The 277219-nt window shown below is 42.8% G+C and overlaps 13 protein-coding genes across 16 annotated transcripts in view; 6 read left to right on the forward strand and 7 right to left on the reverse strand.

Moving 5' to 3' along the window:
• Nucleotides 1-1761: 1761 nt before the first annotated feature.
• LOC307229694 (myosin-9-like) lies at nucleotides 1762-29182 on the reverse strand. The gene is made up of 43 exons (XM_079999737.1): nucleotides 29095-29182; nucleotides 24838-25028; nucleotides 24519-24659; nucleotides 24226-24382; nucleotides 24099-24126; nucleotides 23919-24012; nucleotides 23060-23080; nucleotides 22271-22363; nucleotides 22103-22166; nucleotides 21889-21987; nucleotides 21459-21602; nucleotides 21056-21151; nucleotides 20868-20944; nucleotides 20500-20694; nucleotides 20105-20278; nucleotides 19453-19626; nucleotides 19202-19316; nucleotides 18572-18762; nucleotides 18259-18380; nucleotides 17715-17784; nucleotides 16649-16809; nucleotides 16311-16419; nucleotides 15806-15937; nucleotides 15488-15694; nucleotides 14149-14286; nucleotides 13717-13840; nucleotides 13425-13596; nucleotides 11892-12104; nucleotides 10918-11062; nucleotides 9447-9653; nucleotides 9190-9294; nucleotides 8892-9044; nucleotides 8525-8773; nucleotides 8223-8435; nucleotides 7925-8137; nucleotides 7647-7808; nucleotides 7187-7315; nucleotides 6986-7074; nucleotides 6751-6874; nucleotides 3967-4175; nucleotides 3752-3860; nucleotides 2972-3144; nucleotides 1762-2836 (listed from the first exon to the last, which is right to left on the reverse strand). Exons 2-43 carry the CDS (start codon nucleotides 25021-25023, stop codon nucleotides 2728-2730), a joined length of 5886 nt encoding a protein of 1961 aa, XP_079855863.1. The 5' UTR covers nucleotides 25024-25028; nucleotides 29095-29182; the 3' UTR covers nucleotides 1762-2727.
• A 17387-nt stretch (nucleotides 29183-46569) lies between these two features.
• Nucleotides 46570-70795, reverse strand: map2k7 (mitogen-activated protein kinase kinase 7; the record flags this gene model as incomplete). Its single annotated transcript, XM_079998551.1, has 12 exons — nucleotides 46570-46760; nucleotides 46906-46951; nucleotides 47088-47230; nucleotides 49002-49082; nucleotides 49329-49508; nucleotides 49711-49818; nucleotides 61354-61473; nucleotides 62770-62883; nucleotides 63056-63122; nucleotides 63968-64106; nucleotides 68159-68206; nucleotides 70672-70795. The coding sequence occupies 12 exons, from the start codon at nucleotides 70793-70795 to the stop codon at nucleotides 46617-46619; spliced, it is 1314 nt and encodes a 437-aa protein (XP_079854677.1). The 3' UTR covers nucleotides 46570-46616.
• A 2398-nt stretch (nucleotides 70796-73193) lies between these two features.
• On the reverse strand, nucleotides 73194-137858 carry pkn1a (protein kinase N1a). Of its 3 annotated transcripts, none has more exons than XM_079998472.1 (23): nucleotides 136984-137858; nucleotides 93172-93366; nucleotides 90831-90936; nucleotides 89994-90142; nucleotides 89623-89743; nucleotides 86765-86910; nucleotides 85972-86185; nucleotides 84705-84899; nucleotides 83494-83603; nucleotides 82360-82503; nucleotides 82047-82122; nucleotides 81084-81219; nucleotides 80477-80561; nucleotides 79653-79732; nucleotides 79416-79491; nucleotides 78325-78416; nucleotides 77994-78170; nucleotides 77359-77421; nucleotides 77021-77097; nucleotides 76685-76827; nucleotides 74704-74811; nucleotides 74483-74563; nucleotides 73194-73889 (listed from the first exon to the last, which is right to left on the reverse strand). In XM_079998472.1, exons 1-23 carry the CDS (start codon nucleotides 137002-137004, stop codon nucleotides 73686-73688), a joined length of 2799 nt encoding a protein of 932 aa, XP_079854598.1. In that variant the 5' UTR covers nucleotides 137005-137858; the 3' UTR covers nucleotides 73194-73685. The 3 variants fall into 3 exon arrangements, with proteins under 3 accessions (XP_079854598.1, XP_079854597.1, XP_079854596.1); XM_079998471.1 differs by lacking the exon at nucleotides 136984-137858 and adding an exon at nucleotides 95289-95418 and having other exon boundaries at nucleotides 79653-79726; XM_079998470.1 differs by lacking the exon at nucleotides 136984-137858 and adding an exon at nucleotides 95289-95418.
• A 2698-nt stretch (nucleotides 137859-140556) lies between these two features.
• On the forward strand, nucleotides 140557-144358 carry cUnh19orf67 (chromosome Un C19orf67 homolog; the record flags this gene model as incomplete). The annotated part of the gene is made up of 6 exons (XM_079999525.1): nucleotides 140557-140747; nucleotides 141024-141168; nucleotides 141292-141392; nucleotides 141943-142155; nucleotides 143649-143789; nucleotides 144247-144358. The coding sequence occupies 6 exons, from the start codon at nucleotides 140557-140559 to the stop codon at nucleotides 144356-144358; spliced, it is 903 nt and encodes a 300-aa protein (XP_079855651.1).
• A 5924-nt stretch (nucleotides 144359-150282) lies between these two features.
• On the reverse strand, nucleotides 150283-181032 carry prr36a (proline rich 36a). Its single transcript, XM_079998796.1, has 5 exons — nucleotides 180845-181032; nucleotides 163727-164436; nucleotides 163362-163455; nucleotides 153798-153994; nucleotides 150283-153565 (listed from the first exon to the last, which is right to left on the reverse strand). Exons 2-5 carry the CDS (start codon nucleotides 164331-164333, stop codon nucleotides 151002-151004), a joined length of 3462 nt encoding a protein of 1153 aa, XP_079854922.1. The 5' UTR covers nucleotides 164334-164436; nucleotides 180845-181032; the 3' UTR covers nucleotides 150283-151001.
• Nucleotides 181033-186209: 5177 nt separating this feature from the next.
• On the reverse strand, nucleotides 186210-204918 carry mcoln1a (mucolipin TRP cation channel 1a; the record flags this gene model as incomplete). Its single annotated transcript, XM_079998592.1, has 13 exons — nucleotides 204719-204918; nucleotides 201397-201564; nucleotides 201100-201256; nucleotides 199583-199667; nucleotides 198519-198615; nucleotides 197711-197810; nucleotides 197158-197264; nucleotides 196287-196436; nucleotides 195504-195605; nucleotides 194295-194417; nucleotides 187700-187906; nucleotides 186825-186955; nucleotides 186210-186246 (listed from the first exon to the last, which is right to left on the reverse strand). The coding sequence occupies exons 1-13, from the start codon at nucleotides 204875-204877 to the stop codon at nucleotides 186210-186212; spliced, it is 1623 nt and encodes a 540-aa protein (XP_079854718.1). The 5' UTR covers nucleotides 204878-204918.
• Nucleotides 204919-217699: 12781 nt separating this feature from the next.
• trappc5 (trafficking protein particle complex subunit 5) lies at nucleotides 217700-220639 on the reverse strand. 2 transcript variants are annotated; one of them, XM_079999198.1, is made up of 3 exons: nucleotides 220603-220639; nucleotides 220118-220388; nucleotides 217700-218233 (listed from the first exon to the last, which is right to left on the reverse strand). In XM_079999198.1, exons 2-3 carry the CDS (start codon nucleotides 220385-220387, stop codon nucleotides 217937-217939), a joined length of 567 nt encoding a protein of 188 aa, XP_079855324.1. In that variant the 5' UTR covers nucleotide 220388; nucleotides 220603-220639; the 3' UTR covers nucleotides 217700-217936. The 2 variants fall into 2 exon arrangements, with proteins under 2 accessions (XP_079855324.1, XP_079855323.1); XM_079999197.1 differs by having other exon boundaries at nucleotides 220118-220419; nucleotides 220603-220634.
• Nucleotides 220640-222187: 1548 nt separating this feature from the next.
• On the forward strand, nucleotides 222188-226101 carry LOC307229527 (N-acetylmuramoyl-L-alanine amidase-like; the record flags this gene model as incomplete). The annotated part of the gene is made up of 5 exons (XM_079999526.1): nucleotides 222188-222260; nucleotides 223105-223953; nucleotides 224162-224372; nucleotides 224460-224757; nucleotides 226072-226101. The coding sequence occupies 5 exons, from the start codon at nucleotides 222188-222190 to the stop codon at nucleotides 226099-226101; spliced, it is 1461 nt and encodes a 486-aa protein (XP_079855652.1).
• Nucleotides 226102-229955: 3854 nt separating this feature from the next.
• On the forward strand, nucleotides 229956-232490 carry LOC307229723 (lysozyme g-like). Its single transcript, XM_079999775.1, has 5 exons — nucleotides 229956-230079; nucleotides 230536-230613; nucleotides 231322-231524; nucleotides 231933-232083; nucleotides 232223-232490. The coding sequence occupies exons 1-5, from the start codon at nucleotides 230076-230078 to the stop codon at nucleotides 232354-232356; spliced, it is 570 nt and encodes a 189-aa protein (XP_079855901.1). The 5' UTR covers nucleotides 229956-230075; the 3' UTR covers nucleotides 232357-232490.
• A 5826-nt stretch (nucleotides 232491-238316) lies between these two features.
• Nucleotides 238317-240851, forward strand: LOC307229771 (lysozyme g-like). The gene is made up of 5 exons (XM_079999834.1): nucleotides 238317-238440; nucleotides 238897-238974; nucleotides 239683-239885; nucleotides 240294-240444; nucleotides 240584-240851. The coding sequence occupies exons 1-5, from the start codon at nucleotides 238437-238439 to the stop codon at nucleotides 240715-240717; spliced, it is 570 nt and encodes a 189-aa protein (XP_079855960.1). The 5' UTR covers nucleotides 238317-238436; the 3' UTR covers nucleotides 240718-240851.
• Nucleotides 240852-246677: 5826 nt separating this feature from the next.
• LOC307228821 (lysozyme g-like) lies at nucleotides 246678-249212 on the forward strand. The gene is made up of 5 exons (XM_079998630.1): nucleotides 246678-246801; nucleotides 247258-247335; nucleotides 248044-248246; nucleotides 248655-248805; nucleotides 248945-249212. Exons 1-5 carry the CDS (start codon nucleotides 246798-246800, stop codon nucleotides 249076-249078), a joined length of 570 nt encoding a protein of 189 aa, XP_079854756.1. The 5' UTR covers nucleotides 246678-246797; the 3' UTR covers nucleotides 249079-249212.
• A 5826-nt stretch (nucleotides 249213-255038) lies between these two features.
• On the forward strand, nucleotides 255039-257573 carry LOC307229732 (lysozyme g-like). Its single transcript, XM_079999785.1, has 5 exons — nucleotides 255039-255162; nucleotides 255619-255696; nucleotides 256405-256607; nucleotides 257016-257166; nucleotides 257306-257573. The coding sequence occupies exons 1-5, from the start codon at nucleotides 255159-255161 to the stop codon at nucleotides 257437-257439; spliced, it is 570 nt and encodes a 189-aa protein (XP_079855911.1). The 5' UTR covers nucleotides 255039-255158; the 3' UTR covers nucleotides 257440-257573.
• A 3582-nt stretch (nucleotides 257574-261155) lies between these two features.
• evi5l (ecotropic viral integration site 5 like) overlaps nucleotides 261156-277219 on the reverse strand; it is a gene marked incomplete at its 3' end in the record, with an annotated part of 38771 nt that continues 22707 nt past the window's right edge. The window contains exons 16-21 of the mRNA XM_079999527.1: nucleotides 276457-276603; nucleotides 275185-275280; nucleotides 274357-274452; nucleotides 271140-271454; nucleotides 262880-263045; nucleotides 261156-261334 (exon numbers count right to left, since the gene is read on the reverse strand). Of these exons, the coding sequence (XP_079855653.1) occupies nucleotides 261156-261334; nucleotides 262880-263045; nucleotides 271140-271454; nucleotides 274357-274452; nucleotides 275185-275280; nucleotides 276457-276603 (999 nt within the window). The remainder of the gene's footprint in view (nucleotides 261335-262879; nucleotides 263046-271139; nucleotides 271455-274356; nucleotides 274453-275184; nucleotides 275281-276456; nucleotides 276604-277219) is intronic.

A 277219-nucleotide genomic window follows, 5' to 3' on the forward strand; every position in this document is an offset into this window, starting at 1 on the left:
CCAACAACAGTGGTGGGTAAACCACAACAAAAAAATGTCTCAATAACTTGTCATGTGCCCTTGAGCATCAATTACAGCTTGACAACGACGTCTCATGCTGTTCACAAGTCGACTTATTGTCTGCTGAGGCCTGGCCCCCCACTCTTCTTGAAGGGCGGCCCTCAGGTCATTGAGGTTCTGGGGTACAGAGTGACGAGCCTCTACACGGCGACTCGGCTGATCCCATAGGTTTTCTATGGGATTTAGCTCTGGAGAAAGTGCAGGCCACTCCATTTGAGGTACCCCAGTCTCCAGCAGCCGTTCCCGAATGATGCGATCTCGATGAAGAAGATGAAATTAGGCCTGTGTTGTTCATGCAGGGGCACAATGACTGGATTAATGATGTTATTCAGGTAGTATGGGCTCGTCACTGTACCATTCACAAAGTGTAGGGCAGTTCTGTATTGACTAGACACACCTGCCCACACTGTAACACCACCACCACCAAAGGCTCGTCTGGTGACAACAGTGGCTGATGCACAGCACTCTCCTTGTCGTCTCCAACATCGTTGGCGGCCATCATTTCTGCTCAACGTGAATCAACTTTCATCAGAGAACAGCACTGAGGCCACTGGTCCCTCTTCCAGCGTAAATGCTCCCTGGCCCATGCAAGACGATGATGCCTGTGCCTGGTGGTGTGGTCAGGTACCCTTGCAGGTCGTCTAGCACGCAGACCACGCTGATGTAAACGGTTTTGAATGGTCTGACGTGACACTTGTGTGCCTCTCACCTCCCTTAAATGTGCCTGGAGTTAAGTGGCATCATCATCTGGTTCCGCAAGGCACTGTTCACAATGAAGCGCTCATCAGTGTGGGATGTGGCCAAAGGACGTCCACTTCTATGCCTTTCTGTGACTCTTCCAGTCTCTCTGTATCTCTGTTGCAACCTGCTGATGACACTCTGTGACACTCTAAGCTCAGTGGCCACTTCCCTCTGAGAACATCCTGTTTGATGCCTCGCTATGGCGAGGTACTGTTGATCAATTGTTAGGTGTCGTCTTGGTCTCATGTCAAAATGTGAACAGCATGATGAAGGACTGTTTAAATACCAATTCTAATTGAACCAGGAAATGTATTTGTCGATTCATGGATCAAACACCTGTTGTGAATTTTGCCGTTCAGCTCCTTGTTAGGGAACAGCAAGTTGTGCAAAAAGTACTGAAGCATTGAACAGTTGGACATGTGCATTCAAAAGTTTAGAAAAGGTCCAATTAAGTTCACCTGTAAAGGTTATAGTGCATTTTAGGTTCATGCTGAAATTTCACCCGAAAGCTGAATATCCCTAACTTTTTGTGAGTAGTATATTTTTATATTGTGAAGCATTGCCATCTGTGTATAAGCCACAGGCTATGTTTATATTCAATAAAGTTTTATAAAATATAATAAATAATGCAATATTAAATGAGTGATGTCATATCAGCCAGTTTACATATGATGGTATACACTATTTTCTCCTCATTTTTATTAAACCCAACATTTATTTTTAATTTAATTCAGGCCAATCACCCCCCCACACTTGTTTATTCCTTGAGGGAAATCAGGACTAACAGTCTACTTCCAAACATCTATGGAATAATAGTACACAGACTATTCTATAAAGAGCTTCTCAGATTTTATAATCAGCATTTAATAATTATGTTTTATCATTTCCATTAAATCCAACCACACAACATCTTTAATTATAACCTCCCAAGTCCCTTAGCAAACAAACACTCAAACAGCGTTAATAGCAGAACATTTTTATTATAAGGTTACAAAATTGTAATTCTTGGAGTGATTGAAGTTGAAACCTGTTCTAAACAATACAAATGCATTGCACATCATATCCACTTATGTTAACATGATAAAATAGAATATAGTTTTAAAATATTGGCATCAATATAATGACATGGGTTTTTATGAGGACGATTTTTTTTATGTGTCGTAAGGACAATATCCTAAACTTTTCAAATATGTGGAGTTTTAACTGTGTGGAAAAGGGAAAAAAAGTATAAACGTGCAGGTTTAAGGTGCAAAACTGAAAAAATGCAAGTCTTATTACATGAACCACCACCAATAGTGAACATTACTATTAATTGTGGGGGGAAAAAAAAAAAAAAAAAAAAGCTAATGATTAATTAGCTGTAGTTCCCAAAGCAACCGATAACTGTGTTTAAACTCTAAAATGATCATGTCCAAGCTGTCGCTGTAGAATTGCGGTAAAAATGAATTTAGTATAATTGGCAGACAAGACGTATTCCACAACAAATTGACCATTTCTGACTACACCAGGACACCTGGAATACCCAACATTTTGTGCAAAAGACAGTAGAAAAGTGAACAGTCTTAGCCAAATATCAAAGTTAAAGATACAAACTTGATACAACAGTTTAACAAAACAGCATAATTCAATCGTTATCATTTCATATCATGATGCAGCAGTTGAGTAGAAAAAGACAGCAAGAAAAAGTATTTGTAAGTTTTGTAGGAAAGATAAACCTCTCCTTGAGTGAGACGAGAAAAAAATATTTGGCTGTGATAAATGCATTTTAAGGCTACAGAAACAATAAGGCTATAGAAATGGTTGAATACTTTCATAAAACGTTTGAATATAGTTTTAATATGGCTAATATTTCACTTTTGAATTTTACATTCGGCCACGTTGGAATCACTTGCATTCCCACAGTTTCCACTCTAACTCTTTTCATTTTCACTGGGGTACAGGCTCGGATACCTCGCTCGGCACGTCCATGTCCTCGTCACTGTCCGGGCCAGTGCGGGGGAGGAGGCGGCGCAAGTTCAGAGACTGGTCACCGCGCCTTTAAGAAACAAGGTGCACGTATGATTTTTACATCGTAGACCAAATATTTGATGCATCGGGAAAGACGAAGGAATAGCAGGTGAAGGGGTGAGGAACTAGATTGAGTTAAATGATAAAAGGGAAATTCTCTCACCTCAGCTTGCTCTTCAAGGTGCTGATCTCACGGTTCATGGAGTCAGCCGACTCGGTGGTGTCGTCCAGCTCCCGCTGCAGCTTCCTGCGGTAGGCATTAGCCCGCGTCACCTCCTCCTCGGCCTCCTCCAGCTGCCGCTTCAGCTGCCGCATGCGAGAGTTCAGCTTGTCCGCCTTGGTAGGTTCACGGGGGAGAAGGAAAACAGCGTCAGTAGGACGTCGTCCAAAAATAAGCACGAGTGAAGACAACGCTCGATTAGTCCAAGGAAAACTAAGTTGTATGAAGATGCCAAGTTACAAACTTCAGAAAAGAAGAGCTAAAGTCATTTCTGACTTTGGCGTCTGGGCTCTAGTGCTCATCATTCCCAGAGAGGTGTACAGAAAACATAGACATACTTAGTGAGCTAGAAATATAGGAGTGATGAGAGTTGAATCCCCCCATTGGATAGAAGAGTAGAGCCCAACAGGTGAATGCAAATGAGGTGGCGGGAGCCCAGCAAACCAGGAACCCAAGCAGGTAGAGCAGTAGTGACTGACTGCCTGCATAGGTCATTTCATGAGGGTGTGGAGAGGTGTAGTGCCGTTGTGTTGTCGGACAGAACTAGCTACGTAAGCTACGGCTCATTTGCGTGGATAGAAAAACTGTGATACGAAGAAGTGACGATTATCACATGGATTTACATATCATAATTTGCAGAATCTCCATTACTTTCCAATTACTGGAAGAAATAAAACCTATCTTAAAAGCGTTTTGCATTATCAGTCGTGAGGTCTACAGTACCTGGTCTTTGAACTGCTCTGTGTTGCGCTTTTCATCGTCGACCTGCATCAACACCTCCTTTAGCTTCTTCTCCGTCCGCCTGACCAGTCTGGAGGCCTGCTGGCGCTCCCTGATGTGAGGAGGACAAGCAAATAGTCGAAGATGGGAAAAATGTAGTTGTCCAACTATCACAATTGGTCACATTGATTGGATGATGAAGCGGCAGCGGCACTCACTTGGACTCGACATCCAGCTGCTCCTCCAGCTGAGTGATCTTGGCCTCCAGGGTGGAGATGGAGGTCTTGTACTTGGACTTGATGGTTCCCTCCACTTCCTGCAGCTTCAGCTTCAGCTCCTTGTTCTGGCGCTCCAGCTGTGAGCGCAACCCCTCCAGGCGCTGCGAGGTGCTGCGCTCCGTGGCCATTTCCGTGGTCAGCTGATCATTCTGCAGCAAGGGGGGGGGGAGACACGCTTGGGTATGTTTGAAAACCAAACCACTGATCTGGCTGCAGTTGATCTTATAGATCTCCTGAGGCCTGTCCTACAAAGCAGGATTTGGGATTAGCGAGGTAAATTCAGGTTTAACTCTGGGTTTTCAGTGTCACAGTGGTTCACTTTTACCGGGGTAGATCGCCATGGTAACTTATGCTGCACACCCAACCAGGTCCGAAGGAGGTTATGTTCGAGATAACAGATTAACACGTATAAAAGCACCACCAACTGACCAATTAATTATATTGGAAAATGGCATCACCATTCCTATAATATCCCGTGAACCTGGTGCACACCAAATCAGAAATATTAAATTAAGAACACAACCTGCTATTGCTTTTCTGATTTTGGATTCTAAATCTGATACGAAATTATCGAATGATACACAGATTGGCAGTGGTATTGATAACTTATTAACTTACCGTAATTTCCGGACTATAAGCCGCTACTTTTTAATCCACGCTTTGAACCTTACGGCTTATCCAATGACGTGGCTAATTTATGGATTTGTCCCGCTTTCACAAGCTTCATACCGCCAAAAAACTGAGCAAAACACACATGTGACTGTGCTCAGTTTTTTGGCGGCATGAAGCTTTCATTAGACCAATGAAATTGCCGAACGGGTTAAGGTGAAACAACGCAACTGTTTAGATTAAATCGAGCGTGCTCAAACTTCCCTTCATTTACGGTAGTCATTTCGTCACCCTCTTCATGGCAAAGACACAAAGAAATGCATATGATGCAGCTTTCAAGTTGAAGGCGATCGATCTGGCTGTTGGAAAAGGAAATAGAGCTGCTGCACAAGAGCTTGGCCTTAATGAGTCGATAAGACGTTGGGAACAGCAGCGTGAGGAACTGACTCGGTGCAAAAAGACAACAAAAGCTTTCGGAGGGAAGAAAACCCGAACTAGAAAATGAGCTCAAGACTGGGTCAACACACAGACGGCCAAGGTGTTTCAACTGTGCAGATCCGACTGAAAGCCAAAACAATCGCCACCGCAATGAAGTTTGAGGATTTTAGAGGTGGACCATCGTGGTGTCTGCCAGTGGGTCCTGACAGCGTGGAGCATTGTCAAAAAAAATCCACCATCATCAACAGGTTTCGAAAGGCTGGACTGCTGCGTGTTGAAGAGGGAAGCATGAGCTGAGCGGGGAATTTGCCTCCGGATGAAAGTGAGGAGAGCGACAATGAAAACGAGCCAACATCGGATGAAGCAATTCTGAGGCTATTCAACTCCGACACCGAAGGAGATGACTTCAGTGGTTTCAGTGCGCAGGAGGTAGAGGTAGATAGTGACCAATGACTTTCTTGGTAGGCTACTGTTTACCGCTAATTTTTTATTTTTGTTACAAGCCGTGTTTCAAACCTGTGTAAAGTTCATTTGTTTCAATGTACCGGTAGGCACCTGCGGCTTAGACATGTGCGGCTTATTTATGTTCAAAATAAATATTTTTTTAAAAATTCAGTGGGTGCGGCTTATATTCAGGTGCGCTTAATAGTCCGGAAATTACAGTACATATTCATGTTGTCTGCAGGGTTAGGGTTAGACTGTGTTGCTTTTAGCCCAGATTAAACATTTTAAATTCTTCATATTTGTTTAATATTAGAATTTGCTCATCTTGTGTAAAATAAGCTGCTCTGGAGACTTGTCCATGTTTGCGATTGGTCATATGGTGCAAACACCGCCCCATTAACGTGAAGGCCTTCATAGCTAGGTTGGAAAAACCTGGGTTGACTTAAGAGTTGATAACCACCGTCATGACACCGATTAAGCGCGATTGCGGTTGTTATGCTTAGTGAAGCCAGCTAACGAAAACATATCCTGGGTATGTTGGACTTGCTTTGTAGTATAGGCCCCACATCTGGAAGGCTTACAGAATCCCCTTTCCATTGGCAAGATTTGTATCCGGCCAGCTACAAATCCATTACAGTGTTTCCCCAACTAATAGTGATGCAAGACTCGCAAATTTGTTCGTAGCAAACAACTCTTTTAAATGACTCTGGAGTCAGCAACCACGCCGGAAAAAGTGAATCTTAAACTGAAAATCATTAACTCTCGTTTCTCATTTACCGGAATCCCTCCCTCCCTCCCTCAGCGTGCATTAAAACAACTGAATCAAATGAACAAAGACTCTTTTTACTCATCAGGAACGGAATCTCATAAAAGAGCTTTCATCAGGAATAGTCCTCACCATCAGAGTGAAACTTGTTCTGATGAACACAGAGCTGCTATTCTGGCTGGATGATGATGATTGATTAGATAAATTGGTGCAGCTCTGCAATTTTGATCTTGCAACACAAATGCAAATTTCCATAATTTATTATTATTACACCTGGCCAGCTCTCACGGCATGTTAGTGGTTGAAAAATATTGCATTACATGTAATCATTCCAGACAATGTTTCTTACATTTATGAGTAGGTTTCTGGAGAATCATTGCCAACCATTGACATCATTGTAGTTAGAATCCTGAAGTGAATTTAATTTAGCTCTTAATATTTCCCACAAAGCGGAGATCTTCTTTTACCTGCTGTGAGGTTCTCTTCAACCGGTCGTTGACCATCTCTGTGTTCAGCTGTTCTTCTTCCAGCTCCTCCTCGACCTGGGCGATACGAGCCTCAAGCCTCCTCTTTTCGTCAGCCATGAGGGAGCTGGGGAGGAGGAAGAAGATATGCTGGGTCATTCAAAACGTGGTCTGATTCTTCTGTTTATAACGGGTAAATGGATCATCTCTTTGCATTTTTTGCTCAGCTGTGTCGTACTTCTTCATGTTGTGGCTGTTGACCTCGTCCTGGAGCTCGTCTCTCTCAGCCAGGGCCTGTCGCTTGAGTCTTTCAGAGGTGGCCAGGTCCTAGAAGAAGACGGAGAAGAGACCCTCTGTGACACTCGCAACTTACAGCAACCGGACCACTAGCTGTATTGAAGCTTTGTAACCGCATCTGATGAGTCGTCATATTACGCACCTCTTGGAGCTGCATTGTTTCGGCCTCCATGGACTTCACCTTCTTCTCATTATCCTTGGCCTCGTTGAGAGCCTCCTCCCTTGAGATACGCAGTTCGTCCAGTTCCCTCATCAGCTCTTTCATCTGAGCCTGGGGAACAAACCGAAGATATTGCATTAGATGTACAAATTTACGGTTATACTTTGCTGTAAATAGTCTCTACATTTTGTGGACTGATACAGCATATTTTCTGTACACGTCAAAATCAGCACTATTCACTATGTATACAATATAGCCATAAATCTATGGAGTATTCATAGTATATCTACACTGCTTAGGATAAGGTTTTTGTTGTTGACTTATTTTTATTTAACTATCAAGAACAACCATATACCTAGATTATAAGAGAAATAAACAGCAAAAAGATGAGCCTTTACCACGCCAACTAGTTCATGACAGCTTTTGCCTGTATCCCCATTACCTGCAGTTTCTTCAGCTGTTTCAGGGCCTCGTCCCGGCCCTTGTTGGCGATGTCGATCTGGATCTCCAGCTCGACCAGGTCCAGCTCAAGCTTCTTCTTAGCCGACAGGGCCTGAGAGCGCTGCCGGCGCTCATCCTCCAGCTCCAGCTCCATCTCACGGACCTGCAGGGCAGAGATGTGAAGGATGTTGAGATAAACTTTAGGTAGTCACATACTTTAGGTAACTTGTCGACAGAAAGTAGTCAGTGGTTGTGGTTTATTTGAGCCCTCCCTTGTACCTGTTTGACCAGCTGTTTCCTCCTCTCTTCTCCCTGCTCGTCGCGGGCCTGCAGGTCGCGGTCAAACTGGGCCTTCATGGCCTGCATGTTGACCTCCAGACGCAGCTTTGCATCCTCTGTGGCCTGCAACTCATCCTCCAGCTCCTCCAGCTGGACTCTCATCTCCTCCAGCTGCTGCTCCATGCAGCGCTTGGACCTCTCCAGCTCGTGGACCTGAAGAAGGGAATCCAGGAGAGAAAAGGTGAAGAGACTATACCATCAACACTGTTAGGTTAAAGACTATAAACTTTGCTCTTACACTCTTGCCGGCATCGTCCTTGGAGGAGACCAAGTCTTCCATTTCGGCCTTGAGTAGCTTGCTGGCACGGTCAAGCTCGTCCTTCCGGTCCGTCATGGTCTCTAGCTCTCGGGTCAGTGTCAGGGCCCGGGTTTCCTTCTCCCGGGCCTCAGCCTCAGCTTTGTCCCGCTCCTCTGCATACTGGGTTGAGATGGTCTTCTCCTCGGCCAGCATCTATAACGAGGGTTGGATGAGAGCAGAGTTCACATTAGTTATAAAACTGTCACTCTGCCTGGCGTTAAGCAATTATTTCGCTGACATACCTGGTCAAACTTCCTCTGCTTCTTCTCCAGGCTGAAGACAATCTGCCTGAGGTGGTCCTGGTCCACCAACAGGTCATCCAGCTCCTGCTGCAGCCGGGTCTTAGTCTTGTCCAGCTTGTCGTAGGCCGAGACCTTGTCCTCCAGCTGTTGGACCATGTTGTCCAGCTCCCTCTGCAGACGCTTTCGGTTCTCCTCCGACCCCACCAGCGACAAAGCCTCCTGCTCCGTCTTCTTCTTCATCTCCGTCAGCTGTGGGAGAGAAGAGTGGGGATAGAGGAAGGATGAAGAAGCTGGCCCTTTCTATGAGTAAACGTGGCTGTTGCTGACTTTAGGGCCCAGGTCAAGAGGTTGGACGCGGTGGACCGACCTGGGATTGGAGGCTGGCGACCTGCTTTTCCACGTTCCTCTTGTTCTCCTCCTCTTCCTCCAGCATGTCTTTCAGGTTATTCTGCTCATCCTCCATCTGCCGCAGGCGGGAGTTGAGGGCCAGTTTCTGGCGCGTCTCCTCCTGGAGTAGCTCCTGGGATCAGATAAGGAGACGACCGTTTTAGTAATTTCATAGTCATTCAATCGTAAAATGTCAAGCCAGGCATCTTATAAATCATAGGTGTGTGTGTGTGTGTGTGTGTGTGTGTGTGTGTGTGTGTGTGTGTGTGTGTGTGTACCTGTGTGTCCTGCAGCTGAGACTCCATATAAGAGAGGTCTTTGTTGGTTTTGATGCCGTTGCTCTCGGCTTGATTTAGAAGGCAAGATACGTTCTCCAGTTCACACTGAAAACAAGATAAAATTAACAAGTTAATAAAATGTCCCCTACCCACAAATCAATTAAATGCATGAAACAATTGCGTTATCCCAACCTTCTCTGAACATCTTCGACAACACCCTCCTCCAAACTCTCAACCTCTGAGATGTCTGTCCTCACCTGCAGCTTGTCTGCCTTGTCGGCCAGCTCGTTCCTCTGCCGGTCGCTCTCCCCATGTTTGACCTGCAGCTCCTGCACCTGAGACTCTGCCTTCTTCCTGCGGTGTTCAGATTCGTCCTTGCTCTGCTTCAGGGTCTTCAACTCGATCTGCAGCTCGTTCCACTCGCTCTCCAGCGCCTGTTTCGACTTCTCCACAGACACCTTGTTCTGGAGGGGGAACGCGAAGCACACCGGAGATCAGACTGTTAGAACGTGTGCGTGTTCAAGGCACATTATGCAGCATTTTCCCCTGTTTGTATCCATTTACCTTGAAATGAATAGCCCCCTCCAAAAAACAACAAAGATGCTAAGCTACTGCTTTTCATCCCTTCAAGTTGACCTCATCAAGGTGAAAGCCAAGGTTTACGCTAGTCTTAATATGCCTGTGCACTTCTTTTTTTGGCTTCACTTGGGTTTCTCAAAGGCGACCTATGATGCTCTTCCCTATTCTCACACACACACCTAATGACAAAGGAATCACAGTGAACAAAACACTCAGGCTGCACAAACTGACGCCATCTCGTCAGAGACTTCTTTATATGGTTATCTGCTCCATCCCATCCGCTGTGCATTTCTCCAAACAAAACCAATACAAATGGTGTGTTATTATTGCAGATTATTTATTTTCCAACGTTTACATGAAATAAAAAATCCCCATGTGTGAGAGTCCTAGTGCCTCGTGATGTGGTGTCCATGTCTTCCACAAGATTGGCGCACGGCAATGAAAGTTGGAACTAATTTTTAAATGAGGCCTTGTGGATCCAATATGAGTGAAGATTCAGCAATTGGATCGCTTATTTCTCATCTCAAATTTTTTCAGAAACAGATTTTGGTGGACTGATAAATCAATGAACGTTACGGAGTAAATACAATGAAACCTGGAAGCCATGCTCAATCCCCATTGGCTCACAGGACTCAAGGCCTCGGGAGGGTGGCTCCTTCCACAAAAAACAGTGAGTTTTGGAACAAAAGCATTATAGAGGCATGTTAGAATGGCTCAAATGTATAATCTGAGCGGCAAGACATGTTTTGGGGACCTCAGAGACATTAACTTGTGTATAAACTACATCCACAATTAATAAACATGTTGGTTTCACACCATATTTTAAATGGAGGTGTTAATAGTTATTATTTACTTTGTTTTCATCAGCTAGAAAAAAAAAAAAATAGAGATTAAAAACCCCTCCAACACTGTTCTCGTCTGAAAACGAGGATTCCAAGGAGCTGGTAGCTTTATTTATCAACAGAGAAAATAAAGTGTCTGTGCAGTATAGTGAGGATAGAAAAAGGTCCTTTATGAGTAATTGAGTCTCATTTCTAATTTCAGGGTTTGTAGGGTAAACATTTTTCATCACAGGCCTCGAGCTTACAAGAAGAACAATGGCAACATAACACCAAACAATGACATTACTTATCCAGTTCATTTTCTTACCCTCTTGGCCATCTCCAGCTGTTCGTTGAGCTCGTCGAACGCCTGATTGTGTTTTTGTCTCGTGTCGGCCATTTGCTGCTCGTGGACCTTCGCCTCCTCGTCCAGCGTCCTCTTGAGCTGAGCAACCTCCGACTCACGCTTGCTCCTGGAACAGCAAGCAAGGAAGAGTGAGGAAAGACAGGGATCGCTTATGTGCGATTACATGACCAGTTACGAGAGGCAGGTAGGTTTCTTAAAGATTGTTTCTCAAATATTGGTAAAAAAATATAAATATTTTTAAAGAGACAAGATGCAATAGTACATTACTTAACAATTGGTTACTGCCGACCTCCACTCTTTACACAACCTCCTTGTCTTGAAACAGCTAAGGCATTTGTCATTAGACAGTTGACAATTGCCGTACCCGACTCAGAATCTTGTCAGTCTAATCGAATTCGAGACTATTCGCGTCAAAACAGTGTTTTTATTTTAGACGTAGGTTGTTTTATTTTACGTCTGCTTATGGAACTAAACCGTGCCTAATGGGGACACTCTCCCCGATCACCCCCTCTCCATGCGTTAGGCACATAAAATAATTGTAACAAATGTACGAGTCGCGTCCCGTTCCTCCGTGCCCCGTCCCTACATTGTTTTTAGTTGTTTTATTTGGAGTAACGGCTCATGGCTCTCCGTAAATGGGGCGCACGGAGCGCCACATAAATATATTCATGATTCCCCTTATTTATAATTCCTCATTGAAATGTTATCCCTTTTTTTTTTTCCCCCTCAGTCGATTGACCGGTGTCCGACTTATGATTCGACTCGTCGACTTTCAGCGGGCAGCTCTACATAAACAATACTAATAATAGTAGTAATACTTTATCTGATTTGACAGGATTCTTGCCACAGTGTGTGACTCAAAATAAAGATCAGGACCAATAAACTCCTAAAAAACGGCGATGTGTGCTTCTCCAAAAGCCACTGGTGAACAGTACCTGAGCTCCTGCTGGGCGGCGGTAGAGTCCAGCGTGTCCTCCAGCTCCGTCTTCAGCGCCTCCAGCTCCTCTCCCAGGTCGCGGCGGTGCTTCTCGGCCTTGGTGCGCGCCTGCCGCTCCAGCTCCAGGTCCTCCTGCAGCTCGGAGATCTGGGCCTCCAGCTCGCGGATGGTCTTCTGCGCTCCGTTCTTGGCAGCCGCCTCCTCCTCCATCCTGCAGGCGAGGGGGGGAACAGGGGAGAATGGCAAGATGTACGACTAAGATCGGGATAGGTATTTAAATCATAATTTACATTTATGTAAATATGGTGAGTTTTATGTATATTTAGTTTTGCCTAAATATGATCTAATTGTTTTTTGTTCTTTCTTCAAGATGCTTTGTTAATGTGCTGCTCCTCAATAAACATATTTGATATAGATTTACAATTTTGTGTTTTACTGTATATTTTGGAACACATTGCTTTTTAGGCTACATCTGTTGTCTATCACTTGTTTTAGTGTATACTGTCATATCTTGGATTTATTGTATATTTTTCCATTTATTACCATCTTTTTTATATTTTTATTCTTGTTGTATTGATTGATATTATTTTGCCTACTGCTTTGATGTGACCTGGTGAGACAGTGACAATTTCCCTTCAGGGATGAATCAAGCTCCCATCCATCAAGTCAGGGCTTGACGCTAACTTTTAAAAGTGGTTGCAAGGCTAGCCACCAGGCATCAGCATTTGGTTGCCGAAACTGAAAATATGGGTGCCATTTTTAGTCTCCTTGAATTTTAAGCAATTATTATACTATGCAGTTATACGTCAGCATAATCGTGAAAATGTGACAAAATAATGTTCAAACGCTTTATAACAGTAACCACCAAAATTCTTTATAGTTTGTGTTTTACAGTTGAGATTACACTAACTACCTCCGGACACACTTAGCCTGTATCTCTGTCTCTCTCTTACATCCACATGTACAGTATGATCTCACCACACAGACAGTAAGAATCTCAATAATCCTGTTTGTCCCCTCATTGTTACAGTAACAATGGTATTTCTAATTTGCATCTTTCCATTTAAAAGTAGCTCTCCACTGTCAGCCCAACAATCGGCGATATATTTGCGCCGGTCGGTGTGCGGCGTGCGCAGGCCCGCTCGGGTGGAGTAAGGATTTTCAGCGAATGCAATCATGGAAGAGATTGTTGCGAAAAAGAATACAAATTCCCCGATACAGGATTATTTTGGTTTTAAACTGGATGCAACCGGCAAGCCGAAGGACATAAACAAAGTCTTGATCATTGTAGACGCGGAGACCGGCCAACGGTGACCCGGTGGTTGCAAACCTCTGCTCTACGGAACCTGACATGACACAAGGCTCCAGCAGAACGGAGATAGCTCAGACCTCTCCATTATGCATTTACGCCACTGCTCTACACTTGCCTGTTTTACGAATTATCAGTCTCAAATACATTTAAAACTTAAAATTGTCTGACAATTATCAATCCATTACCCCTGGATATTCAAACAGTAGGGATGGCGCCTACCTGGTGAGGGCGGCCAGTAGCTCCTCCTCCTTCTTGGCCAGCTGGGCGCGCAGCTCAGCGATCTGGGCCTGCAGGTCGGCGATCTGGTCGTAGAGGTCGGTAGAGTCTCCCTCCAGCTTGCGGCGACTCTTCTCCAGCTCCTGCCGCTGCTTCTCCTCCTTCCTCAGACGGTCTGAGAGACGGAGCAAAAAAAAAAAAGCAAAAAAAAAAATAAAAGGCAAACAAGATGTGGCTTTCTTCATACATGCCAGATGCGTCTGCGTAGATTAACATCAATGTGCCAGAAATGTACCCTCCAAATCCGTCATCATGGCTTCATGCTTGTTCTTGAGCTTCTGTAGGCTCTTGGACTTCTCCTCCTCCTCAGCCAGGTTGGTGGTGAACTCAGAGATCCTCTCATCCAGCAGCTTCTTCTCCTGAATTGAAAATAAGTGTATAGCATGCCTGTTAGGAATGCAGTGGTACTGATTACCTATTTTAGTCAAACATCTGACACAGTGCCAATTAGCCAATTTTCAATGCCATGGCCTTTCTGCGGTCTGAGTGTCTATTCTGACCTCTTGAAAAGGTTGAATGCTATAAACTGGTCTATGACTTTGGAAAAAACAATCTCACAGGATCAATGGAAAAAAGGAAGTTACAGAATATGACTTAGTGATACATTTGATAAAAATCGTATGTAAGACGAGACAGAAAAATAATAAGAACAGATTCCATACTCCACCTTGTTGAGCTTAATGTTCTGGTCATCGAGCAGCATGATGTCCTCCTCCATCTTCTTGAGCTTGGAGTCCATGGTGACCTTCTCCAGTTGGAGCTTCTGTCTGGCCGCCTCCTCCTCGTCCAGCTGCTGCTCCAGATCCTGAATGAGGGAAAATAATGTAATTTACAAACTTCATCCAATTAATTCTGAACCTTCGCTTTTGTTGTGAAGTAGAGTACATACTAGAAGCCTCTGGGTGAGAGTAGATTAGAATCAATTTAGCCGGGTACGTTTACATATACTAGGAATTTGTTCTGGTGAGGTTTGGTGCGTTACACTGCAGAGCATTAGTATAGAAAAAAGAAAAACAATTTGAAAATATATTGCAGCGGGTGGCAATGCACGGGGTCCAGATTAGTCGCATTAGTCACAAATTACAGTTTTCCTAATTCCTGTGAAATGCAGCATCATTCCCTACCGACAATGACACCGTGACTACTCTGTGACCAATTTTCAGTTTTTGGAGTTCCCATGAAACATAGCATCAATTCCTACTGACAAGAAATACAGTTTTACGAGTTCCCATTGAACGCATCAGCAGTTCCTGCCGTCTGTCGTCTCCACGTGGGGCGACCAATACACACCAATGAGCCCACAGTGCAGCGCAACCCGCACCATGCAAAAGCCCCCCCCCCCCCAAGAGCCACAACCTGTACATATATAAAAAATTGGATGATTATGTCATAAAGCGACCTGCTTCGCCACTCCACCAACCCCAGTGCCTTCGCTCAGCAACTTTCAGTGCGTCCGCTTCCTTCAGATTTCCTTTTGTTTTTCTCCTGCTCCAAATATACTGTAGACATGTGGATCAAACTTGGACCACAGCATGTGTGGACTGTCCCAAACACAGCGACCATTCATTTGTATCTGTGGGTTCGACAGTTTCTGAGCGGCAGGCGTTATTGACGGGTAATAATGGCTAGGAGAATGTAATACCAGTGTTAATGCACATCAGGGTTGCTTTTCTACTTTTGAACAACGGTTTCTAGGGTCCAGAGTGAATGGAAAATATGCAGAAGTTCAAAAGATTTACGTAATTCTAACTTTTTGGTTGTAACTTAAACATGCTGTGAGCGCTTAATACTGGAAAGACTGTGCCCGAGGGAAAATCAAGTGAAAGTATGGGTGGATCTGTCAAAAAAAAAAAAAAAAAAAAAAAAGGGGGGGGGGAATATGAATTACTTTGATATGACAAGCTCCAATACGTTTAATAAATTAGGTATAAATAAAATAAAGACATCATCAACATGGTCCAAGCTTATTGAGATACTGTGGCAAATTAATAAGAATCTGGGCTGACCGTGATGTTCTGCTGCATCTTCTTCCTCTCGGTCTGCAGCTGCGTGACCCGCTCCTCCTCTTCCTCCACCCTGGACTCCAGATCGTGGAGGATGTCCTCCAGCTCCTGCTTCCTGGTGGACAGCCGGGACCTCATCTCCTCAGCCTCTGTGCACAGCTCGATCTCTGCCTGGAGCTGCTCTTGCAGGGCTAGTTTCTCACTGTTCAGCTATGAGATCAGACGATGAGGGAACAGTTTGTATCATAACAGAGATCAAAAACAAATCCAACGAAATGGACACACCTGTGACAACCTTCACAGAAATGGAGCAACTTCTACCTGCTGCTGCTTGGCCTCAAACTCCTTGAGTTGCTGCTCGGCCTCAATCTGCCTCTCCTTCACCTTGACCAGCTCGTCTTCCTTAGCCTGCATTTCCTCCTCCTGCCGGGTCACCTGCAGCAACGGCTTCACCTGGGGGAGAGAAACAAAAAGCAGACACATTTAGTTAGACGTGGGTTTAATGAGGAACAGTGCTACATCTAATGAGATTACAGGTTTTTAGAGTTCAAACAATATCTTCCATCTGTCTACAAGTCTTTCTCAGTTTTACAATAGTTAGTGGAACACTGTTTCCTTCTAGTGTCAACATTACTGTATGGACACTAATGTTATGAAGCTTTAGCAGTGATATCATTACGATTAACGAAGAACTGAGATTGAATTGAAACACTTAACATGCTAACAATTCACGACAGATGTAATTCCTTGTTAACCAACGGTTGACATTAAGTGCATAGATGGTGTTCTGAAGTTCAATTCGAACTGAGCTGCAGCCAACAGTTACCTTGGTGAACAGCCTCCACCACTGCCAGTTCCTGAGCTTCAGGTAGGCAGCACAGTTCCTCTGGATCACCTTCATGGCAGTCAGCTGCTGCTGCCGCTTCGTAAAGGCTCTGGAGAAAAATAAAACAAAAAGGTCAACGCCAAGAGGTAAAGTGTCAATTCATATCGGAACAAAAAAAATAATAATAAAAAAGAGACTGCGCAAACTAAATGGCAGATTTTTTACACCCGACAGGAAATGCTTTATTGAAAAGAGTTTTAGTTTGAAAAAGTTGCACATTCTAAAAGCTAGAATTTATAATATACAATCTGTATGAAAATGGCAGCGTTGTTCCATACTTGCGTGCCACGTATCCCCTGCAGTACGCCTGGAAGCTGATGATGACGTCAGTGACCTTCATGTCCCTCTCCTCCTCCAGGTGGGCCAGAACACCGGCTCTGAAGAAGACCTTACTCTGACCAATGCGGTACAGGTTGGGGTCCAGCTCCAGGGCTTTGATCTGTTGTTAAAGAACAGAGACATCAAGTACGACTGAGAGGAGCTCAAGTGTTGAGAAATGCTGAGAAATAATAAATGAAGTCTTGTTCCTACTGAAGGTAAAGCTAAAATGATAAAACGTAATGTGATTTCAGAGATATGCTATGACAAATCATTTTCTGCCCAGAAAGTACTGTTTTTTGTGAATTTGACATTTTGACAACATGAGGGAAGAGACTCGATTTAAAGCCCTAGGCCCGTCTCACATGACAAGAACCAAGCCAGTATCCAACTGTTTATTTAACCTTTATTTATCCAGGGTAAACCGGCCAAGCACACATGCTCTTCTAAAAGCAACGCAGGGGGCTAAAACTCAGACATTTTTCTCGTCATCCATAATCGCCTCCGTGTGTGAGGCAGCAGTGCAATGCACTGCTGCCTCACAGCAAGAAGGTCCTGGGTTCGATTCCCGCCTGGGGCGCTGTTGGCACCGTGCTCCGGGCGGGTTATCTCCCAAATAGGAGCCTTTCTGTGTGGAGTTTGCATGTTCTCCCCGTGCTCACATGGGGTTTCCTCCACCAAAAACATGCACCCGTCATCGTCTGACCAGCGATTGACACTCGTCACCTGGTCCCCGGGCGCGTCCACGTATGCTGCCCACTGCTCCTGGCTGTGCCCCCGGAGGAAGGACAAGCCAGGATGGGTCAAAAGCAGAGGATCCATTTCACCGGCCACCATCAAAAGCATGTGTGTGTGTGTGTGTGTGTGTGTGTGTGTGTGTGTGTGTGTGTGTGTGTGTGTGTGTAAGCATGTGTTGTAGTGTGGTGTGTTGCGTGATGAATAAAGACTGTTCTTTCTTTCGATCCCAAAAATTTGATTTAATATAGTTTCATTTATGAAGAACTGCACTCCGTGTCCAAGTCTTACCATGAGAACACAGGCTTGCTTGCCGTCCATGAAGCCTTTGGGAATGGCATTTGCAGTGAGGATCTCGTACCTGGGAAGACAAAAAAAAAAAAAAAAAAAAGAAATTATAAGCAGGCGATACCAGATTAACTGCAGTCATCTAAAAAGGTCCAGTAACTGAAACTGTACTTCTGAAGCTTCCAGAATGTAGGGAAGAAAGTGCTTATACACTTTCAGGTATTTTGGGGGTCATCCTCCACAACAGAACATTTCTGGATCCTCTAGCTGAATAGGGTTGTCATGTAACATATAAAAACAGTATCTGTGTTTACCACAATTTTAAAACCCCAAAGTGGGTGTTAGTATAGCTTAGCCTCTAATGCTACAATATAGGACTCATTTTAATGTACTGTCTTTCTATCTAGCAGGGATTCGGTGATCTTCATTTTACTTTTGAGTTGATTTGATTTTTTTTTTATATTTCACCATCACAAGTGCTTAAAACCAGAGTAAATCTAAACTTTACTCGTCAAGGACAAAACGTCATGCACATATGCCAGGTTACCTCTGCCTGAACTCCTGGAAGACGATGCGGTTGGGGAAGCCCTGTCTGCAGATACGAATCCCCTCTAGGACTCCATTACACCTGAGCTGTTCCAGGACCAGATGGGGCTCCAGCTTTCCAGCCTGAGTAGGGCGAGAAAACAAAAAAAGAAGGAACTCTCAATTTTGAAAGCCATAAGTAATACTGGGGTTGTCTGGTGTCTCAGCAGCTACTTCAAATCTAATTTAGTGCAAAATATAATCTTTTAGTCATCTGAAAACAGTTAAACGCTCACTGACACTTTAATATGTATATATTTTTTCTGTGTCTGTACCTTCTTCTCGTGGTTGGGGATGATGCAGCGGACAAAGTTGGGATTGGTGTTCCTCAACGTGGCCATCAGGTTGCTCAGCTGCTCTTTGTACAGCTGGCCCACTGTGCGGAACATACCCTTTCGGGTTTTGAGATGGCCGTGTATAGAGTCGGCCATCCCCGCCACCTTGTCCATGCCGAGAATGCGGTCCACTGGGGCAAGAAGGAGACGAAAGCAGGACGGGTTACATGACTACTTCAGGCAACCCACACAAATGTAGTGAGACTAAATCCAAGTCCATTATCTTCAGGGTTTATTATCAAGCAAATTTCAAACACCAATCCAGTGAATCCAATTTAATATCCTGTATAATAACAAAATTGTGGAAAATACATACCGTATTCGTTATTAGAAAATATATTAAAAGTATTTAAGTAAATGAGGCACCATGATTGAAATGTATTGAAATAGAAATCTCAAGTTTCCTACAAGTGGGATAAGAGCTACATACATCATTTCAATAATTCCCTCATATTATTCATAAAGACGAATGTTTTCTCGATGCTTGGAAAACAAGCCAAATTTTGAAATAATGACCTTTTCCATCCTCCATTGAGAATATGTTCTACTACATGCCACCACTGTACTCACCATCTCTCCAAAGATCGGCGATAAATTTATCTGTGGACTGGTTGAGCAATGTGGCCACACACTCGTTCAGAGGATCCATGTTCTTCATCAGCCATTCATCCGCCTTGTAGTCCACCTGGAACACATGAGAAGAACCATGTTAATAAATTAGCAAGAAGGAGCTGTTTTGCACATTTTTTAAGAATTCATAGAACAAATACAATCCTATGCAAGAATGCAACACAAGGATAAACGCTAATCCATTGAGTGACCTTTCCAGCGTAGTGCATGATGCAGAAATCGGAGTCGTCCTTGAGCTTCTTGGCCTTCTGGAACTTGGAGTTGTCGCCCTGCTCCTGGATCACCTTAGCCACGAAGCTCTTGTCCGTGGCCTTGGGGAACCAGCACTCCTCGTCCAGCAGAGCCAAGATTCCCGGGGGCCCGTTCTGTGAAGAGAGGCCAGAGGGAGAGCGGGATGAGTCAGTCAAAAAAGGCCCATCACATAGCATCCCATAGCTGTTCAACTGTGAACTGCATTTACAGAAGTGGTGGAAAATGCTTCAAGGTTTATTTAGGATGTTATGTTTTGTGTATAAAGCTGTTCATAGTTGCGGGGTATAACCCAAACAACCCCGAACAAGTAGAGGAAGATTACAGTATTTGCCATTAGGTACTGTAGTACATTAACCTTACTTTTAGCAGATATGAAGCTCCACTCTGCAAAGTTTCACTTTAAGTTAATCTGAATTTTAAAAATTAATAAATGTGAATGTACGAGGAATATTTCGATTGCTGCATAAAAGCTAAGCATAATAGAAGAAAATGAAAATAAATAGTTCAAACAAATAAGGCAGGTTAAGGCAAAACATCACCATATGAGTGTAGAGGTCAGTGAGGAATACAATACAGGGGGTGATATCTTACTGGTTTCTCGATGAGGTCGATGCAGGGCTGCAGGTCAAGGCCAAAATCAATGAAACTCCACTCGATACCCTCCCTCTGGTACTCTTCCTGCTCCAGGATGAACATGGTGTGGTTGAAGAGCTGCTGCAGCTTCTCATTGGTGTAGTTGATACATAGCTGCTCAAACGAGTTCAACTGGTGAAGTGGAGAGAGGAATGAGAAAATTATATTTTATATCGATTTTTATTGTCATTAGAAAAACAGATACACTTCAACCAAAGACCAGGTACGTGGGAATCATCGTGAAGAACCAGACTCTTTCAAAACATTCAACAGCATCTAAGCCATGTGCATCCCCAGTGAAATTAATCTTTACTGATATAGGGGACAAAACAGCAATAAAATCCTCATTCTACCTCAAAGATCTCAAACCCGGCGATATCCAGGATGCCGATGAAGGATGCCCCCTGCCTCTTGGTCTTGTCCAGGGCCTTGTTGATCCTCATCACCAGCCAGCGGAACATCCGCTCGTAGGACGCCTTAGCCAGGGCTTCCACGGCGAACTCAGCCTGCTCCTGGGTCTGGGCCTTCTGCACATAATCCCTGCCAACCTGGAACACACCGCAGCGGGTTGGAGGAGAAAGGAGACTTGATTGGGAAGTTTGAGATTTTAGCACTTGTTTTGAGTCTTATGTTAAAGAGGTGAACAGAAGTAGCCTAAGCTTCCAAAGTAATAACTTACTTAATAGGTGCACCAATCAGAAAGGATGAGTCTTATACCAACCTTTATCCTGGGGGAGAGGATGGCGCGTGTGAAGTCGGTCACATTCATACCCAACAGGTGGCACACTTTCTGGGCAGCTATGGGTGAAATGATTAAATGGTTGTTTATTGGGTGAATTTAGAGAAAAGGTCAGTAAGGTCCTCACAAGTATAGTAAAAAAATAAATAAATATGTGTGTATGTGTATACCAGTGTCATCTGGCATGGAGGCCTGGTCAGAGTGACGCTCTTTCTTGAAGCTCATGTTTCCAAGCTGAAGCACGGCAGACACCACCTTCAACAAACCTGGGCAACAAACAAAGCCTTAGAAGAACCAACCTTTTCTATTTGGCGGACAAAGAAAAACAACACATAGAAACAATAGGATTTGACTTGCTGGGAAAATGATAAATAACCACCTGGAAACATCACATCATCAACAACATCTAACCCTGCTAGATAGAGTAATTGCCAAGAGTAATTACTTATTTACAGCCACCACAAACTCTGCCAGTTTCTCAGTGCCAAGAGAGATGAATAGTTATTAAAATCATTATCAACACATCCATTTACAAATACAATTCTTCTAACAGATGCTAAAGACCTCAGTTACCAGTTCTTTCCTCTTCCGGGATGCCCATGATCTGGAAGGCCTCTGTGGTCTCTATGAACATGTCTTTGTCCTGCTGCCCGGGAATGGTCATGTTACCGTTGGACAGGAATCTGTATTTGCTGTAGTCCTCCAGACACAACTCAGCTAAAAAAAATAAAAAATAAAATGTATATATATTAGTGAATGAAGCTTACTCAGTGTAAACTGGTATAAATTCTGTCCTCATGGAATTACACATCCTTCGCACACATACCTGAACTGTAAGACATTCCAGATATACTTGTGTCTTTTTTTTGTAATTGTTAGCTACCCAACTAACTGATAACTTTCCTAACATAACAAATTCCGATGGCAGATTTCCTATTCAACTCAAACTAAAATACCCGGATCAGTGCATTTTTCCGCACAATTTAATTTTCTCATTTCTCACAGCGCAACTTGTCGCCTGCTCCGGTCAGCATGTAGTAGAACACGTGGAAGCTCCTCTCCTCTTTGGCTTGTCTGACGGCTCGGGACTTCTCCAGCAGATCTTATAGCGTCCCCGTCAAGGGCACAATGGCAAGAACTAACTCAGTAATGGCACAAGACAAATCCTCGATTAAAAACACAGAACAGAAGAAGAACTGGCACGTCCACAAGGATACACGTTTCAATGTTGGCTCCGACGATGTATCCGTTGACGTCGAAGTTGATCCGGATGAACTTTCCCTAGAATGGAAATAAAATGAAAGAAGGTGGAGAATAAATTTACATCTCCATTATCATCTGCTTTACAGGTGCAAGTTCTTCGATTGGCTGTAGAATTAACTTACAAATCTGGAGGAGTTGTCGTTCTTGACTGTTTTGCCATTGCCAAAAGCCTCCAGGATAGGGTTCGCCTGCAGCAGCTGTTTCTCTAGCTCTCCCTGATGGCGAGAGAGGGAATAACGGTACAAACTTGTAGCTCAGTCATCTTTTATTGGATTCCCTTGTTGTAACCGTCTCTCTAACCTCCTTGATAATTTTGTGAAAGCATGAAATGAAACCATGCGTTTTGTGTCCTGGCAGTAACATTGCTTTTATAGGGGATGGGATGTGCAGTGACTCATTTTGCGTCGATATCAAGCTACACATTCAAAAGGAACGGCCTCAGGGGGTGTCATTTTCCAAATCAACCACAAGCACACACAAACACGCATGCAGATGTTGGCTCTTGGCGCATTCTGTCAAAGTTTCTTAAGCTATGGCAAGTCCACTCAAGTTCATTGGCCTTACCCCTTAAGCATGACACATCCCAGTCCATGTAGGCACAAAACAAAACAAAAAAAAGATAACAGCAGAAAGTGCGCACACACACACGCACACGCACACGCACACGGATACTGGATAGACGAGAAAGACCGAATCCAGATCCACAGACATAATGCAGGGGGACAATAGCAGAAGCGGGGTGGAGTTTACTGAGAGTAAAGCCCCAAACACCGCAGCACGACTCATTGTTTCAGACGAACAGGGGAGAGTTCCTCCTCCCACTGCATTTCCCAAAAGCCCCGGACAGGAAAGGTGAGCTGTTAAGTAACTAAATAAATATGCAGAGCAATATAGCAGAGAAATGTACTCACTTGTGTCAGTACTGCACTGCCCTAGAGATGGGATGAGAAGAGGAATAGAGTTTAACACAGGTTGTACACGAACACAACTCTCTACATCAGCTGCGGTCAGGGCAGAGGAGCGTGGCGGGCAGGTCGAGGCCTGAAATAAGAATGTCAGCCCTATGGCACGTTGCAACTTTCTTTGTTCAGGAAAACCAGGCAGCGAGAGGGAATGTGTTAGAAAGAAGGACTCTGTGCAGACATCAAGCTGATGGAGAACGGAAGCCCAGAAAAAAAGAAAAAAAAAAAAGGGAACGGTAGGATGGGTGTGTGTCTGTGTTCTTTATTCTCTTAGGGCAAAGTTGTATGGCAGAATGACAACACCACTATAAATGGAGGTCTCAGTTTCCACTTTCTTATCCTGCTTGACTAATTTTGGGGCTGTTTGGTGGTTCTCCATGTAAAGACACACCCCAAGTAAGCCACTTCATTGGAACCTTTTGTTTGGTGAAGAGACGAGAAGGTTCTTCCAAAATAATTTGAAGAATAAAATACACCAATAGGGGAATTGGCAACAGGGTTCTACTTTGTATTAAGAAAAAAAAAAAAAAAAAAAAGAGCGAGATAAATAACTTATGTATGGTAAAGAACATCCTAACTCAAAGAGTGAATGGAAAAATCTACAATGCTGGGGGGGGGGGGGGGGGGGGTGGGGACACTACAAGAATTCCAAATAATGAAAGGAGATGCAGTGCTGTGGGCCAAAGACAAGGACCTGTTAAGCCTTAAACACATTGAATTACAACAGAAAGGATGCCGGAAGGTGAAAAAGACAAACATAAAAAAAAAAAAAAAAATTTAACCAAACTAAACTCGGACATTCACCAACCTGATCTCTCTTGGATTTGAAAGACGAGGCGACGTGGGCCAGGTACTGAATGACCTTCTTAGTGTTTTCGGTCTTCCCCGCACCCGACTCCCCTCTGGAAAAAGATATGATTACGTATGTCAGCTTTATGTTTTATACTGTATGTTATAAGGGTGAAAACGGTTATATAAAGTGGCTCACGTGCAAAGGATGGACTGATCCTCACGATCTGAGAAGGGGAGGAGACAGGAAATAATGAGATGAGTACAGGAGACACGAGTTCAGCTGCATGTGTAAAAACAAAATAGCTGCAAAACAGTTGTCCCACCCTGCATCATGCTCCTGTAGGAGTTATCGGTGATGGCGTAGATATGAGGCGGCATCTCATGCCTCTTCTTGCCCTTGTACATCTCCACTATCTCCTCCGTGTAAATGGGAAAGTATTTGTACGGGTTGATCACCACGCAGAAGAGACCCGAGTACGTCTGGGTAAGGAAATAGAATTTATTGATATTATTTTATAAATGTTTTGTATTTCTATTGTATGTACATCGTTTAACTTAAAAAGAAAAACAAAAAAAAGAATAAAAAACAACAATTAAGAAACCAGTCTGAACTCACGTAGATGAGACCAGAGTAGTAGCGATCCTTGAGGTTGTGCAGCACAGAGGCCTCGTTGAGGCAAGTGAGCTCAGCCATGTCCTCCACCTTGCTGAACTTAGGCGGGTTCATCTTCTGGATGTCATCCTTGTTCACCTTGACCTGCAGAAGTTGCACAAGATGGTCTTCAGTGGAACGCGATTAGACTAAGTGAGAACATTCAGCACTGAGATTCTCATTGCTGGCGGGAATCTCTGCTCAAAACATTAACTGGGTTGCTAAAGGGAAAGAAACGTCTGGAATAAGAAAGTAGGTTTCACAGCTGAACTTTGGCCTTCACCTTCTTGCCGGAGTCGGCGAGCTCCACCACACACTCGTCGCCACTCTCCTCCTTGACGGAGCCGGCCTCGAAGCCCAGCTTCGCCGATGGGATCCACACCAGCTTCTTGCCTGCCCAGTCGGCCTGGGCCAGCGGGTTGTTGACCATGCTGCGGTCCCCATACAGATACTTGTTTGTGTCTGTCATGGCGGCTTCAGGACAGAGAAGAGAATAAGCAGGATCAACATTACATAAAATAAAGCCTGGGCTTAAGCTACTGCTGTGGTAAGAGTGATTTCTCATGGTGGTCTCAAAATAGTATCCTATCGCAATTTCATTGTCAGTCCTTTGACACTGCTGCTTTATGGAGGTTCTTAAGTTTTATTTAAGTAACAACAACAAATAATCACGACTACAGTAATCACGATGAACACGCCCAAATAACCTTATAAGCATAAGGATCAAATACAATACGATGCACAAGCCCTAAGACGTTCCACTCCATCTAGTGACAGCACTTTAGAAATCTTCCCCAAAAAAACAAACCTAGGGGCATTCACAAGTGTAATCAGAAGCAATTATTTTTTTGGTTGAGCCTTTGTAGTTGGATTTACATGCACAAAGTTTGCATACCATATAGATGAACACAAGAACAAATCTACCTTCATGTTTGTAAATAAGCGTTGCACAATTTTGACCTACCAATTCTGAAAAACGAAGGCATTTTTGCGAAAGATAGATCATTGAAATATACCATTAATTTAACCTCGCATCACCTTTGGTGATTATTCCTCAAGGATATTGATGCAAATACAAGCCAGCGCTGTGGAGTTCACAATTAAGTCAAGCAGTGTATTTAAGGACAGGTTCTGGCATCCTCTAGGTATGTTTTCAAGAAACAAAAAGGTCAGGGAAATGTTCCTTCCCCACAACTCGTGATATCCAATGCAAAGAAAAAAAAAACAAAAAAAAAAAAAAAACAATCCTGATGTTAAAACTCCAACTTCCGCTCATCTAAACACTCCAACTCACAAGAACTCCTTGAAAACCAACTCCACTATGGGGGGGGCATGGGCCGGCATGGTGATAAAATCTTGCTGTGAATTAGCAACATGGACAATCAATATAAATACTGAGTGTCTTCACCGACAACTCAAGTATACATGTCAATTGTTGTGGGGTGGCATTCATTTACCATTCTATAGCTGGGGACAGTCTTACACAATGCAGCTATAAGTGCAGAAAGGCACATTGGGTGGGAGAAATTAGTAGCTTTTGGGGCTTGGTCAAAATATTTTTGTACGCAATAATCAATGGTGCAAATATCAAGAAATGGTTTGAAATTTATTCAGAGTTTATTTAAACCATGTATTCTTATGAGTCCATCACTTTGGAGACAAGTCGTAAGAAAGACACTTAGGGCCCTAGGAGCATCTGGTCACTTGTTATACAAAAGACACTTTTTATTTGGCATTTCTGTCATTTTACAGTCTAAGGTGACAATTGTTGAGTCAATTCTGAGCTTGTACATTGAAGTCCCAAAACACGAGACACATTGATAACGAACAAGTCTTTGGACCGGAAAACTTTCACAGAGCCACCGTCAACTCCCACCCCCCCGCCCCTCTCACCTTCCCTGACTTACTCCTCGGCTGCACCTCTTCTACCTGCACATCCCTTGACTCCCCAGCAGCCCTGCATTCCGTCCTCACCCGCTCATTAGGCAGGGAATTCCGCAAATTCTCCAACGCTGCAGCCCCGTTCCACCCGCTATCTCCACTCCCATCGCAAGATTCTTAAGTTTCCGATTGATCCGACCTCTCGCGGCGAGGCTAAACATATGCACAGTCGCAGACGGCGCATTTGGGGCTCGATGCATCAAAGCGTCAGGTGTGTTACGTAACGGGGCTCACTGTTGCTTCAGTGCAGTCGGAGAGGCAGGAAGGAATGCCGAGAGCAAGTTTGGGCAGAGAGATGAATATAATTCGCCGTCACCACACCCCAAGCCTCAAAGCTAACGCACACGACCGGAATAGAAGTTATCCTGAGGATCCTTTATTCACTGTAGATCCTCCTTCACTTTGATCATCTCTAATGGCATGAAGACGAGTGAACTTAATACAAAAAATTAAAATTGAGAGCATTCACAGATTACAATCGTCGATGATGTTTTTATACAACTCTTCTCTCTCTCTCTTCCATTTAAGCTTTCATAGCCAATTCAAAAGTTAAATATAAACAGGTTTTAACCAATCTAACATTTTCTAAGGCTTGGCTTTAAATCGATTCAGCCAAACCTCTGCCCTCCCAATCAAGGGAGATAGTGGTTGACTATGTGCAGAGTCCAAAATGCTGAGAGAGCAAGAGAGAGAGAGATAAAGGGATGAGTGAATAAAGTGTCATCTGTGTCTCTCTCTAAGTTCATTATGTGATTAGACTCTCAAAACATTGAGCGGGGCGGGGAGGGGCATTTTGTTGGCTTATCAAGTGCCATCTAGGGCAGCTCAGACAGGTAAGCACAACAAGGCCTAGTTTTTTTTATATACACTAAACTGTCTTCATCGTCCACCGCAAATGGACCAACTTCCTCAGGAAGTTGGTAAATTCTGCAGCTTATTGCCTTGACACCATCTCTATCTGCATGCTGCCTCATTAAACTGCACTTCAAATTAAACCAATTCTGAAGAACTCAACAAGAACCCATCCCACCGATGGTGTCACCAGTATTTCCAGTAAGGGTTACATCGGGTCCCCTCAATTAGTCAATCGTACGACCCCTGACCTTTGAGCCTGTTGTTTGGTCTGTTGTTTCTGCCGGCAATGCAGGGACAGACTGACAGCGTAACGCATCTGAGGAAACATAATCCCCCGACTCGCGTCCGTGTGCCGTCCCTGGACGTTCTCAGCCGCCTTCCCCGGCGTCCTGTTCAGCCCTGTCCCTGGCTGCCAGTCAATCCCTACTTTGCACATGACCCTGCAGTGGCAAAGCCCCACCATCTGCAGCCTGGCCGGGGACAGAGGTGTGTTAAGGGGGAGGTGAAGGGCCCAGTGAGTCCTGGTGATGTGACAGTAGAACACAGGCGCTGGCCCACTTTGGAGGTTTAGTAGTTAACGGGAAAGGGAAAGGAATTTCCATTCCAGTGCCTAAGCCATCAATGGGTGGAGTGGAGTCGACCACAGTTGGATCAAAGATCACTGTTGGGGCGGATGGAGTGAAGACTTAAAAACGCACTTTATGGCAAAATAGCGAAATGATTTCATTCGTTTTAACCTGTGCGCCCGTGATGGGGCACTTTGAGTACTCAGAATTTGTATTTCAGAAATTTGAAATCTCTGTGTATGACTGTTATTTGCAGCAGTCATCTGATTGATCAAAAACAGACTACAAACATTGTCGACTATTTAATGTGGTAATACGCAAGTTCTATTATCCCGAGGGGGGGGGGGGCACACGTCTGGGTGTGAGCAGCTCGAATTCTGACCAAGCTACCTCCGAGGTGCTCGGAATTGGAATTTCGGTGAAGTACAACTTAAAAACACGGACACAGCAGACGCCTCAACACAAACAAGGCGACAATCATAAGGCGGCAAAGCCGTCGCATTACACAGTGAAGACCTTCAGTTCAAACAAATAAACCAACCACACAACAAGCAAAACATGTGGATAATCCCAGGGCCAGGTGCGACTCATTTTAGAATATTAAAAAAAAAAAAAAAAAAGTTTGGTGTGTGTGTGTGATGGGAGTGGGCGTGTGTGGCTCTGGATATTACTGATAATTTAGACCGGTGATTTTCAACTTTTTTTTTCCCCCCACACGAAGGACCTTCAATTTGATACACATTCGGCCATTTGATAAGATTTGGTTTCTGCGACGCCAATCTGTGAAGGCTTTTTTTTTTTTTTTTTTTTTTTTTAATACAATATAGTCCAATCTTCCACACCTGTCTATGCTGTAGTTTGGTAGAGTACAAGGAACACGCTATCAAATGATAATGGTGCATTTTAACTAATTATCATTTTGCTGCTCCCGCTGAGGGCAACAAGGCCCGTCTTGCAAGCTTTTAAAAACGTGTTTTCATATTCCAATAACGACCGCGCGGCAAAGGCGCACGCACGACTTTAAAGGGCCACTCCCAAAACCAACCCCGCACATTTTCGCGTGTCGTTCAAACCAACAAACAAAACAACACAAATGCTTATAAGCAGCGTCTCGCAGAGTCGAGGTGTAAAGCAAAAAGGTCAAAAAAAAAAACCAAAAAAACCAACCCGACATGTACCTGCTTGTGAGCTGGAGGCACTGCGTGTGGAGTGTTGTTGCGGCGGACACCGAGTGACGCAGCCTCCGCGGTTTCCTCCTCGTCTTGGCTTCTCCTCACCTGGTTTTCTGTCCGCGCGGGTGTGATCACTGTCAGGTAAGTCACCAAGCCCCGCCCCCTGCGGCTGCGCGGCGTATAGGAGAAATGCAGGGGTGTGGCCGGCGCGATACCTGTTCAATCCCTATTATTTCTACCCATCCGTTTATATATATATATATATATATATATATATATATATATATATACATATATATATATATATATATGTATGTATGTGTGTGTGTTTTTTAATTATAACTTGTGCCAAGTGAACTAAATGTATTTATTTAATTGATTGTATTCATCAAGTAATTAAAAAAAGCTTTTTCCATGATATTTAATTCATGTAATTAATTATATTCCATTCGCTTATGGCCAAATTAATTTCACGTTTTAATTTTTTCGCTCCGTGTTTTGTCGTGTGTCCCGCTTCCAAATAAACAAACAGACAAATACATCAATAATATATATGAGTAAATAAATAATAATAATAATCATCTGTTTGCACCCTGTACTGTGCCCTGGTGCATTGGCTGCGAGAACAGCTCAGTTTCCCCCACGGAGCTGAACGAGGTGCACTCTCATCCAATCAATGCCTTTGCTGGTGATCGCGTGACCTGCGCTCCTAATAATACTTGATCATCGTTGGCTAATTGCGCACGTTAATTTTGTGCAATTTTCATCTTTGTCCCCAATTTTTGAATTTGTCCCAACTGACAAAAATAAATGAGCTTATTCTAAATATATTTACTGTATGTTTTTTTATATCTATATATATATATTTTTTTTATTTAACGTAAAAAATAATTTGATAATTTACAGCTATGTTGATAAACGTAGACCCAGTGGATTTCCCCCTGTCTTCCTGGCCAGCAGCATCCCATCAGCCAATCAGCTGTTGCACAGGTTTCATACCATATATGGTCAGAAAGACAGAAAACAGAGAAAGACCAGCGTGCGAGGGAGATTTAAGTGTCGTTATTTTAATCAAGAAACACAATTTCCATAGAGGAATGAAGGAACAGACAACATATAGTGTATCAACCATACAAGCCCTTAACTCTGGTAGAATAGTAGAGTGAGTGAGTGAGTGACTGAGTGAGAGATGGGGCTTGGTCTATTTTTTTTTTCCCCTGTGGTGTAAAGTTACTTTTTTAAGCTGTTATTACTCCCACGTAACTGCCCCCCACTCCACCCTTCTCGTCTCCAATCTGCCTCTTATTAGAGGTCGGCGCATAGAGAATGTAGGGGCAGCGTGTTGCAGCAGGACTGTCCACAGACCAGACACACACAAAGCGAGATACAATATCTGGGTTTTCTGCTGACTTTACACTAAATAAGTTTGCCCAAAGAAAAAAGTCGGATCACTGACAAAATAAACATTATTCAAGACTAGAAGCCAATACGTGTGTGTTTTTTCCCCCCTAGTTATTTCGTAACCCCTGGCTTCCTCTTAGCGTCACCGTGGGGCTATACTCGCTGCCACAGGGCGCCATTTGCTGTTACACTTCCTGTGGACGGCTTTGGGGGAAGGGGGAAGCACTGTGAGGCATGGTGTGGTGATGTAAACTTTACCATGAGTCTGTAAGCTTACACACACACACACACACACACACACACACACACACACACACACAGGTATAAGTGAATAACGTTGCTCATTTCATTCCAGTGGAACCTGTCAAGGGGTGAGATGTATTAGGCAGCAAGTGATCAGTCAGTTCTTGAAGTTGATGTGTTGGAAGCAGGAAAAATGGACAAGCGTAAGGATCTGAGCCACTTTGATAAGGAACAAATTGTGATGGTTAGACAACCGGGTCAGAGCATCTCCAAAACGGCAGGTCTTGTAGGGTGTTCCCAGCATGCAGTGGTTAGTACCTACCAAAAGTGGTCCAAGGAAGGACAACCTGTGAACCAGTGACAGGGTCATGGGCTCCCAAGGCTCACTGATGCGCGTGGGGAGGGAAGTCTAGCCTTTCTGGTCCGATCCCACAGCAGAGCTACTGTAGCACAAATTGCTGAAAAGGTTAATGCTGCTATGATAGAAAGGTGTCTGAACACACAGTGCATCGCAGCTTGCTGTGTATGGGGCTGCGTAGCCACAGACTGGTCAGAGTGCCCATGCTGACCCCTGTCCACCACCAAAAGCACCTACAATGGGCACCTGGGCGTCAGAACTGGATCATGGAGCAATGGAAGAAGGTGGGCTGGTCTGATGAATCACGTTTTCTTTTACATCATATGGCCCAGTGTGTGGCCGTTGTTAACCTGGGGAAGAGATGACACCAGGATGCATGAAGAAGGCAAGCCAGCAGAGACAGTATGATGCTCTTTGCAATGTTCTGCTGGGAAACCTTGGGTCCTGGCAGTCATGTGGATGTTACTTTGACACGTTCCACCTACCTCAACATTGTTGCAGACTAAGTACACCCCTTCATGGCAACGGTATTTCCTGATGGCAGTGGCTTCTTGCCACACTGGAAAAAATGTTCAGGAATGGGTTTAGGAACATGACAAAGAGTTCAAGGTGTTGACATGGCCTCCAAATTCCCCAGATCTCAATCCGATCGAGCATCTGTGGGATGTGTTGGGACAACAAGCCTGATCCATGGGGGCCCTACCTCGCAACTTACAGGACTTAAAGTATCTGCTGCTAACGTCTTGGTGCCAGATACTACAGGACACCTTCAGAGGTCTTGTGGAGTCCATGCCCCGACAGGTCAGAGTTGTTTTGGTGGCACCAGGTGGACCAACACAATATGTGGTTTTAATGTTTTGGCTGATCGCTGTAGGTCTCTGAGATCCCCAAAACATGTCTGAAGTTTTTTGCTGAAAATACCGCTGACATTATGCATTCTAGGCATTCTAGCATGCCTCCATATGCCTTCTGTTCCAGTCCTTTCCTCGACGGGCTGTTTCTGTGTCTGTAGCTTTAAATACAAATGAGCTGCTGCTCATCCCCACCTGCCTACAAGGCAATTATTTTTTAATACTTACATTTTCCTTGTCTGCAGTTTTGTCACAGACAGTTGGTATTTATTTATCTTTCTTTTAAAATATTTGTGCTGGTCTGTGCGGCAAACAGCAGTTCCCATGCTTAGCTCTTAGCTTCGACGTCATGCTAGCGGGTCTGGCGCTTACGAGAAAAAAATGGCGCAACTTGGCAGAGGTATTTCGAAAAAAAACAAAAAAACAACAACTAGTGGTTAAAGTTACTGGCATCGACTGTGCATTAAAGCTACTTCAACACAGGCATTAACAAGCCAGCGCGGTCGTGTCAAGTCAAGACACACAAGGCAGCCATGGCTGCGGTTTTAGTGTGTGGGTGTGGAGGAGGTGGAGGGTGAAAGCAAATCACGACACGTCCAAGCAGCTCCCATGATGCTTTGAGGAAGATAGAGATAGAGGGAGGGAGAGGTGAGAGCACTCAAGACTTGAGCTATCCAGAGGTAGAGGTTTATTGCAGTTTCACGTCAAATCAAACATATTGACTGGCTTGTAACTTGGCATTGAACACGGTAAATAGTGATCAGTTTGTTGATCTGATGGGAATAACATCTGATCTCCTGACCATGGTACAGAATTCTGCCCCCGCCCCATTGGACATTTTCAGGAGTCACTTTTGGGTGGAGTGGGGCCTGAGGCACCAAGATATGGGAGCTGATGAGGGTTAAAAAAAAAAAGAACGTAACTTACTATGATTTTTTTGCATTGCACTGAATGCTTTCATGCTATCTCACATCAAATGTCTTAGTTAATTCGGCCCTGAATCAGTGCTCATTTGGAAATCCTCCAATTAATTATAACCACGGCACTCTATGTACTGTATGGCATATCCTCTCCAATAGGTAATGAGTTTAGAGGCATAGATTACTGATTCAAAGTGGAAACCGCGCCCTCTTGTGGACAGCAGCGGACCTATAGCCTGCCTATAGTCACTGCTGAAAATGTGATAGAAATACTGATTATCTTAAAACTGATTATGTCGAAGCTATAACGATATATATAAATCTGCAAACACTCGAAAATGACCAAAAACCCGGATCTTATTGTATGGCATGTGTGGCTGTTTCAAACCATCAGTATAATAAATTATGAAGTTAAAAATAGGTTCAGTCTTTTTACAAGTCACCTGGCAGTACTACAATCATCCTACCTGTAAAGCAAATTCACTGGGTTGAATAGTGCATTAAATAGTGAAAAACAAAAAACAAAAAAACAAAACAAAACTGGGAAGACTGCATCAGGGAAAGATTTAATACATAACATCATGTTGGAACATTTAAGTATGGAGGGACTGAAGAAGTTGCTGTTATTTGATTAAGTGTGGGAAGAAGGAAGAATCCCAGAGAGCTGGAAGGAAGCGGTAATTATGCCGATAAGAAAACCTGGGAATGATGCCGTAAAGCCAACAAACTACAGGCCTATTGCCTTGACCTCAAATATTTGTAAATTCATGGAACGGATGATCGACGAGACGCTAACGCATTTCAGGGAGGGGGCACTCTGGACCCAGCGTCGTGTCTGGAGGATGAGGGAAGAAAAGCCCAAGTCGATAAAGAGACAGTGGCGGCCACTGTTTTTTGACGTGGAAAAAGCATATGGCACGTTTTGGGGAGAGGGGCTGATGTGATTAGATATTTGTGGCAAATTACATATTATGGGAACAAGGGGGAACGTTTTTAACTGGGTTATGGACTCTCTGAGCGGGGGATCCATCCAGGTTCAAATAAAACTGTCACGCGATCATGCTGTAGAAAAGGGAACTCCCCAGGAGAGTGTTGTGAGTTACACTTTAATTTTTTTAATATATATATTTGCATGTTTTTCATGTCTCTGTGGCGCAATTGGTTAGCGCGTTCGGCTGTTAACCGAAAGGTTGGTGGTTCAAGCCCACCCAGGGACGACCCTCATTTATTCTGGCGGGCTATCGGGTACCACTCCTTGCTGTACCCCCCCCCCCGGAGGAAGGACAAGCCCGGATGGGTCAAATGCGGGTGTGGTGATTTTAGATTCTTTTTAAGATGGAGAAATGTGGAAACACAAAGAACGTCCTACGTCCTACCTCCAGTGACTCAGTCCCTGCTCTGTACAGTCTCATGGCAGCTACGTGCAATAATCACCGGGATTTACCTTTACGAAATACGTGCATTAGTCTCTTGTATTGAAGGAAATCCCCAGAGTGGCAGCCGCACTGGGATCTGAAATAGACAAGAGGAAGATGTTCAGATTCCATTCAAAAGAGAGTCGCTATTATAAGTAGCAAAGAGGAGACGACCATGAGCAGGTTAAGAACAAGACAGTAATCTGAACAGCACACTTCACATTATAGGGGAAGCATCAAACCGGCTTTTGTAATCATTGTCAGGAACCAGACGCTGTAGAGCATGTGCGACGAGTGCGACATGATGGAAGAAATGGAAAAGATCAGGGCTAACAAGAGGCGGAGAAAAGAGAGTGGAGCGTGGTGGGATTGGACACGGCACAAGATGCTTGGTCATCCTCCTCATGAAGGCAAGGCTCATAAGCGTGCGACATTTAGGATGCAAGCTGCCGCTAAAACCCAAAGAAGAAGTGACATCAGTGGAGCGGGTGAGTGGGGCCGTTCCACCCATTTGGTGCCTGTTGGTCCAAATAAAGAACAGTGAGGTTTTTTGAAAACACACGGGGTTTTTATCTCCGGGGCTTTTATCTGGTGATGGAACAACAGGCAACATTGAAAAAAAAAAGAAATGTACACTGTGCACCAGGTGACATGGAGTTGGGTCGACATGTGACTAAAAGGTTTTGACCGTCGTGAAGGTAGAGACAAGACATCTTCCATCGTGCTGAAACAGCTCAGCTGAATTGGCCAAAGGATTTGTTGGCCAGGACCTTTCAAGCACTTCAGTGGCTATTTCAAGGTATTCCAGTACCTAGATTTCTAAGGACGAAATTCAAGCACCTCACGGACCTGGTAAGAACCCTGAATATAAGACATTTCCGGTACGATGGTATTTCGCTTATTTTTAGGAAGCAAACAATGTATCTGGAGTCATAGCTTGGAAAGATTAAGTAAACTTTAAAAATACACAAGCTCAAACAATTATATGCATGATTTACGTTGTGGTCTAGTCAATTTATTTTTGGTTGTACAGATTTGATGTTTTTTTTGGTTACTCCTCTTACTCCTCGTGTCAGAGGCCTTAGTTACAGATATTGTCAGAGTAGGTTTTGAATGACATTAATAAGCTCCTAAACATATTATTCAAAGAACAAAAAAAAAAAATCAAGATAATAACATACTACAAAGTAATGTTATTGTAGAATTGACACCTATCATTGACTCCTTGGACATTTTCTATCCGAGCTGGTGTTATCAGCATGCAGCGAAGTGGTAATTCATCGTGAATGTCTTTGCGACGTCAGAATGTTTTGCCTCGCCTCCCCAGGAGTTTTGACGTTTACAGTTTTTTTTGTTTCAATATCCTTGCCACTGGAAGTACTGGGCTCAGGCGGGAACAGCGTTGGCGGCGTCGTCGCGCCTGGTGGTGCGGGCGTCCACCCCCTCGTAGGACTCCACGGTGCTGGCCCTCTTGTTGGAGCTGTTGAAGATCTCGATGCCTTGGCTGATGTGGTCCTCGCTGTGTTAGCGCTTGTCCACCTGGAAACCAGTTAGAAAGTAGCTCTTGTGTTGCAAGACAGGGGCTTAGCCCAAGCAGACCAGGCCGCTCTAGGCGCTCTGTTAGCTACCAGCTCCCCCTCAGGGACACGGGTACGCGCGGCAGCGCTCCCTACTTGCATTTCAACAATGATCAACAATATATTCTTTTCGAGGGCTTTAATTCCTGATGGGAATGACAGATGATAAGATCGCGGGCAATTGATTTTTATTTTTGTTAGAAGGTCCAGCCCCAATGGCTGTGGAAGCCCATTGTTTTTGCTCAGATTTTCTGATTTTTAATCTCCTTGGCGTTGTCAGAAGCATCTGGAACACGGCAACCCCAGTACGCACAGACATGGTTGAGGTCTCGTTAGAACCCGTATGTTTCAGAAGTCTTGCTGTTCGAGTTTGATAAATATCGATGTAAATCTGGAGCAGAACTTAGTGAAAAACTGTAATTTTATCTGAAGTAGAAGAACATGGACACGATTTGATTAGTTTCAGGAGCAGGGGGCTTTGTGACATCATCCAATGTTAGTCCAAGCTTAGTCTCTTGGGAGTAATTTGCATCAGGCCACTTGCGCCTTGTAGCGTTTGCTGCATGTAGACAGACAACTTGAGCTGCGTTTAAAGGAACTGTAACTTGTGCTGCGTTTTACAAAACCCCGAAAACCATAATGGTCACAGAAGCCGTCTTCACACCACAGGAAGCTCTAACAACATTTGGAAGGACCGCCATTTTCTTTTGTGTCTGCACTTCATGACCAAGGAGCGACCGTAATTGTTAAACCACCTTGCTTGAGGGACATTTAAACTAAACGGCAGAAGAGGAACATGCAGTGACCTAAGCCCACGGTGATTGGTCGAACACATGAGCATGAGAAATACTGGTGGAAAAACACATGAAAAATAACATATTTAATTGAAAGTAAACATGTCATTATTTAGACAATTCATTACCAAAACATTAAATCTAGGTAAAAAAACAAACAAAAAACAAGTGTCCCTCGCAGAGGACGCGGCGGACTCAGAATAACCGATCACAGCAGGTTTTCCGGTGGCGAACGGCCTAGAGCGAGAGGAGAACACAGCTTGGTCTGTTAACACCGTTACAGCACCGTACAGACCTCGTATCCCAGTCTGGATTGCCGACGCTGAGGTGTCCCATACAGTTGTGGTTAAAAGTTTACATTCGCTTGGAAAGAGCATGTATGTCATGGCAGTCTGGAGTTTACAATTATTTCTACAACTTGTATTTTTCTGTGATGGAATTATTGGAGCGCATACTTCTTTGTCACAAAAACATTCATGAATTTTGGTTCTTTTATGAATTTATTATGGGTCTTCTGAAAATGTGACCAAATCTCCTGGGTCAAAAATATACATACAGCAATGCTAATATTTGGTTAGCTGTCCCTTGACCATTTTCACCTCAATTATGCGCTTTTGGTAGCCACCCACAAGCTTCTGGTTAAATCTTTGACCACATTTCTTCTCAGAATTGGTGCAGTTAAACTAAATTTGTTGGCTTTCTGACATGGTTTTCTGTTTCTTCGGCACAGTCCACATGCTCTCGGTGGGGCTTAAGTCAGGACTCTGGGAATGCCATCCTCAAACCTCAAATTCTAGCCCTGATTTAGCCATTCCTTTACCACTTTTGATGCGTGTTTGGGGTCATTGTCCTGTTGAAACACCCAACTGCGACCAAGACCAAACCTTCTGAAGAACTGAACTGAAGTTTTTCCTGAAGAATTTGGAGGTTATGCTCCGTCTTCGTTATTCCATTTAAGTTCTGTAAAGCACCAGTTCCCCAGGCACCAAAACAACCCCAGAGCATAATACTAGCACTACCGTGCTTGATGGTAGGTATGGTGTTCTTGGGGTTAAAGGCCTCACCTTGTGTCCTCCAAACATTGTTTTGGTGTTATGTCAGATGAAACAAAAATGGAGCTATTTGTTCCACAATGACTGGAAATAATAGCTCAATTTTTGTTTCATCTGACCACAGAACATTCCCCCAGAAGGCCTTTTCTTTGTCCATGTGATCGGCAGCAAATTTCAGTCGAGCCTTTAGGTCCCCCTTCTGGAGCAAGGGCTTCCTTCTTGCAGCCTCTCAGCCCATGGTGATGTGAAACACACTTGATTGTGGACACTGACGCCTGTGTTACATCAGCTTCTATTTCCTGGCAGACCTGCTTCTTGGCGGTTCTTGACACAACCTTGCCATGCAATTTAAACTTACAAACAATTGTTTCACAGTTGATCTTGGCGCCTGTCGCTGCTTTGAAATGGCTCCAAGTGACTCTCCTGACATGTGCAAGTCTCTGATCTGCTGTTTTTTTTTTTTTTTTTTAGCTGTGCTGAGCTCCTTAAACTTTCCCATTGTAGCATTTGTGGCTGAGTCGAATGAGTGTATCAAACGAGCCTTATTTAAATAGGCTCAGAGGAGTCACCAGGTGAGGACATGTAGTTTATGTGGGGGCTATTCATAAAACATTCGGGGCTGAAGCTTTTTTACTATTGATTCACACTTTGAATTTCTGAATTAGATGAAAAATATGCCCTCATAATAATAATAAAAACATAAAAAAAATAATGCCTCACTGACCGCTTAATCGCCAATTTTTTTCCAAACTACTGGACCTGCCATCTTTAGCATAATATTTAAGTATGATAGATTAAGTATAAATCTAAGTTTGAGGTCATTGATGTTTTGGGTGTATGCCTATTTTTATTAAATACATTTTGCTTGTTTGCCTTTGTATGTTGCGTGTTAAAGGTTCTTAGCAAATACAGGTTATTATTAATATTACTATGTTAAATGTTTTTTCACTTTATGGCTCATTATTAATTTTTTTTCCAGTCAGTCTTACTAGTAACTATAACCCATTCAAATATATACACTTTTTTTTTTAAGGTACTTCCACTTGGGGTTGGGTTTCACTCACCCGTGGATCTTCCATCAGCCCCTGCCCTTTCCCATGATGCACCTGTGGTGTAATTAGCTAAAAAAAAATACATTACAACAATACAATTTTGAATGTATATCTTCAAGCTCAGACATACATTTTTTAATAAATGTGTCGACCCCCCCGAAAAGAATTCACTGCAATAGGTTGGAATCATGATCATAACAATTCTTACCCATGATTCTCTCTTCTTTCTTGCCATAGGGTCCCCTGTTTAAATTGTATTTTAAGGTAAAATACAGGCCCCCTTACGTCTGGGACAACCAATCAGATTCTACATTCAGCTCAGGCTCCAGTACCTGTGGAACCTCTTCTAAATGCAATGCTGAGCTGGTGCTGTAAAATGTAAAAGTGACAGCATCACCACGGGGAAAACCCCCCCAGAGAACCCCAGTGCACAACTTTACAAAAATAAATAAATAAATAAAATTGGTATTGAGGGGAAAAAAAAAGACAGTGACTTTTTATGAGTTGTATTTATTTATTTGATTTTTAAGTGTTTTATTATTTTTTTCTCCAAAAAAATCCTGAGGTATTCACAATATAATGGCATTTATTTTGCTTGAAATTAGACTCGTGTGTTTGTGTGTGTGTAGGGGGGATACAGCAAAAAAGAGAAAACATTTATATATATATATATATATATATATATATATATATATATATATATATATATATATATATATATATATATATATAAATAATAACAATTTTGAAAATAAAAAAGTTAAATAAAATAGACAAGTGAGGCGTTAAAGCTGTGCTGAATCTCCATGCTGTCATACATAAAAAAAAAAAAGTATCTTTTCTATGTTAAAGATTCCCTAACTCTGCAAACGGGTCATGCAATCTACTGTACATTAACAACCACAATAGAAAACCTTGCACACACAATCAACCAACCAACCAACCGTTCTCCCCACCCTGCTCAATGTTAAAAGGTTAAACAAAAAAAAAATCTAACCATTCTAAATGCATGGTTTTAACTTTTCACAGAGTTGTTATGGGGTTAATAAGCCAAATTGGTTTTGCAATAAAAAGTTAAATTGTGAAAACAACCAAAGCTTAAATTGATGACTGTCGTGTCTTGAACAACACAAACTTCACTTTCTGAGTACAAGCAACGCACTAGATGTATTAAATAGCATGCTGAGGAAAACCCCCCCCCCCAAAAAAACCCACGAGTACATTTTAGAATTTATTTTTAAAGGGGCCATTTAGTAGATCTACTCAGAACATAAAGGAAACACGTGGTTCTCCGACTGACACGCTGAACCATATATAGTTATACATCTTTAAATCTGTTTCTATACAGCTTGCTTCTTTCTAAGTGTAATGGTTGAATAACATGTTTTTTGGCTTCTGCTTACAACTTTAAAATGCCAATGACTACGCCTCATCTACACCCCTTCTCTGAAACAAAAACAAAACATAAAAAAAAAAAAAAGACCCCAATAAAATAAATCATATAAATGATCAATAAATAAATAGTGAAAAATACAGTTGAATCATATTCTCTCTGCGAGTGGCGGGTCTGCAATGGATAAAAACCGAAAGAACATCGGCCTGTGTCAGCGTATCTTTTGTCTCCACTCAATCGCACCCCCCCCCCCCCCCCACAAAACCCCCCCGCAAAAATCACAAAAAAAAAAAAAACCCTAACTAGCTATCACAAGTGCAACATCTCTCATTGAGTTTCAGCTTTTTCTTAAAATAAAAGAAAGAGCATTTATGCAGCTCGTTACTACAGCATCAGACAAAAATTCAGAATTGAATTCAAACTAAAACAAAACAAAGTAGTAAGAAATAATATGAAATAAAATTAAGAATGAAAAAATGGTGGAAAATATGAGTGGGGAAAAAGTGGGGAGACGGTGCCGCACAGGGCTTTTTGCGTGGGGAAAATGACAACTACAATAATACAAATACAATAATAAAAAAAAATAGATGCGGATAAAATAACAGCATAAATAACCTTTATTAAAAAAAATAATAATAATTAAAAAAGAAACTACGACATAAGTGATCGGCAGCGATATTTGATCGTCGAAGGATAAGAAACAAAAACAAACAACCCACCGTGACAGGTTTGTGTTGTGGGGTGCGCGAAAGGGCACCGTCTTTTGAAAAAGACACACCTTTGGAAGACAGACAGAGAAAGAAAGGCAGACAGACGGACAGGCTTTTCCTGGCGTCCGCCTCTGACCTCTCTCAGGGATCAGTCAACGATTAGTTTGTTCAATTTGGTGTCATCTTTTCCCTGAATATTATAACGAAAACAGTAATAATAATAATAATAATAATAATAATAACAAAAACAATAATAAAAATAGAATAAGACAAAAAATAACGGCAATAGACAATCATCAATAAAGACTTTTGGTAAATAGAAAAAACAACAATACACACTCTTGCCCGACACACGCTGTAAAAAAATAAATAAAATAAAAAGAAAGAAAGTAAATAAGACACACAGCACGGCATGTCGGGGATAACAAAATAGAAAAGTCACGCTCTAATGAGATAAATAAAGTTCCAATAAAGATCCAAACTGTTTCTTACCCAAGAGGAAGTTGAGAGGCAACATTTCGGGGAAGAAAAACATAACAAAAGAAAAGGCAAAAGTGTGTCTTTTTCCAAGTATGCAATATAAGTCCACATGAAAAATAACAAATACAGATATATGTGTAATAAAAATAAAATCATAAATAAAGATCAAAGTCTTGTGCGTCCCCCCCAAAGCCAAACCATTCGTTTATCTAAGAAAAAATAAACTAAAATACTAAATCAATGGCAGTTACAGCGGTGACGATAACATGCAATTGATATAATACTCGACAGCACAGAATCTAAAAATCTCCCAAAACTACACACCCCTGGTTCTAACCCCCCCCCCCCCCCCCCCCACGACCCCCGATACAATCCTTAAATATTCGTCAGCTCATTCAAAACATATCTCTTGCTCAACGCCGCTCTTTTCTCTCACGTCTCCGGCTCCAGTTCCTGCGTTCACTTGGTGTGTGTTTACACATGAGCAAGCTGACGTGGTTTGAACGACTGCATAGTGAAAATGATATTTGGTTTACTTACAAATGACACGCACGCTCACGCACACGCACACACGCGCACATACACACACCCACACATACACACACACAAAATTAATTTGCTTTTGTTTCTTTGTACATCAGGTGGCCCTGCGCTCGCCAAAGCTAATCTACGCACATCGGCAGCTGGGCCAGCGTGGCCTGTGAAGAACGGTACGATAACTTTATACAATTGGGGGCATACATGTCTCTGTGTATGTGTGTGTATGTGTGTGCGTGTGTGTGGTACAATTTCGATGCCAGATATTCAGGATTAGTAATCAGGAGTATTGTGTTTTCTACCGTAAGTCTTTACAGAAGCTCAAACACAGACGCACGCACACAAAGTGGAGTTTGTCTCTAGGATGTGGGCGGCTGCTTTCTGGGAGGCGGCGACGAAAAACATTTGGATGTCTCTAGGATTTCGATTTAGATTTTCCAATAGGAAAAAATGTACAGTTTGGATATTTCCTTCTTGGTTCAACATTTCCCACCCTCTGTGATACCACGTTCGGCATTTCAGCCCCCTGTATCCACACCTTGGAAAATGTTGTTGCAGAGAAAGCAGCCGACGAAACAGACTTGTTGTTGTGCGTCTGTGTTTGGAGCCGAACAGCGGACGATCGGAACAGGGGACGACTGACGACGACGGCTTCACGTTTGCTTGTTGTATACTTTAGCTCATGGAGGCCAAGAACCACATTGCGTCTTTGCAAAAGTGCACCAACGAGGGAAGTTTGAGACTCAATGACACCAGATTGTAACGGAGACAGGGCAGCCACGATAACTGTCGGGAAAACGGAACGCTCCACCACCCTCCTGCCTCATGTGGAAATAGCGCAATTTGCTGCTGTCGTTTCTCCTCACTCCCAGTAGAGGTTAGAGCTCCTGCTTTTGAAATGACAAGTTCCTGTTGTTGAGATTAAAAAGCTAATTTCACTTGTTGACTGGTGTTGGATAGGAGTCGCAGAGCCACGGTCATATATTCCGAGGGGTAGCACTAGCTAGTTGCGCAGACGGTCTGGGCCTCCATCCGGGATTCAGATCGCCGGTCCCCCCCCTGCCGCCGCCCACCAGGCAGACGACTCGCACGCACGAGCACCGCGTCCCTGAAGCCCGTCTCCCACCCCCTGCCCACTAGCTATAGAGAGATTTTGTATATATAGATATCATAGGGATAAATTATAATGTCAATAACAATGGTCAGAACAATTAACAACGCACTTTCGTATTTTTCGTTTCAGTTGTGGACACCTTTGGTGTGTACTGTCAAAGTTGTCAAGCTGGAAGGCAGCCCGCACACTGACGGCTGGACAGACGGAGAGATGGACAGGCAGGTGAACGGATAGGTTGGATACTGTACATTGGTTGAGTGGAGAACTACCTCAAGACGGGAAACACAAAGACGGCACCTGTGAAAGATCTGGACAGACAGACATTCCCCTAATTATATATATATATATATATATATATATATATATATATATATATATATATATATACATATATACATATACACATACATACATATACATACATATACACACACACACACACACACACACACACTGTGCTGTACAGTAGTATGCAATGTTAGGTGCCTTGGTTGCAGTGGCGGTGAGGTGTGCTGGTGTACATGTTTTGTATGAGTTAGTAACTTCCTCCCGTTTCTCTGTCTACACCTTCTCCTCCGATACGTCTTCCATTCTGTCCACTTGCCTTTGCCAACTGCAGACTTGCTTTTCTGTATTTGGTAACATGTGTAGACATTGCATTACATTTCTGTATTTGGCTTGCAAAATAAAATAAAATAAAAGTATTTGTCCTTTGGGGAAAAGAATCGACAGCAGCGTCTAAAGCAATACAAAGTAGCAGCAGTAGCGATGTAAATAAATAAGAATATATATTTTTCTGAACAGAACCGTACACATCATCAAAACAAATGCTAACTCACTTGCTAAAATCATAATTGGTAGGTCGGTGTAACACCATGAAAAGCTTTTTTTTTTTTTTTTTTTTCTCCTTACAGTATCCCACTAGTTTGACAACCTGGCAGCACTGCGACTGCCAGAGCTCAGTTTCTTTTCGCCTTCTTTCCACTCATTTCCTGCCTTCCAACACAACTTCAGGGATCCAACGACGGTCACCAAGGGTAGGACACACCACTCGAAAACGGCCAGTAGGGCATGCTCCAAACACGTGTGAAAAATGAATTGGGAGCAACGGGTGAGCGACAAGATCTCAAACGATCGCCATTTTAGGCAATTGTGTTTCAATATTAGCTCATTTTTATCAAGACTGTAATGTCAATTTTAGATTTTTATCTATCTTATCCTGCTGGTTACATCAGCATCAATATCATGGCGTCGTGTTCATCCATTTTTTAGCGTAACTGATATGGTAGTAATAGTCACATATGTATGACCGGATGTATATGTATGTGACAAATTCTTGAATCTTGATTATGTTTTTGGGGATTAAGCCCCGCACACCTATAGCAGACGGTTGCACTTACTAACTATAGGGGGCGCTAGTAAACTATGAAACCATGGAAGAGTGGTGTGTCTCATTTAGGAAACTGCCTTTGAAACCGCCTTTCTTCTGCCTCCAACCTTTCTTACGACCTTCTGTCGCACTTACTCGAACATTCTGTTTTGATTCCGTCCTCGCTCCACCCCCCCACCCCCCCCGCCATTTCTTTACTGCTTGTCCTATTACGCCCTTGGTCAACGTTCCTGTTTCTTTCTTATCTTGCTGTGACCTTCCCTCGTTCCCCCTCCTTAGTTCCCCTGTGCTCTCCATTCTAGGAGTGGGTTTGGTTTGGGTAAAAGTACAGTATTTGATATTTTCAAGTTCTACTTTCGGTGGTGTCATATTGTCATGAAACCAAGACGTGCATCATTTTGTGACGTAAACTAATGATAAGGATGTGAACCAGAATTTCCTAAATATCGCTTCCATTGCAGTCAATATAGACCGCTAAAACATCTCTATGACAAAACAAGCGTTTTTTCCGATGAATATCTGAAATACATTCAGCTACTGTTTTATCTGAGAACAACAAAAAAGCCTGGCTCTTTGAAGCCCTTCCCAATGAAGCAGCTACATGGAGCCTTTGGTCTGAAAACACTGTGGAGCACGAATCCCTAGTGAAAAGCAGAGGGAGATAGAGAGGTGAGAGAACGGAGGGAGGTAGCCAGACAAGGAGAGAGAAGAAACGCTCATATGATCTACAGGCTTCATACTCTTTGTAAAACCACCAGCTCCCGTTCCTGGCCTTTCCTAATCACAAAGAAGCACATCACTCCCCTCTCTAGCCCATGCTCCTTTGCCCTTCCAAGGCCGCCTCCAGTCTTTACATCTGATTAATGTGTGTTCTATGGTGCACGCTGCAGCAATACATTGATTCCACAGACACAGCCGTACATATTAGACAAATAACTGATTTTACCGACAAATGTTAATTTCCAGCTTGTTAAAATGGTACGTGTACTTGCAAAAAAACCGACAGAAGACAAATTCTCCACCTGAAAACTGACCTCCATTATTGGGCAGCTCGTAGCCTAGGTGCAAATCTGCGTCATGCACCACTGGTTGCTATGGTGTTGCCAGTGTGTGACATTCAATTAATAACCAAAGCCCCATTTTGCATCTGGAGAAAAATGGAGAGAGAAAGCAGGAAGTGGCCTTTAGAATGACTTAACCATCCGACCTCTGTAATACGAGTCATTTCCTCTTGTATTATTGCACAGTTGGAGAGGTCACCACCCTGACAGCTTTACCTCCAGCTCATCGTACGACCTCCTATGCTCCATCTTTCCTTCCCTCTTCACTCTTTCAGTTTCACACAAAAACGCACACTTGACTCTACAAAGCTGCAACGCTAATTTTTTTGTATTTTCCCAGGTTTCCCCCAATTGTATGGCTACACAAAAACAACAACATGATCAATATTGTTAATGCGTTTTAACAGTGAATTAGTTTTATAGCTAAACTATCATCATGTCTCATCTCTGTTAGTATTCGTGAGTGAATAAAAGCCTAGAACATAAAATCTGACATAAAAAAACTAGGCCTTGACACATACACACACAAATACACACACGCAGAGCCTGAGAATGTGTAATAGTAGAAAGACCCGAAGACTCATAATTGCACTGCGCCTTGCTGTGTTCAGCATAATGCGGATGAAGGAAAGAAATGCATATGGGCTCACGTGGTAAGAGGCTTTTTTCCAGTGTCTGGTGACTACTCTGTTGACTGATCCAGTGGAACGGGATCAATACTGAAGACAGACAATCAGGTGAACGTGTGGTGCTTTACAAAAGTTAGCATGTAGACAACTAGTAATTTGTATTAGCGCATTATGCTGAAGTGAATGTCTGAACCTAACTATTATGTATAACTATCTCTGTTCCCTCCACCCCAAGTCTGCCTGCCCAGATCAAGATCAAGTGCACCGATAAACGTATGAGCCGGCCCTATTTATCCATCCGTCCGTCTCACCCGCCAATCCTTACATTGATCCAGAGCCCTCCAATGAGTTGCTGCCCATTTCTGCTCTTCTTGGGGGGAACAGGCTTCTCCAGGCTCCCGGGTCGACAGGCGAGCTGAGCTCAGCTAAAGCTAGGCTGGGCTAACACTCGGCTAGGCTAGTCCAGGCCGTGATAAGACTGGGCTTGGCTAGGCTAATGCTGGACTAGGCTAGCCTAAGTCAGCGTCGAAGCGGAGCTTTGCTCGGCTCGGCTACCTGCTGAAGACAGAGTGGAGCTGGTGCTGGTGGCTGTAACACTGGCTGCTGCGAGGAGACTCAGTGCACTCCATCACCGCCTGGAACCAGCCAGCTACGTCCACCTCTAGCACCTCATAACGCCGGATGAAAGTGTGCTCCTGTAAGAGGGACAGTAAAAATCAATCAAATCACAACATACAAAAGACAGAAAAAGACAAAGTGATTAAAATAGAGTTATGGCAGATCAAAAACGACTGATTCAATTCAACAGACCATAAAAATAATTTAATATGCGTGACTTACGAGAAGCTTGTTGTATTTGGGCCTTTTTCTGTGATCCTTTGTGAGACTGGAAAGAAAAGCATGAATCAAGGCTTCATCGGGGGTTTTTAAAAAAACATAAAAAACTATGGATTTTTGTTACCTTTACTTCTAGGTTGTGTGTGTGTGTGTGTGGGGGCACGGGTGCGTGTCTCCTTGCTCACCAGTCTTTGACGAAGGACTGGAAGTCGTGGGAGAAGCCCATGCCGAGAGGCAGCACAGGAGGGTCTTCCTGCAGCACTTTGGTCAGAACCTCAAAGTCTGTCTTGCAGTTCTTGTAGGGAAACTGTCCTGTGGCCAGCTCCACCTACAGGACAGGCAGGGACATGAAAAGGTCACCAGTTAACATAAGGGCAACATCCGCGAGATGTTAAAGAACCTGCACCCCCAAAAAACCCTAAATGATAGATAGCTAAGTTCAACGAGACCAAGTATCGTCGCTGCCTTTTGGACTGCTAATACGACACAAGCTGTAGCACATAAATCAATTTATTTAAAGTGTGGAATCAGAAGGGCCATGGTAGGCAAATGCTCTGAAACCAACCGATTTTTTTGTTAACTGAGGGAATGACCAAGAGACCAGCATCCAGAGAGCTAAGAGGGAGTGCTGGTGTATATGGTATAATTATCTCAGATAAGTTATTATCGACATTTTTTTTTTCATCTATGTCATAATAAAATAAGCCCAATCATTTCAATAAAAAAAAATCTGCCAGATCTTTTCATTACCGCGTTCGGCAAGTTGCAACGGAAAGCCAATCAGTTTGGATGGTATTAGCTGACCCTTCACCTCTAACCAACCATCACGTTTGTCAATATAGAAACAAGCCCCGCCCAAAGGTTGTGCTTGTAAACACAGCACACACGGAGCGGAGACAGAGCACAGCATCCAAAACTCGGAGGAGAAGTAGAAAGATGATGTATCCTTGACAACAGGGCCACATACATCCATAGCTTGGCGTTTTTATCAAAATTGTATTATGTGTATGTTAATTAAAGCAGCTGCACTTGTTATTTATTGTTCACAAAGAGAAATTATTTGATTTCAAGGAGTAATATTTGTCATATTTATTTATAAAATACTGTTAACTGATGGGACTTATTTATTTTGAGTTTTCAAAAAAAAAAATATCAATCTACATGGCTTTATGATTTCATTCTTTATACAGCCTGCCTATCAATTGTTTTTAAGTTCAATAAACACAGATAACATTTGACCGGAATCTCTCCCATTTGTCCGGGACATTGAAATCTTCAGGACATGTGGACCGGCACCAATTTTTCTAATGGAAACTCTGACTTAAATTCTCAAACAAATGCCCATATTTGGCTGGTCTAACAACTAATAACTCTGTTTTATCAGCATTTAACAGCAGGAAGTTCATACCCATTGATTCTTTTATTTCTGATGGACATGCCTCATCTTTTAGGAGTTATTAACAGCATATTTACATATAATGTCATGGGAAGCATATAGATACAGAAGAGCATAGGGCCAAGGACCGATCCCTGGGTTACACCAAACTTCATTTTAGAAAATGTAGATTGAATTATTGTAACTAACATGTTGAGTTCTATTTGATAAATATGAATGAAACCATGAAAGCACTGTCCCCTGGATACCAATATGCTTCTCCAAGCGGCTTAGAAGTATGCTGTGGTCCACCGTGCCAAAAGCTGCACTCAAGTAAGAAGCAGCAACAATGCTGTTAAGTCAGACTCAACAGTAATTAGTAGACCATTGACTACAATGGTCAAGGTAGTTTCAGTGGAATCTTGGGACTGAAAGCCCGAATGAAATTTATTTGCATGGTGCAGGATTAGTGGAAAGAATTGCATTATAATATTTTATTTTATCAGTAAATGAATGACCAACCTCTGGAGGACATGATCATGCAGAGTCAAAGCTATGAGCATAATTTCATGTGCAGAAAAATAGTTTGATTTAATCACACAACAAATCTAAAATTAAAATCTAAGTTCCAAGAACCTACAGCTAGTACGGCCCATGCAGGGGCCTCAGTATAAGCGGTCATATTTATACACCTGGCATGTGAATGAATGAGGGAAATCTTTACCAGAGAGATGCCCAGGCTCCAAACATCTGCCCGGATGTCATAGTCAGGCTTACTGGGGTCTGGAGGGTCTATTCTCTCAGGCTACAGACACACAGCACAACAAAACATGTTAGAAATCATTTAATCATGCTTCATATGTACCTACATGGCTACATGTGTAATCACTGTACAATGTTCACCACCTCATTGTGTGGGGGCAGAGAAACATCCATTGTCGTACAGATTCAATTTATAATTTGATTCTATTGTACAATTCAGGAGAGAGACACTGAATGAATTATGAAGATGTGCAATTATGTGATGAATTAGGAGAGTATTTTGACTCACCGCCATGTAGGCAGCACAGCCGGCGCTGCGTGTCTTGGCCTTGGAGTCAACCAGGCGCCCGCTGATGCCAAAGTCGCACAGTTTGATCTGGCCTTTAGCGTCCAGCAGGATGTTGGAGGGCTTGACGTCCCTGTGGATGACGCCGTGTTTCTCCTTCAAGTACAGCAACGCCTTTACTATCTGCAGCCGGGAATCACATGGTACAAATACAGACAACACACATAGGATACTAGTAAGAGGGGAGAGAAGTCAGCTGACAAAATAAATTCCATAATTTAGCTTTTTAGTATCGTTTAGAGTACTTCCTTTGGTGTGTGTGTGTGTGTGTGTGTGTGTGTGTGTGTGTGTGTGTGTGTGTGTGTGTGTGTGTGTGGACACTCACCGCCACAGTCATCTTTCCCAGGATGCGTTCCGGAATCGGTCCTTGGATTCTTTTCTTCAGCTTTTCGGCGCACGTTCCCATCAGCTCCATGGCGATGAAGACATCCGTCTGTTTTAGGAGTTTAAGAGTTTCCACAATGAATACAATTTTTGAGCACCTGCCTCCCTCTCCGACCGTACAGCCGATGCGTGCGCTAGCGATGGGGTGCCTGCGATCGGCGGGCCAATACAGTGTGTTTGTATTTTAGATGTATGATATTTTACTTTACATCTGCGACTTTTTCCCTTCTCCATGTGTTACGTGCAGAAAATTTAAATACATTTAAATGTAAAACAAGTCAACGAGTTGTGTCCCATTCCTCTGTGCCCCGTCCCCAAACTGTTTTTAGTTATTTTATTTGGAGGGCACGGGGCACGGCAATTGTGGCGCACGGAGAGCCGCGTTCGTGTCCGTGTCCAAATGTGGACGATTCATATAAAATATTTATGATTCCCCTTATTTATAATTCACCATTGAAATGTTATTCCTGTGCATTTTTCAGCTTTTATCTTTTTATCCTGTTATTGTAATGCACACTGACTGGAAAAAAAACAAACAACAAAAAAAACAACTGCTTGACTTGAAGAGGGTTTCCGAATCATGAGTTGACTTGTCGACTTTCAGGGGGCAGCCCTAATACAGGCAATATTAAAGTGGTAATGTATGACAATGAAAATGCTAAACAAGTGGATTTTGATGAAGCAATAGATATTCATGGCTCTTTTATAAAATTGCCCTTAACTTTGGATGAGGTTGAAAAACAATGACAGTGGTTTGATTCAAAATTTACCATATATATATAATTAATTAATTTACAGAAAATGTAAAATGTTGTCACGCTGCTGTTTGGTATCATTGTGTGCACCACACTGAACATGGACCAGAGAAAGCAGAGGAGAGAGTTGTCTGAGGAGATCAGAAAGAAAATTATAGACTTCCATGTTAAAGATAAAGGCTATAAGACCATCTCCAAGCAGCATGATGTTCCTGTGACTACAGCTGCAAATATTATTAAGAAGTTTAGGGTCCGTGGGACTGTAGCCAACCTCCCTGGACGCAGCCCAAGGGGAAAATCGACCCCAGATTGAACAGAATGATAGTGCGAATGGTAGAAAAAGAGCCAAGGACAATTTCCAAAGAGGTACAAGCTGAACTCCAAGGTCAAGGTACATCAGCGTTTGATCTCACCAGCCGTCGCTTTTTGAGTGACAGTGGGCTCCGTGGAAGAAGACCCAGGAGGACTCCACTTTTGAAATAAAAACATAAAAAAGCCAGACTGGAATTTGCTAAAATGCATATTGACAAGCCACAATGCTTCTGGGAGAATGTCCTCTGTACGGATGAGTCAAAACTGGAGCTTTTTGGCAAGTCACATCAGCTCAAGGTTCACAGATGGAAACATGAAGCTTTCAATGAAAAGAGCACCATACCTACTATTGAAACAGGGAGGAGGCTCGGTTATGTCTTGGGGCTGCTTTGCTGCGTCTAACACCGGGTGCATTTGTGCAGGGCACAATGAAATCTCAAGACTATCAAGGCATTCTGGAGCGAAATGTACCGCCCAGCGTCAGAAAGCTGTCTCAGTCGGAGGTCATGGGTCCTCCAACAGGGTAATGACTCAAAACACACAGCTAAAAGCACCCAAGAATGGATAAGAACAAAACATTGGACTATTCTGAAGTGGCCTTCCATGAGCCCTGATCTGAATCCTATGGAACATCTATGGAAAGAGCTGAAACATGGAGGCTGCAGAAGGCACCCTTCAAACCTGAGACAGCTGGAGCAGTTTGCTCAGGAAGAGTGGCCAAACTACCTGTTGTCAGGTGCAATTCTCATTAAGAGCTAGAGAAATTGCTTGATTGCCTCTAACAGTTGTGCAACAAAATATTAGGTTAAGGGTCCCATCATTTTGTCAATTTTCAATTTAATATGGAATAAACAATGAGGGATGCCAATTACTTTTTGTGAGTTTCAAGTTATTTCAGAGAAAATTGTAGCGTACCAACAAATTTGTCCACGTCTTTGTCCACAAATTTGTTCAAATCCACGTGTATGTGTGTGTGTGTGTATATATAAATATATATATATATAAATATATATATAAAATCTCACATTCTAAGCCCCCCTCTCTCTTCACGCATTTCCGCACGCACGTCACGCATTTCCACAATATTTTCTGCACACATAAAGCAAATGCTGAAAAGGCATCGCAGTGTTGGAAGGAAAACATCACATTCAAGTGGAACATCTTAGGGGGGAGAAAGAACAGCTAGAATTGTATGCTTAAGTTGCTGTTACAACAACCAGATTCAGTCTATTGGAGGCCAATTCTCATGAAGCTCATCTACTGTGTAGAGCAGGGATGCCAAATACGTCGATCGCGATCGACAAGCAGATTGCAAAGATAGTGCAGGGTAGATCGCGCGCCATTTAAAAAAAAAAGTTTTTTTTTCACCGATCTGACCAACATGTTGAATGAGCTTAATTTAGAGCTGCGAGGAAAAGACAAAGCCCGGGGTCAACATGATCAGTTCAGTTAATGCTTTCAAACGAAAAATGCAACTTATGTCCTCAAAGCTGCAGCACCATGATTTGGGGAACTTTCAAAACCTCGCATCGGAGCTGGAGACCCAAGGGAAGGCGTGTGCGCAACTTGACAGTGTGCGCTACACAGAGCAGATTGAAAATTGTCTGTCAGACTTTGACAAACAGTTTCAAGACTTCGAGCCAATCGCTACATTTATGTGCTTCCCATTTAGGGAAGATATTGAGGTTGATTCACTTGCATTAAAAATTGCAACACTGTTTCACCTGAAATAGTCTGCAGTGGAGGATGAGATGTTAACACTACAGGCTGACATTTAGCGGAAGTCCAGGACTCATGGACAGTTTTGGAACATACTCACAGTGGAGAAGTACCCAAACATGAGGAAATGTGCTACCTCCTTGACTGCATTATTCGGCTCTACTTATTTATGCGAGTCAGCCTTTGCCCACATGAAAATTATTAAAGTACAAATACCGTTTCCAACATGACTGATGATCATTTGGAAGCTGCTTGAGGCTGGCTCCCAGCAGCTGCTGTCCAGACTACGCAACCCTGGCCGACCCAATTCACTGCAAGTCATCAGAGTAAGGTAGTGACCATAAATGTATTGCAGGTAAAATTTCGAAGCAAGAGGATGTTGACTGATGGCCTTACTTGAAAGCTATCAAGCTTCATGAAATTGATTCTGACATTGACTTGCTTATCGTAAAAAATGTGTCAAGGGTAGCTGCACCATTAAAATAAAAAAAAAAAGTAGATAGTACCATATATCAATATAATTTATATTAAATCTGGAAAAGAAGAGAGGTTTGAAATGATTGTTGCACCCACAACCGAACAATTCTGAGCCGCTGCCGGTGTGTTCGTAGAGCGACGAGAGGAGAGCTGCTTGGCTTCATGCTGCAGCCCCATCACCGGCAGTGTGACCCTACCATTAGGCACTGCGCCCATGTCTTATATTGGCAGGGAAAACGCTGCTGTTTTTTTCTGGCATCATGTTGCCTAAAATGTTGGCGACATTCTTATGTTAACATACACGCATGGAAACAACGGGCAATTCAAGATTCAAGAGATTCAAGATTTTTTATTTGTCACATACATATACATACTTCCATATATATATGCAGTGAAATGTAATAGGAAAAAAATACTAAAGAGTAAGAAAGTAACCGGAGCGCCGGCGCAGGCGACCGCTAGGGGCGGCGCCACTATCGCCACAATTATCAAGGTCAGAAAGATTATCGAGATCATGTCCATATATTGTACGATATGTCGATATAGTAATGATTGATTGACCGGCCTAGCGACAGGGTGACACCAAGCAGACTCCACTTGAATATAGGATGACTGTACAGTTGCATGGCTCTGTATCATCACCCAGTAGTGCAAACTATGCACTTAGAAGAACTGCAGATGTAACCAGTCTCAGTACTCTGCAGGAGGGATCAACACCATAAAATTAAATTTCTAGGTGGATGGCTGCTTAAAATGCTTGCCCTCAGAGGAGGAGGCAGTACAAATGCTTAAGGATCTACAGTAACTGCTCTCTGCAGTAAAGCAGGATTCACTCTCTCAAAATTGGGGAGCAATAGGCTTGGGCGATCGTGCAATTCATAAATACACTACTCACAAAAAGTTAGGGATATTCGGCTTTCGGGTGAAATTTCAGCATGAACCTAAAATGCACTATAACCTTTACAGGTGAACTTAATTTGACCTTCTCTAAACTTTTGAATGCACATGTCCAACTGTTCAATGTTTCAGTACTTTTTGCACAACTTGCTGTTCTCTAACAAGGAGCTGAACGGCAAAATTCACAACAGGTGTTTGATCCATGAATCGACCAATACATTTCCTGGTTCAATTAGAATTGGTATTTAAACAGTCCTCTTCGTCATGCTGTTCACATTTTGACATCATGAGACCAAGACGACACCTAACAATTGATCAACAGTACCTCGCCATTGTGAGGCTTCAAACAGGATGTTCTCAGAGGGAAGTGGCCACTGAGCTTAGAGTGTCACAGAGCGTCATCAGCAGCTTGCAACAGAGATACAGAGACACTGGAAGAGTCACAGAAAGGCATAGAAGTGGACGTCCTTTGGCCACATCCCACACTGATGAGCGCTGCATTGTGAACACTGCCCTGCGGAACCAGATGATGAATGCCACTCAACTCCAGGCACATTTAAGGGAGGTCAGAGGCACCCAAGTGTCACTTCAGACCATTCGGAACGGTTTACAGCATGGTCTGCGTGCTAGACGACCTGCAAGGGTACCTGACCACACCACCAGGCACAGGCATCATCGTCTTGCATTGGCCAGGGAGCATAGACGCTGGATGAGGGACCAGTGGCCTCAGTGCTGTTCTCTGATGAAAGTCGATTCACGTTGAGCAGAAATGATGGCCGCCAACCATGTTGGAGACGACAAGGAGAGCGCTATGCATCAGCCACTGTTGTCACCAGACGAGCCTTTGGAGGTGGTGTTGTTACAGTGTGGGCAGGTGTGTCTAGTCAATACAGAACTGCCCTACACTTTGTGAATGGTACAGTGACAAGCCCATACTACCTGAATAACATCATTAATCCAGTCATTGTGCCCCTGCATGAACAACACAGGCCTAATTTCATCTTCATGGACAACAATGCTCCAGCTCATCGAGGTCGCATCATTAGGGAACGGCTGCTGGAGACTGGGGTACCTCAAATAGAGTCGCCTGCACTTTCTCCAGACCTGAATCCCATAGAAAACCTATGGGATCAGCTGTGTAGAGGCTTGCCGTGTAGAGGCTCGTAACTCCGTACTCAAGAACCTCAATGACCTGAGGGCCGCCCTTCAAGAAGAGTGGGGTGCCATGCCTCAGCAGACAATATGTCGACTTGTGAACAGCATGAGATGTCGTTGTCAATGAGTTAATCACCATTGCATGCTTCCGCTTAAATGCTCTACTTTCATGATATAATATCACTGTAGCCTGAACTTTTTCCATTTTCCATAAATTTCACCCTAAAGCCAAATATCCCTAACTTTTTGTGAGTGGTGTATGATTTTATGGGGAGCATGCACACAGTGCGGTTCGCACGCGCATCAAATTTAATGTAATCTGGTGCAGAAGTGCAGGATTTATTATTTTCAAGTAAAGTATTAACACAAAAAATCCAGTTTTTACAAATTAAGTCCCATAGCAACAGTAAGCAACGGGGAGACGTGGGTCCCGACAGTGGGGACGCACAGGTATTTTTGAAACAGTATGGAGCTAGCACTTGGACAGTCCCTTAAATCATTTGGTTTTAAAATTTTAGTTTCATACATAGGAAACAAACTGAAATAAATATATCTAAAATAAAAACAAAGGCACAGGACCCGACCCACACCACTGTCTGGAGGAGGAAAAAAACAACTCCACTCCAATTATCTGTGATAGGTTTACGTTTTTCATTTTCCATACAAGTAAGAAACAAAACAAATCAAATTCTTTCTTTATGAGTTTATATTATATATTGCTATATTTTAACACAAGATTTTCATATCGAACAGCAGGTACATGCGGGGGGGGCAGAGGGTCTCCAAGCACCGGTTCCATGCACCCCACAGTGCCCTTCTTATCAGGTGTTTTTTTTTTTTATGAATGGGTGTCTAGGTAGTGGACTGTCTGGACAAGATGTATTAATGAGAAACTCCTTGTGAACCTCATGAACCTCCGCTGTGCTGCTCTGTTTGCCCAGAGCGGCAAAATGCCTAGAACCAGAGCTGGGGGTCCATTTGCTTTTTCTTTTTTCTTTTTGAGCACCTGCCCCTCAAAGTCTCTGTACAGGACTGTAGAGGGGAAGTGAGACCCGATCACCAGTTGTCATTCAACAGCTCTGAGTGAAGAGGAGGAGAGCGCCCCCCCTCCCCGAGTTTCAGAACACGGTAAACTGCACTTACACCATTTAAATTTTCCGATTTTTCCTGGTGGATTAAAAAATAAAAATAAAAAAAAGTGTCATCAATGTCAATAGATGTCAGCCGATAAACGATTTAATCGTGAATTGGCCCAAGCCTAGTGAGCAATAGCTGCAGTGTACTGGCTTCTATTCCAGAACAACACAGAGCTAGAAAAAAATTAAGGTGATGAAACTGGACAAAGACAACCTTCCATTGGAGAGGGCAATGGGATTACAGTGGTGTGTCAAAACAGACAAATTCAGGTTCAAAAGGATCACGCATGAAAGACCCCTGACAAGAAGGGGGATTTTATCTGTAGTTGGCTCACTTCATGATTCCCTGGGCTTCTTTGCACCTTTCTCTCTACCAGCCAAGTTGATGCTATAGGAGCTGTGTAGAAGGAATTATGGATAGGATGAAAATATTCCCCAATCTATTTCTCTACGATGGTTGAGGTGGCTTATAAACCTTGACAAAGTGACTAAATTTAAAGTAGACTTGTAATAAACCCAAAGGATTTGGAACATTTTTGGACTGCATCACTTCCCAGATGCTAGTCAGGATGGCTATGGTACAGTGGCATATCTCAGGCTTGAGGATGTCAATCATCCACTGAATGTCTCATTTCTTCTTGGAAAGGCCAGAGTGGCACTGCTGAAACCACAACACCATGACTGGATCTCACGGCTGCTGCCAAGTGGATAAAATGCTAAAAAGAGAGCTGCAACTGAAGTTAGAGAGGTCCACGTTTTGGACTGATAGTAACAAGATAATGAATAGTCAAAAACTGAACTGGATTTCAATGTGATCCCAACTGATGACCCAGAAATGAAAAGAGATAGGAAATGTAACTAAAAGATCTGAGAATTATAGTCCTAGATGAAGCTTAAAATAGCTGTAGCACGGTTTTTGAGAAGGAAACATATTCTGATGCTGCTTCAACAAAATAGAAAGGATTTCCATACATCTGTCATCAGTCAAGAGAAGGACACTGAGAAACAAAAGACAGAAGTGGAAAAGAGAGTGTGCAGCTTTAAAAACACACTCGGAGGCCACAACTTGCTCCCAGAAGATTTGCCAAAGCAGAACAAGCCATCATTTGCTTTGTGCAAAAACAAACATTTTGAGATGAAAATGCCTCCTTGAAATCTTACATACATGCTAGATCAGGGGTGTCCAAACTTTTTGCAAAGAGGGCCAGATTTGGTGAGGTGAAAATGTATGGGGGCCGACCATTCAGCCTGACATTCTTTGAACCATTACCATTGTAAATTAACATGTAAATATGTAACTATATCACTTTGTACAGTTTGTTGTATACGTGTTTATTTGTATTTGCTTTTATTTTGCTTTGTTTTACTCTGCTGTCTGCAGCTAGGTTGACATTGCAAATGACAATCTGGATAGTAGGATAGTATAGTCAAGGATAGTATAGTCAAATTAAATGACTGAAATTTGACAAAACTGTGGTTTTGATCATCACAAAAAATAAATTCACTGAGACTTTAGTATTTATTATCCTCAGAAGAATAAAAAATAATAATTGACCTACATTAATGTGAAGGGTGATACTGAGATCTCGACTGCAGTAAACAGGGAAGGTCTGGCTCAAAAACAGTGGTTTTGATGGGCATGATGTCACGCAGGTGAGAGTCACTTAGTCTTGTCCTCACGCGGTTCTTGTTAATATTCATAACCGAGAACGTCTTCTCACACAAGTATGTCACGCCAAACAAGCTCAGCATTTTCTTAGCAAATGTTTGAATCTCATGGAACCTGTCTTTGTCCAGCCGGCGGTAAAAGTTTACAAGAGGGAGTTGCTGGTGCTGACTGTGACACTCCGCGTCACACTGCAGCTCAATGAGCTCCAGCTGCAGGTGGGCTGGAGCGTCATTAGGATCCACGGAAAAAGGAGAGGAAAAAAGTGTGATCTCCTTTTCAATAGCTGCAAAATCCCTGAAACGCTGTTGAAACTCCTCAGCCACAGATGAGATGTTTGCTGCATACCTCCTCATTTGCGCAGCGATATTGTTTGCTGGAAAACTGGTCATCATTTCCTGCAGCGATGGGAAATGTGTGGTATTCGGCTGCGTTTGTGACAGGTGCCTTTGGAAAAGTAGCAGCTTTGTCCCAAAAGCTTTGACGTGTGAATACAACTGACTTACCACTGCATTTTCCCCTGAAGGCCCGTGTTCAGCGCGTTCAGATGTCATGTTATGTCAACTAGAAATCCAAAATCAGCCTGCCAAACAGGATCGGAGAGTTCTGGGATCGGTTGTCTTTTTTGTGCCAAGAATTGTCCGATTTCCTTTCTGAGAGAGTAGAATTGCTGCCATGCAGACCCCCGACTGAGCCATCTTATGTCATTATGATACACAACATCTCCATATTCAGCGTGGATGTCGATCAGAAACTGTTGAAACTGGTGGTGACACAGTGCTCTGGAGTGAACATAATAAATAGCCTTTATCACCGCTTTCATAACGTGATCATATTTCAGATGTTTGGCACATAGAACTTGTTGGTGAATAATACTACTCACGTTCATTTCATTGTCCACTCCTCTCAAAAAAAAATCAGTAACTGAGCGGTGTCAGATGCATCCGTGCTTTCGTCGCAGGCTTACGAAAAAAAGTCAAACTTCACTCCTTTTGCCTCTCACTGTCTCTTGATATCAGATTAAATTTCTTCAATCCTCCGTGCCACAGTGCTACGAGCCAGGCAAACATTGGCAAACTCTTGTTTTCTTTCAGGACACATTTTCTCCACCATTTTTATCACGCAGTCTTTAATAAATTCACCCTCAGTAAAAGGTTTGCAGTGCTTGGCAATCAGCGTTGCCAACTCGTAGCTCGCCTTTGTAGAATTTTCATTTGAGTCACGGGCTCTTTTGAAAAAGCGCTGCTGTGCCATTAAAACAGCTTCAAGTTGCTTCAGTTTTTCGGTGCGTTCGTTTGCCGTTAGCTTATCATAGTTAACATGTTTCGTCTGATAGTGCCGCTTAATATTGAATTCCTTGGAAACAGCCAGTCTCAAAAAATACAACAGTGGTAAAAGTTCACACAGGGGTCATGGGTGAGAGTGCCACAAGTCTACTGCCATCTTCTGGTGAAATATAAAATTGCTTTTTTTGTACGTGCTGGCGGGCCACATATTATTGATTTTATGACAAAGGCTTCGGGCCGGTGGAAATTTAGACACGGGCCGGACTTTGGGCATGCCTGTGCTAGATCATCTCCTAGAAGATGGAATCCTATGTGTAGGAGGACGATTGAGTAATTCAGTCATGCCAAAGGAAACCGAACACGTTGTCGAAGAATCTCTGTGAGCCCATTGATTCTCCTCCAAATCCACCAACAACTTAGATATGGTGGGAAAAACCAAATGCTGTGTCGACTTAGAAGTTAATGGACAGCCCAATCTTATTCTGTTACAAGAAACATCTTGTCTGAATGTGTTATCTGCAGGCGGCACAGAGGAAGACTTGGAGAGCAAAAGATAACGGAAAGAGGAGGAAAGAGTCTTGCCTGATGAAGCACCATTTACTAATGTCATCATTGACTATTTTGGTCCTATACGTCAAAAGGGGAAGGTGCTTGCTAAAGAGGTTTGAAGTCATCTTCAAGTGCTTAATAAGTAGAGCTGTGCATCTTGAAGTGGCGCACCCTCTGAATACAGACTCCTGTTTAAAGGCAATACAAAGATTTTTCTGTCAAAGAGGTCGTGTCTCAAGCGTCAGGTCTGACAATGGGACTAATTTTATTGCAGACAACAGAGAACTGAAGCAGTCTCTGGCAGACTTGAACCACAGTAGACTCCAGGATGGGGTGACATGGAACTATAATCCTCCAGCTGCATCCCATCAGGGCGGTAGGTTGGAGCATTTAATAGGCATTCTGAAGAAGGTACTCAACTCAGTCCTCAACCAGCAAGTCCTAGCGTGGCACGCTGTTGGCATCGTGCTCCGGCGGGTTATCTCCCAAATAGGAGCCTTTCTGTGTGGAGTTTGCATGTTCTCCCCGTGCTCACATGGGGTTTCCTCCACCTACCATCAGTAAGGACCCCCACCAAAAACATGCACACATCATCGTCTGACCAGCGATCGACAACTGGTACCAGGTCCCCGGGCGCGTCGACGAATGCTGCCCACTGCTCCTGGCTGCCCCCCGGAGGAAGGACAAGCCAGGATGGGAAAAATGCCTTGGCCACATTTCACTGGCCACCATCCCAAAAATCATGTGCGTGTGTGTGTATATATATACACACACACACACACACACACACACACACACACACACACACACACACACACATATATATATATATATATATATATATGCATGTGTCGTAGTGTGGTCATGTGACAAATAAAGATTCTTCTTAATTCTAGATGACGAAGGATTACAAACTGTTCTTTGCGAGGCAGAAGCAATACTAAACGACAGGTCTGTTACAGGAATGTCTGAAGATCCAAGTGACCTAGAGGCCTTGACGCCTCACAACATTTTTTTTACTCAATGGCAAACTATTATTGCATCCTCCTCTTTAATCTAAGAGATCAGTCCATCAGAAGGAGATGGAGACAGGTGTAATATATGGTCGATTTGTTCTGGAGAAGGTGGATCTCTGAATACTTGTCTGGGATGCAAGAGACAGAAATGGTTGACGCAAAAGAGAATCCTTTCAACTGGTGACATTGTCCTCATTGCAGATGCTTCTGCTCCCAGAGGTTGTTGGATAATGGCCAGAGTTTGAAGCTAAACCTGATGCCAAAGGCCTAGTACACACAGTACTAGGTCTTCGGACAAAAACTAGAGAAATCGTATAAAATACTTTTCTTTTTTGTTTTACTTATAGCTCCTTTATGGGGATTTTATGGTCATTTTGAGGATGTTCTGTGGATGTTCTGTGTACGGACCAATTCAAAAAGGTGCAGCAGTCACTCTTTGATTTATTCTAATGTGACAGCCTTTGATTTTAACAAATAGCCACTACAACAATTGGTATAGACCAAATTTTGCACAATGCAGCTTTAATGCAAGTAGTTCTGTGCCACAATGACTTACTAATAGCAACAAATTAGATGACATAGTGGTGTTGGTGTGTGTTAGTGTGTGTGTACCCACGTTGGTAACTATGGCGCCGTAGCACTGGATGATGTAAGGGCAGTCGTGACTCTTGAGCACTACGTCCAGGTCCATCAGGATCCGCTTGTTCTCATCCTTGTTTCCTGTACGACGCATTTGCTGGTGACACAAGGCAAAAAACAAAAAATAAGGCTTTTTTCCCCCTCCCAAAAAATTGATGCCATATTCCTTATTAAATATCCATATGTAAAGGTATCTTCAAGAAGGTCCTTGACCCACGAAGCACTAATGAGATTTTCAGCTGATGTCACTGGTCTATGGAGAACAGATACAATAAATTGTAATAGGGCTAATTTGAGAACAAAAATTAATGAATTTTTTTTTTTTTTTAGAGTGTCATGTGTTTGAAAATCCAAACATCAAATGATATACAGTAAGGAAGTAGAAAAATACCACAATATCCAAGTCAAACAGTCAACCCTTTCACTCACTCACTGTGATTCAGTTTTTTCTCCTCAAAAACAACTATAACGTCACTTGATCTAAATAAAACCCACACAGTTGGTAGCTAACTCCAGTCTGTGTCTGAAGGCAAGAGCCCGAGCTCCTCATGTGTTTGCATGAGCGGACCGTGCAGCCGACGCCCGCTGCGCACAGAGCGGCGCCATAATTGTTGAACAGTCAGGACAACTACAATTAACCCCTCTCACTAAACTCTAATAAAGAATTGCAGTGGCGGGAGCTGTAATCACTGATCAGTAGAATTAGAGCAACAAGGGACAGAAGCCTTGGGATGGAAACACAGAGGGACGGGCTTGGTTATCAAAATTCTGTCTCACTGCTCAAATTGCAGTGATTGGTATTGGGTATGGTATAGAAATGCAACGGTACACGGTACCTTATCAAACTGTTCAGTACACCCCCTATAGTCCAACAGGCACACGTGAACCACAGTATTACGATATAACATAAGTCCACCGGACACGTTGGCGCAGCGTAAGTGTAGGCTTCTAATTAAATCCATGCTAATCCACTGTTGGGGCTCCACTGGCCACGTCAGCCTGGCCATTTCACTATTTTGGCCATTTCTCTATTTTTCTCTATTTTTTTTCCAACTGCGTGCGGCTATGCAAACCTTTACAATAGAAACACAAGCTAAATCTACATAGAAATGCTTTTGGAAACGGTGCAATCAATCAAGGTGTCCAGTCGGAAAATAAGCCCTGGGATAGCAGTGTCCCTATTTATTACAAACTTCAATTTAGACACTCGTTTCCACTTGCACCAGGAGCTCGCCTCACTTCCCTCTCTCCTCTCCATCCACACTCTGACTCTCCGCCAGGAACCCGCCCCTAGACACCTGGGCCAATAACCTGCCATCCTGGACACCCCCCTTCAATCAGATTAACCCCGATGTCAGCAGCTGGGTACCACGGCTCTGGGGGAGACTCTTACTTTGACGGCGATGACGTGGCCGGTCTTCTTGAAACGAACTTTGAAGACCTGACCACACGTCCCGCTACCGATCTCTCCCTCGCTGATCAGATCCGTCACCTCCGCTGGGTAGCGCTGTAAGTGAAACAAAAAGTAAGTCGCATAAAGCGTTAAATGCCACAAATCTTGACAAGGAAACTTTATGAACCTTCAGTAATGTTGTACCATGGAGGAGGATGAACACGGAATTGTAGGAAGTGAAAGTTTACATCTGCTGTGTGTGTGTATTTGTGTGTGTGTGTTTCACCTGGCCATCGATCTTCAGGTACCCTGTCTGTTTCATGATCTCCTGAAGTTTCTGGTCGATCTCAGCACTGTGGGGGGACAACGCACACTCTGAGTCAGTCATTACATGTGCCAAGTGCAGCGTCTCTCAAACTGTGATTGTGCGTGTGTCTTGATTTGTCCTCTACTCAATAAAGGGATGAGTTGGATGTGTTATATTTGAGTAAACTTAGGACTGCCCCCTGAAAGACAACGAGTCGGAAACCTGTCAGCTGACTGAGATTCTTCCAGATTGAGATTCTTTTTTTTTTTAAGTCACTGTCCATTACAACAACAGGATAAAACACATCTGGACACGGACACGAACACGGCTTTCCGTGCACCCCGATGGTGGAGAGCAACATAGAGAGCCGAGCCCCGTTCCTCCAAATAAAACAACTAAAAATAGCGTGGGGACAGGGCACGACTCGTAGACTCGTTAAGATTATTTTCTGCGCATAACGCATGGAGAGGGGGTGATCGGGGAGAGAGTCACAGAGAAAGTGTCCCCATAACACACTGTTTAGTTCCATATTGTTCCATACGCATACGTAAAATAAAATAAAAACAAACTGTTCTGGCGCACCGATCGCGGGCGCCCCATCACTGTAGCGCATCATCTGCACCTTCAGAGGGGGAGACAGGCACCCAAAATGCGAATAGCCAAATATTCGCATTGAACAGCCGAATCCGTTACGACTGACAAAATTCAGAGTCGGGTACAGCCCCAGAGTAAACCCACCCTTAAATCACCACGAGCCACAATATTATTAAAATACATACACACCATAACTAGTTGTCCATCATCTTCCTGTGTTTTACACTCATACATGTGCTGTGTTGTGTGACCATGTATTCCTGTGTGTGTGCGTGCGTGCATATTATCTCCACGTACTTCTCCAGGCTCTTCTGGAGGCCGTACTGTGGCGTGGGCAGGGTCAGCATGTGTCGCGGGCGGCTGGGGTGGTGCTGTGGGGAGCTCTCAGAAGATGATGAACGACTCCCCCCGTCGTTGGCCAGGGGCAGCTGGAGTGCTGGGTGGGGGTGGGGGCAAGAGATTAGAGATAGGAGATAAAGAAAGAGCGATAAGGAGAGGGAGATAGAGGAGGCTTCAGTTAACACGAGCGCCGTCATGTGCCTGCCACTCCTTTGGTATGATGCCACTGCTAATGTTCTGAGTCACGTTTTGAGTTTGAGAGCCAAAAAGGCAGAGAAAGTTCTCATTTAAACATTAAGCCTCAGTTAGGGGTGCACAGATTATTTTATACAGACTTTTGGCCACTTGCCAATACGGAGTACCGCTACTCGTGCTTTTCACGATATTGCAATGTTCCGTAACAGTGAAATTATTAATACTCCCATATTCCATGTGTATTTGTCATTAGCTGATTTATTCGCCGTTCTGTTTAGTTAAAATAAGATGTAACATCAAATTGTCCCCGAGATTGTTTATAAACCCGATTCCTTTAATGTGTTTTGTTAAGGCAGGAACACACACTCAAAATCACAGCTATTCTATGGATTTATTATAAGTATCTCAGCATTTTTATGATGAGTCGGGGCACGGTACTGGACCAGATGTTGGTAATGGTACATCCCCAACCTCAAGAATTTATTTTAATGTTTAAGTTACTTTTTACTTTTACGCTCGACTCTAGTTTTCTCTGTTCGTGACTTCTTTGCAATCGCTAGTCTTCAATGACCTAATATAATGGCCTGTGTGCGGTTTCATAGCCTAAATTCTGGGAAAATACGGAATACATTTTTTTTGTTCAATACTGTTTTTTGTCATCACAAGTGAGAATCCAACCTAATGTCCTTCTGTTTCTTTGAAGTACTGTGTCTGCACAACTGTCCAGATAACGCATACTTCGTCCAAAGCACACTAACCCCATATTTTTTAGTTTTCCTTCGCCGTGTTTTGCAGAGACGAACATATCTCCGAACAAAAGCTACATTCTTTTTAGGCAGGGAGGGGCCTACGCAAGCATGGCCAGCAGCTAGGGTGCTACGGTCAAAGAATGTGCGTGTCCCCATGAGGCGTTTGACCCAGACAACCCTTAGGAACTATCTGTTCTTACGAAAGCCACAGCCCGTCTTACCCCACTGCGGCAGTCAGAGACCCTATTGACAGTCGGCATGGCATGGACAACAAAATGCAGACAAAGGAGGTATCAAGCACCAAGTCCCCCTTGGAAAGATACAGTAGGTGGAAATACATCTCAGGACATCATTAGACAAATAAAGTACTTGTCTAGTTTGACTCTTTAGGAAGGAGGTCTGAGTCCAAAAATAACTCGGATGAGGAAACACAGCCAGTCAGCCATGGTGGTGTTAGCGTAGAGCTGTCATGCACCGAACGTTCAAGTCAGCAGGTCGAGTGACGAAAACAAGTCAGGAACAGGAAAGATCAACACCTCGACACAAGCATAGCTCCTTCACTCAAAGCACCTCTACTCAACCAATGTTGTCAGCCTTGCTGACCACATTCTCTAATTATCTTCCTAATCTAAGCTTATCTATCAGTATGTGTTGTGGGATCCAATTTGCAACCCTCTAAATTAGACTATGCTATGGCTAGGTTTCTGTTGAGAGACGGTCTAGCAACTTCACCGAGAGTGCGGGTAGATGTTCCCATGCTTGGTTCACCTGCGGAATGAACGGGCCTGTAAGGATATAATGGGTTAGCGAGGGGAAGAAGGCGTTAGTTGGGAGAGGAGAACTCAGGCAGTCTTTGGCACAGCTCACATCTTCACATTTTCAGTTGGTTCAAGATGGACAAACAGGGGAAAACGAGGACTGGCAAAGACCAACGGACAGAGAGAGCTCGACAAATGCAGACGTGCAAACAAAGACATGGTCTCTCGCTCGCACAGTGACACTGCAAAGTAGTGGGAGGCCCGTGGTCGAAAAACAAGACAATTCCTAACCAGCTGTTGAGAAGACATCCAGTTGGACTCAGACAGGTTGAGTGAGGCAAGCCATTGGTAATATGAGAGAGAGAGAGAGAGAGAGAGAGAGAGAGAGAGAGAGAGAGAGAGAGAGAGAGAGAGAGAGAGAGAGAGAGAGAGAGAGAGAGAGAGAGAGAGAGAGATTGCAGTGGTCCTGTGGACGAGCCGGTCATGGTGCTGGATTAGAGACCGTGTCAAACAAAACAAACCCACAGAACGTGAACGTGCCGTGCGGAGAGAAGCCACATGCACCGTGATTTTCCACCTCCATCGAAAAACAGGGTTAATTATCTCAACCAACACACACAAACACACACACACACACACACACACACACACATACACCACAATGCCCTGCCACTGACAAACGGGAGGACACACGCACACACAGAGGGAGGAATAGGGGATGGGAGATTGCGATGGAAGATTTTAGGGGAGGTGAGAGGAGCACTTGGCTGACCCTATTGGCGGACACCACTGCTGGTTAGGACGTTGGTGGTGGACGGGGGCCTGGTTTTCAGACACGGATTAAGGCCCCAAACATACAACGCCGTGCAGCATGGAGATTGTGGCTGATAAGTTCATAAAATAGGTCATAAGATAGAGGAAGAAGACTCGTTGCGCGGTCGTGCAATTTGGGAGTTATGCTTAGAAAACTGATGCCGGGAAGGAAAGTAAAATCTATTTTTAAGATTTCCAGATTTTTATCTACAAATCACGTCTTGCCGTTTCTGCCTGTTTAGAGGGTGTCCTGTTAAGATTAAAGGTAATCCTCCCTACTGCTGTGTGCGCTGTACAATAAAAGAAGATTTGGCATGTTCTTACGACGCTGAGACTTAGTAAGAATTACAGTATTGCACTGTGCTGAGCCACTTTAAATGGCTTAATTCAACAAGTGTCGTGTTCAGAATTTAATTAACAAAGCAGTGGATTTTTTCTCCGTTTGCATATATTTGACCATTTTTGTTTTATTTAGGGGTCCAGCTCGAAGGACGGGGGCCCCCATTGTTTTTGTTAATATTCCTAGTCGTTATCACATGTCAAAGTATCTGGCTCTAAGAAACTGTCAAAACCCACGGACGCGAATGATAGTTGCATTCGGGGCAGTCCACACACGCTGTCCTCCAAGTTTGATCCACATTGGTCCACAATTGTAGAAGAGATTACTAAAAAACTGTGTTTTTGTCACCCTTGTCAGTGTTGCCAAAAGGTCACGTGATAACACTGCAGACTATTGAGAATCGTCACTATGTCATTGCGTCCTCATTGCACCACACACAGCTGCTCGCCGAACAGATACTGTATGTGGAGAGAAAGCAGCCGAACCCCATCCTCGTCGCCTTCGAGGACTTGAACAAAGGGAATTTAAGACACAAACTCCCGAAATACAAGCAATTTATTTACTGTCCGAGCAGAGAGAACACGTTGGATCGTTTCGTCACACCGCAATGAGATCAGGGAGATTCGCCATATTTGTAGTAGCATGCAGATTAAGTGCCTTTAAATGTACCTGTTGATTCTCCACACACACACATTTCATCAGGATGATGCACAGTTTGGCGGCTCCAAGAAAAGCAGTGTGCAACTATCAGTTTGACAGCAGTACTTAAGAGCATTGTGATCGCAAGATTTTGCGCTAATAACCACATGTGAGTGAACTGTCTTCAATTGATCCATTGTTTGGCATTGGTGCAATGAGTGAGTTTATTTCCGGTTTTTGAAAACGAAAATAGAATTTTCGTTGGGGTTCACAGGAACTCTGAAGACTGTAATTTGTGTAATTGGTACAATTGCTGCAACTAAACTGGACCCTGTTCATTGCTGCCTACAGCTATATTTTATTATTATTTGTATTCTCTATTTATGCACCAAACCTAACCAGAACAAATACCTAGTATATGTTAATGTATGAAACCGGCAGAATACAACTGATTCTGATGAATACGAGTAGATCAAGAATTTTGTGGTAAGATTTTAGGACGGTGGAAGTTCGGGCTGAATTTGCATGTCGGGATGGGGGGTGGGTGGGGGAGGGTGGAGGACTTTGGAGTGGGGAGGGTGGAGGAGTTTGGGGTGGGGTGGGGGAGCAGAGAGGGGTACAGTGGCAGAGAGAGTGATGGATTGATGAATGATACCTGCACGCTGGGAGGGGGCTGGAGCAGGAGTGAGCTGGATCACGATGACTGGATAGAGAGAAAATACAAACATGTGTACAACACACACACACACACACACACACGGACACATTACATCACGCACTGTAAACATTCAATCATATATTACATAAGGCACAAACCCAGATTTTATAAACAGTTCAAAACATCATTGATGTAATGCATTCATTTTGTTTGTCATTGTCTCACACACACACACACACACACACACACACACACACACAAACACACACACACACACACAGAGAAAAGAAAAAACAGACCTGTGTAACATTTTGAAACCAGCAAAATAGACACAAAATGATTCTTAGTGATCCTTGCAGACTTCTCCAACTCCTGTTGGGCATAACTACTAATCTGTGTGTGAGTCTTTGTGTGTGTGTGTGTGTGTGTGTGGGGGGGGGGGGGTCTTGGTAAAGTCTTCTATACATATACAAAGATCAGTTAATATTATTATCATTCAAATATAATGTATCAAATCAACATACAAGGAACAGTTATTATTAATATTATTATCATTAAGTTAGAATGTATCAAATCATCATACAAAGATCAGTTATTATTATTATTATTATTATTATTATTATTATTATTATCATCATTCAGATAGAATGTACCAAATCAATATACAAAGATCAGTTATTATTATTATTATTATTATTATTATTATTATTATTATCATTCAGTTAGAATGTATCAAATAAATATACAAAGTTCAGAAATCATTATTATTATTATCATCATTCAGCTAGAATGTATCAAATCAATATACAAAGATCAGTTATTATTATTATTATTATTATTGTTATTATCATTCAGTTAGAATGTATCAAATAAATATATAAAGATCAGAAATAATTATTATTATTATTATTATCATTCAGTTAGAATGTATCAAATCAACATACAAAGATCAGTTATTATTATTATTATTGTTATTATTATCATTCAGTTAGAATGTATCAAATAAATATATAAAGATCAGAAATTATTATTATTATTATTATTATCATTCAGTTAGAATGTATCAAATCAATATACAAAGATCAGTTATTATTATTATTATCATTCAGTTAGAATGTATCAAATCAATATACAAAGATCAGTTATTATTATCATTCAGTTAGAATGTATCAAATAAATATATCAAGATCAGAAATTATTATTATTATTATTATTATTATTATTATTATCATTCAGTTAGAATGTATCAAATAAATATATAAAGATCAGAAATTATTATTGTTATTATTATTATTATTATTATTATTATCATTCAGTTAGAATGTATCAAATCAATATACAAAGATCAGTTATTATTATTATCATTCAGTTAGAATGTATCAAATCAATACACAAAGATCAGTTATTATTATTATCATTCAGTTAGAATGTATCAAATCAATATACAAAGATCAGTTATTATTATTATCATTCAGTTAGAATGTATCAAATCAATAGACAAAGATCAGTTATTATTATTATTATTATCATTCAGTTAGAATGTATCAAATCACCTGTTATACTACATAACATTGACCTTTCAACCATCACACACATCTTCTCCGCTGCCCTGTTGCGCCACTCCAGCAGCTCCACACAAGTGTTACTCAACAAATTCAAACGTACTTGTGACTTGAAAGTCATTTCCCCACAGAAAAAACGGTTTTTATTACTTTTATTTTATTCACACACGTCAGTTGTAGACAGGTCAGGGAGTTCACGGAGTGAACGGAGTGTGCGGAGTTTCTCTACCCTGGCACACACAGTATTTACAGATTACATTCTATTAAAGGTGTGCAAACTTGCACAATTTTCTATTTCTAAGTATTTTGCTGACCTTGGGGTATATTGTATTCTGACATTTTTACGTTGATTGCATATTTCCATTATACTATTACTTTGGTTCATTTGTAGGTGTATTGTGTACAGTCAATTCTCTAACCTACACAGCCCAACAGCGATCAAACATGGCAAAATTGGCAGCACCAGTGAGAAAAATCTGATCGCGTTTCAGCTGAGGGATGGGAATGAAGATGAAACTATATCAAGTTCGAACAACGGCTGCGTCGCAATGACTGGAAATATACAAGTATAAATCACTATATCGACAACGCTGCGTTCTTCGTGCCGCGGGGCCCTGACAGCTAGCGTTAGCCTAGCCTGCTAGCAGCTCTGACAGACCGTCCCAAAACACGTTCCAGGGCAGAAAAGCCTGAAACGTATTTCGTGACAGCGTCGCCCCCGGTTCAACGTGGCTTATCCCAACCGAGACACGCCGCGACCACTGGGGTGGGCGCTGTGACGCGGGCAAAACAGCCCCAAACTCCCCGGCGGAGTCGCTGTTTGTTTATGTTGCTAGCCTGTTAGCACGTCGAGCTAGCGCCAGTAAAACACCCCCCCCTTTTTTTTTTTTTTTTTTTTACTACTACCCCCAACCCAGAGTCTCCTTCCCCCGCCGGACAAACACTTACTCGGCCTCGGGCGCGAACGATGCGGACTCATGTCTATGTTGAGGTCGATCTTCCGGCGGGCTTCCTTGTTTTCCTGCTTGAGCTTCTCCTCGATTCGCGACAGCCTCTGCTCCAGCGACGACATCTTGGAAAACTAGCAGCGTGGAGCGCAGCTGCAAGGGAGGACGGCGCGGCGCGGCGCGGCGCCTGCAGGGGGCGCTGCGGGGCCCCGCCGCTCAGGGCGTTCAGCTTGTTACCAGCGTAAGGCGACTACAAATCTGTTTGGTTTTTCAATTGAAACAGTGACTCAGCTCCTTATAAGTCTGAAAAATAGACGTTTTAAATCTTGTTACCGCTTCTAGGATATTCTTCTCTCATATTGGCTTGTACTGTACTTAGCGCTGTTATTCTTTGTTGTTCAGTTACTTTTGGCTGTCAGGTATTTCTCACATTATCCTAACTAGGAACAATGTAGATTTTTTTTAACTGTACTTTTTCCCCGCACTTGGCGCTCTACTGTTCTACTAGATTAATAACACATGTAATATGCCAGACTATTTACAAATGCATAGTCGTTTGACAGAAAGTGAATGGGCAGTGTGAGTGCGGAAGTACCTTCTTTGTTTTTTTATTGGAGGACATGTAGTTATATTTTTTTGATTTTAAGCTAGTCCATTTTGTGGTGATTTCTACTGATGTTTTGACAACCTTCCATCCTTTTGAAAGGGCCAATCCAATGCATTGATGTGCGGGCCACACTTGGCCCCCGGGGCCGCCAGTTGGAACTGGCCTGCTATAGGGTCTCGAGTGTTCATTCTGCTTGGTCACACAGCCGCTGAAGATGAAAATGCATCCTTAAAAAAACAAACAAAAAAAAAGAGGATAAAATTGTCCATCTATATTGTGCGTCAATGTCCGTTACTTAAGGATCCATCCTTCTAGATGATGGATACACTACACTAATTAATAATGACACAGTGGTCTGTAAAGCTTTAACGCGACCCAAAACTGAGCCAATTGACAATACATGGCAAACAGACCATCCTCGTCCATCTTTTACTCCGTGAGTTCGCCGTCAAATCTGGCCTTTTATTCCGATGGTCATGGACAGAATACTTTAGGATTCAATCAGAAGACGTCTGACCCCGTGTAGGTGTAAAATGGACGAACAAGCCTTCTCATGCGCTTTCATTAACGGCATTCAAAGTGGGACAAAACACAATAACCAATACACAACCGTGATTTTCTCACCAGATTTACTTTATAAAAATCCCCGGTCTCAAAACGTTCACATGGATTGGTATGATCGTACACAAGATGAGTCCAGTCCGCCCCGGCTGCACGGGCATCTTTGCAACAGCCTCGGCTTAAGACACAGACGAGGTTTAAGCACGACGGAGTCATCTGGTTTCCGCCTGCTTATTCGTACTAAGATGTTGAATTGAGCTTTCTTCCAATAATGTTTCAGTTACATATTTCATCTGGAAATAACCGGTCAGCCAGTGAACTCCACTAAATAATTCCGTGGACTAATATTGCTCGCTGCCGGCTCTCCCCGTTCCCTGTATAAGATTGATTGACTTATACTTGGCTCCTGGAGAGAAGCAGATCATTCATCATTGCAAGATCAACAGTAGTTTACAGTACAACAAAGGAGATACTGACGCTACGACAGGAAACCACTGAAAGTCTTTCAGGGCCGGTTTCCTTAAGGCTCGAACGAGTATGAATGAACTGTTGGCTACAGGTCACTGCGAGTGGTAAAGCAACCCTAAACTCAGATACAAATTTCCATTTTAGTCGGTTTCCTGTTTTGTTTCGGGTTTCAATCCATGTCTGTGTAGACGGTCGTGTGAAAAAGACTTGCAGCAGGTGAAAGAACATTGGTCTCAGATTCTCAAAGTCTGCGTTTCTTGTACAGGAATCCTATCACATTGGATAAAGCCAAAGCTTTCTATCCAGATAACTAGTGTTCTTTCTGGCCTATTCAAATAATTAAAGAGCGGTGTTATGCGAGCTGACAATGCGGTATTTCCCCATCAAAGCATTCAACAGCGTTTTTGAGAAGATCCTTTTTCCATTTACCTAATAAAAATGACTCAAACTAAAACCCACGAACAATTAAATTATAAAAGGTATAAGACTCACTGTCAAAAGCATGTGAGATCTTACTGGAGCGACCGTGACTCTGTGCGGTCGCGCAGTGGTTCTATACCCCGTTGTGGAACACCTCTAGCGCTGGGTAGCGGGACTGAAGGCCAACCTTTCTCCATCCTCCTCCACGTTACTCAGTTCCTTTTCCAGGCTGGCTGGGCATTACGACAGGCGACGACTTCCTTTCATTCCAGCGACGGCTTACTTACACCCAACCCTAACAGTCTTGAATGGCTTATTGCAAACCGGACAATCACATTTATCGTGACATTTTGAAAAAGAAAAGCATTTCTATGTGACTTTCAGAAATGTAAGGCATTGGGTTAAGAGGCATGTGCGACAAAGCCAAGCCCCCCCCCCCCCCCCCCCCTCCCCCATCCTAACCCATATCACAATTCTTCTCCTGCAGGCCAGACAGAAAACCACACCGACCAAACAGCGGAGATGGAAAGTGGGCTTTTGAAGGACTGAGGAGACTCGGGAATGACTCGGGTTCTGACAGCAGCCAATCAGCGGAAAAGCATCGGGTGAAGAGAGAGTCACATTTACTCTTCCTTTAACGTGACCGTACTTAATTGTGTGTCTGGCGACTTCTCTCTTGACAGGACAGAGGCGTGTTTAGCCAGCAGTAAAAATGTCTCCTATGTTATATATTTTTTTAATCTTTCTCGGTCCTGGGGGGCTCCCTAACAGCTACAGGCGCACGCGCACACGCGCACACAGACACAGACACACACACACACACACACACACACACCCCTGCCCTTCAGTGTCTCAACATTCATTCACAGTGTGGGTGAAAGGCAGACGGACACGTCGCTCAATCAGTCGAGACGGTAGGGCCGGTCCAACTCGGTTGAACCCCCCCCCCCCGTGGCGCGTTAGCAGAGGTCGGAGACGTAGTCGAAGTCTCGGAAGCTGTCCTGGTCCTTGCGTGAGAGGGTGCGGGGCTCGCGCGGCGGCGTGAGGGTGGGCGCCTCGGCAGTGAACTCCTCGTCAAAGTTGCTGACGTCCTCCCTGCCACCGATGGAGGGGACGAATGGAGGCGGGAGCTTCCTCTGCAGCAGGGCCTCCCAGTCCATCGACTGGATCGGGGAGAGGGAACGAGAATAACAAAGGTAGGTGTATGAGTGTATGGAAAAGTTTATCTCACGCACGCACACACACTATATAAAGTATATAGATATACACATTGTACAGTATATGTATATATACGGTATATCTGTAATTTATTATATTAAACTACAATGGAATAAAAAGCATACTTTTATTTATTTATTTATTTATAATGTCAGATTCTTTGGGCTTATATTTAATGGTTATCATTAGGTTTATTGTACATGACCAATTAAAATAATAAATAAATAAACAAACAAAAAAATAAATATATATATTTTTTCTGTTTCACTGACAGTTTTATTTAATTCGTTTATTGTATATGACCAATTCTTCCCATATATTTTTTGGGTCATTTTAATTCTATTATTTTATTTTATTTTTTTTACATTTTCAGGATATATAGGTTATTTTTTTTAGGACATATTTGTTGTTTTGTCATAAGGTTTAGAATCTTTCCATATATTGCCATTTTCTTTGTTATATTTTTTATTCCATTGCTCTAGCTGCTCTGACATCACAACGCAAAGCTTTATCATTAAGGCAACGTGAGCTTCCTCACCCTGAAAAATGGCTGCTTCTTCACCTCCTCCGCATCCTTCTCGCCGGAACCCAGTCTCCTCTCCGGGTTCCTCCTCAGCAGCTGTTGAAGTTCACAAGTGTGTGCGCACACACACGCGCACACACACACGCACACACACACACATTAGACTCCTGCAGAATGATTTCGATTTTCAAAATTGTTTGTGTTTCAGCGAGCAGGTGGCATGACTGTGTTCTCACCCTCCGCATGATGCCGATGGCCTCGGTGGAGAGGAAGCGCGGGTAGCGGACCTCGTCGTTCACAATGCTGTCAAACACCTCCTCTTCATCATCCCCGGGGAAAGGAGACTACACACGCGCGTGCACACCCACCCACCCACCCACACACACACACACACACACACACACACACACACACACACACACACACACACACACACACACACACACACACACACACACACACACACACACACACACACACACACACACACACACACACACACACACACACACAGGTTGAGAGACCAAGGGAATACTGCCATCAACAGGAGTTGTCAGTGGAGTTATCCATATTATTGAGACCTTTCTAAAAGGACTTAAGGTTATAAAACCAATTTAACTTCAGACAGACGTGGTAATGGCGCATCTGAATAACCAGCCATGGGATTCGGCTTCACAATGAGAAGTCAGCCTTCTCCGTCAGCCTTCTACAACTTTTCTATGACTTAAATTTCTTGTTTTTTGCCTTTTTATTATTAGGTTTATTGTACATTACAATTGTTTCTTTTAATCTTTAGGTTAATAATTATGGTTCATTTTTGGGAATTATACAATTGGTTATTATAGATGATCAAATGTATCCAGTTTTTTGGGTAATTTCTCTTTTTTATGTGTTATTGATTTTCCCATTATTTTTAAGGTTACATTTGTTATTTATCATCATTAGGTTTAGTCTTTATTTTCATATTTTTTTGTGTTTAGTTTACCATTAGCTTATATTGTATATTTGTACATCTTTTCTTTTCATATTTCCTCCTCTTTTGCCTTATTATTATTATAATTTCCTATTTCCTCCAGGAATGAATAAAGCAGACCTGTCAACCCTGGGAAAATATTTTGAGTACCACAACAGTGTAACAGGGAGTCTCTGTGGCGTTTGAGTTACTGCAGCTAAATGACTCCATCAGTTATTCACACCGTAGCCGTCTCGTAACAAGCTTATCACATTGTATGCAAGCTACTACGTCTAACTATATATACTAATTGATCGCATTAGGATATACCCCTTGAAATGCATCATCTCGTAAAGTTACCGAACATGTTCACCAACTAGAGATGCACCGATTGAAATTTTCTTGGCAGATTTCGATTTCTGATCTGTTGTATGTCGATGACAAATACATCATGTGATTTGATCACGCTCATGTGATCGGAGAGCTGCACGACTGCTGCAATTTTCAGTTACCACAATAGTGAGATTGCTGATTTTGACACTGTTAATTATTTTTCATTAATCACTATGGAACAATAATAGAACATGAAACTGTCCCTGAGTTCCAATAAAATTCAATATGGGACTGTCACCAAGTTTCATTATAATGCAACCTCACTCACACTGAGATTTAGTAGAACACAACATAAAACTAACATGGAAATGTCCAGTTCCATGTCCATGTGTTACTTGGATAAAAGGAAGTTCATGGAAAAAGAGAATATTTATTGACCCATTTGTGGAAATTGACTCTTTAGACACGTAACACCAACTTAGGTTTTTAAGACTGCGCGTTTTACTTTAGAAAATGTTCAGGAGGTGGGCAAAAATTTGACTTAAGAGGATCTGCAAGATAGACACATCAAAGCCTCAAATTGCAACGTCAATTTTCAACAGCCATTGAGATTGTGCGCCTACACGATGGCAAAGTCAAAGAAAGCTCTAAGTGGGCGAGCATGGACTTCTGAAATGGAGGAGTGACTTGTGGAATTGTGGCAGACTAATGAGTGTCTAATTAGTGTATAATGTCAGCGCTGCAAGTTCGCTGCACAAACAACTACAGTAGCGAGCTGTATGGCATCCATGTTTGTTTTGGTGTCAAAACATTGCAAGATATTTTGCATCTCACGAGACGTCACATTTGCATCGCCACATTTTTCATCAACTACTTTGTCATTTTTACGTGTACTATTTCTACTATCATCAGGATCTTTAAGACACACTCACCTCGCCCACCAGCATCTCATAGATCAGGACCCCCAGCCCCCACCAGTCCACTGCCCTGGTGTACGATGTGTCTGTTAGGACTTCGGGAGCCAGGAACTCCGGGGTCCCACAGAAGGTGCTGGTTCGGTCGCCGTAACCCATCCCTGCAGCATGGGAGAGAGCAGAGGCGAGAGAAAGTAGAGGAGGAGCAATTTAAGAGTAAGAAGGAGAGATGTGGGAAGATTAATCAGCAAAAATAAAGACTGATGACAAAAGATGGATAGATGCTGCTTTGACAAGTGGGCACAAGCACAATCGTTTCCTGTGAAGTTTGTGTCAAAATGAGCAGCAACACACCTTCTTTACACAGGCCGAAGTCGGCGATCTTCACGTAACCTTCCGTGTCCAGCAGCAGGTTGTCCAGCTTAAGGTCTCTGAGAAAGACGGACGGAAACAAGCAGCGTGGTTATTAGGAAAGCAAAAGTAACAAAGAGAGGTGGGGGGGTTAAGATCCAAACTATCCCACAACCACAACCCGTTTTAAGACTGAAACGTTAGGATGTGGTGCGGTGACTTTTGAGATTCATTTAGAAGTAAACAGACCACGGACCTAGAAGGACACCTCTGGACATTTTTCCTTTGCACAGTAAAAAATAACAGTGATGGAAGTTGCAGCACATCTGTGGTCCGCTCACCTGTACACAACCTTATTGTCATGAAGAAACTGAAGTCCGAGAACCACGCAGGCTGCATAGAACCTACCGAGTGCAACAGATAGACGTGTATTATTCTTCAGAAACACATATATTCCAGGTAGACCAAACAGTGACATAGTATAGTAAATTATTAGATCAATTGTGCTTTGGCACCAGTCGTGCCATGCTACGGTATGGGGGGGGCAGCAATCAGCTTCAATAATTGCAGCTGATTGGTTCTGCTGTGGAATATCACCAGCTTCCAAAATCTGGCTACCCATCTCTGTATCATAACACACACATGGATAAGAACATGGATAACGCTGCGTAACTGAATTGCATAGGAACTTGCACAGAAGAATAAACTGCAATGATGTGTCACGTGAAGTGGAATAAATGTACAGACAGAGGCAATGAGTACTTGGGGGTGACACCTGGGAGTAAAAAAAAAATGGAGAAGATCTGATCGGAAAAAAAAAGTAGTAGTCTGTGGTGCCACAGACTAGGTGCCCATGTTGATGCAGTTGAAAATTGTTTGCCAACCAGCCAGCAGAGGGCGAAAGTGAGACCTACTTTCCACAGACTATAGCTAATTTTTCAGCCATCAGCCATCTCAACCCAAACACACTACATACAGGGCCCGTGGCTCGGTGAAGACGTCCGTGTGGATGTGCATCATCAGGTCGCCCCCCGCTGTGTACTCCATCACGAAGCAAACGTGTTCCGGCGTCTGGAAGCAGGCCAACAGATTGACCAGGAAGGGATGTCGCGACATGTTGACCGTCTCAAATATTCGCTTCTCACACATCAGACTGGATGGACGGACGGGCAGAAGAGACAAAGACAGGACCTTGTTAATCACCGGTATAAAACAGAAGTACAAAAAAAACAAAAAGTGTAGTTTGAGTTCCAAACGGCCATGTTGTAAATGGCCTGTATCCCATCAACACAGCCACCAAGCCATACCTGTCCACCTCATCCCGGGCTACGATGTCTCCTTTCTTCAGGGCCTTGATGGCGTACATGGTGCCGGTCTTCTTGTACTCAGACAACAACACCTGGGGAAGACAGGGGCAGCTAAACATTAGGAAAATAGCACCGTAGCGCAACTGGCGTCATTAGAACGTGTTGGATAAAGGGAAGTACACGGAAAAAAAACAATTTTATTTTTTTACCCCCTTTTGGAAATTGGACTCTTTCATTGAACATGTAGCACCAACTCTGTTTAGAGGACTGTGGGCGTTTAACTTTGGAAAATCTTCAGGAAGTCTGCCACTGTGGTGGCGGTCAAGTAAACACACCACATCACGTGCATTGAACTTGCCTTCATGTAAAGCTACGGCAACTACGTGATTTTCAACAGATCGGGCTGTGTCAGGGTACTCCAGGGTAGTCCGAGGTAGTCGCGCTGTAGAATGTGTCGGTGAAAGACTCAGCTAAGCCGACTTGTGGAAGATTCATATGGATCTGTTAGAGTATAAAGTCAGCGCTGCAAGTTCGCTGCACAAACAACCACAGCAGCGGGCTGTACGGTATCCATGTTTGTTTTGGTGTCAAAACACGTGAGATATTTTGCATCTGGAGAGAATCTCATGGGAAGATACATTGTCGCGAGTGCTGGAGTACCACAAAACTCAGTTTGTCTGTTCTCCGTCTTTAGATTTGTGCTCTTCAAAGGCAGCGGTGGTAACGTGTGGGTGAAGACAGAAAACATGCAAATTTCAGTTGATTTTCATTGTCGCTGACGATTGAAAGAAATTGCGTAATGTGGCCCCAGCTTCCCAATTCTTGGGATTCCACAGAATAAATGGGTTTACTTAGCCTCTTGATAGATTTTTGGAGTCTTTATGGAGTTGTACTTCTGAGCAATCAGTTCTATTCACCTTCCAGTCAGCTCAGTCATTTTAGTAATATCAAACAAAGTGGCAGCAAAGTCGACCCCAATAGAATCTGCCCTAGGGTTATATAAATTATACTATTTAGTTATGGAAAGATATTTATGGTATTAACTTATTGGGTACAGCAAGAAGATATCACGGATGTTTGTCCATAGTTACCTTTCCAAAGTGTCCCCTCCCCAGCACGGCGATCAGCCGAAAGTCCTGAAGGGAGAGAGGGCCTTTCTTCTGCAGACTGAAGGACAGACAGACACATTCTCAATAAAAAACAACAACAATTTTAATCTCATCTTTGATATATTGGAATGTACGCCTGTAGCGTGTGTGTGTGTGTGTGTGTGTGTGTGTGTGTGTGTGTGTGTGTGTGTCTGCACGTTGTGGTGTGTGAGCGAGCACCTGCCGACAGTGGGGGTTCGGACGGGGCACTCGGGGGTGAGGTCTGGGGGAGAGAAGGGTTCAATGACAGGCAACTGCTCCTGGGGAAGGAGGAGGAGAGGAAGACGACGTGAGACGATAGAGACACAGTGAGAGAGGGGGAGAGAAAGAGTAGAAAGTAATTGGAAGAGAGCGGTACAGTCAAAGGGAGAGAGAGAGCGAGGGAACCAGAGAGACAAGCAAAGAATCAAAGAGGAAGAGAGCGGGAGGACATCAGAGAGAAAATGAGAGGGAACAAGAGAGAGATAGAAGGAAAGAAAGAAAACAGTACAGGGAGGAACAATACATTTGACAACTTCTAGAAACTAGAGCACTATTAACTTGAAACAGCCTCTAATGTGTTCATATTAACATAACCAAGGCCGAACATAATGCCTCAGATCAATGACAATTTTAACTGAAAAATCGAAAATGTAATTTGTGAATTTGCACATGAACTTTCTTAGTGATCCCATTTCATTTTGAGAAGGATTTTCTTTAAAGCCATCTCTATTATTTGTCCAGCACTTCCTAGTCTAGAACTAATTGATCTTAAATTAAGCAACATCTTCTTCTTCTTCTTCTTCTTCATCAAAGAAAGGCATTTTTTAATTCTGGACTAATTCAAGTAGGATTTTGTTTGGTCCTGATTAAGATTAAACCCTGTCTGCGAAATGTTGAAACCCTGTCTTTTATGTTTTGGTTGTAACAAGTAAGATCCCTGCTTTCTGACTGGGGAAACCTTGTGTCACAGTGTCTCTGTCTCTCTCTCTCTGTCTTGCTCTCTATCGATCTGTCTATCTCACCAGAGTGCTGTTCTCTGTCTCTCTCTTGTAATCGCCTTTAAAAGGTGAGTCGCTGTCCAGACTCAACTTCTCCACTGAGATCTCCCTGGAAACACACACACACACACACACACACACACACACACACACACACACACACACACACACACACACACACACACACACACACACACACACACACACACACACACACACACACACACACACACAAGCAGACAAACAGACAAACAGACCAGTGGGTGGTTAGACATGGGACTGGGAAAGCATCACATGCTTTGCAGTGTGTTGGGAAACACAGAAGGAAGGGGCCTCAGGAAAGATCCTGTCATGTGACCTCGTGCAAGACATTTCTCTGATGACTGGGCTTCCTATCGAAAACATCTTTAGATAAATTTTATATTTTACACAATTTAACAACACGTCGCAGTATTTTAATCTGCAAATACAGGGTAAGACTATTTTCCAAATTCTTTGTCCAATTAAAATTATTTCATATATTTTATATTTTCTTTATCTTTTATAAATATTATTTTATATTCTATGATCATATAAGAGCGTGTGTGTGCATGGCGAGTAGTGTGTGTCTGTGTGTGTGACAGTGTGTTACCCGGTATTGAGCATGAGGCTGTGTGCGTTGGGGCTGTAGGTTCCCGTGTTGTTGACGGTAGGGATGGCGTTCCGGAGCAACCGCACCCACGTCCCAATGTCCACGTTCATCTGCCGAGCGCGCAAGAACGCCTTGCCTGGACATATGCAGATAAATCACTTACGGATATCTTTATTTTTAATAAATACATTGATTTAGTCTTGGGAGGGCGATTTCACAAAAACAAAAAAAAACAAAAAACTTCAGCAGTTCTCAAAGGTACATTTGCGTCACTGACCACTAGGGGGTGCTATGCTCCACACAAAGTTTCGTGTTTTGACCAGTATTTTCTTGTCATAGATGTTCTACACCCTGTTTCATGTTTACTGTCATTTTGTGGTTTATTGTGAAACACTTTTCTTGTTTATTCTTAACTATAGGTATATTTTTTATTGTTTACAGATAAATCATAGACTTATTGTTTATCATTAGGTCATTGTATATTGAGAAATTCTTATGTCAACTGCTCACTTTAGGTTTATTTTTACGTTTTACCATTAATTGCGAGGTTTTTATTTTATTGTTAGTTTTTTAGGTTAATTGTATATTGGTCCCTAATAATCCCTACCTTATAGTTAACTCCTAGGTTAACTGTACATTGACACATTTTCTCTTGTTTACTGCTTAAACCTTAGGTTTATTTCATTGTTTTATCGCCAATTCATCGGCTTATATGTAATGTTTATCCTAGGTTTATTGTTCATTACCAAATCTTTAGATAATTTTTTCTGGTTTATTTTAACCATAACTTCTTAGGTTTATGGTACATGGCAAATGTATCCATCTTTTAGTTGGTGTTAACGTTGATTTATATTGGCAATTATTTTGCTTATGTTTTTTTTGCCTATTTTTGATGCCAGCTGCTATGACACTGAAATCTCTCTCCGGGGGATGAATAAAGTATCTCTCTCTCTTCTTCCTCACCCTGCTGCTTGGAGAAAACCTTTTTCTGCCTCTGCAGGCGAGGAACACGCTCTATCACGGGGTTGAAGAAGGTCACCTGGGAAACACACACAGCCTGTCAAATACCTTCAAGGCACAAACACACATCGCAAGAGTTTCGGCAGATCGTGTTTCTATGCATCTGTTTTTCGTGTGTGTGTGCGTTTGTGCGTGTGTGTGTGTGTGCGTGTGTGTGTGTGCGTGTGTGTGTTTCCAGGGCGATCTCAGTGGGGAAGTTGAGTCTGGACAGCGACTCACCGTTTAAAGGCGATTACAAGAGTGTAAGAGTGCGTACCTCGGCCAGCAGCAGTCCCTGTGGCTCCAGCTCTAGTTGGACTGTGTGCTTCTGGTTGTCTAGAAAGTCTTCCAGCTTCAGGTACTTCAGAGCGCACAGAGACCTGTAGTCCCTCCAGTACACTGCGATCTCCATCTCCCTGGACTGCAACACACACACCAAGTTGTTAACATACAAAAGTAATGTTTTTGCTGTTTTTTGTTTTTTTTTGGACAAAATTCGATTTTTTTTTTTTAAATTTAAAATCAGACAAGTGTTTTTTGTTTTTTTTACCTCAAATGGTAAAAACCGCCAAACGACCCAACTGCCATCACGCATAGCTGAGGCTGCAAAATGTATAGTGTTCGCCGCCAACACCACTACAGTGTATTGCGAGGGGACCCCTATTAACTGTGTACCCTTCTTTCTAAAGGTTATAACTTCATAACACAACAATTAATAACCCACAACTAACTCTCCGTAACAACACCACCAAAACACCATGGCACACAATTTGTGACACAGACAATTTGTAACACCAATAATTGTACATTTACAAAGTGACACCACCGAACGGCATGCTGGGTACAGCTCGCTAGCCAGCCAGGTAGCATAACAGTCTGCTGCAGCTAGGAGAGGCTCCGCCGTCGCTACGGTAACCTTGCATGAGATGGAGGATGAAGAAAGAGAGACTGGACCGGAGGTGGAGATCATGAAGCGGAAGAATTTGAGCCCAAGAGAGGAGCTGTGTCTGCTGCTTGGAGCAGACACAGGTTTTTTGGTTTTAAAAGATCCGATGTGTACCAAAACACCTTTTACTGCAAAGTCTGTCGAGCCACTGTTGTTGCCAGTGGTGGTTACACTGGCAACTTACTTCATCACTAAATGTTTCATAGGAGGTAGGGCTACACAGGAAGCTTGTCTCACACATTTTCACCCAATCTATTCACGAAAGTAACTAAGTGTTATGTTCAGGTGATGTCTCCCCCTGTGTTTGTTTAAATAAGTAATTTATAAAAAATGTTAACTTAATTGAGCATATGATGAGCTGGGGCGCTTACATCTTAACTGTGAATATGTGTGTGAGTAAGTGTGAATACTGTATTTCTTTGAGTGCATGTAAAAGTGTGTATTTCCATGTGTGCGCCCACTGACCCTCTCCAGCTCCACGGTGAAGGTCTGATCCCAGGTTTGTTCTCCCACCGTCCTCCAGGCCGTCTGACCTACGACGCTGTTGTCCATCTTCAGCAGGGCGCTCACCTCCGCTACACACACACACACACACACACACACACACACACACACACACACACACACACACACACACACACACACACACACACACACACACACACACACACACACACACACACACACACAATAATTATTTAATAATGATTATAGCAATTTTGCCATTTTTGCCAGTGGATGAAACGTTCAGATAAGCAGTTTAAAGACGCATAATAGCACTGACCTGTGCAAAAGTTAAATATACAGTACCCTTCAACTATTGATTAATACAACTTTTTAAAGTCCCCGGAGATGCTGCGGGTGAGGAATAACTTTGTAAATAAACTTGACCAAGTTGTTTCTGCCAACTAAGGGTAGGCTTTTAAGCTGGCTTTAAAAACTGTATCATTGATAATATACTGTATGAAAGTGAGCGTAAGGGGATGAGACATCCATCACCTATCCAGTGGTGGAGGAAGTACTCAGACACTTACTGAACTAAAAGTACAAATACAAAATTACTAAGTAGAAATGTCAATGTGGTACTTTCACTTTGACGACAGTACAAGTATAGTACTCGCTCTTAAATGTACTGAAAGGATGAAAAGTACAAGTACTTGTCACACCCATTCCCCTGATATAACAGAGTTCATAATAATTCAAGAAGTGCTACTGTCGCTTTTCTTCTCATGCTGATTACAAATACCCCAATTTTTTTATTTTTTTATTTTTTTATTTTTTTTTTATTTTTAAATCGTATAGGATATACTTAAGATATACATAAATGGTGGAGCAAAAGACCAAATACAACAATTAAAACACAATATACTTAAGTACAGACAGTTGAAAAATGTACTTAAGTACAGTAACAAAGTGCTTTTTACTTAGTTACTTTCCACCACTGTCTAAATCTATGATAATAATAATCATCTATAATACAATTCAAATCTATATGCAATACTCAATCAACAATCGTATTTGTGTAACCATAGGAAATGTCTGGCGCGCGTAAGCACGCACAAACACACACACACACACACACACACACACACACACACACACACACACACACACACACACACACACACACACACACACACACACACACACACACACACACACACACACACACTTACAGGAGAGCTCGTCAGCCTTGCTGGGCGTCTTTCCGCTGACAGAGCCACTGCGTCCATACAGGCCCTTGGTTCCCCTCATGAAGGACCGGCTGTCTCCGGGGCTGTAGCATGGCAGCATGACGGCCGTCCCCTTACAGCGACCCGGAACCACCTCCAGCACCCCCACGCAGCCCAGCAGCTGCACCTGCAGGGTCCCTGTGGAAAGAAAGAAAGAAAGAAAGAAAGAAAGAAAGAAAGAAAGAAAGAAAGAAAGAAAGAAAGAAAGAAAGAAAGAAAGAAAGAAAGAAAGAAAGAAAGAAAGAAAGAAAGAAAGAAAGAAAGAGAGAGAGCACAACCTTTACACCAGGGTGAGGCAATATGGAAGAAGGCGGCGAAGGAAGAAGGCCTTTTTAAGTTTGGCCAACTACTATTCTAAACCCCCCATGTATGCAAATTCACATTATTCTAAAATTCTCCAAAATGAGCGTTTCAGCTGCCGACAATTCTGCGCTGTAGCTAATTCAGAGACAAAAACTTGACTTAACACTTTGTTTGATTTTCCCAAGTACCTGGATGTAGGAGCATTAATACTGATGCTTTGCCTGTTTGCAGCCTCTCTGATCCATCTAATCCCAAAACCAAGTGGTGTGTATGTGTGAGAGAAAGAGAGAATGTGTATTCAAAGGGAGACTGTACTTAAGGGGTGTGTTTTATCTGGGGGATTTTGTGAGCAGTTGGTGTGTTTGAGTTGGAAGTATACTGTAGATACACACATGTCTGTTTCTTCAGTCTGTCAGTAGAGTTTTTGTGAAAGATTAGTGTATTGTGTGTGTTTCTTTGATGGAATGTGTACTGTATCACTACACAAATAGATAGACAGATAGATACTGAAATTGCAGTGTCAATAACAGCTCACATAAAAATAGGCAATAATAATAAAGCAATGGTAGAAAGAATATGAAAAAAAATGGCAAGATATAGAAAATGTGGAATTATACAATAAAACCAGTAACAGTTGTAATAAAATAAAACCAGTTGACTGTGCACAATAGAACATGACACTATACACTAAACAACAAAATCTAACTTAACCAGAACCCTATGCTGATCAAAAAAAAGATTGTCAATGTACAATAAACCTAATGCCGAAAACATTAAATATAAGGCAAAAAAGATATATATATATACTATCTGCCTCCCTATGTCCACCACAGGGAAGGTTGTAGATTTAACTCTGCCTTGAGTGTGTGTTTGCGTAAGTGTGTGTGTGTTCTGTCCGGTGTCTCACCAGTAAGTGGGGAGGGCTTGCTGAGCGTGCTGTACTGGTTGTGGAGGTAGGGGGCGCCGTGGTGGGAACTGAAGGCCGAGGAGGCGGCCAGGACCAGCTCCTCCTTGATGAGGCTGGCCTTGGGGTGGTCCTCGGGCAGCTCGGCCAGCCGCTGGTCCAGAGAGTCCCTCAGCAGGTCCAAGCGCTGCGACGCCTCACTCAGACGGGACTGGGCCTGCAGCCGCATGGGAGAGAGCAGAGATTCATCCCATTCTATCCATCTCCTTCACCCGCAGGAAGGAAGGAAGGAAGGTAGGTAGGTAGGTAGGTAGCTAGGTAGATAGATAGATAGATTTTAGAACTGTACACAATAAAATATTACAATATTCACTAAACCTAATGATAAACAAAATATAACCCAAAAATTACAGAAAAACTAATTAAAAAATAAGAATAAATAATGAGAAAAATAAAAAATAAAAATAGAAGTGACCCCCCAAAAGAATAAACTGGAAAAACATGGTCATATATAAAAACTAATTAAATAAAGCAAGCAGTGAACCAGAAAGCTGAACCTAAGGATGAGAAATGTACAAATAAACGTGATGACAAAAAATTAGATATAAGCAAAAAAACTAAATGGACAAAAAAAAAACGATAGAAAAATAAACCTACAATTTAAACAGTAAACAAATGGCAATAAAAACAATGAACTGGAAGTAAACACCTCTGTATCAACTTGAATCAAATTCACATTATGGGAGTTGTGCGATTGAGTGTTTTGACATCCCCCATTATGTGTGTGAAGCCTGACCTCGGACAGCGCCTTCTTGTCCTGGACCTTGTTGGCCCCTAGGAGCCGGAGGACGTTTTTGGCCCCCTCCGCCACAGCATGCTCCACTCTGTAGTGGTGGCGGAGCTCCTCGATCCGCAGCTCCACCCCGCACATGTCCTGGTTCCCTACAGCACACACACAGATTACGTGGCGTTAAGAATTGAACAAAATGAACAAAAGAAAAAAAAGAAATCAGGTACAATCTGAGTCTGCTGAAGTTATACTTAGAACATTTTAAGACCTCCTGGACATTTCATAAAAGGAAACTGCTTTTTTTTGCAGTACTTTTTTCAACATGTACAAAAATCCCAACTTCCCAAGCGTGTTGGATGCTTAGCAACTAAGCAATTTCATCAAAAATTCACTTTCATTACAAAGATCAAAACAATGGATACTTTAATCTACGTACAGAGAGCCCCCTTGTGTTTCCATAATTCTCTGTTGAGGATGAAATGTATGAAATATGTAAGATTATACTTATTAAGCCCATTAACCATAACAAAACACAGGACAGCCCCCCACCCCCCCCCAAAACCTAAATTTAAATGCTTCATCTTTCACGGCAAGTGATTAAGAGATAAAACATTAATCATTTTAATGGCCGATAAGTCGGCTCAAACCGAGCGAGCAAGGGAGGGAGAAAGAGAGGTGGAGAGAGGTAGGAAGTGAGTGCGATGGGATGGGGGTGTATGTGGATGCTTTTTATCTCCTAATAAGGAGTTCTCTGCCTGGAGCCGGAGACCCCGCAAACTCACCCTCCACCGGCTGCGGTGCCTGCAGACTGTCTGTCTGTGTACACTACACACACCACTGGGCCTGTGTGTGTGTGGGTAGGTACAGGCAGGGAAGAAGTGAAAGGAGAGAGAGAGAGCGAGAGCGAGAGCGAGAGAGAGAGAGAGAGAGCGAGAGAGAGAGAGAATTCCTTTGGCGGGAGATGAGTGAATTTATGCCCAAAGTAAAAGAGACGGTGTAACAAAAGAAGAATAAAGAGTGTGTTGGGTCCAGAAGGAGAACAGAAACTCAGACAAACTGCTTCTGTGTTTACTCTCTGGTTTGAAACTGGACTAGTACCAAGTCCACAAGTACCACTAGGTGTGTAAGAGGGGGTTAAAAAAAACTGGAAAATCTGCTGCCACCACATTTCAATCTTTAGCATAGGCGTTATGAAAGATAAAGTATTAATCTCTATTTCAAAGTAAGCCATTTCACTCTTGGACACTCAACTTTCAGGTTAAATCATATGGGGGTGGTTTCACGGACACAGGTTGGGCCTAATCTTATAGACTCAACTTTTACTCACACTTTTTATCTGACTCACTGAAATGGCCTCTCTCAGTCATGGCTTAAAATAATCCCAGACTTGCCGTGGTCTTGGTAAAAAAAATTAAGTGATTTCCAGAAGGAAGATTAGAGCAAACCTAGGTTCAAGTGAAGGTTTAAATCAAACCTGGCCAGACAGAATTAGCCAACTAGCCGATTACCTTAGTCTGGGACTTCATAATCTAAAAATAATTCATCTTAAATTAAGCAATGTCTCAGAAAGGCATTTTTTAAATTCTGGATTAATTTAAGTAGGATTATCTTAGTCCTGACTGAGATTAAACCCCTGCAAAACCGCCCCATGATAACATAATGATGATGACATCGGACCAAAAAAAAAAAAAAGGAATCTCATTCTTAAATTGAAAAACATTGTTAAATATTAATTTCATGTTCATTGACCTATACAAATAGTAGACCCAGCCAGTCTACTAAATTCCTATAAGATGACTTGAAGACAGTTTGGGATATCAGACAACCGTTCTCACAATAAAATTTTACTGCCGCATTATTCACGGAGCTGCTTCATTCTGGGAACGTCTTCTATATGCCTGCACGCATGCAGCTGTTTTCAGAAAAATCAAATTTTCACGCCAGTGTTCCAGGCCGGGTTCAGCTTCGTCTAATGCATGTCAATATGTGACACAAAGACATAATGGTGGCCAATATTAATCTAATATATAAAGTTATTTGGATTGATTTAGTTGATTTTTATGTGGGTGAAAATAGTCTGCTAATGGCATTTTATGCAGCCCTGAGTAAATGGATACGATACCACTGAAAGACAACCAATACAATGCTTACTAATTATCGTGGTGAGGGTTACGATTATCAAAGTCGTGTGATTAATTTTATGATTTATGTAATACACTTAACTATTATTAAGCTGTTTTTGTTTTGTTGTACGTTTCCATATTAATAATCCATTTGTTTCTCTCCTTCGTATGGAATGAATCTCTGAACGCTGAGCCACGGTATAGGTTACTTCAATAAAAGGGACTTTTAATCTCACACTCAAGTGTTTCTCAGGAGACGAGGGTAAAGTCCTGAAGCGATATGTCCAAAATAACCCTTTGAGATCTTCTGGCCTCAGATGAGCGGAAGAATCGTAAAAAATGTCCCAAAGGGAATGCATTATTCTTTCCAATCTCCATATTTTGACTAATGCCTCTTCTGTCTCTCTCTCTCTCTCCCTCCCCCTCTCTCTCCTCCTCCCTCCTCACTATTACCCCCACCCCTCTCTTTTCTCTCTCTACAATTCGATCCAGGACATTCACCTCTTTTGTTCTCCATCAATTGCCCTCCTTTCCCAGCCGTGGACATTAGGGCCTCATTTCCCCTGCCGCCCTGCGTACTCACTCACCTGCCCTGGAATGGAGTAAATCCCTCTCACGACACAAGATGCACTATAAGTTGTGAACTGTGTGTGTGTGTGTGTGTGTGTATGTGTGCGTGACTAACTTTATTTGTTATCTTTTCACATCATTCAAGTGAGCCGACAACGCCTCGGTTCCTACCCTGCGTGTCGTCATTGTGCTCGGTGGCCTGCACAGCCTTGCGGATCTGCATACGGATGATGTCGATCTTGGTCTTGCTGTCCTGCAGCATCTGCTGGGCCGTCTGCAGCATCTTCTTATCCTGGCGGGTGGGCAGAGCCGGGTCACATGACGAGAAGAAACGGGAAGTGCGATTAAGGTGAAGACATATGTGTTTGTGTGAGTGTCATTAGGATATTGTAGCTTTGTTGGTGCGGCCTGTACAGACACATAGGGGTTTATTTTCCCTGTATGACTTTGAACCATGCGTTGTGTGTCGGTGAGTCCGTGCACATGTACACCCCTGCGTTCTCATGCAAGTCTATGTACTTTGTTAATGTCATGTACTGTACCTTGGTGGATCCATTGGCGTAGATGGGGATCATGTTCTCCGCTCCCTGTTTGACCTTGAGCTCAATGTTGAGCTGACGCTCCAGAGCGGCGATGCGCTTTCGGTGGGCCGACGTACGGCTCTCAGCACCTGGAGACTGCGGACACTCATCTGGGGAGGGAAGTAAGGCACAGGTTGGAACAGAAGATACCAGAAGAAAAGAAGGTCGCTGTTTGAACAATGTGGCTTTTAAGCCAAAAAAGTATTGTAGTTTGAAAGGTTTTGATAAAACATTATCGCTGGCTTTTTACGCTAATCTCTAGTGAATCAAATTCCTAGTATATGTAAATGTACCTGGCTGAATAAACAGATTCTGATTCTCAATCGGATTCTAAAAATAAACCAAGTTAGAAGTGACGAACGTTTCCCTTGAGAAAAGTATATGAACAGTATATAAAAGACGCCTCCTAAATACTTCATAAAAAATTTCAAACATTTTTCTAATCATTTGGGTCGGGGGGACAATTTTTTAGACACGGAATAAAGCAAAACTGACATATTTTGATGATTTCATTGGCTTCAGTTCAATAATCGGTTAATCATTTCACCAAACCCGCTCAGCTTAGATATAGAACGTATGAATTATCTCAAACTGGTAGTTGATCAAATGATTACACTTATATCACGCAGAGCTAATGGTAGCCTCTTTATTTTCATACACAAATCTACTGGGTGTGGCCGTAGCAGATTACAAACAACATAAAATGACAAAAACATACAACTCGTGCTTGGAATGGGACTTTGATATGAGCAGGAGTTATCAGAGGAGGGGGAGATGCTTGTTTTCCCTCTTACACACCTTTATTTTCCTCTCCTCCCTTCACCACGATGTGCGCGTCCAGCTCCTGCAGCTGAGCATGCAGGTTGTCCAGCCGGCGGTTGGAGCTTCGCAGCTGATTGTCCACCTGAACGGTGCGAGCAGGTTGGAGCGACAGGTCAGGTTACGAAGAAGAAACTATCACCACTTATTTTGCAGTAAGTTATTTAGGGGCATGAGGAGGGATGGGGAAAAGTACCGGAACTGCACTGTTTTTTGGATAACAATCTATTGGATTTAAACATTGACTGGACAATTGATTGAGAGACTAATCTTGTGGATACTAGGTATCAATAAAGATTTGTTATAGTCCTGTATTTAAAGCCCATAATATTTATTCATATCCCATACTGTATTTCACTCTATTGAAGAAAATTAAATTCAGTAAGCAGAAACAATCTTTCTGGCATTTGGCCTGAGAATTTCACGCCTAATTGTCAAGCCAAATAAAAAAGCTCCCCGGAATAACAGCCACAGTGATGCTCTGGCATCCAGAGACAGAAACTAGTACGGTAAAGATGGCAGGGGATCACTCTTTTGGTTTTCCTGCAAATTGTACTTGAATTAACTTCTGTGCATTACTTTCGACCATCACTGTTCGGAAATAGACGTTAGGGCTTTGTCAGTAAGAGTTGCTATTCCTTGAGAAATCCAACAGGAACATTCGAAAAAACCTGTTTTATTATAATGTACACGGACATCTTTACATCTGTTTTCTTTCAAGCAGTCTTGTCCTACAGTGCTGTTCATTTTGAAAACCAGATACAGTATCAGCAGCTGTTTGACCAATGGTGGAATGTCTGGGATGTATCAACAGAGACTTCGTAGTCCTTCGTTCTAGTTCTTTTGTGGTCCAAACCTGTGAAAACCTTATTGTAACTACCTTTAAATCAACATAGGTTTCAAAATGTGTTTTGATGAAACTTATACTCCCATGCTCTTAAATGTCCAACCTACTCAGACTTCCAACTTAAAATGACAATTTGGTGCAAGATCTGGGTGCAAGTTAGCGCCAAACATAGGAGGAAAACCACTACTAGAGACAGATGACCAATGTAGTTGCTAATGTTGATTAGCCAAAATGTTAATATTTTCACTTAGTTATGCTGCCATCTTAAAATTGTCAAGACTGTAATCTGTGGACAGAGATTTGAAGTAGGTGTGGACAGTATAGAAGTTATATTCAATGTTTTCTACTTCAGAAGCCACATCAACAAAACATATTTTTGCAAGAGTCAATTTCTGTTACGTCCCTTTGCTCCATCCAACCATGCATTTTAAAATAAGGCTACTAGTAATATGTTATCAATGAATGAAAAGCATAATGTATGCAATAATTGCAATTTATTATTATTACCATTACAGCACAACATTATTATTACCATGTTTTTATTACCAGCTTCTTCCTAAGATTGCTTTCCCACTTTTACACAGATTTTCTCGCTCACTGCAAACAGCGTTAGAATAGGTTGCGCTGCATTCACATCGTTTACGTTAGACCGCAAACCAGAAGTTACGTAGCGAAAGTGACAATTGGACTCTACTGTGCATGTCTCCTGTGACTGCCGGGTTTTTGCGCTGCAGCGGTAGATGCAGTGTTCTCTGGAATATCGCCCTTAAATTAAGATAAATGACTTAAATAAGAACCGTGGATTGGCACAAAACTTTTTTTTTTTCCCCCTGTTTATGAATTGCATGGAGGCTGTAGAGGTGCTTGTAGTGTGGAAGCTGGTGGAGCATTTGGACACAGTGGTCTTGCGTGGCACGGTTGGTCTGGTGATAAGTTGCCGCTCCAGGTTATTACTTATACACGGTAATAGAATAAATACGAATAATTAATAATAAAATTGCCAGTGGAAACCAGGTGATCAGCCATTGATCACTCAGTTAACAGATCACTACCAGGACACAGATCTCTATAGATACGCTCTCTCTCAAAGCCGTCATAGATACACTCCCTCCTTAAAGTGCCCCAACTAGTCATACATGACTTGATAAATGAAAAATATAAAATGGACTAAATGGCTGAAAGATGACTTCAGCCTAATGAATGGAATTAGCTTCAATATCATGGAATGATATTTTGGTCATATTTTGTCAGCCTCAGCAGCTTGCAGATCTACATGCTACAGGAGCCCCAAAGTAATTCTGTTCAATTTGCATTTATTTATTTGCCTTGTGTTTATTTCTGGCTCTGGGTGGTTTGGCTCTGAAATATCAAGGTATAGATCATTAAAACGTTCTTATTAAAAGCTGTTAGAAGTTGCAACAGCCATACCAGTAAGTACTATATATAAAATAGGATGTTTTGCCCTGAGTTGACCTGCTGCACGTTCCTCTTGTCGGTGGTGGCCCTGCGCAGGTTATCTGCTCCCTCCTTGATCTTCAGCTCTTTTCGGATCTCCCTGCGGATCCTCTCCCGCTCCTCGTCCAGTCGCTGCTGGACGCTGGAGTCCGAGAAGTCAGAGCTCTGGTCCAGACCCAGCTGCTCGAGAACCGACAGCCCACCTGGGTCACTCTGGATGGACAGTGAAGAGAGTGAAGAGAAAATTAGAGAGAATAAAAAAAAAAAATGAGAAAATGTGTTCCAAAATAAAAATTGAATATCTAACGGGGAAATCATTGCCATAAAATGCCATTATTGAGCAGTTGTTATTATCATGACGGTTTCATATTGGTTACATGTGAAGCATTCTGTGATTCTGAGAGAGTATTAGACACATGGGACCCCAGGTTGAGAACCACTGCACCAGGACACTGCCTTTTATCTCACTGCTACTGTCTCCCTCTAGACGTAAAGTTTACAATTGTCTTTGTGATAAAAGCACTTTAGCGATGCCACTACACACAAGTTAGTTAAACCTTCAAGGTTGATATGCCAACAGTGTAAACACAGACTACAGAACAGACATAATATACTAGCCCTCTGTGTGCCAAGGTGGGGCAGAGTGTAGAAAAACCTCTACAGTAAGTTATTTTACTGGCCTTAACTTAGAAAGAAACACTGAAGTCTAGAGACTGATTTTCCAGACACAGTGAACATAATGTACTCTTAACTAAACATAGACCAGTGTTTCCTCTAAGTATGATTCAGTGACAATGTTTTGTGGGATTTAACTCTGAGTGTCGCTATATAACTGTTAAAGAATATCGCACTATGGGTTACAGATGGGCAATATATCGACATAGTATCAATATTGTGTTATGAGAATAGATACAGTCTGGGCTTTTGTATCGATATATTGTGATATAGTGAAATGTTGTCTTTAGGGCTGCATTACATTAGTAAAATAATGCATTTTATGCTCTTCATACTGACCTACTCAACGCCTCTACCCGCATGGTCCGCAATAGCCACATTACTAATGATGTTTCTCATATTTGTGTGTAAATGTGTTATGAAAGCACCATGATGAATATAGATGAAGAAATAGAATAGATATAATTTTCAATATCGACATATTAGTGAAAAAAGAATATGATATTTGATTTTTTCAATATTGCCCAGTTCATGCAGGTCTGACCAAAACTGTTTTATATAGTAGTAAAAATGCTCTGATGCCCAAGTCTGATAATATGATAATAATGTGACGCAGCAGTGAGTTCCTGTTACATGTTTTAATTTTTGGAACTCTGTGACAGTTTAATGTTATATCTGAATACGAATACATCCATTACTGCAAGTTATCCACACAGAGTCTTCAAAGTAAGTCATCCTATCGGTACTTGATATCAGGAATTTTGCACAAAATTCCCAATGGTTATCATGCTAATGCCTTTATATCAATGCATATCACCCAGCTCTGGTGGGGGGATAGAGGTGTTGGTGAGAACTGACAGGGAGGTGGAGGAGAGCAGCGGAGGAGATGGTGGACAGGATAAGGCGGTAATGGGAGGAAAGAGATAGGGAGGCCAAGAAGAGTGGGGGTGGGAAAAAGAGGAAGAGGGCAAAGATGGGTGTAAAGAGAAAAAATCAGCTAAGGAGAGGAAACTACTGTAGAGGCTGGGAAAAGGGGGAGTCAGGCAAAGCATTGAGGAATGGCAAACATCTCATCCTCTCCCATGTTTATAATGCTTCAAAAAACATATTGGCAAAGTCATGCCTGTTTACCAGAGCTGGGACTGTTGACTTATGGAGCAGGATTAGAGGACCTACATATTCGGAGGTCTTCTGCCGGCTGACTGGGCTACAACCAGTGGCGTGTGCTCATATTGCCGTAGGCTCAAATCTGTCCCATAGCCGGTCATTCCCTCTCACAAGCTCATACCATTCATCTAATGTTTGTCCCATATTAAAATTGGAGCCACCAAAGGAACCAGGTCAATAAACAAGAACGTGCAGAACAACATACCAATACTGACTCTAGTACTATCAACTTAATGGAATCAGCACCACCCTAATTACAAAAGACTTTCTTTTTCCAAAGAAAGTCAGCTCACCTCCGAGCTGTCATCATCCTCCTCGTCGCCATGCCAACACATAGTTCCCCGAGAGATGACAAAAAAAAGGGCAGAAAAACCTCAAAACCTTAATGTCTTGCGACACTCCGTTGCTAAGCCAGTAGTGAAAGCCACACAGAGAACAAATGGTTTAGTGGGGAGGAAATGATAAAAGGAGATAATGAGAGAGTGAGAGAGAGAGGGGGGGGGGGGGGGGGGGGAGTAACCCAGTGAGGAGGGGAACGCCTCCTAAAGAGGATATCCGCCCCAACACCAAGCTTCTCAGGCCTTTCCTGTTTCCTCTATGGGTCTGCTGTCAGAGAGGGGGAGAGAGAGAGTGACAGAGAGAGAAAACAGAGATAAGCGAGTGGTAGACAGAGAGCGAGAAAGAGCTCAATAGTACGAGGATCACAAGAGATACAGATAAATTGAGAGAGATGGACTGAGATATATATACGGGGGGGGGGGGGGGGGGTGGGGGCAGAAGCAAAGAGGTTCCATATATCAGTGGTGCATCAATCTGTCCTCACTCTGGGTTGAATCCATTTTTGTTTCAATCTTTCCTGGATCTATATGACGTTAAGGTTACTTTGGTCCTTTCCATTACTGTCACGTCTTCAACTTCATAATGCTAAGATCTACATGACGTGTGTGTGTGTGTATGTTTAATAAGTAACGGTTTAGGTTTTATTTTTTGGGTGTTGTGGTATAGCCCTGAGGGAGGAATAGAGGGAAGGAAGTGTTTTCTATGTACTGGAGGAGAGCCAGAGGACAGTGTGGTAGGAGGGACTTCTGTCTGTCTGGTTGACCTTACACTTCCTCCGAACATCAGAGCTCAGTTCTGATTGGCTGCCCCGCTCCTTGAGAATAGAGAGGCCATCAGATGGATGCTATTAGACCAAAACAACGAGGCTCCATCAATATTATTGATACACCACTGAAATGTTGTATTCACTCATTCAAGTCTACCAAGGACAATCTATTGCCACCGCAGCCACTTTTCCCCCAGAAATATAATTCATTTTTCAAAGGTACAAAAATGACCAAAAAAACCATACTACCAAAATAATCATGTGAATTTCTGCCAAAATGAATCAAATGGGACTCATGTTTTTTTAGATTTGTGTGGGCCGGGGGGTTCCATGGTTTAAATACAGTGCACTAAAGACAGTACAATATAAAAGAAAAGTGCAGTACCACACAATTTCAATACTACTATCCCAAACAATTACCAAGTTAATTCAAGGCTCAACAATAACAGTTGCCCAGTTGCCCCAGGCAACCAGATTTGGGCCATTGTCAATGATCATTTGTAGTCTGGTTCCCTCGTTGCCAACCAGCGTGGTATCCCTCTTTTTCTGTTTGGAAGTTGATTGCTTAATCTACCAATTTACCTATTGAAATTGGGAAACCATTTTGTCAGTCTAGCCAAGTCACTTTGATTAAGGCTGGAGACCCCTACTCTAGAACTACCGTGTGTTTTATAATTTGTGTTCTTATCTTATTCTCATATCTTCTAGTTCATCTCAATGTGTTCGATGAACTATCCTCACCTTTCTGTCCATCTTTTTCTCTATTATCTCTCTCTTTCTGTTTATTCATCTTATGTCTGTCAATCTCTCTCTTGTTCTACGTCTCTCTCTCTCCGTTTTCTGCATTGAAAGCACAGACGCAAGACGACCAGACACTGATGGAACGTTGCCTGAGCGATTAGCCCGGTTCACTTCCGCTCGCGGCCTCCCAGACCTCCGCCGTGGGCGACGACGCTCAGAAGAAGTGGAATAGTCTCAGAGTTAAGGGGCTTCTGTTGACTTTTCAAGGCACATAGTCTGCGTCTCCTGCCAAGCTGTGGTCAGCTGTTGAGTCAGTTTGTGCCAAATTGTGAAAAGACTTAGACAATTGTTTTTCCTGTTGTACCCTCTCCGTACACAAAAAGGTATTAATAATTATTTTTTAAACACATGCAATGCTGTTTATTTTCAACCTGGACCTAATTTTCGTCCATTTTTTCCCCTAACCAAAATGCAATCAAATACTTCAGTATAACAGAAAAACATCACTAAATTGCCCACAACATGTCACTTTGAAACATGTCAAGCTCTTTCAGCAATGCTAAATGTCTGTAAAATAGATACAATGATTAAAACTATTTCATCCAATGTCTGTCTTGTATCAGTACTTACAGGATACATATTCAAGTGCTGAAGGCATAAATACATTTAGGCAGTTATCAACTTTAATACAGCTGAATATTTGCATGATCTTGAAGCTGACAGTTTTGAAATTGACATGTTTGGGTGTTGGCTATTGTGTCCTGCCAACCCAAAGATCACACACACCACTAGAACATTTGATTCGATTTTTGTCAGACAAAAGGAGGTGAGGTGTGGGTTGAAGTCAGACTCAATTATCCTTTAAGTATATTGACTTACATAATCAACCCAATAAGCACTACCTCATGCTGAAAAAATTAAGCACCGTTTCCACATCTGTCTACATGTGTGCATCCCTTAATGCATTCTGATTACACATTGACATATTTGAAGCATTTATATTGGTCTGTGTTGACAGAGGAGCAAAACCCCCAGAAACTGTTGAAGGGCATTCATTAGAACAAAGGGTGTAAATCCCTGTTTCCAATCAAATCCCTTTTTCCACCATCACTAAGCCCTTGTGCTCGCTTTGCAGGTTACAACTCCTGTCCCCCCCATCACTTGTGTTAAAGATGTGATAATGGCAACAGATGTTCTTAAAAACACAAATCACCATAAACACAAGCTGTATAGGAAAGCAACACCATTGGAGTTGTGCCTAATAGATGAGTTCGGGACCTTCTTAATACATGTTGAGTTTTCAGTTTACCGGCTTCATCCCCAAACAGGGGTTGCTGACCTCTGTGGCCAACGTCAAAGGATGCCATTGATGAGCGATTCATCCCAGTCAGCTTGTCCGCTAAGCTAGCCAAGAGAGAGACATTCATGTGGCAGTGGTAAAGAGTAGCTAATTCAATATTCGGGCGCCAAAGGAGGCTAATTCAGTCAGACTGTGAGCAATGGGAGTGGAGCCTAGGGCTTGATGGAGAGGAAAAAATGAAAGGACATGGCTAAAGTGCGTGCATGTATGTCTAATAGCATGTCATCCGCAGTTTCCTCACTGTTAATTTTCCAGCCACTGATAATGGCCGATCGCTTTGGGGATGGTGTCCTTACATGTTACAACCCAAAAAGCTGCAGCATGTTAAGTTTAGCAGCCACAGACACGGTACAACTGGCCCTTGGTTTCCACTCAAACATGTGGAGCCCTGAACTCAGACTAGTACCGACTGAGGTCAGTGTTATTGTAAAGGGCGGGATCGTATGGAATCACCTAACTCCCCCTTCCAACTACAACCCTCCCCAAAGATTTATTGGACAGTGCACTGCACTGGTGTCTTTACGTTGAGGTTAAAATGTGTAATGAAGGACAAACAAAAAACACCCAACAAGAGTAGAATTATATCCTAGAAGGTAAAGAATAATCCACAGAGCTCAATACCGGTTCTGTGCATTTTGGGGGGAAAATATATCATTTTAGATGCCACATTTGTCATGGGACATGCAGGTAAATGTAAGGGCCCGGTGATCTCTATCTCATTGCATTTTGCTTTTACAAATGAACTATTGCAGAATAAAAAACATTTACGCTAAAGCACTGACGCCTACAGAAATGTTTTGAAGTTCAAAGTTATAACCCTTGACAGCGTGTGCCTGTGTCTTGTTGTTATGAATTGTTGTAGATATGCATAGTTATGCATAATGAACTGTTATGCATAGTGCACTGACTGTAAACCCATCTTCAGAAATATTAAATTAATCATTAAATGGCATTAATAAACATTACTTAATTTTATGGCATTTGTCCATAGTACAAATCCAGTCTAAGTAGCATGCACATTTTTGGAGAAATTGTTATCTAAATCAAATTGTTGAGTGGAATCAGCTTTAGTTTACAAGTGATTGTGAAATTGTCGTGAAGGAAAAATAGAGAAATTTCCCACAATGCAAAATAGCCTCAAGTTTTGTTTCGCTGACTCATTGTCCATGTAGTGAACTCCATAGATCTAGTGAACAGAAAGTAGCAGTGATCGAAATGGAAGAGAGATCTTAAAAATGATTAACTACCTCTGATATAACAGGCATCCTGGGCATTAACCTAAAGAAGAATTCCTGTTTTTAATGACAATATCCTGATCATTTTAAGTAAACTCAATTTATCTGGCTTTGTCAAATGTGAAAGGGATATTTGGCTACAGTATCTCAAGAAGTGCAAAATGTCAAATGAGTTGAAAAAAAATAAATCTGAATAGGACTTTAAAGGTAGGTAAATGAAAAAGACAAAAAAAATCAAAAATGCCTTGAAATTGAATTAAACCTGGTCTTTGAATTAGCTGAACCAATGCTTTCATAATTCAGGTAAATAACCATCATATTTTTGTAATTCCAGTAAATTCCATATCCGGGCTTACAGCGTGTCTAGCACTAAGCGGAATAAACACACTGGTCCCATATCTCTTCTGATACTTCCTGTTTTACACAACATATACAAACACGCACTCAAATACACAGATGACATATGAAAAGAAAAACAACAGATATAAGAACGGCGATGGTAGAATTTATCAGTCTGTTTAGATATTTAAAAAAGCCATGCTAAAGAACTAAAGGTTAATAGAAAGTATGATTTCAAATTAAAACGTACTACTACTAATACCAACTTTTACATTTCAAATAAATAAACTTAAATATTTCTTTTAGAAAGTGTCTGTCCCTTGTTTGATCCCATTTGGTTGAATCACACTGTTGCTGTGTTAAATCCAATTTTTTACACAGCCCTTGTTGCATTTAGTAAATGGAAATCACATTTGAAATGCCATTCTATGGTAATGTCAAAAACACACACAGGGTCAATACAAGAGTGGAAGAGAGACTAATGACTGAGATGCGCATTCCGTTTCCCATGATGCAAGGTTTCCAGCCGGCAGCAGTGCAGGGTAAATAAACCCTTTCAGATTAAAATAAAATAAAGCTCAATGGGCTACTTGCAACACAGATGAAAACATATTTATTGCCAACAGCCAAAGCCAGAATACCCAGTCATGTGAGAGAAGGAGAAACAGAGAGAGAGTGGGGGTGAGAGCCAAGACAAATAGAAAGAGTGAAGAGAGAAAAGCACAGGAAGAGAGGAAAGAGAGAGACAGATGAGGCACAGCAGAGAGTGCGACAAAGTCGGAGTCGAGAGTACAGGGACACAGACAGTAAGACATGTTTAAAGAAACAAAAATGGGGAGGGGTAGAGACAATGATAGAAGTGACAAAGAGAAAACTGAAAATGAAGAAATTCAACTGGTTCATTGAAGCATTTGGAAACCAAGGCGCCTAAATAAAGCTGGCTCTGGCCTTTCACCATTGTTGCTTTTGAAGATGACTTAGTCGTCAACACCGCTGAGACAATAACGATCGTAACTCTGAAAGCTGGAACAAATGATCCATTTTTGTTCATTTAGTGTGGACAGGCTAGAGTGTGGAATGTGTGGACTTTTTGGTTGGTTTGATCTCGTGGGTTAACTTACAACCAACAAATTGTGAAAATCTATCCACCAAAACATATTGATAAAAATGAAAATTGCTCAATGAGCTACATACAGTATATATTGGTCCTAAAAATTAGGCTAAATGGGTATTGATTCTGTGCACTATGGAAAAGGCAGAGAACGCTCATAAAAAAGAGCGAAGGTAAAGAATAGAGCAGAGCAGACAATGGATTGTGCTGACTGCGACAGGGGTAGAGTGACCTGACCCACACACACACACACACACACACACACACACACACACACACACACACACACACACACACACACACACACACACACACACACACACACACACACACACACACACACACACACACACACACACACACACACACACACGGAAGAACGAGAGCGGGGAAAGACAGGCAGCGCTTACCCTTTCAGCCCGTCTGCCATGTTAGATTGACCCATTCCCTTCTCAACACCCCTCAAAGGCCCTCCCACACCGACTGCTCTCTCTCGCAGATTCTCTCTCAAGCTCTCTCCCTAGCCTTCCAGAGCCGTCATGCCCTACACTGCGGTCTCCTCTAGGTCTGGGCAGCATACTGTGAAGGTATAGGGAAAGTCATTTACAACACCAACCTGTTTTGACAGCTCTATATAGTCGTGATTTATCGTTTCCTTTTTATTCCTTAAAGAAATCTATGTGTTTCATATTGAAGCAGCGTCACAAAGGCTACTGAATTGCGTTTAGATTTAGCAGAACCTTCTATGTCAAGTGCATTTGTTAGTAGCAGTCTAACAGAGTCATCTTCAGCTCAATATCCTAGAACAGTCAAAAGGGTAGTGAGATTTTTTTTTTTTTTAAACCACGGAATTTCGAAATGCCATCACATTTCCATCACAGCCACTTGTCAGTGCTATATCACCCATATGTCCCACCTGCCCCAATCCGTCCCCTATCCACATTTTACACTTCAAGACTTTTTGCACTTATGTACCAAGCTAATGCCTTTACTTGCAAAAAATATATTTCAGCCTCATCGTTTCTTATGTCTAATATTGTCTCCATTTAATTATCTATTATTTGCTCTAATGTCAACTGGTAGGGCTGAATGATTTGGGAAATTAACCTAATTGCGATTTTTTTAGACCAATATTGCGATTTAGTATGCAAATTTGTTTTGTTCCTTATCTTTGTATTATTAAATCAACACAAGCAATAAATCACTCTACAGTACAACCAACACAACATTGGATACAACAAAATATAAACCCTGTATGCCAGGCCTACGTGTTATGATGAAATGAGATGAATATTGATGCATGAATTGATATGAATAATATATATTTTTTCAATTATTGAATTGTAAAATGAAAAACCTTCAATGACAGTAGAATATTGACTGATTGATTTAACTTCAAGCCTTGTAATTGTTCTAATATGAAAATTATTCATTTGAAAAATATGCAGTGTTTCAGCAGAAATTGATTATCTTTTATAAAAATGTTGTCCACATACATGGAGTGCCACTGTGCTCGGGGGGTAACCCCCCCTCCCCCCCAAAAAAAAACAAAAAACAAAAAACAGACGCAGTGTTCTGCCAGAGGCTCTGAATCGGAGTTGACAGGTGTTCCGGGCGCTGCAGGCAGCACATGCCCCGCACAATGCACCCCAGCCCAGGGCAGAGCACCGGGTCTCATTGGGAGACAGGGCGGAGGTTTGTTTGAAACAATTGCTATAGGCACTATAAAATAAAACACACTATGGTTGCGCGTGCATCACTGCCTCTCAGCGCTCGGGATGCTGCGCTAGGCGGCCCCCTATCTCGCCTATAGGAAGAGCCGGCCCTGGACAGCTCTATTGGTTAGATTGTGTAACTTAATCTAAACTTAAGATTGTGTTTTTTTAATTGCAGCCTTTGCTATTTGAAAATTGGGTTCTATTATATTGCGGTTGTCGGTTTAAATTAGATTAATCGTTCAGCCCGACCAACTGGGTAGCCATTTTAGCTGTGGTTGTGGTAGCCATAGTATATCTTAGATATACTGTTGTGTTGCTGTGCAATTTCGATGAAGCCAGGTTGCCGAAATGCATCGCTTTTGTTGAACCAATAATAGAGATTTTAAGAATCTCCACTTTGTACCTTGTATCCATTATCAGGGCTCAACACTAACTTTTAAGAGTGGAGTGGTTGCCAAGCTGGCAACCAGGCATCACTCTTTGGTTGCTGAAACTGAAAATATGGTTGCCAGTTTTAGTCAACTTATAGTTTGAGTTATGAAGATACTATGCGGTTATAAGTCAGCTTAATATGAAAATGTGACTGAAGAATGTTTAAAAGCTTTATTACAGTAACCAAAGAACATTATTTGTAGTTTGTGTTTTATCAGATACTTTACAGAATTTTAATCTTCAGTGAGGAAGAAACAAGTCAAGAGAGACAAGAGCTGAGATAACACTAACTCCTCTGGTCACACTTGGCCTGATCACACTTAGCCTGTGTCTCTGTTTCTCTCTTTCATCCACATGTACAGTATACTGTACGCTCACCACACAGACAGTAAGAATGTCAACAGTTGTTTGTCCCCTCATTGTTAATAATAGTAAAGTCTAATTTGCATCTTTCCATTTAAAAGTAGCTCTCCACCAGATGAGGTCTGAGCCATGCTCATTATTAATGCTGTCTGTCTACTAGATGAGAACTGATTATTGTATTGTTACAGCTATATGTTGACAAATCTGACCATACCGACTACAAAAAAGACTAAAACTAAAGACATACCTGTATATTTTTATTTCGTTTAGTTTTAGTATTTCCTGTCTAGTTTTAACTAAAATGTATTTTCACACATAGTTTTGGTTTTTAGTTTAGTTTTAGTTAACTGTACAGGGATGCAAACACATGAACAGTGGAAAAAAAAAGGCAAAAATATACTTGTGTATAAATAAATAAATAGATAAATAAATAAATAAATATATATATGCGCACACACACACACACACACACACACACACACACACACACACACACACACACACACACACACACACACACACACACACACACACACACACACACACACACACACACACACACACACACACACACACACACAGTTTTCCGAGCTTATGAATGCAGCACCATTTAGAACGTTTTAAACCGTAGACTAGAGCCATGTCTGCGTCTTTGTTTTACTGTAATATAAGAGAAAGAGCACACTAGTTAATGAATCGTGGATGGTGTCATTCTCTCGGATGGATCAAAATTCTAAAATGGGTCGCCGCACCAACCCACAGCAATTTAAATACCACTAGTGCAACAAATGTATTTCTTTTAGGGTGCACGTTTTTCCGTTTTCTGTTTCTATTTTTTATGTGTTAAAAAGTGGTTGCCAAAAGGGGGCAACCAAAGGCTGCCAAATGACTCAATTTGGTTGCTGAGGGCGGGCAACCAGGCAACGGTTACTGTCGAGCCCTGATTATATAGGTTTATTGGATGAATTGATGATGCGTCATCCCAAAAATTATTTCAATTGCAAGTTTAGAAAGTGTGCGTGAGCTTTTCTTTTGCGAGAATATAAAAACAAGACAAATGCCTTGCTGCTCTTTCTGCCATAAACTTAAATTAACTTTACAGTATATTGTGATTGAGCAGAATTGTCAAACGAAAGTTTTTAATTTCCCCAAATGCGGAGAACAGGGTTTGCTCTGGTTCTCAAAATCCTCTGCCTCTCCCTCAATTCTATAATCACACACACACACACACACACACACACACACACACACACACACACACACACACACACACACACACACACACACACACACACACACACACACACACGTTTAAAAGGTTAATTAATATTGTGAATCAACTTACTTGTTGGAATTCAACTAGTATAAATCATAATAATAGAAAACAATTATCAGAATTACAATGTCTGCTTATATATTCAAAATCAGATATCAGACTACAACTATTATATTTCAGAAATTTTGGGTCATAACTTCTCACCATTAAATGAGGTTACATGTACAGAATACATAAACATAATACACATACAGAATACAATTTCCAGGGCTCGACAATAACGGTTGCCCTCGGCAACCAGACTCAAGAGAGTCAATTGGCAACCATTCCATGGCCTATGGTTGCCCCTTTGGCAGCCACATTTTAACATGTAAAATAGGGACCGCAAACAGCAAAACTTGTACCGCAAAAATAAAGTCATTTGTTGCATTAGTGATATTTAAATATTGCTGTTACAGTCGGAACCAGAATGCTGCACGTACATTGGTGTGTTTACTCATAGCCATAGCTCTGGTTGTTGTTAATGCACGAGCTAAGCTCGTGATGAAAGATTCGAGAATCTTAAAGACTCACTCAGTAAAACAAGTTGTTTGATCTGATTCAGTTGGTTTAATACACGGTGAGTGAAGGAGAACTTCCAATGAACGAGAGTGATGAGTCGGTCATTTATTATTATTAATCTATTTTGGAATGAGTGCAGTTTATTTTGGTATGGCTAGTACCATATAAATATACTAGAAAGGTATATTTGCACTTAAAAGTGAAAGAGACTTTCATTTGAAGTTTGAACTGGACACTTCAATGTTAGTTGTATGTTGTGTCCTACTAACACTCAGTGAGGGTTACAGGTTGCATTATAATGAACTAGGTGACAGTCACATTTTATTTTATTGGAACTCAAGGATAGTTTCATGTTTTATTATTGTTCCATAATGAATAATGAACAATAATAAACACATGGTGTCAAAAAGTTGTTTTTTTTAGTTCAATAAATGCATGATGTTTCAAAAGCCAATGAGTAATCATGTTAAATAATCTCGATGTCAATATTGATCAAAATAATTGAAAAATAATAATGACGATGTTGTTTGCCATAATCCAGCCGCCCTACATGCTACAGTTCACCCAAGTCCATTTGTTTTGTGGTAACAAGTCACCCATTAAAGACTGTTTATTTGCTCACCTGTCTCCCAGTCCATCACTTGGCCCCAAACACAACAAGAGACTTGTTGCAATCACATTGAAATCAATTGAATTTGTTGTGAAATTTCATGGTCACAAATCCTGGTGTGACCGGGGAGTTACTGGTCCCCGAACAGCCATAAGAAGATCAGATATTAAAAGGGCTGCTACCCGCTACCAGAAACCTCCACCAGCAATAACACTCAATTAATGTAGGCTTGCCTGCACAGTGTCCATGGAGGATAACCAGTGAGACTAAGAGAGATGCAATAGAGAAGGGTGTGATGAAGAAACATAACAGACCTCAGGAAGAACAGGAGGATAAGGATGGGGAACAAAATAAGAGACAGAAGCTTGACAGCAAGAGTAAAGTTGGGGCTGGGCAACATTGAGGAATCTATTATCATGATAATCATAAGGAATTTGACACAAAACACTCCTTATATCAGCTTATATATTCAAATATATATCCAGAATCCAGCTGAGGTTTGTCACATTAGTAGGACACGGAGAAAGAGAAGAGACCAGCATTTGGTAGCCTGGGAACCAGATGAACCTGCAGCTCATGTTTAATTTGCTCTGCAGAGTAAGTCTGGCCCCCCTCCCGTTCATGCAGATTTCCAACCAGGCAAATACCAACCGTTTATCTGATATGGGGCGGGGTTTGATACAATGATGTTGCAGAGGGGCGCCGTACCTTACGAAGATGGCTGCTGCTGATGTGGAACGGTCTGTTAATTCTGCTATTGCGAGAGTATTAAATAAATTGGACAGTATTTTCTATAAAAAAACTTTTGATAAGAATTACATGTTTGGGGTACTTCCAACAGGATTTAGTAAAAGTTTAATTGACCAACTCACTCGCTCAGTGCCACGTCACACGTTTTGTTGCGTGTGTGTATATTTATGCATGTGTTGTAGTGTGGTGTGTTGTGTGACCAGTAAAGATTCTTCTTCTCTTCTTTGATTGGTTGTAGGTCTATCCAATTGCGTCTGTGCCCATTGGTTATGCCCCTTGGAAATCTAAAATGAATGGAGGGATTGCAGACTAATACGCATCTGCGAATTATCCTAGCTTTGCCAGGCTAATCATTTGGCAAAACTGGTAAGGGAATTTGTCAATGTCAAAATATAAGATATGCACTAGCCAAACACATATCCATTTGATTTCTACTAAATTGTATGGAACATACAACATACAACTTTACAAATTATAATTATAAATAAGGAGAATCATAAATATATTTTTATATATAAACACAGCACTCCATGCGGCCAAATTGTGGAGAGCTGTGGAGCTGTTTCATGAGCCCGTGTTCCTCCAAATAAAACAACTAAAAACACACTACGGGGACAGCATGGAGGACCTCCGTGTGGTCGTATAAAAAAAAATTAAATTAGATATATATTGTATTTTATTACTTGCTGTGATGACAGGAATGAGCGCAACCCCTAGGGCAGGGGTCGGCAACCCGGGGCTCCAGAGCCGCATGTGGCTCTTTCAACCCTCTGCCGTGGCTCCCTGTGGCTTTGAGAAAATAGTGTGAATAAATAAAGGCTATTTAATTTAAATAAATGTTATTCTATTTAGTTATTTTTTTCAATGTAATAGTTATGATTCTGGAGATTCAGGTGATCTTGTAACATTGAAATAAAATGTGTTTTAATATTTTGTCGCTCAAAATATGCATTGCACCTTGTACCTGTTGCCGACGGGCTGGTGACTCATTTTGAGCTCTCGAACCCCGGTAAGTTAACCATGGATACATCCAAAAAAAGAAAAGTTTCGGAGGAAAATAGAACGTTAAAGTTTGTTCCATGGAATGCAAGTGGAATCGAGACATGGAATGCCATTCCCGACACCTATTTGAACATGAACAAGAACGCATTTGGTGTCCTGTCCATCTTTGGATCAACATACTTGTGCGAGCAAGTGTTTTCCACCATGAACTTCATAAAAAGCAAAAATCGGTCGCGACTCACTGATGACAGCTAACAGTCATGTATGGAGAAGCTCTGCAGTGAAGTTCGGGGGCAGAAATCGCATTAAGCAGGTGAGAGAAACAAGCTATTAATTTTGCAAATATAGATATTTATATCGGACCCTGAACTGATGTAGTTGTGTTTCATATTCAGGTTGACTGTGGCATGCGACTGAGGAAATAGTCGCGGATGACGGCACACTGAAATAGATTTAAGTCTATTAGACTTAAGACTTAACATTTTTCTGCCCCTTATAATTAAAGGGAATATTTCTTTTTTTCAAATCCCCAAATAAGTGAAGGACCTGCATTTTGTATTTTATTGAAAATAATTTAGTGTTTTGCTGTGTCAAGCGCAGAAAAAAAATTACAGTCTTTATCAGTTTGTAGTTCTTTTATTTCATAAATGCAACAAACTACAGTTCTTATATACAGTACATAGCATAAGTGTAATAAAACTATACTGTATATCGAGTGTTATCTTCATTATAGCGGTCAAATAGGTTTTGCGGCTCCATGTGGGTTTTATTTGATGGGAATCACGCCCAAATGGCTCTTTTAATGCTGAAGGTTGCCGACCCCTGTCCTAAGGTGACGTTATGTGACAGCGGTCTTGGAGTAATCATCACAAGCCTAGTTGCATGTGTCACCGCTATGAGTTGTATTGCATGATAAATATATTGTATAGCCTATTTTTCTTTTATTGTGCAACAAAACAATTTTTTATTACCTAAATTTTTTTTAAATATATTTTTCTAACTGTTTATATTGATAATAGTAATCATTCAAAATTATTATTGTCAGTTAATGGTTAAACGGATAATTATCAACATCCCTAATAAGGACAATGGAATTCTTGCTCCTTTGACATGTGTGGTGTGGGGATGGTGTGGCTTGAGCAGCCACTTCGACCTGGATCTAGGTAACTGGGACCCAGGATCAGAGTGGCTGTGTACCTGTTGCTCGTTGGTTGGTCTAACAAGCAGCAGGTAAAACCCCCATCCCCACACACACTCAGGAGAGAGGAGCCCTTGTCATGACCTGTGTCCATCTGCTCCAGGGCTTGTTCTATCAAGCCCCCTCTCCACAATAAACAAGTGTTTTCTACAACCCCGTCTTCTGTGTCTCTGTGCCGGAGGTCCCTGAACACTCCACTCAGGTGGTACGTTGTAGGCAAAACTGCCACAACATGAGAGTAAAAAAAAAAAAAAAGATCATACTGTATGTTAATCATTGTGTTCTTATATCCCTACAACTCCAGACAAATGGTCTGGTGCTTTGTTTATGGACAAAGATAGCTCCACTGTGCATGAGCTGGAATGTTCCTAGACCGCATTTGCTTGTACATGACACACCAAAACAAATGTTTTTTGAAATACCTGTTTCCTAAGGTAAGTTAAGGGTGTGTCTTAAACAAAAGCCAAGGGTGCCCAAACACCGGGCGGGGCGTCCGTGATCTGTTCTCCGCTGTGTGCTGCATTCCCTTATTCAACCAAAACTCAAAAGAACCGTTTAGGGTGTTGGGCTGAGGGTGCCTGAGCACCTGCCCCTTGATGATCAATGTGCTCTTTTTATGTGGCGCGGTTTTTTTTTTTGTATTTTTTTTTTAAGCGTGAATGGCTATTAAGGTGGTGGATTTCCTGCAATCTAACACGATAATGAATGAATGAGACAGGGAAGACAGTAAGTGAGTGAGGGGAGGCAGGGCTACGTGGCACCACAGCAGAGCGTGTGACTCGCTGTCAGAAAGAATAGAAAGCGAGGAAGTGCAGCTGCAGTGTGTTAATAGTGCAGAAAATGATTATTGAAACCGTTTCAAATATTTAGAATCGATATGTTTAGAAATAATAATATTTTTGACAAAACTAGTCTGCAAACATTTTTTGTTCACCGGCCTTGTGAGCGCAGACATCGGCCGATGCCAAATAGCGGCCCAATCAAAGCCGCTGACCGATCAATGGTCGACCGCTAGTTTGTATGTCTACCTAAGCTTTACTAGGTAAAATAATTTCAAAGACTTGTTTGTTTGAAGACACACTGAGGAAGGTGAGAGAATGGAAAACAATATAAAAGGAACTATTCTTTCCCCCGAAGAGAGAGAGCACACACACACACACACACACACACACACACACACACACACACACACACACACACACACACACACACACACACACACACACACACACACACACACACACACACACACACACACACACACACACACACCAAGCCTGTCAGTCACACAGGCTGTTTGTCAGCAGGGAGGCAGGGTCCGTGGCACAGCAGCCTGTCCATCAACCGCTGTGAGTGTAGCTGTCAATCACCTTCTGTCCCCTGCCCTACTGAGCCTCTGAGGAGCTGGCTGCCAGCATCTTTACCATGAAGACACACTTTGCCATCGAGCCTTTATATTTGTGAAGGTAAAGCACAGCTGGAATTCACAATTTGATTTACATTATATGTTAATGTTTTTAGGGGAGGAGGGACTGCCTGGAGGAAGAGAGGCTGTCAAGTAAACAGAGGAACAATGAAACAATGAAAAATGTCAGACGGAAACAGTGTATTCCAGCTAGTGTTACACCTAAGCTGCCCACCATCTCTTCTAAGTGGCCTTGAGCAAGGCACTCAACCCCCTTTTGCTCCAGGGGCGCCATACTGTGGTCCACCCTGCACTTTGACCTCTCTTATGTAGGTTATATGTATAATGTACAGTATATATGTGAGAGTGTCACAGAGAGGCAGAAAGACAAATGACACTTAATTTCTGATAATGTCCCTGCTCTTTATAATTTACATTACAACACAGGACATATTGGCCATTGAAGCATTGAACATGTGAATACCTCTCTTGTCTCCTTGATTGTTAAGACTAGGAACTGCCACACATGGTTGAAGAAAGCACTGAATATTTGGAAAGAGAGAAAGAAAGTTAATGTGAAGAGGAGAACGATAAATTAGAAATGAAGACTGACAGTAATGACTGGTCTCTGCTATGAGTTTTTGTGATGAGACCTGTGTGTATTTAGGTGGTTTCAGAGTTTGCATGTTTCTGTGATTAGACACTGTGTGTTATTGTAAAATGACTGTTTGACCTTTTGTTATCCCACACTGTGAGGGTGCGTGTATATTCATATGGTTCGATTTTTTTGTGTGTTTCTTTGATTACACTGAGTGAGTTTCTGTGATTAAACACTGCATGGATGTGTGTGTGTAACAGAATTAGTAGAGATGTCTGCTTGTGTATCTATTTGCCGAGACAGGCTTTGGGTATTGACCTATATGAGCTGCATGCTGGAATAAAATAGCAGAACTGCACTGACTGCACTCTGGTCACTGTTTTTGGTCTGAATCCTGTTTAACTCTTAAATGACAAAACGATAGACAAACAGCAGTTTACCCCGACAAGGGCATTTCTGTTGACTCCTTAAGAGAACCAAAGCAATACCGCTTTAGAACAACATTTTTATTGCTGTTATCTAATTCCTCATTTTCAAATAGTAATTCTGTCAAGTGTTTTCTTTGGTCGTGTGCACTTTTATGCACAAATATTCAAATGAAAACAGTTTGCGGCTTATTTGCATTGATGCTATGTCAGCTGTGGTTTGTAGCATCCTTAGAACTGTAAGGAACAAGCCGTCCTCAGATCAGCACGACAAAAAAGGTAGGGAACTTAGAGGTTGGGTACTGCTTCCACCTCAATATAAGTTAAAACTGACAAGTCTCTCGCAGTCAACACACATCAGATAGGAAATTAAGAAATGTCTTAGTGAGTGTGTTTACGTGTTTTACAATGAATGTGTGTTTGGACTTGAGTCATGCTAGGAAACATCTGCAGGCATTCCTAACATGCCTGAGCTGTGACGGCAGCAAACCTGGCTGGAATGTAGAGGGGGAAGAGGGGAGAGAGGAGGAGAGATAAAGAATGAAAGAGGGAGCGTAGCAAAAGGGAGGGAAGGATGAGGGAGGGAGGGATGGACATTTCTCCCAGGAGTGCAGTCTATTCCGCTGCACTGTTTGGTACGATAACAGGACGGACCAGACTAGAAGTAACGTATTTAAGGGTGTTTTGACACCAACCTTGTTTAGCACACACAACAGACCTTTTTGACAGGTGTAAACACGCAAAATCGCGGTCCCATTCAGCCTCCAAGCGAACCCTGGTTACGGTTCTATGAACACAGTTCATAACCGGCACTAAACATGTTAGCTGGACCAATTACAGGAAATGTAGGTTCTGAAGTCTGAGTAATGGGAATCTTATAAATGCAATAAAATCACAAGAACAATGTATATTCTTCAATACTGACTATCCAAATTAGCATACAGTGCTTGGCCCCTAAATTGATGCTTGCAGTTATATTTAAAGTCTGTAAAAAAAATTAATAATTTTTTAAATAAAAACTTTGATTTGACCCTCTCACTTCAAACCTAAACCAATGGCAAAGCAGATGAGCTGCTCTCAAGCGACACCGTTGCTATTAAGTGCATTCATGACAACGTGACAGCCAGACGTGACGCTCTAAACTACCTAGCTATGTCGGTCAATGTCGACCACAATGTCGTTTGTGCAGTACAAATGTGTTAATAAAGGGGAAATTAGCCTGCACAAGAATTTTATTTGGTAAACAAATTTATCCCCAAAAAATTATAATAAACAGAATAATTCTGACATCTAGACCTGGAGTAAAGTCATGATGCAGGATCTGTGCCAAATGTTATTCACGTTTTGAGAAAATTGAGGATGCTGCATCTATAACCGATATTTCTGGTAGTTTTTTTTTTTTTTTTTTTTCCCCCCGAAAGAGCTTCTATAACAGAATCCAAGCTTTTTGTTACAGCTTGATTTTGTCACTACATTTTCAAGCCCAAGAGCTCTGATGCAAGTTCTGGTCACGCCAAGTAAATCTGAAGCTACAGACGCCAAACCCTGAATCGAAGACAAATTTTAAAAGTGGGCGGGGCTGTTGATTCAGGGGCTGCAACCAAGCAATAGAGGTTATCAAGTTTCAATGTATTTCTAAATTCCCGATTTGTTTTATTCATTTACGGAGTCAAATTTGTTTTCTAAGTAAATGTACTTTGCCGATAAGTTATTATATGTTAGAATTTTTTAAATTAGAGCTCATGAGGGCTGACTTCAATTTGATTGACCAATTTGATTTGAATAAAGATTTACACACAATTTCAAACAACAAAATCCGAGTGTAAATCTACACATTAAAAACACTGTCGAAGGAAACAGGAACATATTTTGCTGTGGGATAACTTGCTTAGCTGCAGGGAAAAGCAAACGTGTACATTCGCCCCCCCCCCCCCCCCCCCTCTTTTTTTCTCTCTCTGTAAGCCAAGCAAAGGATGAGAGAGACACCACCCCTCCCCATGAGACAGATGGAGAGAAGGCCAGGAAAATTTCCAAGCAGAGAGAGAGAGAGAGAGAGAAAGACGTATTAAATAGGGAAAGATGGGGAGGGAAGTGGGGGATAGCGAGAGAAACAGAACGCCAGCAATGGAAGAAAAAAGACCATATGGGGAGAGAGAGAGAGAGAGAGAGAGAGAGAGAGAGAGAGAGAGAGAGAGAGAGAGGGGTAAAAAGGAAATACCCAGAGAGTGGGAGAACAAGATTGATGAGCTAAAGAGTGATAGAGAAGCAGGGCGAGGACAGGGGGTATGGCTCGGTAAGTGGCGGTGGTGGTGGTGGAGGGGGGGGAACCCACAGTGCCAGAGGTGTTTGACGTATGAAGGTGCGCTGGGCAGCCAGATGAAGCTCACTTCCAAAGACACACACATCATGGGCACGAGAGAGCGAGAGAGCTGAGAGGGAGCGGTGAAAAAGACCATTTTATCAGATCCACTGTATGGTCATGTATGGAGTCCATTGGGAGCATACACTTGGCCGGTCTTATTCACTCCCTCAAACACAGACATTAAAATATATACAGTAGCTGCACATAAAGACAGAAATGGGACTTACTTTTCATTACATATTGTATTTAACAAACATTTAATCTCTTATCAGAGCGAGAGGTGTACTCCATGAGACACTTTGTTGTAAAAAAACGAAAACGAAAAAAAACAAACTTGGATTTGGATCGATACCAACATTAACTCAGTGTGCAAAACCTTGGTTGGGATTATGAATTCCCAAGCACATAACGATAACGCTTAGACTTCTCTGTGAATATAACTGAATATAACTGTGATGATCATATCTTCCATAATCGCTAGTTGAACTGTATTCAAATACCGGCTGCCATCACAAAACACTATAACAAAAGCAGAGCAGCCTGTGCACATCTGTCGAAGAGCAGGGATGAGGACATGCTGCCAGGGTGGAAAGGAGGGAGAGGGGAGGAGAACAGAAATGGCGGTCTAGAGGGATAGAGCGAGCGAGGGAAGAGTGGAAGCCACGGGTTCATAGCCAAGTTCAGCAGCAGTGCGAGCGGTTTTGCGTCCGTGTGTACGACCCATTTGCCTTGGGTGATGAGCCGGGGATGAATGCCTGCATTGTGGTCCAGGACAACTGCCTTGTGCAAGTGCGTGTTTCACAACAAACTATAAATGTTTCATCGTGCGTACGTGCATCCAAGTTTAAAGTTCACATTTCAAATTCACATTAGTTTGTCAGCGGTGGTGTGATACAATTTGCAAATGCAAAAAAATATATTTTAAAAAGGGAAATAAAAACATCAATACTCATAAGTAAGGACCTACTAATACTAAGGTAAATATCACAATTTTTTTTAATACCTTAATATTGATTATCTGACAATATTTTGGAGATGACACGGGAACAAATGTTTGAGAAATCATTAGTGACATGAATATTAAAACCAAGCATGTTAAGGTATTGATAAGAACAGCTAGAACATTCTATGAAGTTCAGCATAAGGCATGACTTTAATGCAGCCTTAAGAACAACATTAAACAAAATTGCGATATTACGATGTTGTCCGGCCCTAACCAATAATGAACCACGATCCTTATACCAGCGAGGTATTTGGATTACAGATATGTGTACAACTTGGTTCAGATACTCCATGACGAACAGCTGACTGACTGAGAGCAATCGCATGCAAGCTGTTTATTGTGTGTTTCTGTGAGTATATTTCCGTGAATGTGTAGCTGTAGGTCTGGCCTGACAGAGTGCTTTTGTGTCTGTGATTGCTGCTATGTGTATGTGTGTCTGTCTATGATTGTGTTGGAGTACGTGTTACTCAGAGAGATGAAAAGACGCTACGAGTACATTATGTTAGTGATTTGAATGCACCCTGGGGAGAGTGTAGCAGCAGTGTAGTGTGGCTGGGCACATTGTGGTGGCTTGCATGAGAGAGCAAGAGGCAGCAGAGACAGAAAGAGAGAGAGAGAGAGATTGAGGGCACAAGTGCAAATTTAGTACAGATTTGCAATAGTCCATGTGTTGCAGTTGAGTAGTTGTTGGTTGGTCTGACTGACAAATAGACGAGCCTTAAAGGGGCAATAGACAACTTGATCGCTTTACCACCGCTCAGAGTGCTCTGTGTTTAAATGATCAACACCAGCACCTTCACTGAAGATTAAGACTGTAGACTGTGGCACGCGATCCGCTGTGCATTTCTCCAAACAAAAGCAATAAAAACTGGGTGTTTTTAAGTTTAGATGTATTTATTTTATTTTCCGACATTTACATGAAACACAAAAATCCCTGCATAGCCCCAGATGCGGTTTCCCGGTGCGGTGTTGGCAACAAGTCGGAAAAAACTTTTAAATTAGGCCTTGTAGATGTCATATGAGTGAAGATTCAGCAACTGGGTTGCTTATTTCTCACCTCAAATTTGTTCAGAAACAGATTTTGGTGGACTAGGCTTGGGCGCTTGTACCAAGTTGCAATCGGAGATCGCCGGGGGGGGGGGCAGCGATCGGCAATTGACGATTTTATCCGGGGGGGTTTCTTACTTGTCCCTACAAGTAAGAAACTAAGGACATAAAATGAATCTTTCTCGATGAGATATTATATATTGCTATATTATAATCACATAGGGGTGCAACGGATCACAAAACTCACGGTTTGGATCGTATCACGGTTTTGAGTCACGGATCGGATCATTTTTCGGATCAGCAAAAAAAAAAAAAAGAAAAAAAAAATGAAAAGGGAGAAAATATAACTTTGCTTTTGATTTATTCTATAAAACACTTAAAGCAAGATACTTTTGCGCATGGTCTTAAATGACAAAAACATTCAAGATGTCCAATGTTTAAATAAAATATTAAAATACATAAAATATTCAATACTCAATGGTTAAATTAAACTGCAATATTAGGCACGCATGATACCTTCTTCCTTTAAACATGGTAGTGAATGAAAAATATATGATTAGATCCGTCCCCAGTAACTGAATTTAATTCCAGTATCATGATAAATTTCTCACATTTATAACAAACTAAATTTCATGAAAATCAGTTCAGAATTAGGTGATCCGTACGGATCATGGATCAACTACGTTCTGTTACACCACTATAATCACAAGATTAGCATATAGAGCAGGGAAGTGAGATCTGATCACAAGTGGTTACTCTACAGCTGTAAGCGGAGGATGTAAGAGCCTCCGTCACCCTCTCCCTCTCCCCCTCCACTCCAGTTTCTGAACACAGTTAACTGCACTTACACCGTTTTAGTGCTTGGATAAAATAATAGTCTGTCACAAATGTCCATTGCGAAGGAGTTGATTGCCGATTTAATTGTCAATCTACCGAAGCCTTTGGTGGACTGATGAAATCAGTGAAAGTTTACGTACCTCATACAACTGAGTAAAGCTCAAACCCCATTGGCTTACAGAACCCAGATAATTCAAAGGCATGTTAGTATGGCTAGAATGCATAATCAGAGTGGCATTTTCAGCAAAAAAATTAAAAAAACATGCTTTTGGGACCTCAGAGACCAATATTCACTTGTTGAAAAGAAACATAACAGATCCCCTTTAAGATGCAACTGCTGTGTGAAGCAGTGAATTTGTGTGTGTACATGTGCATTTAAAAAAAAAATTCACTGACTGTTAAACCAGTTAAGTCTTAGGGGTGGAGGTAGCAGCAGAGACCAGTGGAACAGGACTGTGGCTCTTTGTTCAGGTGTGTGTGTGTGTGTGTGTGTGTTTCCAGAAGCCGCAGAAACAAACTCCCCTCATCATGCGGTTTGAGGTACTTAGTCATAAGCCGGTTTTGGTGCGGTGGTGGATGTTGAAACAATCAAACAAAGTATCTCCTGGTAGTTCTGACATTTCTTTTAATTACACTCTTGGCAATAAGGCCCGGCATTGTGTTGACATGGGTCAATGTTTTTAGTGCTCCAGTTCTTAATGAAATAATAGATAATAAAAATAAAAATAAATGAAAATAATAACAATATTATTATTAATAATAATAATAATAATAATAATAATAATAATAGTAATAATAATAATAATAAAGATAAACCTGTCAATTCAATCCTCCAGGAAAAAGCTTTAACTGTTGTCGCAGACAGGTCACATGTTTTAGTGTGTTAATGTTAATGTCTGCATTACGGATTTTGGCATTCCTATTCTTAGACGAATACTTTTTGCTTTAATTTTAATATCCAAAATAAGAGAATTAGGAAAAATTATTGGTAATGTCTTTAATTTATCACCCTGACACATCGCTCCTACTCCGGCAGTCCGACAGTTCAATCATCTATCTGGTTCAGTGAAACAATTTACGGGATTTATGAAATGCGACAAGTTCAGACAACCTTGTAAGATAGTGCATAGACAACTGCAGGTTCCTGTAGTGAGGTCAGTCCAGCCTGTGTCATTTCAGGCAATAGGCAACACTGACAACCAAACTTTAAAGCAGACTGACAGTGGCAACTATGTTTTTCATAAATGTCCTAATACAGCTATGGATGACCTTTTCTATGTCATGTCTGTCCGTCTGTCATTAACAATAGGGACATATGAGGGTTGTTGTATTTGTCCTATGCTGCCCAATGAACCACCTGGTGCGTACTTAAGTAAGTTTGACAAATGAAGGAACCCAACAAGGCTCCCATTGCTTGCTCCTGTAATGGGGCCATCTAAAGTGGCTTTAACCTCTATAACCACAACTTACCCAGTAAGTATCCTTCCAAATGAGATGTGTACATCAGTATCAAAGGGTAGTATCAACAAGGTAGAATGAGGAGGAGATGGTGTGAACCGACCTTGTTTAATCACACGGGGAGACAAGCTAATGGATAACAAAGGAGCAGGCCAGTGGCTTCCAACTAAACTGGTTAATTGGAAAGGGTGCGTGTGTGTGTGTGTGTGTGTGTGTGTGTGTGTGTGTGTGTGTGTGTGTGTGTGTGTGTGTCTATGTGTGTATGTAGGCGTTGGGTGGGAAATCCATTGTAATGTTGAGATGAGGTTTTGATCACATTATGGAGAGTGGAGTGGCGTTTTGGGAAATGAAAAGGGTTTGGGAATGATTGAATGTTCTGCAGCTTAATGCAGAGAAGCGCCTCTTCTGAGAGGTATGGGGAAACATTTTAATCCATTTATTCGTAACACCTCAAACATCATTTTATTTCCCCAGTTATTTAATGGAGAGCATCCAAAAATACTGCTGATTGCTAATGGGAATGGTGGGAGATAAGGGAGACAGACCTCTGTCACTCTCCCTCTATCTCCATGACTCAACCTGCACAATAAGACATTCTAAATCAGTCTTGAAGTTGAATTAAGTTTGTTTTTTTTACTGCTCCGTACCAAGAAACAGTGAGATACAATCCTCCCAACAAGGGTCAAAGCTATACAGTTAGCTTTGACCCTTGTTGTTGATGTTCCCTCCTTTCTGAATCATATTGACAAAAGCATATCTCGCCATATCTCAGCTTTTCCCAAGATTCTGCGCTTCCCTCCCTGCTCGTGGCCAGAATTGTTTTAACAGCCTCGCCCTCGTGGGAGATGAAATGAGGAGAGTGAGAGGAAGGTGGGCGTGGATAAGTGGGAATGCTGTATTTAGTTTCTAACTTGAAGTACATGTTGTTATATTCCTTTTCGTCAGTGGAGACTGAACTTGGCAATTCAGTTTTCAAAGTGAGCAAGTATTGAGATGAGCCAATCAGCGGTGTGGAAATAAGTCAGATGAGAGCGTACACGTGGCTGTGTTTAAATCATTAAGGAAAACAAAACAGAAACACATGACCTCACCCTGTTGCCACCTCATTCTATGGCAACCCAGGCCTCCGGATAGCACAGTCAGTTAACGTTCATCTCCTCCCACCCCCTGGGCTGCCAGCCCATCTGTCCTCCTCTGTGTGCTGTGTTTTAGCTTGTACTTAACTGTCTAGCTAGGAAGAGCCTGCTGACTGAACAGCACCATATAATAGACATTGACAGATCAATAAATAATTTGGGTGTTAAGATGTGCACACACACACACACACACACACACACACACACACACACACACACACACACACACACACACACACACACACACACACACACACACACACACACACACACACACACACACACACACACACACACACGTTTTTTTAGCTCTGCCTTGCAGGCGAGAGGGGTTGAGTACTGTGTTTATCCAGCTTACGAAAATAGGACAATTCAATTATGATTTGTTTTTCCTTGTCCAGGTGTGCTGGTGCTAAAAAAAAAAAAAAAATTTACTAAAAATTTAGAGTAGTCAGTGGAGAGGATTGCATAGACAAATGAAAGATGATCAATTGATGGATCAATCAAGGGGATAGCTAAACAAAACTCTTTGTACAATACACACAACGGCCATGCACATGCTATGATGTATACACTGAGGTACACACGCCCGACAACAGGCTTCTGTTTTGCGTGAAGGGCGAGAGACATGCACTGGCCCTGGGGATGCAATGGTACATGGTATGTTGTCAAACCGTTTGGTACGCCCCTACGGTTCAATACGCACACGTGAACCGCGGTATTACAACATCACAGTAGAAGTCCTTCCGAAACATTGCCGCGGCGCGCCGTGAGTGCTGCTTCCTATTGAATCCATTGTTGCAGCTCCACTGTGCAGCTCAGCCGTGCGGGGTCCGGCTGGAACTGCGCAGCATTTCTCTATTTTTGCGTGGTTTTTTTTTGTTGTTTTTTTTTTTTCCCGAACTGCGCGTGGCTACACAAGCCTTTTAATAGAAACATGAGATAAACCTACTAGAAATATTTTTGTAAAGAGTGCATCAATCAAGGTGTCCAGTGGGCAAATGACCCCCTGCGATGGCCGTGTCCCTCTTTATTACGAACTTGTCTTGAACGATTCTTTTGAACGGCTCTTTTGTATGAATGAAGGAAACCAAGTCTTGCTGGATGATGAGCTGTTTATGTTTTACAATATGTTTGCTTAATTTGCTGTCTCCTGCTGCCAGCAAATGTTTCACCCTCCATGAAAGAAAAAGCTTATACTCCGCCCTCTCCAGGAGATGCCAAAGCTGAAAAGGAGCGCACCCACTGTCACATCAGGCTCACAAAGCAAAGGCACACAAGCACTGGTCTGACTGTGAGGTTTTATTTCAATAAGTTATTTTACTATTATTATTTATGCGTGAAAAATACTGTTGATAGCTGTTCCGCACAAAAATAACTAACTATAGTACTGTTTTTTGTTTTTATAGTGAAACGTTTTTAAAATATGATATCTATATAAATAAATAAATTGAATCATCCATTATCCTGGACAGCTCCCATCTAGTCAGTAGAACTTGTGCAAATTATAACTTGAAGCCCGTCTCCCCCCTCCCCCCACATGCATACACACAGAGCATTACACTACTTATTTGTGGCAGACTACTATAAAAACATTTTTTAAGCTTAACTTTATTTTAACATTTTTCCTAAATATAAAAGATACTGAAACCGTACCGTCACTGTGGCGCCAAATCTGTGATACATACCGAACTGTGAGCCCACTGTACCGTTACATCCCTAATTGGCCCACAATAGTAGTTTGCCTGAAGTGCTGGTGAGCCTCCCATGGGGGCTACATGTTATCAGGATAAGCAAATCTACAGCCCAATTCAACAAAGGGGATTGTTTGAATTGCGAATTTAACTCCCAGGGCCTATTTATAACTCAGAAGGAACACCCCTAGTAAAGGTTAAATACACACACATAATAACATGGACCAAATACATACCCAATCTTATCCAATGATCATCCAATCATGTGCTAAATAAATATTTGCCAGTGTTATTCGAGTTGGCACGCACGCACAAAGTTTGACTAGACAAACATATTTTTTTGATAATTACATCTCCAGTTTCAAATGTTTAATTGTCTCCTGAGAAACATTACTGACTGACTGAGGTAACAGAAGTAGCTTATTTTCATGTAGCTTACAGGATGAAAATGAAACTCCATTTAACTGGCTGCACTTATCAAATGTGTCAAGTTGCAGTACTGTATGAGGCAGAAAAAGACTGAAAAACAGCACTGGTAATATAAATAAATAATTAAAATAAATAAATAATTCGTAAAAAAAAAAAAAAAAAAAAAAAAAGATCAAAGCAACAGTAAAAACAAACTAGAATCTCCCTTGTAATTATATGAACGATTCCTCTCTGAGGGGCCAACTTTAACCAGAGTGGAAACAGAGGGGAGGCCACAGAAGGCGAGGAGGGGGGCAGAGCAGCTGGTGTGTTGGCTCGGGAGGGAGAGATAGAGGGATATGGGTAATGATGTGTGTGTGTGTGTGTGTGTGTGTGTGTGTGTGTGTGTGTGTGTGTGTGTGTGTGTGTGTGTGTGTGTGTGTGTGTGTGTGTGTGTGTGGGGGGGGGGGGGGGGGGGGGGGGGGGGGGGGTTTATAACAGAAGGACTAGATGGTGGATCACTTTACACAGGGCTCCCAACTGTAGCTCTGCCCCAGGAGCGAGAGAGTGAGGGAGAAGATGGGATGTAGAGATGAGCGCTCTATGGAGTGCTGCTTGTAATACCCAATGCTGGTATTGGCTTGGTGGTGGTTCTATTTAGGGAATGGTTTGGTGTGGTTAAAGCTATAGGTAAGGAGGGGCATTTCCATTTAAGACTGGGAGAAGCCCTTGGTGCACCTTCCCGTTTCTATTCTTGGCATAATAACCAAATTTCCCCTGAGTAGACAAAAAAGTGCAACTTTTGGGGCTGTACCCGACTCAGAATTTCATCAGTCGAATGGGACTCCGCTGTTCAAGGCGAATACATGTATTGTATGTATAGGTACTCCTCACTTAACGACGTACCTGTTTAATGAACATTTGTACTTACGACCAGCTCTCCAACCAGTCTGTATGGTGCACTGCGTACAATACCGCATCATTTGCGCTGCGTGCACGGCGCCTCAGCGTCACATCTCATTGTATCACCGTCCTCAGTCTCAGTCTCGGGGTTGGGTACCGACACCCGGTATTAAATGGGTCCCAGGGGCTAAATTATTAAAGAGCGTAGTATCGAAAAGCTCCGACGTCACCGGTAAAGTTAATGGTAAAAAAATTGACTTTCTATTTATTTGGGCTATACAACCCATTTCTACCTTGCAAAAGATGAAGATGTCTGTCAAAGAAGCATTTTTGCCATTACTGGAAGAAGACATCCTCTCTTCTCTCTCTCTCTCCATCAGCGGTAATATGGAGATATGCGCAAGGACACTCACAAGAAGAGACTCTGCTGAGTGACATTGGCACAGTGAGCGCAGCCCCCGTCACCCTCTCTCCATGTGTCATGCGCAGAAAATAAAGCAGTGTTAATTCTGTTTTTAATTTGTTTTTGTTTTTTAATTAAAAAATAAAAAAATTATGGATAAGAGTACCCTTAAAGTACAGGATCGATAAGCAGTATCAGTAAGTGTAGTAGTACCATCAAAATCTTAATGATACCTATCCATACTCATGCCCCCTTCCTCTGTGCCCCGTCCCTCTAAAAACACACTGTTTTTAGTTGTGATCTACGTGCATGGAGAGCCGTGTTCGCGTCCTTGTCTTCATCTCTGTCTGGACTGCTCATATATTTATGATTCACCTTATTTACAATTCCTCATTGAAATATTATCCCTGTGCATTTGCTAAGCTTTTATCTGTTGTTGTAATGCACACTGACTAAAAAAAAGCAAAAAAAACAAACAAAAAACAAAAAAACAAACAAAAAAAAAAAACGACTGCTCAACTTGAAGAAATCTCAGTCGACTGACAGGTTTCCGACTGATGATTCGACTTGTTGACTTTCATGTGGCAGCCCTAGCAGCTTTATGTTAAAATCAGCTATTTCAAATTATAAATGACTTGGGGGGCTATTGGGCACGAGCCCAATAGCAGGAGACGACCAAGGTCCTTTGTTCGAATGTTGTTTATTTGTCCTATCAGCAGAAAAGCTGTTCAACGACAGGGGCCTATGTTTTATAATAGCATTGATCACAACACAAAACTCCTGTGAGCATTACTGAAACAAATTGATCCCAGCGAAGCAATCCAATAATGCTATTGCTGTAATGTGTAATCAATACAGGCACTGACCAAACTTCTACCAGGGTGGTATGTTGCCTTGAGGTTAGGGGTAACTGGCGGAAAGTGGTTGAGGGAGGCTTGGATGATTCTGAAGTATTTACAATAGGGGCTAGGATGGGACTTACTAGACATATTCTGAAGCCCTACTGTATTTAGAATCCTCAAGCACCTAAATCCTAAAGCATCCAAATACTCCAGTCCCAGTCCTGCCAGACCAATACCAATAATGTAAAGAAACTCCTAAATAATCATTGATTATCTCCCAAAATGGATGTTAAAATTACCAACCATTACGATTATGGACACAGACATTTGGCATATACTGATCTTTCTTATTCAATGAAACAAACCAAGTAAATGTTGGTGAAAACAAACAAATGATCAGAACTAGGGGGAACAGCTACATCTTTAATGTATAGGGAACACCCCTTGTTTTTCCTTGTGGCTTACCCTGTCCACCAACACTTGAGTATTCTGGTTGGTGTGAGGGCTCCAGGAATGGAAGCATATCTAGTTGACCCATTAAGATGGCTGATTCTGCTTTGTTCATGGGCTGTTTACCAGCCGACCCCCTGGGGAGGGAGGGAGCTACGTAAAAGACTGTGTTCAGAAGTCACAAAAGCAGAAAATAACACAGATGAAACTTCTTCTGAGAACACCCTCTTCTCATAACACAAAATCCTCACACAGTTACAGCTCTCCCACTGTGTTAAGTTTGTATGAATGGGACTATAAATACACCAAGTAATTCAATTATGAGCACAGATTAAATAAATGGAAAATGATTTGGGAAAATTAGAACATTTAATGCCTAACTTTACTTAGAACTCAATAGGGTGGAAAGTATTCATCTGATCATGCATCTATCAGATCTCACTGCTCAGTTGTCCTTGTTGTAAGAATAATGCAGCCAATAAATCTTTGGCTGCAACAAAGATTTATCGTTTTGAATGTAATTATTAACTGATGTTCAAAGTGACTCGTTGAAACCTAGATAAAACATAATGAATGATAGAATGAATGTACAGTAGATTCACTCCAACTAAAACTGTAGGACCACCTAAAATCCGAAACAACAAATATTACAAGTAGAGATAATACAGTTTCAACTTGAAGGTTTCTCATTGTTTGTTGAATACTAGCCGAAACAGGCTGGTCTGCAATCTGCTAGATAGTATAGTACAAGTTTCCAGTATGAAACCAAACTGCCTGAAAGAGAAAGCGCAAGAGAAAAGAGCAGAGTTCTTTCAACACTGTATTACTCCAATTTTTAAGAGGTAACTCTAAATCCTAATCCATGAGCCAACACCAAAAACAAGTCCAATTAAGTCCAATTAGATGGTAAAAGACAAGCCTTCTGCGTTAATATGGCTCTGTTTATAGTTTGTAGAGCTAATGTTAAGCAGTCACTGAACATAACAATCCTATAAGAGCGACCATTGATAGTTGGTCTAACCACCTATTTAAATAGCAGAGCAGTTCTGAGCTGTAGGACTGAGATCGATGTATGTGGCCCAGGGCCATGGTGCTGGTCACTGCCATAATAAGGAAGGGTCAGGGTATGTCAGAGTGGAGGACTGCTGGTGTTGAAAGGCAAAGAGACACGCAAAGACGAAAGAAAAACTACAGTAATGACGCACAAGTTTCATGAGTTTTGATTTTGAGGCACCGATTAAATTTTCGCTTCTTTACACTCTACCCCACTGAAGACTTATATAGAAGAAGAAATGTGATTTGTTTAAAAAATAAAATAAAAAATTACCAACACTGCTTTCAAAGTGAGGCAGCTCTGTTTTGCTTTCAGTCATCAGAGCAATACATCGAGCACTCATAATTCTGTCAAAGACCATTCCTTGGTCTTTCACATCATTACTGTATACAGATAAGTTTACCCTAACCCCTTAGTGCTGAAATGGGGTCTACTTCAACAATGCTGGCTGAATGTTTAAACTCTGCATCTTTCAGCATAGAAATAATACAATACAGTAGAAAGCAGTTACAGTAGCAGTAGTCTCTATAAGACCAGTAATATCAATTTCTTTGTGGAGGTAGTGTGAGCAGCATGTTTCTATTACCACTGGCACAGTCAGAAAAACTGACTGTCATATATGGAAAAATTAAATATTGTCAAATTTGTGACTAATGTAACGCTCTCTATTCATGTGGGCTTATTGTTGCTTGGGGGAGGGGGGTGAAGGAGATGAGAATGGTCAGTACATAATAACATTTTGAATACACTGTATCGCAAACCACTGTATGTTACACCCCTAATGACTCCTCTTATGTCATCCAAGTTCTGAGAAAATCTAAATAGACATTTACATTATACTATGATAAAATCATGATGCATCATGATGGGGATTGTTTGGACATGTAATCCAGACCTACACTGAAGATGTCCAGGTCGTTCCAGTAGACACACACTGAACTGTTGCTGACTGTAACTAGGCGGGAAAATGAGTAACAGACATGAACCATAAACACAAAAAAATACATGGATATCTTCAAGATGGCAAACAAACAAGTTCCAACTCTTTGTTATATTCCTTGATAGCGTTTGCTGCTCTGGACATGCGCCGTCCACTTCCTCCTTCCAAGTGGGTAGAGGAAATAAAGATAACTGATGGTGTAATCCATGATCAGAGTGCCATGGAGGATTTGAGATTTCGCTTTTTGTTGCTGTATCTGTTTGTCTGTGTCTGTGTGTCTGTGTGTGTCTCTGTGTTTAAAAGGGTGGGGGTATCTAGGGGGTAGGAGGGGCTGGTTGGAGATTGGAAGGCAGGGGCGACTTGCTATGAGGTCATGAGAACTATGTGATGTTTGCAAGAACAGCAAGAAAAGGAGATGTGAGGCGATAGAGATGGAGAGAGGGAAAATAAAAAGAGCGAAACATTCCCGGGGACCTAGGTAAGCTAAACCGTCCCAGGATGTTTGGTGCAACTGATGAGAAATATAATAGCGTCTTTAAAGCAGATATACAGTATACCACACACAGTAAACAGGGCCTACAGGTCAAATAGAGTGCAGTGTAAATAATGACAAAAATTATGACCAAAACAGTTGTTCCAGTCCAAGCACACCAAGGACAAAAGACAGACCAGCTCAAATAAAAAAAAGCATCAAAGACATGCAAACAATCCCAGCACCATTTATGACGTCAAACAGCCAGGAAATCAATTTCCGTTTACTCTGTATTTATCCAACTTTGCTAGAGCATCACAGAAAATACACCTGCACCACATCTACAGAATATGCACAAGAAATATAAATCCTGAAATTCATTCTCTAAAACTTGTCATTTTAATATTCTAAATTAATATTGCTATGAGGAGGTATCCAAGCGTAATTTTGAACGTGTAACGTCTAGCCTTTACTTGCTCTTGCTGCCCCTTCACAATCTTTGCAGGGATTGCGTTGGAAGGCCACATAGGCAGAATTATAAATATATTTTTCAATGTGTGAATCGTCCGAACACAGCTCTCAATGCGCCCCAATTGCGGACAGCCATGCACTGAACAGCTGAATCCGATTCGACTGACAAATTCTAAGTCAGGTACAGCCCTATAAATAATTAATAATAATAATAATAGGACACACAAAGAAATCCCCCATTTGTTTAATGGACTGGTGCTCAAGTGACAAGCAGGAGCGGAGCAACTGAAAAGTTTCTCCAGAGGTCCTTGAACATAGCATGGAAGACAGTCAATGATGATAACTTAGCAATGATTGTGTTTATAAATCATATCCTCCTGTAACTTTCACCAGCAAAAAAGTTAAATACATCACCACCATGTAGAGACGACCCTTGGGCCGAAAGTACGCTCCTGGGCTGTACCCTCTGCCTGTACATGAACGCAAAGTGATGAAGGCAAAATTGAAGGCCATGGTGGACATGAGGGGTGATAGATAGAGAGTCTACAAGTGACTGGTGTAGTCCCATCACACTGGTAGGTAAGCCCGATGGGTCGGTCCGCTTCTGTATTGACTACCGAAAGGTGAACGCGGCAGAGAAATTCGATACATATCCAAAGCCCCGGGTCGGCAAACTTCTTGAGTGCTTAGGCACGGCTAGATTTTTTTTACAACACTGGATTTTACCAAGTGTTACTGGTAGAGTCCCTTGTTGCAAGAGTCTAGGGAAAACTGGATTTCTCCACTCTGCAGGGGTTCTACCAATTTGTGACACTTCTGTTCTGGTTGTTCGGGGATCCAGCCTTTCAGAATCTCATGGACCGGGTCCTGTGTCCGCTGCGGCATACGCTGCCCCCTACTTGAATCAAGTAATTATTCACAGTGACAACGAGGCGTGGAACATGCAGCATGTGACACCTAGGAGTGGCACATGCAGCATGTGGGCGGAGTGCTCGAGTCCCTGAGGTGGGTGGGGCTCAGACTTAAACAGTTATGAGCACTGACCTATAATAGACACTGGCCCTCCATCGCAAGCCTATTTAGCTAATTGAAGCCAGTTTTGGTTGGAACTGGCTCTTCCTGCAGTAAAATTTTACTGATATATAATTGCATTCTGGGATACACTCATCGCCAAAACAGTGTATATCGAGAACGGATTTCAACAAATGAAATTTTGCGGCCTTGTAAGCCAGTCAATTTCCTTTTAATTTCTAAGCAGCTTCCTGCATGAGCCAATCAGCCTCTACTTTGTTAAAAGTAGGTCAATTAGCAATCATGTAACATGCTTTACTATTCTTCTAAATGCAATATGAATTCACAGGGCCAACGGGTACTCTGAAAATGTGCGTGAGAGAATATAAATATTATATTTTCTACAACTATGCTTCCAATTAGTCAAATTTATGAGTAGTCTACTATTTTTTAGATTTTCCATTTTGGGGGAGACGATACATTGTGGTGAAGTTCTCCTTTAACAGATAAAGTGGGTGTTGGTTGGGGAGGGTGTGGTCCGACTGTCCCAACCAGCGGCACGGAGGGGGAAATGAACATACAGTGAAGTGAATGTGATCTGGCTGGCTAGCATCAGACAATAGAGGCCATTGTACGACTACTGCCAAAGAGCCTCATCATCAGCATAATGCCCTTTAGAGTATCACACCCCCACCTCCGACCCCCTCTCCCTCCGTGGCCCTAGCAGGGCTTAGCTTACAGCTGCACTGGAGCTCGTTTGAGGCCACGATCTTTACGTTGTAACGTACTTTTCATGTTTATTTTCAACATGTTTGACATGTTTCACATGACTTTTTGCGACGTTTGCAATCCAAATCTCAACATACAACATACAGGGCTCGACAGAAACGGTTGCGTGGTTGCTCAGTTGCCCACGGCAACCAGATTGAGTCAATTGGCAACCACTTCATGGCCTCTGGTTGGCCCCTTTGGCAACCACTTTTTTTTTTTTTTTTTTTTTTTTAAGATACTTTTTGGCATTTTTCATGCTTTATTAGACAGTGATAGTGTGGGAAGAAAGGGGACAGAGTGAGAGGATGACATGCAGCATATGGCCACGTGCCGAAATCGAACCCGGGCAGCTGCGGTAAGGACTGCCGAGGCGCCCCTTGGCAACCACTAATGTAAAAAATAGGGACAGCAAACAGCAAAACATGCACCTAAAAATAAATACATTTGTTGCATTAGTGATAAATATTGCAGTTAAAGTCGCAACGAGAACGCTACATGCGTGTTTTCTCACATATGCACACGTGCACACAGGCACCTGTTGACCTTTTAATGCTTTTCTTCGTAATCTGTGATGCGAAAACATCAGATTTTCCACACAGTCAGACTCATTTTAGCATTATTTGTTTATTTATTTATTTTTTATCTGTGCGAGAGAACGACGCCTAACGATTAACTAATGTGTGCGTTCATGGAAACTCGGAAAGCTGTCGGCTACCACCATAACTTTTTTCGAGTGTTTGGGCATACACCGATTATGTTACTTGCCCATTCCCCCCACCGTCGTTTTTTTATATTATAGAACTAAAACCCATTTAGTTCATTTTCACACGGCTACTTCAAGCGCACACAGCAGTCACAGCACAGTCTGTGGAGTCATTTCACTTATCATGGGAGGGGAGAAGAGAAGAGGAGAACTCCCTCCCCCCGTTGTAAAATGTCTGGTGTTGCCTTTAACACCAGTATTGTCATGAGCTTATTAACTGGTGGGAAAAATTCCTCACCGTGGCATCCCTATTGACCCCCTGTCACAGATCATTCATGTATTCTGCAAACCACAAGACTGCAAGATTCACAATCACAAGACAGCGATCTGACAACTTTGAAAGTCCATAGCATAAGTGTGATCAGGCCAAGTGTGACCAGAGGAGTTAGAGTTATCTCAGCTCTTGTCTGTCTTGACTTGTGTTTCTTCCTCTCTGAAGTTTCAAATTCTGTTCAGTATCGGAAAAAACACGAACTACAAAGAATTTTGTCTGGTTACTGTTAAAAAGCTTTTGAACATTCTTTTGTCACATTTTCATTATTATGCTGTCGTATAACTGCATAGTATTTGTATTACTCAAAACATAAGGTGACTAAAAATGGCAACCATATTTTCAGTTTCAGCAACCACAAGTGGATGCCTGGTCGCCGGCCTTGCAACCACTTTCACAATTTGGTGTTGAGCCCTGATATACAATCCAAGTTGATGCAATGGAAATAATCAAATCAAAATAAAAAAAATGTTGAACACACACACACACACACACACACACACACACACACACACACACACACACACACACACACACACACACACACACACACACACACACACACACACACACACACACACACACACACACACACACACACACACACCTTTTTTAGGTACAAGCTAGTACCGGGTTGGACCCCCCTTTTGCCTTCAGAACTGCCTTAATTCTTCGTGGCATAGATTCAACAAGGTGTTGGAAACATTCCTCAGAGATTTTGGTCCATGGTGAGATGATAGCATCACGCAGTTGCTGCAGATTTGTTGGCTGCACATCCATGATGCCAATCTCCCATTCCACCACATCACAAAGGTGCTCTAGTGGATTGAGATCTAGTGACTGTGGAGGCCATTGGAGTACAGTGAACTCATTCTCATGTTCAAGAAACCAGTTTGAGACGACTTGAGCTTTGTGACATGGTGCATTATCCTGCTGGAAGTAGCCATCAGAAGATGAGTACACTGTGGTCATAAAGGGACGGACATAGACGGCAACAATACTCAGGTATGCTGTGGTGTTTAAACCATGCTCAATTGGTACCAAGGGGCCCAAAGTGTGCCAAGAAAATATCCCCCACACCATTAGACCACCACCACCAGCCTGAAGCCTTGATACAAGGCAGGATGGATCCATGCTTTAATGTTGTTTAAGCCAAATTCTGACCCTACCATCTGAATGTCGCAGCTGAAATCGAGACTCGTCAGACCAGGCAACGTTTTTCCAATCTTCTATTGTCCATTTTTGGTGACCACCCGGTGTGGTCTTCTGCTGCTGTAGCCCATCTGCTTCAAGGTTGGACGTGTTGTGCGTTCAGAGATGGTATTCTGCATACCTTGGTTGTAACGAGTGGTTATTTGAGTTACTGTTGCCATTCTATCGTCTCGAACCAGTCTGCCCATTCTCCTCTGACCTCTGCCATCAACAAGGCATTTTCGTCCACACAACTGCCACTCACTGGATATTTTCTCTTTTTGGGACCGTTCTCTGTAATCCCTAGAGATGGTAGTGCGTGAAAATCTCAGTAGGGCAGCAGTTTCTGAAATACTCAGACCAGCCCGTCTGGCACCAACAACGATGCCAGGTTCAAAGTCACTTAAATTCCCTTTCTTCCCCATTCTGATGCTCGGTTTGAACTTCAGCAAGTCATCCTCACCATGTCTACATGCCTAAATGCAATGAGTTGCTGCCATGTGATTGGCTGATTAGCTATTTGTGTTAACAAAAAACTGAACAGGTGTACCTAATAAAGTGGCTGGTGAGTGAGTGAGAGAGTGTGTGTGTGTGTGTGTATGTGTATATACACTGCTCAAAGAAATAAAGGGAACACTTAAACAACACATCCTAGATCTCGATGAATGAAATATTCCAGTTGAAAATCTTTATTCATTACATATTGGAATGCGTTGAGAACAAAATAACATAAGAATGATCAATCGAAATCAAAATAATTAACCCATGGAGGTCTGGATTCAGAATCATACTCAAAATAAAAGTGGAAAAATCAGATCACAGGCTGATCCACCTTCTGTGGAAATTCCTCAAGACAATACAAAATGAGGCTCAGCAGAGTGTGTGGCCTCCACATGCCTGTATGCACTCCCCACAACATCTGGGCATGCTCCTGATGAGACGACGGATGTTCTCCTGAGGGATCTTCTCCCAGACCTGGATCAGGGCATCCCTCAACTCCTGGACAGTCTGTGGTGCGACGTGGCGTTGCTGGATGGAACGAGACATGATGTCCCAGAGGTGCTCGATTGGATTTAGGTCTGGGGAACGGGCAGGCCAGTCCATAGCATCAATGCCTTCGTCATGCAGGAACTGCTGACACACTCCAGCCACATGAGGCCGAGCATTGTCATGTATCAGAAGGAACCCAGGGCCCACTGCACCAGCATAAGGTTTGACAATGGGTCCTGAGGATCTCATCCCAGTACCTAATGGCAGTCAGGGTACCTCTGGCTAGCACATGGAGGTCTGTGCGGCCCTCCAAGGATATGCCTCCCCAGACCATCACTGACCCACAGCCAAACCGGTCATGCTGGAGGATGTTGCAGGCAGCAGAACGTTCTCCACGTCTGTCACATGTGCTCAGTGTGAACCTGCTTTCATCCATAAAGAGCACAGGGCGCCAATGGCCAATCTGCCAATCCTGGTGTTCTCTGGCAAATGCCAATCGGGTTGCATGGTGTTGGGCTGTGAGCACAAGCCCCACTTGTGGACGTTGGGCCCTCAGACCACCCTCATGGAGTCAGTGACAGTTTGGGCAGAAACATGCACATTAGTAGCCTGCTGGAGGTCAATTTGGAGGGCTCTGGCAGTGCTCCTCCTGTTCCTCCTTGCACAAAGGAACAGATAGCGGTCCTGCTGCTGGGTTGTTGTCCTCCAACGGCCCCCTCCACGTCTCCTGGTGTACTGGCCTGTCTCGTGGTATCTCCTCCATGCTCTTGACACTGTGCTGGGATACACAGCAAACCTTCTTGGCACAGTGCGCATTGATGTGCCATCCTGGATGAGCTGCACTACATGAGCAACTTCTGTGGGTTGCAGACCCCGCCTCATGCTATGCTCTAGTGGTGAGGGCACTGGCAAAAATGCAAAAGTGACCAAAAATCAGCCAAAAAAGATGAGGACAGGGAAATGGTCTGCGGAACCATTCCTTTATAGGGGTTGTCTTGCTCATTGCCTCTCATTTCCACCTGTTGTCTGTTCCATTTGCACAACAGCAGGTTAAATGGATTCACAATCAGTGTTGCTTCCTGACTGGACAGGTTGATATCCCAGAAGTGTGATTGACTTGGAGTTAAATTGTAATGATTGTGTTCCCTTTATTTTATTGAGCAGCGCACACACACACACACACACACACACACACACACACACACACACACACACACACACACACACACACACACACACACACACACACACACACACACACACACACACACACACATTTTTATGTCTTCAGTCGCTCTAGTGTTTTCTAAATGTAGTGAGGATTCTGCTTGACTACAGGACCAGAGGGAAATGCTGAGAAAAAGCATGAGATGTGTGCATAACTGTTTCCTTACGTCATGGTGAGGCTTATGGGAGTAACTGTGTGTCAGGCTCTGTGCATGTGTGTCTATCTGTGGGTGCGTCTGTGTCTATGTAAGAGCGTGTTCTTGACTTTGTCAAAAAGCTAGTAGTAGTAGGTACTTTCTCAGTCCACAAAGAGGCAGAACGAGTGTAAAGAAATGGTTTTATTTCAAGCTTACTTGAACTAAATACCTTCAAGGGCTTTTTTTCTGGTTGAATTCGTACCGCACTGGATCTCTGTATACTGTATTTACTCCATAACTTTCACTTATTTCCCCTCATCAGTCAACTAAAATCTGTTTCTGAAGAAATTTAGGCGAGAAATAAATCCATTTGCTGAATCCCCACTCATATTAGACCTACAAGTAATTTCAAAGTTTTTAACGACTTTCGTGAGGAAAGGGCACGCATCGGGAAACCGCACAGGGATTTTATGTTTCATTCAATTAATAAAAAATACATCCACAATAAACAACCCCATTTTTATTGGCTATTTTTTTTTATTTTATTTTATTACCACTGAGTTTAGGTGGGCTGGTTCCCGCAGAGGGATGAGACTTGACTGGGTCGGACTGTCCTAAGTGCACCAGGGGCGAGGGACCTTGGACTTACGTCTGGACCAATCACTGTGCACTTACTCCACTGAAGGTTCCTCTTGTGCCCTTTAGTCCCTGCTCTGGAGTCGGAGCTAAAAAAGTCCCTCAAGAAGGGAGTTCTAAGAACTACGATTGTTCCTAGTTCTTGCAGTGCCGACATACAAAAGAAAAAAAAAAAAAAAAAAAAAAAAGCTCTATGAAAAACTTCCTGCCGTGTGGAATCGCCTCATGTCTCACTTTAAACCAAGTACTGATTTAACAAGAGCCTAAAACCAACCATCTGTGTTAAAATCAGTTACTTGTCAAAAACACATTACTGAAATGTATGTAGTGACTATGGAATTTATGTACACCAGTAGGGAGTTCCATTGAAAAATAATCACCGGGTGTCATGACATTTCACTGCATATATGTATGACCATATGTATATGTATGTGACAAATAATCTCTTGAACTTGAAATAGGGCATAGCTCAAAAACACAAGAAATACTCGGGTGGCCTTACAAATAATAAACAAGTATTATTAGATTAGATTCAACTAATTGTCACTGTACATAGTACAAGTACTGAGGCAACGAAATGCATTTCTCTGCATTTTACTCATCCTAGTAACTGATGTATCTAGGAGCAGTGGGCTGCCATAGAGCGGCACCTGGGGAGCAGTTAGCGGGTTCAGTGTCTTGCTCAAGGACACATCGGCACACGACCAGAAGGAGCTGGGTATCAAACCGGCAATCTTCCGATTACTTGACAACCCGCTCTACCTCCTGAGCCACTACCCCTGTATTGTACAATTTACAGGAAAAAAAGTGAAAACGGCAGCATTTTTAACTAAAGGACAATGAATGAAGAAACAAACTAGTGAACTATTGTAAGTCAACATAATACTGGACCTGGAAATTAAGTTTTGTGTCAACTTTTTTGTGTCAAAGCAGGAGACATGATACAAAGAGGGAGATGAGAGACTGATGGCGATGCCAGGAAAATCAACAACAAAGAAACAGAAGAGCACAGACAAAATTACAGAGAAAGTGAACCACCTAACCAACCAGAGAGCATAATTGCTCATTTACAAATTTGCAGTCCTTTAAAGACAAATGTCTATAATTTGCAGGTCAACAACCATGTTAAGATGCAAATATTAGGTTTCATTTTTTCTAGATTTTCATACATACAGTGAAAAACCCTGCTAAGCGAGAGTCAGTTGCAGAATTGAGCTTCCACAAACCACAAACTGGCACTATTGCAGAAAGGAGGGTACCAAGCCAGGGATTAGGTCCCACAGTTCCTGGTCAGCCTCTTTATGTGAAGTCTTCCATTGCTGTGTGCATCAGTAACAAATAACGTGTGTGTGTGTGTGTGTGTGTGTGTGTCAAACAGAGCATGAGAAGCCAGTATGAAGGGTCCAGTGATAGAGATGAAGATAATGGTCTTCAGTCTTTTCCAACCAGTGACCACAAGAGCTTCCTTCTCACCCTTCAGTGGTCTCACAAGTGACACTGATCAAAGACAGAGAAAGCGGCTTGAGGATTGAGCAAGTCTTTGGTCTTCACTTTACTCTCCTCTTCTTTGTTTGGCCTTTTTTATGCTATTGCCTGCTGTGTGTTGGGCCAGGGCAACACAGAGACAGAACCCAGATGTAAAGGATGAAATGTGAAGGTTGTTTTTTGCCACTTTGTCTCATTTCATCTTATGTTACAATGAGGGCCATTGGAGACTCCAAACATATACTGTACATGGTACTTGATTTTAGGAAACAAGTCCCTTGTAAAGCTCTGACCAAAAAGTGGAATCAGAAATCCATCTTCCAATTATCTGTTGAGCCCATCTGGCTTAAAAACAGACACGGTGATGGGGCAAAATTTATCTTCTAATGCTTTTGGTCTCTGCATCTTTGGCTGCTTCCCATGTAAGGAATGTCCAAACAGTGTAGTTGTGAAGACGATTTTTACATCTGTTAAGTAAGTGAACTTTACCCCAGGGACATCAAGGCACCAAAGCTAGTATTAGGGTTGGTTGAAATGGCAAGCTTACCCAGTACAAAGCCTTTAAAAGCAGTCAGATGACACGCTGCATTAAAACAGGGTGCATAATAGAACACTGACTTTGGCTTGTTTTACCACCAACACATGGCAACTTTCATGACCTGCTGATGCAATCCAAAGGGAAACCGCGACAGACGTCAGGACAAGATAAGGCCATGTGTGTGATGTGTGTGTACTGAAAAGGTTAACCAAGGCATCTGTTTGCAAAGCAACTTTATTGGGACTACTTTCCAGTAAGACTCTCCTTTAAGTTTGCGACTACTTCCGTGTCTCAAAATTTGTAAATATAGGACCTCGGGGAAGACTGCGTTGGTGCATACAGAGCCATAAAAACATCTGCCGCTAGAGATAATTTTTTTTGACAGTTATTCTTCAGTCTGTACCACCTACAGAAGGCACCAACTGTTTTCACATTTGGTTTAAGTCAACCCATTGGCTGTATTCTCTATAGCTCTTGCCACTGTACAGTGCCTCGTCTGCCTTTCTGCTACCACCTGCTCTTTTAAAGGCTACAGCTTGCAAATACAGGACGAACAACTGCTGACATATTCGGCTGTGGTACTTCCTGTGTGTGTGTGTGTGTGAGAGAGAGCGATCCAAAGCAAGCCACCACTATTGTGCCAGTGTACACAAGCTCCAAGCCCCAACATCTTCAGCAAAACAACAAACACCTACAGCACCTGACCCTGGAGACCCACATGACAATATCAGCACACAGCAAACAAGGTGACGAAGCACAGACCCACAAGACACTGATTCAGATCAAGGCCCCTCAATTTCACAGCAATAGGCACTCGGACGCCCCCAGATAAGATTTTGTCTCTGGGACGCTCATCTGACAAGATTTTTATTGTTGTATTGACATGATTTTGTCCCAAACGTCCATACTATAGTTAGGGCAATAACAGTGAAAACGGGACCAAACCGTCATTTTGGGGGACATTCTCCACGGTGACGTTTAACTTCGCATCATTTTTGTTGGGGGACCCCGAGGCCACCTCTTGAAGGGCGCCCGGGTTGGCACCGGACTCCATATTGAGAACCACTGGATGCCAGTGATACATTATTACCAGGAAGCAAACTATCCTTCCCCCCCCCCCCCCACGTGCAAGAGAGTACAATAGCGGTAACGTAGAGAACCCAACATTTTGAGCGGCCACAGGGCGCGACACGCGAGGCTCCCGAGTATTCGGGCTACGTGTGCCTGCGCACATACACATTCCAACTTGTTGAACTCACCTGGATGGAGTCGTTCGCCATGGTCGCACTGGCCGGGCCACAAACCGGCGAACGCTATCTCTTTAGGGGCTTCAAACTCACTGCCGCGCGTGGTGTCAGTCCCTTCAACGCAGCGTCCTCTTCTTGAGAGTAATTCCAATTCTGAAACCAACACACACACACACACAGCGTTGGCCCGAAAGCAGCTCTGTTAGTCGGAGGTCACCGGCAGTGGATGTAAATGGTTCATCGCCACAACGGCACACGGCGGTTAACTCCGCATTGTGTGGTCGCGAACTGGAACTGGCGAACTGAGACCGGTCCCCAGCCTCCCCGAGGACGAGCTTCGGACCGACGTTAGCCCTCCCACGCAACGCCAACGCTTTCCAATGGTCCTCCTTTCACCTTCGCAAGTATCCGTTAGATTCCCCCCCCCCCCCGTCCAGAATAAGTCCAGTTAATGGAAACCGCCGAGAAGCCGAGTCATTGTTCTTGACACTCTCCGGTCGCATGCGATTCAACAGCTAGCCACCGAGGGAGCCGTTCAAACAAGCCATGCCTTCATCCGCGACGGACATCAGATGGTCGGGACAAACCGTGGAAGTCTTCTCTCTCACACGTCCATCAAACGACCCTGTCAAACCCTTCTCGTTTGGGCTTTTTGTTTGTTTGCTTTTTTTTTTTTTTTTTGTCCTTTCGTCGCAGACAAAAGACTTGTCCCGACCCGAACAATTCCACCCTCAGGTCGAGCGGCGTTGAACGTGCTTGCGGGGGAGAGAGGAGGGGGAAACCCCGTTGAAACCGTCGGGCGTCGTTACGATTGAACCGGTTGGAAGAGTCCCGTTTGAAAGGGGCTCATGAGGGCGGCGGCGGCTGCTGCTGGTGCCGACGGGAGGGGACGCCGACTGCACTTCGGCGGAGCCGCGTGCTGCGTTCCGGCAAATCGGAAATTCGGGACTCGTGACCTCCGAGCGTTCACAGGAGCGGTACGTTCAGATGGGGGAAACGCGGACGCCCCGAGTTAATTTGTTGCGGTTTATTTATATATCTCAATAGGCAATAGCTCCCTATCAAATAGTATCCCACAGCGTGTAGATATATTCTGACAACCAACGTCTCCGTCTGCCATTCTTTACATATTGTCGGTTAGTACGACGTCTGGGAAGTCGCCGCCACGATCGGAGATCAAAGCAGGTATAAAGCAGATAAAAACCTTCAATAATCCCAGACCGTTTGCCTCGAAGGGCCCCATCTTTTAGACCATCTTTCCCAGAGACAAAACGACATCAAATCAAGTCAATTCAATGTGTAAAGTGAATTCGAAACCGAAACGACACCAGACGTTGAGGAAGGCGAATTGAACAGCAATATAAAGCGTTGCTGAAGGAAATGGAAGTGATTGACGGTCATTACTTTTTTATTTCCGAGTTGACTTGAATGCACTATAGGTACAGGTCTCGGGGACGCGCCCAAAATGTGTCACGTGACCAACCGACGGTTATTGTCCATTGCAACTTTTTAATGAATCAACTGTTGATTACGTCAGTTCAGTAGTGTGTTGAGTTTATTATTATTATTATTATTATTATTATTATTATTATTATTATTATTATTTAATAATAACGGCAATGATAAAAAAAAAACATTATTTATAATACTGTTTGCTTTGTATGACAAGAGTGGCTTGTGAAGCGTGGTGAGAGTGACAAGGACAGACAATTTTGTGTGCGAGCACTTGTTTTAATTCAAGTGAAAATCATTATGGCCGTTTTATGGCACGATGCATTACATACATTTCTACATATGCTCCCTGTTATTCTGTTCCATCCTCTCGTGTTTTTTTTTTGTTTTTTTTCTGGACAGAATGATTGGGTTTTTAATTCACACAATTCGGTGGAAGGTACCTCAAAGATCACACAAAACCTGCAACTGCAATTTACTCACAAGGACATAATACATTTTCCTATTGTTTTTGTTGGTGCACATGAAATTAAATTCCAAAAGAATTATAATAATAATGTAAAAACCGACACTGCTTCATTATCAATATTATTCTGCCATCATTTATTTACATGCTGGTTTAATCTATAAACAACTGCTGAACTATTACTTGTGTATGGTGATACAAGACAGTCAAACACACAGCTTTATCCAAGACATTTTAAGTTTATATAAATTGACAAACGAGCACAAAGGGATAGATGATAAAGATGGACACTATTCTGTGGCGGTCTGCTTGGCTGTGCTGTAACTAGATTTGAAATAAAGCTTGGATTGTGCTTCATTTGCATGTTTAATTTGCATATTCTGCTTACAGGGAGTGGGTAAGAGTGTGCCAGAAACACCTGTTGGCCATTATAGTAGCCAATATTGCCCTTATCAAATAGATCTTGTTGGTCTGTTGGCCATTTTAAGTAAACATAAATACACGAAGGATTTGTTTTCCCTTTATAGTCTATTATTGAATTATTATATGACGTGGGGAATTATTAACTGAAGTTAGGCTTAAAAATACACGCTGCAACGTGTTTAAAAGTTAGTGCAATGGTATGCTTTGTCTCGAATAAAAAAAACAACTTTTTTATTTTATAAAATCGGATGGAATAGAACTAGGATAACAATTAGATGCCGAGTATGGATATTATTATTATTGCGGGACGAGCTTTTCGGTGACTTTTGGTAACGTCCGAAATCGAAAAGGAAAGCGCGTGGTCAAAGCGAAAACGTCGTTTTGCTTTACAACAGAGCCTGTGATTGGCCGTCTCTATCTCTGGCTGAACCAATCAGATGTCTCATTTCACGTGGCAGCGCGCCGTTTTGTGGACGATGGAAGACTAATATTGTATGAATTATATGATATATATCTATATAATATTAAAGTAAAGAAACGAGACAGGGAAGTGGCGGTTATAAGTAAGTTTCGATGTCCACCATACATATTTAGCCCACCATGTTGTGAAAACTGTGAAAACTAACGAACGAACTAGCGAACTAACGAACTAGCTAGCTAGCCAACGTTAGCACGTTGTGTTAATTGAAACCATATTCATTTAAATGGTGGCAAAATATTTGAAAGCGTATTTGTTTTTACTACTACGATAAAAAAAGTGAAATAAGCTTTTTGTTATATGCTTAATTGATTCATATTAAGGAAAATCACGCAAGTAGATGACTCGAGACATGAACTTTTGAAAGTACAAGACGGATGTATAACAAATACACAGTATGAATGCATAATATAGAACTAATGAAATTAATGATCATAATACACGAATAAATGAATAAATGCACACGTTTATTTGGTATATAAATGCAGATCATTTATAAGGTCGTTGTTTTTGAATGGAAGATTCGCTCGTGTTGCCAATTCGAACAATTGCAAGGCTGTACTAATTCATCGTTTCCAGCCAGAATGCCAGCTTTTTGTACCCAGAACCAGCCCTAGGCCATAATAATAATAATAATAATAACAATAATAATAATAATAACAAACACAGTTCTACACGTTTGTGACGTTTTGTGACGTTTTGCGTGCGCGTCGAGGTGTTCCGTGGGACTGTCATCTCGTAAGAGTCGAGGCGCCGCACTGAGACGATGGATTGTGCTTTGGCTCCCCCGGGCGGCGATCCCATGCACTGCAACACAGAGCCCACGCCGCCGCGGCTGGACGACAGCATGCTGGTGGACGACAGCATGCTGGTGGACAGGGACCTCTGGGGAATTGAAATCCAGCTCCAGTTCCTTATAATTAAAGCCAATGAAATAGAGAATCACATTGAAGATGTGTAAGTAATGAGCTAGTTGCTATAAATGAGTGAATATAATGATATCTGTTCAGGAATTGGTGTAGAAGTTGATGGTTAGTAGGCTCTAGCAATAAAGCATGTTTATAATTATACAGTATATCTGTATAGCTGATTTTTTTAGCGCAAGTAAGGTTATCGTAGTATTTTGGCATTTTTGCACTGATCATTAGGGCAGACATTCGTTCACATCAGTATGAGAACCAGACCGTTGCATGAGCATAGGTGTGTATCGTCCATGTTTTTTCGTTTCTGCAGAGAGGACGGTATGGAAAATGAGCCGTTCAGTGCCATGGTGAGAACATTCCTTTACACATGCAAGCCTTACTTCAGCTATCTGGAGTCCAAAGCCCGGAGCAAACTGCCCGGGCAGCCCCCGCTGGCCCCTTGCAATCGGTCCAGGGCAAGTGTTTCCCCCTTCAAATAGAGAATGACTCAGATTGACACTTAAAGGATATAATGATGTCTGACGCTGTATTCCTGCACTCTGTGTCCAATGTGTGTGTGTGTGTGTGTTTGGGGGCAGCTGTTAGATTTCTCTCAGCAGCTGTGTGTGAGGTTGGAGCAGCTGGTGAAGGCCTACGCCAACCACCAACTCCTCTCTCTGGATGAGACGCAGACAGACAGGTACACACACACAGTCTAGTGATATCCGTTTCTTTATTTTGGCTCTTCTTCACCTTTTAGCACTGCAAAGATGCTTTTTGTCAGCGCTGCTAGGCCTCTAAGTCCCAGCCATTCCATCGACAGCTGGGAAGTGCCCAGTGCAACCAAACATTTGTGCTTCTAGCCACCAGTAGCATAACACAAGACGATAGTTTTATTTTGGGATTTATAAATATTGAGATCTAAGGATGAATAAACCCCAAATGCTTCAAAATTTTGCCGAATTTTAGCCGCTTCACCAATCACACTGCCATTATTGCCAGGGCTGGGCAATAGATCCATATCATCCTTTATGATCTTGTGATCAAATCAAGATACTAAATTAACGTACTGGTAAATATGAGCTACAAATTCTCCTCATACATGGTCTGGAAAACATCTGAAATCACCATACAAAATTAAATTCATAATATATTCTTCCATATCGCCCAGCCCTGCATCATTCTCACGGTCTTTCCCCTTCACCTACTAACATCCACCCCCCCCACCCCCATCTACCCCCACCCGCTAGTCTGTCTCACTTCTACGTCGGCCAGTGTCAGATAGACAGGGTGAGGGTCACCATGTTCTGGTACTGCGAGCCGGCGCCCTACCTGGCTTCCGGCGCCTCCGGCCACTACAAGCGCATGCGCTGGAACGTGGCGAGGCTCAGAGATGGGCGGAAAACCGACGAAGAGGAGGAGGAGGAGGAGGAGGAGGGAGAGACGGCTGGAGACACAGAGTAGTGAGGCTTCAAACAAAGACACACAGAGAGGAATTTGTTTATTATCACTCATCCATTACTTATCTCACACTGTAAAGCCGGCTTCACACCGAATATGCATCAGACAGTCGGATCCTTCCCCGTAGTGGTTGTCGGGTGAACTGCGTCTGGGCTTCGCATCACAAAATATCTCTGGGAAAATAGGAGGGGCTCATTTTTTCCAGTACAACAGCGAGTAGTTTGCCCATCTGGACATTTACCAGTTTCCATGAACGAGAGTTTAAAACATCCCATTTCAGGGATGCAAACAACCCCCTTTTCGGCGAATGTCGCTTTTTGTCCTGTCAATTTGGGTGACTTGTGTGAATCGTCCAGATCCAAAGAGGTTTTTTTGGGGGGGGGGGGGGGCATGGGTGACGGATGAATCTCATTTACGATTCCTGCAGTGTGTTTCTGGCACGCTCATATGAGTGAACTGCACAGAGCAAAAAATGATGCTCATCTGTCAAGACCTTTTGTGTGGACTACCACCACAAGTATATTTCAGACCTGTGGTTAACACTGGAGGACCTCACATTACATCACTGGGTTATGTGGTTGTTTACTCTAGTACTTCCTTTTTATTAAAGCATACAGCACAGGCCTTCGTCACATGCTTATATGGTATTACAAATATTTTTTCTTATTTTTCTATTCTATACATGGTTTTGAATGCCTGCTTTATATAGTGTTTGCAAAGTGCAAACAAAAAAATGCACACAATGCACTGATATAGACTAAGATTTATTGATAAGTGAATATTGTGACTTCCAGGGGTAACGTTAATAATGTAATTTTATATACGTGACTGATTTCCGAAGGTTTAAAGCCCAGTTCCAATAAAAAAAACAAACTTGACTCACGTCACTTCCGGAAGTACGGTCAGACCGAAACTTGTAAGAGCTGAGGAATTTGAACGCATCCTGGAGCCTCAATCGGATGCGGAAATTCCACACAGCAACGTGTCACTCACAGCTTTAGGAATGAATCGACAGTTTAGTTTTTGTTGTTTATCATATTCGGTGTGAAGCGAGCTTAACACCTGACTTTAAAAATTCATTAATTTACCTCACATGCTAATAAAACATGGCCATGTAATCACACTTGCTAGAAATGCATACTGAACATATTTACTAGTGTAATAATGTTAAATCTTGTTCGTATGGAAAGTCTAGGAAAAAGTAAATTATCAATTATTTTTTGGAGTGTTTTAGGAGTTTGGGAAGATTCGTACAAACTATGAACTGCCAAGTTCTACTGCATTTTATTTTGAAATCGCAGATCCAGGTAGAATCTCTGGCTGCTGTCGAAGATAATTCATTTTTCACATTTTTTTTCCCCATATGAACCAAATGGCGTTTACTGTACAGCTAACCTAAGCTTATCCTCATAGATCTTCCCGCAGCTTTCCCATTTTGAATTAAAACCCCTCACATCTGATTTCTCTTTTTTATGTACGTTCGTGCGTGACTCAGCTACTTCCTGTGCTGCGAGGACGTTCCCGACGTCGAGGATAAAGGGCAGCTTGTCATTGTTGGCAACGGGATGAAGATGTGGTCCATCGGCCAGTGGGTCCAGACGCACCCGGACCCCGAGACGAAGGACATCTACGACTGGTACCGTCATTTAATTGTTAGAGGAGATTGCACAATTATCTCGGGGTGAAGGCAGCGGGAGAGAATATAGCATGCAAAAGGAAATGTCAAAAGAATTAAGAGTGTTCACGACAAATAGGTTTAAATAGTAAAATCAGTATCAGTGTTGGTCAGTACCTCAACCAGTATTAAGCTGAATATCCGTACATAATCTACAGATACTTTACCACTTTACACAAAATACATGTTATAATATATATATATATGTGTGTGTGTGTGTGCATATAAGACTGCAATAATGTAAGTACAGGAGTATTGAATGTTTTATCACCTGAAGCCACAATTTACTTACGGACAAAATTGTGGTGAAAAACTAAAATTACCAATGTAAATCCAGTATTATGTGCGTTTGTTTTCCCACAAAACTCAGTATCCGCAAAACACATGATGTATTCTTTGTCTTGTTTACACATCGCAGGATCCTCTGTGAGGTTCCCCGGGCCAAGTATGTGAAGCTGCTGTGTCTGGGCAGCGAGGAGCCGTCTGTCCGCAGTGCCACAGATAGCCTGCTGGGGGCGCTGTTTCCCTAAAAAAAATAAACTAAACAAAGAAGACGCGGCCTGCTGTAGAAGAGTCTGAGCACCTTCTCACAGAGCTGGGCAGGGTTCTGAGGTCTGACCAGAAAATATAGTTATACAGGTGTAATGTAAGTATTAAGTGAAATTTTATATATGTTTAAAATAAGTATTACATCCTTCAGCACTGCTCAATTGATTGTTTTACACTTTTATTGTACCAGTGTTCACTGAGTCTGTTCATTTGTATTACCTGTGTCAGGTTATCCACAGCCAGCCTTACACTTTATGTATACATATTTTGTTAGAATCAATTTTTTCCGAGCCTGTTACCTTTGCAACAATGTTTAGAGGTGTTTTAACATTCATAAAACTTTAAGCGTTAATTTTGTTCAATCTGTTTGAGAAAAACAAAAAGTGGTTCTTACAAAAAAAAAATCATTTTATTGTCAATTAACAGAGCGCATTGAAATAATTACACAGAATCACAGATTTTGGCCTTCACAAAGTCAAAGAACACATGGGAATTATTACATATGTAAAAGGAGCTGCCGTGATCCTTCAGTCACTTCAGTGTTATACAAGGGACTTGCTTCATTTTAAATTACAAATATATACAGAAATGGGGGAATCCAGCACAGCAGCGTACAGCTGAGAGGTCGGTGCTGACATGAGACCTTAAAACTGGTTTTGCGGACTTGTGTGTCCGCTTGTCTTTTTGTCATCGAACATAGTTGTATGTAGATTCCCACCATCCACTGACTACACCATTTTACTTAAAGCAGACCATAAAATGACTAGCATTTACAAGCTACACCCTTCATTTTAAAATCCTATGAATGGCTCTTCAATGGGCTCACACGCCTCTAGACAGCACTACAGTACAGTTAAATTCCAGTGGACTGTCCCTTCATTACAGTGAGCAGGCTCATTACAGTACTTTTTTTATAGGGTTTAGGATGTACTCTAAAAACCGCTAGCTTTTTTAGCAAACGATGCTCATGGTTTGTTAAAAAAAAACAAAAAAATGAACAAGTCCAGCTTGGCCAATAATGTGTTTCCGCGTTGTGCGTCGATCCCAAAGTGGGATGTCGCAAACCAATATGTGGACCCTGACGACTGGAATGTACCAAACAACCTCTTCAGATTCGAAGCTCGCTTATCAGAGGCTTTACATCGGCTTTGATAAGACACTATGGATATAGAATAACAGGCATTTGCATAGGGGAATTATATTTTGCTGGATCCAACATTTACGGGGCCACGTTTTGTCGACGGGTCGATGAGGTTGAACTGCAGAGTGCAGTGTCACAATCGGCTCATTGGTCAAAAGGTTTGTCAATCTTCAATTATTTTGTTTAATTCTTAAACACATTGATTAAGCTCTCATCCCCCATCACTCAGTGAGTGTAGGAAGACGTATTTGAACAGAGGTGCGTGTCACTAAATACCAATTTGTAACACAATTTCTTCTACCCTTTTTACCTATGGGCAAACCTAAACAATTTAAAACATCGTTCACCAGCCTCACAGGCAAGGCCGACTGGATATGAAAGAATTCATGAGATGGTGGACATTACACACCAACGTAGAAAAGACTAGAATGCCTCCGCACCCCTTTCGTTGACAAGGACAACAGAGACCACGATTGGAATCGACGTCAACATTCACAACCAGAGAGACGGCCGACGCCGGCGTACCATAGTTCACAGTTTTGACAATAAAATACATCCACTAAAAAAAATCAATTCACCCCTACCCCCAGAAGCCTACACTTGGGCACGGAGGCCTCTGGGATGTCACGGCCACACTCACAGCATTATCGGTTTCAGCCCAGAGTTGGTGATCTACTTCATTCAGCTCCTTGTACAGTGTTAAGTCCCTCCAACAGTCCAATTTGAATCCATCCTTCATCATGAGGGTGTCGTTTCGTCAGTGACTGGGATTGAGGCCAGATATTTGGTGCAGAACAGTGATTTGGACCAGCTGCCACAAGTGTCCCGCAAAACTTCAAACCCCCCCCTCAGTATTTAAAACCTCCATCTTACCACCACCGGCAGGTCTGGTTCAACGACACAACCTGTTATACATAGGATAATTCTGTAAATGTAACAATAATGTTCATAGAAATACTTGGGAATATACCCACTTATCAAGGTTCTGAGAGAAGCCTCATTTTATGCCTTGAACGCCATTAAAACCAATGCTCACTACACTTGGACGACATTTTGTGATGCATATGTGACAAGGTGTGAAATTTTACCTTTATCTTATTATTCAACATTTATTTCTATGAATTATACCGGTAACAGATTCCGGAAAGGGGAGTAAAGCAGTGTTTTCTATCAAAGACGGTCCCCTGCGTAGAATAAGTAGTCTCTACATCAGCAAAGTGCATTTTAATTGAGATCTGGGAAGCTGGGTTTAAGCCTGTCCCTTTGGGCGTCGGTCAGTAGAATTTGTCAGTAGCAGAGCACCTCCATTGTAAATCTGAAAGTTTGTGACACAAAATGTAGTACTGAGCGTTTTGACTTAAGTTCAAGGGAGTATATGTATATAAGTGTAAATAAATGATACCCACTTTCTCTCAGCTTGAAAAAAAAAAAAAAAAAAAAAAAAGGTATTTGGCACAGTCGGTGTGTGAGCGCTGCCAATCTATTTGGCAGGAGATGGACATGCTCAGTTCAATACGGTCAGTGGAGCGGGTTAATAAAATGGTTGTGATGTAAATCTTAAAAACTACTTAAGACAGGTGCTGGGTTGCAGTGCAAGGTCCTATTTAATTTCATGATGTACTCGTCTGCTCGGACCCTGGTAGCTTTGTGGTTTGGCGAAACGCCGATTTTCGTGTGAGAATTCATGTTCCTGAAACGTGTATCCACCAACAATGTGTTTGCTACATAAAAATCTTAAAGTGAATATTAAATTACTTAACGGGTGTGTGTATCAACTGCTCAGTAGACTGGTGCTAACGTGTGCTCATACTCAGTTCAGGAGGGACTGAGTGTATAACTCAGGTGCTTAAAATGTACGAGGAAAAAAAAGGATAAAAACCTCGAAGACTTTGGCACATGCTCTACAGTCTTCCACAGAAAAAGTAATCGACGTGGTGACAGAAGAGTGACCTCCCCTGAAGAAGGCCGTAGAGGACGTGCCGAAAGGTCCTCGAGCTCTGTGTAGTTTAATAAAGATACCCAACTGGAGACTGGTTGGTGTTTTCTTCCAATACTGAATCTGTATCAAAAATAAGCGTGTGTCTAAACATTTTCCTTTCTCCTGGAGCCGCTCAGTGATGCGTCTCTAGCTCCACCACTGTCCACTCTCCCTGCGGGGAGCTCCCAGGTGCCTCGGGGGAGAAGCTGCTGACCGATGTGACCGTGGCGGACGGAGGGGTGAGGGGGGGCAGCAGGCTGGGCCACATGCTGCTTTCCAGGGGGCTCAGCGTGCCGCCGGCACCCCCCGGAAGCAGCAGCAGCGAAGGGCAGCTTTCACCGGTCAGCAGCAGCGTCTGGTTGATCAGCTGCTGGACGATGTCCACCTTTCTGCCCCAGTCCAGCTCACGGGACACGGGACACTCCGGGGACGCCAGGAAGGGAGGGGTGGCTGAGTCTTCCCGCTCGTCCTGTGGGGGGCGTCGGGCTCTGCGGGGGGAGTCCAGGAGAAGACTGGGAGGAGCGGGTGAGGAGGGAGGGCTCTGGGTGGAGAACGAAGAGTCTGGGTCTTTGTCGTCGTCCGAAGTCACCCTTTCCAGGTGAGCATCTGTCTCGGCCGTTGAGGTCTCTTCTTCAAGCTTCCCCTGCTCTTTAACTCCCTTCAACTCTTCTTCTTCTTCTTCCTCCTCTTCGCCGCTGTTCTCCAGAGCTTCGTAGATTGTGCACAGGCCCGAGGAGGGGGACAGCAGCACTGTGCTCTGGCCTTTCTGAACCTGCTGCTGCTGTTCCAGCTCCTGCTGCCACTGCATGATCTGCTGCCTCTGCCGGAGCTCTTGCTGCTGCTGTTGCAACTGCAGCTGGAGGATCTCCCGCCGCTTCTCCTCCTTCCTCCTCTTCGCCTCCTCCTTCTCCTTGTTCTTTTTTATCTCCTCCTCAGCCTCCTCCCTCCTCTTCCTTTGCTCCTCCTCTTCCCTCCTCTTGCGCTCCTGCTCTGCCTCCTCCGCGGGCCTGGTCCGCTGCTCCTCCCTGCGCTGCTGGAGCTCCAGCAGCTGCCTTTGGTGCTGCTCCAGCCGGCGGAGCTGGGGGCTGAGCGCCTGCAGGCCGGGGCTCCGGGGCGGGAGGTCGGCACAGCTCAGCCTGGCCGCTGGGATCACCGTGTCCCCTCCCGGTGCCCTGAGCAGGTCGGTGTGCGGTTTCCCGGTGTCGCACAGGGATCTGGTGTGCAGAGCGTGACTGCGGCGGTAGTGCGGGTGCGCGCCAAGGCCTGCGTGTGAGAGGAAGCGTAGGGGGAAGAGCATGGCAGCGAGGGGTTACACAACAAGAGTGACAGTGCTAGCATAAGACAGCGAGAGCAGTGCATCGTGGGTAAAAGCGAAAGGTTTGTGCCAGGGAAAAGGAATTGTCACAGAAGCATTCATGAAAGAACAGTGGAAGGGAGACACCGGGCCTGTAGGTCAGCCAGTAGGCGGGAAACAAATTGGCTTTTGTAGTTTGTGACAGTGGGTAAACATTGTGCAAGATGCGCAGTGCCAGTGACGGTTTGTTAATTATTATAGAGATACAGGAAAAGGCTTAATTGATGTAAAAAGTAAACACCAGTGTATACAGTAGCGACAATCCAAGGGTGAATTGATTGTGGGCTGGTGGTGGTTGTAGTCTGAGCTACTGAGAATTTTTTAGCAGAGAGCAAAAGAAAGCATCCTTTCCTTGGACATGTGACCCTTTTGAATAAAACCCAGAGAGGGTGCGAAAAGCAGTCAACTTCCTGTATATGCAATCCCTACCAGAAATAGTGTGACGTGAATAATCAATCACAGAATTGCATACAGTAATGTGAGTAATAAATAATAATCACCGTGAATGGAGCTTACAGTTAGTCAACCAGCGAGACATGCAAGTCAAGAGCCGTCTCCATGCATTTATACACTTCAGAGCATCACGCGGTGCCAGGAGAATAAGCTTGGCTTTAGAAATAACCATTTTAAGCCTCTATTATGAACTGCAACACACTAAAATATAATTTTCTGCAAATCATTTTAGACTAACTACATCCAATTCTAGAGCCAAGCTATCAGTCTGACCCCGAACGGTGCCCGACGAATCCAACAAGATGCAAGTCAAGTCAGTTTAGCCACAGTGACATGCGAGAAGCCCTGGTGAGACAACTTGTTAAGCTGATGCGGCAAAATCAAACCAAATGAAAAAAAACATCAGCAACAAAAAGAAAACTGCAGGCCGGCAGGAAAGGCAAGCTCCAGGAGACACTGAGGAGTCTCGGTTTCAGACAGCGGAGGTTGAACTCGCAGAATCCGACTCCTTTTCTAGATCAGCGAGTTCCATCGGGAACCCCACGGTGGAGAGAAGCGTCGGATAACGGAGTCGGGGGGAGGTTGGGGAATCTTAGAGGAGGAGTTGAGGAATTGCATGCAGGCTTCAGTTATGTCCTAATCCCCAGTTCGAAAGGAACCAACAATGGTGTTTTAATGAGTTTGTATATTATTGAGTGAATGTGTATATTAATCAGCGAGTGAGAGACATGAATTAAAAATCCCGTCTCTATATGACTCACAGTAATGTTATCTGTAATATAATGGCAATGGAGTCCTGAAATCTCAAGTACTTGAAATAATCTTTTTTTTTTTTTTTTTTGTGCGTGCCGCAAGAAGCGAAACCCCTTTTAAAATTTCTGTACACACGCTCCACTTCCTCTTCATACACATCAATAAAACTGTCTGGGAGGAGAACAATTGATGGTAAAAAAAAAAAATCAATCTTTATTTAGCTTTAAGGTTCCATTATTTCAAAAGTTGGACATACAAAGGAAAGGGTGTGCGGGGATGGTCTCACGTTTAAAGTGCAAGAAGGGGGGGGGGGGGGGGGGGGGGTAGTAGTGGCGATGGTGCTGGAGAGGATGGGGTGGGGTTGGGAAGGGAGGAAGGCTTAAGAGTAGGAAATCAAAAACAAAAAAATACAATGGAAACTTTTTTTCTTTTACCCCCACCCCCACAAGGAGCTCTGTTCAGTAAAAAAAAAAGCCTTGGATAGAGGCACATGGAAAACACATGAAAAACGCATTCCACATTTCTTCTTCAATTACATTTCTAAACCCTTTTTTTTTTTTTTTTGAGCTGCACAGTAAACCGATAAGTCAAATCCAAGCCAGTTCAAGGTGACAATGGTGATAATGCAGGGAAAAAAACAACACATACACAGTAAAAGTACATCAGAGTAGGTATTGCACATACAGGAGTTTAAGCCACGTAGTTATAATGGAAACATCACATCAGAGGAAAATGGCACTGCTGGCTGTAGGTTTCCTCCCACCTTTCTTTTTGCTCTCTGTTATTTTAGTTAATCTTTGATCACTCACCCCAAAGATTTCAGGACAAACTATGACAAGGGATACACACAGGATTTATATATCGATGCCCCCCCCCCAAAACAGGCTGGGGACTGGGCCAGAAGGCAGAAAGAGGGCATTACTTGGGCAGTGAGGGCAAGAGCAACTATACGTTACCTGCAAAAGAGTTCTCAGTCTTTTCACAGATAGCGGAGTAGTAGGGCGGCTGGGCATCATCCTGCTCCTCCTGCTGCGGCACGGAGGTCAGCGTAGAAGGCGACGGATCAAGGGCATCCTCTGACCCAGACACTTCCACGTACTGCTCCCCACACTGCATGTAGTGGATAGACGGTGTGCCCGGCTCCTGGATGACACAGGGCTTTGCCCCTGCCTCCTCAGGCAGCTCCTCTAGGGAGAAGATGCCGGGACTCTTGGCGCAGCTCTCCCCTGTTGACGGAGCGTTGGAGTTGGAGGCTGTGGTCATGGTGTCACAGCCAAAGGACGCCGCAGAGTTAAGCGACATTGGGGTGGTGTCCCCTCCTTCGATATCAGACTCTGCCTTATCCTCTCCCCCTTCGGGTTCAGCTTCCTCACCTTCCTCCAGGGCAGAGAGAGAGTGTTGGGCCAGTGGCCGCCTGTCAAAGGCCACATTCTCGATCCCTTGCCCGGCCAGGGGATCCTGCAGCTGGGCTTCACCCTCTATGTCGCTGGCTTCATCCTCTGTTGTTGAGGAAGATGAGGGGTTGGAGTCTGGGGCATCAGAGAGCGCCTCCTCTTCCTCCTCATCTTCTCTACCCAAGTCAATCCCGAGGTCCTGGTCCAGGTCCTGTAGCTCAGGCTGCTCAGAGGGTGGCAACGCTTGGGCTGCTTGAGTGACAGGCTGGAACTTTCCTTCCCTGCTGTTGTCGCACAGCTCCTCTGGTGTGCTGATCTCACTGCTCAGGGTGCTCGACAGGGACATGGCTTGTGCTGCACAGGGAGCCGGAGGGGCAAGTGTATGCATCTGGGTTGCGCAGGAGGCTGAACCTGGTGGCTCCGCCTGTACTGAGGAGTGGTGTGGAACCTCTTGGGCTTTGGGGACGAAGGGGGCAGAGCCAAGCTCTAGCCATGCTTGGGCTGGGGACTGAATTGGGGTCTCTGAGTCAGCTTGCCAGGTGTCTGCTGATTCTTGTATGGGTGGGGAAACGTACTTGAGGGGTTGCTGGGATTGGCAGGGTTCCAGAGGCAGTTCCCATGGGTCAGCAAATGGGTTAGGTTGGTCCCACTGAGCACCTAGGGCAGAGGGCAGCTCAGGAGGGGGAGGTGGTGGCAGCTGAGCCACACGGTTGAGGTTGTCTAACCGTTCATCCTCAGCTAGGTCATCCTCATCTGCGTTCCCGTAGCTTTCCAGTCCGCTCTCGGTCACGGCCTCACTGGCCATCTCCACATCGTCGTCCTCCTCCTCCTCCTCCCCCTCCTCATTGTCATCCACATCGTTGTCATGTCTGGGTCTCCGCAGGTCATCCAACCGCTCCGAACCCACTTCCATGTCACACACCCGGTCATTGTCGTCATCCTCATCTTCCTCTTCCTCAAAGTCATTGGCTGGTATTTCAGGGACCTTCTCAAAGTCAGGTGACCCTGCAGAGGCCCCTTCCATGTCAATGGCACCTTTGAGGCTTCCGTCTCCAAGGTCATCTGTGCTCTCTGTCCCCTCCAGGACACCGGGGGCACTCAGCTCCGACGCCCCCTGTTGGCTGCCACTGACCTCCTCAGAGTCCAGCTCCGAGAGTAGGGCTCCGCCAGCTCTCCAAGCTGCCCCGCTGACGGGGCCAGCCGACCCCGGACGAGACTCTTCTGTAGGCTGGGTTGTCCCGCTCATCTCTGACACAGAAACCTGCTGACTGCCCTCCCTCTCCTCTTCATCCTCCTCTTCATTGAGATTAGAGGCAGGAATCACCTGAAACGGGGGAGCTTGTACCGGGGCCTTCGAGACTGGCGGCGTCTGTTGTGGCAACAGATCAACAGGCTCCTCTGATGCATTTAAAGTGGAGGCCACAGGAAGGTCATCCTCAACTGTGGCACCTTCTACCAGACCCTCTGAGGGAATGGCATTTTCCAGAGAATTCTCAGGTAGTACACCCGCTGTTGGTGGGTCTTTAACCAAGGTTGGTGAGGGGCCCATCACTGGAGCAGTATCAGCAGGGGATGCCAGCACTTGAGAGGCTGGCAAAGCCCCTGTTGGTGTTGCTGCTAAGACTTCAGTTGGCTCGGTAACGATGACCTCTGCTGCAGCAGCCGCTACTGCAACAGCCACTGCAGCTGCTGCTATGACAGCTGTGGGTACATCTGCGACAGGGACCAAATTTGGATCCTCGCTGTTTTTGACGGAACCATAAGGTGGGACAGCCTGTGTGGGTTTGGTGATACGCTTTGTCTGCATTGTGCTGCTGGACAATGGTTTGTTTGCTGGGGAAGCAGGAGGTGTCCTGCCCAAGGCTTTTTTGTTATTGGATGAGAGCAATGCAGTGGCTGGTGCAACCTTCTTTGTAGGAATTGGCTTGGAGGGTTCTTGTGCCTTCAACTGCAGCTGTTTGGAATTGGCAGCCTTTGTGGGAGCAGGGGCTTTAGAGGCAGGCAGAGGCCTCAAGGTGGAAACGGGCCTGGACAGCTCAGGCTTTTTGGTAAGAGCCGTTGTCGTGGTTGTAGGCTTCTTCCCCACTGAGGTAGTGGCTGGCCTGCTGCCGACATCTGGATCAAAGAAAAACCAAGAAAACATCATTCTTCTCCTCATCGTCTGGTTAAGAGTGATACAATAAAAACATAAGGAAAGGTTGAACAAGAACAAATTACAGCAATGCGTTATTTATCTTTTCTCAACAGTCAACTTAAGTCTGACCAGAAGACACTGGCAATGTAGTTTCTACTGCTAGAGGTTGAATGTGGATGATTCTTGGGCATACAGTTACAACTACAAACATACCTTTCTTAGTGAGTGTAGGAGCTGATTTAGTAGGCTGTGATGCTGTGGTCCTGACTTTAGGGGGTGCTGTGGTTACTCTGGAGGAGGCAGGTTTAGTCATCCCTGTGGTGGTTGTCTTGGTTGCGGCTGTGGAGCTGATGGCCCTGGATGTGGTGGTGGATGACGCTGACCGAGATGCAGGAGGACCTGTGGCAGGTCTAAAAGCAAGAAGAAAAAGACGGTAAAATTTGGTCAAATAAATAATTGAGATAAAAGTAAATGAGACAACTTCACAAAAAAATATGCATAGGAAAACTTGACGCCTGTTGATGCACATGCATTTGCAGGCATAAAAGATGGACGCACCCCCTCAAATTGACCACAAATCCAATTTCCAGAAGTACAAGAGGAAGAAAGCATTAACATAGCCCCATCAATCTCCTGCCCCGTCGTAATGGGTCTCTTAGTCATCCTCTAATCCCTATCAAGAGGGGGGAGGAATGAATACAGCAGTAATGGAGGAAAGAGTGAAGGTTGAGGATAAAGAGTAGAGGTAGGATGAGGGTAAGAGGAATGATTGAGCAGAAAGGACACAAGGGCGAGGCAGGAAAGGCAGAGATTAGAGGAGCGAGGAAGGATAAAAGTAAGGGAGAGGACAGCGGGACAGAACAGCAATGGAGGCAGATGAGAAAGGGTAATGGTAAAGAGAGATACGACAGTGGAGAGAGGTAGAGGGATAGCGAAAGGCAGACTGGACAGGAGTGGAAACAATCACAGGATATGGAGAATAGTTCTTGAAAAGAGTTCACCTAAAATGTGCAAATGTACTTTGTGATCATAATTTACATTCATAACAGTCAAAGAAACAGGAAAAATGTCAGTACAGAGGTTGGGAGAGAACAGTGAAGAGACTGAAACGCAGGATCACTTTAATGGGTCATCTGAAGAGAAAAAACGCTGTGGATAGTGACTTGATATCCATGGTAGGTGGCCTGTCATTGATCCTCCATTACGCTCCTAGTCTACTCCGTCGAGAGAGTCTACAAATCCATTCCATCACTTCAATCAAGTAATCCTGTAAGCCTCCGTTTACCCAAAGTGGTTTCCTTCACCTCTCCTCTTCTGTCCCTAGTTAGCTAGTTGTTGCAACTGTCCAATGAATACCCAATTCCAGCATTCAAATGTTATGAACAAAAAGGTTGATCATCTAGATTCTGCATTTTAGCCTCATTTGCAAAAGCTTCAACAGTTTGTTAAGAGTATATATAATTATGGATATATGATAAATTGGGATAGTCTCTGGTACCCTGCTATCTGTCCAATATCCGCACTGGCCCATCCTCTCTAGGAAGGAGCGCCACTGTTCAACGTATATATCCGATATTAAAATAAAATGTGAAATTGTGTTTAAACATGCTCTCAGGGTACCATCTGTCCTTTTGCCCCATTTGACCTTTTATTTGTAATGGCAGCCTCGTGGGCTAGAATTCTAAGGAGTTTTGGTTAGGATTGAGATACCATCAGCTCTGCCCCGAGCAGGGACAATCAAATTCAAGAATTTAGATATCCGCGGGTTTAGGGTGGAATTGCATTATCCATGTCATATAGTATTCCATATATTTCTCATTTGCTCTTCAACAAAGCACAAAGGGAACATGTGGACCTTTGGGATACATGAACATAAAAATAAAAGTGACCCACTGAGCCCAGAGGGAACAGGGTCATCAGCCCTGGTTACACAGATTTGATAAACATGAGACCAGCAGTCAGGTCAACCCACAATCTACTAAATGCGGAAACCTGCTCATAAACACAAAGGAGTAGTTCCCTTAATGGACAGAACTCCAATGTTTGTGCTATATTAGACTTTGTCACTCACAAGACTTGTTAAACAACAAACCTCTGAGGCAAAGAAGAGTAACCTGCATCACAAAGGTTGTGGCTGTGCTTGAGTTGTGCTTATTTTAATTAATTAATTACTTTGACAAGCTTAAAAAAGCCGGACAGACCCGTTTGCTGCAGTAGCTCCACCTTCAAGCAAAGTAACAGTTTCACCAACTTATTTACTGGAGACAGTTTGTGTCTTAACAAAAACAATACTTATTTTCTACCTCTACTGTCTTCCTTTGAACTTTCTGTTCATGACAGACCGAGAGAAAGTCTTTGCGTCTGAAGCGCAACTCCATGCCCACACAAAGATGCCTCTTGCCCATGCCGATTAAAACAGGACAACAATTATTTTCCGCTGGATCAAAACAGGCAGACATGGACTCATTAATGTCAGGACATCCTTGTAATTGGCCATTACCGGACGAAGGTTTGGGCCACGTCTTTGTTGTGCGTGTGTATGGGACGGAAAATAACAATGTAAAAAGTGAACCTCGGCCTTGCAAAGTTGCACCGTGTCGGCAGTTGAGAGAAAACTTGAAGAGATTAAGTCTGATGTGGAACAACATATAAGAGGACAAACAATGTAATAAAGAGCGAGAGGAAGTCCAGTACCAGGTTATAGAAAAGTCAGGTTTTCGAGAAAAAAAAAAAAAAAAAAAAAAAAAAAAAGACAGGTCTGCACAATAGTACAAGGAGGGGAATGGAGAGACTCTCCCTCTAGGGAAAGATCGAGGATGAATGAGACAAAGGACAACAGGAAGGTGTAACAAGGGAGGGAGGGATGAATCACGAGGGTAAGTAACGGTCGGGCATGATGGCTTGATCTTAAACCCCCCCCTTCTAGAGCCGTCCCGTCATATAACAATGTCTAGGCCTGTGTGATGAGGCATGTATGACAATATCGTGTGCTCTTGTACATAGTTTGTATTTTTCCCCAATTTTCCTTCCTAACTGTTAACTAACTGTTAAGTTTTATGGATTGCTTTTATTTATCTTTAGGCAGGTGCACTGTTTTGGCCGATAACCAAATTAAACAACAAGCAACTTATTAACTGATTATCTTATTTTTAGGCATACACCGATCAGCCACAACATTACAACTACTGACAGGTGAAGTGAATAACATTGCTCATCTCGATCCAATGCCACCTGTCAAGGGGTGGGATACATAAGGCAGAAAGTGAACAGTCAGTTCTTGAAGTTGATGTGTTGGAAGCAGGAAAAATGGACAAGCGTAAGGATCTGAGCCACTTTTACAAGGACCACATTGTGATGGTTAGATGACGACGGCAGGTCTTGTGGGGTGTTACTGGTATGCAGTGGTTAGAAGGCCCGAAAGTGGTCCAAGGAAGGACAACCGGTGAACTGGCGACAGGTTCATGGGTCCCCAAGGGCCCACTGATGCGCGTGGGGAGCGAAGTCTAGCCCGTCTGGTCCGATTTCACTGAAAAAGTTAATGCTGCTATGATAGAAAGGTGTCAGAACACACAGTGCATCGCAGCTTGCTGTGTATGGGGCTGCGTCGCCGCAGACCGGTCAGTTGCCCATGATGACCCCTGTCCACCACCGAAAGCACCTACAATGGGCACATGAGCGTCAGAACTGGACCATGAAGCAATGGAAGAAGGTGGCCTGGTCTGATGAATCACGTTTTCCTTCTACATCATGTGGATAGTCGGGGTTAGGGTCCGATCCAATCGAGCATCTGTGGGATGTGCTGGAACAACAAGCCCGATCCATGGGGACCCCACCTCCCGACTTACAGGACTTAAAGGATCTGCTGCTTATGTCTTCGTGCCAGATACCACAAGATACCTTCAGAGGTCTTGTGGAGCACACTGGGGCAAAATGGATTATAAATAATAATAATAATAATAATAATAATTATTATTGCTGTAATAACTCCAAACTAATAGTTAAGGTCTACAAAATTTGGGCATAGTAACTGATCAGAACTATTAGATGGATTCTTAATATTCAAGACTTAGTGTATTCATATGGATTAGATCCACTGGCAGCAGAGGATTTGAATCAATAGTTATACAGTACTGTGGAAGATGGAGGGGCGTGGTTAAGCCACGGTCTGCGGGTGACAGCGCTGGCTTTTTCCCGCCACGGGCAGCTGTACCGGATCCAATCTGCCTCTTTAGCGGTGACTGGTTGGACCTGGCTGCGAGAGCTTCCTTATGTGTTGTCTTACGCCGTGGTGCAGGAGACGCATCCCTGCGGACCAGATTGCGAGGCGTACAGACCGGGACTCTGATTATTGCTATCATTTATTAATGTTCACTTTTTAGCCCGCGACCCTTTCATTATTTTAAATATAACTCCGCCATGTCAGCACTAAACTGCCCCAAAGTGTCCGTCTCCCTCCCTGAACCCGTATGTGTGGGTAGAGTCTCTCACACACATTTAAAGGAAGTGAGGCCGTTGCACCGACCATTTATGAGGTCTTGCAGGGGGGGCAGCGGTCACTAGTGGCACCTGCCTGTACCTGTTGCTGAAAGCAAGGATTACTTTGTCAAAATTGACTTAATTTAAAATGAAACATATACTAACCCTTCAAATGACTGTCAAAATCCCAACAATTGAAGCATCTGTTGAGCAAGTTGATTCAATGCTCAAACAACAGGAATAAATAAATAAAATAGCTAAAGACAATGGGGGTGAGAAAAGGACAGAAAAAAAAGATGATTCAATCTGGTGGAACACTTTATCCCTGCTGAAGGAAGCTGATATTACACACAATAGTGAAATTACACTAAAAGCACACTATGATGGTGTACACACACACTTAAAGAGTGAAAAAAAAAGGCCTCCCTCATGAAAACTAACAGAAGTGGAGCACTCTGAGAATGCGGTGTTTGGCTTGTAAAATGTCCAAAAACCAGCTCCTCCACACATTCCTGGAGCTTGTGTTGGCCTTCAGCGAGCTGCTCCACAATGAAGCATGGAGGCCTAAATCAGCTCAGCGCCGTCTTGGGACAGGATGGAGAGTCGCTGACCCAGAGGTAGCCTAGCAACCACTCCAGCAGACATTCTGCTTCCGTGAGGCCATGGGCACCTGCTTGTCTCAGTGATGTATGTCTCACGGGCAGACGGCGAGGCCAGAATTCAATGTTAGCATTTATCACTGGTTTGATACTGTCCTGAAATTGTACTTTGATACACAATTTTTGACAGATCACTATATGGGACCATAGAGCAAGGTCCAATGTAAAGGATCTAGGTTGTATTCTCACTTAGAGGATTATTAATTATCATTATTGGACACCACCGAAAGATGATACAACATAACATGCCACTTTTGACTGAGAAGAACACCTTGTTCAGCCAAACACTGTCAGACTGTTGTAGCTGCAATATGGTTTCAGACAGACTTCCACAAATTCACTCTTTCAACACAAGCCCACTTTGAGAAGAGCGTCTCAGGGAGCAACAAAATGATAAATGAGCATAGAGGAAGGAGACCAATGTTGACTGGATGGATGTGTGAGTGGAGGGTGTCCGTGTGGTGCTTTAGCAGTGTGTGTGGCGTGCACATTTCTGATGAATCATGGCTCAGTGGAAGGTGGTAGAACGAGGTAAGGGGGGTAGCCATGAACGGCTTGTATTTTACTGACAGCGCAAACATAATGGAAAGATGAAAAACAGATATTGGAAGATGGGGAGGGAAAGAAAGATGGATTAGCTAGAGAGTAAAAGGAGACACTCCATATTCCATAAGGATTGGATCCTTGGAGCCGTAGCTCCTCTGATGATAACCTAGATACCTTCTTCCTGCCGTCGCTCAGATGCATTTCACTCATGATTGGCTCCTGAGGGCTGATCCTTCACCTACCAATATAGAGGCTCCACAGGAATGACTCATGAACCAACATACATCCCGTGTCCCTCTCACTCTTCAGTTATTCTGTTAAAATGACAACCGCTCTTACCAAAAAGCTCACTATCCACTTAAAGCCTTAAAATCTTACTTAACCTTTCCTAACTGCAATCTAGTTTAAATAAAATTATTCATCCTTCTTCAAACTCCATATGCTTTAATTTCTCCCTTTAGGGCAGTTACCGTTAATACTTCATGAAAGGGCCCAGTGTGTCTGGTAGCCGAAGGCTGGGCATGGTACCATAGCAACTAAGACTTTAATATAGGCTGGTCTGGAAGTGAGTATTATGCTTGCGCGATATGAAGAAAATCTGCGATGTCCAACGACTCCGCCACCCCTTGAAACGCTCACGTCGCATATATTACGTTCCGCTGTGTTGCTTTTGCGCTCCCTCTTAAAAGAATTCCACAGTGCAGACAGGTCTCGCACCTCATGTCGATTACGCACATTTTAGTATTTTTAGAGCTTATTGTGCGTAATCACCGGGTGTCATGACATTTCACTGCATATATGTATGACCGTATGTATATGACAAATAATCTCTTGAACTTATTACTGCTACTAACATGTGATTTCTCTTTACATACTTTCTCTTTACAGCGCTATGTTGCTGCTACTTTATGAAATGTCGTGAATGAGCTGTGGATACAATGCAGCGGCTACAAGCGACACACACACGCACGCAAGCGCTGTCGAGCCCTGCTGATTTCTTATTCATTGCGTTCCAGGCAGTCCATTGCGATGCGTTTATCGTGTATGTTCATATTGCGATGACGATGAAAACAAGATTTGTCAGCACTACTGAGTATATGCCTTTTTAACAGTCCAGGTGAATTTGTTTATGCTTTTGTACGCAACTATCTATGGTGATGGAAGAAACTATCCATTCATTTTCTATACCTGCTTATTCCTGTTCAGGATATAGGATATAGGATATAGGCTTCTACAGGCGTAAGACGGGGGCAGTAGGTCTACTGTAAAGTCATACACTCACACAGCATTCATACGTATGAGCAATTTAGCATCTCCAGTTAGCCTAACCTGGAGGAAACTGGAGCCATAGTCATAGCTTTAAGTCTGTGGGAATACGGCTGTTTTCGACAAGCCATGCTTATTAAAATGTGACCCACCGCAGCGAAACCCTCCATCTCACGCATTTCTAAAATGGCCAGGAGCAGCCAAATAAGTTGAAAATAACCTTTCTTGAAGGAAAATTAGATTCTTCCAGATTCGTGTTCCTTTGTGTGTTTTGTTTTTTTTATCTTTCAATTTATTTTCAAAACAGAGTTTGATTTCTAAATAGTAGAAAAACTTTAAACCGCGGAATTAAATATTCCTGGGGAAAAAGTTCACTTACTGAGACGCGGAACAGCGCTGAATAACGGCAATTGATTGTTTCCTTTAAAGCGAGCGTCCAGGTGAAGATCATTCCTCCATATTCCATGTCATGTGAAGTCACAATGTGAAATCGTTTTGATAGAATTCAACCTTTAAATCATACTACTTTTACACACATGGAGCCACTATTGTAAAAAGGGCGTAGAAGATGAAGAAACGCGTCACACACCTACATCACTTCCGTAAACAGATGGTAAAAGCGCAGCACGGGGGTGTTTTCGGTCTCACTTGTCTGAAAACTTTCGCTGTATCGTTATGGATTATGCGAAGCGGGCGGCGGAAGCTCTGAATCATATTTCGGACTTTAATCTGACCAGTGCGATAGATCCAAGTCAGTGTTAGCAGCGTGTACTGGACTTCATTTTCCACGATGATAGTTTTCCGACAGCGACGCTGAGAATGACAGCGACGCTGAATCTGACATTACTCCGGATTTGGAGAACATTTCAAACAGCGGATTTCAAACTTAATGTGACAATGAAAAGGAATATTTTTAAGAACCACCGGAGGAGACCGACGATACGTCCGTTGTTGATATTTTGATAGACTCTACATTTTGTTGTTCTCCGTACTTTTAAACTCCAAAATAATTCCACTTTTATAAAACATGTATAACATGATTTTCCACTTTCACATGATGCAGAAAAAAAGTCGAAAGCTGCCAAATAACCCTAAAGTATGTGGTGGGTCACATATGAAGTGTTAAATGTTCCTCTCATCGAGACAATGGAAGTCAACACAGCCAGAGTGAGGAATTCCAATTACCTTGCCGACTCGTTTCCTAAATCTTTAAAGTTTCTCAAGTGTTTCCGTGACAGTGCTGCCATGCTCCGACACTCCCGACTAATACAGAACATCCAATCAGTACTCCAGCCGAGACAGGGTCAGATATTACCTCTGCCGAGGAGCCTGACAACATGCATAATACACACACATTGACATGCAAAGGGTGCGTTCAGCACAGACTATTGGTCTTGGCCATTTCAGATAGGGGGCACAAAACATATCCAGTCTGTGTCTCAGCCAGAGAGTGATGTCCCTAATTTTAGGTCTTAAGACCTAAAAAAAAAAAAGAGATCAAACAGCAATTTTGAGGAGACAATTGCTCATTATAAGTAAAAAAAAAAAAAAGAACAATAGACTACGCACACACACTTTGAGAGTCTGTATTTGTGCCAAGCAAAGGAGTGGAGGGTAAACAAGGTGAAGCATCAAAGTCTCTTAACTCTCGCCTATTGAGAACAAGAGGCATCTGGTATGGAAATGCAAGTGGAAGTGTGTTGCATGCGGAGGTCATTTGTTTATCAATGTGGCAGAGCAAGGTCATGACCTCACGCTGAGTCTCTTGGCTGTTTCCTTTATTTAATAAAAGAGTATTAAGGCTAACGTCAGAGGGAAATGGCATTAAATCAGACCTCTCAGAGCAGAGCGGCACATCCTGCGGAAAGACTATCGAAAAAAATTTGGGCTGGTCATACTTTATGGAATTTTCAACCACATTCAATATTAATTGTGATACCACAACACTACAACTATTTGTGTTTGTTGTACTGCTTCAATACTTGCATGTACAAGTCAACAGTATGTCTAAACTTAAAACTGTCGGAAGAGTGAAATTAAATGAGTTCATAGTTCCTCCTTCACATAAACAAATAGGGGGATTGTCAATGCACTTTGAAATGTTTTGTGGGCTTGAAATTCCCCCTTTCGTGCCAGAGTTTCCCAGTTGGCCATGTTCCTTAACAAGACATTTACGAAATGTGAGATCACTTCAAACGATCACGTGAGGGTGAGCAAGCCGAGCGGTTCCCGAAAGCGTTTTGTTTTTTTAATCCAAACTGGAATGCTTTCTGTCCACATTACAAGCCCAACGAGAAGGGGACTAGGACCCCAGACAATGTCTTTCGGTGCTGGGCTGGGGGGTCTTTTATGGGACAAAGCATCGGTTCTTAAGTATCACTGAGGCTGTAAGGCTCTCCGTCTCAGGTTATTTCTGACAACGTGACTCAGACTCAGAGAAATCCAATCCAATAACGGCCCTGGTGCCACAATGGAGGCCGTTCTTTGTTGCTGCCTTTCAGGGCACCAAGAAAAACAAAGTCATCCCCTCATCCAATATGTAAGCCGAATGACTGCTGTGGGTTGGCCACAGATCTAGAGGGCTAGGATACGCTTCTTTTTGAGTGTGAGTGTGTGTCTCTCTCTGTGAGTGTGTGTATGTCTGAAAGACACTGTAAAGAGCTCCATTGTCAATAAATACCACTGGGGGATTTCCATCAATCTGATATCAACTCAATTCAAAAGCACATTTTGATGTTACTATGGTCACAATGTCACCTGATCCATAAAACCCTTTGTATGGCCTCATGGTCTGCTGTTAATCAACTGCTTAGTAGACTGGCCGACATACCTGGTTGTCTTGGAAAGGGCTGGCCTTTCAGTTTTGGCTACGCTGGAAGTGCTGGGCTTTGGGGCAGTGGAAGTGGCTGCTCTACTAGCAGGAGCTAAAGGGGGAAAAAAGTAAAGCGGTTCGGAAAATGTAATTGTAAAAGACCAATGATGTATAACATTTAACAATCCTTGCAAAAGGTAAAAAGGATCATTTAAAGCGTATCATTGAGCATGAAAACAAAATTACACTGGTTGCAATTTTTTTTCCTGTATAAAAGGTTGGTAAAAGAAACATAAAATATGGTAAATGAAATATTTATGAATATGAAAGTTGCTCCATTTCACTGATGCAACGCAAATATAATTAATCCCATTTAGACTTACCTGTGGTTTTGGGTCTGGCGCCATTCACTGAAGCAGCTGCTGTTCTCTTGGGGGTACTACACAACGTCACTGGCTTGGTAACGTTTTTTACCCCGGCAGTAGCAGGGATGGCCTTAACCAGTACGACAGGCTTCTTGTCGACTGCCTTACTTTGGGCAGTGACAGAGGATGTAGCCGGCGCTACACCTGCCGGCCGCTTAGGTACCGCCCCCATTGTGGATGCCCCTGTTTTCTTTGCAACTGCTGCCCGCTGTCCTGCTGCGACATTGTTTGAGGCAGTGACTCCATTCACCTTGCGGGTCGGGGGAACACCGGAACGCGAGCTAGATCCAGAGCCCACTGTGGTCTTGGGTACACCGGCAGAAGTGCCGGGTTTGGCTTTAGGCACAGCCGTCTTTACTTTGGCGCATGACAGCGGTGGCCTGCCATTGGCCTCCTGGGCAGCAAGAGATGCTGCAGGTTCGGCTGCCGGCTCTGGTTGTGACAGTAGCGGGGGCTGCTCTGTCACTCCCGCCTGCGTGGCCATCCCCTGTGATGGGGAGAGCTCAGCTTCTACCGCAGAGTCAGTGGGCTCCATGGTTTCCGTGGTAACCCCATCCGGTTTCATCCCTTCCTGAAGCGCAGTATGTCAGCGTTGTGTTGAGGGCCCTTTGCGAGGCAGGTCCAGAGGCTCACATACACCGCAGACACACCCTGGGATACTTCTCACACTGCAAAACAAAAAAGACGAGACAAATACGTATTAAGTCTAGTGATCTGTCCAGAACAAATATTTTCGCTCTAAATAATATAGAAATTATACAACAAATATTTCACAGTTAAACAAAGTAAACACCATTTATGGTGAGGGGCCTCAATGTTATTTTGGAAACTCTGAAAAACAGGAAGAAGGAAAACCAAGCCCTTAGCAGTCAGCAGTACACCATCCTAGAGCAGATCTACGATAACAAGACCAACACAGTGGCTCAGGCGCCACAACAAACACACAATGAAATACTAGAAGACCACAAAAGAATGACTTTACTGCAAATTCTTAACTGTGCGGGAATACCAAAACTGATGACTTGATGAATGTGCATCATGACCGTGCTCCAAATGGCTTCGAGCACTGAGGGGTTTTGGGAAGCGGGGGGAGGGCGGCTGTGGTTTGGAGTGCTGAAGGCAGGCGAACACTCGCAATCTCCTGACATGACACACACAGCCCACAGGGGAGGGGGGGGGAGTAGGAGCTCATTTTGCAGCCATTGTGTTCCTGTGTTGCACGGATGAAGATACTTATGATTAAAAGCATGAAAAAACTGCTCTATCGCACAATGGATGATAACAGTAGTGGAAACTTCTGGAACTTATACAGAAAAAGAAGGCCGTTGGCCAAGAAAGCTACAGGTTGTGAAGTGAGGGGCAGCTGACGACATGCGGTGTCATGCATTGGTTGTGAACTCATTAACATCTAGTCCTCGCTGGCAAGCAGCCAGTTTTTCCCAGTCCAGTACATCGTCATCCCACTCTCCTTGCCCAGAGACCACCCCTCCCTCCTTGCCCCTTTCCTTTCTGTTGTTTTCTTCCTTTCCATGGACACGTGTTTCTCTCCTGGATCTCTTGTGGCCACCACCCCCCTTTCCCCACACTCCTAAAGGGACTGCTTCCAGTAAATTGCTACACAGATGGTGGCCAGCGGAGGAGCCGTGTGGCCCTGACAAACTGGCTTCACCAGAGATGGTGAAACCAAGAGTGGAAAGAAAGAAAATAAGGAATGAGGAAAGGAAAGACAGACCGAATAAAGTGTGAAAGAAAAGATGGCACAAGAATTGACAGAGATGTGGGGAATAAAGTTTAGAGAGGCTAAAGAAGGAAAATAAAACCGGGGGGGTTGGAAGTTGATTTTCCAAGAGGGAATAAAATTAGATGGTGCATAAACATAGGCAATGCTACTCTGATTGGTTTTACCCACCAGGAAATAAAGGGGTATTTTCCACATAAGAGTTAAATGAATTTTACTTATTAAAAAACTACAAGATGTGCATCTTTCCTAAAGAGGTGAAGTAGAGGTACTGGCCACAGCATGATTTAAAACCCGATTGGACCGTTTTCCATTGTTTGGTACTACAATGTAGGCTTTCTGAGAATGGATACAGAAACTTGCCAAGGGGTCATGCACCTCACTATAGAGACTCATTATCCATACATTAACATCCAAGACACCAAAGGGCGGATCGCCATGCCTCCAAAGTGGTTTTCTTTATCACGTCTTACCATTTGCAAGGGAAAACATCAGTAGGCAGAACCCGGGCCGCTGAAACACATTTCAGGTTTAATAAATCTATTGGAAAAACAAGTAAACAAACAGACCACGTGTGAAGTCCTGGAGGAACTTGTTTGGCCAGTTAATTCCTGGTAACGGTTGAATAAGTGGTTCAACGCTGGCAGCCTCCATGAAAGGACGTTTAACACCCACCTACAACAGTCCACAGACCCACCACCAATTGCTTCCATCTAATAATTCAGTCTTGAATGAGTCTTTGTTTAAAGTAGAGGAGGGTCGAGATGACAACACCTGCTTTCAATGGAGTGTCCCCTGCTGGTATTTTTTCCCCTTTCCTTAAGACTTGCCTTCCAAGCCTTTGGTCACTGAGCTCCAGATAAAACAGTAAAAAACAATGATAAAAAAAATACTATAAAAAGTTATGCATTTGTAAACCCCTTTACTAAAACTTGCAGAGTTTGCAGAATGTTTTACATGGCATGTGAACAATGCATAACATTTGAAACAATTAAACTCAAATGAAATACCGCCAGGCCTCAAGTCAAGGGCATTGAGCTAATGCGCACCAGCACTGACACAGTATGTGACACAATTAAAATCCATTATCATCACTCTGTTTAAATGGATGCCAGGAGCTTGGACCGATTAGAAGATTGGGAGACATACACTCATTATCTCTTATGAAAAAAAAAAAAAAGCACCTAGTAGAAAAAGCGTCACCTTCCAACACAATCACATTAGAAGTTGGCACTAAACGGAAGTGATTAACATGAATCGATGTTGTGTTTGTGTTCCTGCATGCAACCGTTTAGACAGTCTTTCACTTCATGCTTTCCATCAAACCAATTGCAAATAATTTGATGCATTTATTCTCCACCGACCTGTGACATAACGTCCCCACCGCTGGTCAATACAATCGGAAACAAGCGCGGGGGTTATGCTTGGCTCGTCAAAAAAGCAATAGAATTGGGGTAGAGATGAACTGGTCCAGATAGCAAATCCTAAAAGTATTAGGAGCCATCAATTTAACAGAACGGTCTAGACTGAAATTTAAGTTTACTTTCTTTCATGATGTGGCTACTGGCAATTTTTTCTAATAGGGATACTCTTGGGGATATCAGTACCCTTTTTTTTGCCTGGTATCTGGTGCATCGCTAAACCATAGCTCACAACCTAACAAAAGACAACAATGGGGACTGAAACATCAAAAACAGTTTAGGCCGTTAAATAAGTAACTATCCAAACCAACAAAACCTTCACATGGAGAACATAGACTGGCACCGCTCTGCCAAGTAACTGGCATCAGCGGACAGACTCCTTCACCCCCCTTGGGGAATGTTTGGGTAATACCAAAAAGCAGTTTACGCCATGTGGCTAGACACAGCGGAAAGTACGTGGATTGTCCATAAAACACCCTATCCACACACAAATAATATTTTATAAAATAACAGAGGGATAGATTTCTACCCTGTAATTGGATTGAAATATCCTGGAGTATAGAGGGCAAACGACTACTTTGTTATCCCACAGAGGGGAAAAAAAAAACAAAAAAAACGACAGTACCTGCTGTCAACACCATCCATTTTGGGATCCTTCAAGGTACTGTAGTGTATAAAGAATCTCGTGGATGAATGTTGGATGCATGTAGATAAAAATAGGATGAAAACAAGTAAGCCAAACAGAGCTGGCTTTAGACTTATAATAATACTGCTCCAATGACTGTGGGGAGACAAGAATGCTGGTCTGCATAAAGATGAAAAGGCTTCATGCATTTTGATGAAATATAAAAGAAAAAAAGACGCCTCCTTTGTCTGCCGCCCTTCCGTCAAGTGTCCTCATTAGCATAACAAACATCCTTGCCCAAGAAAGATTTATGACCATGTTCAGAGCGCAGCAGGCCTCGATGGAGCGAGCTCCACACGGTTATTACAATTAGCTCAATATCCCTGGTGACAATCGCGATGTGTCGGGTGAAGTATGCTAATGCTGGGGGCCGTTTGAAACAAGGATCTGGGACTGTAGTCCCTGCAGGAGGGCGAAACGCTGGAACGTGGAGAACCGGGCGTGTGTTTAGAGAAGCGGTCGCCGTCTTGTCTGCTTGCTCGGGAAAGTGCGACGTCTAGACTGAGAAGGAACCCAGTGCCGTCATGGGTGTTTGCATTCCACTTCAGATGAAGAAATACAGCCTTTGCGCCATAACTCTCAGACCTTCTTTTGTAGTCTACCCCCCCAATCCTCTTCTTACTCTCCCTCGCACAAGGCGGTTTAATTACAGCCGTCTAACCCATCTCTCCAGTCGTTGGAGTCGGTGTGAGGCGAAATAGGTCAGTTTTAATACTGTGTCAAATACAGGCGGGGAGGGGTTGAGCCTGTTGAGCATAGCAGGGGTAGAATGAGGTTAGGAATGCATTGTGCTGGCACTGAGGGAGACAGAGGTGGAAGGAATGGATGGCGGGAGGTACTGAAGCTGGCTTAATGTCACGTGTACATCTGTCCTGGGCTGCTAGTGAAACACTTCCTCCATAAGCCGACGCGAGAGCTATAGGAATAATATTAACAGATTATGCACAGAGTGGACTGTGGCTAAATGCCACCATTGTAAACACGGTCTGTTAAGAAGGCATTGTGAGCGCTTGTGCCATACCAGGGCCAACAAGCTGTAGATGTTGTAGTAACAAACAGACTGTTTTCTTACTGTACAGTTCACTGTCACTGCTGTGTGTAAGGAACTGCGGAACTGCAGATCCTACCAGGTCACATTCCTGCCCCTTTCTGCCTTCCCATCAGTCCTCAGGGCTTCACACTGACAGTGTGACAGCTGGCAGTCCGCGTGTACAGTATTGTGTGTGCCTGGAAGGGTCAGAGAGCTGCACAAACGTGTGGGCGGTTTGTAAGTCCAAAATGGGACGATCCAACGTGTTAAAAAGATTGAGTGAGTGACTTATAATATGTATGATCTGTACTGGGGGCAGTAAGAGTGAGCCAAGGAGTCGGTCATGAACATGCAGAAATATATAACAACATAAAATAAAATCAGAAGATGTAGGATAAGACGTGTCGAGCAGCGAGCCGCTTCCTGCATTGTTCACATTCCAGGCCCATACTTGTTTTATCTCTTTCATTCTGCACAGCATCATTAGCCTGCCATGCTAGACAAAAGGTACTGATGCCGGTCCTCTTGACCCCACATGTCTGATGACCTCATAGCGAGATGTGACAGATCTTTAGACATGTAGAGATCAAGGAGACACTGGGTCCCTCCCTCTGTTTATGCCGCAATTTAAGGGTAATCGAGGGACAGACAAAATATATATATATATATATATATATATATATATATATATATATATGTGATTATTATTAATCGCCAAACAGTTTAGCTGAAAAGAGTAAGTAAAGTTTATTAATATATGACACACCACAGCAAAAGCCGCTGTCTCGCGCATTTCTCAAATCGCCAGGAGCAGCCAAATAAGTTGAGAAAACCTTTCTTGAAGGGAAATTCGATTTTTCCAGATTCGTGTTCCTTTATCTCTCAACATATTTTCAAAACAGAGTTTGAAAAATGCTAAACCAGGTAGTTAAATATTCCCGTTAGATTACATGGGGAAACGCAGTTCACTTACCGAGACTCGGAAGAGCGCTGAACAACACCGATCGATGGACTCCTTTAAAGCGAGCGTTCAGGTGAAGATCATTCATTCATATTCCATGTGATGTGAAGTCACAATGTGAAACCGTTTTGATAGAATTCAACCTTTAAATCGTACTGCTTTCACACACACACACACACACACACACTTGTGAAACGGCGAAGAAGAGGAACCATACGCGTCACACACCTACGTCACTTCTGTATACAGACAGTTAAAGCGCAGCACGGGGTGTTTCGGTCTCACTTGTCTGTGAAAACTTTCTTCTCTGTATCGTTATGGATTATGTGAAGCGGGCGGCGGAAGCTCTGAATCAAATTTCGGACCTTAATCTGACCAGTGCGATAGATCCAAGTCAGTGTTTTCCACCATGATAGTCAGAATCTGATATGACTCTGGACTTGGATAACATTTTAAACTTAATGTGACGATGAAAATGACTATTTTCAAGAACCACCGGAGGAGACCGACGATACGCCCGCCCGTGTTACAACGGAAGTAGTTGATGACGTGATGAAGTCCTTTGAGGTTGGTGATAGATTTTCTGAGACTCATAATATTGATACTGTACATTTTGTTGTGTTGTCCATACTTTTAAACTCCAAAATAATTCCACTTTTATAAAACAGTATATTCGTACTGTTTTAGCTTTAGCTTTTTTTAAAAACAAAATTAGTTGAGAGTCGTAATTGGCCCATTTAGCAGTATGTTAAGTAGCCATGAGGCTTTGTCTTTGTTTGCCCGCCAACCCCATTTGCATTCTGGGAGCTGGCTGAATGAACCTGGTGTGGGTAAAACTTTGGAGGTGATTATCTCAGAAACATGGTTTGCCACACCCTTGTCATTAACAAGTCATAACTTTAAAAGTATTTGCTTGATTTGCACAAGTGACACCTTGTTTGGAAGCTCTGATTCTCCACTTTCAAATGATGCAAAACAAAAAATCTTGAAAGCTGCCAAATGACCCTAAAGTATGCGGTGGGTCACATATAGCCAGTCACAAAGTGCTTCATAATTAAATAAAATCAAAGATAAAAAAAGATCAAACACACAAGTAAATACAATCAAATAATTAAAATCAAGATAAAAGCAGAAAAACCACATGCTACCTAGAAGCCTGAACAGATCGGTTTTAACTTCTTTTTAAAAGAGTCCAGGGACCTCAGATTCATCAGGACATTATTCAAAAGCTTGGTTGCTGCCGACTGGAAAGCATGTCTTACAACATGTCTGAGGAACACTTAGATCCTCCAACCAGGGTCTTCTAAGAGATCGGCTCGTGGTGTGTGGGTGTAGGAGGTCCATGATATAATGTGGCAGTGACGGACAAAGTGTTCCCATTACGCACAACATTTTTTGTTTCATTCAATTACAATAAATACATCTACAATAAAAACACTCGGTATTTGTTTTCTTTGGCTATGTCACGTGTGTGCAGAAAGGATCGCCTGTTCAGTCAGTCAGTGTGCATTACAATAACAGGATAAAACAGAAGCTTCCAAAATGCACAGGGATAAAATTTCAATAGGAAATTATAAATAAGGGGAATCAAATTTATTTTGTGTGTGTGTGACTCGTCCGCGTCCGGACACGGCTCCACATGCAGCCCAATGGCGGAGAGCAACACAGAAAGCCAACAGTGTGGGGACGGGGCACGAGGAAGTTTATTTTCTGCGCATAACGCGGTATGCATAAAGCACGCGCATAAAGTGTTTACATTACACACTGTTTTGTTCCATCAGCAGACGTAAAATAAAATAAACTACATCTGGTGCGTGGATCGCGGGCATGCGTCGTTGGTACGCGCAGCTGCAACTTAATCACCATCCACACGCGCCTCCATGTCAAAATCCTCTTTTTCCTCACTGTTGCGGGCATACGTCCACATAGCGTACATCATCTGTGTGTGTGCAAAAGAATAAGCTCCATCCGTCGCTTCCCGTGGTCCCACGGACAGACGATATTTCTATACTGTGAAAGTATTGCATATAGTGGCGAATATCGGCCCAAGCCTACCAAACAGGGGCAGATCAATTAGAAAACCTTTAAGAACAGGGCGATTGGTATGACTTATGAGCTAGAAGAGGGCTTCATTTTTCCTAACAAGGCTATAATATCATCTAAAGAAACAGGACAAAAGGAATCCAAGATGGATGGGTTAGAAAAACCACGAGCATGTGGACTAGAAGAGGGTGAGATGTTTTCCCTAATATTTACAACCTTATCTATAAAATAATTAAGTGAGTGAGTGCAGTCACTGTTGGAGAAAATAGGCAAATTTGGAGTGCCCGGAGAGACAATATTGTTGATTGTATCAAACAGGATATAAGGATTTTTCTCGCTGGAAGATATTAGATTAGAGAAATAAGATCTCCCAGCCTTCTCCATGTCATTGTGGATACCTATAAGTTCTTTGAGATGTAACCTGAGTACTTCAAGCTTGGTAACTTTCCACAAGCGCTCGGTCGTCCGACAAGAGGACCAGCATTTCTCCTCCCAGATCTCAAAGCCCCCTGTCCTGTGATTCCACTCCCCAACCAAACAAACTGTATCAAGTACACACTGCCTTAGGGAAGGAGTCCTTGCATACCCAAAGGTGATCACTTAACCCAATTTCAATGTTTACAGAGGTGTCCGTTGAATATCGAAACCCTAAACCAACCTGGGAGGAATCCCAAAGAACAGTCACTCACCAGTGGAAAATGGTAATGTAAATTTCCAGCTAAGATTGGGAAGAAGTGTGTTGCTCAATCTGACCATACAAGGTAAGCCACTGTATCAGAGGTCGGTGAGGAAAAAGGAGAAATCAGACACCCTGTTACAACACACACACACACATGCATGTTGGCAGGAGGTGATCAGCTGAGTGCATGAGCCTAGTACTTGTGAATACTAGGCTCTGTATGCGCTTTGCCAAATAGCTGCCTCAGTGTTTGCACAGGAAGCGATTCATTCAACCATTCTCTCTCTCCCTTTCTTTGTCACACATGCACCATCATATCTGCCCAGCCGGTGGGCTTGGCAGCTTGTGCCAGCGTGGAAACAACCTATAAAAGATTATCTCAACGAGAGATGATGTAGCTCGTCAGCTGTTATCACTGTCCGTGCAACACAACCGCCGGATTAAAAAGCCGCTGGGTTGAGTACCGTTGGTTGAGAGAAGCCCTGGCAGCTACCAAATGGAACACACTATGTGGCTTCGGTTCTCACTTACGCTGCAGTTTCTGTTGTTGAGTCTTATTACCCAGGAGACAAACAAACAAGCTTATGCGTTGTAACATCCGTGGCGTCTTATTTACAGACTGTACCCCGAATATCTCTCGATTAAATACTATCGGGATGTTTGGGTACCAGCATGACATGACAAATATGTGCAATTATTAGAAGTATCTGGATTCAAAATGGATTTCCACCATATGCCATATTAGTAAATCCATTCTTCCAAAGATAATTCACAAACCTCAAGTCTTATTGAAGATATACTGCAGATCAAATAATATTTGCACTGACTAAATATTATTAAGTCAGTCCAGCCAAATAGTATTTCTGGCAATACAGTTCAGCAAGTGAAAAACCGCAATTTAGCAGCAAATGTGTATGATTCACGTGCAAACAAAAACAATGTAAATATGGATTCAATAGTCTAGAGTGAAAAATTATATCTAAATTAATTGTTTTCCATCACTCAACTCTTTATAACCCGTTATAATTTGGATTAGACTTTATAAAGTTAACTCAGCAGAGTCAGCTCTCCCTTTGTAGAATTTTGTTTTGGAGTCTGCAGCACACAGACTCGACAGAAGAGATAGGACCAAGCTGGCCGATGCAGGAAATGACTGTTTACATCACACTAATCTCTGGACACATTCCTCCGCGTGCTGTCCAACAGGCGGGGAACCAACACACAAAAACAAAACAGTGCCATATCTAGAGTGAAGCGTGGGGGCGGAGCAAGATGAGGCTAAAGCGTTCTTTCTCACAGTCTCAGACACAAACAGGACATCACACACACACCCCCCCTACACACACCCCACCGGGACGTCACGCACCACTTCCTACCCATGCAAACATGAAACACAAACAGTCATGCACAGATGCTATTGCATCCAATTAAGAAGCCCCATGGCATGCCCTTTCACACAGGAGGATGTTAGCAGGTGACCCGGGGGTACATTGACAGGATCTCACATTGTGAGAATAGGAATTCTCAGAAGACCTCACAAGTTTTAGTGTGATATTGTACAATGCAAACATCTGTTAGTTTCCTTAATTTTTAGAATTTTAAGATTCAGAATTTATTAGGCAAATAGTGTTCTGATTGACAAAGACAAATCAAAATCTACTTGACCAGAACAAGAGCTTGATCTCCATCAATCTAAAGAGAGAAGCAGACAGGTTGCTTTAAAAGATACCGCAAGGAAACAATCGCGGCTTGGGTTTCACCTTACGTGTTGGAAAAGACAATCCCAATTAAAATACAAAAAGACAAAGAAAGCACATACCACTGCCTCCTTCATCAATCACCGCCCAAAAATAGATATTGGTGAGCTGGATAATGTCTCATCTGGACGGGAGGAATGAGACAGGACGGCATTGTTTGCACCGCTCCTCAGTCTTCCAGAGATTATCACCCAGGATTGAGGAACACACTCTGCAGCTTGTTACAAGTGTACAAAAGAGCACACCAAATGATGGGTACATGCATCCTTTGAGGATGTCTGTCATCCGTGGTGTGAATAATAATAATGATTGATAATAATGATGGGTCATTTGCCTCAACTTTGAAAATGGTCTTACTCTCCTTTGCTATCCGTCTCTCTTCACAAGCCCTGTCCTCAAAAATGTAAACTTATTGACTAATCCAAATTCCCCCAAGAAGTATCTCCGACGTAAACCAGCTTGTCTTAGTCGGCATGTGCTTTTTATTCCAGACGGTATGAGACCAGCTGCATTCACCCAAATGTATTTCAAGTGCCTTTTAACTTTTTGGCTAGTTGTTCCCTTCAAACACAGTGATGATACAAGGTATAATGTCCTGTGTAAATATGTTCGAAAAATCTGAATAGCTCATTACCAATTCCTCCTTAGGGAAATGCGTGAAGAGTATGCCTTGTGTATGAGCACATAACGTGCACCTCTTAATTTGACAGGATAAGACCACTAAATCCAACCATATAAGATCGCACTCCAAACCAAAACATTTGAGATTAAAATTGTTCTAGTCAAAACCCTGATTTCATCCAAATATTGGCACCAAGGAGATTTTTTTTTTAATAAACTGCAAAAACTAAAACCCCATTGAAATTCTAATGTATTATCTTCAGCTTGTTGTCATCAAGTTACAGTTACAACCTAGATTGCAGCCACAAACTAAGGCCTGCCTGAAAGAAGGCCATTACAAATGCAAATAGCAGCAGACACATTCCAACTTTGTCGTCTTAACACAGGATGGATCACATTTTTCACAAGCGAGCAGCTGCCTTAACGCCTTTTTTTTCTAAGCAAAGAAGGAGCATAGAAAAGCAAAGCAAGGCAAGGCAGAAGTCAAAGCGGTGGCACGCTTATTCAACAGCTAACAGAGAGACTGCAGCTGTGGTTGTTTAGATAGTAGGACTATATGATAATATTATCATGTAAAAGATGCTTACACACAGGCCTTTAAATGTTTTCACAGACCCAAAGCTACTCATTAAGTAGGATTACAAGTTGCTGTACTTTTTAGGCATCCAGACAAGTCCAATCAATTCCATAGGGTATACAGAGAATGTGTCAATTGACGCTAACGCAGCTCAATAAGATCAGCAGAAGCATGTGTTAAGTAATGCCTTGACTTAAGTGGACTAGCCTTCAGGGAGGGGGTCGGGTGATTAAAGCGGGACAGCCGGGTAGCTACTGGCTCGGCGTTGGCCTGAAAAGGCTGCAGAGAAATGGGTTACAATCTGTCCCAAACCTGGCAGGGCTTCAACCAAGCTGCGGGCCAAGGCCTTGTTCCATCAGGACAGCCTGCCACTGGGGCCAAGGGATCCCACTTGGTGGCACAACCTCTGGAGGGAGGGCCAAGCGTGGGAGGATGTGTGCATTTTGAAACCAATAATACATGAAAATATAATCATAAACAAAAGGTTTGACATAGTGGAAGGATAGGGTCCTGCTACCCCAAGATGCACAACCGAACATGAGCTAACAGCTAGGGAAAGAAGAAAAATAACAACGCTAATCAGCTCGTAAAAGTGTAAATGTATTTCGCTGTGTTGTGAAACACAATATCCCGAGGGGAGAGGGGGCGGATAGACAGGCACTATTGTCTGTACTGTTCACAAGCGACCCCCTGGGCACGGGGCAAAGGGGGGTGCGGGTGGATTAGAAGGAGCCAGAGGACACAGGAGCAGCTGGCACTAGAAGCTCTGCCCATAAAGCCAGGCCCTAGAGAGGCTAAACGACGACACTGGATAGCCTGCGGGGAGATTAGGGGTGGGGGGGGAATTGATACAGCATAGTATCGTTATATTTTGCGTGGTGTTATTGTATCAATACATGGACGCCAAGTATCGATATCTAATTACATAAAAAATATATATATCTTATGTTTATACACACACACACACACACACACACACACACACACACACACACACGCAATACTTGTGTGTGTGCGCAATACTGGTGTACTGTAAAACAAACAATAGAGATATCGTATTGGGACCTCGATATTATATTATGATCTCGATAGTATCATGTCGTGAGAGCCCTGGCAATTCCCACCCCTAGTAGAGATGGAGCCAGAAAAGGCCAAACTTTGGTGGGATGGATGGAAAGAAGAAGAGATAGCGGATGAGAGGACATAAGTAAAGGCCTGAAAGAAGTCAGAAGTAAGAGATATACTAAAATGAAGAGTGAATAAATGAAGGATAAAAAAAAAAGTTATGCATTAAAGTAATGCATCCGAGGAATGGCAGACCACGTAGGAATGAGTAACACATTGGGTCAAAACTACACCCACTAATACTTGACTGCAGTCTTGTTTTAACAGAGCGTAAAGACTAAAAGAAAAAAAAAAAAAAAAAAAAAAAAAAAAAAAAAGGTTTCTCAGCAAAAACATTTGCTGAAAGACAGTCCGTGTCATTCCATGAAAACAGAACAGCATGAATGAAGAGCAGCCGATACAGATATTAGTTTTGCCAGTTTAGGTCTGGTAGCACTCCCTAGCTAAGCAGGCAGGCAGCCAGCCAGGCAGATAGTCAATATAATGCCACGGAGCCTGAGGGCTGGATCATTTGCTGTCAGGCGAGGTGAGCTCAGGCCAACTGGACACTGATCCCACACCTCGCCTTCCACCCTGACAGGCAGCCAGACACACTGCCACACCACGGAACTGTGGGAAACATGCACATTACTAAATACGCAGGATTGCTTTTCTCATGGGTATCAAGAGGCAAACCAAACAGGATATTCTCAGCCCGTTCAAATGCAAAACAATATAACTGTAGAGCAAATAAACAGCATACACCAATCTCAGAAAGCCATGGGTCAGTAGCTGCCAGAAGAATACATCAAATGCCGTGGTGCATTTATTAGATACAGTCTGGGCACAATAAATGGTGGCCCAACTTGGATAAGAACGTCAGTTAGCACGAGATCAACAAATGGACCATGTCTGTAGGATGTCATCCACCGCTGTACAAAAATGAGCTGACAAACAGGCTACAAAAAGTGCTGAGGTACTTACTTACTTGTTCAATAATTACGGTGTTCTGTGCCAGTTCCACAATGCCAGCCAGACAAACTCAAAGCATTAAAAAGCAGTAGTGTCCACCACAGCATCTTAATGAGAGGGAATGCAAGACCCTGAACCCACAGTGCGGAGTGTTACCACACCGTCGCATAGGAAGACAGCCAAATGCAACACGCTGCCAAACTACAGACCCAGACCTTGGCAAAACTGAAGAGTGAATGATGCAATGTGCCGCAACACTGAATGACAGCCATCTTAACCAGATGTAGTAGAGCAGTGCGACGTTGGAATAAGGTTTCCATGGGCGTAAGGCTGGGTGTGGGTTGCTGAAGCAACTGCTGTCCAAGCAGATGCAAATTCTTTCTCTGTTCTGGACTTGGGGCTGTGTCTTACATTCAGTCCCTGCGGTTTCAACTGAAGGCTTCTCAGACAGACAAGAGCACTGGGGCGAGGCCTCTTCATAGGCCTCTTGCTGATTGAAATCCAGTATCAACACACAAAATGTACGCAAGTACAGAAAAATACCTCTTTTATTAGCTAATGGGCTCCAAGAGCTCAAGCGTCAACAAATTAACGTTCATGGATTTTAAGCACTTAACGAACACACTGAAACCCATCAAACTGTTTGCTGACATCCGGGGTCCATCACCCTGCCGCATACTGTGATTCAGCTTGCACTGAGGGGGCAGAGAAAAGGACTGCAAGCAGGAAGCAGAGAGGATAATTTGTGCATACACAGAAATGATTCAGCACCCTTTGCACTGGAACTTCTAACAATACCCTTGCAGTTTTTACAATAGTATTTCTACATTGAGCAAAAGAAGGCCCAGCAACAAAGGAAGATACAGCAGCAGTCATTACATTGGACAGCCATTTTAGCATCTTGCCTTTCACAAAGACTTCCAATAGCGATGAGGTCTAAGGATGCTTTTTAGTAATTGGACTTTGAAATAAGAATCACCACTCTTGGCAGGTGGAGCCAGTTTTACAGTTTGGCGATACTTGGCCTGAGGCGACAGTGCTTAAGCGAGATTTCACTCAAGTTGATAAGCCAAAGCTATGCCAGCAATTGCAGGTATCTCAGTGGGGAGAAAGATGCGGATTGTTTCAGTCATTCTTTCACACATGGGAGCGTCGAGAGGCCTGCCGAGTTTCCTTGTGCATGACATCCACTTTAAGCAGGTGTTGCCGGTTATGCTTTCCTAGGCACTGCAATGCCAACCACCTGCATTTCATAGTCGCACCTCCAAAAAATATATACCACTTCAGCCTGTCAAACTGATACCACATACACTTTGAACTTCAACTAGAGGAGGCCCAGCTACATTCCCAAACTGAAGAAAGAGGATTGTGTAACAGAGCTCACGGCACAACAAATGAGAGTATCCACTGTCATTGTTTTCCACCGAAACCAAAGGATTTATTGCTACTTGCCGTTTATGCAGAATGGAAAGAATCTAAGGTGAAGAAGGACGGGAAACAAGAAGGGCTAAAATAGGGGTTGACGCACAAAATGCACCGCAGCCGAATGCACTCCCAGTGACGATATTATTTCCATTTCAGCCATACAGCGCCTCCCTCCTCAGCCTGGTGAAGGTTAAGGGGAAAACATTCAACCAAGAGCCAGTCCAGGGGCTCTCCTACGTTGCACTTCAGGTTGAGGAAAAACGGAAACAGCAGTGCGGACACAGGCAAGCAGCTGTGCAGTAGAAACAACGTGACTCTACAATGTGCCTTTCGAGTCTGCCCCTTGCGTACTTGTTATGGTGGCGGGGACACACACAACCAAAACCATGTGTCTTTCACGGGTTTCACACTGCTAACAGGGACTTAAACAACTCTTACACCCTGACAGCAGTGACGAGGGAAGGTGGTGGAGATGTGGCATTACTCCCCAGTGAGCTACATGCCTGCTGTACGCAACATATCCGTTTCAAACCAAGAGGAAGTCACTGCAACCCCTAACCCCCCCCCCCCTCATGTCAGAGCCCAAAATGAACAAATTATGTAATGTTGATTCTGAGCCAAAGCTCACATGCCATGCTGCTTCCCTTTATGTCCCTGGTCTATAGGCGAGGCAGTGAGATGCACCCAGAGTTTCCTCCGCCCTCTCCCGTTTCTCCCCATCCAAGACTCTGCGGTGTCTGTTGTCAGGGGTGAGATGAAGCCGTGGGTGTGGGTGCAAATATGGAAACTGGGCTCGATAGTGATCTCACAAAAGTCAAATCCAGAAGGCATCTCCAAGACTAGTGACTATCATCGTGTTCAAGCAATGTTCGACGCATTTTAAGCAATTCTCCCAAACACAAGGATCCTATTTAACTAAAGCGGACTAGTTGTTACATGCATGTAGGTCACACTGTCAGATTTACAAGAAAAGATTGGAAAGTACAGTATATATATAAACAGCTCGACATTTAAAATAGGCATTCAAGCAGCTACTTTAGTGCTGAAATACTGGATCCTTTAAAAAAGGATTACTCAATCCAAGGACGTAGTAGGGCTGGGCAATATATCCTTGTCATGTTGATTTTGTGATGAGACTAGATATCATCTGGGATTGTGGTCATTTCGTTATATGTTGTCTTACCAATGCTTCGAGCTGCATGGCCATAACTTCCACGCAAATAATGATTGTTTCTCAAATATGTATCGTGTGTAATCATCTCACGAAAGCACCCATAGCCACCCCCCAAATGTCGTCAAATGATGGAAGTTGCGGCACTGATCTATATCGTCCAGCGCTGGGACGAGGGCAAACGACTCGGCGACACAATCGTTTACGCTACCAGGAGCCAAGCGGTGTGAGGCCCGCTTCGGGGCGGCGGAACAATAGCGCCGGTTGCCCCGTGCGGTCTTCCCGGGATGAAACTGGGCAGAGAGAGAGAGAGAGGCAAACCTCCCGCTCGACCTATCGCGAAGGCAACCGGCGTGCGGGCCGGGAACGCGCTACTGGTTTCACACGCCCGTCGCCATCGTCAATCCACGCCGCTTGGAGCCCCACGCTGGCCTACGGACGCAAGAGTCGCGATCGATTCGCTCGTCGCCAACAAGGTTTTCAATTCAACGAGTCGTTCGGGCAGGAGAGCCGTTCGTTCGCTCGCTCGCTCGTTTCGTTAACGACTCGGCAACCGCAGCCGGCGACTGCAAACAGTCACCCCCCCCCCCCCCCCCCGCCCGCACCGAACCGATCCAACGAAGAGTTTGAAAACCGAGCGACTCTCTTGTTTTTTTTAACGAGGGGCTCGTCGAAACCCGAGTCTCCAATGACGAGTCCAACCTGTCGTCACTACGCGGGCCGCTCCACGGTACAAGGACGGGGACCAACGACGGACGGGACCAACGCACACGGACCGAGCCATTCCAACGGTGGGCACCACGGGTCGAAAATTAAATAAAAAACAATAAATAAAAAAAAAAAAACCCAAAACACGTTATGTGTCGCCATCTATTCCGCGTCCCCGACTTACCTTTCCGAGGACGCCGAGGCACGCGCTTCCCGCCGCTCCGGGAGTAAAAGCAACAGTCCCCGCCCTTTGGATTCTTCTCCCCGGTACAATAAAGACGTCGAGGCGGGAAGAGACAGAGGCGTCGCTTTCCGTAGGGGCTCGGCTTTGAAATAACAATGGAGCCTGGCCGGGTGCGCGTCCCTCTCCCGTCTGCCTTCTCCCTCCACGCTGTGTGCGCGTCTGCGAGAGGCGGTTGCTGCCTGCGGAGGGAGGGAGGGAGGGAGGGAGGGGGAGGGTCACTTTCCTCCGCACGACGGGTCGCGCCGGGGGAAGAGGGGCGCGACCAAACGGTGGAGCTAATTGAACCAGAGGGTGGAAGGGGGGAGTAATTGTGTGTGTGTGAGTAATTGAGTAAACATGTCCGATCAGAACGTCCAGAGAAATGAATGAATTCAACTTGGATCTAAATATGTGTAACATACATACACCACCCCCCCCCCCCTCATCTCTCACATTCAGTGAAGTTATTTAAATGTGTGTGGATCAGGGGTGTCAAACCCAAATTACCTGGTGCATCAAGGAGAAACTGTTGGGAAAACTTTTGCAATTCACCATAATAATAATTATTATAATTATTATTATTATTATTAAATACATTAAATTCCATACATTTTAAAATCAATCAAAATTGTACGAAAAAAATAATGAAAATAAAATGAAGTCAAAATAGTTCATATAAATCAATAAAAAAAATGTTATATTCTACTTTATTCTGTTTTATAATCTGAAAACATAGTAGAATGAAATTGCTCACATTACTTTAACATTGTGATTAAAAAAAATGTAATTAAAATTAATTTGCAGGCCAGACTTATATATAATATATTATAAACTTGTAGCCCTCGGGCCTGTGGTTTGGGACCCCTGGTGTATATATTTATATGTATATATATTTATTATTTTCCCCAAATACTACAAGTGATAAGTCTACTGCTTCTTCATATATATATATATATTTTTTTGGATACCTGAACAACATCAGCTGAATTGTCTCCCGACTCCGTTTGAAAAGTGACAGCGTTTGCAAAACGCCAGGACTCGTCCCTCATCTCGACGCACATTGCGTTTGGAATATTACGGCGTCTCCTCCGTTTATTGTACGACGCCTGAATGGCCCCGGGTTGAATGCTCGTCCCTCGCTTCTTCGTCCGCCTCCCCTGAGCTGGCAGCTGCAGGCCTCACAATACCGATCGATGAATGGAAGGGGAAGGGATACAAAAGCTACTGGGATTGCTTGACCCCCCCCCTCCCCATCCTCCCCAAGAAAAAGAGGCTGTGTGACGGGGTTAAGGCTGTTTTGTCTCCAAACAGAAAAGACGCTCGCACCAAGTACAGACATATAATAGAGGAGGGGGGGCGAGAAAAGCCCTGAGCAAGTGGAAATCTATCTGCCAAGACGGGGCTGGGTGAGAGCGGGGAGGGGATTACCGAGAAGACAAACCCCTCTGAGTGGTTTTTTTTTTCCTTCCCCCTGACGTCGTGGGTCTGATCGAGAGTTTTGTGGGGCCTGGCGTTTGTCTCGCCCGGTGCTCGGTGTTTGATCTGCTGTCCTTCAGCCCCCCCCTCGGGTTTCCTTCCCACCTATAAAGACATACATGTTTGGCTAATTTGAGGCTCGAACGTGGGACCCCCACGGTGTGAGTGAATGTGTGTGAAGAAATGGGATGGATGGTTTGGTATGAATCCATTAGGTGTGATCACAGACTATTTCACCGGAACATTAAACTGCACAAATGTCGCTCTTCTGCAACCTGAAAGCATTGTTTTATTCAGTCGGGCTGGTGGTGTCACATTCATTAGATGGCGTGAGGCGACAAATACCCCAATTTCCTACACAACTTAAATTCAGTTCAAAGTGTCAGTTTTAATCAAACCACGGTGCCGTGAGTAAAGATCCCAGACAGCGGGCAATGGATGTGTGGATGTGTGAGCACGAAGGGCCCCGTGCCGAGGGAAGATCGGGAGGAACGAGAGCTTTGTGGACATTTCCGAACACGCCGAATAACTCCGGTCAAATGTGGCTTCTTTGACTTGCGACCAATTTGGGAGAGTCAGACGCTGCAAGAAGTAGGCCGGGGAGAGTCTGGGCTTCCTAATAGTATCCACCATTACATCATGGGGCAACAGAAGCTATTATGAACCCCCCCCCCCCCCAAAAAAAAGCATCCTGCCCGGGAGATTTTGGTAATGTGGTTACACAGGGGTGCGGCACAGCGAGGAGGCTGCTCGTTGTGCGGACTTCAGAGAGCTTGGAAGGATGGATCGACCAAAGGCTTTTCCAGTGTTTTCAATCCAAGTTTCTTTTGTGTGGCCTGGGTTTACCTTTACACCTTGTAGAGAGGACAGCTGCACGCACACACACACACACACACACACACACACACACACACACACACACAAAGGAAGGAAAGGCATTTAGGCAGATAGTCACACTAAACAAACAAGAGGCCTGCATGTACTGCAGTGCCATATTTTCCGTTTATTTGTTCAGCAGAAGTGTATTTCTCCTCCAATAAAAAAAACAAAAGAAAACCCTGTGAAAAACAAACAATCCCTCATTGCTGAGCAACAGGAAGAGATGTACAAAAAAAAACAAAACAAGCAAGAGACAGACCAAAATAAAGAACACGCCCAAAATTAGCTCATTGAAACCGCAGGTGGTCCATGAGCAGTTTGGCACGTCAGTAGAATTTCATCCTGTTGAAAAAAAAAATAAAATAAGAGCGAGACTTGAGACATTTTGTGCACTGTCGATGAAACTAACACACACACACACACATCTCTAAGATGGACACAAGGCATCCAGCCTAAGAGCGGGCAGAAAGGCACCTAATGTATGATGATATTAGGCTAAGTGAATGAGAGGGTGAAGATGTGTTGCATCAGCTGCCAAATGTTGCATTGAAGGAAATGAGCTCATCACTTCAGAGTGCTCTGGCACAGGACGCCTCGAATAGTATTTTGTTTTCCTTCCGCAAATATTAAGGACCTTGTAATCACAACAACAGATGGTATCTGCAGGAGGGTAATATGAATGTCCAGCTGAATGTTTTTAACTCCCCCGTCCACACGGCACACGCCCTTTCAGTCGATCTCGGCAGCAGTGAGGAGACACGGCCTCTCTCCCATCCAACCTCGGCCACAGCTTCAGCATTCGCTCCCCCTTTTGATGTCGTCAAGTCATTACACCTAAACGCACCATACACACACACACACCATTGTTTGAGTCACACTAGACTTAGGTAGCAATCTATTTGCCTGCTCGGGTTTCCTTCCCACCTATAAAGACATACATGTTTGGCTAATTTGAGGCTCGAACGTGGGCCCCCACGGTGTGAGTGAATGTGTGTGAAGAAATGGGATGGATGGTTTGGTATGAATCCATTAGGTGTGATCACAGACTATTTCACCGGAACATTAAACTGCACAAATGTCGCTCTTCTGCAACCTGAAAGCATTGTTTTATTCAGTCGGGCTGGTGGTGTCACATTAGATGGCGTGAGGCGACAAATACCCCAATTTCCTACACAACTTAAATTCAGTTCAAAGTGTCAGTTTTAATCAAACCACGGTGCCGTGAGTAAAGATCCCAGACAGCGGGCAATGGATGTGTGAGCGCACGGCTATATCGTTGCCGGAAGACTGAAAGAGACATGTCAGTGCGCCTGATAAGCGTTACTGTACTGAGTTGAACAGCCATCGTTTTAATCTCTGTTTAGGATTGTTGCAATTCACGCTGTTACAATGGAGGATGACAGCGAGTGCGTGCGACGTCACTACAGGTGTAAAAAAGGCCCTAAGGTACGTAGAAAACCCTAACAAGTGGACTTTTTTGTGTTTTTGCAAAATGTCTTGGTGCTTATTATGTCTTAAAATCACAGGTTTAAATGATGAATTACATCCATATTGAGAGACAATATGGCACGTTTGTTGGATTGAAAACATTTTAGAAGATAGCACTCGACCAGGAGGACATCATCCCTGGCGTACAAGTGAAGACGCTTGTCACAGTTATAGCATAGCAAGTAGGTCAGTGGGACAGAGTATCACTGTTTATGTTTAGACGTTTTCCATGTTCCTCTCATCCTGCATCAATTTGTTGGACCCTCAAAGACAGACAGGAGTCTTTTGCTACATCCAGTTGGGATTCATTATGTAGAATTCCATTAGTACACTACAACAGTAGAGAAGAACACATTTTAACGAGAGCTCAGCACAGCTCGGACTTTTGAAAAATAGATGATGTACACTTTTGTTTCTCGGGGCTTACTTGGCCCTCATTTAAAACAGGCTTTAAAATACACTCCACGGAGGTCAGGTTCAGGACCCCAGCAGCAACGTGTGCAGCAGTAAGGGATTATATTCCACAGAGAGCCAAAATCAATACAAAATAAGGCCACATGATGTGAGACACGCCGTGTTACAGAATGAGTGTTTAGAGAAACTGAAACGTTATTTACTACATTTCGAGGCCCAGTTTCCCCCCCCAGCTGTTGTTTCTGATCTGATATGGAGTCCATCTGGACCGGGTCACATGCAGATTGTCAGAACAGAGCAGGGTGTCATGACAGATAAGCACGGTAAAACTCTCCGTGTACCATCTGTGTATGTGTACGATTGTAGTGTAGTTTTGTACCATAGGCTCTTAACTAGTTACATTTGGCAATTAAGGTTTTCCTTTCCTTTTCAATTGACATGTTAAAAGTCTTTGCGGCCTTGCAGTTGTGGTCTATGGTGGAGTCCAAAAGCTGAGCTCATCCTATTCTGTACTTAACCTTTAAGTTTTTCTTCTTTGCAAATATGATAAAGAAATTCTATTCAGCACCATGTATGGACTATTCTAGTTCACGTCCTCCATGGTTCACTTGTACCGACTTTGATAACAAGTCTTCTTGCTGGTGTGGCATTGTGCGCTCGTTGATAAAACAAAAAAACAAAAAAACAAAAGTAAAAACACTGTGTTATGTAACATTAAAACACGAGGACCGTCTGAATGAGAAGTGCGCGCAATGTGCGTCCGTGCGGCGTTCATCCGTGAAGCTGCGGCGTCACAGCGGCGCCACAACGAAGGTGATCAGGGGAAAGTGCGTACTGGGGGGGATGCACCGCTCGACACCGAGCCAAGTCAACACAACTGTATAGACATACATAAATATATACACAAGTCCTTATTTTCTCGAGCCAAACAGGAGTCGAGCAAGGTTTTTAGGGGAGTGGTGCTGGCCGGAGTGCTGGCCGGAGTGCAACGGGTGCAGTTTTGGACTGTGACCAGCTGGGGGCACTGCAGCAGCTCCTGGGGGGGGGGGGGGGGTCACGGAGGTCATTCTCAGTTCACCAGGAGGACATCCTCATACGTCGTCGTGCTGTAGGGAATGACAAATAATTGATTGTCCCCGGGATTATTTTGACTTTATGCTAGTGTTGATTACGTTAGATAAAAATCGAAAATTAATAATAATAAAAGCTAATTCTTTGGAACCATTTTCCTCATCATCAGGAACTTTTGTAGTGTAAATGAATGCAATCACATTATGTTGGTGAAGGTAGTTAGATTCAAAAAGGTAATTTTATGCAATGATGCAAAACCAGTGGGCGATGATCTGGGCAATGTCGAATTATTGACGATTTTACACAAATATACCAAGATTTATTAAATAGTTATGATACTATCGATAGTTATGAATCTATGTATACTGTATATCCAATTACAGATATATATCTCATTGACTTAGTTTAGACTTTACGTAGTGAGCCATCTACACTATTAATATTTATAATAAAACCATTTATCATGCTGACAGGACACTGCGCGTTGCAAATACCCAATAAAAAAAAACAAAAAAAAAATTGCTTGAATGTATTCTTATTCCTAATCCCTGATTCTGCAGCCCTGGGTTGGATATGACGCACTTCATTGTTCTTCATTGACCTTTAACCTCACCTGTCACAGCAACAGAAGAAGGAGCAGGGCGAGGTCTCCAGGCCCCGGAACATTCCCGAACTGGGCGCGTCCGTGCACTCTGCGATGAAGGCGTGCAGGTCTGTGATGTGGATGGGCTCCTGGATTTGATGCTGTGGGCAGTGGTCGCAGACTTGGTCATTCATTACTTATTCTTTTTGAATTTGAATGAAGAAATATGGATGAAGATACAAATTAATCCTTCCTGGACCTAATATATTCCATGTATTCCAATGTATTCCAATGAGAGCCAGTGCAGTAATCAGTTTTGAGCATTCTAGTGTCCCAATAATGATGATATCTCCAAACGTAAATGAGTTAACTGTACTTCGTAGGAAAGATTTATTAATCTGTAATATAAACTGATTATTCAGCTCTAGATGGTATCAATTGTTAAACCGTTGGCGTCTTGATATTGAAGCGATGACTTTAATCACTTTGGCTTGATCGATCAAATTTATAACTCTCAGCCAGGCTGACCCCTGGACCTAAGTACTTGTGTTTGAAACCTAATTTGATTTATAAAAAGCAAAAAACAACAGCAATCAACACTTTGGGCAAATTGGGCACACTGGTCCTGTTCGCTTAAAAACAATTCCTATGCAAATTGCCATCGACGTATGTTTGGAAGCTACACGTTTGGTTCCCTTTTCACTTTCAGCAGACCTTCCATTTTTTCACAGTAACTGGAAGCAGAACTCAAAAGTGTTTTCTGCAGTAGTGAGTCCTCCTGACAAGAGTCATATGTAAACTACATCACTTCCTGTATGTCCCCACCAGTTAACATGCGTAACCTCTAACAACTCCCCCGCCGCTGCCTCCCCTAAGTGACTCAAGTCGACCGTAGGCGTCCGTACCTTGATGGTCTCGTAGGCCCCCGTGATGAGGGCGATGAAGAGGGACAGCACCATGTAGATGAAGAGCGAGATGAAGGTGTAGAGGTAGACCTGGCTAAAGAACCACACCAACGTGCCACTCGACTGCATCCCTGAGAAGGTCACGTACATGTCGTCGCCGTTGATGAGTGAGAACAGGCACTCCGACACCTTGGAGAGGGAGCGGAACTGAGGGGGGAAGAAAGAAAGAAAGAGAGAAAGAGAGAAAGAGAGGAAGAGAGAAAGATAGGATGTAGAGGCAAACGTTTTGAGAAAAAGATTCCCAGGACAATTGAAATGTGGAATGTGATCGAGTGACATATAATATTATTGATCTTTAATGTTCATTTTTTCTCTTTCGGTTCCCTTTTCTGGTTTATTTTATTGTTTTATTTTATTATTATTTTCTATTGCTTTAAAAAATATATTGTTAGTTATCTTTTATGATTATAGATTTTTTATAAATGTTTAGATTTACATTCATTTTTTATCATTAGATTTATTGTATATTGGCAACTTTTTATTGTTAATTTATTTCCATTGTTTGTTGTTGTTTTCCAAGTTCTAGGAAATTATATTGCCTATTTTTTATCTGAGCTGCTGTGATTTTCATTACTCAACTATTTTCTTTAATCGTCATTTTTAAAATTATTATTATCACTATTATTTTTTTGCATTTTTATTATCATTATTTGTTTTATCATCATTATTATTATTATTGCTATTATTATGGGTTAAGCCTGCAGGGCTGGAGCCCAAATGTTATTGTTCGGATTTTTCATCCAGATCAGTGGTTCAGTACTGTGGATCTTGCCTCAGTATATTTATTTATAGGTGTATAAAATACATTATTATTGTGAAGGCAGTTTTCTGTTGATTTACAAAGTGCCTTAAAATAATTCTGTTCCCCAAAATGGATTAATAATCGTGATAAATAATGGTGCTCACAATATTGACTAAAATAATCATGATTGTCATTTCAGCCATAATCATGCAGCCCTACTTCAGAATGATAAACGCTGTTAGTTGTGCCGTAGGAAACCCAACCACAGCTGTAAACACCGCCCGACCATAGAATGAAACTGTAACCAGGCCGGAATGAATCAGCTTCTGCAGTCACAGAACACACCGGAACAGAGAGCCAAAGCACTCTCGTCCATAGAACTTTAAAGAAGGGGCAACAACTACCCTGGACCTTACGTATTACTGCCTGCTGCTATATTCATTAGGGGTCAAGCCCACAGCACTGTTATTGTCGGATTGTTATTATTATTTTTCCCTTAGGCATTTTTCGGGCTAGAAGTGTCTGGAACACGACAACCACTGGAGCTACGGACATGGTTAAGGTCTCGTTAGAACCAGGACGTCACAGACATCTCGTGGTTCAATTTTCATCCATGTCGATCCACATTCAGAGCAAGAATTAGGGAAAAACCGATGAAATTTCACCGGAAGTAACAGAACACTTGTGCATCGCCGACATGCCAAGGTTCAAAAACTTCCAGTCGGGTGGTGGAGCGAGATGAGTTTGTGGAGTAAGACACTTTGTGACATTATCATCCAATTTGTTATACATATTTGCAGGTTGTGGCTACTAATGCACATTTGAACCGTGTGAGCTATATGGTGTAGACTCCATCGCTCTGTAGTGGTTGCATACTACGTGTGTGAGTGTGTGTGTGTGTATCGTCTTACCTGCTTGACATCGGCGGGGCTTTTTGTTTCATATTTTATTTATTTTATCCTTTTTGGGAATATAAACGCATTCTGTTTGCATATAATCCGGTGCCATGTCCCTCTTATTTTGCAGAATTCGAGCCTGTCATAACACACAAACTGTAGGAATTGAAAACAGCCCAAAATATTCTGTATTTGTGTCTTAATATATGGAGTCCGCTCCCCTCCAGAGCAACCGGTCTGAATTGTGTCCGTTTTATCTCAGTCCCAAAAGTTTTAAAAGTTGATGAAATGTCACTGAGGGACACGCAGTGTTCAGTCCATTTGAATGGAACCGTGTTGTTGGGAACTTCCACACGGAGCGATTTCCTTTCACAGAGACACCTTGAGTCAGGACTCTGTGGACTACAGGTAGGAGACAGCCACCTTCTATTTTCTAGGATAAAGTAACACTCAACAAATGTATCCTTGTATTAGTAATTCCTGGGTCACCGGGACTCTGAAAACACTGGTCACGACGTCATTACGTCAGCCAATGCTGCGTTCATCGGAAACTCGGAAAATTGTAACTTGTTTTAGAAGTAACGCTGATATAACGCTGATGATGAGAAGCGACAACACAAATTGATGCTACACTCCATGGGAACTTGAAAAATTGTAAGAGAAGAAGAAGACTCGCTGTTTATCACATGGCGTGCACCCACACCACAACACATGTGGCAAACAACACACAGTGACCAATTACAAGTGTGCATCGCTGGTCAGACGACTATGTTCTGCATGTTCTTGGTGGGGTCCTTACTGATATTAAAAGGAGGAAATCGAATCGAACCAAATCGGGAATCGAACCTAGGACCTTCTTGCTGTGAGGCAGCAGTACGAAGCACTGTGCCACCGTACCCATTGGTGTCGATACTGGAAAACCAAAAAACTATGATATGTACCTAAAATAAACTAGACCCTGTGTATTGCTGCCTGCACCTATATTTATTATTATTATTATTATTATTATTATTATTATTATTATTATTATTATTATTATTATTATGATAATAATAATGATCATAATTATGATTATCATGATTATTAGCATTATTATTGTTATCCAGTGGTGGGCTGTCTGGGCCAGCAAGGCCTTCTCTGCTGGCCGAAACACTATCAGAATCACGGACTTGCATTTTAATATATTTATTTTCATGAATATGTATTAAATTATTACCAAATGTCTATTCTCTTCATTTAATTATTCCCAAATGTTTACTATCTTCATTTCATAGCTTTTCTCTTGTTTGCGCTGCTTCCAGTATCCAATCATATTTCATCCATCATGTGTTGCCATGTCAAAGAAATCTGCCTTGAGGCCTTCAGAATCAACAGTGCGGGCACTTGTAACTTAAAATCAATCGCAACGAAGCTTACTTTAACCAATCACATTTCGAGTTGGCGACACCAGAGCCATCTAACAGGTGTTCAATGACGTCGGCATTTTCCCGTCCTTTGATCGGATGGGCAGAGATCTACGAAGCCACTGCGCACATCTCCGAGAGGCCCAGCACACGGAGATCTTGGCAAACACTACCAACAACTTCACAGCAATATTCTGGACAACATTCTTTGCCAGATACGGAATCGATTTCGAGACCATGGAAAATTAATGTTTCTGTCCGTCCTAGACCCCCAGCAGTTTCAGACATACTGGAAAAATTTCCTGCAGAAAGCCTTCGCCAGCTCAACGCAGAGTCACGGAACACTTTTCGACCTATCTCAGCTAAAAATAGAACTGACTGTAATGTATGCCATGACTGACTTTTAAGGGAAAAGTCCCGCTGATCTCCTTCATTTCCTGCAGAAAAATCTGAGAGAGAGCATGGGGCAGCTGCACACATTGGCATGTTTGGCAGTGACTATCTCTGTGTCAACTGCGTCTGTCGAGCGGACATTCTCCGCCCGAAAGAGAATTAAAACTTATGCCAGAAATATGACTAGACAGACTCGACTTTCAGCATTAGCCTCCATGGCGATTGAAAAGGGCTTATTGTTGATGTTCAAACACACAGATAACCTGTACAACGAAGAAGGTCCTGCATTCCCGCCTGGGGCGCTGTTGGCACCCTTCTCCGGGCGGGTTATCTCCCAAATAGGAGCCGTTCTGTGTGGAGTTTGCCTGTTCTCCCCGTGCTCACATGGGGTTTCCTCCACCTTAACGTCAGTAAGGACCCCCACCAAAAACATGCACACATCATCGTCTGACCGGAAGCTGCCCACTGCTCCTGGCTGCCCCCCCGGAGGAAGGACAAGCCAGGATGGGTTAAATGCAGAGGCCACATTTCACCGGCCACCATCCAAAGCATGTGCGTGTGTGTGTCTGTGTGCATGTGTTGTGTGCGAGACAAGCTCTAGTGCTGAGGTTGCTGTGTAGTGTATTACTGCTCTGTTTATGTTATCTAGTATTGTAGTTTTGCAACTTAGGACTACTGGTTTGACTCTGCACATTTCACTGCTATTTGCTGATCTGATCTTTCCAGACACACCCCCTATTCAGGTAAGTCCTCTCTTATGTGGGCGTGCTTTCAGCCAGGTGCAAGTCCTAATCACGTGAGCAGCTGTATTCTATCACCTATTTATGGTCCTGCCCTTGAAGCGTTAGCTTCAAGCGTTGGCCCATTTGTAGTCGCTCTCGTGTGAAGACGCTCTGTCTACCTCTGCACGTCTACCTCTGCACATCTATGTCTACCTCTAACATGTAGCGGTCCTACTACCTGTCCGCTAGATCCGATCCCATCTAACCTCCTTCAAGCCATATCACCGACTGTCACCCCGGCAATCACACATATGATTTATTCTTCCCTAACTTCCGGCACTTACCCCTCTGCTTTCAAAGTGGCTAGGGTCGCACCACTGCTCAAAAAACCCTCACTCGATCCCACTCAAGTGGAAAACTATCGGCCGGTCTCACTCCTCCCATTCCTTTCCAAAACCATAGAGAGGGCGGTGTCTAGACAGGTAAGAGAATACCTGTCAAGAAACAACCTTCTCGATACACTTCAATCTGGCTTCAAAAGTGGTCACTCCACCGAAACAGCCCTGTTGTCTGTGACAGAGGCCTTAAAAACTGCTAGAGCTGCTGCCAGATCCTCGGTTCTCGTTCTGCTAGACTTATCAGCTGCTTTTGACACTGTCAATCATTGCATACTCCTGTCCATACTCTCAAGCATGGGCATAACGGGCAGTGCACTTTCCTGGTTCGAATCTTACCTCACTGGGCGCTCGTTCAGTGTGACATGGCAAGGCCAGCTGTCTGTGCCTCACCACCTCACCACAGGGGTGCCCCAAGGCTCGGTGCTAGGACCCCTCCTCTTTGCCATATACACCACCCCACTGGGCCCGATCATCCGCTCACGTGGCTTTTCATATCACTGCTGTGCGGATGATACTCAACTCTATCTGTCCTTCCTGCCCGACGACCCCACTGTCTCGACGCGGATCTCGGATTGTCTCGCTGACATATCCACATGGATGAAGGATTATCATCTTCAACTAAACCTTGGGAAAACGGAACTGCTGGTCTTCCCGGCCAAACAAGGTATTTATCACAACATTGATATTAAAATTGACTCTCTATCTCTTGTTCCTACCAAGGCTGCAAGGAATCTAGGTGTCATTATTGATGACCAACTGACATTCTCGGACCATGTAGCCGCCGTCTCCCGGTCCTGCCGCTTCGCACTATTCAACATCCGAAAAGTCAGGCCATACCTGACCCAATATGCCACTCAACTGCTAGTACAAACCTTGGTGATGTCCCGTCTCGACTACCTCAACGCTCTCTTAACAGGCTTGAGGCCTGTGCGGTGAAGCCACTGCAGATGGTACAGAATGCGACGGCACGACTGGTGTTCAACCAGCCAAAGGGGGCACATGTCACTCCGTTGCTCATCGAGCTGCACTGGTTACCTGCAGCCGCTCGCATCAAGTTCAAGTCTCTTATGCTGGCCTACAGAGTGATTGCTGGGAATGCTCCCACCTACTTAAATGCTCTTGTAAAAGCACATGTTACCTGCCGGATGCTGCGCTCATCAAATGAGCGTCGCCTGGCTCTGCCGACCGTACAACCACAGCAATCCAGGTTATTCTCATTTGTAGTTCCACGTTGGTGGAACGAGCTGCCAAAAATGACCAGAGCAGGGACCTCCCTATCTGTCTTTAAGAAGCACTTGAAGACCCAGCTCTTCAGAGAGTACCTCCTCCCCTAACTTACAATTACTTAGCACTACTTAGCAGTATTTATTGTAAACTAATGTCTCTGTTGCAATGTAGCTTGAATGTTATTCTCCCTTGTAAGTCGCTTTGGATAAAAGCATCTGCTAAATGACTAAATGTAAATGTAAATGCTGTGTTGCGTGATAATTAAAGATTCTTCTTCTTCTTACAACAGAGTCATTGAACTCTTCTTGAGGAAAGAGAGGAGGATGGATTTTGTGTACAAATAATCAAATGTTTTGGTGAGTGTAATTCATTTTTTTTTTACATTTTCTTTATTTTTGTCATTTTGTCATCATATCGGGTTAATATTGATGCTTCTGCTATCTGTGTATGTGGTGCAGCTCTGACTGCAGTGAAAGAAAACCTGTTGAATTGTGTTAATTTGGTTTCTTGCTTTAATAATGGCATTCATTCTTGCTATATAAAACGCTTGTCTGTGATGCAACGTCCTGTTCTACTGCGTTTCTGTATCATATTGATGGTGTCTGTAAGCATGGTGTCATAATGATGGTATTAAGAGGTGGATTGATTTAGGTAGGATGCCACTGAAGGCCTAGGTGTAAAATTCACAGGCCACCACTGTTGTTATCATATATTATATATTATATAGCTGGTGCGTCATCACATCCCCACTTACCTTGACATGGTACGGTCCCAATACGATCCAGCCGCAGAAACAGTAGCCCAGATAAATGACGGCCACGCAGCAGCAGAAGCGGATCACATTAGGGAATGCCACCCGCAGCGTCACGATCAGGATCTAAGAGATAAAAGGAGGGAGAGAGGGATATGAGATCTGTGTGTTTGTGGGGGTGAGTAGAAGGATTAGGACCTGACGATGATTCAATTTTATCACTAAGCAGTGTTCTATGGGATTAAAACATAAGCATTCATAAACAAATGTCAAGTTTGTAACTCGTAAAAACACAATGCACAAATAAAAGAAGAGGGATTTGAATCTGTAAATCTGTATCTCTAATATACAACTTGTATATCATCTGAACGTACACTGAGCATTTTATGATGGAAATGTATTGGTGAATCTCCACCTATCTGTGTGAATCCTTTTAAGACTTTTCTATGGCGCCGCGTGTGACACAAAAAGTTCACAAGTGCAGGGAAGACCCAGCGCTTTCCAGTAGATGCCCAGGCAATGCAATTACATGTATGTTTGATAATGTACTTTTTACCATTAAGAAGTTTTTTATTATAAGTTATATATTACATATTTATTATAAAGTCACTCAGAGCAATGGAGCAGCCCATGTCCCAGACTGCAACAGTACATTTAAGCACAACACAGAATTAAATACAGATTTCGAAACATAACAATTCTGTGTATACACTAAACCTATCAGAAAATGAATTGCTCCTGCGTTGCCTGGCAAAAATGATGCATTACCGCCATCTACTGGAAAGCACTGGGTCTTCCCTGCACATGGGATTTTTTTGTGCCACACAAGGCGCGGTAGAAAAGTCTCAAAAGGATTCACACGGATAGGTGAAGATTTTCAAATACATTTCAATTTTTAACGCTATGTGTACAGTCAGATGATGATATACGAGTTTTAAATTAGAGGCAGATACAGATACATACTTGACATTTGTTTCTGAATGCTTATGTTGTTTTAATCCCATCGTGTTCAGTGAAGCTGCCCAGCAGGGAAGCGGGGATCCGTCTTTGAGAACCTTTTCAATGTTCCTTTCTTTTTTCTCTGCTCTTTTTTCCCTCCTGTCCATCTGAGGGAGGTGGGCTCAAGCCATTCTTGTGAAACCCTTTAGGACTGAGAGTGTGATAGGGGCCCACACAAAACTCCATGCATCCCACATATCTCTGAAAACTTACGTTGTACTTCTGGAAGAAGGTGAGGTAGCGGATGACTCCGACCCACACTAAGAGAGTGGAGGTCCCCAGCAGGATTCCACACAGGTCGTAGGAGGACATATTCTGTTCGGATAGATAGAAAGACCATCTGGCTCGGTACAGTTAGAAAAGGGAAGCCCACAGTTGGCTCAGCATTCGCGGCCTTCCTCCCCAATTGCGTCCGGATTTCTTGGAGCCCCCAGCCAGACCCAATTTTTACTGGAAGTTGAAGGATGTGTTTTGATCCTCCTCCCTCATCAGGTGCATAATGCAACATTAGCGTCTTGCACAGACCCTTCGTGGAGATAAAAGACTAACACAAAAGACAATCTCACTCGCTGTGAACCACTTTGCATGAAAGCGTCATGGCAATGCCTTTAAAGGTTGCATCAGTAATATTTTCAATGTTTCCAACTGCAACGATGCTATAAAAATCGATAATTCCAGGTCAAGGTTGATGGGTTGGACAACACGCTATTACCTATAAACAGCTGCAGAAATTTCTGGCTTACGGTTCAAAGGCGATTTGGCCTGTGGGCTTACTCTACAAACAAGAGCAAGTTGCAAACACACGTCTGTAGCATGTGACAAGCTCTGCTGGTGCTGATACAACATCCACTGGTCGCAAAAAAGTTGGCGTTAGGGAACCAAGAATGAGAAGTTTGATTGATGCAACCCATATATGAACGTAATGAATATGTATGGAATATGTATGGAGTTGACGAGATGTGTCCAGCAGAGGGCGCAGTGTTACGACAGGCGGACCTTGGACTCGATGCCAATCTTGACGATGGTGCCGGTGATGGTGAGGATGTCGCTGATGATGAGGAGGATGTACCAGCCGTTGATGAACTCCAGGCGGTCGGCCCAGCAGACTTTGCGGCTCAGGCTGTCCTTTAAGAACCGGACAAACTCCTGAGGGACACAGGGGAGAGGGCAAGATTTGGGGGAGGGGGGGGACAGTTACTACATGAGAGGATCCTTTAGATAATACCAAATATTTATTTCTTGCCCTGCGCTGTCACTTTGCTTGATTTTATGCATTCTATGCATTCTATTTCTTAACTTTATAATGTGTTCTTCCTTTTACAATGTGTTTCATTTAAACTTTGTCCTGATGCGTCTAGGAATAGGCAAAGTAGTTGTTAACAAACAAAAGATCTCCAGACCGGTTCTCCGGGACTAGGACATCACCTTGACAAGGTAAAAGGCTATTTGGGGAATAGGCAAAAATATTCTTAACAAAGAGTAAAACAAGGTTTCTTTGATTCATTTCTTGCACTGCACTTCTATGCATTCTATGTATTCAATTTTTTTAACCTTATGCATTCCATGTCCTTTTATGTGTTTCTTTGCACTTTGTATGAATGCTTTTTATGGTTTGTGTAAAGCTCTTCGAATTGCCTCGTTTTTGAAATTTGCAATACAAATAAACTTGCCTTGCCTCTGTATGCCATCTTTCATCTCTTTACAATTACTGCCACCTTGAAAAGGGCCGAAGGTATAAGTGACCTAATTGCTTTACGACCATTCTACCGACTCGTGACTTGGAGCTGACCGTCTGAGACTCTAAAGCTACTAAAGGCTGCCTACATACTGACTTTGAACCAGTTTTGTCCCTTATGGTCCTCCTTACGTGCTGCAGCAGGATCCCTCGCAGGATGGAGCGTCCGCAGAGCAGCAGCGACAACATGCAGATCAAGGCCACGGCCACGTCGAACGCCAAGCGGGCGTAGTTCTCCGCTGTGGGTAGGAGACACCAGGCGGGGTGAACCCTCAGCATAAATCTGTGACATATTTTTGATTACAACTGACTATGTGAGAAAAAACTAATCTGATAAATGACCCAAATACGACGCCAAATGTGACCTATGAAGGCACAGTAAATCTGTGTCATCGTTTTATAATTAAAAGGCATTCGTAAGAATCTACTTTTCAAAACATCCTTGTACACGAATTACGCGAGGCATACGGTGTGGTATGAATTAGGAACTATGAGGACATTTGTTCTTGGTATTAAGTGGAATTTTACTGTGGAATTTCTAAAAACACGCACTGAAGTGATCTGGTTTGCTGTCATTTCTCTCACTAACTAAATTACAAAAAGTAGTTCCTCAGACTATGTTGTACGACGGTTTATTCAATTATAGGCTCTCTTCTACCCCTCCCTAGATTCCTCCATTGCTCACCCTGTCCAGAGACGCTGGGATCTCTGCACTGTTTTATGGACGCCTGGTTTTCCAGGCTGATCTTAACCTTGCCACTGTGAGCCTTGTTGTCCAGGACTATCTGGAGGGCAGAGGGGAGGGTGGACCAACGGACAACGATCACAGAACAACAAAAAATGACAGATTAGGGCGTGTACCAATTGATTTAACTTGCTGTAAGAACAATCCACACAAGTTAAAATTCTGCGTACGCTAATGTGTATTGGCCAAACAGCAGCGGCGCTCGCCAATGTCACATAATGGTCACTTAGCCAATCAGATAAAAGAGGCGGGTCGTAAAAGTTTTCACTATCGCTAACGTCCGGTTCATACAAACTGTCAGTCATTTGTTAACATGTAACATGTGAAAAGTAATGAAGGGCAAATGGGGTTAGCTCATAAAAATTGTCAAAAATAGTGCCGATCTATTTTATGTGATTGTTTTACAAAAATTTAAATTAAAAATCACACACACACACACACACACACACATAAGGCCACATGTTTAGATCCCAGTGCACATGGAGAAGCACTGGATCGAAACAAAAATCATGTCGAATCAGCACGCGTGACAGGAATTCTGGATCTGTTCAGATATATTTTTTTCCCCTAAATCGTGTTTCGCAACAGTGCGGGCTCGACGAACGTCACCCACTTTTAAGCTGCTGTTAATTAATATTTATGGGTTATTTTGTGTGTGTGTGTGTGTGTGTGTGTGTGTGTGTGTGTGTGTGTGTGTGTGTGTGTGTGTGTGTGTGTGTGTGTGTGTGTGTGTGTGTGCTGCTCTCACTGTGATGAAAAACGTGTAACAATCGGGAATCTCATTGTTGATGATGGTCTGTATGTTGATTGCCTTCAACTGGAACTCTATCGTCACGTTAATGAGCCTTGGGGAGAGAAAACGGTGGCATGAGAGAGACATGGAGAAAGAGGTAAAGAGAGAGGGAAAGAATTTTAAACCGTCAGAGGCTATTATTTGTGTCCTTCTTCCGACTTCATTAGGACCACAGAGCTATTTAACCATTTAGGATGAATAGGTTCTAGATTAGGGTCCGAGACTAAAGTCATGAAGGACTAGTCAGCGCCTTCTGTCTGGTGTTGGCGCTGGTCTTAGTGCAGATAATTTTCTCTATTGTCAAGGTCGAACTGGAGACCCAAATCTGGACTATTTAAACCGCGACTGTGATTTAGTTGATTAGAGACTAGGATTAATTACGCGTAATCTGTGTCTGCGAAACCGCCCCATAATGTTCTTATTAAAAACTAATACATTCCTATAATTTGGGTTTTTAGGTCATTTGCCTATTTAGTTTTTAATTTCCATAAACGTATGTCTGCCCACACCACACCAGAGTTTCCTATGGTCCTTGTTTATTTTCATGTTTTTAACTTGACCAATTGACAGCTTTGGATTAAAGGAAGCTGCTAAACTGCCATTGTTCATGCTGGCATGCATTAAAATGACCTTTGCGACCATCAACTTGAAATAGGGCAAAAAAAAAAAAGTTAAAACTTGACATCTGACTTCATAAACATTAATAAATGACAATGTCAACTCAGACGTTCTCAAGAAATCAACATGTCCAAAAACAATGTTTGTAGGTGAATCACTCTCTGGCAACAACATTTATGTGAAATAATGGGCAGTGGAGCGAGAGGCCACGCAAGGTGGAAACAAGAGACTGCATGCCTGCGTGACGTGTAGAACAATTGTTTGCTATGACATAAATGTGCGAGAAGGTGTGTAGAAAACAGATAAGTCCACTGTTGAACGGCATCGCAGATACTACGAAGATAAACCCTTCCCCAACAGAGGCCAAACCAGGAAAGGAAAATAAAAAGAAAACACCTTACTTATGGAACTTCAGGGTGAAGTTCTTGTAGTTGGTGTTGGAGACGGGGGCTGGGGGCACGGAGAGTGGATTCACCCCAATACAGTCTGAGGGGGCAAGAGGGAGGAGACGTTCATAGTGAAGGTAGTATTTATTATCAGAATAACTTGAGTGACAACATAAAATACAGTATTATATCAGACCAAAAGTTGTAAATGAACTTCCAGTAGTTTAAGTGGTAATCCATACTCAGATTATTTTGTTAAAGAAAATCCCATATTTGATATTTGTTTAATTAGCTGGCACTTTATAAGAAACATGCATTCAGTGTATTTGCGTTATGCACGTGCTCCCCAATATACTGTTTCCACCTTTGGTGGCGGGGTCTGCCTTTCTGGGACTTGGTAGTGTAATCCACGCAAGACCATTTTATGGATTTCCACTTGAAGACCTCATATCATCAAAATAACTAGCAAATAAAACAATGTAACATTTGACAAAATTGTAATTTCATGATGATATAATATAACTGAAAGACGTCAAATTACAATATACCGCAACCTTTTGTCATCCAAGTGAGAACATTTGACACCTTTAACATCCACATTTACCACATACATCATTTACAGTAACATTTATCATTTTAGGGGTTTACTGTCAAAGAGTGATACAAACCAATGAGGTTTCTTTTACACTGTGGTTTTTTTCAAGGCCTGAATATAATTTAGAGAAGTGAAAAAAAATCACGGCATTTCCTATTAAACTGTACATGGAAGATATAAGTAGTGTCATTTTAAGTCGAATCAGGACGGGATTTCAAAAGGCCATTTTTTCCACTGTTGTATTTAGTTCCCTTTTTTTGGATGAAATGTTTCTGAAATTCACAATCATATCCTTAATTTGGAAACATCTGTATAAGAGTATAAAATATGAGTATGAGTATAAAACAACATTACCTGGAGTGTGTCTTTCAGTCTTATAACACCATCATGACTATGAGGTGGACACTATTAGCTGATGTCTACCAAATGTAAAAACTGCCTTTTTCCCTCTACTTTGTGGAAGAAAGATTAGACGTGGACATATTGAATAAGGTAAATTAAACTGTTGAAATACAATTGTTACAATTGTTCCAAGTTGTTGAAAATCCAAGGTCTTTAAATGTTCTTTTAGAGCAAGAGTGGCAATTGAACTACCGCCAACAGCAGACAGAAGACACCTTCTCATTTTATTCCAACCAATAGCTCCACTAGCTACATTTCTTGACTAGGTGCCAGTTTGCTAGGGGCAAAGCAGAACATTTTCAGCACAAGTCCATGTTAAAACAAGGGGACACAAAGACGCAGTGTTTTGTGTTTGAACGTGGCAACCCATCTCATCCCCCAAGCTTAACAATTCACAAATTCACCGACTGTTGTACAGTTTTCTCTGGTTATTTCATTGCTATACCATCGTAGATACACTTCACATTGGAGTCGGTTGGAAGTGCTAAAATCCTTGGGCCTTCCCACGCTGCTGTTCAACTGTTAAGTACATTACCTGCGATGATGTGAGGGTCGATGCTGAAGGTGTCGTTGGCTGGATCGATACTTCCCTTCTTGTAATACTGCTGGCAGAGCGAGAGGGCGCTGCCATTCACCCCGACGCTGTAAACGTACGCATACCGCCCTATGGTGGTCTCTGGTAAGGCCAGATACTAGAGAGGGGAAGCAAGGAAAGAGAGAATAAGCTCTTCGTTGTAAGAATGGGTCAACTGAGTCTAACTTGGCAACTCATAAACGTTGGCAATCCTTCTCGTCTGTCTATGTCGTTTGGACAATTTTACGCTGCAAAGACCTTATCTATGGCGTAGAAAATGTGGTCGTAGACGTCGCTCTGAGAGTAAATGGCGAAGGAGTCGTCGGAGCCCTCGTCGTAGTCCTTGAGGAAGAGGTGCTTGAAGGTCATGGTGTTCTCCTCCTTGAAGGTTACCACCACCTGGTTGCTCAGGCCGAACAGCACCAGCTACAGCAGGAAGCGGGAGGGGGCGTTGGAGGAAGGAGAAGAGAGTAACATGAATGGAAGAGATGCCATAGGGCAGGCCTGGCCAACCCGCGGCTCGCGAGCCTCATGCGGCTCTTTGGCTGGTTTCATGCGGCTCTTAAGGGGCTTTCACATGACAAGCGTCAAAAACTCAGAAAAAAAAAGCGCGGCCATTCATTCCTTATTAGGATTATAAAATCGCTATGATATATCACTCGTTTTCCACCGCGGATCACTTCCTCATTTACTCAAAGCGGAGAGCAGCAGGAGTCATGTCCCATTAACGCCTGTTTTATTAGTCCTAATGCCGCGTTTACACCAAAAGCGCCGGGGCGGCGCGCCTCCATACAAAGTCAACGTAAGTTCTAACGCGGCATTAGGACTAATAAAACACCAAATAAGATTAGAAAAGCTTTGGAAGTTTATTTTCAACACTACTGACATGGTTAGTAGTCAACATATAAGATGGATCGGCCGGCGAATTGCGTTGCGTATCGGACATCTCCGATGGAGAACTGTGAAGGCTGGAGGGGTGTGTGTGTGTGTGTGTGTGTGTGTGTGTGTGTGTGTGTGTGTGTGTGTGTGTGTGTGTGTCGCGACTCGCGAGCTGCAGGAGGAGGACCGACTGAAAGCTGCTTTAAGGGAAGGGACCATTGAGTTCTGGGAAAGTGTGCCAATGGAAAAATGCCCCAATGTCAAACGCTGCGCTTAAGATACTGTCAATGTTTGGGTCAACATACGTCTGCGAGTCTGTGTTTTCTATCCAAAAACATGTGAAACCAAAGCATCGATCTGTTCTGACTGACACCCATGTGAAAGAATTGCTTCGAGTGGCAACAACGGAATTCAAGCCACATTTGAAGAGGATTGTTCAAGACAAGGAATGCCAGAAGTCCCACTAAGCAACATGCATAGTAAGAGAAAAACGCTATTGTTAATTATTATATTTTTGTTTGTGGACTTGGTTGAACTGAGAGGTATACCACGGAAACGCAGTACTTTCATTTAGGAGTCCTGGCTTAATGGTAGCGGCTTTGAACTCGAGATCCGATAGCGGGTTCGATCCTCGTAACCACACATTTTCAAAAATGAGAAAAATTGGCAAGAGCCGAAGCTGATTCTTTAAGGTTAGGGTTTAAGGGACACTATTGAATAAATTGACCCAACATGAAAAAAATACATCCTTATCATTAAACCCGAAGTCCAATTCCCCCCTCTATGAATAAATAAACAACAGTACTTTTTGAACTGAGAGTTTGTGTGTGCGAGACAGTGCACACAATGTTATATTTTTGTTTGTGGACTTGGTTGAACTGAGAGTTTGTGTGTGTGAGACAGTGCACACAATGTTATATTTTTGTTTGTGGACTTGGTTGAACTGAGAGTTTGTGTGTGTGAGAGAGTGCACACAATGTTAATTGTTGAAAGTAACTGGCCTGTGGTCTTAGTACTCCATCCATCCATCCATCTTCAACCGATTATCCTTAGTCGGGTCGCGGGGACTAGGAGTCAATTTCTGTCATTATCATGTTGGTGTGTGACATTTACAATAAATCTGGCTGAGCAGAGGTCTGTGTGTGTGTGTGTGTGTGTGTGAGGAAGGGATGGGGTGATGTTCATTTGTGCCCATGTGTATGATGTGGCTCTTTGCAGTAACACAGTAAAAAAAGTGGCTCTTAGTCTCTGACTGGTTGGCCACCCCTGCCATAGGGAGAGACGGAGGGATGAAATAAATAAAGAGAGAAATTATAATGAGTGCTATTCCTTTGTATGCATGTATGTATAGATTTATGAATGTATGTATGTATGTCTGTATGTATGTATGTATGTATGTATGTATGTATGTATGTATGTATGTATGTATGTATGTATGTATGTATGTATATATATATAGGCTTATTGATTGCTATTTTTCTATGCTTTCACAATGGATTGTATCAAAATGTAATGCTTATAAAGCTTGATACAACTCAAAGGAGAGAGAGAGAAAGGAAAAGGAGGGTTGAGCGCTCCACGGGTTTAATTATTTGGTCTTCCATCCTGAGGCGGTAGGTTTTACCAACTCTTACCTGTTCTATCAATCAGTTCCACTGAGAGTGAGGCCCTTCAGTTTTTTCTAAATACATCTTTTGAATACATTGAATACAGCCTGTCCGAACCGCACGCTTGTTTCATCACCACACCAGTATTGGTCTACTTCAGGCATGCAAAAGACTACAACTTGGGTTGTGTAAAGCCTGGTTTATAGACGCCGCAGCCGTACTGTTGTTTAGTGCGCGCGGCATAAATTATGTCATTGTGGCGCTCGCGACAATTTTGCACGAGGGCGTGCAGCTTCCAATTTTTGGAACTCCGCACCGTGCTCTTCAGGTAATTCAAGGTGGACGCGTTCCAAAGGAAGGTTGTGCGAAGAGGTCCGCAGGTGCAATCTGTACAATCCATCCATGCATGACGACAACAATAACCAGATGCCGTTGAATTCATGGAAGGCGATAGCACCGTCTCTGTCCAAAGATTTGGACTATTTTAATAGCTCAGGAGTTCTTAATGTAATGTTTACACCGACAATTTGCACAAACTCACGATTATATATATTAAAAAAAACAACACTGCACTGACTACAATATACACACCTTTAACACTTTGTATTTTCATTTTAATGCTCTTCTCTAATTATTCAGATCCTTCACTCAGGGCCTCTTTGTAATGTTCACAGCAGTTATTTCAGTTTCCCCTGGTGGTTTGTGCACAGCGCTTTGTCTTTCAGGAAAATATCTCCATGGCATCGACACGGCAACGCGCAACTATATACTGTATGCTCCTGCCCTCTGGTAGTGCCAGCGCCATGAGCTGCACCGCTCTCTTGCGTCGACTATAACAAAGCCTTAATGTTGCACAGACCAGCAGGCTGGGTTGCTCATGATCAAGACTGTGGTATTTAATCCATTACATTATTCTCTGGAAGCAGTGCTTTGCCCTTCTCCACTTAATAATCAGGAAAAAGGGAATTTTAAAGTTACATAGTGATAAAGGGATACAGATGCTGTGTCTCAAAGATGGGGCTTTCCAACTCCAAAAAATACAAACAGTATATGTGAGACATTGATAAGTCATCTAAAAGAGACCCAGGACATACCTGGACAGTGACGATGACAATCTTGAGCAGCTGAAGGCCCAACTTGAACGGCTTGCGGCCCTTGGCGTGGTACTTGTCGCAGGGACTCATGAAGAAGTATTTCAGCTTCCTGCGGAGGGCTTCCTCCTCCTCCCCGACCCACCGACCCCGCGGCAGCATCGGGGACTGGGGGTCGCTGTAGCCGTGGTCATGGCCATGGCCGTGGCTGTGACCGGTCCCGTTGGGGCTGTTGTCGCCTCTTCCATCCGTGGAGCCGTAGTGACTGGGGGAGGAAGAGAGCCTTTTCCTCTCTAAGAGAACAAACAAAACACGAATCAGGGAGAGGGGGAGGGAAGAGAGTAATAAAAATATTCTTACGTTTGGAACCTTAAGGGACGCAGGCCTTTATATGCGCAGGCAAGGCCTGCGCATATAAAGTTCCTATTCGTAAAGTAGATTTGTGTTGAGTCTCCTTGTTACTTTATTGTGTTCTGATTCATCATTTACAAATCCATGTGTTCCACATGATCTCATTTCTGCCAGGAACAAAAAAATAATCTAGAAAACTTAAAAAAAAAAAAAAATTTACTTCTATATCAAATCGATGACTTAAGTACCTCATCGTTTTGAGGAAAAAATAAATAAATTTTCAGAAAAAAAAAAAAAAAAAAAATGTGGTGTCATACTGAAAGTGAGTACTATTAGTGGGATATAATAATAACAAGTTGTACATGTTGTTTTAAAATGTTGGGAAACACTGCTGTAAGCTACAGGAGAACAGAGACAGCTCCATCTTCATTGTTTTTTACTCCATTTATAATAAGGACAGATAATAATAATAATAATAATAATAATAATAATAATAATAATAAGGATAAAACCTTATCTCATGGTTGTATATCTTATCAGGGCCGATGCTGATCGTTTGTGTTGGAATACCATCTAAACTTAGCACTGCTTTTGACTCGTCACAATGTATTATTGTACATGATGTACGCACGGGGCAGGGCTTTAAGTGACATGAGTAAGAGGGGGCGGGGGGGACTACATCACAACACCCCAGTGAAATGCCAGCATGGATGTTTCGCAAGCAATACGGTTAAAGTTACGTGAATAAACATTTATAAAAGAGTGAACATTTAAAATATCGACTTAGTGATTTGGAGGCCTCAGGCAATAACTATTTGAGGCCCTTTCTCCATCTCACCAGTGGTGTAGGTTTCATTTGAATATTGGGGAGACACATTAAGTGGGGGGTGTGGGGGTCATCCCCTAGGAAATTTTGAGCGTCAAGCACTTCATTTCCTGCATTCTGGTGAATCTTTCTGCACCAATTTGTAACTTTTCTGCATCAGTTTATGGTGGAAATATCTTTATTTATGTAAAGGAAAACACAAAACTGTTTTAATTGCGGGGGACAAATGCATGTGTTTTATATATTGAGGGGGCCGTATCAACTGTACCCCCCCGAAATCGACCTCACTAAACACAATCATGGCTAGTAAACAATAACTATTTAGAGGTGTGAGAATTGTAACTGAACCACAATGGAGCAAGAAAAGTATTGGGAATATAACATTACATTTAAAACTGAATTTAAAAGGATATGATTGGTTCATTAAATGCCTTTATCTGTCCAGTCACATAAAATTACTATAAATGTGATTTTTTTTTTTTGTGGAATAAATATAAACAAATATGTGACCCACCACATACTTTAGGGCCACATTTTGAAATGTAACATTTTTGTTTTTTTCACATAATATGAAAGCGTAGAGTTAGAGCTACAAAACAAGGTATCACTTGTGTATGTATGTGCGTGTGTGTGTGTGTGTGTATGTATATATATATATATATATATATATATATATATATATATATATACTGTATATATATATTTGTTGGTGAGTAACTCAACTAATGCTGATGGAGCATGTAACCTCAACTTTTTAATATTTAGAAAGCAAACTCAGTTCTGAAAGTATGTAGAGAGATAGAAAACAACTTGATGAACATAAATCTGCTATAATCTCATTTTGGACTAAAAAAGGAATTTACAATGTGTTTTACGCACGGCCAAAAGCTCAGCATTGCGAAATGCGCCGGGTTGGGACGTGGCGGGTCACATATTTTCATACAATATTCATACAATTTTATAGTTTAAATAAATTATTGGGAGTCGATTCACGGAAAAAGAAACAAACTTTTCGACACCACTGCAAGTGCGTGTCTTTTCTCTTCGGCCCACTGTGTCCGGGTTCTTCTCTAATCTGACTTTTTTCCTCATTCTACTCATCATATCACAGCATCATGTTCGGTTTTAACTTCCCTCTTAAAGTGGACAAATCAACAGGACATATTGTAAAATATGTCATTTTATTAAATCGGGGCGCACTTTTTCTTTCAATTACTAGAACACACAAAAGTTGCTCCTGCGGCTGGAGCTGCAGCTGGAGCTTTGCCCCCCCACCCCACTTGCAGAAAAAGCTCTGCTGAAGCAGAAATACGTACTGAAGTACGCAGTTTATTTCCAGATAATGTCACGCGATCTCACAACTGCATGAGGCATTCCACTTGCCTGAACACAGAGTCTACTTGCCCCAGGCAAGCGGGCAAGCGTTAATATCGAGCCCTGCGGGGCATGTTACAAGCTGTCTATGCAGGAAAAGGCCATGGTGACTCTGACAAGTGAAACTCACCACACACCGTGGTTTTCCCGTTAGACAGGATCAGCAGTCGTGAACCGAACATCAAATTTGAGGAAGGGGGTAAAAGCTTCAGAACAATTAGAGCCATTTACAAATTCCAATGCTTCTTGACTCTACTCAACAAGAAGCTTACTAAGGTCAAAAATTTGAAGATAGAATGGGTACCGCTACCGACTATACTTCCCAACGCAAAAGGTCAAACGGGACCAAAAGGTCGGAGGGCTTCATCCAACAAGGGGAACTAGCCAGCTACTGTCCCAAAGTGGCCAAAGTATTTACACAAAATGTATTATCCCCAGAAACACAGGTTGTATGGCTGATGTGGAGGACCACCAGCTAGGTTACCCTGAAGATAAATCATAATAACAGGTAGGTAGCATGGCTAAAAAGTGAGATCTAAGTTTATTTTGATCCAATGGAAATGTTCAATATACAATGATAGCTGTATCTAATTTAAATATCAAACGAATTGGTCAAACCAATGACATTCCTCTACGTTTACGCGACGGCATCAAATTTTTCAGAAGAATATACCTCAAATACCATAAAAATAAAAACTGATATGAACTAAAATAACATACATTTTTTCCATATTGACATTGATATTATTAATATTAGGTGACATAAACAAACGATTAAGTTATATTTGACGTTGGGGGTAATGTAGGTTGAACCATAACATAAGGAGGAAGGAGGATGAGAGAGGGAGAAAAAGACAGCTTCCATTCCATTATCAAATGTTTATGTGTGATCAATCACAATATTTATATTATATTATGTCTTATATTATGTTATATTATGTCTATTGTTTTCTTGAAAAAAGCCTCATCAACCTCATAAACATGAACACATTCTGTGCTCAGAAACAAGTGTGAACTGACATCGCAATCCGCCGACACCCTGATGTCACAAAGGTGCGCTTACTGCGTTTAAATAGACTCCTCTCAACACCCTTAACTCCATCTGACACCTTTTCTCCCCGTCTCACCAAGCGGCTGTTTTTTAATTCAGCCTCTGGCTCAGACTCCTTTCCTGTTCTTCTAGGTTTTTACCATCTTCAAACACTCATCTGTCAATGTCTGTCCATCATGTACTGTACCCCCGGGGTGAGGGAACGGTGCTGTTTGCCGCCCGAAACGCTCAGGACACCATGATGATGACGCATCACATGTATGAACTGAATTCTTATAGACAGACAGACAGACAGACAGACAGACAGACAGACAGACAGACAGACAGACAAACAGATAAAAGAATGAAATCAAGAATGAAAATAGAAAAAATAGAATGGCAATATGCCCTAATCCTAAGATTTAGCTGGACGATCTTAAAAATTGGAAATATACAATAAGCCTTAAAATGTACCTACATAAAATAAACCTAATAATAAACAACAAACCATAAAATAAACAATGACCAATAACAATATGGCAATATAAAATAACCTAGTTATAAACAAACAATAAATACAAACCTAAAAATGTACAAAAAACAATAAAATAAACCCAGAAAAAAAAAACAATGAACAAGAAAAAAAATTAGCAAAAAAGAAAAAAAACCCTGAAACATGAATTAGACGATAGAATTAAGTATAACTGACAACTTAACAAATAAGGCCAACTACACACACACACGCACACACACACACACACACACACACACACACACACACACACACACACACACACACACACACACACACACACACACACACACACACACACACACACACACACACACACAGTAAGTAGTCATTCACACATTGGGCTCCTTTATGGAGAAGTTCCGTATGAAGTCGTGTTCCCACCTTAGATGATACAGCATGTAATCAATTATCGTTTAGACAATCTGTCGGCAAGGGACAAAATCTGATTCGGTTTAGTTTTGTTCCTGGCTCTGAGAGTCAAGCGCTTTGGTTTCCTCCTTCCCATCTCCCCGGCTTCCCTCCACTGACGGAGCTGGGACAGAGCCCCGTCCTCGGACGCAATAACCCTAACCCAATGTTATTAAATCAGAGGGATCATTTTCAACCTGCCCTTCACTCTCTGCCGCTGGAGAAGGAACTTTCTCCACCCGTTCTACCTCCCTGTCCACTCGTTCCCTCTCCGGCTCCGCTCTCCAGTTCAGCTGGTGTGGGCAAACTAAGCGCTTGTGCCTGATGTCACCACACTCGAAGCACTTCATACTTTCCGAACTGACAAACACCATGTAGGGCCCCTCTCCATCCCGAACTCTAAAAGAGACGTCTAGGGTCAGTGGCGTTTTTAAGAAACATGAAGACCTGTCTCCATAGAGACTGGAAGTGTTTCAGTTTCTTGTCTTTGCAGCCCAGTGCCACGGTTTGGACTCGCCATTTTTCTGAATGTTTTTATTCCTCCCCGAAAACGAATACGTTTTGAAATACTGTACGAAATAAATACTCATAAAATTCCACTATTTGTGCTTTGCTGGTATTCAAATTTGGCTCCACCCCTACTTAACATGCTTGTCCCAGCAATGTTACTGCTCCCATTCACACACACTTCCATTCACAGCTGTACCGGCATTTTCCCGTAAATTACACTAGGTCGAGAGTGGGAAAATTTACAGATCGACTTTTATGGAACATTAACACCAGCTCCATTGGCAATATAGAACATTGCCAGTAGATTTATGGCTTTCATTGCAAGTGGGAAAGGGGCTCAAGACAAGCATTGCCTCACTCAACTTTTTCCATCTTTTGCCAAACTATGGCTGCAATTTTTTTATAATCATCTTTTTTTTCCAGATGAGTGTAACTACTCATATTCTGTTAAATACTGCTTAAATTCTAGAGACTGGTGCTGCTATGAAAAACTGGCCTCCAAATCCATCAGTATAGAATGCGATTTGAAGGCTGAGTCGCAGATTCCTGGCGTGGTTAGAATGCTGCAGGTTTAGAAGTCTGTAAAAGGAAAATATCTGTCGCATATAAGTACAAGTGTTTGAAAGTGGAGTGGTCTAACTAGGATGTAATGAGGTTAGATAAGTTGACAGGCGGATTTGGGGAAGGTGTAATTTTACATCAAATATAGTAGTCATCTTGGGATGTGTGAAAAAGGCCTTGTGATCCTTTTGAGAGAAATGATACATTTCACGATATCTGCTAATTGCTAATAAATTCAAAATGCCATTTCAAACAATGAAAATGCGGTTCATTTTAATGAACTATATGGTTTGAAACAATATCAGAAAGCTTTTCCTCGTAAAACTTTCCTCCACCAGTACTTTTGTAAATGTTAATTCTATCAATGATACAATACCATTGAAAGATGATACCAATAAAAAAAAATTCTGCCCAGAGAATTACAAAACAAACAAGACAAAAACAAAGAGGAGAATGCCTGAGAGAATAATAAAGAGTAATAAAGCGGTATTTACATGCAGTATGGCCATATAAAATTCCAATCCATTACTTTTCTGGAAAAAAGGCGTCAGCCATTAGTTTAGGGTCAATAGAACATCAAAATTGACATATGATTGCATTTTCCTCCATTAGACATCCGGAAAGCTTCTCTACATCAAACAGCTTTTCTTTCATGTCACACATGATATGGCTCTTACGGCTCTCACCAATCCTCGCAGCTGGAAAATATGGGTTCGGAAAGTTTACTTCCACTCTGGGGTTTGGAGTCAACCACCTCGATTGACTGTCACCGACTTGGTCCAACAAGTCAGTGACATCAGCTGGATCAGGGCAGGGCTGGGGCAAAAACATGGCAGGACTTCTCTATTGTAACAACACCCGCCCTTTCTGGGATTTCCGGCCTTATAAGAGTGGACCAGACTTTTTGCTTCCCTTTCAGGAAACACAGCTTTACGGCTCTAAATCATGTGACAATGATTTTATGCTCCACAGTCATGGAAACCTCGTCAGGAATATTACCGAAATAGCCTCATGCTGGCACGTGCAAGCACCAATAAGAATAGTGAGTCAGGATGGATTTCAGACTCCACGGATCATAAGTAAACATTTGACAAATAAACAGCTTGGCTGTGTTGTCCGCAACGACACAAAAAAAAGGAAGTAAGCGCCAGAGCAGGGGAAATAAACAGGTGTTGTATACTGTGGGTCAGTATCTCAAGAAGATGAAAGTTCACTGAAATTAGAAAAAAAAAATACACTAGGGTCAAAGGAATTTCTACAGTGATTAAGGAAAGCGCTTATTACTGATAGACATACTGAGGGGATGGGTTGTTGCTTTATAAGTTGTGGATTTGCATTTCTTCACATTTTAGACCGATATTCTGTCCGTAGTGAGATCAAAAGCCAATTCATTTAGAATTTTATTTCTTATATAAGTCGGATTTATTTCTTCCAGAAATACAGTATTTGAGACACAATAACCAGTCTCAAAGACAAATTGCTTTTATAAATGCTGAGAAATGCTTTTAGACCAGGGGTGTCCACACTTTTTCAGCTTGCGAGCTACTTCTAAAATGACCAGGTCAAAATGATACCTGCATTAAAAAATGCTAAATATATTTATTTGTATATATACTGAGTATACTTTATATATACAATATATGTTGTCGTACCTTGCATCACTGTATGAACCCTTACGGCACAATACAATTAAATACATTTATGGTCACTACCTTACTCTGATGACTTGCACTGAATGGAGTCGACCAGGGTTGCGTAGTCCGGACAGTAGCTGCTGGTAGCCAGCCTCAAGCAGCTTCCAAATGATCATCAGTCATGGTGGAACGCTATTTCGACTCAATAATCTTCATGTGGGAAAAGGCTGACTCACATAAATAAGTAGAGCCGAATAATGCAGTCAAGGAGGGAGCACATTTCCTCATGTTTGGGTACTTCTCCTCTGTGAGCATGTTCCAAAATTGTCCATGAGTCCTGGACTTGAGCTGAATGTCAGCCTGTAGTGTCAACATCTCATCCTCCACTGCAGACTATTTCAGGTGAAACAGTGTTGCAATTTTTAATGCAAGTGAATCAACCTCAATATCTTCCCTAAATGGGAAGCACATAAATGTAGCGATTGGCTCGAGTAGAGCAAAGTCTTGAAACCGTTTGTCGAAGTCTGACAGACAGTTTTCAATCTGCTCTGTGTAGCGCACACTGTCAAGCTGCGCACATCCCTTCCCTTGGGTCTCCAGCTCCGATGCGAGGTTTTGAAAGTTCCCCAAATCATGGCGCTGCAGCTTTGAGGACATAAGTTGCATTTTTAGTTTGAAAACATTAACTGAACTGATCATGTTGACCATGGTTTTGTCTTTTCCTTGCAGCTCTAAATGAAGTTCATTCAGCATGTTGGTCAGATCTGTTAAAAACAAAGAATAAAAATTTTGAATGGCGCGCAATCTACCCGCACTACCTTTGCGATCTACTGGTTGATCGCGATCGACGTATTGGGTACCCAAGTTTAAGATGAACATGCCTGGAGTACTTAAAACACAAACACCAATTTGTGAATATATGCACAGCATTTTAAAAGTGAACGGCAAATTCACAAGCCCAATACAGAATACATAAGCTCAAGATTGACAATACATGCGCTGCTACTTTGAAACGTGTCGTATAATCACACAAATTGTGATATTTCCCTGGAAATGTTTCCAGATGACACAGAACTGGAATGGAGAGATCGTAAGACATTAAAAGGGTGAAAGAGGTATTCCATCATAGCATGCACTTACACCCTCTACTATTCTATTTGTAAATGGAATAAATAAGTTCTCTGTTTAAACAGAACAGTCTCTATTGTTTTGATCATCAAGGACATGCTGTAGTGTAGCAATGCCGCAATACTGTAACTTGTACTTACTGCCGACTAACTGCTCCCTCCCCATTTTGTGTTCACTAATCACTAGTTAGCATAGTGCTACTTCATGTTAACTTTGTATCGATAGTGTACATGTGTTTTCTATCCCTTTTTAATTTGTATCTCTTTTTTGACTGCACTGTTTTCTGCTACTGTGTTGCCTAAATTTCCCTCCAGGGTTTAATAACATGTTATCTTCACTCATCTTATCTTATGATAGTCTATTGGCCATGTCATGTTATTGTCTGTAGACTATGTTTCAATTAAATGACTCAGCATGTAGAATATGCATTGACCTCGTGCTTTTGAGAGAACTTCATGAGGTGGAATTCATTCTCACCAAAAAGGATGTACGAACACCACACTTCATACTTCTCACTTCTTTAAGCAGCACCTGCTTTTGCCCCCTGAGAACGAGACAAAAAGGCAAGTGCTGGGATCAAGACAAAATGACATGTGCGGTTGCGTGTCTCTTTCTCTCAGAGAGAGAGACAGAGAGAGCAGGGAATGAAAACAGCCGAAGGAATTCCTCCGATCAGATTTCTGATGGCAAGAGTGTGTCGTCTATCACGGCCGATAGCCATCATCCAAACAAAAAAGTGGGTGCGGATGATTTTCGCTAAGCCGGCCGGTTCTGAGGCCTTGAGATCGTGAGTTGAACCAAATATATCTTTGGAAATATTTGGCCACTTCCTGTCCAGCTCGACTCAGGGGCAGATGTCGGGAGATCAGGTCTGTCAATCAAAGTCAACACTGTGACTGAAAAGCTGTCAACAGCTCCTCTATCTCCAAATGGATCTCTGGTGTGCTACAACAGCATGCCACCCACAATCCACCACATCCAATAATAACAAAGCAGGGCATCACCACCACATACTTGAGCTCTCTGTCATTTAAGGATATTGCTGAAATTAAATTAGTGGACGGTTACAATGTCAATTCTGTGTACGGATATTGTTAGATAGATATCATAAGAAAATAAGAGTAAAAAGTAGAAACAAGAAAGGCAATACACAAAAAACCGTTGAGCAATCCAAGATATGCAACCGCTGAAATTCATTGCAACAACTCCTTCCTTCCATTTTTACGAGGAACAGAGGAACATCCCCACACTCACTCAGGCTAGGAGCCCTTGTCATGACACATGTCTGCTCCTGGGCTAATCCCACCTCGCCCAATCTCTACAATAAACTGTGTGTCTAAAACCCTGACGTCTGTCTCTCTGTGCCGGAGGTCCCTGAAAACTCCACTTGGTTGGCAAGGGGTAGGTGAAACTGTCACTATATATATATATATATATATATATATATATATAAACTTTTTAAACTTTAAGGACTGAAATAAAACAGACAAAATTTGGACCCGTTGCTCTGGAGCTGCAAGCGAACTCCATGTGTGAGGACACAAACTGGCTTGAATGCCGCAAAATAAGGAGGGGCATGGCACTGGGTTTGAAGGGAACAGAATGTGTTCATATTTACAAAAAGAGGAAAAGAGATCAAATATTAAACAAAGCCCTGCCGATGTCACGCAGGTAAGGCAATACTCACACACACACTTGCGTTTGTAGCCACAACCTGAACATATATAGGTGATTGGCACTTGTTTTGTTCCATAAGGAGACGTCATTTTTTTGTTACCGACATCTAAAATTATAACAAGCGTTTGGCGTGGCGTCTTACTCCACAAACTCATCCCGCTCCACCTGTGTGGGCGATGCATGAACGTTCGGCTACCTGCGGTCAAAGTTCATCGGTTTTTCGCAAATTCCTGCTCCGAATGTGGATCGATATGGATGAAACTTGAACCACGAGATGTCTGTGACGTCCTGGTTCTAATGAGTCCTCAACCGTGTCCGTAGCTCCAGTGGTTGTTGTGTTTCAGACACTTCTAGCCCGAAAAATGCCTAGGGGAAAAATAATAATAGATGAATTCTATGGTTGGGCTGTGGGTGGGTTTCCTACGGCACGGCTAACTGGGGTTATCATTCTGAAGTAGGGCTGCTTGATTATGGCTGAAATGATAATCACGATTATTTTAGTCAATATTGTGAGCACCATTATTTACAGCACCACGATTATTATTCCATTTTGGGGAACATAATTATTTTATGGCACTTTGTAAAGCAACAGAAAACTGCATTCACAATAATAATGTATTTTATAAATCTATAAATAAATAAACTGAGGTTTAGTAAGTGGTTTGACTGACTTAAATTACAGGGTAACAAATCTTTGAGGCTTCTGGGAGGGAACCCAAAAACACAAAAAGAATATACTATATGTTCCTTGCATTATTTAATGACTTGTGGTTATTGTTATAAGTAAATATAATACAGGAAGTTTGTATGCATTGTAACCTCTGGGATGTCTATAAATTCAGACAGTGATGTTATTGGGTTTTTATTTTGTAGAACCTACTCTGGTGCGCGCCAGTTGTCCTCAGAAGCGTATGGTACACATGATGTTTAATACGCTGCGATTTGTTTAATCCAAATGTCTTCTAGTAATACTTTAACCTATTATTTTTACACATAAAGGTTAATAGTAATAAAATGATAGCTGTCACTGATGTGGTATGGGTAAGAGTTGTTATCTTATATTCCTTTAGTTTAAGTCCAATTGCAGCTATATCTGTGTGTCACTAGACTGCAGTGCTATTACGTGATCTGTGTACTCCGTTAACTTGCGCATGCGCACTGTGCATCGCCCCATCTTGGTGAGGTTGTTGATCACAAGCTCCTTCCACGATACTGAAACACTGTCTGTGGGTTCATCGGATCCATGACATCCATAAATTTCTGATGTCAGTTACATCTGCATGTGCCGCCATCTTGTTGAGGTCCCGATTGTTGACCACTAGACTGCAACGCTATTATGTGACCTGTGTGCTAAGTCATTTGCGCATGCGTGTGCTTGCAACGATGGAAAAAAAAAATGATCGTGTACAGGTACTCCTCACTTAACGACCGTGCGGACAGCTCTCCGACCAGCTGGTATTGTGCACTGCGTACAATATCGCGCATCACCCTTTCTCAGTCTCAGTCTCGTTCCCGCAGTCTGTCAGTATTCACTACACTAGAGTTCACAATGGCCGAGGACCTGCATTATGGTGACATAATGCAGGTCCTCACTTATCGACCAATTTGCTTAACGACCTGGTTGTAGGAACGGAACTTGGTCGTTATGTGAGGAGTACCTGTAATAAATTATTCCACAATAATGGATGGATCTGGATCAAACTTTAACGACGGCATGTCAGAACTGCCCCGAATACACATTGTATTAGTGTATCCATGACATCCATAGACTACTGACGTCAGTTTTTCATTAACAAAAAAGCCTTCGGGGCTGGACCCCTAATAATAATAATATTAACAATAAAAAGTATTGACAAAAATACCCGAAAAAAATAAATGGTATAAAAAAAAATATCCTGAATATTCGAATGCGTTGCTGTGTATTGACAATGACATACACAATACCTCGATCGCCACACTGATAATAAAGTATTTACAGTACAACCGATAACAAGCATACTAACCTAGCTAGCTATCCCTTCATCGCAGTGAGAAACACATGTGCTATAATGCATATTATCCCGCATGAGACAACCACAACCACACTGCTAAAATCTACTTATTCCAGAAGAATGGCTGAAGGGGGCTGGTGTGTGTGTGTGAGAAAGAGAAAGAGGGAGGGAGGATTGGGGTCTTGGGGGGGGGAGTTATTTGAGTGAGCCTTCATTCACGCTAGTCACTACAATTAGTTCACCCCCCAAAATGTTCAGTGAATATGACAGAAGAGACCGAATGAGTGTCACGGTGTCTAATCTCAAGCCACACTTTTCTAGAAGACACCAATATCTACTTTCGGTGCCCGCTGGATGACAGCGCACCCAAGACTCATCGTAATGTTCCGGCGACGTCTTCGAAGTTCTAAATCACGGTTATAACAAACAGACAACAGAAGCAGTACTGGTAATCGTAACTATAACAATACGTTGTAATAAAAGAAATACCGTTAATAACAGCTACTACGTTCTCCCCGAACTAGAACCGCGGACACTGTGACAGTTACCTGGTTCGCCGTGGTTACCGCTGGCAGCCATGGCTGTTGTTCGTATATAAAGAATTAAATAAACTACATTAAATAAAGTGCTGTATTGTTACGTTGAGTACCGCCGTAATGCACATTCGCTTCATTAATACTAACAAGTATATATCCGCGACTCAACGAACTCCGTCGCCCAGAGTAGGCGGCGACCAACTGTCCGAGAGGCTCCGGGTTGCTTTCTCATTGCCCAACGCAGGTCATGTGACCTGTACCACATGACTCAGCAGTCTGGGCACGTGGCCGGGGCTCCTGGGCATTTTCCCAGCTTGAGGCAAAAATATATATATAAATAAATGCATGCAATACATTTTCTGACACTTTAAGTTTTTTGCCTTCTTAATACTTGAGAAGATGTAGGGGCAAAAGCGTGTTTTAATGTTTTATTTGCATTTCTTTTTTTTTTTTTTTACAAAAAGCCACACAAGTACATATTTTCATAAATGTGTGTGGAATCAGGCTCTATTGTGAAATGTGGCAAAATGTCACAATATTTCTCTCCATTTTAGCCACAATGGCCTTGATTTCTATATGTTTACGTTTTTGTTTTTTTATACCAATTGTCTTTGCAATGTAACACACACACACTCACACTCCTTCTCTTTCCCTCCACTCTCATTTGCCCTCCAGCGACTTGTCCCGGGCGATCACGGCGTCGTGGAACTTGATCATGAGCGTGGTGCCCTTGTGCCAGTGGACGGTGACTTTGGCGGGGAAGCCGCTGTGGGTGAGGATGGCCTCCACGATGCCGCCGGTGAAAGAGGCACAGTTCAACGTGCTGTTCTCCTTGGGCACGGAGATGTACAGGTTGACGAGCGGCTCCTTCTCTATGATGTAGTAGGTCTTGTCGTCGTCGTTGGCCTGCTCCAGCTTGTCCGCCTCTTTGCCAAAAAGAGACCTCCAAACAGACACCTGTGACGAGAGGGGGTCAATGTGTAGTTGATGAGGGTTGCTCCTCACGTAATGTGTGTAACACGACCTTGCACCGTCAACCCATCGTTGGGGCCAGGGAGCGATGTTTAAATACTGAGATGATTTTGAAATACTTTCATGTGTTTTTACATTTACATTACATTTAGTCATTTAGCAGACGCTTTTATCCAAAGCGACTTATAAGGGAGAATAACATTCAAGCTACATTGCAACAGAGACATTAGTTTACAATAAATACTGCTAAGTAGTGCTAAGTAATTGTAAGTTAGGGGAGGAGGTACTCTCTGAAGAGCTGGGTCTTCAAGTGTTTCTTAAAGACAGAGAGGGAGGTCCCTGCTCTGGTCATTTTTGGCAGCTCGTTCCACCAACGTGGAACTACAAATGAGAATAACCTGGATTGCTGTGGTTGTACGGTCGGCAGAGCCAGGCGACGCTCATTTGATGAGCGCAGCATCCGGCAGGTAACATGTGCTTTTACAAGAGCATTTAAGTAGGTGGGAGCATTCCCAGCAATCACTCTGTAGGCCAGCATAAGAGACTTGAACTTGATGCGAGCGGCTGCAGGTAACCAGTGCAGCTCGATGAGCAACGGAGTGACATGTGCCCTCTTTGGCTGGTTGAACACCAGTCGCGCCGCCGCATTCTGTATCATCTGCAGTGGCTTCACCGCACAGGCCGGAAAGCCTGTTAAGAGAGCGTTGAGGTAGTCGAGACGGGACATCACCAAGGTTTGTACCAGCAGTTGAGTGGCATATTGGGTCAGGTACGGCCTGACTTTTCAGATGTTGAATAGTACGAAGCGGCAGGACCAGGAGACGGCGGCAACATGTTCCGAGAATGTCAGTTGGTCATCAATAATGACACCAAGATTCCTTGCAGCCTTGGTAGGAACAAGAGATAGAGAGTCAATTTGAATATCAATGATGCGATAAATACCTTGTTTTTCCGGGAAGACCAGCAGTTCCGTTTTCCCAAGGTTTAGTTGAAGATGATAATCCTTCATCCATGTGGATATGTCAGCGAGACAATCCGAGATCCGCGTCGAGACAGTGGGGTCGTCAGGCAGGAAGGACAGATAGAGTTGAGTATCATCCGCACAGCAGTGATATGAAAAGCCACGTGAGCGGATGATCGGGCCCAGTGAGGTGGTGTATATGGCAAAGAGGAGGGGTCCTAGCACCGAGCCTTGGGGCACCCCTGTGGTGAGGTTGTGAGGCACAGACAGCTGGCCTCGCCATGTCACACTGAACGAGCGCCCAGTGAGGTAAGAGTCGAGTTTTTGGTTTTGTTGATGCAGGGGGGTGCAATTCCAATGAGGAAGGGGAAATGTGCGTTGAAATTGTTATAGCAAAAGTTATGTAGCAAACTACAACAACAGAATGTTGAACACTAATTTCGGGGTAACTGCAGGTATCAGAAACGTTTTAATTGTATACTTTTGCAAGTAAGTACTATGTATTTGATCCATCACAGAGGTACTAGGTATAAATCTGGTAGGTTATAAAAGTTTCCTTGAGGTCGACTAGGCTTAGGATTTAGAGCATAAGAAAGAAGAACGTGAACCATTTTTGTCAAAGAGTCATATGGATAAATCAGACCACATGTTTATGTGCACGGCCACGACGCTGAGCGGTCGAGTGCTTCTGACGTTAGGGTGCGTTCAAAAGCCTCGGATTTTTCAGTAGACAGAAACTGGTCAATGGCTGAACTTCAATCAAAACCCATGCTAAATAGTTTGTATTATTACGATTATTACGAACATTATTACCTCTTAAACAAACAATTCAAAGACTAATTGAAGGCGTTTTTGAAAGCTTTCCAGACTTTGCAGGAACACCGCGTTCGTTTGTCTGTTTCCCTTGCCTTGATGAAGAGCAGTATGTTCAGCACTTTGGTCTCCCTCTTGCCGTTCCTCTCCCTCAGCACCAGGACGTCCAGCAGGCTGGCCCCCACACCCTGGCCCAGCGCCGCCAGCCGGGTCTGCAGCTCGGACACGGAGTGCACCCTGGCCTGGCAGTACTGCACCGCCTCGGAGAACAGCAGGCCGAACGCGCTCACGCTCACCTCCGTCTTGGGCCTGGTGAGCGGCCGCTCCAGGATAGCGGACTTGCCTCTGGTGAACCAAGTCTCCATGCTTTTTTTGGGAAGGGGGTTTCTTTTTTAAGCTAATGTCAAAATCAAACAAACAAAACAGCTTTACATTGAGTTATACTATGTTGTCCACTAGACACTAATTTGTCAGCTGTTGTTTTTTTTTTTTTATAATTCATATGATAAATTCATATTATTATCTAAAACGTGGAATGCGACATGTTCAAATATGTCGCGAATGGAGGCTTTTCTCTTACCGACGTTGTTATTGCTGGCAGCACTTCCGGTTCCGGGTTTAAACGTCATCGAGTCACGTGACGCCGCATCTAACGCCGCATTCGTTAACGGCTCGGAAATCGGTCATTCCGAGTCAGCACGGCCGCCCCGCCCCCCCCCGGCCCGGTTCCGCCAGTCAGTCCTGCGAGGTCCTCACAGCCTCTGACTGGCCCTCGCGTGGCTGGTAGTCACCACCGCCGATGTGAATGTTTTCCTCTGTTTGACGGCCGCTTTTTTGAATGGGTGTTTGTTTGGCGAGCTTGTGAATTATACAAGCGACGCATGTTTAACGTAACACAAAACACAGAGGACTTTAAATTGACGTTAAGCGTGGTTTCAAAGAATAATTAAAAAAAAAAAAAAATGGAAAAGCACCTTTGTTTGCCGTGTGTGACGCCGTGCTGCTTTCCTCTGAGATCTGTTGTCTCGGTAAACTCGGGATCGAACGATGGGCCCTGAAATTGCGACTTTAAAATCCTTCTTAAGTCCTTTCCTTTGCAACTTTTCCAAGTGGGAAGTCGGGAGTTTTCAGATGTCCGGGTTGAGTTGAACGCAGCATCAAAGGTGCGGAATGGGAATGTTTTTAAATATTCCGTTTTCCCGTCAAGAGTAATGGATGAGACAGTATCTGTTGACAAAGAGGGTTGCGAAAGTTCTGCAACAAAAAAAGATCGCTAAAGATGAATTTTACTTGAGTCTTTAGACGGCCTCCTTTCATTCCATAATATAGTCAGTGGTTTGCATTGCTGGCTATCACAAAAACCTCATTGTCATGTATTCCCCCTACACGAGTATAAGCAGGTTTTGTGTGTTATTTTAGTCGAACGTGATCTCTGCATGGGACATCAGCTGACAGTCAAAATCAAAAAATCAAATTCATTCATTCAAATCATTTTGATTATTAAAAAAAAAACCTCTTAACTCATTCTGAGGACTTTTTCCACAGAGAGGGAGCAGACTGCCTGAAGACCCTTTAACCTAGTTCAATCTGAACATTTGGAACAGATAGGTGGTGGTGGTGGGGGGGGGGGGGGGGATCATAAATCAAATTTAATTTCTGAAATAAAAACCTTGCTGCATCATTAATCTCATCACAGGGTTTCTCTCATAACAACTGTCATTGGGAATAAGAAAAAAAAAAAAACACTACACTATTCATTTGTGTTTGTAACCTTGATACAAACTAGATCAGCCTGTCCAGACTTTGTTTCCAGTATGACTCTTTAACTGAGTCAATCAATATTTGGAGCTATTTGTATGTACAGAGTGTCCACCCCCATTGGGACACAAGGCCAAAATCACACAAATACACCCACATTACCCGACAGCAAAGTTGTCGGGAAAACACGCGAAAACGCATCCTGTGCAACTCAAAACGCTCTGCAAAGCCAGCATATTGAAAGGTCCCCCGCAGAGAGGCTGTTTCCTATTTCGACCAAGCGCGAGGTAAACTGCAATGGTCGCTCATTGCAAATCGTATTTGGTCTTGTCAGGATTCACCATTCCCGGGCATTCCATCTCGGCGTGAGTTTTCTCTTTAGAGGAAGTTCGATGAGAAGAAACAGCATGACCTCGGCGAGACCAGCACTCTTCCTTATCCTGATCGTAGCGTCCCACATCTTCTACAGCCGACCTGCAGGTAACGTTGACTAGTTTTGGTTACTGCTTGGAGGTACAGTATGTCGGTGACATTTCAAAGACAAGATAAGATAAAGATACTTTATAAATCCCCAAAGGGAAATTCCAGTGTTGCAGCAGCAATGACATACATGACAAAAACACATAATTTATAAAAGCACACATTGTTTTTGAATCAATTACTATATATATATATATATATATATATATGCAGATATACACACACATATGCATATGTGTATATACATATCAAGAACCACTGTGCCAAAAAATAAAAATAAAATAGAAGAAAATAGAATTTAATTTAGTGAAAGGTAAAGCCTATAAGTGGAAGTTAAATGTGGAGTAAAAATGTGCCTTGTGCATTGCCATTCAGAGGAGGAGTTCCCTCTCCTGGCACAGAGGGGAGTCATTGTAGGTGGCTATTGCGGAGGGCAAGAATGAGTTCCTGTAACGGCCCTTATTGCAGCGGAGCTGAAGGAGCCGCTGGCTGAAGATCCCCAGCCCAGAGCCAGCCTTCTTTAAAGCTGTTTCACCCAGCAATTATATTATTTCATGACTTATTTTGATATACTGACAATAATTCATCAGGTGGTTCATGGATTCTTTATGATTATTTGAGCTCCTCAAAGTCATTGCTAATAATAATACAATTAATCTATGTTCTAGATACATTCAATACCATATCGTATTTGGTACTGTGTATTATTTTGTAATTCTAGGATTGTTCAAATAAGCACAGTAAATAAGCACTCATTTATTCACACATATCACATTTCAATCATTTAGGTGTGGCCGCTGTTCTGTGTTGCTGTGTGATGACTGTTTTTGTCTCTTGGCATCAGCATCCGCCCACCTGCGAAACATGGAAAGCTTCATCAGCGCCGTGCGGCAAGTCGAAGACTCCAACCCCGGTCTCGACCCACTGGCTCTCCTGAGGGCCATCCGGAGGACCGCGGGCCATGATGACCCACTCACCGTCCATTTTCTCGGTGCCTCCAACAGCCGCGACGAGCCCACGACCCTGGATTCAGCCATCTTGAATGCCTCGTCCTTCAGCTTCTTCGACAAGGCCATCCACCACATTGTGACGGACCAGGGAGAGGAGCGGGGGGTGGTTTTGGCCCCGGATGGCACCACGGTGGCCCTGGCGCCCCTTCTACTCGGCATCGAGGCGGGGCTAAGGGCCAAGACGTTGGAGATATTCCCTCTCACCTTGGGCAGAACACTAGGCCTGTCCTTTCTCAGCCTCCAGGACATAGCTCCTTTGCACCGCTTGGGGCCAGATGGCTGCTGGGACAACGTGGTCCTGCCAAAGGTGTTCAGGCTGGCCCGGCTGCCCACCTTGGCCACAAACGCCCTAATAAACGGGGGCATAGACGGAGCCATACTGGGCACCGACCTCTGTGACCCGGCTCCCTCCGAATCTCCTCAGAACCTCAGTCAGATTTTGAACGGATACTACAGTTATGTTTTGGATGATGCCCGAGGGCTCGACGGCATCGCCCGTCACATTAGCCCGAAGCGAACAGAGATCTCGAGGTCCATTCTGGAGCCCCTCGATCTTGTGAAGCGGGTGATGGAGACACTAGCGTTGGTCTGGAAGTTGGAAGGGACGGAATGGATCGCCCTGGACACTGGAGTGGAGAAGGCGGTCAAGGATGGACTGCAAGAATTTATCCACAAATATTGGGGTAAGCTTTTACCTTCTCTATCGATTGGGACCCAGTTTTCCCCAAAAGGTTTCTGGGCAAGGACTCACTTCGTAACAAAGAACCTTTGTTACAAAGAGGGGTTGTGATGATGGCTATTATAGTTTTATGAATGCTGTATATGTCAATGACACCTCCAACTCCCAAAAATGAAAAAGTTTCTTCTGTCCTTCTCGCCTCCCCTCCTCAGACTGCCCTCCCATCATCCGACGGTGCCAGTGGGGAGCGAAGGCTTACCGGGGCACACCAGTACCCCTGGCTCTTCCCCTGCCCTTCCTCTTTATTCATCACACCTATGAGCCCTCCTCGCCCTGTTTGTCCTTCGCAAGGTGCTCCAGAGACATGAGGGCCATGCAGCGCTACCACCAGGAAGACCGCGGCTGGAGCGACATCGGCTACAGGTAACTCCCAATCGGTTTCAAACCCACCGCTTTGTCGCGCAGCGTACAGAGAGCTCAGAATAGATACTACTTTTGCTTGACCTTCAGCTTTGTGGTGGGATCTGACGGCTACGTCTACGAAGGCCGAGGGTGGAATCTCCTCGGCACGCACACCAGGGGCCACAACCCGGTCGGCTACGGCGTGTCCATCATCGGAAACTACACCTCCAGCCTCCCGCACCGCCACTCCATGGATCTGTTGCGCCATCGTCTGGTCCGATGCGCCGTGGACGGAAGGAGACTGGCGGCCAACTTCATCCTCCAGGGCCACCGACAAGTGGTCAACTACACCTCCTGCCCGGGCGAGGCGTTCTACTCAGAAATCAGCCGTTGGGATCACTTCAGGGTACGTAGGCGCGGCCTTTGTTTGGATTCTCATTGATCATTTACAGACTCTCAGCAGAAAACAGAGCTGACTTGTCGGCGAGGACTTTTGTCTGGTCGGGTTTTTGCCAATGCAATTCAAGATATCGGAGGTTCTGAGCTGACAATGGGATCATGTACCACAACATAAAAACCACTGACAGGTGTGTGGCCGTTTGGCCTACCCCACGCCACCCAAGTGCCGCGTTCAGGGCCCTACGGCACAGAGACACAGACGGCAGGGGGTTGTTAACATCAGTTTATCGCAGAGAGAATGCTAGGTGGAATTAGCCAGGAACAGATTGAACATGTCATGACACAGGCCCCTTTCCTGAGTGTGTGGGTGGACGGGTTTTTAAACCTACTGCTGTTAGCCCAACCAACGAGCATCAGGTGTGGCTGCTCAAACCACCCCATCCACACACCACAAGTTGAAATAAATAACATTGATCTTCTCGTTCCAGTGGCACCTGTCAAGGGGTGGGATATATGAGGCAGCAAGTGAACAGTCACTTCTTGAAGTTGATGTGTTGGAAGCAAGAAAAAGAGACAAGCGTAAGGATCTGAGCCACTTTGATAAGGGCTAAATTGTGATGGCTAGACGACTGGGTCAGAGCATGCAGTGGTTAGTACCTACCAAAAATGGTCCAAGGAAGGGCAACCCATGAACCGGCAACAGAATCATGGGCGCCCATGGCTCATTGATGCGCATGGGGAGGGAAGTCTAGCCTGTCTGGTCGGATCCCACAGAAGAGCTACTGCAGCACAACTTGCTGAAAAGGTTAATGCTGCTATGATAGAAAGGTGTCAGAACACACAGTGCATCGCAGCTTGCTGTGTATGGGGCTGCGTCGCCGCAGACCGGTCAGTTGCCCATGATGACCCCTGTCCACCACCGAAAGCACCTACAATGGGCACGTGAGCGTCAGAACTGGACCATGAAGCAATGGAAGAAGGTGGCCTGGTCTGATGAATCACGTTTCTTTTTATATCATGGCACAACTATGCGAAGAAGGCAAGCCAGCGGAGGCAGTGTGATGCTCTGAGCAATGTTCTGCTGGAAACCTTGGGTCCTGACATTCATGTTGCTGTAGTTTAACACATACCACCTTCCTAAACATTGCTCGGTGGGTCAGAGCTGTTTTGGCTGCACAAGGGGGACCAGCACAATATTAGGCAGGTGGTGTTAATGTTATGGCTGATCAGTGTATTTACTCAGTCAGGTAATTAGTCAAACTAAACATGCAACCATGATTTTCTTTTTCATAATCATTTCATTTTGCTTGTGATTTGACAGGAAGCTGCCCCTTCAGGAACAGAAGAATGAAACGGACGGGCAAAAAGATATATATAATAAATGTGCCGCTAATATCTGTCTGACATCTGTCTGTCCTTTTTTAAATAGAGATATAGGATTTCAATCATACTGTGGTTCTTCACATATGTATGGTGTTCTTTACAGAGAAATAAAGGCTTGACTTTACAGATTACAGATTAGCCACATGATGAATTTAACAAGAACGTTCACCAGATCACTTATTTGTAATGAAATGTACAGCATATGAACTACGAGACCAATCAGCCGATTATTCAAAACAATGTATTTATAAATTACGGAGTAAATTCCTGGCATTTCATTCCTTCTTCTCACTCGCAGCCTTTTCATTACAATCAATCTGATGTTGCCACCTCCTCAAAAAGTGTCTCATTTAAGTGTTAAATTGTGAGCACCAAAATTCAACGCATACAATACAATAGAAGTCTCCCAGGGTGTACGACTTATTTTTGCAGAATCTAATGCATTATAATAATCATTGGTCATAATATGTAATTATTGTCGTATCAAAAAAAATCCAACTGATTTGTGGGGGTAAACTGATGCAACAATCTGAATCGATGAAGACCGAAATGCCATTTGAGACATATTTAACAGTGAACAAGCAAATGCTTTATTACTATGATTACATTACAGTCATAATCACCACTATAATTATTATTACATTATAATAATAATGAATAATAATTATAAGTATTATTCTTTGCATGACAATATGTGTGCATGTGCTTCCCTCTAGTGGTGATCAAGAGCAATGCAGACGCATTGTAAGTGACCCATAATGTCATAATAATTAAGTCATAATAAAAAAATAGGATTCAGGATTTGTATATATTGTATATATCCGTAATTTACTATGACGCATTTATACTTTTTTTGTTACAATTATTTTTGAGCACCCACTCTGCAGAAAATCAATACCAGCAGTGCTTTACCAACATCAAAACGACTTCTCTCTTCCACATCGTGTATTGACAGAAGCAACAAACTTAAAGCAACAGTATATGGAAAACCATATTAAGAATCGAGTCCAAAACAAACCTTTCCAACGGAGTAAAGACTCCACCTTTCAACCATGCACACACTGAGACTTGATAAACTGATCAAGAAGGCCAGCTCTGTCCTGGCGGGCCCCCTGGACCCGGTGCAGGTGGTGGGAGAAAGGAGGATAATGGCGAAGCTGTCATCCATGATGTAGAACGAACCCCACCCATGCGTGACACTCTGACGGCACTGGAGATCTCCTTCAGCGATAGGCTGCTTCACCCAAAGTGTGGGTATCGCAGGTCCTTCCTACCTGTGGCTGTCAGACTGTATAACCGACAGCACACCCAGTAGACCACACACACACACACACACACACACACACACACACACACACACACACACACACACACACACACACACACACACACACACAACTGTGAAAAATCCATAGTGAAATGTTTTTATTAAAAAAATATATATAGAAAAAAGTACAATCCCTGATGTGCAATTTGTCGAAATATGTGCAATACGCTTCATTACTCTGATTCCTATTTATGTTGTTTTTAATTAGGTATATATTTTCTATATATTTTATATTGCATATAGTGCTTACCTTGATTCTTACTTACTTTTTAGTTACTATGACTAGTTATTGATGCTTTTTTATTTTCTGCTGTCACTTTTTGCTGCTGTAACTGTTCAAATTTCCCCATTGTGAGGCTGATATTTTTTTAAGAAGAAGGATCTTTATTGGTCACATGACACACTGCACTACAACACGTGCATATATATACACACACACACACACACACACACACACACACATGCACACCGGTGGACTACATTTTATGCGGGAGGTGCAATCTGAAAGAGATTAGCGACTGCAAAGTGGTGGTAGGGGAGTGAGTTTCTAGGCAGCATCGGGTGGTGGTCTGTAGGATGACTTTGGAGGCAAAGAAGCGCAAGAGAGTGAAAGAAGAGCCAAAGATAAAATGGTGGAATTTGAAAAAGGCGGAGTGTTGCATGCAATTTAGGGAAGAGATAAGGCAGGCAATAGGTGGGAATTAACGGTTACCAGATGACTGGGAAACAACTGCGGTGAGGGAGTGGTGAGGGAGACGGCCAAGAAGGTCTTCCTTCAGGACTATCCCTTCCCCCTTCTCCTGCCATCCACTCTATGGTAGAACAGTTTGTACCCGGCTCCGATACCCCTGGCCTTACTCCCCTACACCTGGTCTCTTGTACACATAGTACATCTACCTTCCTTCTCTCCATCATGTCAGCCAGCTCTCTCTCTTTACCCTTCATAGTGGCAACGCTCAAAGTTCCTACTCTCAACTCCAATCTCCTACCCTTCTTCCTCTCCTGCTGTCTCCGGACACGCCTCCCCCCTCTTGTTCTTCTTCAGCCGACAGTAACACAATTTCCACTGGCACCCTGTTGGCTAGCGGCACCGGTGGCAGAAGTTGTTAACCCGGGCCTCGACCGATCCGGTATAGAAATCAGATTTGCATGTTTGATTTGGCATGGTTTTTACGCCGGATGCCCTTCCTGACGCAACCCTCTCTGTTCATCCTGGCTTGGGACCGGCAATGGTGATACACTGGCTTGTGCACCCCCAGTGGCTACACATATTTTATGAGATCTGGAAAGACGCTATGCACAATTATCAAAGAGCAGTTAAAGAAGCGAGAGCAACTTTCTTCTCCACTTGATTGTTGCAAACCATTCTAACCCCAGAATTGTATTTCGGGTAACAGACTCCGTCATCACTGCCACTGGGGTCATTGTCTCAATGATATCAACCATTGGATGGCACAGAATTTTCTTCAGCTCAATAATTCAAAATCAGAAATCATATCGTTCACTCCCCCAAATTCTACCAGTCAAATTGAAAGTGGCCTTGGCACTCTGTCTACAATTATGAAGTCTGTTGCCAGAGACGTGGGAGTACTGTTTGACTCTGACCTAAACTTTGAACAACAAATTTCCAAAAAAGTCCAGTCCTGCTTCCTTCAACTGGGAACCATTTCAAGAATCAAACCAATACTATCACACAGCGACCTGGAAAAAGTAATCCATGCCCTAATTTTTTTTTCATGACTAGACGACTGTAACTCCCTCCTTTCTGGCATAAACCAAAAGTCACTCTCTCGCCGCCAACTAGTTCAGAACGCAGCAGCTCGGCTTCTTACCGGCTCCAATAGACGACGTCACATCTGTGATGTCGGCTCCATTGGCTCCCTGTTCAATTCATAGATTTTAAGATTTTACTGATCACTTCTAAAGCACGTCTGTGTCTGACTCAGAGCTACATGTAAGATATGTTGACCCCATATGAGCCAGTGCGCAGCCTCAGATCCTCAGGCGGGGGCCCTTCCGGCTGTTTCGGGTCTAGACTTATAATTAAAGGCAACCGCGCCTTTTGTGTCAGGGCCCCACGGCTTCCGAACAACCTGCCCGAGGAGATATGGCTGGCATAGTCAGTGACTTCCTTTAACTCACTTCTCAAAACCCATTTTTATAGATCTGCTTTTAAGTGAGGTTGCCCCCTTTCTTTATCTATTTTATTTTTTATTTACTTGTTTTTTCTATTTCTTATTTTCCTATTGTATCTATTTATTGATTGTTATTGTCTCTTTATCCACTTTTTCCAACTTAATGAATCAATTTAATTCCTGTTTATTAATGTTCCTTTGCCTTTTCAATTCATGATCCGAGCACTCTGCTTTTACTCCATCTGTCGAAGCAGTTTGTAAACAGTGTTACAACGGTGCTTTTTAAATAAAGCTATTTTTTTCCAACAAAGTTGATTTCCCGGCCGAGAACCATTTCTGAGAAGTCCCTGCCCCAAAAGCAGCCTCTACTCTGGGATTGGTGTTGGAGAAAGCGAAAGTGAAAGTATCTCTCTGGTTCCTATAAGAGAAAGCGTCGGTTTCCTTCCTTTGTCGACGGAGCAGGCATCTGAGAAAATCAAAATGGGTGAGAACCTTGATGTTTTTGGCTGCTTGTTGGATAGCAGTTACTTATTTTTCGTTATTTCTAATCGTTATTCGTTTTGCTCAAATCCGAGAAATGGTTTTGATACCTCATCAACGTATACTCCGTGGACTCACAATACAAATATCTTGTTGTTGACGGCAATTTGACGATATTTTGTGATGAGTGCTTTTATACACAATAAATATTTTAGAAACAGGGATTAGTGATGTGGATATTGTGACTAAGTAGGTAGAGGCGTTGAACTAGAAAACCGAGAACAGTGTGACGTTCAGGGTATTTGCATCGTGCGACTGTCACGCAGCCTCGGAGACGATATTTTAACTACGTCATGACGTCACGAGCACCAAAACCCCCGACGATGTCTCGCCTGGTGTCACGACATCGAAATTACAACGAGATGTCGCCCCTCCCGGGTGTATTCCCTGTGCTCTCCAGGTTTCGGAAACATCATGAGGGTGGAAACATCCGGGGCTTCGGCGACAACCGCGCAACAAGACCGATTGGGCTACTCAGGTAAAACCGACACCCTCCGCATCTCGACTTTTTTTTTTTGAAGGGGTGAAGTGGCCCCGTGTTTGTCCACAAGCGAGTGTGCCACAATATATTTTCTTGATTTAAAAATAAATTGGAAATGAGTTTGTGTGTTGCAAGATCAAAGTTGCAAGGCCGAACTCACTCATCGAATGGGTCCGGCTCCAGCGGGACGAGTTTGACTCCGAGGAGCAGGACCGTCGATAGTGATGAAAGGCTTGATTCTTTTCCGAGATTCGGTCCTCACTCGACTAAAATGAGTGGTTGGCCTTTCCGGCTCGTTGGTGGTTGGACTCAGGTGTCGTCGCGCACCACGACTCAAAGTCAGCAGAGAGGCGAGTGGAGTTCCCGCAAGGAATCGCTTTATTTGGCCAAAGTTATTTATTTTATTTTATTTTTCAGTCACATTCAATTGGAATACCTCTCACCTTCATTTAGTGAGTTTTTAAGATTCCCTCGCTCGCCCACTCTCGTGGCTGAGTGAGTCCCGGCTCCCAAGTCATTCAAAAGATTTGTTGGCTACAAACAAATAGTCTTGCATCACCAACTATTAGTAGGCCATACTAATAAGACGTTTTTAGCGCTTAAAAGGATAGTGGGATTATTTCATGGTAAAAAGTCTGCGGTGGAAGAGAAAAGGTTGGGGTATCGTCTTGGGTGTCGCCTAATTCCCTTTAATCTGCTGGAAAGGCGTGAAAGCCTCAGAGACCATGGCTCACACGGATGTGGAACGAATGGGCAATTACCGGACCATCATCAACAGAGTTGGAAGCAGATATGGAGTCGATCCGGCTGTCATCGCCGCCATCATCTCCAGAGAATCTCGTGCCGGGAACACAATTAAAGATACCGACGGCTGGGGGGACCATCACAATGGTTTTGGACTGATGCAGGTAAAGCTTACTATTTTATCATGTTGTTATGTTTATACTTAATTAATGCTGATAAACTGTAAATATACAGTATAAGTGTATGTATACGGACTGACATTAAAGGGTTACTCTGCACTCTGCACATGCCTTTTGAGCTGAAAACTGATTTCGATGACTTTTTCAAATTATGATGTAGATTAGTTGTTTTAGTCACATTCTGAGTCACAGTTAAAAAATAAATAAAATAAAATTGTAGGAAAATAATGAAAGGTGGCCATTTTTCAAGCCCTAAGTATTTTCTATGGGCCAGGATCCCTTTTAAAAATGGAGGAAACAAGTGAATCTTTTGAGCATGGCCTGGAGGCCCTGTTCTGTGGTGGTATTGGTGATGATCAAATGCTATATATAATATGACAATGATTTCCATAGGTGGACGTCAATCCACATGGTGGAGGACACACTCCGAGAGGGACGTGGAACAGCGAGGAACACCTCGACCAAGGCACCGAAATCTTGGTTCATTTCATTGGTCGGATCAAGACTAAATTTCCCAATTGGAGCAGAGAACAGCAGCTCAAAGGTTTGTGTTCATACCCTTTAAAAGTGCAGAATGTAACCTTTTTCATCAAGAGACGGTAAATCCTTTCAACATAAAAACAGGGGAACCGCGTTGTGGTGCCTGCTTTGCCAACATTTGTGATTTGTGCTTGTCGCCGCAGGAGGGATATCGGCCTATAATATGGGCGATGGGAACGTCCACTCCTATGACCAAGTGGACGCCCACACCACGGGAAAAGACTACTCCAATGATGTCGTCGCCAGGGCTCAATGGTACAAACAACATGGGTTTTAGAAGGTTTCGACACCAAGATGAAGCTTGGAGCTATACTTCTCCATCTCCTGAAGAAAAGAATGAAGTCGGTGTTAATATAAATGTAATTCATCTGAAATCTGTAAAACGAAGGCTAATAAACAGCAGAACCGGAAGTGGAGGTTTTCTTGATTTCCTGAGCTCAGCACGGACATTCAGTGGTTGGATCCATTGGATGAAATAAGTTCAGTCAGGGTACCCCTGGATCATCCTTTAGCTCATTGGTATGAGTATACGTTGCAATATGGCTAGCTGCTTTTAAGCATATACAATCCCCAAACCTGTACATAAAAACTGATCTAGGTGAATACACATACTTGAAAGTGCTTACTGGACACACTGTGGGCGTGGCAAAGTACCTTAATTACAATGGGTCACATTTTTATGTATTGTGATTATACTTCCTCTTTTTGTTTCCGGCTGCTCCCGTTAGGGTCATCACAGCGGATCATCTGCCTCCAATACCTTCTGTTCTGCTCATCTTCCTCCCTTACACCAACCGCCTGCATGTCCTCCCTCACCACATCCATAAACCTTCTCTTTGGCCTTCCTCTTTTCCTCTTGCCTGGCAGCTCCATCCTCAGCGTCCTTCCCCCAATGTAACTCTCATCTCTCCTACACACGTGTCCAAACCATCTCAATCTGGCCTCTCTCACTTTTCCTCCAAACTGTCGATCCTGAGCTGTCCCTCTAATGTGCTCCTTCTTAATCCTGTCCATCCTTGTCACCCCCAATGAAAATCTCAACATCCTCAACTCTGCCACCTCCAGTTCAGCCACCTGCCTTTTTGTCAGTGCCACCGCCTCTAAACCGTACAACAGTGCTGGTCCCACTATACTAAACCTTATAAAATCCAGAATACAGACACATATATCAATTTAATTTGTATGCTATAATATCAAACAAAACATATTTGCTCTCTGTTCAGAAACGTTTTTAGTTATTCCTCATGCATACATTTTTCTGCCATCTCAAATTGCGCCGCACGGGGGCGGGGTTGAGGGGGCGACCGGCGCAACATACAAAAGCCTGCTCATGCTTGGCTCTTAACGTTATTACCAAAGTGAGACGTTTCCGGGTCGTATTCAACAAATACCTCGTAGGATCACCCTATTATGCTGTCTTGTATTACTTTACAAAAAAAAAAGCAAGAAAAAAATAAATCTGCAGAAAATAAATCTGTAGAAGCTACACGTCACCGCGCGGCATCCCAGTGGGCGTGGTGCCGAAAGGATCCCCCGTTCACCACGCGAACAGTGACGGGCACCGAGCCGCCGCAGGTAAGGAAATAACTACGTAGAGTTAAAATCCTACTGACACCAGCGTCGATCTTTAAAACGAGACCGAGTATCGGTAGTATCGATACTTTTGGTTTCGATCCGCCCACTCCTAATCAATACGACTGCTAAAAGTAATGACGTTGCACTTGGAAGTTCTACATTAATATGAAGCGACAACTAGTTTTCAATTTAGTTTTAGTTACTTTCAAAATGAAACTACACGTGCAGTTTCTGAACACAAGTGTTAAATGCATTATATATTGTTCAATGTTCAAGGTGAGTTGCATTACAACCGGACCACGCTCAGCATCCTTTTCCAAAACGTATTGTTCACAACACGTTGACTTAACATAACGTTGAACGACTGATCGCGGTTGGAGAACTTGCCATGAAATGACAAAAATAATATAAAGCTATATCAACGAATAACACAGATCAGTACAACTTAGTTAATCATTATTAACTGTCAGTTTTTAATGGTTTTTTTGGGTTTGTTTTTTTTTGACAAACAATTATTTTGCCGAGTGACTCCCGAGTCATTCAAAAGATTCGACTCATTCGCGATTGCCATTGTCTTGCGTCTTTTCTTAAATAATTGTACATATATACTGATTCATAAATAAATAGATTGTTTGAGATAATACATAGTAGACTCTCTATAATACATACATATTATAGAATAATATTTTCTCTGCTTCGCATTCCAGCACATTAGGAGCGATTGATTTGCGAGCTCAAAAGACACCTGTGAATGGCGCCGCTCATGAAACCCGTGGCGCCGTCAAGTTGTCCGCAGAACTAGCTCCGCAAGCTACTCATCATTTACTTTCAAAGTGAGGGTACATGACTAACATTATTCCTGAAATATTTATTCTTTTTTTTTTGGTGTTGTTGTTTAGATGGAAGTTGTTGTAGAATGTCGTAATTTTTCCTTTGATTTTGATTTTTGCTACTACACTACTTGCGGTATTTGTGCTTTGTACTTCTACTGCATATTTGTAAAGTCAATTTGTAAATCACCAAAATCCTGTCATTCTATCTCATCAAAGGTGTGAAAGCGTTGCATGCCGTGGCTCAAACGGATGCGGGGAGAATGAACCAGTAAGGGAGCCTCGTCAGAGTCAGACAGAGACATGGAGTGGATCTGGCTCTCACCGCCGCCATCATCTCTAGAGAATCTCGTGCTGGGATTACGGTTAAAGATACTGGAGTCTGGAGGAAGTACGATCAACAGATAGTGCCTGTGGACTGATGCTGTCTACAATTCATGCAACATGGGTAAACATTCTAATAGACTATGCTACTAATAATAGACTAATAAGCAATAGTTAGGTACTTTGTGGCTAATAAGCCACACATTCAACTAAAGTGCTGACAAACTATAAAGTTGAGTGTCATCAAGTTACATATATAACCTGATGACTTAATATCATATACAGCATTTTGAAATTAAGGGTTCATTTGTAATTTGCTGATTGTTATTTGTTATAATTCTAATTCCTGAAATATTTATTCTGTTTAGAATTATTGGTTAAAAAAAAAAAAAAATTATATATATATATATATATATATAAAATTTTAAACGGAAGTTGTTGTATAGATCTTGTATGGATCTTGATTTTAAATTTCAAATTTTTTTTTTTGTTACCAACCTGTGACAGGTGTCTGTTGCGGGGTAGAGATGGACCAGGAGACAGGTGGAACAAAAGGCAGCCTTCGCTGGGCATTTATTTAGACAACGGTTAAAAGACGTTTGTCTTTTCAGAACGAATAAGTAGTAACCATAGTGTGCAGGCTGGAGTGGGAGCCCAGCCTCGCTGTTGGCAGAGAGGTGGAACTACAGCGGACTACAGACTCTCCTAATTTCCTCAATCTCCTGCAGCTGCATCCCCTCCCGGTTGCAAAAGCTGGCTCTCTCCACCTGCAGATGGTGCCAAAACCCCTCCCCACCGCCACACATCCTAATTGTGATACTTTTGCAATGTGCTTCTTTCTACACTGTATTTGTAAAGGAAACTTGAAACTTGAAATGTTTTTGAAAATTATATATATATATATATATATATATATATATATATATATATATATATATATTTTTTTTTTTTTAATAATAATAATAATAATAATAAGGGTATTGGAGGCAGATGAGCCACTGTGGCAACCCCTAATGGGAGCATCCGAAAGAAGAAGAAGAAGCAGAAGAAGAAGAAGAAGAATGGATTCATAATTGTGTCAGGTTGGAAATTCACAACACGCACAGTCAAGCATAAATCCCATATTTTGATGAAAATATGGGAAAAAATAACCATAATCTCATAAATCACTGTTGTGATGGGACTCCATTACTGTGATAGCCCGAAAAATTGACCATTGTGGATTTTTCCACTCCCTGAGTTATTCTGTCTTGAAATATTGCCTCAACTTGAACTGTTCAGTGGTATTGGCAGTGGTGCGTCTGGTGCTCCCGCAGCTCAGGTTTGCGCTGGAAGCCGTACAGGCAGCGCGGGCAGTGGTAGGGGCGGCTCCAGCTGTGCTTGCGACAATGGGTGATCAGGTTGGAGCTCTGGCTGAAGGCCTTGCCGCACACCTGGCAGACGTGGGGCTTCTCCCCTGACAAAGACAAACAAAACATGGAAGGCATTCAGGGCAACACTTAAGAATAATGTCAGCGTGAGGATCTTAATGAACAATTTGGTAATTATCGCTCGTCAATTTAGACAATTATGAATGACCTTAAATGTTTTTTTGTCTTGAATACTAAATCATGAGTAATCGCATTACTGTTAAATCTAATGAAATCTATCCGCTAAGCAACAATACTGATGAAAAAAAGTTATTCCCTGCATAGAAGTTTGCATTACATTGTGCATGTTTTTAGTGGGAGTTCTTATGATGTTATATGGAGGAAACCTCATGTGAGCATGGGGAGAACATGCAAACTCCACACAGAAAGGACCCTAATCAGGAGACACCCTCCGGAGCGTGGTGCCAACAGCACTCCAGGCGGGAATCGTATGTATGTATGTATGTATGTGTGTATGTATGTATGTAAGTATGTATGTATGTATGTATATACAGGTACTCCTCACTTAATGACCGAGTTCCGTTCCTAGGATCAGGTCGTTAAGCGAGTACCCCTTTTATTTCACGGTAAGGGGGCGTGGCTTTTGCGAACGCTAGTGTAGTGAATACTGACAGACTGCGGGAACGAGACTGAGAACGGTGATGAGATGAGATGTATACGGTGTACGGCGGCACCGGTGGCAGTCGTTGTTAACCCGGGCCTCGACCGATCCGGTATAGAAATCAGATTTGCATGTTTGATTTGGCATGGTTTTTACGCCGGATGCCCTTCCTGACGCAACCCTCTCTGTTCATCCTGGCTTGGGACCGGCAATGGTGATACACTGGCTTGTGCACCCCCAGTGGCTACACATATTTTATGAGATCTGGAAAGACGCTATGCACAATTATCAAAGAGCAGTTAAAGAAGCGAGAGCAACTTTCTTCTCCACTTGATTGTTGCAAACCATTCTAACCCCAGAATTGTATTTCGGGTAACAGACTCCGTCATCACTGCCACTGGGGTCATTGTCTCAATGATATCAACCATTGGATGGCACAGAATTTTCTTCAGCTCAATAATTCAAAATCAGAAATCATATCGTTCACTCCCCCAAATTCTACCAGTCAAATTGAAAGTGGCCTTGGCACTCTGTCTACAATTATGAAGTCTGTTGCCAGAGACGTGGGAGTACTGTTTGACTCTGACCTAAACTTTGAACAACAAATTTCCAAAAAAGTCCAGTCCTGCTTCCTTCAACTGGGAACCATTTCAAGAATCAAACCAATACTATCACACAGCGACCTGGAAAAAGTAATCCATGCCCTAATTTTTTTTTCATGACTAGACGACTGTAACTCCCTCCTTTCTGGCATAAACCAAAAGTCACTCTCTCGCCGCCAACTAGTTCAGAACGCAGCAGCTCGGCTTCTTACCGGCTCCAATAGACGACGTCACATCTGTGATGTCGGCTCCATTGGCTCCCTGTTCAATTCATAGATTTTAAGATTTTACTGATCACTTCTAAAGCACGTCTGTGTCTGACTCAGAGCTACATGTAAGATATGTTGACCCCATATGAGCCAGTGCGCAGCCTCAGATCCTCAGGCGGGGGCCCTTCCGGCTGTTTCGGGTCTAGACTTATAATTAAAGGCAACCGCGCCTTTTGTGTCAGGGCCCCACGGCTTCCGAACAACCTGCCCGAGGAGATATGGCTGGCATAGTCAGTGACTTCCTTTAACTCACTTCTCAAAACCCATTTTTATAGATCTGCTTTTAAGTGAGGTTGCCCCCTTTCTTTATCTATTTTATTTTTTATTTACTTGTTTTTTCTATTTCTTATTTTCCTATTGTATCTATTTATTGATTGTTATTGTCTCTTTATCCACTTTTTCCAACTTAATGAATCAATTTAATTCCTGTTTATTAATGTTCCTTTGCCTTTTCAATTCATGATCCGAGCACTCTGCTTTTACTCCATCTGTCGAAGCAGTTTGTAAACAGTGTTACAACGGTGCTTTTTAAATAAAGCTATTTTTTTCCAACAAAGTTGATTTCCCGGCCGAGAACCATTTCTGAGAAGTCCCTGCCCCAAAAGCAGCCTCTACTCTGGGATTGGTGTTGGAGAAAGCGAAAGTGAAAGTATCTCTCTGGTTCCTATAAGAGAAAGCGTCGGTTTCCTTCCTTTGTCGACGGAGCAGGCATCTGAGAAAATCAAAATGGGTGAGAACCTTGATGTTTTTGGCTGCTTGTTGGATAGCAGTTACTTATTTTTCGTTATTTCTAATCGTTATTCGTTTTGCTCAAATCCGAGAAATGGTTTTGATACCTCATCAACGTATACTCCGTGGACTCACAATACAAATATCTTGTTGTTGACGGCAATTTGACGATATTTTGTGATGAGTGCTTTTATACACAATAAATATTTTAGAAACAGGGATTAGTGATGTGGATATTGTGACTAAGTAGGTAGAGGCGTTGAACTAGAAAACCGAGAACAGTGTGACGTTCAGGGTATTTGCATCGTGCGACTGTCACGCAGCCTCGGAGACGATATTTTAACTACGTCATGACGTCACGAGCACCAAAACCCCCGACGATGTCTCGCCTGGTGTCACGACATCGAAATTACAACGAGATGTCGCCCCTCCCGGGTGTATTCCCTGTGCTCTCCAGGTTTCGGAAACATCATGAGGGTGGAAACATCCGGGGCTTCGGCGACAACCGCGCAACAAGACCGATTGGGCTACTCAGGTAAAACCGACACCCTCCGCATCTCGACTTTTTTTTTTTGAAGGGGTGAAGTGGCCCCGTGTTTGTCCACAAGCGAGTGTGCCACAATATATTTTCTTGATTTAAAAATAAAATGGAAATGAGTTTGTGTGTTGCAAGATCAAAGTTGCAAGGCCGAACTCACTCATCGAATGGGTCCGGCTCCAGCGGGACGAGTTTGACTCCGAGGAGCAGGACCGTCGATAGTGATGAAAGGCTCGATTCTTTTCCGAGATTCGGTCCTCACTCGACTAAAATGAGTGGTTGGCCTTTCCGGCTCGTTGGTGGTTGGACTCAGGTGTCGTCGCGCACCACGACTCAAAGTCAGCAGAGAGGCGAGTGGAGTTCCCGCAAGGAATCGCTTTATTTGGCCAAAGTTATTTATTTTATTTTATTTTTCAGTCACATTCAATTGGAATACCTCTCACCTTCATTTAGTGAGTTTTTAAGATTCCCTCGCTCGCCCACTCTCGTGGCTGAGTGAGTCCCGGCTCCCAAGTCATTCAAAAGATTTGTTGGCTACAAACAAATAGTCTTGCATCACCAACTATTAGTAGGCCATACTAATAAGACGTTTTTAGCGCTTAAAAGGATAGTGGGATTATTTCATGGTAAAAAGTCTGCGGTGGAAGAGAAAAGGTTGGGGTATCGTCTTGGGTGTCGCCTAATTCCCTTTAATCTGCTGGAAAGGCGTGAAAGCCTCAGAGACCATGGCTCACACGGATGTGGAACGAATGGGCAATTACCGGACCATCATCAACAGAGTTGGAAGCAGATATGGAGTCGATCCGGCTGTCATCGCCGCCATCATCTCCAGAGAATCTCGTGCCGGGAACACAATTAAAGATACCGACGGCTGGGGGGACCATCACAATGGTTTTGGACTGATGCAGGTAAAGCTTACTATTTTATCATGTTGTTATGTTTATACTTAATTAATGCTGATAAACTGTAAATATACAGTATAAGTGTATGTATACGGACTGACATTAAAGGGTTACTCTGCACTCTGCACATGCCTTTTGAGCTGAAAACTGATTTCGATGACTTTTTCAAATTATGATGTAGATTAGTTGTTTTAGTCACATTCTGAGTCACAGTTAAAAAATAAATAAAATAAAATTGTAGGAAAATAATGAAAGGTGGCCATTTTTCAAGCCCTAAGTATTTTCTATGGGCCAGGATCCCTTTTAAAAATGGAGGAAACAAGTGAATCTTTTGAGCATGGCCTGGAGGCCCTGTTCTGTGGTGGTATTGGTGATGATCAAATGCTATATATAATATGACAATGATTTCCATAGGTGGACGTCAATCCACATGGTGGAGGACACACTCCGAGAGGGACGTGGAACAGCGAGGAACACCTCGACCAAGGCACCGAAATCTTGGTTCATTTCATTGGTCGGATCAAGACTAAATTTCCCAATTGGAGCAGAGAACAGCAGCTCAAAGGTTTGTGTTCATACCCTTTAAAAGTGCAGAATGTAACCTTTTTCATCAAGAGACGGTAAATCCTTTCAACATAAAAACAGGGGAACCGCGTTGTGGTGCCTGCTTTGCCAACATTTGTGATTTGTGCTTGTCGCCGCAGGAGGGATATCGGCCTATAATATGGGCGATGGGAACGTCCACTCCTATGACCAAGTGGACGCCCACACCACGGGAAAAGACTACTCCAATGATGTCGTCGCCAGGGCTCAATGGTACAAACAACATGGGTTTTAGAAGGTTTCGACACCAAGATGAAGCTTGGAGCTATACTTCTCCATCTCCTGAAGAAAAGAATGAAGTCGGTGTTAATATAAATGTAATTCATCTGAAATCTGTAAAACGAAGGCTAATAAACAGCAGAACCGGAAGTGGAGGTTTTCTTGATTTCCTGAGCTCAGCACGGACATTCAGTGGTTGGATCCATTGGATGAAATAAGTTCAGTCAGGGTACCCCTGGATCATCCTTTAGCTCATTGGTATGAGTATACGTTGCAATATGGCTAGCTGCTTTTAAGCATATACAATCCCCAAACCTGTACATAAAAACTGATCTAGGTGAATACACATACTTGAAAGTGCTTACTGGACACACTGTGGGCGTGGCAAAGTACCTTAATTACAATGGGTCACATTTTTATGTATTGTGATTATACTTCCTCTTTTTGTTTCCGGCTGCTCCCGTTAGGGTCATCACAGCGGATCATCTGCCTCCAATACCTTCTGTTCTGCTCATCTTCCTCCCTTACACCAACCGCCTGCATGTCCTCCCTCACCACATCCATAAACCTTCTCTTTGGCCTTCCTCTTTTCCTCTTGCCTGGCAGCTCCATCCTCAGCGTCCTTCCCCCAATGTAACTCTCATCTCTCCTACACACGTGTCCAAACCATCTCAATCTGGCCTCTCTCACTTTTCCTCCAAACTGTCGATCCTGAGCTGTCCCTCTAATGTGCTCCTTCTTAATCCTGTCCATCCTTGTCACCCCCAATGAAAATCTCAACATCCTCAACTCTGCCACCTCCAGTTCAGCCACCTGCCTTTTTGTCAGTGCCACCGCCTCTAAACCGTACAACAGTGCTGGTCCCACTATACTAAACCTTATAAAATCCAGAATACAGACACATATATCAATTTAATTTGTATGCTATAATATCAAACAAAACATATTTGCTCTCTGTTCAGAAACGTTTTTAGTTATTCCTCATGCATACATTTTTCTGCCATCTCAAATTGCGCCGCACGGGGGCGGGGTTGAGGGGGCGACCGGCGCAACATACAAAAGCCTGCTCATGCTTGGCTCTTAACGTTATTACCAAAGTGAGACGTTTCCGGGTCGTATTCAACAAATACCTCGTAGGATCACCCTATTATGCTGTCTTGTATTACTTTACAAAAAAAAAAGCAAGAAAAAAATAAATCTGCAGAAAATAAATCTGTAGAAGCTACACGTCACCGCGCGGCATCCCAGTGGGCGTGGTGCCGAAAGGATCCCCCGTTCACCACGCGAACAGTGACGGGCACCGAGCCGCCGCAGGTAAGGAAATAACTACGTAGAGTTAAAATCCTACTGACACCAGCGTCGATCTTTAAAACGAGACCGAGTATCGGTAGTATCGATACTTTTGGTTTCGATCCGCCCACTCCTAATCAATACGACTGCTAAAAGTAATGACGTTGCACTTGGAAGTTCTACATTAATATGAAGCGACAACTAGTTTTCAATTTAGTTTTAGTTACTTTCAAAATGAAACTACACGTGCAGTTTCTGAACACAAGTGTTAAATGCATTATATATTGTTCAATGTTCAAGGTGAGTTGCATTACAACCGGACCACGCTCAGCATCCTTTTCCAAAACGTATTGTTCACAACACGTTGACTTAACATAACGTTGAACGACTGATCGCGGTTGGAGAACTTGCCATGAAATGACAAAAATAATATAAAGCTATATCAACGAATAACACAGATCAGTACAACTTAGTTAATCATTATTAACTGTCAGTTTTTAATGGTTTTTTTGGGTTTGTTTTTTTTTGACAAACAATTATTTTGCCGAGTGACTCCCGAGTCATTCAAAAGATTCGACTCATTCGCGATTGCCATTGTCTTGCGTCTTTTCTTAAATAATTGTACATATATACTGATTCATAAATAAATAGATTGTTTGAGATAATACATAGTAGACTCTCTATAATACATACATATTATAGAATAATATTTTCTCTGCTTCGCATTCCAGCACATTAGGAGCGATTGATTTGCGAGCTCAAAAGACACCTGTGAATGGCGCCGCTCATGAAACCCGTGGCGCCGTCAAGTTGTCCGCAGAACTAGCTCCGCAAGCTACTCATCATTTACTTTCAAAGTGAGGGTACATGACTAACATTATTCCTGAAATATTTATTCTTTTTTTTTTGGTGTTGTTGTTTAGATGGAAGTTGTTGTAGAATGTCGTAATTTTTCCTTTGATTTTGATTTTTGCTACTACACTACTTGCGGTATTTGTGCTTTGTACTTCTACTGCATATTTGTAAAGTCAATTTGTAAATCACCAAAATCCTGTCATTCTATCTCATCAAAGGTGTGAAAGCGTTGCATGCCGTGGCTCAAACGGATGCGGGGAGAATGAACCAGTAAGGGAGCCTCGTCAGAGTCAGACAGAGACATGGAGTGGATCTGGCTCTCACCGCCGCCATCATCTCTAGAGAATCTCGTGCTGGGATTACGGTTAAAGATACTGGAGTCTGGAGGAAGTACGATCAACAGATAGTGCCTGTGGACTGATGCTGTCTACAATTCATGCAACATGGGTAAACATTCTAATAGACTATGCTACTAATAATAGACTAATAAGCAATAGTTAGGTACTTTGTGGCTAATAAGCCACACATTCAACTAAAGTGCTGACAAACTATAAAGTTGAGTGTCATCAAGTTACATATATAACCTGATGACTTAATATCATATACAGCATTTTGAAATTAAGGGTTCATTTGTAATTTGCTGATTGTTATTTGTTATAATTCTAATTCCTGAAATATTTATTCTGTTTAGAATTATTGGTTAAAAAAAAAAAAAAATTATATATATATATATATATATATAAAATTTTAAACGGAAGTTGTTGTATAGATCTTGTATGGATCTTGATTTTAAATTTCAAATTTTTTTTTTTGTTACCAACCTGTGACAGGTGTCTGTTGCGGGGTAGAGATGGACCAGGAGACAGGTGGAACAAAAGGCAGCCTTCGCTGGGCATTTATTTAGACAACGGTTAAAAGACGTTTGTCTTTTCAGAACGAATAAGTAGTAACCATAGTGTGCAGGCTGGAGTGGGAGCCCAGCCTCGCTGTTGGCAGAGAGGTGGAACTACAGCGGACTACAGACTCTCCTAATTTCCTCAATCTCCTGCAGCTGCATCCCCTCCCGGTTGCAAAAGCTGGCTCTCTCCACCTGCAGATGGTGCCAAAACCCCTCCCCACCGCCACACATCCTAATTGTGATACTTTTGCAATGTGCTTCTTTCTACACTGTATTTGTAAAGGAAACTTGAAACTTGAAATGTTTTTGAAAATTATATATATATATATATATATATATATATATATATATATATATATATATATATATTTTTTTTTAATAATAATAATAATAATAATAAGGGTATTGGAGGCAGATGAGCCACTGTGGCAACCCCTAATGGGAGCATCCGAAAGAAGAAGAAGAAGCAGAAGAAGAAGAAGAAGAATGGATTCATAATTGTGTCAGGTTGGAAATTCACAACACGCACAGTCAAGCATAAATCCCATATTTTGATGAAAATATGGGAAAAAATAACCATAATCTCATAAATCACTGTTGTGATGGGACTCCATTACTGTGATAGCCCGAAAAATTGACCATTGTGGATTTTTCCACTCCCTGAGTTATTCTGTCTTGAAATATTGCCTCAACTTGAACTGTTCAGTGGTATTGGCAGTGGTGCGTCTGGTGCTCCCGCAGCTCAGGTTTGCGCTGGAAGCCGTACAGGCAGCGCGGGCAGTGGTAGGGGCGGCTCCAGCTGTGCTTGCGACAATGGGTGATCAGGTTGGAGCTCTGGCTGAAGGCCTTGCCGCACACCTGGCAGACGTGGGGCTTCTCCCCTGACAAAGACAAACAAAACATGGAAGGCATTCAGGGCAACACTTAAGAATAATGTCAGCGTGAGGATCTTAATGAACAATTTGGTAATTATCGCTCGTCAATTTAGACAATTATGAATGACCTTAAATGTTTTTTTGTCTTGAATACTAAATCATGAGTAATCGCATTACTGTTAAATCTAATGAAATCTATCCGCTAAGCAACAATACTGATGAAAAAAAGTTATTCCCTGCATAGAAGTTTGCATTACATTGTGCATGTTTTTAGTGGGAGTTCTTATGATGTTATATGGAGGAAACCTCATGTGAGCATGGGGAGAACATGCAAACTCCACACAGAAAGGACCCTAATCAGGAGACACCCTCCGGAGCGTGGTGCCAACAGCACTCCAGGCGGGAATCGTATGTATGTATGTATGTATGTGTGTATGTATGTATGTAAGTATGTATGTATGTATGTATATACAGGTACTCCTCACTTAATGACCGAGTTCCGTTCCTAGGATCAGGTCGTTAAGCGAGTACCCCTTTTATTTCACGGTAAGGGGGCGTGGCTTTTGCGAACGCTAGTGTAGTGAATACTGACAGACTGCGGGAACGAGACTGAGAACGGTGATGAGATGAGATGTATACGGTGTACGGCGGCACCGGTGGCAGTCGTTGTTAACCCGGGCCTCGACCGATCCGGTATAGAAATCAGATTTGCATGTTTGATTTGGCATGGTTTTTACGCCGGATGCCCTTCCTGACGCAACCCTCTCTGTTCATCCTGGCTTGGGACCGGCAATGGTGATACACTGGCTTGTGCACCCCCAGTGGCTACACATATTTTATGAGATCTGGAAAGACGCTATGCACAATTATCAAAGAGCAGTTAAAGAAGCGAGAGCAACTTTCTTCTCCACTTGATTGTTGCAAACCATTCTAACCCCAGAATTGTATTTCGGGTAACAGACTCCGTCATCACTGCCACTGGGGTCATTGTCTCAATGATATCAACCATTGGATGGCACAGAATTTTCTTCAGCTCAATAATTCAAAATCAGAAATCATATCGTTCACTCCCCCAAATTCTACCAGTCAAATTGAAAGTGGCCTTGGCACTCTGTCTACAATTATGAAGTCTGTTGCCAGAGACGTGGGAGTACTGTTTGACTCTGACCTAAACTTTGAACAACAAATTTCCAAAAAAGTCCAGTCCTGCTTCCTTCAACTGGGAACCATTTCAAGAATCAAACCAATACTATCACACAGCGACCTGGAAAAAGTAATCCATGCCCTAATTTTTTTTTCATGACTAGACGACTGTAACTCCCTCCTTTCTGGCATAAACCAAAAGTCACTCTCTCGCCGCCAACTAGTTCAGAACGCAGCAGCTCGGCTTCTTACCGGCTCCAATAGACGACGTCACATCTGTGATGTCGGCTCCATTGGCTCCCTGTTCAATTCATAGATTTTAAGATTTTACTGATCACTTCTAAAGCACGTCTGTGTCTGACTCAGAGCTACATGTAAGATATGTTGACCCCATATGAGCCAGTGCGCAGCCTCAGATCCTCAGGCGGGGGCCCTTCCGGCTGTTTCGGGTCTAGACTTATAATTAAAGGCAACCGCGCCTTTTGTGTCAGGGCCCCACGGCTTCCGAACAACCTGCCCGAGGAGATATGGCTGGCATAGTCAGTGACTTCCTTTAACTCACTTCTCAAAACCCATTTTTATAGATCTGCTTTTAAGTGAGGTTGCCCCCTTTCTTTATCTATTTTATTTTTTATTTACTTGTTTTTTCTATTTCTTATTTTCCTATTGTATCTATTTATTGATTGTTATTGTCTCTTTATCCACTTTTTCCAACTTAATGAATCAATTTAATTCCTGTTTATTAATGTTCCTTTGCCTTTTCAATTCATGATCCGAGCACTCTGCTTTTACTCCATCTGTCGAAGCAGTTTGTAAACAGTGTTACAACGGTGCTTTTTAAATAAAGCTATTTTTTTCCAACAAAGTTGATTTCCCGGCCGAGAACCATTTCTGAGAAGTCCCTGCCCCAAAAGCAGCCTCTACTCTGGGATTGGTGTTGGAGAAAGCGAAAGTGAAAGTATCTCTCTGGTTCCTATAAGAGAAAGCGTCGGTTTCCTTCCTTTGTCGACGGAGCAGGCATCTGAGAAAATCAAAATGGGTGAGAACCTTGATGTTTTTGGCTGCTTGTTGGATAGCAGTTACTTATTTTTCGTTATTTCTAATCGTTATTCGTTTTGCTCAAATCCGAGAAATGGTTTTGATACCTCATCAACGTATACTCCGTGGACTCACAATACAAATATCTTGTTGTTGACGGCAATTTGACGATATTTTGTGATGAGTGCTTTTATACACAATAAATATTTTAGAAACAGGGATTAGTGATGTGGATATTGTGACTAAGTAGGTAGAGGCGTTGAACTAGAAAACCGAGAACAGTGTGACGTTCAGGGTATTTGCATCGTGCGACTGTCACGCAGCCTCGGAGACGATATTTTAACTACGTCATGACGTCACGAGCACCAAAACCCCCGACGATGTCTCGCCTGGTGTCACGACATCGAAATTACAACGAGATGTCGCCCCTCCCGGGTGTATTCCCTGTGCTCTCCAGGTTTCGGAAACATCATGAGGGTGGAAACATCCGGGGCTTCGGCGACAACCGCGCAACAAGACCGATTGGGCTACTCAGGTAAAACCGACACCCTCCGCATCTCGACTTTTTTTTTTTGAAGGGGTGAAGTGGCCCCGTGTTTGTCCACAAGCGAGTGTGCCACAATATATTTTCTTGATTTAAAAATAAATTGGAAATGAGTTTGTGTGTTGCAAGATCAAAGTTGCAAGGCCGAACTCACTCATCGAATGGGTCCGGCTCCAGCGGGACGAGTTTGACTCCGAGGAGCAGGACCGTCGATAGTGATGAAAGGCTTGATTCTTTTCCGAGATTCGGTCCTCACTCGACTAAAATGAGTGGTTGGCCTTTCCGGCTCGTTGGTGGTTGGACTCAGGTGTCGTCGCGCACCACGACTCAAAGTCAGCAGAGAGGCGAGTGGAGTTCCCGCAAGGAATCGCTTTATTTGGCCAAAGTTATTTATTTTATTTTATTTTTCAGTCACATTCAATTGGAATACCTCTCACCTTCATTTAGTGAGTTTTTAAGATTCCCTCGCTCGCCCACTCTCGTGGCTGAGTGAGTCCCGGCTCCCAAGTCATTCAAAAGATTTGTTGGCTACAAACAAATAGTCTTGCATCACCAACTATTAGTAGGCCATACTAATAAGACGTTTTTAGCGCTTAAAAGGATAGTGGGATTATTTCATGGTAAAAAGTCTGCGGTGGAAGAGAAAAGGTTGGGGTATCGTCTTGGGTGTCGCCTAATTCCCTTTAATCTGCTGGAAAGGCGTGAAAGCCTCAGAGACCATGGCTCACACGGATGTGGAACGAATGGGCAATTACCGGACCATCATCAACAGAGTTGGAAGCAGATATGGAGTCGATCCGGCTGTCATCGCCGCCATCATCTCCAGAGAATCTCGTGCCGGGAACACAATTAAAGATACCGACGGCTGGGGGGACCATCACAATGGTTTTGGACTGATGCAGGTAAAGCTTACTATTTTATCATGTTGTTATGTTTATACTTAATTAATGCTGATAAACTGTAAATATACAGTATAAGTGTATGTATACGGACTGACATTAAAGGGTTACTCTGCACTCTGCACATGCCTTTTGAGCTGAAAACTGATTTCGATGACTTTTTCAAATTATGATGTAGATTAGTTGTTTTAGTCACATTCTGAGTCACAGTTAAAAAATAAATAAAATAAAATTGTAGGAAAATAATGAAAGGTGGCCATTTTTCAAGCCCTAAGTATTTTCTATGGGCCAGGATCCCTTTTAAAAATGGAGGAAACAAGTGAATCTTTTGAGCATGGCCTGGAGGCCCTGTTCTGTGGTGGTATTGGTGATGATCAAATGCTATATATAATATGACAATGATTTCCATAGGTGGACGTCAATCCACATGGTGGAGGACACACTCCGAGAGGGACGTGGAACAGCGAGGAACACCTCGACCAAGGCACCGAAATCTTGGTTCATTTCATTGGTCGGATCAAGACTAAATTTCCCAATTGGAGCAGAGAACAGCAGCTCAAAGGTTTGTGTTCATACCCTTTAAAAGTGCAGAATGTAACCTTTTTCATCAAGAGACGGTAAATCCTTTCAACATAAAAACAGGGGAACCGCGTTGTGGTGCCTGCTTTGCCAACATTTGTGATTTGTGCTTGTCGCCGCAGGAGGGATATCGGCCTATAATATGGGCGATGGGAACGTCCACTCCTATGACCAAGTGGACGCCCACACCACGGGAAAAGACTACTCCAATGATGTCGTCGCCAGGGCTCAATGGTACAAACAACATGGGTTTTAGAAGGTTTCGACACCAAGATGAAGCTTGGAGCTATACTTCTCCATCTCCTGAAGAAAAGAATGAAGTCGGTGTTAATATAAATGTAATTCATCTGAAATCTGTAAAACGAAGGCTAATAAACAGCAGAACCGGAAGTGGAGGTTTTCTTGATTTCCTGAGCTCAGCACGGACATTCAGTGGTTGGATCCATTGGATGAAATAAGTTCAGTCAGGGTACCCCTGGATCATCCTTTAGCTCATTGGTATGAGTATACGTTGCAATATGGCTAGCTGCTTTTAAGCATATACAATCCCCAAACCTGTACATAAAAACTGATCTAGGTGAATACACATACTTGAAAGTGCTTACTGGACACACTGTGGGCGTGGCAAAGTACCTTAATTACAATGGGTCACATTTTTATGTATTGTGATTATACTTCCTCTTTTTGTTTCCGGCTGCTCCCGTTAGGGTCATCACAGCGGATCATCTGCCTCCAATACCTTCTGTTCTGCTCATCTTCCTCCCTTACACCAACCGCCTGCATGTCCTCCCTCACCACATCCATAAACCTTCTCTTTGGCCTTCCTCTTTTCCTCTTGCCTGGCAGCTCCATCCTCAGCGTCCTTCCCCCAATGTAACTCTCATCTCTCCTACACACGTGTCCAAACCATCTCAATCTGGCCTCTCTCACTTTTCCTCCAAACTGTCGATCCTGAGCTGTCCCTCTAATGTGCTCCTTCTTAATCCTGTCCATCCTTGTCACCCCCAATGAAAATCTCAACATCCTCAACTCTGCCACCTCCAGTTCAGCCACCTGCCTTTTTGTCAGTGCCACCGCCTCTAAACCGTACAACAGTGCTGGTCCCACTATACTAAACCTTATAAAATCCAGAATACAGACACATATATCAATTTAATTTGTATGCTATAATATCAAACAAAACATATTTGCTCTCTGTTCAGAAACGTTTTTAGTTATTCCTCATGCATACATTTTTCTGCCATCTCAAATTGCGCCGCACGGGGGCGGGGTTGAGGGGGCGACCGGCGCAACATACAAAAGCCTGCTCATGCTTGGCTCTTAACGTTATTACCAAAGTGAGACGTTTCCGGGTCGTATTCAACAAATACCTCGTAGGATCACCCTATTATGCTGTCTTGTATTACTTTACAAAAAAAAAAGCAAGAAAAAAATAAATCTGCAGAAAATAAATCTGTAGAAGCTACACGTCACCGCGCGGCATCCCAGTGGGCGTGGTGCCGAAAGGATCCCCCGTTCACCACGCGAACAGTGACGGGCACCGAGCCGCCGCAGGTAAGGAAATAACTACGTAGAGTTAAAATCCTACTGACACCAGCGTCGATCTTTAAAACGAGACCGAGTATCGGTAGTATCGATACTTTTGGTTTCGATCCGCCCACTCCTAATCAATACGACTGCTAAAAGTAATGACGTTGCACTTGGAAGTTCTACATTAATATGAAGCGACAACTAGTTTTCAATTTAGTTTTAGTTACTTTCAAAATGAAACTACACGTGCAGTTTCTGAACACAAGTGTTAAATGCATTATATATTGTTCAATGTTCAAGGTGAGTTGCATTACAACCGGACCACGCTCAGCATCCTTTTCCAAAACGTATTGTTCACAACACGTTGACTTAACATAACGTTGAACGACTGATCGCGGTTGGAGAACTTGCCATGAAATGACAAAAATAATATAAAGCTATATCAACGAATAACACAGATCAGTACAACTTAGTTAATCATTATTAACTGTCAGTTTTTAATGGTTTTTTTGGGTTTGTTTTTTTTTGACAAACAATTATTTTGCCGAGTGACTCCCGAGTCATTCAAAAGATTCGACTCATTCGCGATTGCCATTGTCTTGCGTCTTTTCTTAAATAATTGTACATATATACTGATTCATAAATAAATAGATTGTTTGAGATAATACATAGTAGACTCTCTATAATACATACATATTATAGAATAATATTTTCTCTGCTTCGCATTCCAGCACATTAGGAGCGATTGATTTGCGAGCTCAAAAGACACCTGTGAATGGCGCCGCTCATGAAACCCGTGGCGCCGTCAAGTTGTCCGCAGAACTAGCTCCGCAAGCTACTCATCATTTACTTTCAAAGTGAGGGTACATGACTAACATTATTCCTGAAATATTTATTCTTTTTTTTTTGGTGTTGTTGTTTAGATGGAAGTTGTTGTAGAATGTCGTAATTTTTCCTTTGATTTTGATTTTTGCTACTACACTACTTGCGGTATTTGTGCTTTGTACTTCTACTGCATATTTGTAAAGTCAATTTGTAAATCACCAAAATCCTGTCATTCTATCTCATCAAAGGTGTGAAAGCGTTGCATGCCGTGGCTCAAACGGATGCGGGGAGAATGAACCAGTAAGGGAGCCTCGTCAGAGTCAGACAGAGACATGGAGTGGATCTGGCTCTCACCGCCGCCATCATCTCTAGAGAATCTCGTGCTGGGATTACGGTTAAAGATACTGGAGTCTGGAGGAAGTACGATCAACAGATAGTGCCTGTGGACTGATGCTGTCTACAATTCATGCAACATGGGTAAACATTCTAATAGACTATGCTACTAATAATAGACTAATAAGCAATAGTTAGGTACTTTGTGGCTAATAAGCCACACATTCAACTAAAGTGCTGACAAACTATAAAGTTGAGTGTCATCAAGTTACATATATAACCTGATGACTTAATATCATATACAGCATTTTGAAATTAAGGGTTCATTTGTAATTTGCTGATTGTTATTTGTTATAATTCTAATTCCTGAAATATTTATTCTGTTTAGAATTATTGGTTAAAAAAAAAAAAAAATTATATATATATATATATATATATAAAATTTTAAACGGAAGTTGTTGTATAGATCTTGTATGGATCTTGATTTTAAATTTCAAATTTTTTTTTTTGTTACCAACCTGTGACAGGTGTCTGTTGCGGGGTAGAGATGGACCAGGAGACAGGTGGAACAAAAGGCAGCCTTCGCTGGGCATTTATTTAGACAACGGTTAAAAGACGTTTGTCTTTTCAGAACGAATAAGTAGTAACCATAGTGTGCAGGCTGGAGTGGGAGCCCAGCCTCGCTGTTGGCAGAGAGGTGGAACTACAGCGGACTACAGACTCTCCTAATTTCCTCAATCTCCTGCAGCTGCATCCCCTCCCGGTTGCAAAAGCTGGCTCTCTCCACCTGCAGATGGTGCCAAAACCCCTCCTCACCGCCACACATCCTAATTGTGATACTTTTGCAATGTGCTTCTTTCTACACTGTATTTGTAAAGGAAACTTGAAACTTGAAATGTTTTTGAAAATTATATATATATATATATATATATATATATATATATATATATATATATATTTTTTTTTTTTTTTAATAATAATAATAATAATAATAAGGGTATTGGAGGCAGATGAGCCACTGTGGCAACCCCTAATGGGAGCATCCGAAAGAAGAAGAAGAAGCAGAAGAAGAAGAAGAAGAATGGATTCATAATTGTGTCAGGTTGGAAATTCACAACACGCACAGTCAAGCATAAATCCCATATTTTGATGAAAATATGGGAAAAAATAACCATAATCTCATAAATCACTGTTGTGATGGGACTCCATTACTGTGATAGCCCGAAAAATTGACCATTGTGGATTTTTCCACTCCCTGAGTTATTCTGTCTTGAAATATTGCCTCAACTTGAACTGTTCAGTGGTATTGGCAGTGGTGCGTCTGGTGCTCCCGCAGCTCAGGTTTGCGCTGGAAGCCGTACAGGCAGCGCGGGCAGTGGTAGGGGCGGCTCCAGCTGTGCTTGCGACAATGGGTGATCAGGTTGGAGCTCTGGCTGAAGGCCTTGCCGCACACCTGGCAGACGTGGGGCTTCTCCCCTGACAAAGACAAACAAAACATGGAAGGCATTCAGGGCAACACTTAAGAATAATGTCAGCGTGAGGATCTTAATGAACAATTTGGTAATTATCGCTCGTCAATTTAGACAATTATGAATGACCTTAAATGTTTTTTTGTCTTGAATACTAAATCATGAGTAATCGCATTACTGTTAAATCTAATGAAATCTATCCGCTAAGCAACAATACTGATGAAAAAAAGTTATTCCCTGCATAGAAGTTTGCATTACATTGTGCATGTTTTTAGTGGGAGTTCTTATGATGTTATATGGAGGAAACCTCATGTGAGCATGGGGAGAACATGCAAACTCCACACAGAAAGGACCCTAATCAGGAGACACCCTCCGGAGCGTGGTGCCAACAGCACTCCAGGCGGGAATCGTATGTATGTATGTATGTATGTGTGTATGTATGTATGTAAGTATGTATGTATGTATGTATATACAGGTACTCCTCACTTAATGACCGAGTTCCGTTCCTAGGATCAGGTCGTTAAGCGAGTACCCCTTTTATTTCACGGTAAGGGGGCGTGGCTTTTGCGAACGCTAGTGTAGTGAATACTGACAGACTGCGGGAACGAGACTGAGAACGGTGATGAGATGAGATGTATACGGTGTACGGCGGCACCGGTGGCAGTCGTTGTTAACCCGGGCCTCGACCGATCCGGTATAGAAATCAGATTTGCATGTTTGATTTGGCATGGTTTTTACGCCGGATGCCCTTCCTGACGCAACCCTCTCTGTTCATCCTGGCTTGGGACCGGCAATGGTGATACACTGGCTTGTGCACCCCCAGTGGCTACACATATTTTATGAGATCTGGAAAGACGCTATGCACAATTATCAAAGAGCAGTTAAAGAAGCGAGAGCAACTTTCTTCTCCACTTGATTGTTGCAAACCATTCTAACCCCAGAATTGTATTTCGGGTAACAGACTCCGTCATCACTGCCACTGGGGTCATTGTCTCAATGATATCAACCATTGGATGGCACAGAATTTTCTTCAGCTCAATAATTCAAAATCAGAAATCATATCGTTCACTCCCCCAAATTCTACCAGTCAAATTGAAAGTGGCCTTGGCACTCTGTCTACAATTATGAAGTCTGTTGCCAGAGACGTGGGAGTACTGTTTGACTCTGACCTAAACTTTGAACAACAAATTTCCAAAAAAGTCCAGTCCTGCTTCCTTCAACTGGGAACCATTTCAAGAATCAAACCAATACTATCACACAGCGACCTGGAAAAAGTAATCCATGCCCTAATTTTTTTTTCATGACTAGACGACTGTAACTCCCTCCTTTCTGGCATAAACCAAAAGTCACTCTCTCGCCGCCAACTAGTTCAGAACGCAGCAGCTCGGCTTCTTACCGGCTCCAATAGACGACGTCACATCTGTGATGTCGGCTCCATTGGCTCCCTGTTCAATTCATAGATTTTAAGATTTTACTGATCACTTCTAAAGCACGTCTGTGTCTGACTCAGAGCTACATGTAAGATATGTTGACCCCATATGAGCCAGTGCGCAGCCTCAGATCCTCAGGCGGGGGCCCTTCCGGCTGTTTCGGGTCTAGACTTATAATTAAAGGCAACCGCGCCTTTTGTGTCAGGGCCCCACGGCTTCCGAACAACCTGCCCGAGGAGATATGGCTGGCATAGTCAGTGACTTCCTTTAACTCACTTCTCAAAACCCATTTTTATAGATCTGCTTTTAAGTGAGGTTGCCCCCTTTCTTTATCTATTTTATTTTTTATTTACTTGTTTTTTCTATTTCTTATTTTCCTATTGTATCTATTTATTGATTGTTATTGTCTCTTTATCCACTTTTTCCAACTTAATGAATCAATTTAATTCCTGTTTATTAATGTTCCTTTGCCTTTTCAATTCATGATCCGAGCACTCTGCTTTTACTCCATCTGTCGAAGCAGTTTGTAAACAGTGTTACAACGGTGCTTTTTAAATAAAGCTATTTTTTTCCAACAAAGTTGATTTCCCGGCCGAGAACCATTTCTGAGAAGTCCCTGCCCCAAAAGCAGCCTCTACTCTGGGATTGGTGTTGGAGAAAGCGAAAGTGAAAGTATCTCTCTGGTTCCTATAAGAGAAAGCGTCGGTTTCCTTCCTTTGTCGACGGAGCAGGCATCTGAGAAAATCAAAATGGGTGAGAACCTTGATGTTTTTGGCTGCTTGTTGGATAGCAGTTACTTATTTTTCGTTATTTCTAATCGTTATTCGTTTTGCTCAAATCCGAGAAATGGTTTTGATACCTCATCAACGTATACTCCGTGGACTCACAATACAAATATCTTGTTGTTGACGGCAATTTGACGATATTTTGTGATGAGTGCTTTTATACACAATAAATATTTTAGAAACAGGGATTAGTGATGTGGATATTGTGACTAAGTAGGTAGAGGCGTTGAACTAGAAAACCGAGAACAGTGTGACGTTCAGGGTATTTGCATCGTGCGACTGTCACGCAGCCTCGGAGACGATATTTTAACTACGTCATGACGTCACGAGCACCAAAACCCCCGACGATGTCTCGCCTGGTGTCACGACATCGAAATTACAACGAGATGTCGCCCCTCCCGGGTGTATTCCCTGTGCTCTCCAGGTTTCGGAAACATCATGAGGGTGGAAACATCCGGGGCTTCGGCGACAACCGCGCAACAAGACCGATTGGGCTACTCAGGTAAAACCGACACCCTCCGCATCTCGACTTTTTTTTTTTGAAGGGGTGAAGTGGCCCCGTGTTTGTCCACAAGCGAGTGTGCCACAATATATTTTCTTGATTTAAAAATAAAATGGAAATGAGTTTGTGTGTTGCAAGATCAAAGTTGCAAGGCCGAACTCACTCATCGAATGGGTCCGGCTCCAGCGGGACGAGTTTGACTCCGAGGAGCAGGACCGTCGATAGTGATGAAAGGCTCGATTCTTTTCCGAGATTCGGTCCTCACTCGACTAAAATGAGTGGTTGGCCTTTCCGGCTCGTTGGTGGTTGGACTCAGGTGTCGTCGCGCACCACGACTCAAAGTCAGCAGAGAGGCGAGTGGAGTTCCCGCAAGGAATCGCTTTATTTGGCCAAAGTTATTTATTTTATTTTATTTTTCAGTCACATTCAATTGGAATACCTCTCACCTTCATTTAGTGAGTTTTTAAGATTCCCTCGCTCGCCCACTCTCGTGGCTGAGTGAGTCCCGGCTCCCAAGTCATTCAAAAGATTTGTTGGCTACAAACAAATAGTCTTGCATCACCAACTATTAGTAGGCCATACTAATAAGACGTTTTTAGCGCTTAAAAGGATAGTGGGATTATTTCATGGTAAAAAGTCTGCGGTGGAAGAGAAAAGGTTGGGGTATCGTCTTGGGTGTCGCCTAATTCCCTTTAATCTGCTGGAAAGGCGTGAAAGCCTCAGAGACCATGGCTCACACGGATGTGGAACGAATGGGCAATTACCGGACCATCATCAACAGAGTTGGAAGCAGATATGGAGTCGATCCGGCTGTCATCGCCGCCATCATCTCCAGAGAATCTCGTGCCGGGAACACAATTAAAGATACCGACGGCTGGGGGGACCATCACAATGGTTTTGGACTGATGCAGGTAAAGCTTACTATTTTATCATGTTGTTATGTTTATACTTAATTAATGCTGATAAACTGTAAATATACAGTATAAGTGTATGTATACGGACTGACATTAAAGGGTTACTCTGCACTCTGCACATGCCTTTTGAGCTGAAAACTGATTTCGATGACTTTTTCAAATTATGATGTAGATTAGTTGTTTTAGTCACATTCTGAGTCACAGTTAAAAAATAAATAAAATAAAATTGTAGGAAAATAATGAAAGGTGGCCATTTTTCAAGCCCTAAGTATTTTCTATGGGCCAGGATCCCTTTTAAAAATGGAGGAAACAAGTGAATCTTTTGAGCATGGCCTGGAGGCCCTGTTCTGTGGTGGTATTGGTGATGATCAAATGCTATATATAATATGACAATGATTTCCATAGGTGGACGTCAATCCACATGGTGGAGGACACACTCCGAGAGGGACGTGGAACAGCGAGGAACACCTCGACCAAGGCACCGAAATCTTGGTTCATTTCATTGGTCGGATCAAGACTAAATTTCCCAATTGGAGCAGAGAACAGCAGCTCAAAGGTTTGTGTTCATACCCTTTAAAAGTGCAGAATGTAACCTTTTTCATCAAGAGACGGTAAATCCTTTCAACATAAAAACAGGGGAACCGCGTTGTGGTGCCTGCTTTGCCAACATTTGTGATTTGTGCTTGTCGCCGCAGGAGGGATATCGGCCTATAATATGGGCGATGGGAACGTCCACTCCTATGACCAAGTGGACGCCCACACCACGGGAAAAGACTACTCCAATGATGTCGTCGCCAGGGCTCAATGGTACAAACAACATGGGTTTTAGAAGGTTTCGACACCAAGATGAAGCTTGGAGCTATACTTCTCCATCTCCTGAAGAAAAGAATGAAGTCGGTGTTAATATAAATGTAATTCATCTGAAATCTGTAAAACGAAGGCTAATAAACAGCAGAACCGGAAGTGGAGGTTTTCTTGATTTCCTGAGCTCAGCACGGACATTCAGTGGTTGGATCCATTGGATGAAATAAGTTCAGTCAGGGTACCCCTGGATCATCCTTTAGCTCATTGGTATGAGTATACGTTGCAATATGGCTAGCTGCTTTTAAGCATATACAATCCCCAAACCTGTACATAAAAACTGATCTAGGTGAATACACATACTTGAAAGTGCTTACTGGACACACTGTGGGCGTGGCAAAGTACCTTAATTACAATGGGTCACATTTTTATGTATTGTGATTATACTTCCTCTTTTTGTTTCCGGCTGCTCCCGTTAGGGTCATCACAGCGGATCATCTGCCTCCAATACCTTCTGTTCTGCTCATCTTCCTCCCTTACACCAACCGCCTGCATGTCCTCCCTCACCACATCCATAAACCTTCTCTTTGGCCTTCCTCTTTTCCTCTTGCCTGGCAGCTCCATCCTCAGCGTCCTTCCCCCAATGTAACTCTCATCTCTCCTACACACGTGTCCAAACCATCTCAATCTGGCCTCTCTCACTTTTCCTCCAAACTGTCGATCCTGAGCTGTCCCTCTAATGTGCTCCTTCTTAATCCTGTCCATCCTTGTCACCCCCAATGAAAATCTCAACATCCTCAACTCTGCCACCTCCAGTTCAGCCACCTGCCTTTTTGTCAGTGCCACCGCCTCTAAACCGTACAACAGTGCTGGTCCCACTATACTAAACCTTATAAAATCCAGAATACAGACACATATATCAATTTAATTTGTATGCTATAATATCAAACAAAACATATTTGCTCTCTGTTCAGAAACGTTTTTAGTTATTCCTCATGCATACATTTTTCTGCCATCTCAAATTGCGCCGCACGGGGGCGGGGTTGAGGGGGCGACCGGCGCAACATACAAAAGCCTGCTCATGCTTGGCTCTTAACGTTATTACCAAAGTGAGACGTTTCCGGGTCGTATTCAACAAATACCTCGTAGGATCACCCTATTATGCTGTCTTGTATTACTTTACAAAAAAAAAAGCAAGAAAAAAATAAATCTGCAGAAAATAAATCTGTAGAAGCTACACGTCACCGCGCGGCATCCCAGTGGGCGTGGTGCCGAAAGGATCCCCCGTTCACCACGCGAACAGTGACGGGCACCGAGCCGCCGCAGGTAAGGAAATAACTACGTAGAGTTAAAATCCTACTGACACCAGCGTCGATCTTTAAAACGAGACCGAGTATCGGTAGTATCGATACTTTTGGTTTCGATCCGCCCACTCCTAATCAATACGACTGCTAAAAGTAATGACGTTGCACTTGGAAGTTCTACATTAATATGAAGCGACAACTAGTTTTCAATTTAGTTTTAGTTACTTTCAAAATGAAACTACACGTGCAGTTTCTGAACACAAGTGTTAAATGCATTATATATTGTTCAATGTTCAAGGTGAGTTGCATTACAACCGGACCACGCTCAGCATCCTTTTCCAAAACGTATTGTTCACAACACGTTGACTTAACATAACGTTGAACGACTGATCGCGGTTGGAGAACTTGCCATGAAATGACAAAAATAATATAAAGCTATATCAACGAATAACACAGATCAGTACAACTTAGTTAATCATTATTAACTGTCAGTTTTTAATGGTTTTTTTGGGTTTGTTTTTTTTTGACAAACAATTATTTTGCCGAGTGACTCCCGAGTCATTCAAAAGATTCGACTCATTCGCGATTGCCATTGTCTTGCGTCTTTTCTTAAATAATTGTACATATATACTGATTCATAAATAAATAGATTGTTTGAGATAATACATAGTAGACTCTCTATAATACATACATATTATAGAATAATATTTTCTCTGCTTCGCATTCCAGCACATTAGGAGCGATTGATTTGCGAGCTCAAAAGACACCTGTGAATGGCGCCGCTCATGAAACCCGTGGCGCCGTCAAGTTGTCCGCAGAACTAGCTCCGCAAGCTACTCATCATTTACTTTCAAAGTGAGGGTACATGACTAACATTATTCCTGAAATATTTATTCTTTTTTTTTTGGTGTTGTTGTTTAGATGGAAGTTGTTGTAGAATGTCGTAATTTTTCCTTTGATTTTGATTTTTGCTACTACACTACTTGCGGTATTTGTGCTTTGTACTTCTACTGCATATTTGTAAAGTCAATTTGTAAATCACCAAAATCCTGTCATTCTATCTCATCAAAGGTGTGAAAGCGTTGCATGCCGTGGCTCAAACGGATGCGGGGAGAATGAACCAGTAAGGGAGCCTCGTCAGAGTCAGACAGAGACATGGAGTGGATCTGGCTCTCACCGCCGCCATCATCTCTAGAGAATCTCGTGCTGGGATTACGGTTAAAGATACTGGAGTCTGGAGGAAGTACGATCAACAGATAGTGCCTGTGGACTGATGCTGTCTACAATTCATGCAACATGGGTAAACATTCTAATAGACTATGCTACTAATAATAGACTAATAAGCAATAGTTAGGTACTTTGTGGCTAATAAGCCACACATTCAACTAAAGTGCTGACAAACTATAAAGTTGAGTGTCATCAAGTTACATATATAACCTGATGACTTAATATCATATACAGCATTTTGAAATTAAGGGTTCATTTGTAATTTGCTGATTGTTATTTGTTATAATTCTAATTCCTGAAATATTTATTCTGTTTAGAATTATTGGTTAAAAAAAAAAAAAAAATTATATATATATATATATATAAAATTTTAAACGGAAGTTGTTGTATAGATCTTGTATGGATCTTGATTTTAAATTTCAAATTTTTTTTTTTGTTACCAACCTGTGACAGGTGTCTGTTGCGGGGTAGAGATGGACCAGGAGACAGGTGGAACAAAAGGCAGCCTTCGCTGGGCATTTATTTAGACAACGGTTAAAAGACGTTTGTCTTTTCAGAACGAATAAGTAGTAACCATAGTGTGCAGGCTGGAGTGGGAGCCCAGCCTCGCTGTTGGCAGAGAGGTGGAACTACAGCGGACTACAGACTCTCCTAATTTCCTCAATCTCCTGCAGCTGCATCCCCTCCCGGTTGCAAAAGCTGGCTCTCTCCACCTGCAGATGGTGCCAAAACCCCTCCCCACCGCCACACATCCTAATTGTGATACTTTTGCAATGTGCTTCTTTCTACACTGTATTTGTAAAGGAAACTTGAAACTTGAAATGTTTTTGAAAATTATATATATATATATATATATATATATATATATATATATTTTTTTTTTTTAATAATAATAATAATAATAATAATAAGGGTATTGGAGGCAGATGAGCCACTGTGGCAACCCCTAATGGGAGCATCCGAAAGAAGAAGAAGAAGCAGAAGAAGAAGAAGAAGAATGGATTCATAATTGTGTCAGGTTGGAAATTCACAACACGCACAGTCAAGCATAAATCCCATATTTTGATGAAAATATGGGAAAGAATAACCATAATCTCATAAATCACTGTTGTGATGGGACTCCATTACTGTGATAGCCCGAAAAATTGACCATTGTGGATTTTTCCACTCCCTGAGTTATTCTGTCTTGAAATATTGCCTCAACTTGAACTGTTCAGTGGTATTGGCAGTGGTGCGTCTGGTGCTCCCGCAGCTCAGGTTTGCGCTGGAAGCCGTACAGGCAGCGCGGGCAGTGGTAGGGGCGGCTCCAGCTGTGCTTGCGACAATGGGTGATCAGGTTGGAGCTCTGGCTGAAGGCCTTGCCGCACACCTGGCAGACGTGGGGCTTCTCCCCTGACAAAGACAAACAAAACATGGAAGGCATTCAGGGCAACACTTAAGAATAATGTCAGCGTGAGGATCTTAATGAACAATTTGGTAATTATCGCTCGTCAATTTAGACAATTATGAATGACCTTAAATGTTTTTTTGTCTTGAATACTAAATCATGAGTAATCGCATTACTGTTAAATCTAATGAAATCTATCCGCTAAGCAACAATACTGATGAAAAAAAGTTATTCCCTGCATAGAAGTTTGCATTACATTGTGCATGTTTTTAGTGGGAGTTCTTATGATGTTATATGGAGGAAACCTCATGTGAGCATGGGGAGAACATGCAAACTCCACACAGAAAGGACCCTAATCAGGAGACACCCTCCGGAGCGTGGTGCCAACAGCACTCCAGGCGGGAATCGTATGTATGTATGTATGTATGTGTGTATGTATGTATGTAAGTATGTATGTATGTATGTATATACAGGTACTCCTCACTTAATGACCGAGTTCCGTTCCTAGGATCAGGTCGTTAAGCGAGTACCCCTTTTATTTCACGGTAAGGGGGCGTGGCTTTTGCGAACGCTAGTGTAGTGAATACTGACAGACTGCGGGAACGAGACTGAGAACGGTGATGAGATGAGATGTATACGGTGTATATAGTGTATATAGTGTATATAGTATTTATAGTGTCTATAGTGTATACAGTAAATATGGTGTATATAGTATATATAGTATATATAGTGTATATACAGTCTACATATATAGTGTATATAGTGTATACAGTATATATAGTGTATATAGTATATGTAGTTTATATAGTATATAGAGTGTTTATAGGATATAAAGGATGATGCACGATGAGATGCTTCACGCTGAGACACCATGCACACTGCGCATGCCTAGTATTGTACACAGCGCACAATAAAGGCCGGTCAGAGAGCTAGTTGTAAGTCCGAACGGTCATTAAACAGGTCGGTTGTTAAGTACCTGTATATACACATTTATACATATATGTATATACATTATATGTATGTGTATGTATATATGTATATATATGTATGTGTGTATATATCTATATACTTATATATGTATGTATGTATGTGTGTAAATATCTATATACTGTATATATGTATGTATGTATGTGTTTGTATATATGTGTGTGTGCGTGTGTGTATATATATACACAAATAAACAAACAAATAAACACAAGATGACCCTATTTTAAAGCCCCTGATTTTGTATCTGAGCCATGATTGGAAGTGCTTTTTAATATAATAAACATATTGTCTTGTTCTCATGTGATGTCATGTTTAAATGAATGTTAGAAAGTGTTAGACAAATGATGCATAGCTATTTAAGCAGCCATGCCAGCAATGCAGTTATCTACAACTAAAATGCTGTCGGCCTAGACACACATAGACATAATATATTTGCAGCAGTTGTAATACAAGCCATTAAAGGCCATTTGCAGAAACTACTCACCCAATTATATAGTATACTTTCACTTTTTTTTTTTTTTTTACAATATGCAGGTCTAAAAGTGTTGTTAACCAGCACTCACCAGTGTGTATGAAGGTGTGTTTCTTCATGTCGGACTTCTGGTGAAACCTCTTGCCACAGTACTGGCAGGGGTAGGGCCTGGTGTCGGAGTGGATGAGCAGGTGAGTGGAGAGAGTGGACGAGCGCTTAAACTCTTTGCCGCACACCGTGCAGCCAAACGTTTTCTCCTAGGGACACAAACACAGCAGTTTGGTATCGGTAACAATATAAAATCCCTATGATTAATTTATTGTTTGCGCAAAGTAGATATTAAGGTTTTCTGTTAAGCTTGCCCTGTAAGACTGCACTTAAGCACAGTGAGAAGCTGCAGCAGAGTGGTACGTTTCTCAAAAGTAAATGATGGTTTAACTTCCCCAGGAAGAGTTATACTTCTTTTCATTGTCATTTTGCACTGCTGTCGCAACCCTTCTGTGGCACGACTTCTCCACATTTTGACCCATAAAAACCTTCAACTCCCTCTAGCCTCCTCTATAATTTTCTTTGCTATAACCCAACATCTGTCCAGATTCTGAACAAGTGTTGTTTGTTGTTTTATAGGGCTTTACCGATGATTAGTCTTATTTACCCTTGGTTTAAACCAAGGGTTCCCAAACTGTAGTCAGGGATCTCATCATAAGAGAGGAAGGAACCTCACTTATGATGGTTCCTTTTTGAGATATGAACTTTACACTTTTTGTCAGCAAGGTAAAAGTTAAATGTGAGTTTTTCAATAATTGTAATTATTGTTACAATTATAATATTATTATTTATATTATCATCATAATTATGTTATTATTTTTTGGGTACATTACTAATGTAATGTATAATGTAAATGTTATGTGTGTTGAACAATTTACGTATTGAATTAAATTTAGTTTAATCTAAAAAGAGTTTTGGGGCTTACCTTTCCCTTACATGATAAGTCCATGTCTTGCCTGTGCCCTTGCAACTTGTATCGTGTCTTGACTGGAGATTGGGGCTCTCTCCAACTCTGATACTTTTGGATTTTAGACTTCAGGCTGCACAGGGGCGGCAGCGTCTGTAAGGACGAGAGACGTTGGACGTCTTCTATAAAATGTCCTTTGCAGAAAGCTTTCATAGGAAACCCATCGTTCCGTTTGGCAATTTGGTCTAATGAGCAAAATATGATATTGTGTGGCCTACAAAAAAACTGACTGATGTTGATGATGGTTTCAATGTATCTCCAAAAATCTTTATAAAAGATTGCCATCTCTAGTCAAGTAGGAAAACTACATTATGAAAGTATTGCCGTCATATATAGTTATACCTTTGCTGAGGAACATTGATCTTAAAGAACCTTGTGCTTCTTGTGTCTCAAGGGTGGTAAATCCACCCCCCACTCCCTCAACCTGATGGTCCCTCCCAACATCCTGGGATAAATATGAGCTATGGCTGTACCATGGGTAAGTTAGGGGGAGCATTGTCTTTCCCAGCGGGACTGGAGGCATGTAAACTGTCAGGACTGCAGGGGTCAGCATCGTCACAGTCTAAAAACAAGTGAAATTAGATTAGTTGCACTTAAAATGATGCAGTTTTAATTATAGGATAGCTGTTTCAACGAGTATGTTAAAGGATACGATCTGGATTGAATGATAATATGTCACAAGCATAAGATTTGTGGCTCAGTCAAAGAAGCCACCAAATCATTACTGTTGTTCCTAATTTCTATAAAGTGAACATTACTTAAAATTATTTATTATCCTCTTTCAGAATTATAAAATTAAATTTTAAATCTCATATAAAAATAGGAGATAGATTATTCTCAATGAATGATCCTGGTAAAGTATGTCCTTCAATTTCGTAAAATAGGGGGTTCAAATCTCAAAATCAAGAGATTTTTGACTATATGCTATCATACTATGTCAATACAATTTAATGTAGTAATAGGCAAAATAAGACTATTCAAAAGCAAACATTGATGTGCATTGACATAATATAGAAGTTCTTATGATTTTCGTAATAATAAATTGCCATGCTGCCAAACAACCCAAAATACATGTATCCCTCACATAACTTACCAAAACCCTTGGGTGGCTGACGGGCTGAAACAGGCTGCGGCAGTAATAATGTGTAAGACGATGAGCGATTACTGTGTGTTTTTGCTGTGGGGTACTCCAAGGCAGTATACCAGGCCCCCCTGGGCTTTTGGTGTTTACTGAGTGTTACGAGGGCAGGGCTGCAGCGAGAGCTAGTCGACGCCGGGCGCTGCTGGAAAAGGCTCCCTCGCTTTACTAGGAACGAACGAGGCATAATGTCGGGGAACGAGGACAGACCAATGGACACGGCCAACTAGAATCAAAAGAAAGGGCATTGTTAAGATGAATGAATGAATGAATTGAATAGAAGTGAATTGACTCAAATGTACCACTACCACAGAATAATGCATCATCACTAGAGCCATATTCAAGTTCAAGTATTGCAATTATGTCAATAAACATATTAAATATCAATATACTGTATGTACTGATCAAGGATTTAGAGTTGCTTGCAGCTTAAACTAAACTGTCAAATAAAAAAAAGTAAAATAAAAAAATGCAAGATATTCTACTTTCTACACAATGCATATCTTAATATACAGTATATTAAAATATACTAAAACGGATGACGTATATTATATACGTCATTCGTATTTGGTTTATACATTGTGCAATGGCAATGCCTTTAGGTCTGTGGAGTCGAGGTCACAGTTGATTGAGAAAGAAGACCTTGACCAAGGCCAATTAATTAATTAATAAGGCAATTAAATAACTAGTTTAATTTGAGGTAGTGGTTTGAACTGGATCCTGTACAAGGTCTCCCTTTTAATTGTATGGAACACTTTTTTGTTTTCTACTATTTCTGGAAAAAGTGAAAGGTAACCACGGCACATGGCTATCCCACCCAAAATGTCTCTTTCTGTTTAAGATATTTGCTCAACAAAAAATATTCAAACAAAAGGAAAAAAAAGAATAAATGTGGTTGAATGTAGACATTTTGATAATATAATGTAAATTTAGATTCAGAGAGAGGATAAATATTGACTTAGTTTAATGAAATCGGACCTGAATCAGCCCGTGTCTTGGTTAAAAAAAAAAAAAAAAACAACTAAAAACAAAACAAAAAAAACAATAATAATCTTTTTTTTATTATTAAATATATAAAGGAACACATCTAGTGACAGCAGCGGTTTACACTTTCATCTTTTAAATACTTTGCAGATATGGAGCGGGCATGTGCTTACCGGGCTACGCTTTCTCGGTCCATGGCGACATCATCACGAGCCGACCTTGCCACCAGCAAATCAGACTTTAATTAAGAGTCTAGAGCTCAAAAAAACAATCGGAACAGGGGACAACAGGGACTTCTATTGACTTGCATGTGGGTCTCGGAGAGTCTTATCTTTTCAGAGGTGAACGCCCCGCCGCTCGAGCATAGTGCGTGTCGAGGAAGTGTGTGAGCTCAACAGCTTAACAGACACTACAGACCACAGAGCTTCCTCACAACAGGCCCAACCATTGCTCCACAGCAGTCTGTTGAAAAAAAAAAGTTGCTATCTTTCTAACTGTAGCTAAGCTTTTAAGACCCTGCCAGCTAAGGATTAAATATAAATATTTATATACTGTATATAGTGTCCTCTATTTTTACTGTATACTCTCGATCGGCAGGTAGGGGTTCAGGTTGAGCTTCGGGAGAACTTATATCAGGCAGAGGAGGAGGAGTTGAGCTGCAAATTCTGGAGAAAGTGTTGACATGCGACCGTATGTTGACACTGTCGTGGATTACAAAACAGTCAGAAGAAACAGAATGATTGTTGGAAAATAAATGCACCCCTTTCCCAAGAAATAAAAAAAAAAAAAAAAAAAAAAAAGTGCAATCACCACGAAGACGAACAACATGACAACTGCCGAGGCGCAGTGTCAAAAAGTTTTTTTTATTTCGTATCGGTCATGGGATACAGCAACACTGAAATGTAATTTTGTTCTCAGTCATTTTTGTTATTCATAGGATCTTCACTGTCTTGTTAATATACTCGGCGATGACACCCGCCGAGCTCCCGCAGGAGAGGAGTGGGCAGGGTTCGGGGTACAGTACATCAGAGGCTTGCACGAACACTGTGTCTGCAAAACAGAAATGTCTTTTGGTTTTGGCGCCCTAATGTCTTGTTTCTCCTCGTAGTTTCAGGGCGCTTTGGTTTCACCATGACGGCAAGCTCGTTCTTTTTTTAAACCACCGGACTTGTAGTGTGTGTCAATCTACCTACCTTTTATGGCACGGATCTCATTTGTGAAACATTCAGAATAAAAATCAACCTGGAATGATGATTTAGAGAACAAAAATTAATCTGTGTAACTGCGATAGTGAATGACATTGATTTAAAAGTTCATAAAATATCACATTGATTTGATAGGAATCATACTTTTATGTCAGGATAGACTGGCACGGTGATCACTGGCCTGTTTCACCGTCAATTGTCAAATGTCAGTGGAAAATGTAATTTAATTAAATTGAAACTACTTTCAATTACTTTCAATTATTTACTCTATAAATGCAGGTACATTCTCGTACTATATACTTACACAAAGATAAATTCATTATTGTTATCCAGGTCATCATTAAATAATGGTGTATTAAGGGTATGTCAACAACCGCCACACTGAGGAGATTTTTTAACATGGGGAGGTTAGTCAGCATAGATGGTAGTCATGACGACAGGTATGAGACACTGTATTCCAAAATAATCTACGCGCATCAACTCATTTGATCACAGTTTATCCAGGCGTTGTTCTTGGGACAGAGGCTTGTACCGGAGCACCATCGCTTGAAGTTGCAGTTCACGGCTGCGTTCGGTGGCGTGTCAAGCGAAATTAAAGTAACGCACATCTCGCTAAGTTAAAATCCCTGTGTAATGGAATTAAAGAAAGCCAAAAAAAACAAACCCCAACGAAGCCACACAGAGCTGTATGGCAGAATTTGGAAAATCCAAAGTACCAACCAACAATGAAACAGAAGAAGGTTTTGGACCAAAACTTATTTGCCCCAATATGAGCTCCATCAGATCTGGCTTCTCGTCGGATTCAAGTGCAACTCTCTCGACTTAAAATGAAAATGACCTTTAAATTGACACGAAAGAAAGTTCACCTACAGTATAACCTGCAACTTCTACCAGTTTCCATCTGCTGAGTACAGAGTGTACAGAGATTTGAGAGATAGATTTCCAGGCCGTTGCATTAAAGAGCGGTACAGTAAATGGTTAGTTATTTGTAATACGACAGAAACCAACATCCTCTTTAGCTCAGTGGTGACTTCTCTTAGTTTCCTAATTGTTACGACAGCGGAATCGGCTACAGGTTCAATTTAAAGCAAGCAATCGGAACGTCCCCGTTCCCCCCTACGACGCACTTGGGGGGAGAAAACGCACCAAAAACGCCAGGATAGTGAAGTTCCACGTAGTAACTATCTGCGAGGAAGCCCTTCAGAAATGCTCATGTTGGCCGAAGAGATCTCGAGGCAAAAATCCTGCGCGCCCCACCCCCCCTCCCCACCTCATAAAAATACTCTCAACACTTAATATCAGGAGCAGGAGCAGGAGTCGGAGAAGATTTGTCTCTTCTGCCGTGCAAAACAAAGCAGAGATAACCGCTCCCTATAAATCAAACCTTGTTTAATGAAACTCTACAGACTCAGACTTCTCAGCATTAACCCTCCTGGACTGATCGTGATAGTTATATATCCATCTATATAAACCTCTGTGTCACATTGAAACATTTTCTTGCCACACCCTCTTCTAATAAGACTAAATCAATGTTGGATATGTTAAATATGCCCCCCTCTCACACACACACACACACACACACACACACACACACACACACACACACACACACACACACACACACACACACACACACACACACACACACACACACACACACACACACACACACACACACACACACACACACACACACACTCTCTCTCTCCAGTCATAAGCATTTATCTTGTCTTGGCACCTTCACAGGATGGACGTCCACTCACTGATTCAACTCTGTGACTTATTCACGTCAAATAAATATCTGTCAGCGCTTTTACTTTGAAATGCCATCTGCGTACGAGGTACCGGCGTAAACCGCAACACGTATTCACCAGATCAACATGAATTATTTCCCCCACATCTCGACTTCTACCCTAGAAACCCGACAGGGGAGCTGTGATGTTTGAGGTTTTTAGGGGATGAACCATAGAAGGTTAGATAGGACATGTTGAATATGATAAGTTCTTGTTAAAAGAAAAAAAAAAAAAAAAAAAAAGTCTTTATCGGTACCTAGGGGGTAGATGAACTTACAGAAAAAACAACGAAACAAAAAAAAACCACACAATAATATGATAAAATAACATTATAAAGATAGCAGCATGCTGTCTGGTTGGCACAAAGGACAGTGGGAGATGAACCAACGTCGCGAGTTTGGCCTCTACCTGGACCTCCATAGATATATTTTCCATACACACATATAAAAAAATAAAACATATCAAAATAAATTAAAAACATATAAATACTAAAAGAAAAAAAAGAAGAAGAAAGATTTGGCAATGTTCTATTTTTCATACTTCCCACGCGTCGTGGTGGATATTTTCGGACATGCACCGTGGTAATACGTTGTCTGCCTTGTTTTTTTTTTTTCTTCTTTCCGTTTTGCAAGGCAGAGACACAGACAACACACATAGTAAGTATGGTAAATTGTGAAGTAATTGCTTCTGAATGCCGTCTAAGGACATCCCCTACGATATCGAAGCGCACGAGTCCTTGCGCCGCGCCCCCGCCCCTCGCCCTCTCTCTCTCTCTCTCTCTGTCTCTCTCTTTCTCTTTCTCTCGCTCTCTGTTCCCTGCCGTTCTGCTGAGAGGTGAGCTGACGGGTGAAACCGGCGGCTGCGGTGTGATTCCAAGGCCCGGCGTTTGGCTTCACGGAATGGACGTGGGCAAATGAAAGAAGCAAGCCGACCCCGGGAACCCACCGGACTCTTTCCGTTCTAGGGACACTCGCCTATCCACCAAGGTTGCGGAAGATTCATCACGTTGCATTCATTGTTTTTCGGGGTGCACCGATCGGTCCGAGGTTTTAAATACGGAATCTGCGAAAATCTCGGGGGCAAAGATTTCATCACCAGGGCCAGATCAAACATGCAAGCCATCAAAGAAAATTGATTTTCTGCCTTTTTGCCACAAGGAAGCATGTTAGGGATCTCTGAGAAAATTGGATTATATGCCATTACTTATCAATGACAATCAATTACGACTAATTACTTTAACAGTCCAAATCGACACCGTTCAGTGAAAGTGATCGATATCTGCCGGCATTTCAAAGTTCAGGACCCAGAATCCTCAGCGGTCCGTCCATCGCCTCACCTCTCAGTTTTCTGTTGCATCTTTAATACGGCTCTTTCTGCGCTTTCACATTCACAGTTTCGGGCGTACCCAGGAGTCTCAAGTCTCCGGTCCGGACCGCCTTGCCTAGTGCGGGGGCCTCAGCTCCTGTTTCGTGTTTGTGTGTGTGTGGATGCGGTGCGGTTGTGTGTGTGTGTGTGTGTGTGTGTGTGTGTGTGTGTGTGTGTGTGTGTGTGTGTGTGTGTGTGCGTGTGTGTGTGTGCAGCAATGGGTTTTCGTGTCCGTCCTTTGTCGTGGACTCACACTTGTACAAACGGAGAGGGAGGAGCTCTGAGTTGATCTCCCTTTCAGGGTCATACACTGTTTCCACAGTGAATGGGAAGGGAATGAATGAAATGAGCCCTCGACTGGGACCGGGCATGGGGTGACGTTCGGCTGAAGCCCCCAATGGCGTTCGCAGGAGGAGTGTCCAAGAGGGGGAGAAGAGCAGTGGTGGAAGGGGCGGATGGAGTAGGATAACGCAATCCCAGCAGCTCAAAGTGGCACTTGTTCCCGGCTTTGTCTTTCGCTCGATACCAAAAAACAGTATATAGTGGTCTTCGCGGGGCGATTGGGGAAGAATTCCATGTTCGTTGTTCATTCCCAAAATCCAGGTTCATCCCATTGAACTATGTGGTAACGTAAAGATCTGCACTTTTGATGGACTGGAGGTTGTTCCAAATGGAAACTCTTGTATTTCAAACCTTGCATCGAAAAGTCATCTCGCCGACGCCACTGAAAGTCAATGAATGATATTGTCGAATTGCCACCCGGCCCCCTTTACTCTTGATGATCCTCCCAAACTCCCTCGACACCCCCGACACCTCCTACACCAAACTCGGGGCTCTCAGTTGTCCAATGCCTCGGCACACATCATGCTGCCGTACAGCTGCTGCTGCTGCTGCTGCTGCTGCTGCTGCTGCTGGGAGTCCGTCTGCACTGGCTCCTCTGGCTCGCTGTCCGTGCTGCCCTCGCTGTCCAGGCGGCCCGAGTTGTGGCAGGGCCCGCCGGGCAACGCTGGGTACAGGGCATCGGGGGGCAGCGGGCTCGGCAGCAGGTCCTCATCCGAGCTCAGGTAGTCGCCCTCCGCCGAGGCTGGGCTGGCCAGGCACAGGTCCTGGTAGTTGGTGGTGCCGCCTCCCCGGGGCGCTGCCTTCTGGCTGCGCAGCTGCCTGACCTGCAAAAAGGTGAAAAGGGCCGCGCTGTTAACAAGTGAAAGGGACGCTCGACTGACGCTAGCCGCTGTGCATCGTGTTCCTCTGCCTCCAGGTGAAAGGTCATCTGTTTTAAATCTCTTGTTGGTTGATTCGTTGCCTTTTTGAAAGCATGTATGCTTTCAATTATCAACTATCAACTGGCATCAATTCACGCTATTGAAATTATTCTGCAATACTGCTGCCACCAGTCCATGCTATTCTCCCAAATGAATATAAAAATACACATTATGAAAGCAACATTTTTGCACACTTTTCTAATCCACTTTTGCTTTCCGAGCAGAACATAAAATGTAGACCCTTTGAAGGTTGCCATTATCTATCCGAACTTAAAACTAAAATGCTAAAGCCCAAAGCTACGTATGTGAAGAACACCGCTCCCCCAGATAAGACAACGACATTTCCATTTCCACCTCCCAGTAACACCGCGAGATAAAGAATCCCCGACAAATATGTGGAGTACGTGCAAGTAAATTGACCAGTTGTAGCCAAGTACGCAACACTGTCACCTCTACCTCGCCAGAGGTGCTCACGACTGACATTGGCGTGATGTGACGGTTAAAACATTCTTGTAAAATATGAACGCCACGACTGATGTCGTTTGAAGGGGTCATGCGTTGGCTCGGAGTGGGTCGAAAAAAAAAAAACCTCGTCGGGTATCAAAATAATCTCTGAAAAGGTTTGCGATGAGCCTGCTCACAGCTGTGGTCCTGGGAAAGAGCGGTTCACCAACTGGGGGCAGAAAACTTTTCAACCAAATCAGAGCAGCTGTGGTCTCTCAGCGTGCGTGGTGGATAGAAGCCCTCATGATGAACCAGATAAAATGCAGTTTGCTTCTTCCATCCCCGGTGCGACCGACGGCGCAGCGGTTGATGTTGCATTCACACACACATGTGAGTGTGTGGAAACACTTTCAGTGCTATGTTTACACGCACCGCACTGGCTGTTGACAAATCTCAGGCCCCCTGCCCCCGCTATGGGGGTGGGGGCGCTGTGGTACACCAGTGGAAATGTTACGACGTCTGAACATCCCCCCACTCTGCAGACACACACACAGACACACACACACATACACACACACACACACCCACACACATAAAATCGTTGTCACTATGGTGTTAGATTCTAAAGCATCTCAACCCCTCCCCAGTAACTATATTCCCTTCATGTACTCCAATTCCACGTTGACATCCCACTTATACAGTATATATTATCAAAATGTTTGTTGGTTCCCTGCATATCATGTGGCTTGATTTGGTGAAGTGTAAAAAAAAAAATCACTTCCTCTGCGCAGATTTCCTGCCATTGGCTGCACGCATTGAGTCGTGGATGGATGGGGTTTCACTTTTTTATTTGTATTTGAAAGGAGGTGCTATCTCTCTCTCTCTGGTCATATTTATTTACTGTGCCATTATTGTAATAATATTTTTCATTGTGAAGGTTGATTTATATACTATATATCTATACAGTACTGTGCAAAAGTTTTAAGCACTTTAGATCTTGCACAAAAACATTTGTCTGAGACGGTTATTTTATATCGTCTGCATTCGAGTGTTAATATGTCTGTAGCATGACAACGGCCCCAAACATACAGCCAGTCATAAACAACTACCTAAGAAAACTGTGTGCAATTGTACCTAGGAGAAATGGTATTGTTTTAAAGGCAAAGGGTGGTCACACCAAATATTGATGAGATCAAGGTATTTTTCTGTTTACCGCACTTTGTACGTCGTTAATTGATAAATAAAAATTCATATTTTTGAAAGCATCCTTACTTTACAGCATTTTTTCACAAGTGCCTAAAAATCTTTGCACGGCACTGTATATATGACACTTAATCTATATATATGTACATACAACAATAACAGTAAATAATAATTACTATTATGATTATATATTGTTATAATTATTATTAAAAATAATAATAATAATAGTATTATACACTAACACTATCTTTATAACAATGGTAATTTTTATATATAGTAATTTACTGTACATTCATATATACTTATTTATTTTGATTACGGATTAATTTTTTCGCTCATATCTTTACGCCTATATAATTTTTTGCTTATATTTTTGGTCCCTGTACGTATTTTTTTTCTGATTGAGAGGTGTTTATTGCATTTCTTTCTAATATCTTTTTTATATTATTTGACTTTTCAGTCTCTTTATCATTTTTTTGCACCTTACTTGTACGACTGCACGGGACAAATAAGAAATTGTGGATCTCGTGGATGAGAAAACAAATCGCACGTAGCATTCAAAACTCCAAATTCCAACATAATTTCCCCCTGTCAGTGATGCCCTGGGATCATACCGTTTACAGTACATAGCAACATAACATTTACTGTCAGTGAATTCTACAGCGCCAGTGTATCGTGATCACTCATCATTCATATAAAACAAGACCCAATCTCAAATCACGCTAACTGTGTGCAAATGCAGCCAATACTCCGGTACTACTGGTTGGTAAAGCCAAAGCATAGTGTGCCTACTCCCTGCGGGCTCCCTGGGGTTTTGTTCGAACAGCGCGGAAGTGCCAAGGAAAGACCCGGTGAAGGGCAGATGGGGGAGGAAAACAAACACCTCAGTGCTAGTCACGCACTCTCTCTCTGAATGAGCAAACCCCAGATGACTCTCATGCACTGACAAGAAAAGACCGTTTCTGTGGCTTGTTGGACTGGAAACAATGTCAGTTCTGCAGTGGCGTGTGGGTGACAGGACTGTCGATCTACTGCTGTGGTTAGAGAGCTACAGACGTGTGTCTGTGTGTGCGTGTGTGCGTGTGTGTGTGTGTGTGTGTGTGTGTGTGTGTGTGTGTGTGTGTGTGTGTGTGTGTGTGTGTGTGTGTTGGCATAACACCTCGTTCTTGAGCTCAGCGATTTGGTCCCTGAGCTGGTTGATGTACTGTCGGGAGTCTGAGTGGTTTAGCTGACCCTGGATCAGTCCTTCCTCCTTCTGCAGAACGTAACCACACACACACACACACACACACACACACACACACACACACACACACACACACACACACACACACACACACACACACACACACACACCAAAGCAAGCCCCAGAAACAGACATGCAAAAACATACACATTTAAGAGTCACTTTCATTATATTACATTGACTGTGGATTCATCTAATATTAATCTAATATTATTACATTTTTATATCTAATCTTATTTAAGTTATTTGTTGATAACGATGTGACAAAATGGCTTTAGCGTCATCATTGATGTCTCTCAATATTCTCAAAACAGCGCATGAAACACTTCGTACCGTGACGTATTTCGTGGTATGAAACTCACGTGTTGCGTGAGAAGCACGACAGTAATCCATCACGCTTTCGCTTTCACAGAAAAAACTAATAAGTGGGTGTATTCATCTACAAGCGGCCCGATGATCAATGAAGTAAACCTCGCTGATTGTATTGGATTGTATTCCTTTTTCAAGTTGAATGCTATTTATCCATTTGCATTTCTACAGTACATACTGTATATTCATTGTGTAAAACCTGAGATAGAAAACAGAACAATGTACAGTCGATAACCGTTCAAACAAAAAGAGGCGGCTTCGCAGACAGGAACATGCACGCACACACGCACGCACGCATGCGCACACACACACACACACACACACACACACACACACACACACACACACACACACACACACACACACACACACCTGTATTTCTAATTCGGCAATCTTCTGTCTGAGCTCAGCCATGGCAGCCATGCTGTCAGCCTCCCGTAGCCTCACTGCCATGACCTCTTCTTTACTCTGTATCAGACAGAACAGAGAGGGGGAAATGCTTATTTTATTAAGTGCACGGCCCAGGGGCCCACAAGCTTGGTGGGGGGGCCCCTAAGCCAGAGCCTGACGCATGAATAGGCATTTTCGCACCGAACAGTTCTGGGGACTCCCTGAGGGGAACTAGGAACTGGGGAGGTTTTCCCCGAGAGTTAGATACCTTCAAGGGATTATTTTCAGGTTGTATTGGCACTGCACTGGGACTCTGACGCGGAAACAAACAGGGTTTCAGCGCGACTTCCGTGTTGTATTGACTTTCACTGATTTCCCCTTATCAGTCTACTAAAATCTGTTTCTGGACAAATTTGAGGCGAGAACTAAACAATCCGGTTGCTGGATCTTCACTCATATTAGATCTAGAAGACGTAATTTAAAAGTTTGTTCCAACCTTCGTAAGGCACAGGCATGCATCGGGACAGTGCACGGGAATTACGGGGCACACGTTAATTCATTCAAATAAAGTCAGAAAAGAAAATAAATTCAATAAATACATCTACAATAAAATAAATATTTTTATTGCTTTTTATTTTTATTGTTATTTTTTTATATTACCGCTGAGTGTACGTGGGCCAGTCCCCACCCACGGCCTGTGGGACCGGCGAGGGACCGTGCACCTACTTCTGGACCAATCACCGTGCACTTACGTCACTGAAGGTTCCTCTTGTGCAGGTTAGTCCCTGCCCTGAGGTAGCAGCTAAAAAAGTTCCTCAAAACTGGGTTCTAAGAACTACAGGCGTTCCTAGTTCCTGTAGTGCCAAGGCGGTTCCTCCAAAAGTTCTGAGAACTATGCAGAAGTTCCTGCGGTGCGAAAATGCCACTAACTTTACATCTATTGCCACACAATCATAATGTAAAGTCATGGTTGATGAAGACCTCAAGATGTTTTCCAATCCTGATCTTGTCTGAATAGGGTCCCCTGAGTCATGTAACATGGTCCCCGCTCCAGACCAGCAAACTGAACTAGAAGACTTCTGCCCAGGGGCCCAGCGTCTCATAGTCCACCTGTGATTACTCCTATCTTTTAAACACAGTTGTCCCTTCTCTCTCTCTCTCTGTCTCGCTCTCTCTCTTTCTATGTCTTCTCCTCATTCTCCACTTTAGTTGTCCATCCTCTCCACCCCATCTGCCCTCTCCCTCCGCCCTCACCTTGCAGTCGGACTCGGCCTGTTTCCTCTTCATCTCGCTGAGCTGGGTCTGGAGGCCCTTGTTCTGATTGGCTAGCATCTGCAAACGGTCCTGGAGGGCGGAGCGTTCCTGCTCGCAGCGTCCGATCAGCTTACTGTGGATCTGGTTCTGCAAAAATAAAAAAAGGAAATGAATGGAATTGTTAGAAGAATCGTTATTTCTGTCACAATTCTTCATTTCGGTGGATTGGAAAGTGGGACTCAGTCACATTTGATTTGAATTACCCCCGATGCCTTGACCTTTTTTCACGTTAATTTATTCCACAGTAGTTTTGTTTTTTTTATGAACGCGAGTCCGGGATTTACTCACACCCTTTCACTCTCTCTCTCTCTCTCTCTTGTCTTAACCACTCACTGAATCTAAACTTAAGGAGCTTGTTGGCAACTCTTTTCATTCGCAAATTGAGAGTCGAGACTGAGTCACCGTCAGTGTCTGTGTGCCATGCTGCCGTCTAGAATGAAACAAACAAAAAAAACGATTTTGCTGGAGAGATTCCAAACTTCTGAGTCATTTAAAAAAATTGTTCAGTATGAACGACTCGTTCGCCAGTGACGAGCTCAAAAAGGATCCAAAATCACTTCTGGAGTGGAAAGTGAGTAAGTCAGTGTTTTACACATATGTGTATATCCATATGCAAATAATTGGGTATATGGGTGAAAACAAATAAACAAACAAATAAATACATAACTGACTGCCTGTCTGTCTGTCTGTCTGCCTGACTTAG

This window comes from Zeus faber (assembly GCF_960531495.2).
Source record: "Zeus faber genome assembly, chromosome: 4".
In the NCBI taxonomy this organism is placed as follows: domain Eukaryota; kingdom Metazoa; phylum Chordata; class Actinopteri; order Zeiformes; family Zeidae; genus Zeus; species Zeus faber.

Excerpts from the sequence above, each read along its gene's own strand:
- LOC307229771 (XM_079999834.1), top strand. Across the intron at positions 238,975-239,682 it reads AGACCGATTGGGCTACTCAG|GCGTGAAAGCCTCAGAGACC; the intron begins GTAAAACCGACA and ends TCTGCTGGAAAG. Across the intron at positions 239,886-240,293 it reads ATGGTTTTGGACTGATGCAG|GTGGACGTCAATCCACATGG; the intron begins GTAAAGCTTACT and ends TGATTTCCATAG.
- LOC307229732 (XM_079999785.1), top strand. Across the intron at positions 255,697-256,404 it reads AGACCGATTGGGCTACTCAG|GCGTGAAAGCCTCAGAGACC; the intron begins GTAAAACCGACA and ends TCTGCTGGAAAG. Across the intron at positions 256,608-257,015 it reads ATGGTTTTGGACTGATGCAG|GTGGACGTCAATCCACATGG; the intron begins GTAAAGCTTACT and ends TGATTTCCATAG.
- prr36a (XM_079998796.1), bottom strand. The coding sequence starts at position 164,333 with ATGAAACCGGATGGGGTTACCACGGAAACCATGGAGCCCACTGACTCT. Across the intron at positions 163,456-163,726 it reads CGCCAGACCCAAAACCACAG|CTCCTGCTAGTAGAGCAGCC; the intron begins GTAAGTCTAAAT and ends TTCCCCCTTTAG. Across the intron at positions 153,566-153,797 it reads TCCTACACTCACTAAGAAAG|ATGTCGGCAGCAGGCCAGCC; the intron begins GTATGTTTGTAG and ends TCTTTGATCCAG.
- LOC307229694 (XM_079999737.1), bottom strand. The coding sequence starts at position 25,023 with ATGACAGACACAAACAAGTATCTGTATGGGGACCGCAGCATGGTCAAC. Across the intron at positions 7,809-7,924 it reads GGAAACAGCTGGTCAAACAG|GTCCGTGAGATGGAGCTGGA; the intron begins GTACAAGGGAGG and ends TCTGCCCTGCAG. Across the intron at positions 7,075-7,186 it reads AAACAATGCAGCTCCAAGAG|GACCTGGCCACCTCTGAAAG; the intron begins GTGCGTAATATG and ends GTCTTCTTCTAG.
- trappc5 (XM_079999198.1), bottom strand. The coding sequence starts at position 220,387 with ATGGAGACTTGGTTCACCAGAGGCAAGTCCGCTATCCTGGAGCGGCCG. Across the intron at positions 218,234-220,117 it reads ACATACTGCTCTTCATCAAG|GTGTCTGTTTGGAGGTCTCT; the intron begins GCAAGGGAAACA and ends CTCTCGTCACAG.
- LOC307228821 (XM_079998630.1), top strand. Across the intron at positions 247,336-248,043 it reads AGACCGATTGGGCTACTCAG|GCGTGAAAGCCTCAGAGACC; the intron begins GTAAAACCGACA and ends TCTGCTGGAAAG. Across the intron at positions 248,247-248,654 it reads ATGGTTTTGGACTGATGCAG|GTGGACGTCAATCCACATGG; the intron begins GTAAAGCTTACT and ends TGATTTCCATAG.
- LOC307229723 (XM_079999775.1), top strand. Across the intron at positions 230,614-231,321 it reads AGACCGATTGGGCTACTCAG|GCGTGAAAGCCTCAGAGACC; the intron begins GTAAAACCGACA and ends TCTGCTGGAAAG. Across the intron at positions 232,084-232,222 it reads CAGAGAACAGCAGCTCAAAG|GAGGGATATCGGCCTATAAT; the intron begins GTTTGTGTTCAT and ends TTGTCGCCGCAG.
- pkn1a (XM_079998470.1), bottom strand. The coding sequence starts at position 95,330 with ATGTGTTGGCATGGCGACGAGGAGGATGATGACAGCTCGGAG. Across the intron at positions 89,744-89,993 it reads ACGCCAATGGATCCACCAAG|GATAAGAAGATGCTGCAGAC; the intron begins GTACAGTACATG and ends CCCACCCGCCAG. Across the intron at positions 74,564-74,703 it reads CCATCGGCATCATGCGGAGG|CTGCTGAGGAGGAACCCGGA; the intron begins GTGAGAACACAG and ends GAACTTCAACAG.